We start from the raw sequence: 288,358 nt of genomic DNA on the forward strand, positions 1-288,358 counted from the left end.
CCCTCACCACCATGCTGGGCATGGCTTGCCAGTGCATCTGCTGGCTGATCAGACCGTCAGCTCCTCACAGGCAGCTTTAGCTCGCATTGTTCTTTACGTGCCCAGCACCTTCCAAATACCTGGCCTTTGATAGAGACTTCCTTTGTGAGTCCCCTGGGACGAATAGAACTGTGAAATGTGGGAATAATTAATATATAATATTATAATGCAGAACAAACACTCATGACTCTGTGTGTGTGTAAGAAAGAGAGAGAGAGGTGAGTTTAGGAACCATAGTTAAATCAATCAATGACCACAGAACCAGCCCAGGCAAATGAAGGGCAAAGGATATTCATATTCAGGCCTTTCACATCCCTTCTAAATAACGGTGATAGTGAAAGCTGAAATAGTATGGACTGTGCGCCAGGCATTAATTACCACATATTAGTGGGCTGACTCTTTACCAAAGTCCTGTGAGACAGGTACTATTCTCCTCCTTTTAAAGAGGAGTCTAAGGAAGAGAGGTTATGTAACCCACTCGTGCCTGAATACATGCGTCTTACCTGCTTGAACTTTCAGTGGTCTTCCATGAGATGGAACCAAGTAACGGCACACCACGAAATGAAGATGGCAGACTAGAAAGAATGGATGGGGAATCCAGGACAAGAAGTAGCTTCTAAGGAATGACTTCTGCATGAGGGCATTTATTAATATTACTTGCTGTCTGTGGGCTTATCTCAATGAACACATTCAGTGGCTAATAGATGAAGTCCAGATCCTAATACTCGATCAGCTCCATTCACAACAGCCATGCTGACTTCTGATGGGCTTGTCAATAGCATAATTAGTGATCCCAGCCACTCACCTGAACAGTAAGGTTTATATTGATGTTAACAGCATTAACTAGTTGAAACCGGAATCCCATTACATCGGCAATGATCCACCCCCAGCCTGTGGTGCTTAGGCTGACCATCAGGATCTCCTCAAACACGTACCCTTCATGCCCTTGCTGACTGGGGTCTAGTGGCTCCACATCTTGCCACCTGAGTCAAGCTGATGTGGGACGTCAGAGCACGAATGGAGCGCTGGTTCCTGACTCCAGGCACCCCTGCTGTTTCTTTGTTTCAATCAGCCTTATAGCTTCTGCAGAACTGAAAGCTGTCACTCCGACTGATCGCTCTTTGAGTGGCCAGTCCGAGCCACCAACACAGCTGTTAGCGAGGAAGGATTGAACAGTGAAGTCCCTCTTGGCTGGACTTCGGGCGGCAGGGACACTCTGGGTTTCTGCCCTTGTGACATCCATCGGCACCATGACCTGACACGAGAGGCTGGGAATTAGGATGATAGCAAATGAGGAGAGAGCCTAGGGAAACAATGCCTTCCTTCCTGTTTTAATCGTGAGTTGGCACATGTCCCTATTGTCTCTTTAGTTTGAAAAAGAAGGTCATTTTCCTGGTTACAAATACAGGGTGCATATGCCTCCATGAGTTGTTAGGATGATGAATGTCGTGTGTGTGTGTGTGTGTGTGTGTGTTGAGTTGAAGAAGGCTATGCAGATTTCTGTAATTTATAAATTTTAAACTGGTTACTGCTATTATATTTATAATAACTCTCCCTTCTTAATCTCAGACAGATTGATTTCTTTATGCTTATTAGTTGATGGTTCATTTTTAGAGTACATTGCTTATAAAACTTACTGTGCAACACTGGGCAAATATTTTATTCTCTTTAGTCCTTCAGCTACCTCATCTATATATATATATTTTTCCTGTATTGATTTTAGAGAGATGGGAAGTGAGAAGGAGAGAGAGACAGAAACATCAATAAGAGAGAACATGGATTGGCCACCTCCTGCATGCCCCCCACTGGGGATCGGGCCCACAACCTGGGCATGTGTCCTGACCAGGAATCAAACCAGTGACCTCTTGGTGCATGGGTCGATGCTCTACCACTGAGCCACACCGGTCAGACATCTACCTCATCTATAAAATAAAGGTGGAGGCAAGTCATCTCCATGCTCTCTTCCGGCTTTCCGGTTCTAGAATGTGAGGTGATCAAAAAACACTTGTTGATGTGTTATGTATGTTTTCCATTAGCAATGCATTTGGCATCTGGGGTCTCACTTTTTGGAAATAAGACTCTCCAGGGGAAGAAAGGAAGGATGTATGGTACTACTAGCAGCTGGTTACTTGCTGATATGCTTCTCTGGCTGGGTCCTAGCAGCAAATCGACTGGCAGTCAAGGTTGCCAGTAATAAGGTAACGCTTCTTTTAAAGCAAGACTAAAGGCATCGGTGAGGGTCTTACACACTCTCCAGTCTGGGCATGTTCATTTACCTGGAACATGGAGCATGTTTGTTGGATGGAGTATAGTTGGATCTCCACCCACGGCTTCCTCTGGAATGGGCTAGTGTTCTTCTAAACTCAATCCTCTTCTTTTGTTCTCTCATTAACCTAGATTCAGCATTGACCCTCGGTTCACTACAAACCTTTAGCAAAAACTATGATGGCGAACAACAGAGTTCCACAATGTGCCAACCTCTTTCCTGATTGTTGTGAGGTGATTACTTTGTCTTATCAGAGAAGTGTTTCTGACTCTCCCCCAGTCTGATTCCAGGGCCAGAAATGACATGCAGAAGCATTCTTCTGGGTTATGAGCTGCTGTCTTCATCAGCCTGGCTGTCCTCTCTGCCCCAGACTTCTGTTTATACACGCCTCACAGCTCTGACACCTCTGTTCAATAAGTCTTGTCAGTCTTGGCTAACAAAATTGGTCTTATGCCAAGTCAACCATTCTCTCAAATGCTGGGTGTCCCATCTCATCTCATCTTCCTTTTATCACTGAATGAAATACAATGCTGCTGACCAATGTGTGTATGTGTTTCTTTGTTCTATCCTCCAAATACAAACTTCTTCCAACATAAGACTGAACCAATTTCTCAACTATGACTTTGTTTCTTCTCACCTTCTACTGCTAAGGAAGGTTCTAAGAAAGAGGTTTTGAGAAGTGTGTCTCTTTATTCCCTGTGAACATATACAATCACTAAGAAAATTCTTAATTCTCTATAAGCCCTTCAATGTGCTTAAGAACCTGGGACACCCTCCTTCTCATCGGGAACATTTCAGCCTGTGTTATAGACCAGATGTTCAACATCTCAGCTTCCCCCACAACCCTATGAGCCAGGAAATGTGTGTTGTTTAGTCCTTTTTACAATATTGCACATTGGAGATTTAATTAAATTGAATACATATATGTACACACATATGTATAAAATGTTAAATGTAATATAATGCATTTTTGTATGTGTTTAAAAATTTTTTGATTAATTTAGTACAGACTATTTTGTTCTCTCTTTTTCTTCTCTGCTACCTTCTCCTCCTTGTTCTACCCACCATTATTCTCACTCCATTACACCCCCTCCACCCAACTTCTGTATCTTATTTTAACCACATTACATAGCTCTTTCTATATGTCTCCACGTTTATGTAATTGTATACTAACATGAATATACACATACAAACACGCAGAAATAAAAATTTTATTAACCAGGGTCTCAGCAGGAAACAGATGGCAACTTCCAATTAAGATCATTCAAGAAGAATCTAATAATGAGCATAGACTATTATTTATAAAAGTACAATTAGGGTATCAGATAATAGGATTAAAGCTATATTTCAGGGCTGCTAACCTCCCTGAAACTAATGGAAGGAGGAGAGAAGATGGTTTGCAGAAACAGAAAGATAGTCACATACAAAAGACTGTCTTAAGAGAAGCTGTGATATGCAGACACTCAGTCGGTTCTGACCTCCCTCTCCTGACAGTTCTTCTAAGTGGCTGAACTGGACAGGAGGTAACTGGTTTCAGAGAGCCTACTGGTCTTGTCCATAAAGACTCTCCCAGGGTAGAGTGGGTATGCAGGGGAGGAGTGAAGACATCTGGTTTAGGATTGTCTTTGTTGATCTGGTTTAGGATACACACACACACACACACACACACACACACATTAACTTTTCACATTAACAGAGTGTATGAGTACCCCTTGCTCCTTCTCCTTCTCCTTCTCCTTCTCCTTCTCCTAACATTAGTAAGTGTTATAGTCTTTCTAATTGTTGCTGGTCTGAGATCAAGTGATACCTTATTGTTACTCTACTTGGTGTGTTTCTAATAACTATTGAACTTGAACATATTTTTCTGTGTTAGTTGGCCATATGGGGAACCATCTGGACTTTCTAACCCACTGGCTTGTTTGCTGGTAGCCCTTTTTATGATTGTGGTTCTCTTTCTTATATTTGTGCCCAGCTGACCATGGCTGCCTACACTTCTGTCCACTTCTGTAGTGGTTGTATTTTCCCAGTGGTGATGCTTTTATCTGTCCTTGGGCTTTTCGCCTAGTGCTGTTGGCCTTCTCTCTGGTGCCCGTGAGCCAAGCTGAGGAGTTTATTCTCTTTGGTAGAAAGCCTGGTTTTCTGGTTGGAATTCAATAAAAAAAAATAGTTTTCCTTCTGAGCAGCATAAGCATGGATGCGCCTGGAAGCAGTAACCCTAAGGCATTGCTCACTGACAACCATGTCTCTTACTAGTGCCTGCAGGCTATGATATGACTTTAATAGCACTTAGGGTATCACTCATTTGAAATACAACCTGTAGAATAGAAGGAAACTAGTGTTATGAGCCTACTTATTGTGCCAACTTCTTTGCCCTTGTCACCTCACTTACCTAACCCTAAACCCAAACTCCCGATGCAGATCAAGGCATAACAACCACTAATACGCACATAGATCAGCTGAGGGTTTGTTAAGGTGCAGGTTCCACTTTAATAGGGCAGAGTCGGGAGGCTGAGACTCTGCATTTCTGACAAGCTCCCAGGGGTACAGATGCTACTAATTGAATGATCCCACTTAGAGTAGCCAAAAGGTAAATAACAGATTGAATAGCAAATAAGCAGACGAGGGTGTCTTGTAGCTTGTTAATCACAGTCTGACTGAGTCCAAAACTTCTGGAATCAAGGTGACCTGTGTGCTTGTTTTGTCTCCAGAATTGGAAACCTTGTGTGGATGGCATCAGTTTACTTGTTGTCTTTGGTGAAAGATGATAAGCTCCTCTATGGCAGAGGCTGTGTTTTGCTCATCTCCATGTCCCTGGCCTTGCACAGTTCCTGGGACACAAATGTTTACCAAATAACAAGTGGCAGATTTGCACACAGTGTGGGACCTGAGATAGACCTGCAAGCTTCAAACATAAGTGTGCATATCAGAGGTAGCAGGAAAGAAGCTTCCAGTACATGGGCCCAGAGCAGAGAATTCCTGGGTTGCAGCTCTCCCAACATCGAGTGCCATTTTGCTATGGGTATCTCACTAACTACTTCCCAGATCAGTGAATAACTGAGCAACTATGCTCATGAGGTTATTTATGGCAATCTACCTTAGGCAGAGGCAAATCTTGTCCTACTTGGGGTAAAAGAAGGCAAGACGATGGGAGATACTGTCTGGAGGAGCACTGATTGGGCCTTTCTCTGTGCCTCTGGGCACCTCTGGGTACAGAGATGAATTAAGTAGACAGGGTCTTGCCTTCATGCAGCTCACAGAGAAGCTTGCATAGCAAAGCCGAAAACAAGATAACAAAATAAGAACAGCCATTTACTAAGTGGACCAGGTCTTGTGTAAGGACCTGGCACCTCTCATACATTATCCCATTGTAGTTCATCTTCACCACAGTTCTATGGAAGTGGGCACCATCTCACTTTTAAGATGAGAGCAGTAGGTTCAGAGATGCTAAGTGACTTGGGCCATCACACAGCCAGTGAGAGCCAGAATCAGGATTTATGTCGAAGTCCATCTGATTTGTTTTCTTTCTTTTTTCCCCCATTCAACGAGAATTAATTCAGTGCCTGTGTTAGAGTAGACAGTTAGTTAGATATTAACAAGAGAAGAGGGAGTGAATAGAACCAGATATCTAATTAAGCCTAATTAAGTAAGAAAAAAACAGCTTCACAGCTACCCTGGGGAGTAACTGACATCATTCCACCAAACAGAACAAAATATCCCGCTTGGCTGGAAGGACAGCTTTATGGTCACCCTGAGAAGTCCACCCAACTAATGGGGGGAGGGGGCTGGAAAAAGGAGAGGGAATTCCTTTTACTAGGTGCATACCCAGTAGAAGTCAAGATGGCAACCATAAAAGGGGAGGGCACAAGCGTTGGGAAATTTTGGGAAAAGATTGAATAGGATAAGGTCATGAAATCCTGGTAAATCCAGGAAAGAGATTAGATAGGGGGAGTGCACAAGCACAGACCCAGAACAATTGAGGAAAGAGACTAGATAGTTTGAAAGAATGCTCTTTCCCAAACCCAAGAAACTATAAGAAAGCTTAACAAGGACCTCAGGGAGCCACTGCCCCCTAGCCTGCCCACTCTCTTCCTCTGTGAGAGTGCCCTGTCACTTTTCATTTTAATAAACCCTGCCACTATCACTTAGAACTCTTCCTACATGAGTGTCCCCAAAATCATTTTCCCATGACACCACAGAAGAACTTATTTCCTCTGGTAACACCTGCTCTGGGCTTGATAATATACTAAGCACTCAAACATGTTTCTTCTACTGTACTTGGCCACCCCTTTTTGTTTCTCTTTTATTTTTGAATAAAAGTGAAATATCTCAGAGTTCTTTTCTCTATATGTTCAAATGAGAGAGAGAGAGAGAAAGAGAGACTGAGACTAGTCATCTCATATCTCATATCCCTAATCACTTTTTTCCTGAAGGAAAAAACAACATATTGTCAGATGTGTTTATATAAACAAGTACTTCATTTGAACTAAATTATGTGGATAAAACTAGAGTTGCCAACTCCCACAAAGGGTTAGATGCTGTACCTTGTGTGTGTGTGTGTGTGTGTGTGTGTGTGTGTGTGTGTTTAAGAAGTTTCTGGAAGCTTTTGAGAAATATTATTTGATGATAATATAACACTTACTGGATAAATGAATAAACGTGCTGGGTTTTTGACATCCGTAAAAGAGCTTAAAAGTATGCATTTTCTCGGTGCTGTGTGGGCGCACAGGCTTATTCTCCCTTTGGATTGTGCTGTTACTAATTAGCTGCTCTCTCCCCATCTCTGTCAGTGTAGGTTGCAAAGAGTGGTAAACTATTAACTTCCAGTGACAGGAAGCTTAAATTACAACCCTGCACCAGTTGCAAAATTTGCAAGTTGAATTCCAGGAGAACAATCCTTTCATGTGGCTGAGTCCTGCTGGGGGATTAGGAGGCATGGTACAGGAAGGCTCACTGAGCCCTCTGGCTCCTTTACTCCCTTTCTCTGTTTTGTGAACCTTGGGCTCAGCCACTGAAAAAATGTTCACCCCATGTTCTCTTCTTATCTTTCCCCAACATGATTGGGTAACCATGGCAACAGGGAGGACCTGTGGGAGGGACAAGGTCAACCTGGTGTTTTGTCCTGTCACTGTTTTTACTCAGTGGCAAAAAGTTTTACAATCAAATAATGTAGTTGGAGACATCAAGTCCATGCGAGGTGAAGGCAGCCCAGGGGAAGAGAAGGCGATGCTTGTGACTGAAGAAGACACTGTAAATCCCTCCAGGAATCAACCAACTGAGAAAAGGATATGATTTCAAAGTCACTACTAATTTTTTGGCACTTAATCTTTATTGATAGAAAACTGTTAATTAGCTGTGACTATCTCATGTAATTATCTCAATATTGTATGGGTATTAAATGCTGATAAAGGCAATCTCAAAAGGCAAAAATGGGTTTCATCAGTTTCAAGTATATCATTTAAACTAGAAGAGGTGAATATGATAAAATCAGAAATATTGTTTTTTTTTATTTTTTTATTTTTTTCTTTATTGATTTTAGAGGGAGGGGAAGGAAGAAGGAGAGAGAGAGATGGAAACATAAATGAGAGAGAACATCAATTGGCCGCCTTCTGCACACCTGCCACTGGGGATTTGGCCCACAACCTGGGCATGTGCCCTGACCAGGAATCTTGGTGCATGGGTCATTACTCAACCAGTGAGCCATACCAACAGGGCAAAATCACAACTATTGTTAACCACGGACACTGTTGTTCATGCTCCAGGAGTTAAAGTGATCTTTACTGGAGTTTCCTAGGTGCTCTCAATTTTGGGCAGTTGCTTCTTCTCTGTTCCCAGAGATGCTTTCTGAAATGTGAAACATGTTTTATTAACTCTATCCTCCAATCTATTAATCAGTAAAATATTTATTGAAGAATTATAATCTTCAAGCTGTGAATAACACACACACACACACACAAATATAAGATATTGTCATACCCCTCCCCCATATAAAGAGACTATAATCTACTTGGGATGTGTCCAGAGTGTGTGCAAATCTTAACCAGAATTACTTAGAAAACTATGAATTAACTCAAAGCCAGGCTTTGTCTGTGCAATAATTTTTACCCTTGACTCTCACCAAGACTTAAGAACATACTCATCAATTGCAGATAACAGTAGAGACTAGCACTCATCATATCTCTGGGAAAACTCATTTTAAAATATGACTTGATTTTTTCATTTGGAAATAACAGCAGAATTGAGTTGCAGAAAGGTTCCATAGGTTGTAATAATGGACCAAATTGAACATGGTTAACTTGAACCAATTTAAACAGGAGGATCTGCATTCCAGAGGATCAATGAGATTCCAATCTTTGTGAGACTAGAGATAGAGTGTTTCTATTTCATCTGGGGTCAGTACCTCCAATATCCAACACAGTATTTCTGACATAGTTGTTGCTGGAAGGAACCTGCCCTAGTTATGCAGCTAGTAAATGAGAAGACAGAACAGTGGTTGATTCTGCAGGCATAGCAATGGGAACATTTAACACGGAGGGAGTACCCAGGAAAATCACACAAAGGTGGAAATAAGAGTTTAGAAAGAAAACACTTATACTTTCTACCTTAGATGCACTCATCTATGCTTCTCTTCCCTTCTTTTTCCTTCAAATAGGTTTCTCTTTCCCAATGACAGGTTCCAAACAGAATAGTTCAACCCTTTAATGTGTTTTTCTTTGTTCCTTATTTTGAGGGCAGTACCAAGATCTTATAATAAGACATACATTTCCCATGGTAACCGAGCATGCCTATAATATTTAAATTAAATGGAATTTTTATATAACTTTTAAAATATTTTATATATATATATATATTTCCATTTATCTTCAGATAGAATGGGAATAGGAAAGAGAAAGAGACAGGGAAACATTGATATAAGAGAGACACATCAACAGGTTTACTCCCACACAACCCTGACCAAGGCAGGGGATAAACCACAACTAAGGTGCCATTGACTGAAATCAAACCCGTGACTCTTCAGTCCAAGGGCTGTCGCTCTAACCACTGAGGCAAACCGGCCTGTTCTCATAAAACATTTTTAATGTTACCATGTGCAATGCACTCTGCCATTTTTTATTTTATTTTCTATTCTATTTATTTTTAAAATTCTAGTTGAGAGTGACTAAATTGATTTCCCACAGAAGTAATTTAATGGCTGGTGACCAATAATTTGAAAATGACCACTTTAGATTAAAATGTGACTATATTTGATTGAAGAAGATGGTAACCAGGGCAGGTTCTTCTGCAAACACAGATAGTAATCTTTTCTGATGTGTGTATCTATTTTTAGATACCCTAGGAGTAATATTTGGCTTTGGGACACAAAGACGATAACATTTGCACATGTATGTATATAAATTAAAGTAAGAACTCTATTCAGTCTAGTCTCCACTTCAGATTCCAAGATATTTTCTAAAAACGTGTTTTGAAAAACACTTATACTAGTAGTAATAAAATTGTTCAGGAAACTTCCTGTTTTTAAAAACAAAGAAACAATACCCAGTCACAAATACATTTTTGTGGTGTAGAGGTGGGGAGGAAGGAAAAGAGAGTAAAGTGTATACATTGGAAACTTCAGTATACATAATAAAAATAAAAATCAATCCCCACATTTTAAAGAAGATCACGAGTGATTTCCCTCTGTCTTGGAAAAGAATGGCATTCAGAGAATACTCCCCAATTGACTTACGTATGGTGAAAATCAGAACACATTTAATAAAAATTTTGTAAATGCATGTGCATACTTTGAAAGGTTGAAATGTTTAAAATAAGAGCTACATTTTAAAAATAATTACTTACCTTCCTATTAAGAATTTACACAGAAATTGATGGCATGCTTATACACCAATAATGAACACTCAGAAAGGGAGACAAACAAATAAACAAACAAAAAAAATTCCATTTACTATCGCAACAAAAAAAAATAAAAATACCCAGGAATAAACTTAACCAAAGAGGTGAAAAACTTTCTCAGAAAACTATAGGACATTGAAAAAAAGAAATAGAGGAATATATTAAAAACTGGAAATACATACCATGTTCATGGATTGGAAAAAATTGACATTATTAAAATGTACATACTACCCAAAGCATTCTACAGATTCAATGCAATCCCTTTTAAAGTACTATTGGTATATTTCACAGATATAGAACAAATACTGCAAAAGTTTATATGGAACCATAAAAGACCGTGAATGGCCACAGCAATCTTGAAAAAGAATAAAAAAGTGGGAGGGACCACAGTTCCAGATATCAAATTATGCTACAAAGCCATGGTAATCAAAACAGCCTGGTACTGGCACAAGAAAAGTCATAGATCAATGGAACAAAACAGAGAACCCAGAAATTGGCCCAAGTCAGTATGCATAATTAATACTCAACAAACAAGGCAAGAGCATAAAATAGAAAAAAGACACCCTCTTCAATAAATGGTGTTGGGAAAATTGGACAGCTACATGCAAAAGAAAAGAAAAAAGAAAAAGAAAATGAAACTAGACCACCACCTTACACCATACACAAGAATAAACTCAAAATTTATAAAAAAAATAAAAATAAAAAACACTTAAAAGTAACTCATGAAACCATAAAAGTCCTAGAACATATGTAGGCAGAAAAATCTCAGACATCATACGTAAAAGAATTTTCACTGATACATCACCTAGAGCAAGAAAAACAAAGAAAAAAATTAATAAATGTGATCACATCAAACTAAAAATTCTCTGCATGGCAAAAGAAACCCGCATCAAAATAAAAAAGGAACCCACTTTCTGGGAGAACATATTCGTCAATGATACGCTGGATAAGGGGTTAATATCCCATACAACTCAATAAAAGGAAAACAAACAATCCAATTAAAAAATGGGCAGAGGACCTGAATAGACACTTCTCCAAAAAGGACATACAAATGGCCAGGAGACATATGAAAAAATCCTCAGCATCTCTAATCATTAGAGAGATGCAAATTAAAATGACTATGAAATATCACCTCATACCTGCCAGAATGTCGGCCATCAGCAAATCCTCAAACAAGTGTTGGCAAGGGTGTGGAGAAAAGGGGACTCTAGTACACTGCTGGTGGGAATGCAGACTGGTACAGCCACTATGGAAAACAATGTGGTGTTTTGTAAAAAAATTAAAAATGAAACTGCCATTTGACCCAGTGATCTCACTTCTTGGAATATATCCTAAGAAGCCTGAAACACCAATCAGGAAGAAAATATGCACCCCTCTGTTTATAGCAGCACTATTTACAATAGCTAAGATCAAGAAACAGCCCAAGTGCCCATCAGTAAATGAATGGAGAAAAAAGCTGTGGTCCACAATGGAATACTATGCAGCTATAAGAAAGAAAGATCTCGCCCTGGCCAGTTTGGCTCAGCTGTTAGAGTGTCGGCCCGCGGACCAGAGAAACCTGGGTTTGGTTCCTGCTAAGGGCACGTACCTTGCTTGCTGTTTGTCTCCGGCCGTTGTGTGGGTGGCAACCAGCCGATGTGTCTTTCTCACGTCGATGTTTCTCTCTCTCTCTCTCTTCCTCACTCTCTCCTTCCTGCTCTATCTGAAAATAAATGCAAGAATGTCCTCCAGTGAGGATAAAAAAAAAGAAAGAAAGAAAAATCTTGTACCCTTTGAGATGACATGGAAGGACCTGGAGAGTATTATGCTGAGCGAAATAAGCCAATCAGAGAAAAACAAATACCACATGACCTCACTTATTTAGGAAATATCACGAAGAAAACAATGTGTTGACCAAAATAGATCCAGTCATGGAAGTAGGGAACAGACTAACAAACCTCCGACAGATGGGGGCGAAAGGGGTGAGAAGCGATTAACCAACAAACTTATATGCATATATGCACAAAAATGAATACAGACATTACATTGGGGAAAGCAGTGGGGAGGGGGGGCAGGGGAGGAGGGAGTCAATTGGGAAAAAAGGGGGACATCTGTAATACTTTCAACAGTAAAAAATAATGAAGATAGATAAAATTTAAAAATAATTTGACAAAGACAATTTAATCTTTATTTTTTTTTAAATGCTGTTGCACACCCAGGTGATATTTAAAATTTCTACATGCTCCATGTAGGAAAAAATGTTTTAAGCAAATATCTACTTTTTCATTAAGTTTTATATAATATTTTGTCAAAAACACTGGGTCAATGTATTTTCTTAGTTTTTAATCCTGACAAAATATAATTACCATCATCTGACTGTATAAACTTTATACTACTACATTTGTACTACTTTCATGAACACTTTAATCACTGCAAAATATATTTGCTTTGTCATAAAGCATCCTGAAAGTTCTGGAGTTTTTAGAAAAGTAAGTTTTCAGTCTTGCCTGCAGGAAAGTTGTTTCCTAATGTTCCTCAGAATTGAGTAAGATCCTAAAATCACACCTTGGAATAAATGAAATGTAAAAGATTAAACACTTAAAAGCCCTACATAAACTTCCTGGGCAGGATGGGACAGGCCTTAGCTCAGCAGGCACTAGAACTCCCTTAACTGCCTTCTATAGAACAAAAGGATTGACCAACACTTATCACTGCTTCTGGAAAACATGTCAGCCAAACACACCTAGCCAGGAGGCTTAACCAGTGGCTTCTGTTCTCATGAGTTAGTCCTGTGCTTACCCTGTGATAGATAGGTTTGCTTCTGAACCTGTGAAGCCAGTTACACTGGTGCTACTGTTGCAAGGGGAATTCCTTCTTCTTTTTTCCCACTCCTTGATTCCATAATGAGGGATTTCCCCAAGTACTCTTCAAACCACTCTCTTCTTCATTTATTCTGCCCTTGGGGAGATAGAATAATTTACAAATGGTACAGTTGGGGGTGGGGGGACTGAGCTGGTTGGCTCAGCTCTGCTTTTCTCTCTTGGATTAGCATGCTTTGTTCTGCTCACCCAGGACCTCGGTTCCTGAGAAGGGAGGCCAGCCCAAGTCCAGTACCTACTGGGACTCGGTGGTTAACTCTTGGCCTAATTCCTACTTGTAGTATTACTTGGGCTAATAAATCGAAAGTTGAGTCCTTCAACCTTGGCTTCTATCATTAGAAAAGTAATATTCTGACCTCAATATTTGCTGTTTTTTATTTTCAACTTGTTCAGAACCTTGTTAGAAATGAGGGTTGTTCACTATTGACTCTTCTTTTGTAGACCTCAATAATTTTAATTATGTTATTTAATTCAATGTTATTTCAATTAAAGGAATATGATTAAAATTATCATTTCAACTAACTTGAATACTTTGGAAAGACTTGACAAAGGCAAGTTATTTAATAAATACTATTGATTTAAGTGTGAGCATGATAACTGTAAAGGTTTATTAAAAATTATAAAAACTTAAGAGTTTTCATTTATATTAATTCTCCAGGGTCTTAAAATTTTTCCTTCTTTTGAACAAACTACAACTGCAACTCAAGTATGACTTTTAATGGTGTACTTTTTATAAGACAAATACAGAATTTCAATCAGCTTACCCAAACAGAAGTCAAAAGCCCTTGACCCTTCACTAAAAAAAAGGCCAAATTTGCATATGAATGTTTGAAGTCAACCAACATGTTTAAATAATTTTTTTAAAATAATTTTTCTTTAAAAAAAATGTATATATATGTATATGTGTGTGTGTGTGTGTGTGTGTGTGTGTGTGTATATATATATATATATATATATATATATATATATAGGCCCTGGCAGGTAGCTCAGTAGGTTAGAGCATTATCCCAATATGACAAGGTTGTGGGTTCCATCCCTGGTCAGGGTACATGCAAGAATCAATCTCTCTCTCTCTTTCTCTCTCTCTCAAATTAATAAATAAAATTAAAAATTAAATTAAAATGAAAAATGTATTTTGTTGTATTCTAGTTCACTCTCAAAGGTTCCCAGCATATCGGGGGGCCGGGAAACCCTTTGGGAACCCAGTGAAAGCTCCTTTCTCTCCTGGAGCTCACATGCACACAAAGCCCAGCTCACAGGTCTCAAGACGCTCACCTTTGGTTGAGTTCAGTGAAAAACTTCCCATCTCTAGGTGTTACTCAATGGCTAGACTGATATTTGCCAACATGACAGGGTAGCCCTTAGATAAAATAAGTATGATCTGAGGCCACAGAAGTACGAATTTGTCACCCACTTTATTCTGACCTCATCTACTTTCGTATCTTGTGGACTGTTTGAAGGTCAGGCACATATTTTTAAAAGACATATTTAAAAAAATAAAACCTATTTAGAAGAAAGGGCTAGAATAATGCAGGACTTAAAGAGTATGCCACATGACCAATAGCTGGAGAGGATTAATCTGAGCAAAAATGACCTAGGAATGACAGAGACCTATCCTTGATGATGGGGGCTGTCCTGAAGGTGTGGACTGTGCTGTGTTGTTCCAGTATCTAGAATGTGGAACAACAGGAAGCAGCTCGTCCAGGTAAGTGTGGACTTTGTACAAGAATCCCTTCAGCTAGAGGGAGGAGTAATTAATGAACTAATCAACAAGCATTAAAGAGACTACTATCTCAAGATTTTAAATTGCCTATCTCTTTGATGAGGTATGAGCATATTGTAATCAATCTCATGTTCTACAAAAACAAATGCATATGTTATAAAGATTGCTTTTCCACTTGCATGGAAAAGTCATATATTATTCTTCATTTTTAAAAAGTTACATAAGTATCTCAGGCAGGACCTTCTATAGTATCTATCTATAGTATAATACTAATTCCCTTGGTATTGTGTTCCTGATTTGTCTATTCAAAAGAATTTCTTTATCTCATCTCTTTTTTTCTGGACAATCCTTTGGTACTATGAAAAAACAGGCTAAATTTTTCTTTAGAAGTCCATTCGTCTTTTGACCTACATACTAACCTCATTTTTCCTCCCACTCTATCTTAATTCTCATGAAAATATTTCTGTAGGGAAAAAGAGGATTTCTTCATATTTTTAATTTTCTAGGGAAAGTGGTTAATAGCAACAATGATTCCCCCCACTCACCTTCTGCTTCTTTTCTCTTCCACTGTCCTTCCCTCTTCCCCTTTCCTTTATGCCCAAATTCTTCTGGGATAACTATGCAATCAGGACCAGCCACATAATTTACAGAGCTTAGTGTAGAATAAAAATGTAGGGCCCATTGTTCAAAAGTGATTAAGAATTTCATGCCCTGGCTGGTTTGGCTCAGCGGTTAGAGTGTCAGAACGCAGACCAAAGGTTGAGGGTTCAATTCCAGTCAAGGGCACGTACCTTGGTTTCAGTTCATCTCTAGCCCTGGTCAGGGTCATGTGGGAGGCAGCCAGTCTATGTGTCTCTCTCATATCAATGTTCCTCTCTCTCTCCCTCCTTCCCTCCCTACCACTCCATCTGAAAATAAATGAAAAAATATCCTCAAGTGAGGATTAAAAAAAATTTTTTTTAATGATTAAGAATTTCAAGATGGCGATAACAGAGCATTAAACCAAGTGTGGTTCCTTCGTGTGTACAGGTGGCTCCCTTATGAAGCCAGCCCCATGTACACATAGCTGCAATTTGTTCAGTGCCTTGTTTCTCCTAGGAGAACTACTTAACATGAATTATCTCATTTAATCCTCCCTGCAATGTTATCGTCCTAGTTTTGTGACTAAGAACATTGAGACTTATTGGGGAGAGGTAATTTTCTAAAGTCACGTGCATAGTGAGTGGCGATGTAGGATTAGAACCCATACCTTATGCCAAAACTCCTCTCTACAGGCATCAGGGAAAGGGGGAAAGAGCAAAAATGGGAGCAGCTAAGATCATTACTCTCCTCAAAGTTTTAACAGGTAGCTGCTCTATATGTGAAGTTCAGAGTTAAAGGAAAATAAGATGAGCCCCTGCCTTTTAAGTATATACAATGAAGTAGAAGAGGATCTAGCAGGAGGATGGTATCTCAGTAGCTCAGAAAATAAACTTTGTCTGATAAGAATTTTCCTATTGCCCTGGCCGGTTTGGCTCAGCGGTTAGAGCGTCGGCTTGCGGTCTGGAGAGACCCGGGTTCGGTTCCCACTAAGGGCATGTACCTTGGTTGCAGTTTGTCCCCGGGCCTGGTTGGTTGTGTGGGTGGCAGCCGCTCGATGTGTTCCTTTCACATCGATGTTTCTCTCTCTCTCTGTTCCTCTCTCTCCCTCCCACTCTACCTGAACAAAAAATGGAAAAATGTCCTCGGGTGAGGATAAAAAGAAAAAAAAAGAATTTTCCTATTGAGGAAAGGTCAAAAGTCCTTCCCATCAACACATCCCATAACCCCGTCTGCTCTCCAGCTTGTAGACGGCATATGGTCTTTATGCTGTTCCCCCGGCTGACCTTCCCCCTCCTGGAAAAATTTGGCTAATTTTAAGTGTCACTTCTTTCCCACAGAAAAAAACAGCTCACCAAATTTGTGCGTGGTAAGGATCTAGCAAACATCTGTCCGCAAATGGGGGCTGGTGAAATAAATTTACTCAAAGGCTGTAAACAATGAAGATTGTCTTTTTGTATCATATTTGTCCTGAATCAGAAGTAAGTGGTGATCTTGGATATTTATTCTTGGTTTTCAGTCCAAAAGTCATCTTTGAGTGACTTTTTTCTATTCTTCACAGTTGAACGATACGTGTTGGTAAAGCTTTGTGGCTGCACAGATGAGAGTATTTTCTGGTCAGTATTACCAGTAAATACAGCCAATATGTATAATCTTCATCTCTTTATAATACACTTATAAATTTTTTTAGACTTGAGACTATAAAGGCTATTACTTCTTACCTTCCCAAACTCCAATGATTCCCATATACATATAAACATTTATACATATATTTCCTTCCCAAACCCTTAAAACATTTCTTTGCTCAGATCTGTCACTCAGCACTGGTGGGTACAAAATTTCTCCCACAGATATGTGTATGTTATGTTAAATACAGCCCTAGACCAAAGAGACTTAACTTCTGGACTGAGCTTTTTCATTAATTGGTTGTCTGTTTGTGTGCAAGACACTTCTCTGTATGGGCCTTCGTTTTGTCAGAGAGGAGGGGGATCTGGTGCTCTTGAGGATCCCTCGGAATCATTCTCTGAAACATTCCTTCAAGGTCAGGATCTCAGGGTCTTTCAAGATGGGAGCCCAAATGAACCCCTAGCAAACTAATCTGAATCAATTATGGGACAGAAATGGAGGAGAAGTCTTCAGATAGCATGTACATTTAGCAAAAATCATTGGGACAAAATGTCCCAGGCTATATTATCTACTCAGGGGTGACCCGTGGGGGGCAAATTTTGGGGCAACAAACAAGGATGTTGCTGTGATGGTTCAGGAGGGAGATATTTTGAGAAAGACTGGATTGTATTGCCCTTCCAACATCATACAACGTAGTTGACCAGTTAGGTTTCCAGGTTCAGCTGTACTATCTTCTTTGAACACATTAATAAATTACTTTAATCATCCATATTCTAAAATTTGTTTTTGAGGCACTTCCTAGTAGCAGGGATGTTTCTAGCCACTGGATTAAATCAATAAACAGTACAGAGTAGAGTGCCTTCCCAGGAGGAACTTATATTCTGGAGAGAATAGACTAGAATTCCAAGTAGAAGAAACAAAAGGACAAAAGCTTGGAGACAGAAGCAGGGTTGGTTGAGGTTTAATGAATAAGAAGAGTGTGGTAGTTAATTTTATGTACCAACTTCACTGGGCCATGGGGTATTTGCCCAGGTATTTGTTCAAACATTATTCTGGATATTTCAAGGTATTTTCAAGGTATTTTGGATTAAGATTAAGGTTGAAATGGATGGTCTTTGAGTATAGCACATTGCTTCCATAATGTGGGTGGGCTTCATCCCATCCATTAAAGACCTGAATAGAACAACAGAGAGGTCTTCCTTGAGCAAAAGAGAATTCTGCAGCCAGCTACCTACATACTTTATCTGCAACATCAGCTCCTTTTGGTTCTATAGCAGATGGCCTTTGAACTCAAAATAGACCATCAATTCTACCGAGTCTGCTGCCTGCCAACCCACCCTGCATATTTAAGACTTGTTAGCCTCCATAATAGGTGTGAGCTAATGCCATGAAATAAATCTCTTCTGTGTGTATAAACATCCTATTGGTTCTAGCACCCTGACTAACACAAAGAGGGACATCAAAAATGAGGTAGAGAGGCAGGCAGGGACTGTGCCAACTGGAACTTTTCAAACGTGATTGGGAAGTTGTATTTTAAATGTAATAAATAGGCATGGAAGGGTCTTTTTAGCAGGAAGATGTTAACATCTGTTCACTTGGCTCACTGAGGCTGCGGTGTGGAAGATGGACTGCAGGAGGCAAGAACGAAAGCAGGGAGACCAGAGGGGCGGTACTGTGGACATCCACGCAAGAGATAGTGGTACATTTAATGGTTGAAGAAGACATATCGGAGTTCCTCAGAAGTGGCCAATTCTGGAACCGTGCAGGAGTGAGTGTTGGCAGGACTAATTCTTGGATTTTATATCTACATTTTTGAATTTAAAAAGCAAAAATGATTTTTTTTTTTTTGTCATAAGAGTATATAAACAGAATAAATAAGTAGATCATGACTCTGGTCCAGAAGGAATTATAATCACTGTGTGTAGATTGATGAAAACAGAAGTAAGATGTGTGCTTATTAATTACAAAGTAGATCTAAGGGTAATCAAGAAGCCATTGAGTAGTACAAGTGCTTTTGATGATGCTTGTGCCTCAGTCTCTCCATATGTAAAGTGAAGTTGTTAATAGCATCTAACGCACTCTCATAGGATTAGTACATGAAGAGGGATTTTAAAAGTGCCAGACATGCAGTGAATTGCATATAACTCTTAGTGCTATTATAATTGCTATTAATGTTATTATCATCATTACTATTGCTATTATAATTGGTAGAAATCCAAGGCAAGTACAACAAAGACAGAATAAAACCCAAATACTGTCCTAAATTGATCAAGAGTCATGTTCTGTATTAATTCTGAACACAGATTAAACAGACAGAGGTTCATGGGAATAGCACAGACATATTTCTACTGAGCCCTATCTGTCCCAAAAATAAAAAGCTCACGCGTCAGAGCCACACACACACACACACACACACACACGCAAGTAAGTTCCTAAGAGGTCTAGAGAAACCTTAGTTATAGACACCTGTTCTAATTTTTAAAATAAATTACTTAGAATGAGAGTAAAATCTATCAAGAACCTATATGTGCAACACCTAATCTGTGTTCAGAATTAATACAGAACATAACTCTTTATCAATTTAGGACAGTATTTGGGTTTTATTCTGTCTTTGTTGTACTTGCCTTGGATTTCTACCAATTATAATAACAATAATAACAATGATAATAACATTAATAGCAATTATAATAGCAACTAAGACTTTTATGAACTGGACTCATATAATATAATTTAACTCCAGTAATAATGCAACAGGATATATTTGTATCGCTGTGTTTTATAGATGAGAGAACTAGGCTCAGAAAAGTTAAATAACCTGCCACAAGACCTTGTGCTAGTAAGTCAAAGATTGGTTTATTTTAAAATCTATACTTCACGTGTTGAGTTGGGAAGGAATGGGAATTACATGCAAAGGAAACAAGAGACCTCATTCCTCAGTTAAAAGGAAGGGAAAAAACTTCTCTGCTATGTTCCTTCAAATGGAAAAGATTGAGAAAGTGAAATACAGTTCCTGACTCTGCCTTGTGGGCGGGAGCATCTGCCATAAACCTTGGGCAGGATCCCTCTGATGTCTAGTCCCTCACGGCTTCCCTTGCCGCCCTTCCTCTCGCCACACTTCCCCATAACAACCACAAAGAAAAACAACCGGGTCACACCTCTGCCCCTCACACACACACTCAGACATACCTCTCAGCCATTTGGTGGGGTGGGGCGTCACTTTGGGGACTAGAGGAGGAGTCAGAAGGGAGGAGGGCAGTGGGACTTAGTCTCCCATAAATCACCTCGCTCAGTGCTTTGCCTTTTCTCAGTGGATCCTCCGTGGATACCTTTCTCTGCAAAGAACTCTTACTTGACATAAATATAGAGCATAGCTATGGCCCTGAAGGAACTAAAGAAAACTTTCCCCTTTGTGTCTAAGGAATGTTTGGTTCAATCTGTAGCTAGAGGGAAAAATCAATATATTTCACTCACTTCTGAATGGCTGGAAAGAAAAGCAAGAAGATGGAGATTTTAAGGAGACACAGAAGCCTTTGATTTCTTACTTGCTGTCTTTGGGCATGCAGCTAGAAACACGGTGAGCACGCATCCTCAGAAGCATGTCCACGAGCACTGCCACAGGGGTCTGGAGGGCACCAGGTCAGTCTTCACTGCCCCAGACATGATAGTCTGAAAATATCATTCATCTTTTCACATCCCCCATGTTATTGCTCAGCTATTAAATGAACCAGAAATAAATTTCTTGAGGGCTGCCTCGTCCTTGTTCCTCATTCTCATTAGGTTCTCCTGCTCGAGGTGTGAGCTACGGATTGGAGACATGGGCACCACGTACCTAAGAGCTGGTGAGAAATTCAGAATCTTGGGCTCTACCTCAAACCTATTGAATCAGAATCTTCATTTGGATAAGAACCCTCAATGATTCATATATACACACATTAAGGTTTGAAAAGCATTGTCTTGGACCATAAATGACTAAACTGGGGTATTTTAAAGGTCAGCAATAGGGTAGAGTAAGATGTAAAAATATTTTTGTCAACTGTAGTCTGTAAGTAGAAGGAAACTCCAAAATTAATTCCTCCTCTGCTCAACAATGTGGTGGACTAAAATTATTGGTCCATCAGTCATGAATCATTTGGTCTATTAAGAATCAATGAAAACAGTGTGTAGATGAACAGAACAGCAATGTTGTACGCACTGGTCTTCTGACGATGATTTGCACCGTTGGTACCAAAGATGCAATTTACCCAGTAGGATTGAAAATCATCTCCTTCCCTTTCTCCCTGGAAACCAGCAGGTTGGTTTATTATGGTAACATAAACCTTTGACCCTGTATCCTTACACGGGTTCTAAAACATGTTCTGAAACATTTGTGGTGTAATGTACTTATTACATAACAAAATGAGTCCCACAGGGGAAGAAACAAGACAGGTTTCTACAGTTTTCCCAGATTAGTGAATGTTTTAAGATCAGTTGGGTAAAGAAGGGAGTTTATAGGATGGATGACAGAGGGAAGGGCACAGATAGGGCCATGCCTGTCTCCACAGATCTAGGCAGGGTGATACGAATACATACAAGCATCACATGGTTTATAAAACACATGCACGTACTTTATCTCATCTTACTTATACAGAAAACTCGTGGCAGATATTTTTATTGATAGCATCATTTAACAGATGAAGAAAATAAAAGTGGGTGAGGTAAATCAATTTACCTAAGTGGACAAAATTACTCAACAGCAAAATCTGTTCTCATAACTAGGTAGATAAACAAAGTACAAGTATTTTCTACTATACAGGGCAAAAATGAAGACAGGAGGGAGGGTTGGAATGAGGACAAAAGAGAGAATAAACTAAGGGAGGAAAAGAAGGAGAAAGGAAAATAAAAGGAAAAGTGCTCATTCTTAATTGCAATTTTCCAACATTTTGAGTAGACATTTTATCCTCCTTACTGTCTAAATTGACCTTTTTGCTACTTGGTCCCATTTCTTGTCCTTATTTATTTGACACACACACACACACACACACACACACACACACACACACACAAATGTCTCTAGTGATTCTAATTACTAATTACATAAAGGAAGGAAAGGAAATTTCAAATACTTTAAGTGTGTTTGAAGTACTTTACACGTACGATCCACACAGAATCAAAGTGTGTTGCAAAATCACATTTCTGCTACAGCTTGTTATTTTAGCCAGTATCAGGTTAAAACATTTACTCCAAAACTTGTATTGCATTTTATCTTCACTGGTTTCAAGGTTAATGTCATCACAGTGGTAATTCAGGGTTTGGCCTGAAGGGGGTGGCACACACATGTGGAAGGAAGCATTTAGATGGAACGTTTGGTGTTCAATTGTTATGTTGTTAGTGTTCTTACAGCTTCCATTGACAAGGAGCATTGAAATCCTAAAACTGTAGTGTTAACACTGGAGAAGACCTAACTAGTGAACTGTTTCAATCATGACATTTCATGATGAGCAAATGGTGTTCCACAGGGGCCAGGGATTTGTCTAATATTCCAAAACCACTTAATTAATACGTGAGCCCAGATGTTCAGGTTACAAGATAAGAAAAAGATTGTTAACAAGCTAAAGAATTCCTTTTATTGTTGGAACATTAGCATAATCACTCTGGCCTCTCATTGTCAAACCAATCAGATTTTTTTTGGTTTTACCTACATGGTCAAAATAAATCATTTTTATATCACCATGCTTTATTTTTTTCCCTCAAGGGAAATAACAATAGTGCCTCCTTGGCTTCTGCATATTTTGCTTCTTCTCAATTATTTTAATTCCATAACGGATTGAGAAAGGCTTATTTCTGAGACATGGTCACATTCTACTCCTCCTACTTCTGAATAGAGTGTGAGGCTATATATATATATTTTTTGTCCTTGGCACCTGGTACAAATGGTCGGCATTGTATTAGTCAAGGGAAATAAATCCTTTATTTAATTTTTACAATCTTATAAGTGGTACAGACTCCATTTTACAGAGAAGAAAACTGAGATTTCTCAAGATTATTCACTTGTCCAAAGCAACACAGAATATGGGGGAGCACTGATACCCACCCACACCTGTCTCACTGGAGACCCCATGGCTTCTTCTCTTGTGGGTAAACACAAAAATTGCATCTAGATGAAGTGAATGAATAAATATCAAATGAGCCCAGTCGGTGTGGCTCAGTGGCTGAGTGTCGACCCATGCCCCAAAAGGTCGCTGGTTTGATTCCCGGTCAGGGCACATGCCCAGGTTGTGGGCCCGATTCCCAGTGGGGGGCATGCAGGAGGCGACCAATCGACATTCTCTCTCATCTTTGTCTCTATCTCTCTCTACTTCTCCCTTTCCCTCTCTCTAAAATCAATAAAAAGAAAGAATATCATAAATAAATATCAAATGAGAGAAAGAAGATGCATCCTTACCCCAAAACCTGGATGTTGCAGCACAACAGTCTAGCAAAGCAGACAAGGAGAAAAAAAAACAAAAAACCTATCCCTGTTTGATATCTCAATTGTTTGCTAGAATTCACTGGAAGGGGCCAGAGCTGCCGGAGGCATCCTCACGACAGAACTGACAGAGACCAGAGGGGTATTGCTTTCAAACTCCTGCTGCAGAAAGTGCCGCCAAGAGACCCGGCCCAGCCCCGCGGTGCCACCAGGGCAAGCGGCTGGCTGCCAAGCTGCTACAAATCTGTTTTTTAATTTAACCTTCTCTCTGACCTCACCCCTGGGACGGTGCACAAACAAGGACACAAGCAGCCCCACTGTGATTATCATGACCCGGAGAAATTCAGAGGGCGAAGTCGCAAAGGCAGCAGCAGCAGAGGGGCTGAGGGGAAGCCTTATTCCAGGGTGCCGCGGGGGTCCTTATACATAATTGAGAGGAAGAAGCAGGTTAAACTGGAAATAAATGTAGCATACAAAATTATCAGTGTTCCTCCACCAGGGAAGTGTTTGAATACAGCCAGAATCTTTGGAACGGAACCAGAGCGCTGCCATCTCCGAAGCTGTTCATAATAAGGGGCTCCTGTGACCCCAGTGTGCCAATTAAACAGTTTGGCCCTGCCTCAGCCTGAATTTGGCAGACGGCTCTGTTGTAAGTCTGCATCCTGGGATGGAAGGAAGTTGTTTCTCAGCTGCCAACCCCCCCCCCCCCCGCCCCCAGAGTTTACTCTTTGCTTTACGCAAAATGTAAATATGTCATTGTGTGGACTGGGAGGCGAATGAAAGATGCCAATTGGAATGACATTTCCAAGTTCCAGATTAATTACTATTTGAAGTATTCTAATTCACTGTCCATGTTTTGTGTATCAGAAGAGGCACGGGGACCCTGGGACCTTGCAGAACAGAACTGTCTTAGGGCTGAGGAGGGAGAGGTCTAGAAATTCAATGAAGTTGACTTAATTCCAGGATCAGGTTTCTAGAAACAGCCCTGTCTGAGGCTAGAGGGTGTCTGTCAAGAGGCAAAATATCATCAGTGTTCTGAGTACCAAATTCAGTAGCCACTTGACATCACTTAACCTTACAAAGGTCAAGAAACACAGTTAAACATTTTTTTTTTTTTTGCAAAATTCATTGTTTCTATTTATCAATTTGGGGATTAGCTATGAGAAACATACAGAGCTACCAGCTTGATGGACTATGTCGGCAGATTTTATGGGACAGTCCACTATTAAAAACAACTCTAGGAACGCTCTAGAACTCAGAGGTCTTTTCTCTGTACTGCAGGTAAGGATGCTTCTCTTATTAAAGTACAATGTAGCCCTGGCTGGTTTGGCTCAGAGGTTAGAGCGTCGGCCTGCAGTCCAGAGAGACCCAGGTTCGGTTCCCACTGAGGGCGTGTAACTCGGTTGCATTTTGTCCCGTCCCTGGTTGGTCATACGGGTGGCAGCCACTCGATGTGTCCCTTTCACATCAATGTTTCTCTCTCTCTCTCTCTCTCTCTTTCTCTCTCTCTCCCCCTCTCTCTCCCTCTCTCTCCCTCCCACTCTATCTGAACAAAAAATAGGTGAGGATAAAAAATAATAATAAAATAAAAAAAATAATAAAGCACAATGTAATCATTTCCGCCACACCATCTACATGTGCAGCTGCAGGGAATGCTGGCAGAATAAGTTAAAAGGGTTTTAGCCCAGTCTCCCGTGTACAATATTGGACTGAATCTCAAGCTCTCAGGCAAGCGTATTCCTGTTCTTAAAGCAAAAGCTTGGTTTGGGATATTTCCCTGGCTCAGTCCTAGTATCAGTCATTTTGCTAAGGAAACTTGGTTCCATTGATTGGAAGATAGAATTGTAAAATTAAGGTCTGGATGCTGGGTGTGCTCGTGGCAACTGGGGTGTTGCTGCTTCCAGGCCTCTCAGTAACAGAATTAGGTCATATATGCACATATACCAAGACACATATACACACCTATCTCCAATTGTCCCGTGTCTATCCATCTGTGTACATGTTCAGTTACACATGAGTCTGTGCTGAGGTCCTAGATTCTCACCAGAGCCACATGGCTTTTTCTGATTTTCCTTCTTGCTCATCTGTAATCTCCCTCCCCAACAGTGAGAACCCTGGCTCCCACCATTCATAACCCATTTACTTCTATGTTCAACCCCAGGTTACATGCAAAATGTTTTCAGAATTATGAATCTATGCTACCAGGAGAAACTACCAGCTAAAAATCAATGCCAGCCTTACCTTTCCCAGTCAAAACACTGTTTTCCAGTGAGTTGGGTCAAGCCCTGACCCTTCACCTTCTTCTTTAAAGTTACGTCATGCATACATAATACAGTAAGATTCACATCTCATCTTCTGCACACCACCTTGGTTGGTGGTGGTGTTCTGTTTTTGTTTTTTGTTTTTAACTTGCATACATTAAAGTCCATGCTTTGTGATTTGCAGTTCTATTGCTTTAAGATAATTATTGAAAAGGAAAACAAAACAAAACAAAAACAGGTCCAAGCTTCTAAAATGAGCCCGTTCAAGGAAGGAAGGGAACATCTGGCACCGGGTCCTACCCCGCCAGCTCCTGCCCTCTCGCTCGTCTCTGAATAGCAGGACCCAGGAATTCTCTGCCGGAATGGACTAAACCCACTTCCAGGTCCGGCATGGGCCTCTTCCCTGGGTTCCCGTCCTGAGGATAAGGGAAGCCAAGGGGAGGCTGTTTGCTCAGCGGTGGTAGGAGCAGGGGGAGGCAGTAGGAGAGCAAGCTGTGGGCTGGGGATAGGGGCCTTGCTCTGGCGGTGAGCCCCACAAATGTATGAAGAGCAGGTCATGTGCTGTTGAAAGATCTCACATAATCCTGTGAAGTATCCACGTTATACCGAGGAGACATAGCACACGGAGAGGTTAGGTAGATGTCTCGGGGGAACACAGCCTACAAACGGTGGGAGATGCTGTCTCCTCAGCGCCGCCACGATGCATGGTTCCATCCACGATGCCGTCGGGCCGTCGGGCGAGTGCGCATCCCGGAGTCAGGAGCGCACAGCCCGCGTGGCTGCACCGGGAGCCACGGCTGGGAGAGGAAACAGCTGCTTCGCGGCAACATCCAGCCTGTTCAGTGTGCTTAGCCTCATTCCTCACCTGCGACTCTGACCCTTTTCCCCTCTTGGATTTGTCCCCAGCCAGCAGCGTGGGCTCCTGAATTCACTCCATCTGTGGTCCTCAGCTCTGTGGTGCACATGCGTGTACTTGAGAATCCATGTGTCTTTCAATCATGAGGTTTAAAATGGGTAAGCTCATTCTTAGCAAATGGCAGGTATGCCTCTCCAGGTGGGAGGGCGTGACATCTCTGCAGCCTGACACCTCCTCCCCCCTAGACGCCCCTGCACAGGAGTATTTTAATAGAAGGTTAATGGAGGGCATGCAGAACAAAAAGAAAACCCTGTCATCGTTATTCTAAGTTTTACTGTAATAGAGGTCAGCTCTCCCGGATTCTTCCTAGTATCCATCCTTAAAACGAATGATTTAGCCTATGAAAACAAAACTACTTTATTTATGATGACAGAGAGCTGTAAATGTGCTCCTGATCTGTGCTTTGACTAATTAGATTAATTAGGCTGGCATGCATTTCAGAACAGGCAGGAAGGTGGCAAATAACATTTCAGATGATTTATATGATGTGTTCCATCAAACGTACAGTTGATAAATAATATCACATTCATTCTATTAAGATATCGAAGTGGAAAAGAAAACTACATGCTTAGCTCTGGGCTGTTACCAAAAGAGCAACTGTTGAGGTGACTACACAGGCATTTTTTATCCTGCTCAAAACAGTGAAGGGGAAAAAAGAAATGCAAGCAAAACCTCAAGCTTAGGTTCCGCTCATCAGTCTCTTTCGTGAGGCGGAGGTAATTCTTTGTGGTGGCGGTGGGATTGAATTTTAGGCAGAGAGATGAGATTTGAATTTTAATTAAGCTATTGCTGCTTGCTACCAAATTTTGCTAGAAGCTCTCATACTAATCAGCCTGATTTCACTGGGTACTCTCGGTAAATGAGTGTGAAATTGGCTGAATACAAGGTCTTTCCTTCCTTGGTCTTCAGCTGGCCCAAGAATCACTAGGAATGGTCGTATGAGAACAGTTTCCTGAGTCCTGCTCCCAGTAGGTATGGAGAGAGCCCAGTAATCTGTGTTTTTTAAAATCAGCCCCTTGGATATCAATATTATGCCATGCCAATAAGCTCACATACAAAAACTAAATCCTGTGACTTGACCTTGGGTCTTTTAGGATTCTCAAGCTCACTGACTGGAGGAGCACATTTACAGCTTCTCTGGCATCATAAACAAAGTAGTTTTGTTTTCATAGGTTAACTCATTCATTTTAAGGATGGATATTAGGCCCATGTCTTCTCTTAAGAGTAGTCAGTGCTTCTCAATGCTTGATCAAAGGGCCACTTGCATTGGAATTTCCTGGAGGACAAGTACAAATTTAGATTTCTGGGCATCACTCGAAATCATTGAATTCGAATTTATAAGGCTTATACAGGAGCACTGTTTTTTAAAACAGTAAACTAGCCAAGTGATTCTAATGCATAGTAAAATTTAAAAATAACTGCCTTGAAGCAAGAAATGTTTGATGTAGGTGTCGTTAAAAAAAAAAATTGGCAGTCTCCTTTCTGCAGTTAGTTTTGCTTCAAAGACAAAGATGTATGCCTTGCTTCTCAGTAACCTCTTTAAGAATGATCAAGGCCAGGACAGAAGGTATGGTCTGCTCTCCAGGGCTATCTTTTGATCTTCCAACCCTTTTAGGTTTATACCCTAAGGGGCTCTGCAGACTTGCTACCATCTTGTTGAGGGCTGCTTCTAGATTACTGGGAAGGAAGAGGTTAAATGGGAAGTCCCCTAAGTTACTATTTCTGAGATATAATGGTGTGTCTGGTAGTGACTAATGGCACACATTGATACGTGAAACAGACCCCTATCAACACTGAACACTGACATCCTCCCCAGCCCAGGAAGAGATGATAACCTTCCTAGTGAGGCACAATGGCACGCAACAGAGCAGAAGTCTTCAGAATAGAGGGACAGAGCAGCACAGGGTCCAGCAACCCAGCAAAGGGACAGCCACATTTTACAGACCACATTAGCCCAAGCAAAGCCTCCACCAAAGGCATATGGTTATGTTTTCATCGAGCTTTTTACAATGAGGTGAATAGAGATAGAGAATAACCTGAAAATTGTTAAGAGATGTCTAATGACAAGATGGTATCATTCCATCCCAAACTATGTCAGCTGGGTGTAAAAGGAGAACTTTGGAAACTGGGAGGAGAGAACTTTGTTTAAGACCAGAATATGCTGGCTCAAATGCTCACCTGTTCAACAGCAAGAGGAACTGGAAGTTGATTTCTGAACCTCTTTTATATCTATTATAATTTTTACAATGACGTATTTTGCTCATTACTGTGTAGTGTTTTTTCTTTCTGTACTGTAGATTCAGGTCATTCTCAATCAACCCTTTGGTTATCTTCACTTTTCCAAAGAAAGAAACTTCTGTGTATTGATGTATATTAGGGAACTTAGACAGGTAAATTTTCTTTAATGGATACAGAGAAGATTCTAGTTCCCAGTGTGGACAAACTCTTTATAAGTAATGTTCCTCTGCGACATACTGCTAAATGAGTGAGCTATATCTTTGCACAATGAAAGAAAAAATATCACTCATGAAATTTATCTTCGCACAATTAAAACACCTAAATTCACAAAGAATTTTGTTAAGATGGTCTTTATTAAGCTATAATTTCAAGATTAGACAGAGTTAAGCATTTTCCCCTTTTAGGAAGTTTCTGTAGAAAATCAGTTCTTGCGTAGTCTGCCCTTCTGTAGCCTCGTCATAACAGTGACTCTACCTTGGAACTGTCCAGCAAGAGAAAGGCGAATTAAATCAGTAACAAGCCCAGTCCAGGTGCCTATTCTGGTGTCCCCCCTGACAGCCACCTCCCACCTCTGCATGGTTGTATCACAATAAATGAAGGAAGCAATCTGTGGGTGATAGTGGACTTCTAACAGGGCCCACGGAGCTTTGCCATCCAGGGAAATGTTGATACCTGGTGTGAGAGGAACGTTCTATGAAAGCTATTTTCACTTTTTTGCTACATTTCTTGTGTTCTTGAGGTTGGGAGAGATCTTCAGGATGCTGGGATGTTCAAAGTAGATATTTGAAGCCATTTCTGAGTCAACACATAGTGGGGAAATTATATCAGAGTGGTAGAAATAATGAAGGTAAATGTAATCTGTATCTATATTTATTTATGTATTTGAATATGTTTTTATTGATTTTTTTTGGAGAGAGAGGGAGAGAAAGATAGAAACACTGATCACTACCTCCTGCATGTCCCCCACTGGGGATCGAGCCTGCAACCCTGGCATGTGCCCTGACCGGGAATCGAACTGGGACCTCTCAGTCCATGGGACAACACTCAATCCACTGAGACACACTGGCCCAGTAGTATCTATATTTATTTTAACTTGATGGTTAGATGTGGGATAGGTCAGTAAAATCATTTTAAAATAATGTTTCTGGCCCTGGCCAGTTTGGCTCAGTGGCTGGAGAGTCAGCCTGTGGACCGAAGAGTCTCGAGTTTGATTCTGGTCAAGGGCACATACTTCAGTTGTGGTCCATCCCCCACCCTGGTTGGGGTCATGTGGGAGGCAACCAATCGATGATTCACATCAATGTTTCTCTCTCTCTCTCTCTCTCTCTCTCTCTCTCTCTCTCTCTCTCTCCTTCCCTCCTTCCCTCCCTCCCTCCTTTCCACTCTATCTGAAGATAAATGGAAAAACATCCTCAGGTGAGGATTTAAAAAAATTAAAGTAAATAAAATAATGTTTCTGTTTCTGTTGACAAGTAGACTTGAATTCAATATTGACAACAAATGACTTCTCTATTTTAGAAAAAGCATATCAATGAGCCCTTTGATTTAATTTAAGCTAAGGCTTGAAAAGAAGTCAACTGGACGTATCAAAATGGAGGCGCAGGAGCCAAGGACAGAGCAGTCCCCCAGTAGTTCTCATGAAAGGTGTTGGCCTTTGCATGCTAGTCACACAGTAACCAGTCAACCGATTGTGTTTTTCATATTATTCCTTTCTATCTTCCCTCAATTTCAGATTATCCTTATTTAGATCAAATTGCCAGAACTTAGGAAATTAAACTAACGTCTGGACTTTAACTTACATAATAATCTATGCTGGTTTATTAATTATACAAACATACCACACAGTCTTAGCAATTTTTCTGTAAATTCAAGACAAAAAACAAAGTTTATTTTATTGCTTTAAAAAAAACAATGATGCTTTCTGAAGAACTGGACATGTCTGGGACACAAGGGTCATACAAACTTCACTGATTTCTCAATTTTTCTTAGCTCCAGTTGTGTTTACCTTCAGATGTTTGAAGACAAATAGAAACATTGGGATGAAGAATTACTGCTGTGTTGCCCTGCAGGATGCAGCTAGGGGAGGAGAATGTGCTGGAGCAGCAACACGGTACATGCCAGAAGGTGGCCCATAATTTATAATAATTTCCTTGTTTACTTTTAAAGCAACTGACTTGCCTATGAGAGAGCCAAAAATGATACCGTTTCTCTCCCCTATTAGTTTATCAATTATTTGAAGGAATAAGCTGTGACTTCTCATTCTTTTTTGCAGCACCTCATACCTTGCATTCAATAAATAGCTGTGGTGCAAATGCATGCTCTAAATAGAGGCATTGATGAACAAAGGACAGTCTACACATCTAATATAAGACAATACATCACAGTCAATTTAGAGTCTCATCAATTAAATGTAACAAATGCTTGTTACAGCCTCTAAAAATTAACTGCTATTAATATTACTAAGGCAATTAAATCCACATCATGAATTCATCATATTGAAAGAGCTTCTCTACCCAGAAGAAAATAAGAGGTTTTCAATTCAACAAGCAAAGTCCATATTTTGAAAGATTAATTTCCATCTTTTTGACATCCTTGTCACTCAAAGCCAGAAAACTTGATTTAGGGGTTTCAAACACTGTCACTTAGAACCAATTTCAAGCTGTGGATGTCGATGTACAATTTCAGTGGTGATGTTTTCCTGGCCAAGTTATTGCAGCCTTCAAAATAGAATTTGCAGCAGAGACTGGCAGATTCTAAATGTAGAAAATTGAATATTGATGTAATGTCAAAAGAGTCCCATAATTAAAGGTGTTTCTTTATAGCGTATCCATTTATTAATTAAACAAATATTTATTGAGCACTATAGACATGCCAGAGACTGCATTAGTGAGGATGTTTTGTTTTCTGAATCATATAGTATTCCCTGAATGAACAAATGAGCAAATGAATAAATAAATGAAAGGATAATGAGATGGCTCCCCAAAACCACATTACTGCACCTCTCCAGAGTCCACTGAGGAGAGTGTGTGTAAAGGGAAAAATTGAAATGTACAAAAAACCCATCGACTTAGGCTTCTTTTACTTCCTCACTCTTCTCTCCTTCCAGATTTTAACCCAGAAAGGGAGCCAGACTGTCTTCAGTTGAGCCCTACCTCGCTCTCCTCTCTCCTTCAAGCACCGAAAGGGCTTTTCCTTTTCATCTGTTAGGAGCTGTTCTATGTCATCTTCATCTTCTTCAGAACATGAGACTCAATTTCATGGATTAATCTGTGTTTTTTATTATTATTGTTGCTCTTGTGTGTTTGATAGTTTAAACTTTCATTTTGAAGAATATAGAACATATAAAAACTAAATAAAACAGCACAATAAACCTTCATGTTTCTATCATATGTCCCTACAAAACCATGAACCCAGGGCCAATGCCCCCCTCCCTGTGCCTTCACCCACTACCCCATCTTAATGTTATTTGGAAGCAGTTCCCCAGAATCATATTTTTCAGTTATCCCAGGAACTTAATTATAGAAAGATTAGATTGAAAAATTTCACATTTCTGAAGGAGGTGGGGTTATAAAGTAGTTCAAATAAATTATTGGCTTATAGTAGAATAAGCTGAAGAGGTGAAAAGGAAATGGGTGAATTCACCCTAAGAATAGCAAGATCTGGGGACCAGAAAGAAGTCTGAACTTTTTGTCTTGTATTCTTCCTGCCGCTCATCTCTGCATTTTTCTCTTTACTGCCTTAGTCCATCCTCAGACATACTCATTCTCCCCATACAGAAGGGATCATGACTGTAGGAGCTATCTCTGAACGTACCTCCTACTAAGCCCATGAATCTCAAGGAAAAAGATAGTCATCCCTACCAATTTTAGTCTGAAAAATCCTGGGGAATATTCTGATTGGTGCAGCTTGACTCATGTACCTTTCTCTGGACCAATCACTGAGGTCAGGGGAAAGAAATACTCTGATTGATGCAGCTTTGGCAGTACCCATCCTTCCTCTACTAGAATTAACTGGGTGGAGTACAGAAGGAAGACAGAGAACACAAAGACTACAATTATTATAGGAAGAAAAGGGAGTTAGCATTTATTAAGCTTCTGGTATATGATAGGAAGTATCATACTTTATATAAACTAAAACTTCCTTAAAAGGTTATTATGATTGTTTATACTTTTGAATAAAGAAGAAAAGCTCAGGAAAGTTAGGTAGTTTGCCCAGCTTTGGAATTTTTGGTGTACCCGTATTTCCATCCTCACTCATACTATTCCGGAGTTATATTCTTAAAGTATATGATGGCATACCTTGGATAAACAGAACATTTCATGAGAGAGACTGCAAGGAATGTTGATTACTTAACACATAGACAATATAAAACTATGTGACCTTGAGCAGTTTTCTTAATTTCTCTGTGCCTCAGTTTCCCAGTATGTAAAGTCATGATGATAATAATGGTTAGCTGCACAGATTGAGAAAGGGAATGGAGGTAAAGTGCTTCACACAGTGACCAGCTTATAGAACAAAATAAGTAAATGGTTACAACAACTATTAGTGTTATTACTGCAGCCCAGTGCTTCAGGTGAATACAGAGAGATGATTATCAAAAGCAAAAAAAAAATCTAGGGTCACTAGCTGTGATGAATCACTGTGATTGTGAAATGAAAACATCTTGCCTTTATTGTTTCTTGAAAGGTAAGATCCAAAAAATACAAAGCCATTTGTTGTTTTTTATATCAATTCAGTGCTCTTTCCTCCAAATCCAGGAACTTACTGAAAGCTGAACAGAGGAGGATAATGAGGTTACTAAAAAAGAAAAAAATTGAAAAGTGCAAAAAACTAACTGACCTAGAAAGTAAAATGTTTGAGTGATTTCGTCAAATTAGAGTTAGATATCATTCCTATTTCTGGTCCTTGCTTGAAAGGGAAGCCAATAATATTGCTTTAAAAAAAAGAAAAGTGTCTCAATAAATGGCTCTAGTCTTCTAAATCTAACATCTGATGATGTGACAACAGCATCTCTATTTGGTGAAGACCAAGAAACATGCTACAGCTGTTACAGCTGGAAGAGATTGGTTGTCAACGTGGAAGAAAAATTCTGGATAGATACCACCCTAGGAATAAGTTCTGTGCTCTAGATGAAATTGTCTTGACCTCAACTTGCAGCTTGCCAAACATGTTTCTTGTTTTGCAGGATAGAACTCACTCTAGAAGGAGACAGTGTAAGAATGCTCAGAGAAATGTAGGACAACAGAGTGCAGATTTCGTGCAGCTCTATCGTGAGGTTTCTGGAACCAGAATACATCTGGTTCCAGAAAGATCCAGACAGTCTGGAGAGGTATGCCAGGCCACTTCCTCCGCTGAAAACCATCATGCTGCCCCATGGACATGAGTGTGTATCATCTCTGATCTCAGCCAGATTAATTTCTGTAAATTTACTCATCCACTTGAAGCGCGTGCACGCGCGCACACACACACACACAAGGCAATTTGATAGTGGCAGTCAGGTAAAGCAGAGTGTTTGACACCCTTTTAGCAACAGTGTCCTCTGTTTGTACAATATTGAAACTGCCCGAAAGATATAATTAGAACAAATCTGTGAGCACTTGGGAGCAAGAATTGTATGTCATTCAGAATTGTATCCCCAGGCCTATAGTCCTGCTTGGAACCAAGAAAAACTCAGTGACTATAGACCGAATGGATACTTGAATGAAAAGACATATGTCTGATAAAGGAGTAGAATTCTAAGCAGTCTCTGGAATTGGTCAGAAGCAGGCATTTTCAGCATTTGTCAGTAAGACCTGCCAAAATCTGAAATGAATCTCTATTTTCTCCACCAGAGAGACTGGCTAACATTGGGAGCTGGAAGAAGCACAATGACCAAAAGTGGGAACTTGCCTTGGATTTATGCTGAGATTTTAGAAGAAGTCGGATTCGTTTACTTATTTTTTAAGTGTGATTTTCCTTACTAATTACATCATCTTTGTTAAATCCTTAGGTGATGTTCACACTGGTAGAATTATGAAAGTCTATCCAATTCTGTTATCCTAAAGGGAACATGTTTCTTTAAGATTCAGTCAGGTTGGACAGATAGGTCATGATCAATGCAGAGCTGTAGTGCTCCTCTCTATGAGGAACCTCAGCACAGTGCACTAGGCTCCCACATGGGAGGAAGAGCCTGAAATCACCTTGCAGTCTGCTTATTTCTGCCTAATCCCTCACGTCTCTGGTCATTTTCAGCTCTTTCTCTCCTGTTTCTTCTTTGATACCAACCAGGCTCCCAGACTCCAACTTGAGCCCTAGTGGAGACTTGGCTGTGCCCACGCTGGGTGGCCAGATGACTTCTCTTGCCTCGCAGGTTTTCCTTGATCTTCCCAGAATCCACTCTGTGCTGCCTGGGCCACCCACTCTTGCTGAACCCCTGATAGCCCTAAAAATTGTGATGTCTACATTTCAAATCTATGTTGGCCCATGGCCCCTTGAGTGGTCAGTGCTAGACAAGACTAAATGATAGCAGATTGAGCTACAAATTGGTAAGGCCAAACATGTACTTTTGTAGTCCCCTTATTTAATAATGGCATTATTAACGATCCCTTTAAAAGCTTTATTATGGAAAATGGCTAATATACATAAAAGTAGAATGGGATACTGAACTCCTATGCACCCATCAGATAGCTTCATAATTACTTTTTTAAGTTGACGACTATAAAAATAGTTGCATAACTATCAAATCATTTCAATACTGCACAATTACATTTTGACTAAAGCCACATTTTTAACTTGGCAATGTTGGCAGCCCTGCCTGTTAAGATCTTATCCTGCCTTGCTCAGTTGGAATGAACCATTCCTCCAAGCAGACTTGTTTAAACTGCTGAAGCAAATCTACCCAAGATATTATGTGTTTGCTCCCTTTCTTAAAAATAGAAGATGATTTAAAAGGTCATAAAAATGTTCATTACATTCATTAGGTAGGTCCATGAAGCCATCCTTTTTTGTCTCAGATAGCAATTTGGCAGGAAAGCGTATTTATTGCCTCTGATCTCAACCATGAAAAGGCAAGGGAGGTAACACAAACCATGCCAGCCTCCCTTAATAATTAATTACATGGGCCGTCCATGAGTTTATCTAAGCGCTTTTTGAAGCTGTTTCTATTTCTAGCCTGCACCGGTTCAGCAGAAGCCTGGGGGAAGCCTTGGAGATAACCAAGCAGAATCAAGAGGTGGTGGAAGAGATTACGCAAACACACACGCGCGCATTTTACCCCACTAGACACAACTTGGGCTAAATGGAATTCAAAGCCAAGCAGTGGGATTAGCAGTTCAACCCGCACAACTTTCTCTTTATTGCTAAAGAGCTCATCACTTAAACCAATAAATCCTCAGACAAAGGTGAGTGGTTTTAAACGACAGTGACTAGAAGGTATTTTATAGCCGCCCGCACAATCTAGACTGGTGGAGATGAGTATGTATATGTAAGAGCTCTTCCTGTTCTTAGCACCCATCACCTTCGTCTGGACATTCATCCTTATTAAGTTAAAAATGAGTATTATGTGTGTATGTGTATATACGCATGTAAATCAGACATACGTGTTCAGTTGTATTGCCTCCGGAGATTAAAATATAATACTTAAGATGATGGATGTTCATTGCCAAGCATGCTCATTAGATTTTCCAACAAACAAAACCTTTAACTCTGCCACCGAAGCTGATCTGCGTTCCTTTCTCAGCCCTTCTCTTTCCTAGTGTATCAGAAACTCATCTTAATAGGATGGGGCAGAGGAGGTGAGAGCTGTCAGAATGTGAAACTGGGAAACTATGGGAATAGTTTAGTAAAATCTCTAGTCCAAGGAAAAAAAACTCAAAAAGCACATCATAATGACAATGAGTTCCGAGGCAAACCATATAAAAAGGACGGACACGTGTGTATTCTCTACAATGTCATTTTGTATGAACTTGAATTATGTTATTTAGAAAATGTGTAATATAAAAGTACGAATACAGTCTCACTTCAAGGATTAATTTTATATACTACAAATTTTTCCAAATCAGAAATTCATTGTTTATGCAATTTAACAGTTCTTTTTTTGTGGATACATCAAAATAACTGCCATTCGTCATCAAGTTTAGTCTTGACTCGTTCATTTCAGTGAGATACGGAAGCATCCCTTGAATCAAATGCAAAGTTTTATATTAACAGATGCTCTTCCTTGAACAGAGCTTGGTTGTCTTCGCTGACACACTGAGTTTCTCTCCCAGAAGCCTCAGGCAATTCCTTAGCAGCCAGAGGAGCATAGCGTGTCTGTCCAGGTGCTAACGAGGGCACAGTCAGTCAGGCAGAAAACAAAACTGAGTTACCAGGAAGGTCAGTTTTACAGCTTAATCACAGAAGGAGCGGTGACTGTGGCTGCAAAGTATATTCCAGGACTGAGACACGAAGCCCCAAGGGAAAGAAGAACCAGGACGACTGTGTTCCTTTGTCCATCCTGGTGTCCAGACTTACTGTGACCTATATAATCATCCAATGGCCGCACTTTAGAAAGCACCACCTCTCTTGTTACGCAAGGGGGCTTTGCACATGCTGTTCCCTTTGCCTGGGATGCTCTCCTCTCCAAGGCAGCTCCTCCTCATCCTGTAGATTTCAGCTCTCCCCAGGGAAGCCACTCCCAGTCTGGGCCATGGGACTTTCATCTGGTCATGCATAGAACCGAGTTATAGACAGTTTATGTTGTCCATTAGTCACTTATAAACACTTTAGCATAAACGATGTGTTTGTGTGTCTTGATCTCCATCTCTAGGGTGTTTCACTCATAGTTGAAGGACCTTAATCGAAAATACACACTGCAGGTGTAATTAGAATTTAAAAGCATAATTTGAAAGAATCTACTCTTCAGAGGCAACTGTACAAAGGCTTCACTTATCATCATCATCTTTAATCCACCAGAGAGTTTGAAAATTAGCAAATTGCATTTTTCAAAAAATCTTTTTCATTGGTTTAACGAGCGGTATTTTAAAAAACGTGAATTGGCTAGAAATCTCATACTGCCCCTCTTGCTTCTGCAGGAACAGGGTGAAGGCCTGGACAAGTCCAGTAGCACGCAGCCCTCTGAAGGGTGCCTGAGCGTGGGTGCCCGTCTGGTTCTGGAACCCCACGTTACCAAGGCTTTCACCTGAATCTAGATGCCGGAATGTTGTCCCACTAATTTCAAGGGAACTTTTAACAGAACATCTAAAAGCCTTGCTGCTCAGAATGTGGTCTGGGGACAGCAGTACCAGCCACACTTGAGAGCTGGCTGGAGAGGCAGACTTCGGGTCCCACCCCAGGCCCACTGCACATTGGCGTCTGAGACGCTCTGCCTACAGTAAGGACTGAAGCCCGACAATGCATCACACTCACAGACCAGAATGTGCAAATGCATTTATTTTTTTTTTGTTTGGATGCTGGCTTGCTGATAATCATTTGTGTGACAGAATTCCATCTGAGGCTTACTGTCACTATAACTGACACCTGGTTGTCAGGAGGTGTGTGGGGAGAACTGCAGACCTGGGCAACATTTATTTTAGGAGGCGCCTTTATCTACCATAAATAACTTAATCATTGCAAACTATCCAATTGGCTTGGGTCAGTCAGTTTGCAGCTTTTTTTTCCCCAGTCTGTCTCAGTTTGTAATCCTACATTCACTGTGTGATTATTTAGTCAATGTGTATCTCCCTTATGATACAATAGACTCCAACGGGCAGAAACAGGTTTTTTTCCCCCTCTCTCTTGCTTCCCTATACAAGTATCTAGGACTTGTGCATGCTCAAGAAATATTTAGTGATGGAATATTGTTGAAGGAAGGGAATGCTTATGATTTTCTGAGAGGACAGGGGAAATACCTTTAAGTTGCAGGCTTTAGAACTCTGAACTAACTCTCAGGTGCTGAATGAATAACTTCCATTGTGATTTGCCCCCCAAATCCACAGAAACGTTTTCCAGAAGCCTAACTTGTGCACTGATAGTGCCACACCATGAAGCTCGGGGTTTGGAGGAACAGTCATAAAAGCCTTTTCTTTCTTGTTTTTCTTTTTGCTTATCTTTACCTGGATAAAACATGCTAACCAGCTACATTCATGTTGAATAATCCTGGAACGCACTGTCACAGTGGTAAAAGGAGCATTTGCGTATGACTTCTTGACTCCAGCACATTGTTCTGGGCTCAGAGTGGCAGAGGGACCTCTTACCAGAGGAAGGACAACCAGCCAGTGGTGACACACACATGCCTTCCCCTGACTCCAGTGTCATGAAATAAAAGATCCTATCAGAAATAGGTAATCAATTAAAGTTTATTTTATGCAAAGTATACCCTGATAAGGAAGCTTGTGAAAAAAAATCTCTGAAAACAAGATTCTGCAGTCTTTGTTGGCACTATTGTGATAGACAGTACTAAATGCCAGCAGATTTGCATATTTAAAATATTTAATGATGGGGCGAGAATATGCAATTAATTACCTTGGTGAGAAAAAAAACAGACAATTTATTAAAAACTATTTTGGAAAATTGTTACATAAAACATTTCTAAATAAGAGCAATTGATCTGTCTAATAATAGAAAATGGAACTGTACCAAAATGGTGCCGAATTAGGATTTATGTTGAGCTCCAATCCAAACAATAGATGAAATAAATTGTACCTGTAACACACAATTGATTGCTTATGGCAATTTCAGGCCAAAAGAATGGCTTGCCAACTTATGTTTGCAATTTCTAATATCTTATATGAGAGCTATTTAAGGGAAGTCGAATACCTTTAGCGCTCTAGCCATGTCTACAAAGGATATTTTTCATAAAACTGTGCTTTGGTACGTATGGTGTGATAGTTAATTTTATGTGTCTACTTGATTGGGCCCTTTGACAAGGTGTGCAGACGTTTGATCGAATATTATTCTGGGTGTGCCAGTGAGGGTGTTTGGGTTGAGAGAACCTTTGAATGGTAGACTGAGCAATGCAGACCCCCTCCGAATGTGGTTTGCTGTCATTTAAATCAATTCAAAATGGGAATAGGAGGAAAAACTGAGTAAGAGGGAACTTGACCTGCCTTAGTAGTCGAGGCGGGATATCAGTCTTCTCCGGACCTGAACTGTAACATGCACCATGAATTCTCAAACTGAAACTCACCCCCTGCTCTTCTGGTCTCCAGCCTGCGGACTCCAAATCTTGGGACTTCTCAACCTCAGTAATTGTGTGAGCCAATTTCTCATTCATTCTCTTTTTCAATAAATAAATAGATACATACGTATAGCTCTATATAGATTGTTCTACATAGATATATATAATATATATCTATATTGCTATATATATTATATATTTATAAGTATATTACATTATAATAGCCTATAATGTAATACTATATCATTTGTGTATATAAAACCTCTCTATAATGAGATAGATTTCAAAGTTCTATTGATATATATATAAATATATATCAATAAGATTTTGTATATATGTATATATACATATAGATATATCCTATTGGTTCAATTTCTCTACATATGGGTTATTCCAAGACAGTTCTTACATTGGGCTACCTTTATCATTGTTCTAGTTTTAAAATTGGAGATTTCTTCCCATTTTCAAAATCACATGCATAAGAAAAATACATACCATGGTAGTGATATGTGGATGAAGTGATTGAAATGGTATTATTAAAACATAATGTTTTTCATAGACTTTCAGCTTCACATAGGGAACTTGCCATTTGAAAGTACAAAGCTATAAGATTTTATTGCTTAGAGATATTTGTGCATGTAGATCCCTAAAATGGAAAGGCACACATTTTATCACCCTGATCCTATAACTCAAAACTGTTGAAGAGATTTGGTATTTTTAGAATAAATTAAGACCACACGAAGGCAATTTAAGCCCCAAAGCTGCGGCTTTAATACAGAATGGAAGAATAAAAGAGTGCCGATCAGAGAGCTTTTGCACAGTGCTAGGTGTGTGCCCTTACTCTGAAAGAAGAGGGTGCGGAACACGGACACGGTTTACTCTAAGGATGGGAGAAGGAAGCGAAGGGAAGAGATGGAAAGCAGCCCCCGCCTTCGCTGAGGTGGAGGTGGTTCACATACAGTTCGCTTCTTGGGAGCCTAGGATGGAAGAGACTGTTTTTGTCTCAATTCCCTAAATTCATGATTTCAAATTCCATAACCGAAGGGAGTACACGCCGGTCCTTTCCTGGTCTCGGCTGCTTGAATAGAAAAACAAACAGTTCAGACGTTCTGCTGCTTTGTTCACTTACACACAGAGCGTCACAGCCACACAGACTGAGAACAGGGACAGAAGCCAGCCCACCCTTTCCTCCCTCCTGCACAGTTCCAGTCTTCACCTCCCCGGACAGCACCCTGCTCTTTGGGGAGATTGCAAACGAGGGCTTCAGAACCTTTGAATGGCACCTCCACTTTGTCTTATTAAATTATTTTCAGGGTAGCTGAGTAGCCTTAGAGAAAGAAGACCTAGGTTCTAGCCTTATCCACTGAACTTAAACAATTCTTTTGATAAGTCTTTGCACAATGTTTTCTGTGTCCAAGACATTGACATAGAGGTCGCGCTCACAGAAATGTTAATAAGAAGGATGACAAAGAGATCAAAGGAGAGAAAGTACAAGGAAAGGATTACAAGACAGTGAGATATTTTCAGGTACACACGAGACTGCAGGTGGTGTTAAGAAGAAATCGGCCATTTCTGCTCGAGTCCAGAGGAAGGGCTTTGCAGAAGCTAAGAGGGTGTTAGCCACAGTTGCTCCAGGCCACGCAATGAAGCTCACATGTGGCCCCTGGTCTTTTGTTGCTCCAGCCTCCTACCTCCTACACTCTTCCCGGTATCTCTTTCTTCCACCATCTTCCAGTGCTGATATTTTACCCTTTTTTCTTTCCTGTCATATTTTTTTTCTTTTTCTTTGAAGGTTTGGGTCAACAGTGATTGTGCATACCATCTCTAAGATTATTCGCTGTATATCTTTTCTTACATGTTGGCCTGTTTTCTCACATAGATACAGGTATGTAATTTTACAGAAAAGCAAAAGAGATGCAAATACATTTTAAAGCAATTTTGTTGTCCTAACACCTACCTCAATTACACAGGTAATTCCTATTCTTATACACTCCTATATATTTTCCTCATGATTACATTATCACACACACGTGCACGCGCACACACAATTTATATACGTATCTGTATGTTTCTCCTCATTGCTATTTTACAAAAATAAGATTATATTATTCACTTTTATCTGTAATTTGTCTTTCTAATTCAAAAAGTCTTATTTGAATTCCTCTGTGTCTCTTAGTAGAGTTCCAATGTATTCTTTTTAATACTGTGTAATATTCCATAGTGTAGATACAAAATGATATTGTCAATCATTCTCATAAAAACAAGAACTTTGCCTCCAGATTTTTACTGCAATAAATGTCATGTCTGCATATCCTGAGATGTATTTACTTCTCTGGCATAAGTTCCCAGGATTGGAATTGTTAGGTTACTGGGCACAAGCATACCACACACACACACACACACACACACACACACTTTATTTTAATAAATATTACCAGGTAGGTTGCTTTCAAAATCTGTTTTAATTCACACCATAAATGTGTGAGAAAATACTCTTTCTATATCCCTGTTAGGAACAGATGTTTATAACTTTTTTTTCAGTCTTTAGAAATTGCTTTCTTCTTTTTCGGACTCTATTTAAATTTTGAATATGTAAAACATTCACTTGATTTCAAAGTCAAAGTTATATAACTGATTATATTCAGAGAAGTGACATTTCCGTCACTGTTCTCCCCATTCTATGGCTTCCTTCTATTATGGTTAATTGCTTTTATTTATTTTTAGTTAATTCTCTAGGATTTGTTCAAATTTGTAACTATTTTTGAACAAATAATTACAAATAGTTACACAAAAAGCAGCATATATCATTTATGTTCTTTTGTGCTTAGCTCTTTTCCCTTAAATTATATTCTGGCTCTCAAGCCACATGAGTATATGAAAACCTTCCTCATTTTTTTATTTTTTTGTAGTTACACAATATTAGATTGTATGACTGCACCACAGTTTATTCAACCAGTCTGTCTGATGAACATTGGGTTGGTTTCAATCTTTTGCTACTATAAAAAAAAATGTCACAGTGTATTATCTTGAGCATAAGTCATTTCATATTTTTCTGCTTTATTTTTAGACTAGATTCCTAGAAGTGAAGATTGCTGAGAAAAAGTTAAATGCATGTATACATTTTCTAGACGTTATCAAATGCCCCTTTTGTATGACATTGTATGACATTACATTCCCACAAAATACATGACAGTGATAGTTTCCCTGTGGCGTTGCCAAAAATCTATTATTTTCAAATGTTTAGATATTTGTAGAACTGACACATGGCAAATGACAATATAATTCAATTTGTATTCCTCTTACTATGAGTGAGATTACTTATCTTTTCATGTGTTTAGAGTCCATTTAAATTATTTTTTGTGTGAATTACTTGTTTATATAGTTTGTTCATTTTTCTATTGGGTTATTGGTCTTCCCCCACCCCTCAACTTTGGTAGCTGTTTCTATTTTAGTGATAATAGCCCTTCATGTAAATTAAAAGTATTTCTTTTTATTTTATTATTTTGCATTTGGTGACCTTTTTTTTTTTTTATGTAATTGAAGCTAATTATTTTACATTGCTTGTGGGTTTTGAGTTGCATTTGATAAGCATCCCTACCTCCAATATAAAGGATCCATTCAGGCCTATTTTCATGAGCTGTATGCTTTGGATTTTTACATTTAGATCTCCAGTCATTTTGGAGTTCATCTTAGTCTATGGAGTGAAGAACCGATTTAATTGTACCTTTTTTCAAATGTCTTAACACCGTTAATTAATAAGTTCAACTTTTCCCTACAGATGTGAAACTCCAAATTTCCATGTGCATTGGGATCAATTCCACATATACTATACTGCATCTGTCTATGCATACACCAATGTCATACTCACATGAAGGGTTTGTACAGATAAGACCATTGGACAGGGCCAGTTACCATCCCCACCACTGATACTCTTAGTTTTCAAGGTTTTTCTACCTATGTTTGCTTATTTATTTTTCTCTGTAAAATGTAACAGTTTTTCTTGCTATTTTCTTGAGATTGTGTTAAATTAATAAAATAGCTTAGGAAGAATTAATGGCTTTATAATACTGAGTCTTCTTGTCTAAGAACATTGGAAGTTTTTCCACGTACTCAAATCTAATTTGGGGTCTTTCCGGGATATTTTAAAGGTTTTTCTTATTTAACTTTTATTCACTTCTTAAATTTATGGCAAGATATCCCATTTTCTTTGTTGCAATCATAATTGAGTCTTTTCTTTTATTAGATCATCTAACTTTTATACATACAAAGCTGTATTGATTTCTCTGAATTACCTTAACTCCTTGCTTTTTTTGTACATCTTTTGTTTGCAATTGTTTTCCCATAAATTTTTTGTTTTCCACATATACAATATCAAAAGGTTACCCTTTCTTTCTAATTCTTATGCATCTAAACTTATTCTCATTTAACAGTTTTGCTTTATACTTTTAAAATCATGTTAAATTGTATTTGCTGTATTGGGCATCCTTATCTTGTTCTTCACGTTAGCAAGAATGCCTCTAATGTGTCTTCATTCAGAGGCAGGTTTCAGAGGTTATACATATGTATACATAATTATAGTATAAAAGTATCTATGGTTTTTGTTTGGTTTTATCAGAAATGTGTGTTGAATTATGTATACCATCTGTGAACTGTCTTTTAAGCATCTATGGAAACAATCCTGATTTTTTTTCTCACTGATGTATTAATATGATGAGTTGTTTAGATTTTTAATATTCTATTCATAGATTATTTATAGATTTTCTAAGATTGGAATAAACCCCACTCGGCAATGATGCATTATCTTTTAAGGTGGTTGGAATCTGTCCATATTTTTAAAAGAGTTTTGCATTGGTACCTCCTATATGTGAGATTCATGTATGATTTTCTTTCTGTGAAATCTTTCTCAAGTGTTGATCTATATGTACTTGTTTCTTAAAAAGAAGTTAGAAGTTTTCCTTCTTCCCATTTATTCAGCAACATTTCAAATAGCACCAAGATTATCTCTTTTATGAATATTTGGTGAGACTTTTTTCTGTAAAAATATCTAGGATTAGTGCTTTTTCATGATGGAGCTCTTTTACAACTTTCTATACAATTTTTCTGAAGAAAACTTTTGTTTACATATTCTATCTGTACTGGGGTCATTTGGGGTAGATTATATTTTACTATAAGGTTATCTTTCCACCTAAGTTTTTAAACTTATTTCATTAGGATTGTACAAATAATGCTTCATAATGTTTTTTCTTTCTTTCCTTTCGATTTTGCTAATTTTATCATTTTAGTTCCCTGGTCATTTTTTACTTTGCATTTTTTCTGAATTTTTCTATTAGATTTTTTTATTCTTTTCTTTTCTTTTTTTTTTTTTTTGCCTATATTTTTGTCATTATTTGCACTCATTTTTATTTACTTGGGGATATTTATTCTTTTGATATTTTAGGCTGAAATTTTATTTTTGACTGGCCATTCTCTATTTTAATTTTTCTCTGTGTCACAGTTTGGAGAATTCATGCTTTTAAGCTCCAAGAAGTTGTGTATTGCATTACTATCTTCTAATATGCTATTATTTTTTCTGTCAAAATTGTATCCTTTGCAGCTCTCTTACATTTGGCATATCTATTTATTTTCTATTATTGCATAACAAATTGCCATAAACTTAGCTTAAAATGGTAAATTCTCTAAGTCAGAAGTCCAAGAGTGTTCACAGGTGTTCTAGGCTAAGCGTGTTACCGGACTGGAATCAAGGTGACCGCCAGCCTGGGTTCTTAGCCATTGTCTGCGGGAAAGAATCTATGCCCAAGCTCCTTTAAGCTGGTAGATTTCAGTCCCTTGCAGTTGTGGAACTGAGACCCGCATTTCTCTGCTGACTGTCCGCTCAGGGCCCCTCACAGCTCCTTAAGGCCACCCACATTGTTTTCGCCCCTCCACCTTCAAACGAGCAATGGCACATGGAACCCTCCTATTCTTTGGCTCTCTCTCTGATTTTTTCTGCTTATAAGGGCTTATGTGACTAGATTAAACCCATTTGTAAATCTTTCTAATTTAAGGTCAACTCTGCCCTATGACAATATAATCATGGAAGTGAAATCTCATCAATTCAAAAGTTCCAAGGATTCCGCCGGGACATTTTGAGGGAGAGGGACGTCAGGGGAGAAATTCTGTTTACTACGGTACATGCTCCAACCCCCTAAGTTTTACGAAGATCCAAAATGCAAAATAGATTCATATTTTCCCAAGGTTTCCAAGAATCTCATCCAATTATGGTATCAACCCAAAGTCTAAAACTCTCATCAACTTAAAAGTCCAAAATCTCATTGAAAGATTGAGATAATCATTTAAATCAAGTGCAGTTGAAGTTCCTGAGCACAATTTCTCTCTGTCTGTGGATCTACAGGATTAAAGGATCAGAGTATCTTCTCCTAATATACAATGGTGGGACATATACAAAATAACAGTTATAGACATTCCGATTCAAAAGGGAGTAAATGGAAAATAAAGGTGGTCCCTGGCGGAAAGCAGTTTTGAAATCCAATTGGTCAGACTTCTTTAGGTGTCAAGGTGTCTGTGGCTTTCAGCCCTAACCTCTGTGCCCTGGGCTTCACCTTCTGTGCTCCTAGCTCTACCCTCAGACTCCTCTTTCCTTTTGCATGAAAATGGCTGAGTGAAAATTCAGCTGAGGAGTTTTACTTGTCAGGAGAATGTTGGCTCTGAGAACCTTTGTCATCTCTCTGTGGCCTTCCGTCCAACCTGGCAGTGTTTGTGCTGACATAAAATTCTCAAGAAGCTTATGAGCATGGATTTCATGGATGTTCACTCCATTAGAGGAAAGGTTGTCCTCAGATCCTCTGTGGATAATCTCTTCTCTATATTTAGCTCCTGCTGAGATGGCTAAGAGACAATGCCCTGAAGTTTCCTAGGGCCTTCTGTTTTTTTTGTTTTTAATTTTTTTCTTTATTGATTTTAGAGAGAGAGGAAGGGAAAGGGAGAGACAGATAGAAACATCGATGAGAGAGAACATCGATTGGCCGCCTCCTGCATGCCCCCCACTGGGGATCGGGCCCACAACCTGGGCATGTGCCCTGACTGGGAATCGAACTGTGACCTTTTGGTGCATGGGTCGATGCTTAACCACTGAGACACACCGGCTGGGTGGGCCCTCTGGTTTAATTGAGATCTGTGGCCCTGAATCTCCTGCTAGTGAGTACTGTGACCTTTTGATCTTTTGGAGTTTCACTAAAGGTCTCAGTGAGATGTCCCAGAACCACTTATTTGTCTTTTCCTCATACCCGGCTTTTGGGAGCAATTTTATTATTTTAACATCATTTGCCATCTGGAAAAATTAAGTATTTGTTCCTAAAGTCACATGTCAGGAGGAGTTCATAAAACTGACAAAAATTTAAAGTATTTGGCCTTGGGAAATATCTAAACCAGTGGTGCTCAAATGGGGTTCGTTTTGTCCCCCAGGAAGTATTTCACAATGCCTAATACATGTTTTTCACAATACAAGGGAGAGAAGAGTGGGTTTTAGTAGGTAGAGACCAGTGATGCTACCAAACATCCTACAAGGCATAAAAAAATAAAATAAAAATAAACTCTCTCCCCACAACAATGAATTACCTGGCCCTAAATGTCAATATTGCCAAGGCTGAGAAACTCTGATGTAAACAAACCCTGTATTTTAAAGATAAAAGTCCCTAGACCCAGAGAGGTAAATAATCAGCCCAAGTCATAACACTCTATTTATCAGAGTCAGAACTACGACCTAATATCTGGACTTCTTTGGGTTACACTGTGTTTCTCGATGATTTTGTGTCTAGAGCTCCCTCATTCAACATTGGGCATGTAGGCAGGACACTCGTTTTGAGTACACTATTAAAATATTTTTTATAATTAGGAACTTGATTAAAGATATAATATTCCAAAATCAAGACGTAATGATGATAATGATTTCTCATCAGTGAGTGAACAACACTCCTAGGATTCATCTTCCAGCGTGTGTGCATTCCCCGAGATGACAGAGACCTTTAGCCAGTGCCCTGCGTTTACATTCCATCACTTCTTCCCTTATGCTTTATTTTTATCAAACAAGATGATCCATATTCACACTTATGAGGGGCTTGAAATGTCAAACAGTTCCATGTATTCAGACACAACATTGATCCAGAAACTACAGGACTTTTTTTTTTTTTAACCACAGTCTGCTTTGCACCGAAACACATTATTCTCAAAAGCTAGAAGGTTAAATATTTCAACCTGGGAAAGAATGATAAATGAATTTCAAATTCTCTCTTTGTAGCATTTTCAAGGCATTGTGTGTGGTTTTGTTGTTTTGTTTGTTTCCAATGGATATTTTGGCACTGACTTTTCGGGGGGGAAGTGTTAGAAAAGAGATGAACTGTTAATGATTAAGCACTTTCCACCACAACTCTGGCTCTTTGAGAAACCCTGATATTTATAATTCAACTGAAGTAGATAGTATATCAGCCCAGAAGACTGGGCTATTTTAGGTATTGAATATGGCTGAGATATGCACTTTGCATGCCTCATGGGAAAATAATCAGAATCTTAACTGGCTCAATTTGCATTATAATTTTTAAAAATTGTGCATCTCTTTCTCAGCAATCAAAACATTCTAAGGTGGAAGAGTAAAGGACTGACCCCACTGTTTATTTCTCTTTAGAGCACTGTAGTGGATGCTCTAAAAAGAGGACCTTTCAGGAATACTGCATTTAGCCACTTACCTGTTGGGCACAGTGTGGAAAGATGACCCTCAGCCATCATCCCTCTGCTTGCTTAAAGTAACAACTACTTTCAAGGGCAGCCTACATCCAGTGCCTGATCTCCAGGGTTACAAATACCCAGTTTCTTTGTTCACAGTAGGACCATACTGTAGGGCATCACTGTACCTCCAGATCACTACGAGAAGTCGGCTGAGATCTTTAGTGACACTGTGTAGCTTCCCCCATTGCTTGATACTGTCTTCTTTCCTTCCATGTCACACGTATCAACCCTAAGAACATGTCCTAGAAGACATCTCTTTGATTGCTGCCTGGGTAACCCAAACTGGAAAAAGACACTTTGAACTTGATGTTTGTTCTATGGTTTTTGATCAGTACTGACCCAAATGTACCTTGGAAAGTCATTCTGATAGCATAAATGATTTCATCCCTTTGGTATATACTTTTCAGTGATAAGCTAAACAAAACTCATCAAGTTTTCTTTCCCATAGGCAGTGGGTTGTCATTGCTCAGGCTGTGGAGTTGACTCCCTGATGGTCAAGTACCTTGGTGATAGTTCTAACCTTCTCAAGCTATAATTTTCCAAGCTGTCAAGGGGGAATAAGAGTAGTGCCTACTTGATAGGATTGAGGAGTGAAAAAATAAAATAGAATACCTAAAGCACGGCTCAGAAAAGAAGGTCTCAGGACATGTTTACTCTGTTTTCTCAGATATATTTTTCTACTTGTGAAAAGCTGATTTATACACTCTGCCTATTTGTGGTCTCAGTTACTCTAAAACAAAATACCTGCTACCTTACCACTGATATTATATGACATTCAATAGCGTCCTTTGATAAAAGAATTTTTTCAGTAGTTGGTATTACTTCTTCTCCAAGAGTAATATTTATCATTATATTTTATAAGCTTGCTTACCATATTGTGCCTGGAGCAGTTTTGTTTTCTTTTGTTTTCCCTATAGAAGGGAAGTCTTGAATGGCCTTTCCTCAGTCTTCAGGAATAAAATGTGTCCATTGATTGGTGCAAAGCATCATCTTATCATTGTTCTGACAAAAATATTGATCAGCTTTCTAATGCGTTGACTCTACTTCAGAATGATTTGAAAAACTGGTGGTTCTATGCCACTATCAGACAGAGTGCTGAAATCCTAAGGGAAAATAGATGCGTGGTCCAACAAAATCAGGTTTTCAGACATCCATTTTTCCTATTAAACTTTCTTTTAGTTTCTGAAAATTTAGCGCAGTAAAAAATTCAGTTATTTCGGCAGATGCAGAATCACATTCTGTTTTCTCATCGAAGCCCATTCCACCGTCCATATTTACGATGCTATCCAAAGTTGTGGTTCTTGCTTTGCTATTTTCATCACTACTTTCATGCTTCAGTTAACAACGTTGGAGCCACCGATCCATTTCTGTGAATCAAGAATGTAACACCTTAGAAAAGTAAGAGTAAAATGTGGAAATCTAACAAATGTAAACACAAATATGTAAAGGAGGCGGGAATGAGTTAGTCAAGATAAACTGCACTGTTTACAGACTGACCTGGAGAAATGGACCCCTGCTGTCCTTGTAGAACAAGCAGAGTCTTTCAGCATGCCGCCATCGCTCGTACCTTTCAAATTCAGCAACGTCTGAGAATAAATCTATTCTTGGCGTTTCCTGTGAAATCGTCAAACCTCCGGCAGACCATGTAATGGATGGGTAGAACCATGGAAACCAACAAACCATATTCAGAAATGTAATTGTTCTTCTACCCCATGCAACTCCTGTGCGACTTCCCCGGAGATCCATGGGGCCCAGGGTCCGGTGTTCAAGCACTGCATCAGGAACGCTCTTCTGAGTTGTGGTTAAGGCTCAACGTTCTGTTGAATTTTGTTACTTGCCTTAAAAATGTTCAGTTCTACACAAGGTGAACATCGGACATCAACCACTACTTGCAATGAGTTAGTCTGGATTGTTAAGTGGGTCAGAGACTTTTCCTTCTATTCCCAAGTTGTTCACAAAATAGATGCCATGAGAATTAGCATAAAATTTAACTGTACTTGAAATCAGGGTCACCTGGGCTAATGCCTATACACAGCAGGGATTCTGAATTCTAACCCCTGTTCTGCGAATCACTCATGATAGGGATTTTAAAGTAGTTTGGCCTCCTTTAACTCTGTCTGCTCTTTCTTTATGAGCATAGGAACAGGTGTAGTTTTCTGGTGAAAAGCTAGATGTCAGAAAATAAAAAATAAAACAGACTTACAGAAAGAAGTTCCTTTCAATGAAACCAAGACCTCAAGAATGCTCAAATCGAGTAATTTCTTACTACTTTAAATTCTAAAAGTAATGCTCCCAAACCCATGGCTATCGGAACAGAAGTTGATGCTACAGGGACAGTATGGTTTCTCCCTTTCCTCACTCTCCCAGTTCCTTCTTATCCTCATACCTGCTGGGAAGGGGAACGTGTAGCCTCTGGGTTATACCGTGGGAGGCAGTCCAGGTTTGTGAGAATTTGTATGTGAGTCTAATGAACGCGAGGAGCTGCTGATAATGGTCACCCCAAGATAAAACTCGGGGGTAGATAGTTGCAAAAAGATAGATGGCCGTGAAAGAGACATTATGGGAAGTGAAACGAGTCAGTTACAGACAGACAACTATTGCATGATTCCACTTACTCAGGGCACCAAAAATAGTCAAAGGCATGCGAGTAGACAATAGAATGGTGGTTACCAGGGAATAGTGGGAGTGGGTGAGAAGAGTTGTTGTTCAGTGGGTAGGAAGCTACAGTTACACAGGCGGAGTATGCTTCAGAGATCTGCTGTATAAAGTAGTGCCTATAGTTAACAATAAGGCATTGTGGGCCTAAAAGTTCGTCAGAAGATAGATCCCCTGCAGTGCTCCTCCCACAAAAACAAAAGAAAACTAAGAGACATGGGAAAACTTTTGCAGGTGATGGGAATATTTATTATCTCAATTGTGGTGATGGTAAGACAAATATCTGTATACCTCCAAGCCAGTGTGGCTCAGTGGTTGAGCGTCAACCTATGTACAAAGAGGTTGCCAGTTCTATTCCTGGTCAGGGCACATGCCCAGGTTGTGGGGGGTGGCCAGTCGATGTTCTCTCTCATTGATATTTCCATCTCCCTCTCCCTTCCCCTCTCTCGAATATATCAATAAAAAAAAATTTTTTAATAAGCTTATATATGTGTGTGTATATATATGTATACCAAATTATATACATTGAGCATGTGCAAATTTTTTATATAAATTACACTTCAATGAATCTGGAAGAAAACTCATGGCAGAGAAGAAAGAAAAATGTCTTTCTCTGCATCTAATCATGTAGGATCCTGGAAGGTTGGATCAGGAGTACTGATAAGGGGATGGAGTGGGGATGGGGACTGAGAAATAAAAAGAGGAAGCAAGAGGGAAACCAACAGGGAGGGGACCCCAAGGCTCCCTGAGGGAAGGCCAGCTCTGTTTGGAATAAAGACCAGACTGGGAAGCGAGAGGGGACAACAGTGAACAATGCTTTGACTCTGATTTCACAATCAGGTAATAGGGCTGTGATTTTTCTGGAAAGGGCCCTGACCATGTGGTGCTTCATGGCTTCAGGGCAGGGTTCGCTTCACTGTGTCATTGAGGACGTACCATTTTGGGGAAGTTGATCTCGCTGTCTTCTCGCTCTGTCCCCTCTGAATCACACCCCACTGTACGCTGCTCTTCTCTGCTCAGCACCTGAGCTCCGCTCCAACAGGCACAGAGGAAGCTGCAGTCCACGGGGGACAGTTCCTCTGCTCCCAGAGCACACAGGTCAGAACCCACGTTTTCCAAAGACATTTCCAGCTCGACCTTGAAGGTGCCTTCTGCTTTTAATTGAATGTTTCTGTATCAACACCGGGGACATTTAATAAAATCTGTGCTTGGTATACAATAAAGTCTCCTACCAGAGTAAACACGTAAAGCACATAACAACTAAATGATGTTCAAACATGTTTCATTTTGGAGGCAGCACAAAGCACCCTTATTTCTTTAGCAGAAGTTTAAAAAGAAGAATTCACTTTCCAGTTAGATAAACTCACCCTCCAAGCTTCCATTTATAAATTTGGAGTAGGAATAACTAACTCTGTGTCACATAACCCAGGTCATTTTTAAGGTAAGAAGTAGAAAAATGTAAAAGGGAAAATGACTTATATCTCTCTTTGTGTGTGTGTTTTTTAAAACAGTCATCACCCTGGAACAAAAGTGTCATTGTATCTGTGCAGGATGACAAATTTCATTTTAGCTTCCTTATCTAGTCATATATTCACATAGTGCTCACAAGTCATCACTACCTGACGTGACAGAGATAGCCATCAAAAATTCACAATAATCATAAAAACCAAGAGACTCTGTTGTAGCGATATTTATATATCCCTGTCAGGTGCCCTGTTGTCTAAGCCTCTGGCTCTACCTGCTACAAGTAGCACATGTTCTAAACTCTCAAACCATGCTTTCCAGGGTTGACTGCCAATCACCCCAGATCCTTGGTACTGGGAGCCCCCCCAAAAAAACCTCATTTACACCGTCTCCTGTTCCATTGTCTGTGTAAGAAATTATGAAATGCCAAATAACTTGAGAAATGCCAGGGCAGAAAGAGAGCCATGGGACCAGGGGATGACAGCCTTAAAATGGGAATTGGGAATTCCAAAGTAACTGCAGGGAGCAGGCCACATTCCAGCTGATGCTGACTCACCTGTGAGCGCGCGCGTGTGTGTGTGTGTGTGTGTGTGTGTGTCTGTCTGTCTGTCTCTAGAGAGAGACAGAGACAGAGAGGCAGAAGGAAGGGATGCTGAGGGGCTCAAGGCAGAAAACTGTCTGCAGAAGCAGAAATCAGATCCGATCTAACCTGAAAGTGTGCGAGAACAACCAGAAGGAGTCTGTTACTGGGTCACTAGAGTCGGCCAGAGTCGGAGGAAAGGAGTAAATAGACAAAAATGTTTCAGCCTGAGAGAAAATGGCCAAAGCAGGTGAGAAATTCAGAGAGATGTGATGTTCACTCTCACTCTGGGAGAATGCAGCCCCATGGAAAGTCAGACTCTATTTACAGAATAAAACGGGCTGAACTAAGAGAAAGTTCTGGAGAGCCCACGGAGGAGGGCATTGTTCTGTTTTCTGCCCAGGAGAAGAAAAGAGACCTAAGAAAGTTGAAAGAGAACAGGACCGGAAGAGAGAGAGAGGAAATTTGGAGACATCTTTATTAGGGTTGAAAAATAGCTGGGAAGAAATCAGGACGTGAAACACTGGATCTGAGGCAGATTGAATGAATGAATGCCACTCATAGCGAAATATATACCGACCAATATATAGGTGCCCCAAGCTCATCAAATCCTGGAAAAATAAGGTTCTTCCCACTAAGCCCTCCTTAACTATGTGCGTTATTCTGAAAACCCACTAGGCTGATAGGGGGCCAGAGAAATGTAAAAGAAAAGAGACAAAGTCGATTTCCAGTCCAAATTCTCATCATTCTGAAAAATGTTTCCAAGATCCGGTTATTGGAGGAGAGACCCCCGAGTCCTCCAGGGATGGCCATGGAAAATACGGAGCAGCAGACAGTGGGGGCTTCCCTGGGCCGTGCTCCGGGCCTCTATCACTACCCCCATGAGCAGAACATTTTTTCTGCCATTACAAAAACTTTGGAAGGCCCTGGCCTTCCATCCAAGTCTAATGTATGTGGGGATATTAGAAGCTGGATTAGGAAAAGAAATGGTGCATTTTGATCCAAACCACGAATACTCTAATATTCCAGGCCTGTGACTTGATACCCATGGCCTGGTTCCTCTGGCATGTTGCTCCTGTGATCACCCCACGTTCATTCTGCACCTCTTGTAGGTGGGTAGAGCCATATTGAACACAACGCCTTCTCAGTTTGGATGCCTTTCAAGATAGCCTTCATTTCCAAGGCCTAGAACTCTTCTTCTTCTGTCCCCACAGTCAAGTCAAGTCACTAAAGTGAAAATCATTTGACCAGTCATTTTCACTGGCCAGTGGCTTCACCTAATTTATCTTCTTTGGATTTCACTCAATTACTCGAGTCCCAGCTCTGCCCATCACATCCCCCGCTCCTAGGGTTTGTATTAGTCACATAGAGGATTCGAGGAACAGCACAAGGACTGTTCTGGTTTGGGTAACTGTTTCCCTGAGGAATGAACTTGCTCCTTCTTGTACAAAACAATCGTCGATTAATTTAGCTGATCGATGTTTCGTCAGTCTTCCCCTAACGCCAGTTTGAGCCCAAGTCTTCTCAAAGGAGGTACAGCTCATGTCTCTCCACCCAGAGCTCTTTTTATAGAACTGCAGAGGCACGTCCCCTGAATGTCCATTGCCATTTGGAGTTTCCTAATGTTTTTTTTTTTTTCCCCCCATCCATGTAGAGATAGTGATGACTCCATAGATCATCTCTGTGTCGCCTGTCAGAAAAAAGTTAAGTCACCAGTGCCCTGCGGCTCCTTCAGAGCCGAGGTGTTGCCGGGATAAAGGCTGTTTTTCATTGTGCCTCGTTTCTTTCTTCATTGCTCTTTCCTGTAAAACCTTACACTTGAGGATTTGTGTTTAAAAGGAAAAAAATATAAGCCTGCCAATGCTCCGGCATCAGTTTTGATAGCACTGTGGGAGCACGTTAAGGAATGTGTTATAAAGTGGGAGACATACATCCTTTTATGTGCTGAGTACAACAAGGCTTACTGATTAGTCTAACTCACTGAGGCAAATCACTACATCGTTTTAAAGGTCTACCGTTCAATGCACCGTAATTAAATTAAAGTTAAAATACTGTAATTATTTAGAACTAGGAGAGCATTTTTTTCACTGACTTTGTGAACTCATAGACGCCAATGAATGCAGAGATAAAACAGCATAGCACAAGTTGGCTACATATTATCCTGTCTATCTTGTGTTTGCAATTAAATTACTTAGGAGTTCACAGGTTAATTAGACACACAAGAACTATCCTCCATATAATAGTAGCTTTATGTTGGCTAAATTTAAATATAACTGGAGAGCATTAGTTGGATTATTTATATACAGGCATGCAAGCTTAAATATGCACACGTACACACAATGTCATCAGCAGTCTCCTCACCTTTATGGCGGGCCTTTCAAGTGACAGGAACTATGCTTTACACTGCAGTGGGTCTCAACCTTCCTAATGCCGCGACCCTTTAATACACTTCCTCATGTTGTGGTGACCCCCAACCATAAAATGATTTTCATTGCTACTTCATAACTGTAATTTTGCTACTGTTAGGACTTGCCATCGGAAATATGTGTTTTCCGATGGTCCTAGGCGACCCCTGTGGAAGGGGTGACCCACAGGTTGAGAACCGCTGCTTTACAGACACTAAATCCTATGAAACACAGAACTAGCCTGGAAGACAGGCACTACTAGGCTCACTTCAGAGAAGATATATTCTCAACTTGTCCATTCCAACTCGAGCATGACCAAACAGGGCTCCTTTGTGATTTTGCCGCATCATCACCCCCACCACCCCAATTGTGTCTTTCCCATTGTTTTTGACCCTGGAATGACCCTGCTCTGGGAGCTGTAGAAGCCAGAAACCTGAGAGGCATTCTCCACACCTTGTTCCTCGCCCCATGTTCAATCTATTATTCAGGCCTGTACCCTTGTATTTCTCATCTGTCTTTCAAGTCTTTCCCGTAATTCTTCACCCACATAACAGAACTAGACCAAAATGCTATGGTACCTCTTCCGGACTGTGAGAACAGTCTTCAAATCATCTTCCAGCATGCATCCTTCTGTGTCCGATGTTCTTAAAGCGAATCTGTGGCTTCCCTGCTGAAAATACATCTATACATTTCCATAGCTTTTATTTAAAAAAAAACAAAACAAAAAAAAAACACTTTAATTAACCCACAAAATCCAACATGATTTTGACCTTTCTGTATCTCCAAGCTCATATTGCACCCTCTCTACTTCTTCAACCACATTGACTTCCCTGTGCTTTTAGGATAAATGTCCCATGCTCTGACCTGCCTCAGAACCTTTGAACAGTCTACTCCCTGTGACTGACTGAAACAGTCTTCCTCCATTCCCTTTGCCTAGTTAATATCTTACGAATATTGTTTTGCCTTTATCATTACTTTCTCAGAAAAGCCTTTTTTGATGTTACCTTAGGACAGGTCCCCTGTTAGAAACTCTTATCTGTTTTCTTAATAGTACTTATCATAGTTCATGAATAATCTGTATACATTTTTCACTTCCATTTGATTGAAAATTCCTAAAGAGTATGAAAAGAGTATAAAAAATTGCTATTATTTTCTCCCTTGTTCTTGAAAATATGCAATTTCATACTGCAGAAAAGCAAAGAAAACCTACTTTCTGTTTTATAATTCAAGAGGTAAACTTCATATACTCTTCTGTTTGGGAAGGTTATGAGTTGCCCCTTCTTTGGGCATTGGAAGATGGGGTGGGGGTGCAGACCTCCTGTTGCCCTTTAACCATGTACTGTTGGGTGAAATGTGTCTGAGTAGGACATTCTGAGAGTGAAGAAGCAACAGAAGATGTTAGGTGCCAAGACAAGAAGTCAGAGAAGACGCTGAAGGAGAGGAGGAGGAGGAGGATGGGTGGAAACAATAACACTAAAGACAACCCACTCAAGTTGCCATTTGTTTCAGTTAAGTTATGTTATAGAGGTATGGGAGAAGAAGCCCTAGAAGACATCAGCAATGGTTACAGTTCAGAAAAATTGCCTGGGGATAATTAATCCAAAATTGGAAAGGGGTCTAAAATGTTTATCACCATCAATGTACACAGAGGAGCCACATATCTGCTACATAAATGAAAGATGGTCCCTTGATGAATCTCCTCCAGTGGCCTAGTTAGCACAGGGCTCTGAAATGCAACACTCCAAGTAATATAGATTCCAAAGTATGGCACGCTTTCTGCATGAGCACATTTAACGATTTCTCACTTGATATGTAATGAGGTTTTTCAAACTAATTGCAGGCTCAGAAACTTTTTGAAAGAGCACAGGAATAACATTAAGAAGATAAACCATGGCAATGATCTTATGCTGGGGAGAACTGAATATGATACTTTGGTTCCAGAAATCTGGACTTAAGTAGAATGGTAACCAAAGTATGTACTGTCAAATTAATTAAAAAAGAGTTTCAATACAGGAACACTAGGTTATAACAGAGTTTCAGAACCCTGAATGCCTTGCAGGCAGACCCAGCCATTGCAAAGACCAGTCAACTGCGAACCACCATTGCTACATTTTAACTTCAATTTCCACTGAAGTATCTATTAAAATACATATGAGGTGATCTCCATTAGAGTTATGAATTTGCATAACACACAGAAGCCTATGAAATATATCCTAGCAGTTCTCTAGTTTAATTATAGACTGTTTCATCATCTGCATAGCCTTGATGATTTTTGACACGATGCTTTTCTAGGACAATGTATCTGAAATAAACAGGATATGTAATCCCATTCCGTTCTAAAGCCTCACATTAAGAAATAAAATGCCGCTACTTATTTTAACTTCCAGACTTATTCTTCAAATTATTTTTCAAAGGGAAAGAGAAAGAGAGAGAAAAGAGAAAAATGAAGGGAAAGAAACCTGCTAAGTGTCTGAGATTAAATTTAACAGCAACTAAGAGTCCAGAACAGCCTATCTCTTTAACCTAGTAAGGAGACTCCATGGGGAAGATTGCACAACCCATTGTTTTTGTTCATTAATAGTATGCATGTGCCCAAAGATAAACTGTTTTGGTTCAAAGGGCAATGAATTCATTAAAAGAAGTTCCTAATAAAAGTGATTCAATCTTTGTATTTAGCTTTTAATACAAAAAATTAATTAACATTTGCATTATGAGACCTGACCCCCCCAGGGAAATATAATCAATCCTCCCAATATAGGATGGATTCTTTAGAAGACACAATTTCTTATTGTGGTGCTCATCAATCATGTCAGTGGTGGAGAGGAACTGTAAATGATGCACAAAACTATTAAACTCTGGGCTTTTTAAAAGCCACTTGTCAAGGCCATGGTATATAAATATATACTTATAGTGGGGACTGTTTAATTATACTATTGATTAAATTATTGCAGTTCCTGGCATAATACTCGAAGATGGCGTGCTATCTGGAGGGAGTACAAGACAACTGAAATCTCATCTATAGTTTTGCAGATGTAATTTCACAAGGAAATTGTATTAATTATAGTGGCATGGTGCATACCTCTTTTGCGAAGGCTGCGTTACTGAAGAAACATAAAAAGTTGTTGGTTGAAGACTATAACTCAAGAAGAAAGAGTCCAGATGATTTGAGGTCATTTTTAAGAGATTATTTTATTTTTGTTCATTTGACGCATTCCTGTTTTTCATGTGTCTCTGATTGTTTCTTTTACTGAGGTAGAATTTACATGACATGGAACTGTACAATGCAGTGGCTTCTAGTACATCCCGGGGTTGTACAGTCATCACCATGACCTAATTCCAGAACATGTTCATCACCCCAAAAAGACACTCCATGCCCAGTAAGCAGTCACTCCTCATAAATGGAATCACATTAACATGCGGCTTCTTGTGTCTGTTTTCATTTTGAAAACCGTTTTCAAGCTTCATCCACGTTGTAGCATGTATCAGTGATTTATCCCTTTTTATGGTTGAATAATATTCTATTGTATGGATGTAACACATTTGTTTATCCATTTTTCAGTTGACAGACATTTGGGTGGATACACTTTGAGATAATTTTTGTATATGTGTAAGATAAGGGTCTAGCTTCATTCTTTTGCATGCAGATATCAAGTTTTCTGGCACCATTTGTTGAAGAGACTATTCTTTCCCCATTGAATAGGCTTGTCAAAAATGAATTAACCATAGATACACAGGTTTATTTCTGGCTTTCAGCTTCATTCCATTGATATCAGTAGTACATTCTTTTGATTATTATGGCGTATAGTAAGTTTTGACGTCAGGAAGTGTGTGCCTTCCAATTTTATTCTTCATTTCCAAGATTATTTGGCCATTTGGGGTCCTGTGCAATGTCATATGATTTTCAGGATCAGATTTTCCACCTTTGTAGAAAAGGCCATTGGGAGTATGGTAAAGACTGCATTGACTCTGTAGATTCTTTTAAACAACATCTTAACAATATTAAATCTTTACATCCTTGAATATGTCTTTTCATTTAATTAATTTTATTTAATTTCTTTCAGCAATGTTTTTGCTAGTTTTCAGTGTGCAAGTCTTGCACCTCCTTGATTAAATTTAATACCAAGTATTGTATTTATTTTGATGCTATTGTAAAAGGAATGGTTTTCTTAATTTTATTTTAGATTATTATTGTCAGTATATAGAAATGCTGCTGAATTTTGTGTTTGTCTTAGAAATACTACTGACTTTGTATGTTGCAGAATCTTGAAACTTTGCCTAATGTGTTTATTAATTTTAATAGGTTTTTTAATAGATTCTTGTGATTTTTTTTTTATAGAAGATCTTACCATTTAGCAATAAATATCATTTTACTTCTTCCTTTCCAACTTGGATCACTTTTTTTTTCTAGCTTAATTTCCCTAGCTAAAACTTCCAGTGCAATATTGAATAGAAATGAACATTCTTATTTTGTTCCTGATCTTAAAGTGGATAGTTTCATTCTTTCATCATTAAGTAGGATGTTATCTGTAGGGTTTATATATATGCTCATTATCGGGTTTTAAAAGTTTCCTTTTATTTCTCCTTTGTTGTGTATTCTTGTCATTAAAGGATGTTGGATTTGTCCAAAAAACTGTTTTTCCTGCTTCAACTGATATCATCCATTTTGCTTTGTTTTGTTTTATTCTTCATTTTATTACATTGACGTCTTTTTCTATGTTGAACCTACCTTGCATTCATGGGATACATGGTACTTAATAATGGTGTATAATCCTTTAAGTGTGTTGCTGATTCTGTTTGTTGAGAATTCTTGTTATGCCTCAATTTTTTAGAAAAGTTTGAAAAAAATTAGTGTTAAAAATTTTTTTTTTACACATTTGATAGAACTCACCAGTGAATCAATTTGGTTTCAGCTTTTTTTGTTGTAATGTTTTTGATAACTGACTGAATCTCTTTTCTTGTTATAGATCTATTTAGATTTTCTATTTCTTCTTGAGTCAATTTTGGTAGTTTGCATTGTTTGTAGGAATTTATCAATTTCTCAGTATTATCTAATTTGATGACATAGAACTACTTATTGTACTGTCTTATAATTCGTTGTATTTCTGTAAGGTTGGCAGTAATGTCTCCACTTTCATTCCTGATTTTAATAATTTGAGACTTCCTTTTCTGAGGGGAGTGTCAATCTACCTTAAGAGTTGTCACTTTTGATGATCTTTTTAAAGAATCAACTTTTTTTTTTCCAATTGTGAGTGACATACAATATTATATTAGTTTCAGGTGTATCACATAGTGATTAGACATTATATACCTGATAAATCTAACACCCATCTGATACCATACATACATAGTTATTACAATATTATTGACTATATCCCCTATGCTATACTTAATTTCTCTGTGACTATTTTGACAAATGGAAGTTTGTTCTTAATTTTTTCACCTTTTAATTTGTCTCCGTCAACCTTCCTCCCATCTGGCAACCCTTAATTTGTTCTATGGGTGTGTTTCTGTTTTGTTTGTTTATTTTATTAGATTCAACTTTTGGCTTCATTGACTCTCTCATGTTCATATACTATCTAGTGTATCTGTGCTCTAAGCTTTATTATTTTCTTCTGTTTGTTTTATGTTTAGTTTGATGTTGGTTTTTTTCTAATCTCTTAAGGTAGAAGATTAGGTTACTGAATTGGGGTCTTTCTTCTTTTACAATAAAAACAATTACAGCTGTAATTCCTCTCTGAGTGTTGCTCTAACTGCATCACATAAACATTTGTAGCTAGTGTTTTTGTCATCATTCAATTCAAAATATTTTCTCATTTATCTTGTGATTTTTTCTTTGACTCACCATTGCAAGTATGTTGCTTAATTTTTAGTTATTTGTAGATTTTTAAAATTTCTTCCTGTTATTGATTTGTAATTTTATTCCATTGTGGTTAGAAAAGATACTTTGTATAATTTCAATATTTCAAAATTTATTCATAATTGTTTTGTGGCTTAATGTATGTTCTATCCTGGAGAGTATTTCATGTGCTTTTGAGAAGAATGTGAATTCTGCTATTATTGGGTGAAGTGTTCTGTGTATGCTTGTTAATACTAGTGAGTGTATGTTTTTCCAGTCTTCTATTTTCTTGTTTATCTTTTATCTAGTTGTTCTATTAATTATTGAGAGTGGGGTGTTGAAGTGTCCAACTATTATTGTTGAACTATTTTACCTTTATGTTTTGTCAGCCTTTACTTTAGATATTTTAGAGATTATGTTGTTAGTTGTCTATGTATTTATAACTGTTAAATCTTCTTTATGTATTAACCCCTTTTTATTATATAATGTCCCTCTTTGTCTCATGTAACAATTTTTGTTTTAAAGTATATTTTGTCTGATATTAATACAGCCACTTTAGCTTTCTTGATTACTATTTGCATGGAATAACTGTTTCCATCCTTTCACTTTTAATTTTTCTAAAGTGAGTCTCTTAGGAACAACATATAATTAGATCAAGTTTGTTTGTTGTTGTTAATTCACTTATCAATCCCTGTCTTTTAATTAAAGAGTTTAATCTATCTACATGTAATATAATTACTTATAAGAAAGAACTTCTATCATTTTGTTATGTGTTTTCTCCATATTATAAATTTTATTTCCTGAATTCCTTTGTTACTGCTTTCTTTTGTATTAAATAAATGTATTCTATTATGGCAGTTTGATTCCCTTCTCATTTATTCTATACTGTAGGTATATTTTTAGTTATTTTTTTAGTGGTTGCCCTTAGGATTGCAATCTTAACTTAAAAAAGTTTGAATTAATACCAACCTAGTTTCAATAGCATGTAAAACCTTTGCTCCTACATAGCTACATGTGACACCTTTTATTATTGTCACAAATTATATCTTTATACCTGTGTTGCAATCAACATAGATTTAAAATTATTTTATATAGTTGTTTTTTATACCACATAGGCACAAAGTTACTAATCAGAGATACATTAACACTGATTTTTTCCTATGTAATTACTTGATTTTTAAAATTTGTTAATGAAAATTTGATTCATTGTTAGTGTCTCATCATTTAAGCCTGAAGGAAACCCTTTAGTATTTCTTGTAGAGCAGGTCTACTATAAACAAACTCTGTTTTTGTTTATTAGGGAATGTTGTTGTATTCCCATTTTTAAGGGTAAGTTTTGCCAGATGTAGAATTATTGTTCAACAGGTTTGTTTGTTTGTTTGTTTGTTTGTTTTTATTTCAGCATTTTGAATGTGTCACCTCACTGCCTTCTGGCTTCTGGGGCTTCTGAGGAGGAAGCCGTTTCTGCTCTGGGAAAGGGTCAGCTTACGTGACAAGTCACTTTTCTCTTGCTATTTTCAGGATTCTCTCTGTCTTTGCTACTCATTGGTTTGATGATAATGAGTTTCAATGAGGATTTTCTTTTGAGTTGGTTTTACTTAGGGCTTATGGAGCTTCTTAAATGTGTAGATTTGGGTATTTCAACAAATTTTGGAAGTTTTTAGCTATTGTTTCTTCAAATATTATTATTTTTTAATTCTTTTTCTTGACTTCTTGCAGGAATAACATTAAGACTATATTAGGATGCTTAGTAGTATACCACAGGTATCTTGGGCTCTGTATATTTTTATTCACGTTTTTAAATTTATTATTCACTGATTGGATAATATCAATTGACTTAGATTCAAATTTGCTGGTGCTGCCTTCCTCTTGCTCAAATCTGCTCTTAATTTCCCAAGTACATATTTCAAGTTGGTTATTTTTCCAACTCTAAAATTTCTACTTGGTTTCTTTTTATAACTTTTATCTATTTATTCATGTTCTCTATTTGGAGAGACATAATTTTTAACTCTTCTTTTTTTCTTTGTACATGGTTTTCTTCAGCACTTTGATAATATTTAAAATAATTCATTTAGTCTTTATTTACTATGTTCAATGTCTTGGCTTTCTCAGAAACAGTTTCTATGAATTTTTATTTTTGCAGTGTAAGGACAATGCATTCTTATTTCTTTGAATGACTTTTTATGAAATCTGGATGTTTTGTATATTATAATGTGGCAACCCTTGAAATCAGATTGTGTCCCTTCCCCGGGGTTTGTTGTTGCTGCTTATTGTAGATAATACTGTTTGTTTCCTGAACTGATTTAGTAAAATCTGTATTTCTTGTCATGTGTATGTCTCTGATGCCTCTATTTGGTTAATTCAGTGGTCACTAGTTATTTGTCAGAGATTTTCTTAAATACCTAGAACATCCCCCGGAAAATTTCCAGTCTTGCCCAAACAGTGTGGTTCAGTGGATTGAGCATAGTCTCATGGACGGAGAGGTCTTGGTTCTATTCCTGGTCAGGGGATGTGCCCAGGTTGCAAGCTCAATCCCCAGTAGGGGACATGTGGGAGGCAGCCGATCAATGTTTCTTTCTCACATCGAGATTTCTATCTCTCTCTTCCTCCCTCTATCTCTCTCTAGAAAATCAATAAAAACATATTAAAAAGCAAAAAAACTCCCAGTCTTTTCAGATAAATTGTGTGTGGTATATGTGTGTGTGTGTGTGTGTGTGTGTGTGTGTGTGTGTGCGTGTATTGGGGCACACCTATAACACTCAGCTCAGCAGTAAATAACTCTGCCTTTCCCTTCTCTTTCTGCTTGCACATAGCCTGAAGCTCAGCCAAGGTAAGAGCTTAAGACTTTCTCAAATGTTTTCTGAGTGTGTGCATCCTGCCCCGCATATATATGGTCTTGCAGACTTCCCAGAATAGGTGGGAGCTTCTTAAAGTTCTTATCCTCTAAAGCATATTATTTTCTCAATGTTTTTCAGTGTGTCTGGTATTTGCTTTAACTGTTATCCCTTGCCCAAGTAGCAGCAAATACAATTGTCTCAAATTGTTTCTGACAAATGTCTTCCTGTAGCCATCTTTGCACAATGGGAGTGTTCTGTGTTAGGTCAAATAAGGGCAACCCTTTTGAGCTAGTCCTTCAGAGAGACACCAGACAGGCTAAACCATCATTCTCTGAGAACAGATCTCTACTCTGCTCAGCCAACTCCACCAACCTATACCACGAATACAGACTGTCATCTCCAAGGTCATTCCCAAGCTGGGGAGGAGGGTTGAGGTCAAGATAAATTAACACTCCATAAAGCTCTCCTACTGAGATTCAGCCACCTTTTTCTTGGTTAATTGTTCGGTTGCTATAAATATTTGCTAGTTTTCAGAGTTCTGATAAAGTTGATTCTGACAATGTTTTGCCAGTTTATTCATTGTTTTATGGGAAAACAGGGTCTTTGAGTTCACTACTCTATCATTTTTGTTGATGTTAGATACCTAGATCATCCTCTTTTATATCACAAAATAAATAAACCATGTAATGTACAGCATAGGGAATAGAGTCAATAATATTAAAATAACTTTGTAAGGTGACAAATGGTTACTAGACTTATAATGATGATTACATTATAAATTATATGTATGTCAAAACAGTATGTTGCACACCTGAAAGTAATATAATATCGTATGTCAGCTATACTTTAATTTTTTAAAAATTAGCTTGGGTGGAGAACAGAATTTACCAAGAAACTATTTTTTAAAACACTGTGGCTAATAAAACAGTGAGTGACCTATCTAATTTTGGTATTTTGTCATATTGCTTAGAGTTGACATTTTACATGGCTGTAAATCATTTGAAAGGTAGTAAAGTTTGCAGGTGATAAAAAGCTATAGTGCATGAGAAAAATATATCCAAGTATATCAACTGATTTGCCCCCAAGTTAAAATTTTCTAATTCATGGATTTGGATTTATTGTTCAAATCCCTGAATTTTAAAGAGAAAGCAAGAAACTATGATCTAACTTAATACACATAATTCATTTTCATTTCATATCCAGACATGTTTGATTTGTTTTTTGTTGTGTGTGTGTGTGTGTGTGTGTGTGTGTGTGATGAATACTCCCATAGCAAACATCTCACATGGAATAATAAACATGGAGATAATTGTTTGCAAGGTAGAGAAAAGAAAAGGAAGAGGCAAGATAGGTTCTTTATCAATTGGGACCTGACAAAATTTAGACCTTCAAGAAAAGTCTAACTTCTCTTAATAATATCCATTTTCATTTTACCTAATTATGTGTCTGCAACCAACTATAGACTCAATACATGTTTGTCAGATCAATAATATCATTGTAAATGATGGGAATGCCAACTTCATAGTCTACAGAATACTCTCTTCACCCTCTGAACATGGATAGACAAATATCAAGATTATTGTCTTCATGACTAGAAGATTATCACAAACCCTGAAAATTGAAGACAATAACAACTCCTTGAATTTGTGAACCAATGATAAGTTTCTCTCTTTTAGTGGCTTTTCTTTACTTTATGAAATAGGAAGTATCATTTGTGAAAATGAGATAAATGATGATGGTTTGAAGTTTCATGCCAGGTACTACTCTCTGCACATGACATTTAATAATCACAACCGTTCATGAGGCGATTGCTTTTATTTTATTTTTTTATTATTATTTTTTTTTTAATCCTCATCCGAGGACATTTTTCCATTTTTTGTACAGACAGAGTGGGAGGGAGAGAGAGGAACAGAGAGAGAGAGGGAAACATCGATGTGAAAGGGACACATCGAGTGGCTGCCACCCGCACGACCAACCAGGGCCGGGGACAAACTGCAACCGAGGTACGTGCCCTTAGCGGGAACCGAACCAGGGCCTCTCTGGACCGCAGGCGGACGCTCTAACCGCTGAGCCAAACCGGCCAGGGCGGCGATTGCTTTTATATTCCCATTCTACAAATAAAAAAAGTGGAGTTACAAAAAAATGAATACTTTGCCCCAAGTTTCACTTCTGGTAGGTTGTGAACTGGGATTTGAAACTAGTAATTCTGATCACAGAGTTCATGTCCTTAACCACTAGACAAAACCTCTTGAGTTGAGTTTATGACTGTGGATTTATGGACACAGATCTCTGTAGTTGTATGGCTTTTCTCCCTCGGTGCTCTTCAGTTCAGGTATAGAGTTCTCATTTGGGGTTTTTAACAGGAAGATGTATTAGAAAAGTAAAATGAATGATAAAAGAATGATTCAAGTGATGGACACCAGACAGTGAGTGAAAAGGAAGGGCAGGCTGGAGGTGGTTGGGTTGTGGTGAAGGAGGAAGTGGGATTTGGGATGTTCCTATGAGACCCAAGGGCAGGGCTGTGGGCATAGCTAAGTGAGAGAACTTTTAGGAGAGGAGATGGTGATCAGAGAGCAGGTCTTTCAGTATAGATCTCACATGTGGAACAGCTTGGAGAGATCATAAGCTGCAAGTTTTGGAAGGCTGAAGATAACTGGAGATGATGGTCAAATGGAAAGGATCTCATAACTTGAGGATCCAAACTGTTAAACTGGATGTCCATGTTGATGTTAAAGAAATGTGAAAGGATGGTGGGATCTGGGCAAGTGAAAGTATTTGAACAGGTCAAGCCTTGAGTTCATTCATTCTCTATATGGTTATCCCCCGTACTTTTTTTTTTTTTTTTAAGATTTTTTTGTTGTTGACATTTTTAGAAAAAGAGGAAGGGGGAGAGAGAGAGAGAGAGAGAGAGAGAGAGAGAGAGAGAGAGAGAGAGAAATCAGTGTGAGAGTGAAGCATTGATTGACTGCCCCCTGCACCTCTCCTACCAGGAATCGAGCCCACAGCCTGGGCACGTGCCCTGTCCAGGAGTCCAACTGGCCATCTTTCAGTGCACAGGATGATGCCCAGCCAACTGAGCCCCACCATCCAGGGCTCCTCCTTACTGCTTAGTCTTCCCATAGGCTTGACCTTTGTTTTGTGGCTTACTTAGATGAGCTAACATGCAATTATCTGTGACAATATTCTTGCATTAATACTTTCGTGATCCCAAAGAATCTCAATTTTTAGCACTCCAACTGAGGGATAAGAAAAGACATGCACATTGTTTATTCACAACATATTGTTTTGTTTTTTATCATTTATTTATTTTTATCTTTACTGTTGAAAGTAACACAGCATATTCTTACTTCTAAATGTTTTAGTCCTGCCTGGCCAGAGTGGCTCAGTGGATTGACCATTGTCCCATGGACTGAGAAGTCCCAGTTTAATTCTTGGTCAGGGCACACGCCCAGGTTGTGGGCCCAATCCACAGTAGGAGGAGGGCAGGAGGCAGCCAAAAATGTATCTCTCTCACATTGATGTTTTATCTCTCTCTCTCCCTTCCTTTCTCTCTGAAAAATTAATAAAAACATATTTAAAAATTAATAAATGTTTTATTCCTGAGCTTGTCAGTTGGGAGGATTCTGAATCAAGGAAGAAGGATATGAGGGCTGGAAGGTTTTTATTTACAATTTGTTTGTTTTCTTTCTGCCCAGATTCAGATTTCTTTATAGTAAGAAGTTGGTAAGAAAAGCACCGTTTGAAGATTTTCCTGTGACTCCCAGAACAGCACATTTTATTTACTTAAAAGTCTTTGCCATTAGCCACAGAATTCTCAGTAAATTCCAGTGGTTTGTTCATCTCGTAATTGTAAGGGACCAGCTCTGTGCCCTCCGTAGCATAGAGAGAAAGGGACTTATCCTATCAAATCTCAGTTCTCACAGAACCATGGCCTAAAAGAAATGTCATTTAGCTAATCTAAACCAAAGGTTTTGGCAAATGTCTTCTGAACTGCTGATCCTATTACTGTTCTGTCTTGTTGCATCATTCTCTCCCTTTGGGATCCATACAGACCACGCATAAGCTAGCAAGCCCCAAGGAGACCGGCAAGCCCCCACAGCCACACACAGAGCCGAAGGGGAATCAGCTGACAAGCAGCATGCACGTGTGCTCAGGAGACGAGAGCCATAAGGTAAGAGCAAAGTGGGTGAGCATTACTCATCGCTCTGAGCCAAGCTGACAAATAAGTTGGACCCGGGATAACGTGGAAGGAAATGAGCCAAGTGCCTGGAACCCATGACTAGTTCCAATATCCTCCTGAGACCTCTTCACTCATCACAGATCATCATTCCTACACCGTCTGATTAGGGGGATGAGCTTTCACCGCAGCCTCCCTGGGACACCTGGGACATTTTCTGGGAAGAAATCCACAACTATTTTTATCGGCAGCTGTCTTTGGGTGGTAACTTATGGGGAATTGTTTATTCTTCCTACTACTTTTAAATTGTCTGTTTTCCTATAATAAAAGTGCATGTTATAAAAGAAATATAAGCATATTTGAACTTTCTTTCCCTTACCTTCAAACTAGATCCTTTTATAATTTTATCTATAAGGTAGACAGATTTGAAAACCCTACCTGCAACTCTCAACCCAGGATATCTGGGCAAAGGAGGCAGAGTGGCAACAAGGGCTCCCCATTGTACAGGAGTTGTGTCCCTCAGTGAATGCTGGGGTGTTCTCAGCACTGGAGCACAACATGAAAGGGCACACAACTCCATCAGCACCAAAGTCTCAGAAACGCTTTATGCTATTATTTGCCATTGTTAGACACCTTGGCTTTTGAAGAAGGTAAAACTTCTATGTAAACTAAACTAAATAAAATTCTTCTCCCTACCCCACCTTTATCCAAATTGCCTTCGCTCAGTGTCTAGCAACACCCAGACACAACACCTAGACCCAAGCATTTGGGATCCAGCTTTGTCCCTTGTCATTTATACCATTTTTTTATTTTATTAAATGTTGACTTATTCATAGACAGCTCAGTAAAAAACAAACAAACAAAAACATTTGAGGAAGATGAAAAGAAGCCAGAAATAAAGTTTGAGCAGACAAACATTTAAAGTAAAAAAAAAAAAAAAAACCAAAACAACCACACTCATTCAAAATGTATTCAAATTTCTTGGATCTAAACTACTCTGAATGCAATTCACCCTTAATTTCAAATTAAATAACACCACTGAATGCAGTCTCCTCAACCCCTAGGACAAGGATGTGAGAAGGAGCAGCAGAGGTCTGTACAGGGTGAATAAACCATTAGATATGGAAACTTTGAATAAGTTTTAGTAGAATGAAACCTCTGTAGATTAGAAATGCACCCTTTTATTAATTTAGTAGAACTTTATAATCATCTTCCTTATCTCTGCCACAAGGGAGCTATTTCTCTCTAAACTAGGACAAATTTACATAAATTAAAATCTTGCTTTGTTAAGTTTCAAGTTTCAGAGGGAAGAAAAGTGGGATCTATTAATAACCTAGAATTATTAGGTATCTACTGTCGGCTGGCACTGTGGTTTCAGTTTAAGAACATATCTTCGTTTGTTTTTGCCAAATCCTCTGAGTTGAGAACACTGAGATTCGGAGGTCAAGCAACTAGCCCAAGATTATACGGCTGCTTAAGAGACAGACTCCAATTCCATATCTATTTTAGTCTAGAGCCACCAATCCTTTCTTTTATACCATCCTTTTTATTTTTTTAAAAGTGTTTTCATTGATTTTAGAGAGAAAGGAAGGAAGAAGGAGAGAGAGAAATATCAATGAGAGAGAATATTGATTGGCTGCCTCCTGCATGCCCCCACAGGAAATCAGGCCTACAACCTGGGCATGTGCCCTGACTGGGCATTTAACTGGAGACCTCTCGGTGCATGGGACAATGCTCAGCCAACTGAGCCACACCAGTCAGAGCTGCTGTACCATTCTTAAGGGCATTGGTTTCCATTAGTTCCAATAACTAAGGCAATCGGAATTCTGAATCATGTGTGCTTAGCCTCAAGAAAAAAAGAAGGTAGATAATATAAGCAAACAAGACCAATGAATATAATAAATTCATTGTAGTAGTTTTGCCTAGTTTGATGACTGCATACATTCAATGTAAAGTTCTCTTTCCAAATGCCACAAGTAATCTATTTTATTACTTAGATTTTTGAAAACATTCTAAATAATTTCTTCTGAAGCTATCATATCTTTTGAAAGGAACTTCTGGTATTGCTTAGAACATGTAGACTTTCTTTTCACAGTTATAAAGATTTATATGTAAACAAATTCAATCACATGCTCCTAACTTATTCCCCTTGTTCTCCATTTTCACTCATTTGTGAGAGTCTAAGCCAGGTTTTCAAAATGGCTTTTGTAGTTTTTCATCTTTGGAGATTTAAAATTTAAATTTACGTCTTTTCTACCCCAGGCCTTCTTGTTTCCTAATTTATTTTTCACTTACTTTGAGCCGTTAACATATTCCTGCCGTCAGGTATGATTTATATTGCCTAGGAACATAATCCAATCATGAGTCTTCCTCAAGAGTGCCAATACAGTACAAGAGAGACAGAACTTACTCAGTGATCTTTCTAGAGTGGAAAACAAAACAGAAAAATCAGTGGGACTTTAAAAATACTGTTAGGCAAACACTATAAGCCAATGGTAACACAAAAATCTTGGCTGTTTCCTGAATCCAAAACTGAAAGAAACAATCCTTCAGTCTACTCTTCTTTGTATTTTCTCCTTTTTACACATAAGAACTAGAATCGACCAATTGAATTTCTGAGTAAAAGATCCCAAATAACCACAACCCATTTTTGCATCTCTACCCCAGGTCCTGTGTGCATCTCCACTAAATCCAAGCTCTTGCCATTTAAATGACCAGGTACACATATCTAGTCCTACAACTAAAGGAACATGAATACCCTCTGAACCACAAGATGTTTGTGTTGGTTCTTTGTGTTGCCAGTCACAGAAACCAACACTGGTGATTCAACTAAAGAGGATACTTGGCCTGGCCAGTGTGGCTCAGTGGTTGAGTGTCAACCCATGCACCAATAGGTCACTGGTCGATTCCCAGTCAGGGCACATGCCCAGGTTGTGGGCCAAATCCCCAGTGGGGAGCATGCAAGAGGTGGCCAATAAATGTTCTCTCTCATCGATGTCTCTCTCTCTCTCTCTTTCTCTCTCTCTCTCTCTCTCTCTCTCTCTCTCCCCCCGCTTCCCCTTTCTCTAAAACAATAAAGAAAAAAGAATCAAGCATGATATTAAAAAAAAAAGAGGATTCTTGTTAGCAGAATATTGTGTTATCTCCTCATTACAAGTAAGCCTTGGGTAAGTCAGGAACCATGGAGCCTGTAGGAACATCAACTACAAAAGTTCACAGACATTCTAACCATTATTATACACTTAGCATGACTCATTCAAAGTCTCTCAGATTTGGTGTCTCTTTGTTCCATAGTTAGATTATCAAGGGAGAATATCTCATTAGTTCAGCTTGGACCAGGTGACTATTACCAGGTTCCATTATATACCTCAGGGTCCCTGAGTGTACAATAGCCAGGAAGAATCAAACTTTGGGTTCCAGGAGCTATGCCCTGTAAAAGGAAGATTGTTGTGCCCCAGGAGGCATCTCATAGATGTAAGTTCCATGCCAATGCATAACACCAATGAATCTTCTGGGGCTCTCCAGAAGGGTGGCAGTCCAGGAGAATCCCCAAGTTTAATTTTCAAAGACTAACTTAGAAAATATAGAATTAGCATATATGACCCAAGTAAATAGAAAGTTCTATTTTTACTTAGTTTAATTTGCAAATGTTAGTAGTTCATGTACAACGTACAAAATACTATGTTATGTAACATGGGTCTATTAAGAAGAGAAAAAGAACTGACACATGCCATCAAACTAAACATTTTCTGAAATTGACCCAGAAATCTGAACTAATGGTTATTCATTCCTTAATTCACTCTTTCAACTAATATTTACTGAACTCCTACCATATGCCAGGTATTGCTGTGGTCCTGGGGGTTCAGTAGTGAATACAAGTGACAAAATTTCCTGCACTCATGACTAGATAAGCAAAGTAAGTAACAGCTAAGAAATGTGAGATCAAATCTTGGCTCTACCATTTATTAGATGAGAGGCACATTTTTTAAACTCTCTTTTGTTCAGTTTTCTCATTTTTAAACTGAGAATGATAACAGTACCTGTCTCAGAGTATTGACATAGAAGAGTATCTCTCATATAGTATGAGCTGCTATCAACTTCCTTCTATTTTTCCTCTTCCTCATCATCATTGCTATCATTATTTGATTCTTCATCCCCTCTGACCCTAAGATAAATGCCTGCAATTATTCTTCTCTCAACCCACCTTCACCTTAAATCTCTCTTAAACCAGACTAATGAAGTTGAGCATGAGAGTTTGATTTACCAACTCACTGAATATGTAAGGGACTTATCCGATGTTGGGTTCAACAGCAGTAGATGCTGACATGGAGTTTGTGGTTCAAGATGTTTATTGGGGTAAATACCTGAGAAAGTAAGAAACAGGATTAGGGAAAGGAGAAAGTGAAACTACAACTCAGGTCCAACAAATTCTTGACCAACTTGCAGGATATCCTGAAACTAGTAGTGCCCTTTAGAGTATCCCCTGTCGGGCCAAAATTGTTGGATCTTTATATCCTCATTACTGTCATCACTATGAAATCTGGAGCATCTAGAGAGGATATCTTCATGTCTACCATAGCCTTAGTAAAACCTGAATAAGAAAACAAAAAACAAAACAAAAGAAACCCATGGTATTAAGCCCTAGAAAACTTACAGTTTCGTAAGTGAAAGGAAGCTGCATAATAGTAACCAAGATAGTTCATTTCATAGAAAGATTGGTTCTGGCAGAGATAAGAACACAAAAGAAGAGTATTTAACTTCTCAGGCTAAGAAAATGTTCAAAGATGAATTGAACAAGAAATTAATAAACTCTTGCACGATTAGTATAATGTTATCTCTTCAATTAAATTGGCATGAGAATATCTGACAGTCTGTATTAGTGCAACTCAAAGCGTCACGAGTCCTTAATGAGATGACTACAGAGGGTATGAGTAAGCATCTAGAAAACTTTTTAGCAATTTAACATAGTAATTTCCTATCTAATAACAAAAAAAAAAATTGGGATGTGTACATCTGTGTTTTTTTCTACTCATTTTTATAGTAATCCATTTTTATTGTATTTTAAGAAATGGCTGGTCTGTAATAGAGTTACTTTTTAAAAACATGTTCTTTAAACCATGTAGCTTAAGGGTCACCTGTTGACATCATCAATGTCTAATTTTATTAACAATTAAAAAAATTTTTAATATATCTTTTTAAATTGCATTCCTCATCCTGCTTCTGAATGTTAATTTGAAAGTAACCACGCACCTCATTTTGAATGAGTGTGCTTTTCCTATACATTGGATTCCATTTTCTAAAACTGGAATTATTTTTGTTGCATAATAAATATATATATAGTCTTTGTCTCTGGTTTCTGACACAAACCTCCTAAAACCCTTTGGAATCTTTGGAGTGCTAAGAATGCCTTTGGTGTGCTAATAAGATGACTGGTGGCTGGAGGCCCCCAGACAGCTACAGGATGAGAGAAGTTTACCAGAAATAACAAAACATGATTAGAGAGTTGGAATTTACAGCTCCGTCTTCAAACATCCGGGGAAGGGAGAAAGGCTAGCTATTGAGTTAATCACCAATGGTCAATGATTTAATCAATCATGCTTACTTAAGAATCTTCATAGAAACACTCAACAGCAAGGTTTGGAGAACTTCCGGCGTGGTGAACAGGTGCAAGTGCTGGGAGGGCAGCACCCAGAGAGGATGTGGGAACCCCCGTGCCTTCCCACTCTGCCCTTGCATCTCTTCCCTTTAGCTGGTTTTTGAGTTGTATCTTTACAATAAACAGGTGAACATAAGTAAAGAGTTTTCCTGAGTTCTATGAGTCACTTAAAACATTAGCAAACCTGCCTAGGGTGTCATGAGAACCCCAAATTTGTAGTAAGCCAAGAAGTACAAGGAGCCTGAGCACCTCATTTACAGTCGGCGTCTGAAGAGGGGGCGGTCTCGTGGGACTGAGTCCTTGACCGGTGGGGTCGGTGCTGATTCTGGCTACTTAGTGTCCCGATTGAATTGAATTATTGGATACCCAGTTGATGTCAGAAAATCAATGAACTGAAGAATTGGTTAGTGTCAGAAAACACCACACCTTTGGTCTCAGAAGTGATGTCAGAAAACAGACAAAACAAATTTATATGTGTCCAATTTTCTACTAAGGTGCAACAAGTGAGATAGTCACATGTGTGTGACATCAACAGAATTAAATGCAACAAAACAAAATAATAAAGCCCTAAAATAGCACCGGTAAAAAAAAATAATAATAAAATTCTGATAAAATACAAATAATCCTCAAAATGAGTTATCAAGCACAAATATAGAAATGTCATGATTCAATTTTTTCCCAACAGTTTCTTCAAGCTGCAAAAGAAATGCAGTGAAGGATTAACAGAGCTGAAAGTTGTTCTTTCCACAAAGCTCACCTCAAGATAGTTCACAACAGACCACTCGGCCACCAGGACTTGTTTTCCTGCTTCTTATAGAGACCCCCAGACACCATAAAACATCCTGTTTGTTTTAATGTGCACTAAAGGAAGGAAAAAACTCAAACATCAATGACGTATTAAATTAAAATCCAGTTGCAGTCAATATTAAATAAGATGTAGGAATAAATGTGTAAAGAAATTTTTGAAATATTTTAAAATGAAAATAGGTTGGTAATATAATAATTTGAATCTCTTGATTATAATTTCTAAAATCACAGCATTGATAAATAATTATTAGTATAACAAGATTTTTTTCCCTATAACGAAATGTAGTCTTGGATATTTTAAAGAAACCCTAATGTATTCAAATCAGATTTTATTAAATCTATACATTATTTGTCCTACAAAAGATTTCTACTTGTTTAAAAAAGAACCATAACAATAGTATTTTTTTAATTAGTTTTGTTTTGTTTACATGTACCCTCCTAATATAATAGAGAGTGGAGGTAATGTGGTTTAGAGTTTTGGAAAAAGATATAAGCCAAGAAGTAAAAATCCCTTGACAGTTGATGAATAATAAAAGATTTAAAAAAAAATAGTATCCCTGTACAGATGTTGTAAGACAATTGGAAAACATGATTTAATTTATTAGAAATTTTTTTTTCAAAGGCCTATCTGTAATACATGAGTCACATGCTATAGGAAGCCTTTGAGTTTCAGATCCAGAATGTGGGGAAAAGATTATCAGAAAAGAAGTCATTCTAAAACTGAAGCTAATTAGTATTAATACCAATAAATAAAATTAATTTTAATTACTTTTATTTTTTATTAAAAATGTATAATGTAGCTACCTCCTCCCTTGGCCTTCACCAAACTATTGTCCATGTTCCTGGGTTATGCATATATATTCTTTAGCTAATCTCCTCACCTTCTGTACCCAGTCACCAATTTGTGACTTAAATAAAGCTGATTTTTACATTTTCTTTTCTACTTTCTACTGCTGATCATTTAAGAATCCTTCTAAATAGTAAATAATGTAAGATAAGCCAAAACCTTGGATATTTTAATAAATCATGTTTTTGTTTTTTTTTTGTATTTTGCCAAGATATAAAATGTGTATATTGAATTGAAAACAGGAAAAAAAAAGGACTAGATACTAACTACTGGCTTGTGGGACTCAAGACCTGGTAGATGGAGACCAATATTCTGACTCTACAGGTAAGAGTCTTTGAGTGTACATGATAGATACTCAATAAATGGTTGTTGATAGATTAATGTGTCAATAAACTAATAAATAAATGAATTAATATCCATAACAAGGAGGTCTCATACCCGAATAATTTCTTTGATATAGCTGCCTCTGATTACATCTAATTTTCTTGAGAGATGAATCTTTGCTACCAAGAAAATCTCCAATTTACAGTTAAACTAATCCTTATAAACTGGACTTTTTTCTCAGATCAAGTCATCTTATAGTATAAATGTGTAAAGTGACATTTTGTGTTTATACTGGGTTATTATAATTTTGGTGAAAATCAAATGATTTTCCAAATTCTGACCAGTATTGAGATAAGGACAAGAGTTGAGCGCTGCCCCAGAATAATGAGCCCTAGTGAGTCTAAAGGGGAAATCTATTCGTGAAATCCATTCTGGAACAATCACCTGGATCTGTTTACCTTAGCTATCATAGGCTTCACCCCTGGTAGATGTTCCACACAAGTGTGTATAGAAACACATACTCATATTGGAATAAATTTGTATGCAAATTTGATCTGCTCACTTTTTCCTCTTCTTTTTCAGTTTAACTCCTAAAAAGATCCATATTAAAGCCAAAGTGCTTTATTTTTCTAGAGCAGAACAAGAGTTAAGAACTCTAACTAGCTGCTACCACTATTCAGAGGAGCCACAGAAAACATTCCTCATTGTTGCCCAGCTGACCACTCCCTCATGGGCTGATGCACGCCATCCGCTGAACACATGAATGTCACTTCAATCTTTGGCTTGACAGCTGTAATGACTTAGAACTCAAGTAGTTACTTTACTTTTAAAGAACAAGTTGAGTTGTAGATCTTAAAAATAAAGGAAAACTTATGGTCACCATACTTGGCCTATATTAAAGTACCCCTTTTTAATTATCTTGTATAGGATACTGAAGAGAGACTTTCATTTTAAGCATTATGGATTGACTGAAAAAGGTAGACAACCTTGGCCGCCTTGAGTTTAATAGAATGTGCCACCCACTGATGCGTTACTCCAAGTAACTTGGTGTTTTAGGGTAAATGGAGGTGAGAATCTGAAAAATTGGTGAAATTCCCAAAAGGATCAGGGAATTAAAAACCCAGAAAAATTCAGCATACTAGAATTGAGATAACATTTAAGAACCAATTGACCTGAAATTGAGATCTGTGAAACTCTAGATCACCATACATTATTAAATGTTTGCTGACGAAAGGGTTAAGCAGTTAAATAAATTTTTGAAGTTCAGGTTAAAAAAACTAAAACTAAACCTATTTCCTGTTATAGCTCTCACAGCCCTTAATATGCTAATATACTTAGTGTATCTCCTAGAGAGGCGTATAAATAGTACATAGCACTTTAAGAAAGATATGGAAAAGCACAGACCATTTCCCAGGCTTTTTTGACGACAGAATTCTTCCTTTATAAAACATCTATGAACATTTCATGAAATACATTTTGGGAAATGCTGCCCTAGTTTAATATCCTCCTTTTACAAGTGAAGAAAAAGATGTGTGAGAAGAATTTGTGCAACTTTACAAAGCAAGCCACTGGCAGAAATAGAACAATAAAATCAGAATTCCTTACAGTCTCTACATTTTACTTATAAAACATGAGAGGGATGAGGGGAAATGATGAGTATACACAGTATTATACGAGGCGAACTATACGTATAATGGCAAAAGTTGTAAGCAATCTAAGATAATCTATTTTCATATTGATGTTAGTACCAATTTTTTGTTAAGAAAACAAACAAACAGAAAATGGTTTATCAACAATACAGAGTTAGAGAAATGATAACCAAGGGCACTATTTCTGTGCCCCTTCTGTGTGGTGAGTACTTTGACTAATTATCGTATTGAACTCATCTTCACAACCACCCTACGACACAGTGTCAGTGTAACGGCAAATGGCAGAACACTCAACCACCGGGGAACACACAAGCTGTAGCTTTACAACAGACGTTTGGTTGTCTCATCTCAAAGCCCACCTGTTCGAAGACAGTGGTGCAGCCACCGGAGGAAATCAATGAGGGTTTGGGCTCTTGCTGTCCTTATGGATGGTTCTCGTGGTCACTCATCACTGCCACGCCTCTGGGCACTTTGTCTGAGTTACAGTACTGAAGAGGGACTCTACACAGAGGTTGAAGATTCATGCCAGGGAAGTTAATTCATGGTTATGGGAAAATATCTTCCCTGGAAGCTCCACCAATTAGATTTGTGTTTATATCTCCTTGGCCAGAACTATTCCATAATCATCCCTGCAAAGAACCCTGGAAAACTGAGTTGGATTTTTTTTTTTTTTTTTAACTTTTAAAGCCATACACACTGTTGCCCCAAACCCAATCAGTGCAATGTGAAGAGAAAGGACAAAGGGCTAGTGATAAAGTGATTAGTTGGGTTTCCCATACAAGCAGTATTATTTCTCTTTTGATGTGAGGACATAAGAGTTCAGGAGGTTACATATTGGGTCAATGTCACATAGCTAATAAGTGGTTAGCAAAAAATGAAGCTAGACCTCTCTGGGGTCTTAAAACTGATATATTTCCTCTTAGAAGGCAGCTCCTCTGGGAGGGGAACAGAGGCAACCATTAAATGTAGTCATTATGTAGAACACATATAGAATTTAGACAGAGGATGTCTGGGATTTGGCTTATAAAAGAAAAGAAAAGCACACGTCTAAAGTACCTGTTCGTTCAATTTATTCATCCCACAAAATAAGCTCTAAGTTTATAAATAAGCCTCATTTGTCTTGGCCTCTAATAGATACATGTTGTTTGGGCTACAGTGAGAATGTGCACTTCTACAATTCTCCTAGCCCCTCTGACACTCTCATTAGGATGCTTTTCTCCGATCTCTGACTGTCCTTCTTCTTCCCTCTGCTCTTCTCCTGCTTCCTCGTGGCCCTGCTCAGATGCACAGCCACCCACCCAGGCTCCCACACACAATCTTTGTAACACCGTTTATGTCTGGAAATTCTCCAGACTAACATCTTCTCATAGAGTCCAAGAGAAAATGAAAAGAAGATGCAAAAATGACCCTTCGTCCTAGCTGCAGGGAAACTCTGTGTTGCTAGGAAACCATCAGTAGGTGCTAACCATCCTTCATTAAATGAGGGCAGCTCCCAGCAGAATAATTCTTTTTATGGAAGAATCTAGATCATGAGTTCACTTCCTACCTCCAACTGGCTATGTCCACATATATGCTTTTTTCCTCCAATAATAATGAGCAGCAGAATTTATTTAAAATAATCTTAAGGCTGTGAAACAGCACAGATGAGGAAGACCAGAGAAGTTGTTTGACATAATAGAGCTATAAGATTAAGTGTTTCTTATTCTTCAGATGCTTAGAGCATTGTTGGGGGGCGCTGTTCTGCATGGGAGCAAACTGGAAACATATTTAAATCAGATGTAGGTTAAATATATGATGGCAAGACTGTTGCTGGAACATTTTATTTTACTTTTTTACTTTTTCTTTATTGATTTTAGAGAGAGAGGAAGAGGTAGAGAGAGATGGAAACATCGATGAGCGAGAACTTCAATTGGCTGCCTCCTGCATGCCCCCCCTGGGGATTTGGCCGACAGCCTGGGCATGTGCCCTAATCAGGAGTCGAACCAGTGACCTCTTGGTGCATGGGTCGACGCTCAACCACTGAGTTACACTGGCCAAGCTGCAAGATTTTATATTTCAGTAGAGATAGGTACACAGTTAGACAAAAGTAATTAAATATAATGCTGTCTGTGTACGGTATATCATTACTTATATCATTAACAAAGCACATTCTCTGAACTTATTTTCTTAAGGTTGTGGTTTTGTCTTTGTTTGTTTGTTTTTCATACACATATGTTGTAAAGTGTTTGCTCAAATCTAGCCTGAAGGTAGGTAAACTTAGATGCCTAGAATTACGTCATGTTAGAGTGAGGGTAAGGATAACAGAGAGTCACCACAATTGTAAAAGGGATAATTAAGTCATTTGTTGAATTATTATTGGCATGCCAATATGTGCCTGTCTCTTTCAAGATGTTTGTACCAAAAGGTCTAACCTCATGAAGCTTATATTTTAGCAGAAGAAATCATAATAAAATAATAAAAATGATTTAGGAGAATATGTGTTGGATAACACCATGCTGAGGAGAAAAATACAACAAAGAAAGGAGCTATGAAATCTTAGAGCAGGTGCTGGAAGGTGAATTTTGAAGTAGAATCCTCTGGAAGTGGGGGAGCAAGGCATCGGGGCGTGGGAAAGGCTGGTCCAGGCAGAGCAGACAGCAGGTGAAAGTCTCAGCAGCAGAAGTGCTCCTGACATGTCCAAGGGATAGCAAGGAGGCCGACGAAGCTGAAGCAGGGGTAACGAAGAGGAAATGCTGAGGATGCAGTCAGAGCAACAGGGTAGAGGGGGCAGACACGAGTAGAGAGATCCTGCAAGGCCTTGTAGTTCACAGCAAGGACTTTGGCTTTTGTCCTGAGAGGATGGTGTGAACATAAGAGTCAGTACTCACAGAATAATTAGGCACTTTTCTACATGTCCCAGTCTCCCCGATAGCTGGGTCCATGCCGTGTGCCAAGCTCTGAGCAGAAATGGCATTTGTCATTTCCACTCCAAGGCAATGTCTCCCAGTCCAAGGAGGAGACATTGCTCCTCCTCCATCTCTCTTGTGTTCCAAGTGGAAATGATGAGGACCGTCTGACCGACACCAGACCTCTCCTGAGTGAGACGCAAAGCGTTGCTGCCGTGCTGCACTGTGGTCCTGAGGGCACGTCTGTGTCCACAGCACAGCCTGACTAATAGGGAGGTGCTGCTGCTGGAGGAGTTTTACACGGAAGACGTGCAAACAAGGCGATTCCGGATGCCACGTTGAGAATAGTCTATGATACGGTACAGGCAGGGGTAGGGCGTGGAGGAGGGTGTCAAAGGGAAAAAAGGAGGGACATATGTAATAAAAAATAATAGTAAAGTAAATATTTTTGAAAAGAATAGTCTATGAGGCCGGGGGAGCAAATGGAAAGGGATGAGGATCAGCTAGGCGTCTACTGCCTGGTCCGGGTGGAAACCGTGGTGGATGGACAACGCTCATCACAGTGAAGGTGGTGAGGTGCCGTCCGACCCCACGTATCTGCTGACAAACTGAAAGTGAGGCGTGAAAGAGACGGGGGGCACCGAGGGTTCTGATAAGACAGGTGGAAGGACGGAGTTTCCGTCAACTAGGAGAGGGAAGGCTAGGGAGGAGAAAAAGACCAGGAACTCAGTTTGAAGTTAGAGAGGACCATTATACACCCCAACTAAGGATATGGGGCAGGCAGTTGGATACAAACATCTGACGTTCAGGAGAGACAGCTTGCGGGATAAATTTGAGAATCAACAGCACATAGATTATTTTAGTCAGGAGACTGAATAAGATTTCCTAGAAAATGAGTGTTATGGAAGAAAAAAGAAACTTGTAACTACGGTACTTAGTGAAGAAGAACACAGAGTCTAGAAACGACTTCTAAATCAGTTTATGCTGATAAAGGTCATCTGGGAAAAGAAGGTCGCCCCTGCTGGGCTGAAAAATACCTTGGCAAATCCTTTATCTGTTCTGAAGCTAGGAAGCAGGGTTTCTGGTGACGATGGGTTTAGTGTGATGGGTTTCTCCTGTGAGTTAGGACTGGTCTAAAAAGAAATCAGGCAAAAAAAAAAAATGCTTATATGGGACTCAAGTGTCTGTGAAGAGTAAACAACGAAGTGCTGTCCGCACACAAAGAGCAGCTGTTGCTGATGGGAAGAGAAAGCAGGTGCTGTCAGGACACATCCCTCACTCTGGCGTCTTGGCGCTTGAATCGTGGCTGAGCACTGTCAGCCGCTTGCTCGTGTGCTGGCCACCCAGCCGTGTGCCAAGAAAGACCCGCTGAGTATTTCCTAGTGCTACCTCTGGAGGGGAGCAGGGGACGTCTGCACTCTGACTTGGCTCTATTTGCACTTGTACCTACCACCCTCCTTCCCCTGATGAAGGATCTGAGCGGCCATTAAACAACATGACTGTGGGTGTATGTTTGCAACTGTGTTTTCAGGATAAGCTAAACGCTGTAACAAACAACCTCATGACCTTAGTAGCTGAACACCATACAAGCTTCATTGTTTAAATTCTGTCACAATCTAATTAGGTGTTTGGTGAATGGGCTTCCCTGTTATGGTTCTGATACACAACTCCGCCTTTTTCTGAGATCGCAAAGTTTTCCAACATGACCTTCTGCATTCAGGCAGGGAAGGAGAGAAGAGAAGGAATGTGGAACATCTCACAGGAGTTTTTAAGGTGTGTGACCTGGAGGTGCATGTATTGTTTCCATTCATATTTCCCTGGGCTGGACTCAGTCCACGGCCACACTACCTTCAAGGGCAGCTGGAAGACACCTGTGTGCAGGAAGAGGCATGGGCTGGGTGGGGTCTAACCATTCTCTGCCACTGTGTGAAAGGCTGCCTTACTATCTATAGTCTTACCCAGAGCTTAGGGAGACTGACGAGTCCGAACTCATCAATTCAGACTTGTGACAAAACAGATTCAGACAAAAGGCTCATTGACTTCAAGGGTATTCATTTCCATCTCCACCAGCCTTAGGACTAAAACAATTTCTTTTTAGCATATGATCTCGGAACGAGTCCAGAACTTTTATAGGCCACTTGTTATTAAATAATTAAACAATGTTGTTGAGCCTCTCTGACCAGACCCAGTTCTGGGCACTGAATATCGAGAGATGAGTAAGAAACGGTCCCTCTTCGGCGAGCTCACAGTGGAGTAAAGGAAACATACATACGGAACGATGGTATCAAAGGAAGCAGTGAACAGTAGTTTCAGCTGGCATGGAAGAACGTGTGGCAGAGCTCTGGGAAAACATGAGGAAGGAGATGGTGCTTCAAGTAAAAGGCAGAAGAGGAGAGAGATTTCTTCAGGTGCAGAAGGAAAAGGAGAGAATTTGCAGAAGAAGAAAATCACACCATAAACCAGAGCTGAGCTCTGAGGGAACAGCCGAAGAGGCAGGTTATGGTGAGATTGTGAATCTCAGATGCTGGACTAAAGAATTTGGACTTTGGCCCTGGCCAGTTTGGCTCAGAGGAAGGCGCATCAGCCCGCGGACCAGAGAATCCCGGGTTTGGTTCTCTCTAAGGACACGTAACTGAGTTGCAGTTTGTCCCCGGCCCCTGCTGGGGTCGTGTGGGTGGCAACCAGTTGGTGTGTCTCTCTGATGTCAATATTTCTCTCTCTCTCCTTCCTCCCTCTATCTGAGATAAGTGCGAGAAATGTCCTTGGGTGAGGACAAAAAAAAAGAATTTAGACTTTGTCCCATAAGTCAAGAGGAGCCATAAAGAGTTGAGCAAGAGTGACAAGGTTCAATCCATATCTTAGAAAGATGATTTAAGCAAAGAGAGACCATAAATTAAAGAGAGGAGGGACCAGACGGCCAGCAGGAGGCTATAGCAATCACACACATAAGGGTGGAGAGGAGATAGGTTTCATAAATAAACCTTCTACTTTGAAATGTAAAATCAAGAGGCCTTGGCTTGGTGACTTTGAAGGGAGGAGGGAAGTGAGAGAAAGTAAAACATAAGCCATTTACCTTTGTTTCCCTAATTACTGGCTCGATGCCTGGAACACAGCAAGTATCGCTTTGTTGTTTCTGCCCAAGGGAAGTGGTGTTAGAAGATTAAGAAGGTTTTAGATATAAAATAAATTTATTTCTCAAAAGCTCTCTAATCCTGGAAATTTGTTTAATACGGATTAAAAACCTTTCATTATAACACGCTTTATGGTTGAGGCTATGTGGAAATGGGCACTCTCAACATCACCAATGGGAGTATGAATGGGTGCAAATCCAGCTGAGGGTGATTTGGCATTATCTATTAAAATTACAAATGCACAGATCCTTGGACCGAGAGATTCCACTCCTGGGAAATTTTCCTACAGATATATTCGTACATGTTCAAAATAAGTTACAAGAGAGTTCTTCATTGCAGCCTTATTTTTAACAGCAAAAGTGTGAAACAATTCAATGTTCCTAAATTAAAAAATTGATTAAATAATTTATAATATGCCCATAAAATGGAATTCTATGTAGAAGTAGAAATAAAAAATAAAAAAAAAATGAGTATCCTCTCTATGATAAAGATCTCCAAGATGCATAGAGCTAAGAAAGTAAAATGTGAACAGTGTATGTGATATGCAACCCTTGGGAAAAGAGGGTGATCAGAAGTTATATTTAAAACTTCTGGAATGATACAGAAGAAATAAGAAAGGTCTTAAATCATGTGACTGTATCACTTACTCAAAAAGTTGAGCTGAAAACACCACCTCCTGTTCTACAATTGTGTGAAAGGCAAAGCACTTCTCCCATCCTGTCCTTATTTTGTCCCTTGTCCCAGGTAGTACACTCACTTGAATCTGCATCAAGATGCACATACACGGAAAACATAAAGTATTATTTTTAAAATTATAAACAACCATATGCCAACAAATTGAACAAACTGGGTGAAACAGATAAATTCCTAGAAATATAAAATCTTCTAAAACTGAATCAAGAAGAGTCAATCTGAATACACCAGTTACAACTAGTGAGATCAACGCAGTAATCAAAATCCTCTCAACAGACACAAGTCCTGGACCAGATGGCTTCACAGGTGAATCTTACCAAACAGCCCAAGAAGAACTAACATCTATCCTTGTCGAACTACTCCAAAAACTTCAAGAGGAGGAAAGATTCCAAGCTCATTTTATGAGGCCAGAAATTCCAAGTCTGGGAATATATCAGAAGAAAACCAACACACTGACTAGAAAGACAATAAGTACCCCTGTGTTCATTAGAGTATTATTTACAATAGCCAAGATTTGTAAGCGGCCCAAGTGTCCATCAGTAGATAAGTGGATAAAATAGCTAAGGCACATTTACACAATGGAATACTACTCAGACATAAAAAAGAAGGATATTTTACCTTTGCATCAGAATGAATGAACCTGGAGAGTATTATGCTGCTTGAAATAAGCCTATCAGAGAAGGATAAATACTATATATGATTTCACTTATGTGTACAGTCTAATGAACAAAACAAACTAACAAACAAAATTGAAACAGTCATAGATACAGAAAACAGTCTGATAGCTGACAGGGGAGGGGTGTTAGTGGACTGGGTGAAGCAGGTGAAAGGATTAAAGGAAGAAAGAAACGCACAGACACAGACAGCAGTACGGTGATCACCAGAGGGAAAGGGGGACGGGAAAGGTAGAGGAAAAGTGGGGATAAATGGTGAAGGAAGGAGACTTGATGTGGGGGGGTGAGCACCCAGTGCAATGCACAGGTGGTGTATCATGGAATCGTACACTTGAAACTTACATGATTTTATTAACCAATGTAACCATAGTAAATTCAATCAAATATGTTTTTTAAAAGATTCACATAATAGCAGACCCTTTCATAAGAGCGGTCTTTGAGAGGAGAAAATGAAGATTGAAGAAGCAGAGATTACAAGCCGTAAGAATTCTGAAAGCCTGGAGCAGTGAGATTGGGGGGCTGTGCTAGAGAGAGAGGTGTGTGAAAGAAAGGGGGGTGCCAACGAGGAACCTCACCTGCTTAAAACATGTTTAAAAATAGATGTATAATTTGTGGACTCGAAGTCACAAAGATGCTATTTTCTAGGGTCTTTTCAATAGCTATGGCATGACCATTAGTTAATTAGAAGTATAACCAGAGTTTTCTAGAACTGAAATATTAATAGACCTGAGGTTTGTGGTTCCTTGAAATTTTCATTTCGGTGCTTTATAAAAATTGGATCACTCTTAAAAGTAAAAGTAGATTTGTCTGGACTGTCTGGCAATTTACCAACCTAGGAGGGCTTCGTTGGAAGATATTGATAGATAAATCTAGTATTTGAAAGCTAGTGTTTGGCCAATATCTGTGGACCCAAGAAAATTAACTATTGCTACATAACCGGCAAAATTCTTCCAAAAAAAAAACCATGACCCATCAGAGTAATCGATTCTTTTATCTATTTCACAGAATTTATATTCTTGAATATTCTGCCATGGTCCTAGAAGATCCTCTTTTTTTTTTTAATCCTCACCTGAGGACATTTTATTTGTTTTGGTGTTGTTGTTGTTCAGATAGAGTGGGAGGGAGAGAAAGGCAGAGAGAGAGAGAGAAACATCGACATGAAAGGGACACATCGAGTGGTTGCCACCCGCACGACCCAACCAGAGCCAGGGACAAACTGCAACCGAGGTACATGCCCTTAATGGGAACCTAACCCGGATCTCTCTGGACTGCAGGCTGACACTCTAACCGCTGAGCCAAACCTACCAGGGCCTAGAAGATCCTCTTAAAAAAAAAAAAAAAAAAAGTCTTATAGCCAGAGATAGATTCCATATCAGCAACTCAGGAAAAAAAAAAAAAAAAAGTTTATTCTTGCCCAGTGTGGCTCAGTGGTTGAGTATCAGCTCATGCACCAAGAGGTCACCGGTTTGATTCCCGGCCATGGCACATGCCGAAAGTTGTGGGCCAAAACCCCAGAGTGGGGCATGCAGGAGGCAGCCAATTGATGTTCTCTCTCATTGATGTTTCTATCCCTCCCTCTCCCTTTTCCTCTCTCTCTAAAATCAATAAAGAAAATAAATTTTTTAAATGCTTATTCTCTCTGAAATTAAGTTACTCACTTCATTCACCAACAATCTTTACAAGTAACTGAGCGGCACACCAACGAAAACGGAGCTGGGAACAGTACACAGAGTCTGCTTTCGGCATTCAGGGAGCCTTTGGAGACGATAGGGAAGATGCTTGCTGATACTCTCAGACCAGAATCAACATCGTAGAACACTGAGCTCCTGGTTGTAATTACACAGCCCAAGTTTTTCGTCACCACCACCCCATCCTCGGGAGTTAAGAAGAGAGCTTTTGCCATTTGCCCTCCAGCATAAATTGTTCCTTTCCTACTGTCAATAAGACTTCTTATTATATTCATCTTCTTCTACCACAAGCCTCTCTGGCATTTCTCACGAGTGGTGGGAGCACAGGCTTGACACTTCCCAGAAAGGGGAAAGCTGGTATCATCTGTCCTCAGCACACACCCTCAGACCACGAAGGGGACACAGCGAGTACCATTTCCACAGATGGCCTGGAAGAACCCACAAGCCCCACTGATGACAGTGCACTTGGAATTATGGCAGCTTCGAAGCCTCCAGCTTTTCAATCGCTGTTTCTGGGTGGAAACCTCCCACCACCCATCTGTCTACACTTCAGCCTTTGCCACTAAGCAGGAGGAAATGCTGACCCGGAGTGCAGAAGGCATCTGCCTGGACATTATTACTATTCCTGTTCACTAAGAGAACCTAGGCTCCTGTCCTCCCCACACTGGGGTTTTGGCCCACAACTTTGGGCATGTGCCATGGCCAGGAATCAAACCGGTGACCTCTTGGTGCATGGGCTGATGCTCAACCACCGAGCCACACTGGGCAAGAATAAGCTTTTTTTTTTTTTTCCTGAGTTGCTGATATGGAATCTATCTCTGGCTGTAAGACTTTTTTTTAAGAGGATCTTCTAGGCCCTGGTCGGTTTGGCTCAGCGGTTAGAGCGTGATGACAGAGCATGGAGGCACGAGAGATTAAAACTGGGGAGATTAAAAAAGAGATTTCTGAAGCTATACAATGATTAGCAATAGAAAAAAAAAAAAAAAAGTCACACTAAATGAACCCGTTTGGGAATATTACCTAGAGGTTGGCTTGAGCAGGTACAAGTTTCCGAAACTCAGAGAAGAGAACGCAACAACCTAGAAGCTCTGACCGGCAATCAAACCAACAACCTCTTGGTGCATGGGTCGAAGCTCAACCACTGAGCCACACCGGCTGGGCTACTTGACACTTTTTTAAATGAAAATCTCTAGATTGATAGACAGTCTTTTCTCTATTAGTGGATTTGGCTAAGAAAGAATAGTTGAAATTTCTTGCCTTAAGTTCAGCTATTATAGCTGCTCCCGGGGCTCTTGCTCTTCTCCATGAACCAGTCAGTCAAAATGTAAAGCTGGTTTTACAAACAGTGTTGAGGGTAGAAAGTAACCTAAAGAAAGTGATCAACAATAGCATGGACTGGAGGGAGAGTTTTTGTCTTAGGAGGCCAACCATTCTCTCAGCCAGTTTGGACTGGGCATCTGCTATGTGCAGGAACTGTTCTCGCCTCTGTAGAACTTTCTATACGTCAAGAGCGTAAATAAAACATTTGGACATAGAAAAAATTCTTTTAGCTACCCACTGTTATCAGTTTGAGGGCTTTCCCAACACTCTCCATTCGATCTGTACAACTTCCTGCGTAGTACTGGCAGTCTGCCGATCCCCTCCCTGAATGCTCAGCTCCTCTGTTCCGTCAACCACTTTATAAGCTTTGTGCGTTCCCAAACCCACTGATGCCATGTACGCTTTGTCATTACTAAGTAGTATTGGTACGCATTAGACAAATTTATAAAACAAGAGTGTGAAAGAGTTGTTTCTCTAAAAGTTATATAAATTCAATAAAGACAAGCTACTAAAGTCTATTAAAATAAAGGTGAATGCAACAACTATAAAAGACTGGATAGAAAAACATAAATATAAAAGATTCTCCATTTACATTTCCTCCCAAATGTCATATAGTTCTCTTTACCTAAAAAAGAAACTGCCCTGGCCGGTTTGGCTCAGAGGCTGGAACATCAGTCCGCCGACCAGAGAGTCCTGGGTTTGGTTCTCGCTAAGGGTATGTACCTCGGTTGCGGTTTGTCCCCAGCCCTGGTTGGGGTTGTGTAGGTGGCAACCACTCGGTGTGTCTCTCCTACATCGATGTTTCTCTCTCTCTTTTCCTTCCTCTCTCCCTCCCGCTCTATCTGAAGATAAATGCAAAAAAAAAAAAAAAAGAAACTAGAAAATGCATATAGTATATTTTGTGTGTGATGATTCAAAAAGATAATAGAGGACTTCAGTTGGTGGACACAGACTCAAACAAAAGACCTGCTTCTACATCTAAAATTGGAACATAGATGCATATCTATGGTTTAACTTAAAACAAAATGTTTAAATATGTTTTATCTCACCCCCCCCCTCCACTGCTTTATAAAACTTGATTAACCAACCACCAGTTCTAGCTGATTCAGATGAAAGTATAAAGTGCTGATGATATATGGCCCTGAGGCTCGACTGGATATTGGTTTTTTTCTGGCCAACTCCACCCAAAGAACAAGCAGACATGCAGTTCTAGAGGAATCCCTGCCTGCAGATTTATAACTAACAAGTGACAAACTAGTTACAAGAATTACCTAATGTTTTAAGCACACACTCACTTAAAACTTTTGACTTTTTTCATAAAATATTCACCACATATACCTATTTCTTACCACCGGCATTTAGAACTGAATGCGAGGCAGGAAAGAATGTATAGAACTTCATGAGCTCCTGAATACGCCACAAAGACAGAACTCGAACCGAATTTTCCAGTACTGTCCAAGATCCAGTGGGGAGAACTCTGCTGCTATCTCAAGGATTTCATCCCTGTGACCACTGTTCTCTCAAAAAATGTTGGGAGTGTTCATAATAAAATGCATAAGTGAAAACATACAATTTGTGGATATTTTATTAATAACTATTAAGAGCTGATAGACATATACATATTATGCTGGGTACAGCTAGTGATTATTTAAAGTTAGGGTACTTGGCTATAAAGAAAAAGCATGGTGGAAAGGTGCCTCTACAGGAGGGCTCACGCCAGCCAGGGTGTTCCTGGAAGGCTTCCCGGAGGCAGCAATATTATGTTATGACTGGAAAGATGAGTTGGAGCCAACCCAGACGGAGCAGGGGTTTGGAAAAGAGAAGCCCTGGTGAAAGGAACAGTATGTGCGAAGTTCCTGAGGCAGGAAGAAGCTGACTTCTTAAAGAAACCGAATAGTCTGTGTGAGCCCAGATTTCCTGGAGCAGAAGGAGAACCCTGGGAGGTGAAGACAATGGACTGGGACAGAAGAATGATGAGTGATATAAGACACAGAAGGAAACAAGAAAGAGTGAACTAAGAAGCATGCTCCTTAGTTCATATAAGATGTAACCAGGTTCCCTTCCAATGGCTTGGGACTCCGGAATCACGCAGTGAAAACACACTCAGGTCCGGTGAACTCCTTCCTCTCTCCTGTCACGGAAGACATCAGTTTCGTCCTGTTTGCTGGATGACCAAAGCGACTGTGTTCCATGCCAAACACAGCACCCTGCGCTCATTCTATTCCTGCAGTTTCCACATTAAAATCCAAGTCTCCCACATTATACCCTCACAGATAAGACCACTCTGCAGCTACTCAGACACCATCTCAGAGCTACACAGCGCCTGCCCCTGCTCAAACACCCCACCGCACTGCTCCAGCGCGGCTCCCTGCCCCCACCACTTCCTGGCCCTCTTCTCCTGTCGCCAAAAAAAAAAAATCACCCAGGCCTCCAGCCAGGAAAAGTTGTTAAACCCTGTCCTCTGCAACTTCACAGCGCATTTGCTTTAGCAGAAAGAGGATTCATCTTGGCCAGCGAGAAACAAATGAATATGCAGCGATCCCCCGCTTCTGCAAAGCACTGCCAAGGGCTCCCACTCCTTGTTCTCTTCTTGTGTGCAATCAATTACAAAGGTGCAGTTCGTTAGGGGCGGTTCCCCTCCCGCAAACGGATGGAAGCAAGCAGCCCTCTGAAAGATGCACAGGGCTCTTCTGAGAAATGTCTAGCAGACAGAGCCTGTTACAGTAACACTTTATTGTAATGGTCCCTGAGCACAGAATTGGCCCAGGAGCCCCCCACTGAGCCCTCACAGCAGCCTCATTCCCCTTAAATAAAAATGACTGCGTTGCCAGAGATAGGTCACAAGCAAGATACCGACCTCGGAGGACCCCCTGGGGATGGGGAGGGGAAAGAGAAACACCCTCCCTGTAAATCCTCTCCTCATCCCTGCACCCTCTAATCTGACTCTCCATCTCTTTATTTAGATGAGCATCCCTTACACAGCTCAGGAGTTATTATTCCTCTGCGGAGACACCATGGGTATCATCTTTCTGAGAGCTGGATTGTTCTCTCCAGAAACCAGAGGGAGCTGGTTGGTTTGAATGCTCCCTTAGGGCGAGCCAAGGAGCCGAGGACGGCAGGTCCCGACCAACCAGGGTGACACACCTCCTGTAAGTGCTTAGCATCCACTCATCGCTACCAGCAGATTGAAGGTAATGTTATAAGAGGTTCACAAGCTGCTGGGAAATTGTGGGTTTGCAAAATGTTCTTTAAACCCTTTTGAAATTCAAATTGCATTTCAGGGGAGACGTTGGAATGGTAACCAGAGGGATGGACAGAGGGCGGGCGGTCACCATTCCCCACAGCCCCTCCTGCTCTCCCACCCCCCGCCTCACCCTCAGGTGGACAGTTGGTTGAGTTGTGAAAGGCCCACCGAGGGGCCAGTGTGGGAGGAAGTCACGGGGGCAGGAAGACCAGACATTCGGAACAGCCTGGCTGAGAGTCTGCTGTTGAGCGGCTGGGGGTGGTGCCAGTCTGCTTGGTAGCCAGAGCCAAGAACAAACGTGGGGACTGTGAACACTGCGTTGTTAAAGCAGGGGAAGGCAGGAAGCAGCCGAGGTGCAGCAGCACCCAGGACCAAGTCGAGGGCTGCGGCACCTGCGCTCCTGGCTACTTCTCCTGCACGGCGGTAATGCCTGGCCTCCAGTGTAACTAACACAGGGCATGATGAGGCACGGGTGTGGCCACGCAGGACTGTGAGAAAGTCACAAGCTACAAATGTCCAGTTAGCCCAAATAGGCCGGAGGTCAGGGGTCAAGCTATAAAGGAAATAAGCAGACAAAGTGGTCAGTCTAAGGAATGTGTCAGTGTACCACTAAGGAACTGGGCCCCAGGACCATGCAGCTCAAGGTCCACAGCCTCCCCCTGCCATTTCTGTGGGCGCTTCAAGGAGTTCCTTCTCTATTACACAAAGTCAGTGGTAGCACCTAGCTCATACGGTTGCTTATGTTAAATAAGATGATCCACAAAAGGTGCTCAACACAGTGCCTATCATATTGTAACACTTAAAAACCATCTATCATTTTTGTGTGTGTTAAGGGCAACCCCGACACCACCCCCACCTCCCAAAATGCATTGGTTTCCATAGCTTCTATCCTATATGTTTGAGACGTTCTGAATATACCTGTTAGCATTTCCATGCACCTGCACTGATTGCATAAATTCCCTAATCCCTGTCTTCATTGATTTTTCTGTTGAATTTATCATCCTCCAAATCCTCCTCAGGCTAGCTGTCACTGGATATTAGAAGTTGATTGGAGAGAAAGTGGCTACTCCAGATCAACTGGTATTTGCCTGAGATAAACAATTGAGGCCATCTGTAAGGATTGATGAATCGTCTGGATTTGAGTCTGGTCAAATACACAGAGTTCCAAGATAAGATGGAAACACACCAGACCCAGGCTTATCCTGTCTCTGATTAAGCAGCAGAAAGGGGCAGGTCTGGAACTGATGGAGAAATATGATGAGGAGGAAGAAGTGGGGACATGGTCTCTGACACCCACTGACATTTTGGTGTTGTTCCAGCACGAGCGTCGCTGTGGACTATGGGAAATAGCAAGACACCCTTTAATTCTGCTTTCTCCCACATCCAACATGACGACCATAAAAGTCTCACTCCTTAACACCAACCTGAGAGAAGTGTTAGTTACAAAATGAATAATTATTTATTTCAAAAAGATTGCATTATTGTTTAACACACTTCTCCAAAGAAGTCAACCTGTTCATAGAAAGGTTAAAAAATACCACACAGTAGTTTACTCTAATAAAACCCAAATGTTTTACTCGTGACTTTTTACTCACATGTCTGATTGGGCCTAGCAGTCTCTGGAATAAACCAATGCTAGATGTCATCATAGGCCCTTTAAAATCCTTTGTCAAAGTCCTAACCAACATACCTTGTTTAAATTTCCCACCTCAGGAATGGAGTATCCAAATATCCTTCCATTAGCCATCATGGGAATGGTTACCACCCCCTGTTGGAACAAACTGTATTTCTGAAGAGCAATTAGAAAGGTAGGCAGAGAGAGACATGAGAACAAATGCCCTTCAGAGGTGGGGAATATTCTGCCCGTGGTCAGTATAATCACCCTCAAAATCAATACCAACTAACATCACACACCTCATCAAATTAGCCTGACCAAATACAGCAGGCTAATTTTTTAAATATGTTTTCATTGATTTCTAGAGAGAGAGATAGAAGCATTGACAAGAGAGAAATATTGATAGGGTGCCTCCTGTCCCCCCTCACTGGGAATTGAGCCCACAACCCTGACTGGGAATTGAACCTGGACCTCTCAGTCCATGGGACAATGCTCGACCCACTGAGCCACACTGGCCGGGCATAGCAGGCTAATTTTTAAGTTGATAATTTTGTATGGCCCATGAATGGTGTTACAAATATCCAATGGCCCTGGACAGAACCAAGTCTCCCCTCTTCCCCCACCCCTTGTACTTGATGTGTGGAACAATGGCTGTCACTTGACCTCCAGACACCGTAGGGCTCCTCTTGAAGAAGCGAGTAGGGATGTGGTAAGAGCTGAGCTCTGGCTGCAGGGAAATGTCCGAGTGTGTGAGAGTGGGGGCATCTACATGGACTTGGGAGATAGGAAGTAGCATTCGGAGGATGGGGTCCACATCACACTCCTCCCTGTCAACCGTTCACCTCTCAACACCTACTCTTCCTTCCCAGGCCCTAACACTGTGTCACCACAGACAGAACTTCTGCTGTTACTCCTCCGCCACCCTCTCCTCTCCCGTTCACACATGCCTTTCCCTTGGCTCAGAACAATCTTGCTCCTTCTCTTCACCAGCGAGTGCCTGCTGATCCTTCCGTCTCCGATTACACATCTCTTCCTTCAAGAGCCTTCCCGGTCCTACCAATGAAGGGGCATTAGGTACCTTCCACGTGTGATTTTCTGCCAAAGTATACATTCCCTATCTTAGCATCTATTATACACCTACTTGTTAGCACTTTGGTTACAAGATATGGAAATCAGCATGGAGGAATGTAAGCAATGTGCTGGGATCAAGATCACACCTTAGAAAAGCACTAGAACCAGAGATGGAAAGTTAGGATTCTTCTTCCCTGAGTCTTGACTAACTTCTGCATATCTTCTTCCCTCCTGTCAGCGTTCACAAACCAGCTTTCTCTGCACTCTAGCCGCATGGCAGGCCACGGGCAGAAAACCAAACGTCCCTGGATGACAATTCCAACTTTCTGCAGTAATTGTCTTGGCTCTAATTAAATTAGGCATCTAATAGAGGACTCATATCAGAGACGAGAACAGTGGCTATGGGATGCTGAGCTCCTGAAGATACACAGTACCATGCTATTTCCAATTGTTTCCTCGTTATCTTCATCCTTGATTATCAGTGAGCGTTGTCAAAGTGCTTCCACGCACCACGTCTATTTAGCCACCGTTGCATCCTCCTGAAACTGTGCCAGACACATTAAAAATGCTTAATTTGTGATACAAAAGAAACACCTGTACAATTTCCTCCATGCCAATGGCTTTCTTTTTCTTATGTCCCAAACTCATTTCAACACCCCCTCCTCTCTCCTCTCTCTCTCTCTCTCTCTCTCTCTCTCTCTCTCTCTCACACACACACACACACACACACACACACACACTTATTTCTCCTCTTATTTTCCACAAACACTCCCAGAGACTTGACACTTTATATATCTCTCCATCTGAAGTAAGAATTAAAAAGTATTTATATTTTACTATGTTGCAGGCATAGTGATAGGCATATAACATACTTTCTGTCAAATCTTATAACACTCAATATTTTCCCCAATTAAAGCTCAGAAATAACTGAATAACGTGTTCAAGGTCACAACTAATAAATAACCTTAGTCCATCTAGGTCTAAAACCTGGTATTTTTCTACTTTCTAATCTTTCTACCCATGCAACCTAATAGGTTGAAAGCTTCTTAAATACAGTAATCATTGCTAAATTTATTTCTATATTCCAAGAATCTAGCATATTTTAATTGTTTTTTTCTTTATTGATTTTACAGAGAGAGGAAGGGAGAGGGAGAGAGAGAGAGAGAGAAACATTGATGAAAGAGAACATTGATTGGCCCCTTCTACATGCCTCCTACTGGGGACCAGGCCCACAACCTGGGCATGTGCCCTGACTTGGAATTGAACTGGTGACTGCTTGGTGCATGGGTTAACACTCAATCAGTGAGCCACACCGGCTGGACAAATCTAGCATATTTTACATTTCATATAAGAATATTAAATACTCTCAGTTCATATTTTTGAGAAATAAATTAATGAATGAATGAGTGAGTACATGGACTCTATTGAGGGGAAGATACATTCACCATGGGTAAAGGTTTTCTCTAGCCTAACAACTTTATAGGCTTTATGTGTCAACAAAATAATCTGCTCAGTGGAAAACAATTATATTAGTGGTTCTATAAAGTTGACATAGCTGGAAGACTAGCTTTGATCAGAGAAAACCTCTTGTTGAGAAAGAATATAAAATCTGTATACAATATAAAACAAAAAAAATAGCAGCTATTTAAAGCTTTGAAAAAAACCAAGGTTTTTAGGATTTTAAGAGCACAGGTATAAAAGAAAACAGAATTTCAGACAAGGAAGCTTTACACAGTATGCAGTTTCCACACTTCAAAATTTGATGGACTCTATGATTTTGGAAGCAAGAGGCCAATAAATGAAGACAAATGCATATAGTAAAAGGCTAAAAATAATAGTCAGAGCACAGTGGACTTTTGGAGCAGTGGAATTATTCTGTATGATATTACAATGGTGCGTACATTATCCAAACCCACAGAACCCTGGTGTAAAGTATGAGCTTTGGGTGATAATGATGTGTCATTGTAACACACACACCACCCTAGTGCAGCTTCAAGGGAGGGAGGATGGTTTTGTGGTGGAACATGGAGTATGTGGGAACTCACTATATTTTCTACTCAATTTTGCTATAAACCTATAACTGCTCTAAAAAGCCAACTTTATAAATAATAATTTTTAAAAGCTAAGAAGAGCTTTTAATGGTCCCACAGAGCTGGGAAGAAATAAATTAGCATTCAGGACCTGCCAAAGAGAAGGCTTCATTTGCCATTTCAGGATTTTAGTTGAGATTTTTAATCTACAACACCCTAAGACTCAGGAAAATTGAAAATAGACAATCCCCCCCAAAACTTGAACCTCATTCTCAAAATGTCTCAATCTCAAGATGATCTACATGCATGCTAATTTCCCTAATAAAATAAAATAAATCCTCTCTGGATGCATAAAAGTGTTCAAGTCTCTAAAGGTTTTCCACACACAATGTCCAACATTGAATTGAAAATGACCAAAAATTCAAGGAAGCAAGGTCAAATGACTGAAATTTGAAGAAAAATCAGACAATAAAGTGTCATGCACTAAAAATCGAAACATTATAATTACAAACCTGAAACCGTAAAATAGCTATGATTCATATATTTTAAAATGTAAAGTAAAAGTACAAAACAATTGATGACAAAATGGATGTTTTCACTAGAGAAATAGGATGGAATCATTTTTTTAAATCAAAGTTTATGCTGAAACTGAAATATGAAACAACTGAAATTGAAGACTCAGAAAATGAATTATTATTAATAGCAGATTAGACAGAAGAGGAAAACAGAGGTAGAAATTAGTAAACTGGAAAATAGTTCTGTACAAGATACCTAGACTAAGACATAAAGGGAAAGATTTAATAGAAACACTGAAAAGAATTTGAGACATATAAACCATGGAGAAAGTAGTTGGGGTCTGAAGAAAAGAGGAAAGAGAAATTGGGCATACGCAATGTTTGGAGAGATTGACAAAATATTTTAAAACTGACAAAAGTCATCAAGCTACAGATTCAAGAAATAGAGTAAAAATAAATGTTGCAAGTAAAAACTTCTAGAAGGAAATATTGGCAACAATCTTTATGACCTTTAGAAACAAAAAGATATCTTACACAGTCAAAAAAAAAAAAAAAAAAAAGCTCTAAAAGAGGAGAAAGGATTAAAAATTATGCTCTATTAAAAATAATAAATTTTGTTTTAAAATGATCATTAATAAAGTATGAAAGCATGGCACACAGTGGGAAAAGATATTCAGAAGTTTATCCAGAATATATAAAGAATTCATATAAGTCAATAAGAAAAATCCAAAATATAGAAAACGTTACATGTGAATGCACACTTGACATGAAAGAATAGACAAATGACTGATAAACATATTAAAATATGCTCAACACCATTATATTTCAGAGAACTTAAGTAGTGGAAAAATTTTAAAATGACAATAACAATGTGGGAAAGTATGCGGAACAATTAGGGCTTCCTTACCCTATTGATGACAACGTAGACTGGTGTGATTATTTGATCAAATTCTAACAGGATCTGCAAAACTAAACCTACATGTAATCTGTGACCAGCAATTCCACACTTATTCAATCGATTTGCATACAACCACGCATCAAATTACATGTACAAGGCTGTTTAGAGCTACATCATTCATAGTGCTCCAAGACCAGAAATAACCAAAATGTCCATCACCAGCAGAACGGAGAGATAAGTTGTGGTGTGGTTGTGTGGTGCGTGTCAGTTCCCATCCTCTGGGAAGCAAACAAGCAGAGAGAGTCAGGAGAGCAAGGTGTTTGACTGATATCACTGCCTGTGAAATCATTGTGGCAGGAGTAGTCAGGATACGTCTTCAGGAGGCAATGCAGGTCTATACTTGTGAAAACGGGGGAGGGGGAGCTCTGGAAGGGAGGAGCTTCAGACTATGGTGGGGCTCTGAGAATGTCAGTCACTCCAGTGAGGAGCCCCCATGCAGACACCGCCTACGGAGGACTCTCTCATTGAGCAGAAATAGTCAGGCCTTGCTGCCAGCCCTCTCCCCCCGTGCGCAGTCCTTGGCTGGATGCAGCCCTCAGAAAGCACGTCCTCCGTTCGAATGCTGCAGCAGATCCTAAAGGCACTGTAACTGGAGGCTGTGGGCTCACTCCACACCTCCGTGGCTGCCATAGAGTGGAACGCCACCAAACCAATGCCAGTGGACTACTGGAAATACTGTACAACAGGGAAGGATCTTCCACACATAATGCTGAGCCGAAGGACCCAGGCCCAAAAAGACACATTCTGAATGATTCCATGTATACAGAGCTCAAAACAGTCAAAAACAATCTGCAGTGGTGGATGTCAGAATAGTGATTTCCTTTGACCAAGGGTTTAATGACAGGGAAGCTGCACTTGGCAGGCTGTGCATCTTCCACATCATGACCTGGGGGGTGGTAACAGAAGTGTTCACTTTGTAAAAAGTCATTGAGCTGCATACCATGATTTGCACCCCTTTCTGTATTGTGTCACACTTCGGTGAAAAACAAATTACTTTTTAAAAAATTGATGTGACCAGCCCAGCCGGTGTGCTCAGTGGTTGAGCATCGACCCATGCACCAAGAGGTTGTCAGTTTGATTCCCAGTCAGGGCACATGCCCAGGTTGTGGGCCAAATCCCCAGTGGGGGGCATGCAGAAGGCAGCCAACTGATGCTCTCTCTCATGATGTTTCCATCTCTCTCTCTCTCTCCCCCTCTCCCTTCCTCTCTCTAAAATCAATAAAGAAAATAAAATTTTAATTGCTGTGACCAGATAAATGCATTAACAGAAATAGATGCCATTTGAATCCGGGAGACAAGAACCAAGAGCACAATGGCTCTGCAGAATGTAGTGAATTGTGAAGAGGATGAAATATATCTACTTTGACATACAAGGCTTAAATAATTTAACCAAAATATTTCTATAATTATTAAATCTCTATTATTCATGGGAAAGAGGTGACATGTGGCTGCTTGATTTATTTTCATAAACAAGTTCTGGAGGGCTGCATACTTACCTTTTTTTAATCTGAAAAAGCTTGTGCTTCTCACCGTTTTCCAGGTTGACACACGTGAAAGATGAGAAACACCACCAGGTGATGCTCCCTTTAATTGAATGTGCTTACTGTTTTGCATAATAATTGAAGTCTGTAATACTTACATATCATCCTTATAAAGAGCTTCCCCTCACAGACAGGCTGTTTCCTTTTTCCCTTGGCTAGTCCACACATACTAGCCCTCGACTTGGATTAGCACAACGGCTTGAAACAAGAATGGGACTGCGACGCAGCCAAGCAGTTTTGTTGGCCCTTCTAGTGTTAGATCTCTGTGCTACTGAGCAAGTGAATACACATCGTAACCTTCTGGTTTCTGTGGTCTCTAACGTATGTCCTGACACTTGTGCATTCTCTATTTGGATCTTACCAGTCAGCTTGTGACCTTGAGCAAATGATCTCACCTTTAATGTCACCCTTTTCTTGTTTAACAAAATAGTTGTGGCAGACACTGTTGGTAGTCTCTTACATCTTCCTTCTACAGTAGAAATACAATTTTATTCACTTATCTCCCCCTTCCCTTGGGAGTCAAGAGAAAGTGACCCCACCTACCTCTAGCTGTGGTATCTATATAGTTTAAAACACCCTTGGATTTACTTTAGACATGGGCACGTGACAGAATGCTTGTCAAGGAGCATACAGGATGTCTCTGGGAGGTATATGGCAAACAATGGTCTTTCCTCCTCTGGGCTTTGTCATATCTGAATGTAAGGCAGTCACCTACGACCCTGAGGAAAGCCATCCTCCAATGAGGTCAAAGCGTAGAAGAGAGAGAGGTTCTGGCTGCCAAATCCCTGGGTACTTAATTGCATCCCTGAGCCAAAGATTCATTGTGCCCTGAGTTTACCCTACCTCTGGTATCTAATATGTGAAAGAATACCTTTACTAATTGTTGAAGCCAGTTTGATCAACTTTTTTTCTTGCTGCAAAAAACATCCTAACTGATACAATGAGTAGAATATTTACCAGAAAGAAGAGTTGTAAGGTTGAAGGACAATATGCCTGATGAACCCTGTAGATAAATTTATTATATTTATTATATGTAATTGGTGTGTGTGATATATACACTATCTATAATATCTTTTAATCTTTAAATTCACTGCATGTCAGTACACAGAGTATAGCATATATATAATGGATATATATAAGTACACATATCCGCATGTAAACTAAGATGTGGCGAATTTGAAGATAAGAAAGATAAAACCATGATCAGAGAAGCTAGACTTCCTTTTTAAATTAGCCATTTTCAAAGCTTTGTTTAGTAAGCTACATTTTGCTTGAAACTGCTTTTTCTGTCCATCATAACAATCTTCTGGGTGCTGCTAAGAGATATGTTTCACTCAAAAAGTTATTTCATGATCTGTTCTCTTCTGCACACTGAGAAAAAAAAAAAAAAAAAGAAATGCAAGAAATAGTCATTGTATTAAAGGAAAAAAAAATGCACATTCAGTAGTAAATGGTTGTTGAAAATAGTTAGGTAATAAAGGCCAAAATCTCTCCAAGGGTATTTTAGGTGATATACACTGCATACATTCAGAAAACATGGAGACTGATGTTGATTGGAAGGATTACTGGGACCAATTCACAGAGAGCACATAACCAGAGAAATTGTAACTCTCAAGTATGGTCTTAGATCCCTTAGACCTGGAATATACTGACTTCCTTCCTACCATCTCGGTTGAATGTACAGGCAGTAAAGAGTTTAGGTCCAGGGTGACCCATGTAGAGTCTACATGGTGGAGCAGTGGAAATACATGGTCAGGAGGATTTATATCTGGGGAGAAAAACTTTCAAGGCCAAAAAAATGTAACAACTCAGTTTGCCATGGAAGACCAACCACCTCCAACACATCATCCCAACAGTTATCACCTGGTTTGTTGTGGAACAATGGGCAAAACCAGGCAATCATTTAAAAAAAAATAAGACTAAGTGATTATAAGCATAAGTGGTTCTAAGTGAGTTACAGGGTTACAATAAAACCACAGAGCAGTCAAAGCAAGAGATGTGGCTTCTTTCCAACATGTTTATCTACTGATTTTATGTGAAGCCAAAGGCTTCTGGGCAGAAACCAAGGGTTGGATTATGAAATTGATCAGACCAGGAGGTTGCTATTTGTGATGGGAAGTGTTTCAGTGCTGCAAGGATTATACAAAGGACTAGTCAAGTCTGCAGAGATATGCTTGTCATCACTAAAGTTTTACTTCCTCTTCAGGAGAAACACATGGATATTTCTCTCTTATCTTTGTCTCTCGATGGTAATGGAACGTAACTGGTTTATATCTTTTTGAAATAAATGGTACTATCATAACTACTGAGAACACATAAGGGAATATCTGGTCTACCAGTCTTTCACTTTAGTTCCAAAGTACAGAATGTTCCTTATGCTGATGGACACCAAGTGACTTCCCAGTCACAGTCTCTTTCATAGTCAAGAAAATGATATATTTGATACATGCTGATGCACACACACTTTGTATAATTTTAGAGAGAAATAAAATTAATATAGTTGTAGGAATATAAATATGTATTAGGCTTCATTGAAACAAAAGTCCTTTAATCTATAACTATTGTAATCATCATACATACATTCAATAAGTGATAGACTAGTGTTATTCCCAAGCACTGTTTCCCTTTTGTGATACATGAGCCTTGGAGAGGTGAGATAATTTTTAGGAGATATACTGGTAAATACTCTTTATTTTTGGTGATATACTTATGTTAGTGTGTGTGTGAATATATACATAGAAAAACATTTAAATACACACACACACACACACACACCTAGCACATCAAATACCCAATATAAACTTTTAATAAATGCATTTAAATTTTGAAAGTAGGTCAACTTAAAAATGTTAAATAACCGTGATAAGCAGAATTCCCTACAGATCCACAACATCCCCACCCGCTGGTGTGAATGCCCTGTGCAATCTCCTCCCCTTGCGTGTGGGAGGAAACTGTGGGCAGGATGGGATGCACATTCTCATGACTGTTTACAATGTCCTAGTAGATTAGGGATCTCTCCAGCTGGCCTTGAAAGAAGTATGTCATTTGATAGCCAGTAGGAAAGCAGAAACCTCAGTCCCATGATCTCAAAAATCTGAATTCTTCCAATGAGCTTGGATGTCATCAGCCTCCAGATGAGACAATGATACCTGTAACACCTTGATTACAGCCTTGTGAGACCCTGAGCAGAGAATCTAGTTAAACTGAGCCCACTAAGTGTGTGATAATTTACCGCTTGGCAAGAGAAAAATTACACGATTGGTAATACAACAAGTGGTATAGGGCAATGTCAAAAACCATGAAGGTGGTGACACAAAAAACTGAGCTTTGAAAACACTGCCCACAGCAGGAGACAAAACTACTTAATTTAGACACAGAGAAGAAGAGCCCCTGCTTTGGCTCTTGCATATTATAATCATCAGATATCACAAATACACCCAAAATGAGCACACACATGGGCTCCTCTCTCACGGGTCCCGGCACTCACTGCGGACCCAGTGCAGTCTATAGGGGTAATAAGCCTAAACATCGCTCTCATGGCTAATGCCATTCAGGCCCCAAGGAAATGCTTCTACTGATTTCTCACCCGATGGCCTTCGGGAGACCGACCAGACCCGAGGGTTGTGAGGCTGAATATGTCGTGCTGCTCCCTGTAGCAGCAACAGATAATGCAAAGAGAATGAAATGGGGGAAGCTTGAGTAAGAGACGAGTCAAGTAACTTGTGGACTCCTCTGAGCACAAACGCAAATGCTTCTTGCATGAGGAAGTGGAGTTTCCAGTAGTGTTAAGCAACTCTTTTGTGCTTCTCATTAAGTTCCAAGTTGTGCTGGGGAGTATTAGTGAATTAGTAGGTTAGCGCAAAAGTTACCCAGTGGCCGAGGAAAATTTTGCAACGTTAAACAGTTCATTTTACTCTTAAATGTGTGTCACACACACACACACACTTATACACCAATTCTTTACATTGGCAAGTAATTAGGTGTTGAATATTAAAATTGCACGTGTTTGTAATTTTACCAAATATTAAATAATGCTTAATTAAACATTAACATAAAAGATGTTAACTAACACAATAAGGATGTAATCAATAAAACCCAAACTGGGGAAAATTCTATAGGACAAATAAGGTGGTTTCTTTTTTTTTTTTTTTCTTTCTTTCTTTCTTTTTTAACTGCAACCGAGGTACATGCCCTTAGCGGGAACCAAACCTGGGTCTCTCTGGACTGCAGGCTGACTCTCTAATCGCTGAGCCAAACTGGCCAGGGCACAAGGTGGTTTCTTCAACAAAAAAAATGAGAAGAAAAGAGAGGGGCAGAGAGACAGATAGATAAAAAGAATGAAAGAAAGAGAAAAGGAGATAAAAACTTAAATATTAAGAGACTTAAAAAGACATCTCAACAAATTGCAATGTGTGATTGTTATTTGGATTTCTGCTTTAAACTATGAAAAGTACATGTAACATTTGAAATAATTGGAATATTAAACATTTGCTAATTATTTGCTGATATTAAGAAATTATTGTCATGTTTTAAGTATAATAATAACAGTGTGCTTATGTTAACAATGTTTTATCTTTAAAGACCTTACTGACATATTTACAATTAAATTATATGACAGGTGTGATTTACTTAAAAATGATGGGAGGGGATAGAAAGGTGAGATAAAATAAGATGGTCCATGAGCTGATCAATTATTACAGCTAGATAATAGGTAAATGGGGTGTCATTATTCTACCTACATTTTTGTTTGAAGTTTTTCATAATTAAAAGTTTTTTTTTAAAGGAAAAGATTTTTAAATGCGATATGGCAATTCCATTTAACTTAATTTCATCTAGAATTTTTGTATTTATTAATAACAAGATTCCCTCCTAATCTTAGTAATTTTTAATAATTTAGAGAAAAATTAACTGTCTTAAAAATTAAATAATTTTAATGATTAAAAATGGTACATTTACTTGAACTTACATTATTGGTCGAAATATTTTCAAATTTTGTAAGCTTTAAATACATATACTTTTCCTTTTTTAATCCTTTAGGTTCTCCAGAATGAACAGAAATTGAGAGCATGATAGAAATGAAAAATACAAAAGGCAGCTTAGAAGAGAACAAAATGCTGAAAAAAAAAAACAGAAATAAAAATTTTCCAAAAAAGTCCTTAAAGTTTTGAAAATTAGACAGTGGAAGAGAGTGGATTTGTCTTCAACATAATATACGTAAACATCATGAAGAGGATATTACACATTTGATGTAATTACTCATCAAAACAATGAAAAAGAGCAGAACAGTTAATGTCATCAAATCTTCAGTCTGAACAGATCCAATAAAATCCCTGTATGTTTACATCTTTTACTGCACAAAGATTAGATTACTCAACAAGGCGATGAGAATGTGTGAACACCGCAGTTTGACTCTTGTCCTGGTCCTGTGTTGGGAAGTGATGGTCAAGGAGGGTTGGCCAGGAAATGCAATGTCATCCACACTTAAGTGGTATATAGTCCCTTTTAGATAACAATTACCCAAAATAATGATAATAAAATGGATTACGTTCAGCCCTGGACAGTTTGGCTCATCGATTAAAGAGCATCAGCCTACGGACCAAAGGGTTGCAGCTTCGCCCTAGTCAGGGCCGTGCAGGAGGCAATCAATCAATGTGCCTCTCTCCCGTCTATGTTTCTCTCTCGCTCTCTTCTGCTCCCTCACTCCCTCCCACTCTCTCTAAAAAGCAATAGAAAAATATCCTCGGGTGAGGATTAACAAAATAATAATTAAAATAATAATAATAATAATAAATAGAATATATTAAGTTCAAAACATTATATTTTGTATCATGGGAGTTCAAAGAACTAAAAATTAGAGCAGGCTCACGGGAGGAGCTAGGCCTGGTCTGAGCTTTGGTGGAAGAAAGAATTCTGTTAGGATAAGATGGAGAAGGAAGGTCCTTTCAGACACAAGAATTCACGAAAGTATCGGTGTGAGAATGAGGGGGTCCAAGTAGTCTATGGGGACTCTGATCAATGAAGACAGGCCTCAATCAATGTTACACCATGAGTGCAAATTTAAGCTGGATTAGCCTGGCCCTGCTAAGAACCGTGTTCAGGCACTGAAATGTTATAGCAGCAACATGGCTACCAGAGGAAATGAAATGAAAGCCTATAAACCCCGAAGTGTAGAGCAGGCACGCAAATGCAGAGAAGTGAGTAGAGTTTTATTTTGGGACTGGACCATAAAGGTGACTTAGGTAGACCCAAGGGCCAGGGTTCTGTGTGCATGTGTGCGGGCCCTCAGTGAGCATTAACGTTTGAGGGGGGGAAAAATGTTACATGGTTCTGCAAGTAAAAATGATTAAGGTATTTTTTTGTAGCTATTTCTGTGTGTCATAAAAACAGCAGGATTTTTCAGAATGGGCTGATGTGCTTTATCCCAGTCCTCCCTGAAGGGAATTAAAGAGCTGAGACCTGTAGGAATTTATTGGTCTGATGGGATCCGAGCACTGTGCCACAAAGGGGCACACACATTCCCAGTGACTCATTTGAGTTTCTACCTAAATGCAAAGCCTGGCCTAATTTCTTGAAACCACCTTTCTGGTAGACTGTTTAAGAGTTAAGGGATTACAAAAATAAGTCATTGATCTCCCATTTCTAAGACTAACAAAGAATTCCGTATTACCAAAACCAGACATTGCCTTTAAACCCACAGCTTTCAACCGGAGGGGAGGAGAGGGGGTGTTTTTGTTTGCTCTGTGATCCTTTGAAAGCTGTGTGACATTCTCAGGAAGCAAAGAAAGAGAAAACATTAAATCTTAAGAAGAGCACTTTTCCATGGTCTCCTTGAAAAATGGGAAATTAGATATTACCTTGGACAGAGTGTGCAAAACGGAATGACCCAAAGCTCTTCGAAGGGTAGCCTATCTTTTAAAACCCAGAAGCATGATTTACTGTGTACTTAGAGAAAAACATTATTTTCAGTCAGAACAATTCCAGGTGAACAATGAGGCAGGTAGAGATGAGATAGTACCACTGCTATGTTGATGAAACCCAGCGAAATAAATATTTTACAGCCCTTTTGACAAATGATTTTGATTAAAGGAATTATAGCAGATGTAACCTCCCATTAATAAAGATGAGGTTCCCGACTGCACAAAGCAACTGAGTTGTAACACAGATATACCAAACGTACACATCGGTGCACCACCCCGCCCCCCGCCACAGGGATGACCTTAGCAAGTTATAAGCTTAAATAAGACTGCAGCAACTTCCTCAAAGAGTTTCTGATTGTTCTGTTGAAGCCTTCAGGTACAGCAGTTTATTGTTTCGACTATCTTCAAAAATAAGAAAACTTCAACACAGGAAAACAGATTTTCACTTTTGAAAAATAATCCAAACTCCATTGAAAGCAAGTCTGGAGACGAAGAGGTGATGAAGCTGAGTGATACTGCTTTTATTTTAAAATAAATTGTAGCCCTGGCAGGTTTGGCTCAGCGGTTGAAGCATCGGCCTGAGGACCAGAGAGTCCTGGGTTCAGTTCCCGCTAGGGGCACATACCAATAAATAAATTGTAAATCAAATATGAAGACCACCTTTGACATTGGATCCGGAGACAATTTCCAAGAGGAATTACAAAAATAATCTGTTGAAATAAATTCAATGACTCTCAAGTACTTGGGGGGAAAAATCTATTGTAAACATGCTAATATACCATTCTAAAATGGCAATATGTATCAAAATATAAAATGTAATTACCCTTTGGGCTAGCAATTCCACTTCAAAGATGTCCCGAAGAAAACTAGAAAAATAACGCAAAAAAAACCCATGCAAAACCATTCATTCTTGAATCGGTGAAAAATTAAAAACATACTAATTGTCACCAGTGAGGAATTAGTTCAGTAGAACACACGATAGCCAAGGTAGAAAGCGTGAAATTGTTTAAAAGATGACGTCCAGGTGGGAGACCACGCCTTAGGGCACGTGTGGACGACAGTAAACGCTGCGTTGAGAAGGATTTTGAGACGGGGGTGTTGTGTTGCAGAAGAAAACTGTTATCTCTGCACTGATGCTGCCTGAGATAAGAGCAGGTCAAAGGAAGAGGCGGCACGGTGCCCAGGTCCTTGCCATCCCTGATGCTGCTGGCGGCCAGGGTTAGACAGGTGGTTTATCAGAAGGAATTTACAAGGGGGGGACTAGTTAAGAAGTGCTGGGAAAGCTAAAAGATGAGGCCAAGTGGGAAAACCCAAAGATTTATAACCACGGGAAGCCACCGCCACCCACAGGGCTAAAGGACAATTGGAGAGGTGCCGTCCAAGACGTCATCCGGAGAGCTGTGGGCTAAGGTCACCAGATGCAAATCAGAATCACAGAAGTAATGGAGCCCTGCCGGAGATCAGAGCCGGCTTCTTGGCATGTAATCTGTGCAGTCACACAGAACACCACACTCAGGGGGCCCCGGGGTACACTGAGTTGAATGCTCTGCTGTCAACTTGAAGTTTTTAATAATTTTTGAACAAGAGGCCTGCATTTCCATTTTGCACTGGACCTTAGAAATTATGCAGCCTGTTCTGCTAGACTCCACCCAAAGCACAGAAAGGTGGAGATAAATATCCAGGCTGTCACTTCTCCCCACCCTGCATCCGCCGACCGCCTCCTGCCCACCTGCTCACGCGGACGCTCTTGGGAAAGGAAGGGTAGTTTGCAGAGGCTGGTCCCCGGAACAGGGCGGGCAGCAGAACGGTGGGGAGACCTGGGAGCTAACAGGAAACCAGTTGGCCCGTCCAGTGTAGGTAAATATGTGTTCTCATGGACAGACATTCAACTACATTAAAGATTTTAAAAGGTATAGACCATGAAACCATGTGATCCTGTTTAAATGTGTATTTTTTACATTCATATTTAACAATCAGGAGGTACATACACCAAGGTGTTTAAAATATAAGTCACGAGGGACATCAATCAAGGTATTTAAGATAGTGGTAGGTGAGTAAGATTATGACCATTTTCTATACCTTTGTTTAACTGCATTTCTTATATTTCATATATGGGTGAATTTATATATTTCTATATATACTAATATATGCACTTATATGTCCTATATACATTATAATACTTAAAGTAGATTTATTTATTTTGTTCATCTTCAAAGAGGACCTGCCGGCAGAATGAGTGATCTTGTCTTTTTGCAACCAAGGAGACGCTAGACCATAAGCTGAGCTACTGCCCTAGTCTCGTCGAATACGGTGGGGAGATAGAGCAGAATGAGAACTCAGGACGCAGACTCGAACCGGGTGACTGGCAGGCCATTGGGACAATGTCAGTACATCAGTGAAGGCCGAAGTTTCATTTCATGAGAAAAGGTCTGCAGCAAATGGAGGTCACTTTCTCAAAAAAAAAAAAAAATTAAAAAGCCGAAGGAGGAAGCAATGGGCTGGCATTTTTGACGGGTGCGGTGGAGGACCGAGGGAGAGAGGCACAGTCCCACCGGGCAACCAGGCCTGACGGCGCCCAACCCTCACATCCTTCTGGGCTGGGCCTCAGGAGTTAGCCCACGTCTCTGTGAGAGGAACAGTCCCCGATATTTTTTATTTTCCTCAGCAGGCCCTGCTGGGAATGGTATTTGTTAAGGAAACTCAGGACCTGGAGTGCAAATGTGACGTGAGCCACTGTCTCTGCCCTCCTTCCCCTCTGTGCCTAGCTTAGGGTGCAATTCTTTTCTTTTTTTTTTCAATTCAATTTAGGACCCTTGCACATATTCTGAGTTCCCATTGGCTGTGCACACCCGGTAGGAAATGGAGACAAATTTCCATTTTAAGTTAATCTAATTAGTGTCATACGGTGGTAGATGATTTACATATGACTTTTTTAAAGGAAACCTAGAGATGTGTTCCTGCTGAATCAATGACCGTTTTTAAAGTTAATTTAGGCTGAAATGACTCATTTAAGGAATTATTTCTCAAGATATTGAGCTTAAAATCAGTCAGCCTCAGATTGTTTTAAAAGTGGTTGAAATCGTGTACAGACATTTGACTCTGCCATGTTTTTATAATGTTTTTTAAAACCCACTTGAGGGACAATCAACTTTTCTCTTTCTGTCATTTCTTCAAAAAATACCCTGAGAAATGTGGTCTTGATAGGAAGCAAATGATGATCTATGCTAACTATTGTTTTTTTTGTTTTGTTTTGTTTTGTTTTTGTTTTTTTTTTATCCTCACCCGAGGACATTTTTCCATTTTTTGTTCAGATAGAGCGGGAGGGAGAGAAAAGAAGAGAGAGAGAGAGAGAGAGAGAGAGAGAAACGTTGATGTGAAGGGACACATCGAGTGGCTGCCACCCGCACGAAGGACCAGGGCTGGGGACAAACTGCAACCGAGGTACGTGCCCTTAGCGGGAACCGAACCCGGGTCTCTCTGTACCACAGGCCAACGCTCCAACCGCTGAGCCAAACCGGCCAGGGCTATGCTAACTATTGTTAAAGCAATATGAAAATGAGTGGTTATGTGGAGTGTTTTTCTCGCTTAGCGATGAAGCTTGGAGCCTAGGGAGGGATGTGCTCTGCGCGTTAATCCACCCAATGGAAAATTCTGCAATTCAGCCAGGAAATTCTTTGGAGTTGGGGTCGGACAGTGTACTGCTGCCTCAGTTAATTTTACATTGTATCTTTCAGAAATACAATCCTAATCTGTGTTGACTCATTCTTCTCATTCAGAATCATTAACCCTGGTCTCGTCCTTCATGTTAATGTACATGTAAGTCCCAGCGAATGTACCCAGCTTTCTCCGTAATCACCAGGCATCCCATGCAAACCTGCCCCTCTCTCAGACGGTCTCCGTTCCCCGCCCTTATCACCCACCCACAGTCTGTTCAGCCCATCCTTGAAAGATAGCAGTAAAATTTTACATTATCATGCTAATTGAGAGGGGAAAAGGGAAGATGCACGAAAAGGTGTCAGATTATCTTCTTTTCTCAGAGTTTACATGGATAATTAATTTGCATCTCTGCCCTTCCGCAGCCATGTCACACCTGTCTGGTGGAATACATTATAAATCATGGAAAGTGAACAGCTTCTTTATTTGGGCTTCACGGAATAAAATCTTTGAAAATGTTTAGCTTTTAAAATGATTTCAAAATAATAAGCATTGGGTTCTTATTCTTGTCCTTGTCAACACCAACTTGGGTTTGACCCATGAAGCAATGAGTGTCTCGAGTCGCCAGGTACTTTGAGGGCATCAGGATAAACAGACTCTTGAGTGACTCACCTGACAGTGATGTAAAGCAGAGGTGCATGCTGGACAGGTCACTGCAGAAGAAGCTAGAATAAAACAGAAGTTATTATTAATAGTCTATCCAGAGAAGAATTTGTACAGGGCCTTTTGAGCTGAGCTAGTCTTTAAACTTCAGATGTAGCATCAGCAGATAGAAATAGGAGGAGACAAGAAAGGCTGATCAGAGGATGAATAAGGGGAAATAACGGGAAGTTAGAAGGGAAAAGAGGATGGACCCAGGTTGCGTAAGACTTGAAATGATATAAAATGTCTTTTGAATGCAACTCTTCAGGCAGAAGAGTCCAGAACACGTGTATACATGGAGACTTGGTAGGATGATGGATAGCTGAGTTTGAGATAGAAAACTCTAAGCGCAGTGTGAGGAATGGATCACAGGAGAGGGGACTGGTAGTCGGAGAGACTGGTGAGGACTTCAGCTGTGGGTTAGAGCAGGGGAGGGTCTGGACTAAGGCTGTAAGAAGAGGACTGGAGAGGCAGGAACCCACACCAGATGGGAGGGACGTAGTTTCTTCACAGCACAGTGATCAATTGCACTCAAGAAAAGAGGAGAAAGAAAAGATAATGCTAAGATTTTGATGATGATTTTGTTATGGGGAAGATAAGAGGAGGAGGGATTTTGAAAGAGGAGAAAAATGTGCAGAGTTTTAAAAAATGAAGGAAGAGTGTGACTGGACATACAAGTGGAAATGACCAATGCACTTGGTAGGAGGGTGTTGGAGCTATGAAAACAGGATAGAATAGGGAGGTACATTTTGGAATCACTGGTATAAGAATATTAGTTAAAATATATAATTAAATTAAATCTCCAAGATGCCCTAATGTTTAATAACATGGAACACCTACCTTTAGAGAATGAGAGAGAAAAAAAGAACATGAGAAGAATCCACGGGGGGGGGGGGGGGAGGAAAATGCAGTAACCCAGAAACTAAAGGAAGACTTTCTTTTTTTTTCTCTTTTTTTAAAAATTTTGCCAGTGTGTAAGGGCTTGAGATACAAGTGGGAAAAGAAAAAGCAGAGGCAATCCATATAAAAATTCATTTTTCAGAAGTTTAGCCGTGAAAGAAAGATGGTCAGTAGCTGGAAGGAACATCGGGTTTGAGGGGAGGCATTTTTGAAATAGGAAAAGAATTCCATCAAGATGTCACTGAAGGTGAAAGAGAGGCAAGGCGCTAGGGTATATTCTGGAATGTTCTTGCATGAGGCAAGGTCAGGCATTCTAATGGGGATTGCAAAACTCAGAGGTCGAGCTTGTCTGCAGCACAGTAAACAAATAATTTTTGTTACATTTTTGCAACAGAGCTGCAAAGGAGAGCCGGGACTCTGCAACTTGTGCTGGAGGGCTAACAAGAAGATTTCAGATCCTGACACCCAGAGGATGGTGAGGGGTAAACCCAAGGCAACACATGAATGTCCTTGCTTGGAAAAGGAGGAAAGTAAAGGGAGCCTTTGGGGAAGGAGCCATCAGCTAGACTGTGTTGGAAAGTGTAGCCTGTCAGCGTTACAGAAGGCTTGTACTGGCCCTAAGGGGGAAGTGTGCTAGGAAGTCAGATAAATAACAGGGTTTCTGAGCAGCTTTGAGGGTGCAGTTGAGATGAGAGAGCATTGATTTGTGGCGTGTCCATTTATATATAAAAATTATACCGTGTACATGAGTATTGGCTATCCAGCCAAGAGCTAATGCATACATACAATATTTTATCTCCAGTAATGGTACTTAAATTTTTTTAGTAAACTCCAACAGTCAAACACAATTTTAACTTGACCTCCCTCCTGACGCTGATGCATTTACTGAATGCTGCCTCGTTGCCTTTTACTCACTCAGCATTTTTTGTTAGTTTTTAAAAACCGAAAGGAATTGATTTGTTTTTCTCAGCGGTTCTGAAATCACCCCCAATCGTTAAGTTGTATCTAGGAGGGAAGCAAGAAATAAAGAGTTTCCAGCTTGAACACGCTTAGATTTGGGGCAAGAAAAATAATCTTTTAGATATATATCCTCGGGTGGAAAGCGACCCGTGTTATCTTGGCGAGCGGTGCACGTTGAACAGGGGGAACAGGTGGACGCTAAGCACTGGAGAGCACCTTCATTTGTCCTGAGTCTGACACACGTCAGACACCTACCTACCTCTGAGCCCTCTGCCCTCCTGTTGGAGGTGGCCAAAATCATACTGAAGAGTCGCCAGCACACAGAGGCGGAGGAGCAGATGGCAATTAGGAAAGCCTTTGTCCCTGGGGGGACAAAGAATAGACTCTGCTGTCACCTAAGTTAATTGAATAGGTAGCTGATGACCTACCACACCTAAGACAAACAGGTCAGGGGCAGGGCCTGTTATGCGGGAGAATGAGGATATTTTCATGAATTCTTTCCATTTCTATAACTCTTTGGAGACAACTTACAAGCATTCAGCAGTGAACCTTCGCTGCGCCCCCCCAAAAGACAAGTTTTCCTTTGTACATGAGAGAAGGGTCATTGGGCGCAGGACCACGACTTTTGTCTCTAGGCGGCTGGTGGGAATCACTGAGGATCTGGCTGAGGAGGGGGTGGGAGATGATGGTGAGACAATTGATTATCGGTTCTGCATTTCAGTCTGCATAATGCCAGCAGCCATAAAGCACATGCTGGGCTTCAGCTCCAGTCTCGCGGTGCATTTCTAGTTAACACATCCTGGCAGTTAGTGGGAGGAGATACAGTTCTGGTTCTCCTGTGGGGCACAAAACCACACAAGCATTAAATCGCAAAGCTTGGAGGTGGTAGGTAAGGAGCGAACCGGACCTCAGACCTCACAGAGGCCAGAATGCAAAGCCAATGAAAACAACAGGCCTTCCCCCTCTCTTTTCTTTATTCCGCCCCCAGGCATTGCATTTTCCTAGTCCTGCCCTATGGATCTCAATTTCCAAATAATCGTTATTACTATTATGCTTCCTGTTATTTTCATTATCAAAAGAAGCAGTACCCAGCACTGTGTGCAATAGCTGGCCCCTTCGAGGTGATGCCTCCTCTAATTCTCACACCCTCTGAATGTATAGGGCTGGGCAAAAGGAAGTTTGCCGCTGTTCATGTAGAAAATAATATAACAGCCCTGGCTGGTTTGGCTCAGCTGTTGGAGCATCAGCCTGTGGACCAGAATCCCGGGTTCGGTTCCCGCTAGGGGCAAGTACCAAAAATAATAATAATAATTAATTAATTAATAAGAATACAAGAAGAAACTGTGCACTCACAATTGTACACCTCCTTCTGCCCTACCCTGTATGTATGGGTCTGCAAACGCTTTTCAAAAGCACCTACATAAACACTAGGACTGTGTCTTCAACTTCCGGCCCCTCGCCCTACGATGCTGGTGTTTAAAACAATGAGAGGATTTTGGATTTCAGGCAAGAGAGATGGAGGAATGCCTTAGAAGTGATGAACAGATAAGCCCACTCTGTTCTTTGGGACACACCCTAACTTCCCTCTTGCCTCATTCTCTTAGGGTGCCAACCAATAGTGCAAACGGAGCAGCATTTCCCGGCCTTCCCTGCGGTTCCTTGCTGGCAATACGAGGGACAAGGGTGTCATCTGTTTTGAATGACCAGTCAGTAATTCACTTGCCATTCTGAGTAGACCTTGTAATTGTGCAGTAAACGTAAATATAACTGAAAACAGTGAATGTGGAGATCTGCAGAAGCCTACTCAACCCACCACAGGGCCCCGGTCCTTAGCTGCACTGTGGGAATCCTACTGTGGACTAACCTTGACTGAGCCACAATAATTACGGCTAAAGAGGGGTCAGGCCCCAGAACTGACACTTTCTCATTTCTGACATAGCTGCATTCTAGATGTTAAAGAAGAAGAAGAACTTGCTTAAATGACAAAAGGTTGTGACTTTTGCTCTGGGAAATCTAGTTCATTGGAAAGCAGGGTAGTAGATGAAGTGCTGGAATCAGAAGTTAATGCCAGTGCAATTGGGTAGGAGACAAGAAAGGGATACCCCCTTTCTAGAGAGACACCCCCTCCTTAAAGCATCCTCAGAGGACACAGGTGGATGTGATTATCCATTATTCTGATAGTAACATGTCAGCAAAAAGAAGAACGTCATCTCACTCCAGAACCCAAATTTTTAACAAGGATTTTACATTGCCTGGCGTATACACCCCCCTCTCCTCCACAAAGGAGTGATTTCTGGTATAGAACTCATTGTGTTGTGCTTTGAAAAGTTTCAACCATTAAAGATAGCCAAAATGTGTCCCCCAATGGGGTCTAAACCGACATAGTGTCATATGCTGACAATATCACAGACAGGCCTGGCCCTGCGGTGTGCTGACGGGCAGGCAGGCATTCAGCCTCTTACCACAGGTTTCCACATCCGTAACCAAATAATAATAGGGCCCATGTCAAACTGTTGTTTCAAGGATCCCGTGAACTAGGTATTCAGTAAACTGAATAATTTTGTACAAATATTAGGTACTCTGTATTGCCACAATTATCCCTCCAGGGTTAACACTGTCCTCTCTCAGTTATTCTTCTTAAAATGTCATCCCAGTATCCCAAAATACTGTGGGAGGCACTCAGCAATGCATGGTTTGTATTAACCTGCTCTGAGATTATGGAGACAGCGTGGTATAATGCAGAGCAAACTGAATTAAGAAATGGAAGACAGGGACCGTGATCTCGCTCTGCCCCCATAACCCAGCTTCAATTTTCTCACTTATCAAATAGAAAAGATAATGCCCTTTTATTTTGTGAGGGTGAACTGAGATTTTTTTAATGTCGGTGTTTCATAAACTTGGACACGACATATATGCATATTCTTGCATCCATTCTACTATGATCCTGGAATCTATGCTTTCTGGTGAAAAACAATTAAAGGCATTAACAGTTTGTTTATGATCATTCTCATTAGCATCTGATTGAAAGAAGCAACATATTTTCCATTAACAAATCCACTTATTTTTTTAATTTTCTTTCAAGCCTTTTGTCCTGCCAAAATGCTTCACAGAGGGAAGATATTTGAAAACAATAGGATTAGAAGGTCCATTTCCAACTCTTGGTTTAAAAAAAAAAAAGTTGTGCCCTGGCCGGTTTGGCTCAGCGGTTAGAGCATCGGCCTGCGGTCTGGAGAGACCCGGGTTCGGTTCCCGCTAAGGGCACGTACCTTGGTTGCAGTTTGTCCCCGGCCCTGGCTGGTCGTGCGGGTGGCAGCCACTCGATGTGTTCCTTTCACATCGATGTTTCTCTCTCTCTCTGTTCCTCTCTCTCCCTCCCACTCTACCTGAACAAAAAATGGAAAAGTGTCCTCGAGTGAGGATAAAAAAAAAAAAAAAAAAGTTTTATCTTCCTGAAGAACACAGAGAAAGGTATCAGTGAAATATTCTCGTACATTTTTACATCATATTACAGTCTACCAGACCTAGAACACACCCAAACATCCTTGCTTAAAAACAAAAATAACAAAGACACAAAACCCCCAAATCGACTCCAGCTATGAGAAATTAAATTCTTTTTCATGCACATGTTGACAGATTTGTCGTGACAGAGTTGGGACCATAGCGCATCTCCTGACTCTCCATCTAGTAAGTTTTTCATCACCGCTCACGACTCCTGAACCAGTGCTTATTACAGCACTTGGTGGTGGAAACCATGTGATACAAAACTCTTTGCTGGTAAAGAAAGTAATTTATTCTAGCCCTGAAGTGGGCTATTTATTTATTGTTGTTGTTTGCCTGTAGAACCATACAGAACAGAAGCAAATTTCATTTCAGATGATTTTGTCTTTTAATATCAAGACTCCCTCATCAAAAGCAAAATGCTGGGAAGGGGTTGGAAAACCAAACTTATTTATACAATAGACACTTATCCAAGGAAATAGGTTGCAGGGAAATTAGCATGTCTTGAATGATGTTATTCCTGAAATGTCAATCAGTCATTACAGTATTTGCTTCTCTCGTGGTATTCTCAAAATGGATTATTGTCCCTGAATTTTTAATAACAATTTAGCGGTTTAAAATACTGACAGTGATGTATGATGCCAGCTTAAGAAAGTGCCCTGGCTTTCTATATTGCATAAACAGAACACAATTGTATCTCTCCAGCCAGTGTCAGAATTATTCTGAACGAAGATAATGTTGAAGCCATCTGCCAAGAGAAGGTCAAAATCATATATAGAAAATAAATCATGACAAACATGGAATTGGCTAAAGGTTAAGGATTTAAAGGACAAACATACTTGAAAGCACAAATCACCCTTCATACAGTAATAATTGAAACAACCCTACCTCTGGACTCCTAAATAGCTGACTTAGTATCTACATATATTTCCAGAAATATTGTAACATTCAATGGAGCAACAAATAGAACATGTAACTGGTAAGGACGTTGGAAACTTTTAGCTCAATTATAGCTTTCCTTATTTTTGTACAGTGCCTCCAGGCTTGCTAATAAATTGCTTCTTGGCTCTAGAAAAGTCCAATAAGTAAAGGAGTTGATTCCTGAAATGTCATTCCAGTGACATCCGGGGAATGGTTGGATAAACTGATCCTAGATGTGTGGGTGGTGGGCAGGAGATGACCCATCAGCAATGGCTTCAGCTTGGAGTCCAGGAGGCAGGGCAGGAGCCTCAGCTCTCAATGAGTGGTTCTTTGCTTTGCCTCCCAGTATCCACCCAGGGTCTCAGCAGCCTGTGATCACTGGCTCATGCAAAGCCAGCACCATGAGTGATAACCTGCATTTGCGTGTTCATAGACCCAAGGAGACCTCGGGAATCCTATTCACAGGGAGGTAAGTACTTCATGAACACAGTGGAGCTCTGCCTAAATCAAGACAACAATCTCAAGTCAAAGCATTCTTCCCATTGCTTTCTATGGCTTTTTCTGATGAAATTAGTATTTATAAAACCAATACTTCCCAAAAGAAAGTTCTACCAAAAAAATAATTCATGTAAGAATGGAATGAAAAAAAAAAAAACCACAAAAAAACATTATGCCCTCTAGTCCTTGAACTATAACTCTTATAGCCCTAATCACACACAGCCTGGGATGATCATTAATGTTTAGATCCAACTTCACCTTTCCAAAGTGTAATCCTAAAGATAAGACCATTGCTATTTATCTGCACACCACGCCCAGAACATCTCAGTGCATTGCACATGAGATCTGCTCCATATATATTTGCTAATCTGTCGATTGTAAGCTACATGAAGGCAGGAACGTATGCTTTATTGGTTTTTAGAACTTCTTCTTTATTAGAACATTGCCAATGCAGGGCCAGGCACAGTGTAGGTGCTCTATAAAAACTTACCAAATAAATAAATGAGTGAATGCCAATGATCCCCAGGCCACCTCCCTTCAGTCTACTCCAAATAATTCCTCTTTACGAAGGTCAGTAGGTCACTAAATATAACCTATTTTCATGAAATCCTCTCTAGTAGGAATTCTCCACCACACATACAGCTGCTCCATCATGGGTAGGGAAAAACTCTTTCCTGAGTGGGGCTAATTTTTCTCCATTTCTTAATTTTAAAATCTTAATCCAAGAGAATGCTTGCTTATTTTAAATAAGTATTAGACAGAGTTGTTGAATGTAAAAGGGAAGGTATTCTCTTCATTCACACCCTATCCTATTCTTTGGAGCTACTTTTATATGTACACAGTGAGTAGACAAAATAAGATTCTAGTTGGGTATAAAACTATCACTTGGCAGTAATAAAAAATGCAGTTATTGTTGGAAGGTATTAGATTCTTCTTTACTTAAAGCTCCACCCAACAAACAGGAAGCAAATGCCCTATCAGACAGTCAAATGCTCTTGCCTGTCAATTCTCTGACAAAAGAATTTTACAAGATATTCAAACTATGATAAAGTACAGTCAACAACCCTAAGGTACGGGTTGGTTACCCTCTCTCAGAGGACCCACAGACATCCAAAAAGACCCATGTCTGGAGGGTCTCTCCCTCTTGAATTCCTCCTATCTTCGGCCGTCAGATTGGCTCATCAAGTGTTACTGATGTAGATCTACGGATAGGGCTTTCTTCAGGTGGCCAGCATGGTCTTCTCCTGGTCTTCTCAGCAGCCCGTTCCAACTGAGGCACCAAAAAAAGTTCATCTGACCTCATGGCATCATCTCCCAGTGTCCATGGTAACCACGAGTATCTCTAGGGAGAAGAAAGAACACCATGTCCTTTTTCTGGCATAACTGGAGACCGTCGCTCTTATCCCTGGGCCTCTCAAAGTTCACGGTCATGTCTAGGCAAAATCATCTGAGCAGAGAGCAAGGTCTTGATGTCTTCTCCAAGCAGGATTTACAAAGGATCCTTTGGAAAGAGGCCAGTTTTTTTAATATTTTTTTTAACTTGGGCTTCTTCAATCTGCAAGGAGTTCAGGTGGTTGCCTGCCTTGGTCCCCTAATCACTACAAAACAGCATCTCTCCTCCCGAGTGCTTATGCTTGGTGGGCTGAGCATGCACATTAAGAAAAGGTGCTGAGAAACAAAGGTTCTTTTAAATCACCTCTGAGTTTTTCACATTTTGATTATGAATTTGAAACTCAACACTTGCTGTTGCATTTTAAAGTGTGTGTGTGTGTGTGTGGCAATCACTTCTAGTGAACTAAGGCCATGACCTCGACATGTTTGCATAATGCTGATCACACTGACTATTAACTGGGTGCCCATAATCAATCAAATTTTAAAACACATAAATTCTCTTCTAGTCAGCAATATTTTCTTCCTAAGATTTCAACCTATGACAGATACAGCGTCTGGCGATGATAAACTGTATGTGAGTCTGTCTCTGGAATATCACTATTTCAGGGTTGGATAACAATACTTGCCAAGTTAGATGGGGCAGTGGAGAGGATGGAAGCAAGTTGTACATTATTCTAATAGATTAAGAAAATATAATCCCATTTGGATCATTTCCTGGGCCTCCATCCAAACCATGAGATAGCTTTGCTAATCATTAAAATGTACAGAGAGAGGTGGTCTTCTTTTTTTCATAACTAGATTGCCTTTCTAAAGGGCACTGTATTCATTTCTTTATGAGTCTAATCTAATCAGACAAATAATTGATTCACAATGATTGTTCTATAAACAAATGTGCCATTGTTTTAGACTGGAATAGCAACCCTTTCTCTTTTGTACATGTACACTAATGAATAATTGTTTTCAGGAAATATCTTTACATATTTTCCATTGTTTCTTTACTGCTTCAGCAAATTTCGGTTGCCCTGTACTTAGGGTCAGGTTCATAAAGACAAGGCCCACTAAGAGTAACCAAGGTTTAGAAAAACTAAAAAAGCAACTTAAAGTAAGATGAACACTTTATACATGCCCTACGTCAATAGAAGATAAAGTCATTATCCATGAACATGGCATGAATTTATTATGTGTGCCCATTAAACAATACTAACAATGTGGGGGTAATTCACTAGGATGCCCTTTAGGTTGCTACAGTATTTTCATTTTTTTACTTATTTGCCAACCAGTCCTGGGGTCAGCAACCAACAGAGCATCAGTTCTGTTACCAATGTGATATGAAGATGGTTACAATTACACCTTATAATCAGAAATCCATGTCCTTCAGCTAAAATATTATCAATCCTCTTCATTTCGTATAAGGGATAGTTATATTCAGTGAATCTCAATCTCCAGTTGCTAACTTTCCTAAGCTATTCCAACACCTGGGCTAACCATTAATTATGTTGTTTAAATGTGTTTGTGAATTCATTATCCCCCCCAAAAATTATTATTTTAAGATGTATATGAACAACTATTTTGTATCACTGTTTCAAAAAATAAATTTTTTCTGTCTAGATGTCTTTTTCAAAACAAATTCTGAATTAGTTTGATTGTCAACACTGAAGAGGGTCTAGACACAGAAAGGGAGCAAATTTAAGAAGATGTATTAGGTATCAGGAATTGTGTTATCTGAATTGTTTTATTTCATCTTCAAAACCCATGAACTAAAAAATATTATCCCTCTTTTATAGATGACAAAAAAAAAAAAAAAAAGGCCCCAAAGTTAGGCAAAGAAATCTGAAGTCCTGCAGCTTAAGTGGCGTGGGGGCCACCAGATGCCAGAACCACGTGAGAGGATGGCTGTGAAGCCCCGGAGTGTCTGCAGCAGGACGTCGGTGACATGCTCATCAGCGAGGCGGCAGCCAAAGCCCCTTCCTTCATACCGACCAGGCTGCTTGTAGAGCTGGTTTCCTCATTTCTGCCCACTGGCCATGAACTAGACTGTAAACTCCTTGAGTGTATGGACTGATATTTTTTTGTTTACTCCAAAATTTTTTTGTTTACACCACAGGCACTCAGTAGATGTTTGTGGATATAGTAGTCAGACACCTGCTTAATAAAAGTGACAGAAATGCATCTTAAATGACGCACACAAATAAAGAACTAAAAAATGCTGGCATAGGTCTGACTATGGGCCCAGATGGATTGAGTACCTCAAATGATACAATCTCTCTCATCATTTCTAAGACAAATAATGTCCCTTTGGTGGGCATGCTGGCCACCAGCAGCCCACGAGTCATATTCCTCGAGGCTCTGCTCCCTGAGAGCTCCAGCTGAGAGGCCCCAGGCAGGACTCCGGTTTCCCTAGCTTGAGCCATGCGCCTTCTTTGAACTGATCACTCTGCCCAGGAAAGGAAGTATTCAATTAGCCCCACTTCGGGAGAGAGGGATGTTGCATCCGAGATTCCCCCAAGAACATAAGAATCAGTTGCCATAAATGAGGACTAATTCTTGCCTTGCATTGAGCTTCAGAAATAAAAGTAAGTTTTGCAAAGGTTTATTCCAACCTTCCAACAAGACACTGAACATGTTTTATTCAATATACAGGTATGATACCTGAGGTCCAGAGAGGAAAAATGACTTTCCCACGGCCACACAACTAGACAGGAAGCTTATGTTTGATTATACTGAACTACCACAGATTTCATTGGCCTTGAAAAGGGGAAATGCCAGAGGGGTGTTGGAAGCTGCAGGACAGCCACAGCTGTCGTGTAAGTCGACGGTGCTCACCACTCATGGAGTTTCCTTTTTGTACAGTGCAGGATGAGAGAAGGCTCGGGAAGCAAACTGGCAGGCAGAAAGGAGTGCTAAGCCATCTTCCAAAGGCCACTCTTGAATCAGTTTCAACCTGACACTAGGAAATCTGTAAGGAAAGGGAAACAGTAACCAGTGTTGAAGATGCAGACACTGGAAACTTCATGCATTGCTGATGGGAATGGGAAACGGTGAGGCAGAATGTTCTAACAGCCAAAAAGTGGGGGAAACAAATGTACTTCAACTAACTGACGGATAAACGAACCTGGGATAGCAATACATGAGAATACTATTCAGCTGTTCAAAGGAATGAACTATTAATACATGCTGCAACGTGAACAGACCTTGAAAATACTAGGCTACCTGAAAGACGCCAAACATAAAAGGTCACATGTTGTATGAATTCATTTACGTTAAATGTCCACAATAGACAAATTCATAGAAACGGAAAATAGGTTAGTATTGCAAGAGGATTAGAGAAGGGAAGTATTGAGTGGTACAAGATTTCTTTTTGGAGTGATAGAAATGTTCTGGAATTAGATTAAGGGGACAGTTTTACAGCCTTGTGAATATAGTAAAGTCTATTGAATTGTACAATAAATACATAGAGATAGCCTGGCCAGTGTGGCTCATCGGTTGAGCGTTGACCCATGCACCAAGAGGTCACTGGTTCAATTCCCGGTCAGAGAACATGCCCAGGTTGTGGGCCAAATCCCCGGGGGGGGGGGGGGGGGGGCGGGGGGGGGCAAGAGGAAGCCCATCAATGTTCTCTCTCACCAATGTTTCTATCTCTCTCCCTCTCCCTTCCTCTCTCTCTAAAATCAATAAAGAAAAAAAATTATATATATATATATCATTCATACATACATACATTTTGCTACCTGCTGGAGATACAGGCCCCCCTTGAGCAGCCTTAAAGGGAAGGTATGTTTTATTTGCCACAGAAGAATCCAAAGAGTCAAACGGTTGCATTGGTTGAGAGATGTTTACAAGAATGTCCTTTAGAAGCAAACATCCTCATTGGTGCCATTGCACACATGCAATACAGGGAGCTCCTGTCCTGCTGGGAAGAGCCTCCAGCAGACAGTGATCAGCGTGTGCAAACACTGCCCACCCCGGCGGCAGATGAACTTAGTCACAGGCCAAGGGGTGTATTATATGACAGGCTTTAACGATGACTGCTAGAGAAAACATCCATCAGAAATCTGTGTGTAATCTCTCCCACCCGTTAGCGCAGCCAGTGGGACCTGCTGTCGGCACTGGGAACTTCCATCCGTGCATGGCAGCACACCAGTATCCAGGAGGTTTGATTGTCCAGGTACTTGCCTCAACTCCAATTGCACACAGTGATACCAAATTAAGCACTGATGTGAAGATTCTCAGTTAGACTCCAATGTACAAGAAGCAGGTTATTTCCCCTCTACTGACACTATTTCCATGACCATGAGTATGTACCGTCCTCAGATTTTCCTGACAGAGCAAACCCACCTTTGAGGTTCCTCTGCATGTTTCTGGCGTATCTTTCAAAGACTCACTTCGCTTGTCACGATCAAGTCATAGGCCCAACGAATTTACTTCAAAGCCCAATGAATTAAAGAGATAGACGCCTTGACCTTGGGCAATGGAGAGTGAGCAAGGGAGAGCCGGTGGGACCCTGGATTCGGGTTGGGAGTGAAGTGAGGAGGAAGGGTCCATGAGAAGGAGCAGGTTGATGAAAGAGAGGATAAAAGCAGGATGTCAAAATAGTTCCCTGTGGATACATATTTTTTAAAAAGCTTGGAATGCATTTATTATAATTTTGTTAAGTTTGCCCTATTTTGATGTTATGTGGAAACGGAACTATGAGAAAGTTTGGGTTCTAAAGGCCTCAGGGGCAAACATCGCTTGTTCGTTACCTGCTCTTAGCTGTAGAAATCCAGGAAAAATTCAGTATAGACCAGCACGTGTTGGCACTATTGGGCCAAACTATCGGTCAGGGAGAGGAGGCACGGAGAACAGCGGGCAGCAATCCCCGAATCCCTACCGAAGACCTAATGTGAGCTGTCACACAAAGGGATTCAACCAGCATCCGTTGAGAACTTACTATTTACCCAGTATTGCTTCCAGCGAAAGTCTTCAAGTTCATCACATCACAGTTCCAGGTCTTAAAGAGGTCATTCCTTAATGAAAGACACAAAATAAAGGGGAGTAAAATGGAACAGAAGGCTTGCTCACTCACTGATGATAAATCCAAGCCTGGTTTTCAGCTTTGCTGTTTTAGAAACGGATCTGAGCAGCACTGACTGGATTAACTTCTCAAATGTCCCAAGATGAACTACCCTGGCTTTTGTGTGTATAATTATCTTCTCTGCGTCATTGCTAACTAAGTACTTGCCTGGTGTTCACACTCTTTCCTTGGGTATTAAATGCACTCAATCGAGTTCCGTGTGAACAAGGTTAAACACTTGAGATCTCATTTTAGAGAGCCCAGGTTTGAAGTTCCTTCATTCCATGGGAGCTTGAACATGACTCAGGCACTCTGAGAATCTATGACTATATTTAAAAGGCACAAATAAAAAGAGAGAGTTAGTAATAGAGGTTTGGAATGATTAAGTGATTGACCGAACAGCTGTAAAGTGCCCAGCTTATCCCTGGCATCTAGTAGCTGTTGGTCATCATCATCAGTTTATATTTTCACAGATCGTCCTTCAGAAGATCTGTAAGTGTTGTAGAAACATCATCTCCTTTAACTTTGGAACTTTTCTGCCAGTCAAACAGAGGACAGGAGGACTTGATCACATAAATCTGAAGCAGAATGCAGTTGGTCACCCCACTGGAGTAGGTCTTTTGTTATGTTCAGTCCTGGGAAGAAAGAACAGGGTTTTTTTTTAGAGATGGGAAAATGCTCAAAATGGAATTATAAAATCAGCTAATAAAAAATAGAACGTATGAATGCGCAAATTAATTAATAAAATGAATAAAAAGAAAATGATATGTGCGGTGCAAATGTGAAGTGCATATTACGTTATTTTGAGGAGCTGAAAAGGATAAGACTGAGACCATTCCCTGGGTCCATCATATTCTGCACCACGTAGACACATTGCTTTAAATGAAGAGCTGAATTTCCATACCCAGAGTCAAAAGGTATTTCTATGGTGTTTCTGAGAATCCACCAGCGAATCTTTAAAACATACATCAGTCATATGTTGCTTCACATTTCGTCCTGAGAACTAAGATGAAGGAAGACCTCAGAGAATTCCTATAAAGTGGTTGTTTTGCTATTAGAAACAGAAAAGGAGGAAAAAATGGCAGGGTGACAAAATACGTGTCATCGAGGTTTTAAGGGCTATTTTTCTAGAAGATCTCTCTTTTCTTAACACATCTAATGGTTTTGGAAGACTCTTGACAAGGTCAATCCACCACAGTGAAGAAACTCAGTGAATACTAAAGGATACAAATAAATAAATATTTGAGTTTGAAGCATTCTTGTGGCATTAAGTAATTTTAAGCGCTTGTTCAGGTGTTTTAAACATAAAATCACCTGTGTAGACACACACACAAAGAAAACCACTATCATCTAAGTCACCCTGCAGGGCTGTTCTTGAAATCAAAGTACTATGGTGACATGAAATAATGGGCCAAAAATGAGAAAATATGACATCTCTGTCTGACTCTTCAGTCTGTCATTTGATAGTTATGTGACTTTAGGTGGGTTGACCTAAAGTTGTGTGACTTTGGGAGGGTTTTCTCGGCCATCAGATAGGAATAATACCACAATACAGTGTTTGTGAACATAAAATAAAAATGACATTTAAAGACACATTTCATGCTAAAACTAAAGTAAGCTTTAGTGGGTTTTTTGGATAATAACTCCATGACAATTTTTTTCTTACAAACTTTGATGTCATCCACGGTTGTTTCTCTCACCTTTTTTTAAAAAAATCCTCACCTAAAGATATGTTTATTGATTTTAGAGAAAGAGGAAGAAGGGGAGAGAATGAGAGAGAGACAGAGAAAGAGAGAGAGACAGACAGACAGACATCGATTGGCTGCCTCCCACATGCACCCTGAAATCCCTGTAACCTTTTGGGAGTGAGGGACAATGCTCCAGCCAACTGAGTCACCTGGCCAGGGCTATTTCTCTCACCTTTTGACATAAGTTTGCTGATACAAAGCTATACCCATCAGTAAAGTGCACAGCTTGTAAAGTACACAGCCTATAAAGTACACAGACTGTTACAATCCTCTTGTGAGAAAACCAGGCAATTTTACCAAGGGGTTTTCACTGACTAGACCAAGGAGTGGACCCTAAGCCAGGAACAGCCTGATAAAGCAATACCACATCCCATGGGGGCTGAGTGGACCAATCCAATTCCTCCGTGTCTGAGGTGGCTAGAGATAAGAAGGCCAGACCATCAGGGACAGAGAAGCCAGACCATTGGGTAGCCCTATGCAGACCTAGCTCATCAAGCCAAGCCATGACCCTTGGATCAGGGACGTCAACCCAGACAAAGCAACACCATTTTAAAATTCACTTTTTTAGTGGGAGCACCTTTTCTAATTTATGATTCCTTCTGTACCAGCTGTGGCCTAGGAGAGATAACAGAATGGCTCAGAACTGGAACAGATATTGGGACCTTTCTCAAGAGTCTCCATTACCTAAGACTTCTCTGACTAGTTTACTTATATCCTTGGGGATATAAAACAATGTACTACAGTGGTTTGTATGCAAGCCACAGATTATTCATGTGTCTAATAGACATACATTAATCGCCTGATCTGGATACACAAATAAATAAAACAAGGATTCCCTCTTCTCGTAGACCTTATATTCCACCTGAGGAGACAGTCAACAAAGAATGAGGTTAAAATATGTACGTAATCTTGAAGCTGGGAAGGAGGATAGAAACTATACCTGGGTACTGAAGGCGGGGGATTTTCTTGGTGGTGTTTTTACCATAAACACTGTGTGCGGGGGTGGGGGAATTTTAAGACAAAAACTAAAGGCTAGATTATATAGTATTATACAAATCTTTAACTACTCTTCAGGATGAAACACGATCCTTCAAAGACTTGGAGAGGAGGAGGCTGAGTTCCAGATCCCTGGGGAAACACTTACTCTCCACTGTAATTAATGGTAATTTGATGTAGATTTTGGAAAATACTGGCTTCTGATTACTGGGGTACATCTTTGTTCCATACAGCCAAATGGATCTAAGTTACCATGTATACCCAAGTCATCCACCTATTTTGCCCAATTATGTCTATGAGACTGCATTTTTTTAATGTGTGCTCCTGAATGATTTCTTTTAAGTTACGAAAGTTCAATCCTCGCTAACGGAAATCAAGTCATGTTGGGTCCTCCTGCCTCTTATCTGTGTAAGATGATTTACAACAGCCAACTTACATCCTGTGGGAAATCCAAAGTTCTCCTTGAGAATATTTAGAAACTCCAGGGGTTTCCACTACCGCTTGGCCACCCAGTGCCAATGTCCAGCGTCCACTGAATTCTCTGTGTCTATGTCTGTGGCTGCGCCTTTTTCTTTACCACACTTCCATCCTCTCAACACAAATATACGCAGCATTCTACTCTGGCAGGAAACCTCTTGGAGGTAGAAATCTGCTAAAGAAGGAATAATGCTACAGAGATTTGCAACAGGAATATTGAGAATTGGACATTATTCTTTTCTACTTTTTAACCAATCCTTTAATAACGGTTGTCAACTTGGGATCAAAATGTTCGTCCATCAACACAATAACCCCCACTCTCTCTTCCTACTCCATTATATCTCATCTGCTCGCTATTGGCTGTTCCCCCCACCAATTCATTTCTTTGAAGAGAAGTGTAGCTGTCTCTACCATCTCCTTCCAATTTGTTCCCAAAAGCCTAACTTTCCACTTCCAAGCAGTTTATCGAGACATTTTCCCAAACAAATGTATTTCCTTTCCTCAGGGGAAAGAAATTACCCATCAACGAACATTTTTATTAACTTCCTTACATAAAGAAACTGAAAAACTGAGCTGTTTCCAACAAAGCTGTGAACATCACCGTTTAAGATGCACCGGAGACCAAGCGCCGAATCTCACCATCACCACTGCCCGCACCACCGTGATGGTGTCTTAATAAAGAACAGGCGTGTAGTCCCATATCATATTTCTTCAGCTCACAAAAGAAAATGGGCCCTGGCCGGTTTGGCTCAGCGGTTAGAGTGTCGGCCTGCGGTCCGGAGAGACCCAGGTTCGGTTCCCGCTAAGGGCACATACCTCGGTTGCAGTTTGTCCCCGGCCCTGGTTGGGTCGATGTGTCCCTTTCACATAGATGTTTCTCTCTCTCTCTCTTCCGCTCCCACTCTATCTAACAAAATATTGAAAAGTGTCCTCAGGTGAGGATTAAAAAAAAAAAAAAGAAAAAAGAAAATGGAATGACAATGCATTTTTTTAAATTTGATGGGGCCTACCTTAAAAACAAGGGTATTTTCAAAGTCTTTTGTGCTAAGAGGTGTCCTCAACAGGCAAATGGCGCTGGTATGGTCACAACCTTCTAGCAAGCCCGTTAGTTCAGGAAGTCCGGGGCCATGGTGTGAAACTAAAAGAAACAGTAACTGTGTCTGTTCTGAAAAATATGTAAAAAATGTGGCATCGTTTACGGGCAGAGCTAGAAAGATGTCATTTTCAAATATATTTAGATTTCACTATCTGAATATTAAAGAATTAAGTCTGTCTTCAATATATGTGAGTGTGTGTGTGTGTGTGTGTGTGTGTGTGTGTGTGTGTGGTGTCTGCTAATGGTTATTCCCTTGATGTCAGAAGAACTGGAAAACCTATCTGGAACTCATGTTGGTGGGAAACTCTCGAAGAGACTACAATTACATGTCCCACCCACCTGCACTGGAGGCTGAGACTCAGAGTATCAAAGACCATGTGTCAGGTTCTGCGAGAACCTCCAGGACATGATTGAAAACTGATTAGCTCCAACTTAAGAAAATAGAGTGAGTCCGGCCAGTTTGGCTCAGTGGTTGTGCATCGACCCATGCACCAAGAGGTTGCTGGTTTGATTCCCAGTCAGGGCACATGCCCAGGTTGTGGGCCAAATCCCTAGTGGGGGGCATGCAGGAGGCGGCCAATCGATGTTCTCTCTCATCAATGTTTCTGTCTCTCCCTTTCCCTTCCTCTCTCTCCATAAAATCAATAAAGAAAATAGATTGATGAGAGAGGAAATCCTGGGGTGAAACAAATTGTCGGTTAGCAGAGGCCCTCCAGAAGGATGGAGAAAGTTGAAGGGGGCTTTCTTTCTTCCAGGGCAAACAACTCGGCACGGAGAGAAAGGAATGGGTGGACCCACAGACTGGCTTTGGTTTGGCAAGGGGTCAGCTTCTTTTACCGATTCTTCTCGCCTGCCTTTTTATCCCTGTTGATTTCACCCCGCCAAAGAGCAGGTGAGAGAGCCAAATACCATCTGCACGTAGCGCTGCGCGGCGGACAGAGAACAAGGCGGCCGAGAGAAGTGGAAGGTTCTGCCTTATCCCCTCTGCTGGGTCCAAGAAGGAAGCAGCCCTCCACCGGGCACCCTGCCAGAATCTCCATGTAGTATGGAATTGTACCGTTGAATTCTATAGGATTTTATTAACCAATGTCGCCCCAATAGATTCAATTAAATATTTTTAGAAAAGACTTTTTAATGACCCCCATGTGCACAAAAAAAGAAGAAAATTTTACATAATGAGGTGGAAACTCAGTGAGTCATCCACCTGCCAGGTGAGGGAGAGGGTTGGACAACACAGAGACAACATGGGTGACCCAGCGCCACTGTCTACATGGCGTGGGGGAGGGGTGCTGGAGACAGTGAATTTCCTCACATTCGGATCTTACACTGACAAGAAAGCTTCAAGTAGCTCATCCCATCACAGTCCTTTACTGTCAATAAATCCGAGAAACCCTGAAAATCTCACATTTGCACCATAAGAATAAGAGAGAAACTTCTTATCTTCAAAACTCTACCCACACAAAAACCCTAATGGCTTAGCAAAAAAAACAGAGCATTTGAAAGAAGTACTGCTATCTCTTAATCACTGATCTTCTTACCAACATTTCAGACTAAAGAATTCTGCTTCTCTGTAAGAAATTCAGAAGAAACATTAGGTTTTCTTTTAGTAAGATTCCCTATTAAAAAGACTATAATTCATAGCACAAACTAAATTAGATGTTATTTTCCTCAAACACATTAATTTCTAAATTTTTTTGGCTAATGTATTCCTATAAATGTGATTCAGACTATTCACCAAAATATACAAAATAGCTGAGTCGAAGTAGAATGTAACAAATATATATTTCAAGAATTAAAATGTCTAAATATGTAGCCCCAACCATGAATGTTTATTTGTTTATAAATTATATGCTTGTAATGCTAATATGTCATGAGTATTACAAAACAAATACAAAGCTAGAATATTTTAAAGGATAAAATTTAAAAAATAAATTTATAAAGGCCTAGTGTTTTCTTTCTTTATTCCCACAGATGGTTTTGGGCTGACCCCTCTTGAGGGGTGAGGCCAGGGAGGGCACCTCTTCAATTTCTGGCTGCCTGAGCTCCTATCTAATATTAACCCACTGGAAATATAAAAGCAATAACCTTATTCTAGCTTCCTAAGTACAAATCCAGCCACTCTGGCTTAAGATATTTTACAAAAAAACATTGTCATAGGAATCCCTTTGTAACAGGGATGTAAAAAATCGCTGATGTTTTTCCCTTCTCTGTCTTCAGATGAAGTGCTTCCCTCCGGCCTCTAGGCTACTGCCCCAGAACATTCCTGGAACATGGCTCTGTATCTCTATTCCACGCGCTCACTGGGTCGCTTTGTGTTTTAATGGTATACTGTGTTCCACTCCTGTGGATTTATTTTGTTTTCATTCTGTATCCCTCGGTGCAAATTTAAACGTCCAAGGGCAAGCACCGTGTCTTCTGTGCCTTCCCCTCCCTCCCTGGTCACCACCCCCCTCTTTACACTGCGAGTGGCCCTTAGAGTCCTGTTGACTCAGTTCTTCAGAGAAGGAGAATAATTCATGATCTCACGGTGGTCAGAGAAAGCAAGATAACTCTAGCGGTGTCAAACAAATCACGGTGGCCTTTATGCAGAAGGCACTCTCTTGAAAGGCCAGCTTGCCGCAAATATATGCCAGGGACCAGCTGAGCAATGAAATGAGCAAAATCCACCTCTCACGTCCCTCGGCCCTACGCGAACTGGGAGAGGGGCTGAGTTTCCCATGCAAACAGCCCAGGAGACTGTGAGGAAGAGCAGAGGGTACCAGCAATACTGTCACTTTGAACATGGGGATACACTGGGGCACCACCTCCTAAGGGGAGATCAGACCCCTGAACCTTCCTTATGCAAAGACAGTGAAAGGCGGAAGGGCTTCCTGGTCCACAGAGTGGAAGTGGGAACATGCAGAACAAAAATCAGGACTACACGAAGTGCTGTGAAATCGGTCTTGGTGTTTCTCCGGTAAAGTAATGGCTACTTGCTGTAAAAGATGATGTGGGGGGAAAGGATTAAACGGCAAAGGACCGTCTGATTCATTCAGTTTCAACGGAAGCACAGGACCGCAGAACAGGAAGGAAGATTCTCTGTCTAACCCCTTCATTTATTTCAAACCCTTTTCTTTTATCGATGAGTAAGTTTAGAGGTGACACGACTTTTTTGAGATGCACAGAAAGGTCATGGAAAGTCAGGATTCAATTCAGGGCAGAAAGAGTCAACACTAAAAACTGATTCATTTTGCACGTGAATCTTGGGTTTTACAGCAAATCAATGTTAAATTATTGGCAAGGGGACAGAATAAATGTATTAATTTCCCAAGTCATTTCAAAACCTAGACTCATATTTAAATTTTATTTTTTAATTGCAAACATATTATACTTGTGGTAACAGTTAACACAACAAAATTGCATTTTTAAAAAGTCTAACCCCGAAGTAGTCACTCTAAACAGCTACATGTATATCACTGTAAGTGTTTTTCTCTGTTACCCTAACATATACACACACACGTATACATATATATACATATTTGCATAAAAATATACCTGTTTTCAAAATGAGTACATACTGTACTTGCTACTCTGTAATTTCTTTCACCTAACAGTATACATCTTCTCATAGCTGCATGAATAGGTTGCTTTGTATGGTAACGGCACATGTAGTGGTGTGTATATACTATTATGTACTCTCCTATAGACAGGAAAGTAGGCTTTTTCCAATTAGTTACTCTTAAAGAAAATGCTACCTCACCCATATGAATCTCACTCCTTTTATTATGATGGCATTTCTTTAGGTCAAATAGTCAAAAGTAGGAATTCTGAGTCATACTTTGAGTCATTTGAACAGAGGCTGTTTTCTTGGGGTGGGGGAGACTTTTAAGGATCTACTTCCTAGATGCTGATTGCACTCTTCTGTAATATTCTCTTGTCTTCCGAGGCCACTTTTAAGGTCATTTGATTATAGGAGGTTTTTTTTTTCCCCCCCATTTATCTTTAAAACCAATATAGTTTAGGAAAAATGAGTACATGTCAATGAATATTTATTGCCCAACAGCGTAAGTCTTTGGAAATGACTTCGATTTTCAAACTCTGACCAAGTTATGACTTTTAAAATTAAAATGACATTTGATTGCTTCTGAAATTAAAATATGACATTTGATATAAAATAGTTTTACATCACAGATCATAAAATAGAAGAGTCAGAAAGTATCCAGTAGAAAGATATCAACTGACTCTGTCCTTCTTCACCATCTACTCCCCTCTTGATATTTCCCAGCACCCCAACATTACATTTTAAATCTGCCACGTGGACCATGCCTAAGATGTACCCCTGAGACAGCAGCAGTTACAAACCGGATCCCACTTCTATGCAAATACATTGTAAGAAAGACTTTATCATATTTAACTAATACTTCGCAGAGTTTAAAATTGAAAAAGCTTTAGAGTTAAAGGAGGGGAGGGCTAACACTTATTGAACACCTGTACATGTTTGCTCTCCATGCCCATCACCTCTTTTGTTCTCCACAAACAACCCTGCAGGGGAAGGATCCACATCTCCCAAATGGAGACCTAGATTGTTCCTGAAGCTAACACAACTGACCCTGGTCTTATGACTTTAAAAGCTGTGCGCATTCTGTCCTCAGAACCGCCCTTGTAATAGTCAGTCCAGTCCCACTACGGCCCAGGGCTGAGAGAACCACCCCGAACTCGCACTTGACTTTCTGAAGGCCACGTTGCTCGCAACACTTCCGGCCTCTGAGTCAACGTTCTCCTGAAAACCCTGCTGGGCGGAAGGAGATTTTTCAACTGGCTTTAAATCTGGCTAACTCTGAATATTCAAATGAGTCTCTGTCGCCTCACACTCCTTCAGAGTAACTGTGTTCCTATTCACCTGGAGGGCTGGGTCTTCAGTGGATGTGACCAGCATTCCTGTCTAGCTCCTTCTGCCTGAAGGCTCCCCTCTCCACTGGCTGAGCATGAGCAGAAGGCCGTTCGGCATGCCATTCAACACTTTCACCGCAAAACTAAAAATCTGGCCATATTTAATACCAACCTTACATCCTCACATGACTCAAAGAAGACGAGAAACAGCCATGGTCCGGCTGCCGTCGCCCAGATATGCCAAGGAGCTGGAGTTTGATTTCTACAGTGGAGACAGAAGTGTAGCTGTCAGCTCCGGCACTGAGGAGAGAGGGCCCAGCAGTGACCTCCTGCACAGCGCCCAGGTTCCCACTGCCGTTGAAAATGCTCTCAAATTCTTCAGCAATTAAGGCAACAGCCACTATATTCTGGAACTTTCTGGAGACTTTTGACTGAAACTTCATGTTTCACAGAGATTATACAAATGACCACTGAATGAATGGTGACCTCTCTGAGTTTCCCCTCAGCTTGACTTTATGCGTTGTTCATTACTAGGTTTGAATGGTAGCCGTGCCTGCGATAGATACACAGACAGCGCCGTTTTTCCTTTACTAGGAATTCATGAACAATAAAAGGGCTCAATTTTATTTACACTCTTCGTCAAAATGCATAGAACTAAGTAGGTTTACGTAGAATTTACTATACAGACATACAGGAACTAAATAACTCCTTTCAGAGGAAGGCACCAACTTGAAGAGTGTGTACTTCTTTATTTCCCCGTATATTACAGATAATAATTGAAGTCACCTTTTGTTTACACATCCAAGAAGAATAAGCTTTCAGTTGTCTTTGGAAACGTACCCTCTACAGATATTTTCTAGCACTCTTCTACTTGACAAAACCTGTTCTGAATTTTCTACTTCAACAAAAACAGCTATTTATCTGATTGTTTTTAAATTATAAAAAGCAAAAGAATACCCTCTGTGAGCTTAGATAAATCAGCCCCTGCCTCTGGTAACTCTTTATTACAGCTTTTGGAAGACTCATTCAGAGAATGCTGGTTTTAGGGATCGTTGTCTTTCTTCCCACATGGAACGAGCTGAAATATATTCATGAAAGATTGACGAGGGCCAATTTTCCGAGTAAAAACAACAGCAACATCAATATTTCAGGGTCTGAAAAAAACTCAGCCATTCTCTTGCCTTGAAAAGATCGTTAGAAATCACTGCATTTTAATGAACCCCAAATAACACGGGAGATTGGGGGGCTAGGGGGCTTCTGAAACTGCAGCGATAAATCAGACATTTCACGACTTCTATTTGAGTGAAATAGATCCGATACTGTTTCTCCGCAGACTCACGGCAAGATGGGGTTCGAGGGAACAGGTGAGCTTTTCATCCTGGTCCTGCTGAATTCCAGGTTCCAGGCAATGTCAGCAGTCACAGCTGCTTAGAGTTTCCCGAGCTGTTTTTAGTTCCTCATTCAAATATTCATAAGAAGCAGGTCTGCGGTTTGCCTGTCTGGTAACAACTTCATTTTCGGCTCACACTCAGCTTGTCCTTGCGGATTGCCTTTGTCGGCCAGGATTGGGCTCTGGGCCTTCACGTGGACTTTCAAGGATAATGGAGTTTCCCTGGGAGTAGGCAACAGAAGCACGTTCCATCCTTTATCTTTGCTTGGCTGGAGGATGAAAATAATTGCAGAAGACAGTTATGGATTATCAAAGAGGCAAGTGAAATAATCAAACTTACATCCAGCACTGCTTTGTGCTACCCAAGAAGGCAGATCCTTTAATTATTTACCTGGTGAGACTATGTACATCTCAGGAAACCCTAAAATGGCAACATTTTAGGGAAATATTTACTCAATGATATTGTTCTTAAATATAGAAACAAAAATATAGCATCTTACGATACAGTCTTAGAAGAAATTCATGCACTGCATCATTTCTTAGTACAGAGAATATCCCTTCACTATGATATCTCTATTGTTTAATTAAAACTCTGGTTAAATAAACCCTTTAGGTAGACATATTCACTACTTATTTAGAGGCTAATAGCTAATGGCTGAATTAGCTGCAGTAATACATGAATTAGTACAAATAAGCAACAGTGTGAAATACAAAGTGCAATTATTTAATTAAACACTGGCATCAGCTGTATGCCATCATTTTATAACCTATTATATCCTCTATTTTGCTGGGGTGAGGGGGGGGGATGCTTTGTCAATCAAAATACAGTCTACAGTAACTTTATTTTTTGACATTAAAATGCTGAATTTTTCTGGCGATAATTTATGCCATATTTAGAAAAGGGGATTCATTTTTTACCAACTTATTATGTGTATTAAATAATGCTTATTTTACAAGAAGAGACCCATGCCTCTTTTTTCCCCATTGATTTTGCAAGTCTCTCTTTTCTAAGACTACTTTACATTTGCACAGTTCTTCTCGGCATGAATACGCACAAGGGTGCTTCTGAGACCATGTGTATGTTCTAGAAGAGACCAAGCAGGTAAATTTGGTAAATTCATTTAGACTGGGGGGAGGTGAATAACTCTGTCTGAAGCAAAGCAAAAGGAATTTCAATCTTGCAGTCACTGCCAGATAAAAACCTGGAAAAAAATCATTAATCTCATTTGTTTTCATTATAGCAACACTTGTTATCACAACTTTAGTTAAGGAAGTGCCAACATTTATACCAGCAATTATATGTCAGCAAAATTGGTTTTAAAAAATGAAGTTCTTGGTACTATAAACTCCGTTATTGCTGAAGTCTTTACGAATTGCACTTGTGAATGGTACATATTCTGAATGCTTGATAGAATAAACTATTGTTAGACTAGTGCTTGGCAGGAACTGCAAAATAATATTAATTCCTACGTAAAGTGCCAACATTTTCACATATCTGATATAACGTTTTATCCTCAAAGATAGATTATTTTTTCTGCCCTATTTCTTCCATCTTTATAAGGAGTCAAGTATGAAAAACAAAATGTAAAAATTTGCTCATTTCTGTTCATCTTTTTAATAGCTCCGGGAATGAAATCCCTGTCCACGGGGGAGATCTCAAGCACAAGTGGAATGTAAATAAGCCCCGTGTTAGCAGTATACTGTACTTTAAACAGAGACCATGAAAATTAAGGCTTCATTAATTGGAACAACTAGCAGTAGTGATGTTAGGGAATCTGATGCTTGTGGCCTTCAGTCTATGTGGTAAAATACCAGTCTTTATAAAACGTAGCTAAGAGACATGAACCAATATTTCCAATAGTTCAGCATTCAATATTGCAATGATCAATAAATCAGTATTTCAAGCAGTATAAGAAAACACGTTCTTAAAGTTTAGGAGGGGTTTGCTTTGCAAAAAAATATATGTAGTGCCCTAGCCAGTTTGGCTCAGTGGTTAGAGTGTCAGCCCGTGGACCAGAGAGTCCCAGGTTCGGTTCCGGCTAAGGGCACGGACCTCGGTTGAAGTTTGTCCCGGGCCCTGGTTGGAGTCCTGCGGTGGCAAACAGTCAATGTGTCTCTCTCATGTCGATGTTTCTCTCTCTCTTCCTCCCTTTCTCCCTTCTGCTCTATCCGAAGATAAATACAAAAATGTCTTCAGGTGAGGATAAAATATATATTGTTCCTTGCCCACCAGCAATGAGCTAGCTCAAGAAATAATCCCAAAAGCTCATCAGTCTAAAGGCAGTGAAATAATTTCTAAATAAGAAGCGGCAATGCCACATTGTTCATTGAACACAAGGTGGAGGCACGCTTCGTAATTACTCTTATTTATTAAGGGCTTTGCCTGTGTCAAGCACTTTACAAATACCATCTTATTTAATATTCTTATTAATTCAGCAAAGTGAGATTATCTTCATTTTATAAATGAGAAGACTGAAGTTCAGAAATATTATGTGAAATGGCCAAGGTCACAGCCCTAGCAAGTGGCAGAGAAAAAATTCAAACCCCAAGTAGAAGCAATTGAAGTACTAGTTAATGGGCAGCATCCTGTCCCCTGGGGTTTTTGGAGACTACTATTTCAGCAGCATGACACACGTCGGAGAACCTCTACACAAATGTAATCTGAGTGTGTGTGGATTTTGAGAGAAAACCCAGAGACCCTCTGGGTTGGACCCTAGCTGCTGCTGGGGACGGCTAAGAGTCGGGAGATGGATGCAAACATGGAAGAAAAGATTTCTGAGCAAAAAACAATGAAAGGAGATAGTCTTAAAAAAACCCAACTCACTGAGTAATAAAAGGCAGTTTGCAGCATTCATTTTAATGGAGAGACTGGTATACCATATATGTGTTAGAAGAAACTATTCAATAATGGGTAAAGCTAGGAGCGTTAGCACAAAATAAATATAATTGACACATATTGACAAATTCAAGTCCTAGGCTTTGCATACCAGAGAATAAAACTCAGCCATGGATACATGGCCTGTGATGGAAGAAAACAACCTTCCCATCAGAGATTGTTAGGGATCCATACGCAGTCACTATAGTGGAGCAGAAGATGCTGCTGAGTCAGATACTGGGAGAAGGGCATTCAGAATAGGACCAGATGTGAAATACAACCATAGTCATCCTTAGCTAAGAGCTCCACCAACCCAGTCCAATGAGAAGGAACTGAGAGTTAGTATTGCAAATCTACATCATGACTGACCCATAAAACCTTGTGAATTTCAAGTGTGTATTTGTGTATAAGTCTTTTTTAAAACTACATATAATAAAAGTTCATTCTTTTTTGAATGCCCACCAGGTTTTAACAGTTCTAATCTTTAAAATAATCTTGCATGCCCTGGCTGTTTTTGCTCAGTGGTTAGAGCGTCAGCCCTCACACCAAAGAGTTGTGAGTTCGGTTCCAGTCAAGGGCACGTATCTCGGTTGCGGTTCACCCCTGGCCCTGGTCTGGATGCGGGAGGCAACCAGTCAATGTGGCTCTATCACATTGATGTTTCTCTCTGTTGCTCTCTCTCCCTCCCTCCCACTCTATCTGATGATAAATAGAAAAATATCCTCAGGTGAGGAATAAAAAAATAAAATAAAATAATCCTGCAGCCCTGGCTGGTTTGGCTCAGAGGTTAGATCATCGGCCTTTGGTCCAGAGAGTCTGTGTTCAATTCTGGTCAAGGGCGCAGACCTCAGTTGCGGTTTGGTCCCCAGCCCTGGTAGGGGTCACGCGGGAGGCAACCAATTGGTGTGTGTCTCTCTCTCATAGATCTCTCTTTCTCTCTGTTTCCCTCCCACTCTATCTGAACATAATTGGAAAAATATCCTCAGGTGAGGATTAAAAAATAATAATAATAATCTTGCAGTAACAAATATAAATTAATAATAAAAAATTTTAAATAACAAAGAATACACCCACACAAAGAGTTGTACAAAAAATAAAATAATAATAATAATCTTGCAAAAAAAAAATAGTAACATGCCTCTTTAAGTAGAAAAGGAAAAGAACCTAAGAGACTCTTTCAAAGTCTTCCAGTTACTGCCTACAAAGCCAACACTGAACCCCAAGACTTTCAGGGTTCAAAGCCCATGTTATTGCCTGTGTGGCAAGTTGCCTGTGCCCCAAAGTTAAGAATCAGCTCCCAGAAATTGGACCTAAGCATTGACCATGATTGGCTGCTTAAACCACCTCTAACTTAAGGAACAAACCTGAAATCTTACCAAACAATGTTTCAAAGTTCCATAATTTCCCTAAAATTTAGAATCAACAAAAAAGTAAGATGGCTGAAAAGATCATAGTAGTCTATGAACTTTAGAATAAGGCCATGTTTAATGGTACAGAATGGTAAAATCAGTGATTAGTTCACTCTAAATCAGATGTCTGCCATCTAATAAAATGTCCATCATTTCTCATCAATTCTGAGAAAAAGAATTTTTTGTATTTCACATCTGCAAAATCAGAGGGTGTGTCACAATTGCCATCGGCTGGGTGGAATTTCAAAGTAGTTTATCGTTACTTGTGCATGTTGGAACTCAGTTGTTATTTCTACTGACCCACTTAGACAATTACAACCCCTCAATGTATTAGTCAACATGCCATTTAAAGTCCATTTGAGGAAGGGATACAAATCATGGTTATGTTCTGAAAATATTCTGTTGACACCTTCTGGTACAATTCAGAAAGTACAGGCATCATGACTTGCAAATAAGGAGCAACTGCCTCAAAGAAATCCCAGAGGCAATATTGCAACACTTGTCAGAAATGCTCCATCATCTTTAGCACCTTTTCATTTTTTAAAAACTATGTCTCTATGTTTATTTGGACAGAAAAATAATTAAAATGAAAGATAATAAAAAAAGAGGAAGGGATTGAGATGTACAAATTTCCGTTATATACACTGTCACAGGGTAGGAATGGACAGCATAGGGAATATAGTCAATATTGTAATTACTACGTGTGGTATCCGATGGGTTCTAGATTTATTGGGGTGATCACTTCATAAGTTATATAAATGAGTAATCACTTTACATCTGAAATGATATAACATTGCGTGTTAACTGTAATGGAAATTTCTTAATTGAAATAAAATAAAATGATACTAGAAAGCAAAAATTCTAATAATACATTAAGTGATTTGCCTATGAGGGGCTCACACACCACAAATTTGCCATGGCGTAATTGTTGAAAAACACGTGCAAGTGTTTCAGATCTAGTGACAGTAATCCAAAATATTCCCCCAGGGTTCAGGTGGACATAAGTTTTATATGATCACTCCAACTGGTAAACTAGTATGCCTTCAATGGTCATCTGAAAAAACATACTTGTTACCTTATAAAGGTGAATCTGGCAGGTGATATGTAAGTATGAATAATTCTTTGTACTTCTGAGCATTCATTTATCCAATCTGTTAATAATTAGCTTGAGCATATCAAGAGAGTAATAGCAAGCCTTTTTTTTCAATATAATACTGTGCATGGAATTGTTTATAATGATTATAGGCACTTCTATTCCTGATTGGGACAAGCTTTTGATAGAATCTACTTATTATCTCTGAAACCTGTATTTAATCACGGAAACTTTATTTTGTTCTCAATAATCAGATAATTGGACTCATTAAGTGGTGTATCAGAGAAGAACAAGATTTCTAATTGTGTTTATAATGAAATATATGAGCCAATAAATAAAATGTGAAAATAGTCTATTAAAATGATTGAAAACTTCTAGAATAGAGTATGCTATACCAGGTACATAAGAATCTATTTTTACACATTAAAAAAAAAGAAAGAAATACTACATCAACGACCTGGAGGGCCCAGTGCATGGCAATGAGTGACGGCGGCTCTGAGCCAACAGTGATTCCAAAGAACTAGAGTCTGGATGTGAGCAGGTTCAGAAATGCCTTTACCACTTTTACTTTCTTTTCCTTCTGGCGTGTACACAAGACTGAAGTGTGATTTTTAAAACAACATTAAGTTTAAAGAAATCTTTCAAAACGTGTAAAATAAATTCACAACTGATAGCATCATATCTTAGTTGTGTGTGTAGTAGAAATTCATGGCAGTTTTCAATCGACAGTGTCTCCATTTTTTAATTTGTGAATTTTTCCATACATTTAAAATACGTATTTGTCTTATTTTTGTTTCCTTATGTGTGGCTATCTTTTTTTCAAGCATTGCTTCAGAAATGTTTAAATTCTTTTTAAAAAGGGACATTAGCCTCATTTTTGGAGGATTTTTAATGACGTGTTTAGAGAAAATGTTTAACTGACTTCTAAATAAGATTACCAAGCAATATGGGTTTATTATACCTCATATCATGCAATATTCATAGAACACCCACCTTGTACTAGAAGATAGCACACAGAATGTCAAGAAAATCCTAGCTTTCTAAAAGCTCACGTTTCAGTCTATGTCCACAGGATGTGCATCTGCTTTCTGTTGTGGGTTTTCCTCATTACATGACCCAAAATAATGGAAAGAATGGCTACAAATTCATAGTATATCTATGTTTTTAGGATTTCTGCTCAAATCTGTAAATGTATCCCTTTTAGGAGACTGGGAGCCATGTTTCCAATTCCAAAATTTGAAATAAAGTGGAAAGTTTGGGAGTGGGGAAAGGGAACTTGACAGAAACAAAGAAAAATCAATGTCTCCATTTAGGTGTAATGGGGTCAAAATGAATGTGTCGATGTCCCCAACCTTGTCCATGTCCCTTTGCCCTGTGCACCACAAACATTTATCATTGCCACTCAGCTCCCTCTCCCCATTTCCCACCCCATGTAGGAGCTGATTTTTTAACCAGCCTATGCTAGATTTCTATGAGGCTTACCAGATTAAATAGTCAGAGAAAGACATAGAATCAGACAGGTGGGAGAAGGAGAAGGGTCGTAGGGAGAAGAATTTCACCAAACTAATGAAAGAGAAGAAAAGTCTTTAAAGCAGCCATGAAGTGACAGAGTCTGGAAGATGAGAAGAAAGATATTTTATTAAATTCGCTGGATTTTGACATTGAAATCAACATGAAATATTAAAACATTATATAGAGAGAGTGTATAAGAAAGTCACACAATTGTCTTGATTTGTATCTAGCCCTCTCTTTTCTAAGTTGTTTCCATACTACTTCATTTGGCCTAAATGAGAAGGGTGGAAAGAAAATAGGAGGGAAGGAGACCCGAAGACGTGACGTAATGTCTACGCCGCCAAACCCGCAGAATGTATGTGACATGCGTTAGCTTGAGTTACAGATTAAAAGTAACAGCCCACTTCCCCCTTCTGTTCTTTGAGTTGCTACCTAAAATCAACCAAAACTGTCAGGTAGAAAGTTTTTTTAAAAGTAAGTAAAGAAAGAAGAAGAAGAAGATAAATGAATAGCAAAGTCAAACAATCCTGTTTTGGCTGGAGGCTGGGAAAGGAATGGGGTTATGGCAACAGGGGGAAGAGCGCAGTTATGAATGTGGGAAAGGGGAAGTTACCTACAAATGCTACTTTCTAGACCAAAACACAATTAAATATGGGAGGAGGGGATAAAGCCTGGATTTTACTATTAGATTTATTTATTATTTAGAAAAGAAACCTATAGAGAAGCTTCTGCAGGAACTTATAGAATATATCATGTGCACACAACATTTAAAAAAATTAGTTTCAATTTGTTACAAGTCTGCTTCCTTGGCTACAAGCCCAATGGACACTGGTATTTCGTGCTCATTGAGATGATTTATTGTTGACTTTGAGAATCGGATATACATTGGGCAGGCCCAGGTTGCATATCAAAAGTGGAATGATTACTCAGTGAAAAGATACAGTTCTAATTTCGCTTTATAAAGTAGCCATGCCATAATCCAGAATGAGAAAAAAGATCCACACACACGTTAAAAACATAAAAATGAATGGTTTAGAGATTAATTTCCAACTTTCACCAAAACTCTTGGGAATACTAGAAAATGACTTGGAGGTGTGCCCAATCACCAGGTTACATACTGCTGCTGCATTTCAGCTCTCTTCCTCAGAGCTATTAATTGAGATTATAGGATACACAGAGCAAAAATTGAAGACTCAGCCTGGCCGGTGTGGCTCAGTGGACTGAATGTCGTCCCATGGACTGAGAGGTCCCAGTTTGATTCCTCGTCAAGGCACATGCCCAGGTTTCGGGTTATATCCCCAGTAAGGGGTGTGCAGGAGGCAGCCAATCGATGTTTCTCTCTCACATTTATGTTTCTATCTCACTCTCTCTCTTTATAAAAAATCAATAAAAACATATTTTAAAATATTGGAGACTCAGCTTTTTACCTTTCTTGAGAATACAGATAGAATTCGGTTTTTGCGAACTAGCTTTTATGTGTATGTATGTATGTGTGTGTGTGTGTATGTGTGAATTGTGTGTGCGTGTGTTTTACATGAAGATGAATTTTACCTATCTTTTTGGACCCTAATAAAATGTAATGAACCAACCTGTTGTGGACTAACACATTTAGGACTTGAACACTCCACACATTCTGATTTTAGCACTTCTTGAAATCCAACCATAATTTTAGATTAGCCTTAATTTCATAAAAATGCAGTTGCTACTTTCCTTTGCCCCTGGCCTCTGGTGATAACATGCAAAGAATCAACACATTGTTTCATATTACTCACTTTCAAAATTATATTTCAGTTACAGTAATAGAAAAGCTTCCTTTTATACTGGCATCTACTCCAGTTTTCAAAAGCAAATACATAAAGGACATGCTTCAAAAAAAGCAAAGATGATGTAAGCTGAACTAAGTAAGCCTTTTCTGGAACAGCAGCGATAATTGCCTGCACGTCGGCCTCGGTGCATCGCTCTGGCAAAGACGGCATTTGTCAGGCTAAGCCAGTCATTCCATGTTCTGTGAATGGCAGAATGAGACCAACTTCCGCTGGTTTATTAAGTGCTTTTTTTTTTTTCCATTCTGCTGAATGAGACAGAGGGCCTGCAGGAATGATGGTTCATCTTTTCTACCCACGTGCCCAAGACTTTTGTTTTATTTCTAATGCAGACAGTGTCACCTCATTCACCATCCTCAAATATTAAATAAGAACCGTGAACTCCGGGCTACTCACAATGAATTGCCCAGGGAAAGTAATCTAATAGTTACTATCCCTCTTACATACTGCTTTTGGGTGTTATGGAGGGGAAAAGTTTCTGGTTTGGGAGCATATCTTTATTCATCTTTGTATATTCTTTTAAGTCTAGCAAGTCCCTAGCAAGGCACTTAAAAGGAATGGTGGAATCCAGTGGAAAGGGCCTCTAAACCCACTGGAGAGGCAGGAACGGGGTGATGGGAACAGCATGAAGCCAGAGTCTCTCTCTCTCTCTCTCTCTTTTTTTCATAAGGTTTGTCCTTATTTGGGTCAAGAACCCCAAATATTTTCTTTTTCTTTTTTCAATTTTTTTCTTTATTGATTTCTAAAGAAAGAAGGGAGAGAGAGAGAGAGAGAAACATTAATGAGAGAGAACATCGATTGGCTGTCTCCTGCATGTCCCCCACTGGGGATTTGGCCCACAACCTGGACATGTGTCCTGGCCTGGAATTGAAGCAACGACCTTTTGGTGCATGGTTGATGCTCAACCATTCAGACACACCTGCAGTGCGGAGTCAGAGTCTGTTAATCCTGACGCTGCCAGCTACAGGCTGAATGGACCAAGGGCAAACTTCATACCCTCTCTGAGACTCAGGTTGCTCATCTGCCAAATGGTAATAACCAGTCTCTGTCTTTCAGGATTGAAATGGGAACTAAATAATACAGTGTATGCAAGTTGTCGATTACCAAAATAAGGAAGATGCGCCAGACTATCTCTTCATAGATTTAGGTAAGAAGAAGGTCTAAGAAAAGGACACTGTCTTTCCCTCCTGCCTAACATTTACGTAGGCAAAAGGAATTCAAGCGTTGCTTTCAAGGGTGCATGCATGTTTGTGAACACACACACACACACACACACACACCCCTCAATCTCAAAGGTAGCCTGAGACCAAAGGAAATGAAAAGCCATCAGAGACAAAACTGATCTGTCCATCTGTCTTGGCAACAAACACAGGCCTCTTTCTATCTTCTTTGACAGTTGTTTCCTTGGCTCTCCTCACCCTCCATCTCCGCATGAACTGGGACAACCCCTTCACCTTCCCACACCAGCTCCGCCAGCGCACTGCCTGGCCAGTGGTGGCTGCAGCCGCGCAGAGATCCCCACACGGGACAGCTCGGGACATCAGTCCTAACTCGCGGTTCCCCAGGGCAGTGCAGTGCCCGGCCTCTGGGTGCAGCAGCGTCCCCGCAGGCTCCGAGAGAAGCAGGGCATCTATTCTACCGGAGGGTTTGGACCACAGAGCAATCTTTTTACGCTAAAACAAATACAGACAAGTTTTAGAGTAGAATGTAACATTCTCATGAATTTGTAAGACAAAACAGTGAACGTTAATGCAAACCCAAGTATGAGGGACTGGGCAGGACCCTAGGATAAACCCCGAGTGCTTCCGGTTCCCACCTCCTGAGTACACATTTCCTCAGATAAAAACATTTTATTAAACAGTGGGTGTTTTTATAAAAAGCTGTGTCCCTGAAGGTAGAATTCCACTGAGCCATCTAGCTGTTTTTCCAGTGACTGATTTATAATGCATATTAACAGTGTTAATTTTAAAGGAACTAGACAATTCATTGGGTGCAAAAAAATATGTATAATCACAAATACAGTTGGTCAAAATTTTTGAAAGCAAATATTCTCTTTTGGTCCAATTACATGCATTGATATATTTAAATATATTTTTTTAAATTATTTTTTTAATTCTCATTCAAGGCTAATTTTTCTATTGATTTTCAGACAGAGTGAGAGGATGAGAGGAAAAGAGGGGGGGAGAGAGAGAGAAAACACATTGATGTGAGAGAGAAGCATTGATTGGTTGCCTCCCTCATGACCCCAACCAGGGCCAGGTATAGAACCACAAGCAAGGTACATGCCCTTGACTGTAACTGAACCCATGACTCTGGATTGCTGGCTGATGCTCTAACTGCTGAGCCAACCTGGCCAAAGAATAATATATATTTTAATAAAATAACTTTATTGAACAAGTATCATGCAGCAAACATTATTGAGAAGCTACTCTGAATGAATCTTTTTTGGTCATACAATGGGGTTTTTCTTTCAAGAAATTCATAATCCAAATAAACACTGTCCAATAGAAATAGAATGTAAGCCACACATATAATTTTAAATGTTCTAGTAGCACTGTTAATAAAAGGAAAAATGGTAGGTGAAACCATTTTTTTTTCATCCTCACGCAAGGACATTTTCCACTTTTTGTTCAGACAGAGTGAGAGGGAGAGAGAGGAAGAGAGAGAGAGAGAGAAACATTGACGTGAAAGGGACACATCAATTGGTTGCCTCCCGCAAGACCCAACCAGGGCCGGGGACAAACTGCAACTGAGGTACGTGCCCTTAGCGGGAACCCAACCCTGGTCCCTCTGGACTGCAGGCTGATTCTCTAACCACTGAATAACCTGCCAGGGCTAGGTGAAACTATTTTTAATAATTTAACGTTAAATAATACATTTATGTCATCCAATATATCCAAAATATAATTATTTCAACTTGTAATAAAGATAAAAATACTAATACATTTAAATATATACCTATATATTTAAATAATATATTTAAAATATACAAATTTTTTTTGCAATAATTTTTTTATACAAAGACTTAGAAATTTGATATTTTTCACTTATAGTCCATCTCAGTTTCAACTAGTCACGTTGCCAGTGATCAATAGCCACATGCAGCCCTGGCCGGTTTGGCTCAGCAGTTAGAGCATTGGCATGTGGACCAAAGGTTCTCGGGTTTGATCCCCAGTCCAGGGCACATACCTGGGTTGCAGGTTCGATCCCAGGCCCTTGTCAGGGTTGTGCAGGAGGCAACCAAGCGATGTGTTTCTCTCACATTAATGTCTTTCTCTCTCCCTCTTTCCACTCTTCACTCTCTCTAAAAAAAAAAAAATTAATGGAAAAATATCCTTAGGTGAGGATGAACAAAAATTTTTTAAAAAAAATATCCACATGCAACTTGTGGCGGCTACTATGTGAATAGCACAGGCCTGGGGCATTATAAGTATTTATTAAGCACATGATTACAAAGTTGCAGGTACTGGTTCCTGAAAATACAATGGTGAATGAGATGTCCCTGCCCTCGGAGAACACATGTAGTGAAGGTGACAAGAATGATCCCCAGTGGTGAGTTTTACTGTGGAAGAATCAAACAAGGGACAGAAGGAGAGACTGGGGGGTGTGAGTGGGGGCAAGAACAGGAAAAAGAGAGCGAGTATGGGGTTCTGTTTCTGACAGGGTTGTTGGAGAAAGGTATCCCTGTAAAAATGGCATTTTAAACACAGACCTTGCATTTATTTCCTATGCCGTAGTGAGAAATAACCACAAATGTAGTGGCGTCCAACAACACAAGTATGTTATCTTACAAATTCGTTATCTGGAGATCAGAAGTCTAAAATGAGTCTTGTGTAATTAAAGCCAAGACGACTGCAGAGTTGTGTTCCTTTGGAAGTTCTAGTCCAGGGGGAAATCCCGCCTGTGCCCTTGCCAACTTCCAGAGGCTGCCCACATGCCTAGGCTGCGGCTCCCTTTCCCTTCATCTTCAAAGCCAGAGATCAAGCACCTGTTCCCCTCCTCACATTCCCTGCTCGGACCCTCCTACCTCCCTCTTTCACTTACGATTGCACTGTGATTACAGGGGGCCCTCCCAGATAATCCACGACCATCACCCACCTCAAGATCCTTAGCTTAATCACATCTGCAAAGTTCCTTTTACCATGTAAGGTAACATCGTCACGGTTTCTGGGGATCAGGACTTGGATGTCTTTCGGAGGCTGTCATCTGTTTACCGCAGACCTGAAGGATAACACATGGGAAAATAGTGTTTCTGTCTCAGTGTATAGAGCAAGAAAGGACTTAGCAAGTTCAGCTAACTGAAGGAAGATACGCGTTGCAGGACTATAGAATTCAGGAGGAAGAAAGGTGTAAAACGTGACCAGCAGACAGGCTAGGATGAGGTCACACAAGACATCTTCTCTTGGGTAAGGAACTTGGGTTTATTCTGTTATTGTTGGGAGCCGCTGGAGGCTTGTAAGTAGTAGAATCACATAATCCAGTTTATGTAATCATTGAATCAGTTCAGTCATGGGAAGAGAGAGGAACCATAGTGGAATTAGGAAAACCAATGGGTAAGGACGCCAACTGATTAAGACAGCGATGGCAGATATGGACCAAAGTATCTCGATTGTGGTGCTGTTCCTGGGGACTATATATTTATCAAAACGTATTGAACTATGCACTTACAATCATGCATTTCATTGCATGTAAGTTGTTAACTATTATACAATTATGAAGATAACATTTCCTTTTTTACAAACTGGAAAAATAACTCTGGCTTTTGCGTTTGAAAACCAAGTTGTCATTAGACCCTTATTTCCCGTGGTAGATTATACAAAACACTGCGACGGTGTTCATCTCCGTCCATTCCCCTGTTTGACCTGCCTTCCTGGGAGCTCAATAGTATACCCAATGTGTCACCCCAATTGATCTCAGGATAAAAACTCCGTTAGACTCAGCTTCATGTATGCATCCATTTTTAGAAAGAGCTAGTGAACACCTACAATGTATATCCTACTGTGCAGACACTAGAAAGCCAGTGGTCAGCAGAAGCAGACAAAATCACTATGCTAATTAATGCAATGTACAGTCTAGCAGGGAAGATAGACTTTGATCAAATACTCCCTCATCTACAGAAAAAATTATGTTAGTTATAAGTACTATGGATATGGCCCTTTGAGAAAAGGTCTGAGAAGAGAAAATACCGGGTGGGGGGGGGGGGGAGCAAGAGTGATGAAGCAGAAAAATCACCTTGCTTTGGGCATGTAAGAGACCCTGATCTTTGTCCCAGCTCTGCAGCTGACCTTGGACAGACACGTCGGCATCCCGAAGCTTTGCTTTTCTCAACTGCAAGTGAGAGGGTTGCATCAAGTGGTCCCTTCAGGACCCACAGCTTCTGAAGTTACTGAGACGCCAGGAAGTCTAATGGGGTTCATATCCCATGCTTCTGAAGAAGTAGAAACATAGGCAAGAAATAACCCTGAACAATAGATAACCCATGCCCTTGACACAAAGATTCCATAAGTAAATTCATACAAACAAAAGAGAAATTCTGCAACCCTTTACAAAACATCAGCATATTTATTAAGATGATCTCAAGCTGCACTGAAATATAATGGCAAAAAAATGCAAAAGAAAACCACCGACACAAACAACAGTATGGTGGTTACCAGAGGGGAAGTGGGATGCAGGAAAGTAGAAGAGGGTAAAGGGGTCAAATACATGGTGACAGAAGAAGACTTGACTTTGGGTGAACACACAATGCAATATACAGATGTTGTATTATAGAATTGCAGCCCTGGCCAGTTTGGCTCAGCGGCTGGAGCGTCGGTCTGTGGACCAGAGAGTCCCAGGTTCGGTTCCCGCTAGGGGCACATACGAAAAACAAACAAACAAAAAACTGTATTATAGAATTTCAAACTTGAAAGTTATGTAATCTTATTAACTAATGTCACCCCAATAAAGTTAGTAAAAGTTTTAGGTACATTTGCACTGTCATGCAACCATCATCACTGCTATCTAGCTCAGAACATTTTTATCACCCGATACAGAAACTCATAAGCTATCGCCCCATTAAGCAGTTGCTCAACCACAAGTCACTATGGATTTGTCGCTGTGGATTTGTGTCGCTATGGATTTGCCAATTCTAGACATTTCATATAAAATGAAATTATAAAATAAAAAAATTTTTTAAAACATTTAAAATGCAAAAAAAAAAAAAAAAAAAAAACAACAAGGAAAGAAATACAACCATCTACCCTCGCCAATGTTCCAGATTCCCTCGAAATTTGCACTTACTAAAATCCACCTATTTCATTTTCTTGCCCCTCCCCAGCTTATTAATCATACAAATAAGGGGCAGACAAAACATTTGTCTCAAGTATGCAAATTTTAAAAATAATGAATAACATTATAAGCCTCCTTTGTGTTCCATTGTAATAAAATCTGTTGTTTCATCAGTCTCATTAGAATAGGTTTTGACCTACCGTGGAAAACCACTCAAGTTGCAAGCTCATCTGTGAAATGAGAGGGCCGGGGGGTGGGGTGGTGACTGTTACTGTTTTCTCCCCCATGGACTAGTACATGATGCTCCATGGAAATGATCCTAATAGGTCCGCGGCATTGTCGTTTCACACGAGGGGTGGGACCTCATGCACAGGCGGAAAGCCAGGAAATGGGATGTGCCTAAATATCTCACTGATGCAGAAAGATCTTTCTATGGTTAGTGATGTGTTTTCCTAATCGTGGTAAAATTTTAAGAAAGAACTTGGAGGTCTCACAATCTTTTTCAAAAGCAGAATCTAAAAAAGTGTTATCAATGGGCATCTTGATGTAGCTTTTTTGTTATTCACAGGGGAAAAAAGTATATATATAAAAAATATATATTTTTTGCTAGAAGCATAGTCGTTGCAGAAGTTACCACCCAACCAGGTTTTCAACAAGTTATATGTTTCAGGCATACTAAAAGACAGCAAAAGAAATTTGATTTTGCTTAGATAATTATTATGTTGTTAATTTGGGACCATATGTGGCACTTATTTTTAAAATATGTTCATCCTAAATTTAAGGCCTTTAAAGAAAATGCGTAATGGGTACTGGATTCCAAGATAAAGTCTATATATTCCACAGACCTTACAGTTGCCAAGATGTCAGACCATTTTCCCAAAGGTTTCCTTCATTTTTATCTACTATTTCCACAATAAAGGCAACAAGTAATTGAATTAATAAATTAGGCGAACAGATAAGTTAAACGTTCAATTCATATATTTCTAGCAGAATGCAACAAGCTGCTTCTTGGGCCAGACAGTTCTATAGATTTTTCCTTCCTTGTGTTTATTCCATAGCATTACATAACACAGAGGGCAAACCAAGCAATTGCGATCTGCTATGGACCAAAAGATACAGTACTTCATCGGAAAGCATGTGTTGAGAAAGAAAGAAATGCGTTTGTCAGTGTGGCAAAATGTTGACCAATGATGATATTTTAATAATCATTCAGGAGGGAGATTTGAGTTTCTTTCTGATCTGAATTCTTTTCTTTCCTTCTTGGTTGCCCCTGGGATATCTCTGAGCTGAAATCAGGGCTGAGTGGGGCACTAAGTCCTGCCACAGGCCCTCACGTGGATCTGGAAAGCAGTTCGAGCCACCAGTGATCCCTTGGTTATGATTCTGCTCCTTCACCATCAGCCCAAATGTTGACCTAGTTAAATAGAGTTTGATCTGATCAATTCTCCTGAAGGCCCCAAAACTGTACAACAAACTCTGTCCTTCCCACAAGGGTTAACTTCTACTGCTCCCCTTTGTGTTTTTAAACATGTGTTTGCATTTTTACATTAATTGGCCATGATTAATATAATTGTGTTAGAGTCTAACTAAAATGCATAATATTCCATTTTAAGAAATACCACCTTCTAAGCATGCATGTCTTTAGATTATCATAAATAAAACATCAAGTTTTATTTGTATATGTAAATCTTTGACCGCATCTGTAATCTTGATTCAGGATAGAACTTTTGAAAATAATTCTGTCGAGAGGTAATAAAAATGTTCTCATCTAATTTGAATTTTCTATCTTATTAGATGTTAAGCGTTTTGCATACATTTGTTGCCGTATGTATTTCTTCTGTGAAATAGCTATCTATGCCCTTTGTTTATTTTTCTAAGTCCTAAGTTTCTAATATCTGATTTAATTGCATTTGTGATGTGCAATTAAAAATACATTTGGGGGGAAAGTTTAAAACGTAACACACATCATTTATTTCTGGAAAGCTTCCTCTTAAAGTTATTCTTTAAATATCCAAAATGTTCATTAAAATGCCATTCCAAGAACCAGACAGGCAGTCTAAATACCAAAGGTAGTGTTAGACTGCCACCTAGTATTTCAATGTGGAGCTGCTCTAAACATTCACCAAAGGTTTTCCCATACTCCTAACATGCAGAACACAGCAAACATAAAAATGTCACCATATGTCCAGAATCCAGAAAGGCTAAAGACTAATGTCAATGAGTGCAAAATCCAAGGCTCCCATTGAGGCAGAAATGAGATAGGCTTTATATACCCTCTATCTTTAAAACGTGTCACTATTTACCTTAGCTGCAATGCAAAGATCACCACTAGGCACGTCAAGAAAGCATGGGTCCTTATTCTTAGTGTACCAGAAACAGATACAATTCTCTCACATAAATGTGCTGAGTCTCTTCGGGACTCAACTTTTCAATAACACAAGCAAAGACAAAGGAAAGCCGTCCTCTCCCTTACCCTCCTCTGCAGGGTGTGCATGTTAGCAGTGCATCCTGCGAGAACTGTGGGTTTCTGAGGCTGTAAAGGTGTGTAAGGTCAGAGTCATCACTGGTCACAAGCTTGGTTTCTTCCTGGTCACCTTTCCTTTCTTCCTACCCTGCCCCCCCCCCCCCGAGGTGGAAAGTACCTCTCAGGTGGAAATGCTCGACTACATGGCTGTGGTCTAATGGAGAGCTTTGGGGGGGGGGGGGAAGGAAAGTAAGTGGTAGAAGTAAAGACTTCACAGTTGGCCTGTCTACAAGGACAGTGACAACCCTGAGTCCTGTCACCACAGTGTCCAGCTCCGGTATTGAACATGGACTACTTACTCCTGACAAATTCCTGATCTTATTAAATTTCTGTCCAGCCCATGTCCACCTTCTTCACGTGCTCCTCTTCTTCCTTCCACAGGCTGTCCATATTCCCCAAGGCAGACTTAACAATCTCTTCTTTCCTCGTACTTCTGTCTGAAAGAAGTGACTCACTTACACATCGTAAACTCTGAAGGTTTGATTAAATGATCTTTAATGCTAACCTGAACTCTCCCTTGAGCGCCAGTCAAGTATGTTCTGCTGCCTCCTGTCATTTTGAATGTCCTACCAGCCCTAAAATCATCATCCCCTTCTTCACAATGCATAACCAAACACTCACAAAATTCTGAACACAAACGTTCTCTGTTCAGTTGTTTCTCCTGCTCACGTCCTTTTCCATCAACACGAGGCTCATCAGGAACTCTTGGATCATTGTAACCCTATGTCTTTTGTTCTTTTAACCCAGATTTCCCCACGCACAAGCCCACTTAACCCCACTGTGCAGTGATAGCATAATTTTCAATGTAAACATTACCACAATTGTTTGTAACCCTGCTCCGATCCACCCTGTGTACCTGCCGCTTTAGACATCTTCCATACTGGCCTTCTTGCTGGAGTCCTAGCTCCTAATCTTAGATTCTGGGTCTTCCTCGGAATGGCCAAAATCTTCCTTTTAACCTTCTCTTTCATTCTTTCTCCCCAACCCCCTACCAGGATTCCTGTGCTCCAACCAACCTTATTTCCCCGTGATTCTGTTTACACAAGATGAACTTTACTACTCAAAATGTGCTCTGTAGATGCATATCATTGTTAATACTTGCGATCTCTTGGAACATGCAGACTCTCAGGTACACCCCAGACCTTCTGAATTAGAATCAAAAATTTAATAAGAGCCCTGGGAGAGTCATAAGCACGTAAAATTCTTGAGAAACACAAAACTTCACCTGCCAGTCTTTATAATTTCACCTATTTATTTCATTAATGTCACACTCACAATCTAAAACTGTCTTGTTTCCTTTTTATTGCCTACCACCTCACTTTGGAATAGAAGTTTGGTGAGAGCCAAGACCTCATCATATTTACTGCTATATGTTTTGAGTGACTCAATGAAAATTATTGAATAAATACATTCTGAGCTCATTCCCTTATTCTCATTTTTATTTATGCCATATACCAAATCTATCTTACTTTCTCTTCTCCTTTTCAGATCTTATCTATCCATCAAATTTCAACTTCTCCAAAAGTACTGTTTTCAAACATTCCAATCACATAGCCCCTCTGGTCTCCTAGCTCCTATAAGATCAATTCAAACACCCCATCATACAGTCACTTCCAATGTTTCTTGTGCTTATATCTCCAAGCAGAATGTACATTCGAGGAAGGAAGAGTCTGTGTTTCACCCTATTGGAGTATTTCCCTGAGTTTGACTGCATGCTGGTGAGAGCATTCATTCTATGAGAAAAGAAAGACCCTCCCATAAGAGTTACAGAGAAAGTCTATAAAAGATAAAATTTAGAAAATGGTTTGGGCAAATCTCTTTCCAAGAAGACTCTTCAGTGAAGGGACTCAGGGTGGGCCCTACAGCAAGTTGGCATTTGCTTCCCTATTATAATTGGGTAAATGCATGTTTATTTAATTCTTATAATGTAATCATATCATTTCCCAGTTATGTTTTACATTTTAATGTTATTATATAGTCTCATTGAGATTGCTTTAAAATAATTTCTTATCATAGAATGAAATTTGCATCTAAAGCTATGTTTGGAGATTCCATATCACATTTTTGCTATAGTAAGATTCAGTTTGAATTAACTTAACTTAGGACACATGAGCTCCTAGCTTCTACTTTGATTTTTCAATAAGATCTTATTTTTGAATTGGAAAGTAAGGCTATTCTCAGTGATGGCGGGGTAAGAAGTATTTATTTTAGGGGTTCTGATTTCATTATCATGTCGGGGAGATTTGGAAGTCTCGATGTGTGCTACAGTTTCTGTCCATTCTTCCCCTGTGTGCAGCCCACATCCAAAACATGCCGAGAGGACAATGCACCAATTTTGATAAAATGCCTGGAAATGCCCTGAAGAATTACACAAAGTAATAGTTTATATCACAGACACAATACAAGCTGGAAAAATTTCAAGCCTTAGATTAAACACTCATCCCATGCAATTATCTAACTTTATTATGATTTTCCATCTTTTTTCACTGTCAAGGTGGCATTTAGCATAAAATATTCATACCTTTTCACAATATTAACTAGAAAACACGTTTTATTAAAAAGTAAAAAAAAAACAAAACTGTCATTAGTATTCAACAAAAACAGATGCTAAAAATGAAGTGTAAGGTTAAGTCTGAATCCTCTGCCTAACCCACAGATCACAGAGGACCAAAACACAGCATAAGTTGAGCTATGTGACCTTGGTTTTCCAAGGGTTTGATTTATATCAAAGACAAATGTAGCCCTGGCCCGTTTGGCTCAGCAGTTAAGGCATCAGCCCGCGGTCCAGAGAGTCCTGGGTTCAGTTCCCACTAAGGGCATGTACCTCAGTTGCAGTTTGTTCCCAGCCCCGATTGGGGTTATGAGGGAGGCAGTCACTCGATGTGTCTCTCTCACATCGATGTTTCTCTTTCTCTCTCTTCCTCTCTCTCCCTTCCACTTTATCTGAACAAAAATGGAAAAATGTCCTCAGGTGAAGATAAAAAAAAAAGAGCCAAATGTAGTGTTTCCCTTACTAATCACTTACTTGGGAAGAAGAGAATGAAAATGGAATTTCTTTTCTGGACCTAGGACTTAAATTCAACAAGAAAAATGAAGTCAGTCAAAGACTAGAATTTTTTTTCTCCTAAGCCTCTGAACCGAAATTCAGATTTTGTAAAGTTCTGACAAATCGCTCATGTAATTACAGCACACATTGTAATTATAAACTGGTTGGACTGGTTCAAGTTTCTCAAGTCGGGTTGAGAGTGTGCTTTCTTTTTGGGTTATCATCCATTTATTAAGTTGTATTGCTCATTATAAGCCTCTGAAACATGTTAAATAATAGGGTTGTGGGTTTTCCTGAGAGTACGAGTTGCCTGTTTTTCTCCTGGACTTAGGACAATGTTCTCTTCACCTCCTGTGTGGCTGGGAAGCCTGCAGCATTGTGACAACTGTCTCCTGATTCATCACCTCATCCCAGGTGCCTCGCCTGCACTTGCAACCTGAGCAGCGATCCGGTGGGTCTGTTCTAGGCTGACTCTCTTGTCTTGATGTCACTCATATACTCAATGGGTGTTTTTCCCTTGGCAATGCCAGTTTTTAAATTTATGCTAGTGCAGTACCAGGGACAGAGATCTAAACCTTAAACTTCCATTTGCATATTTCCTACCAGAAATATGAATATTGCAGAGCTGCCTGATAAGTGGGGGATCATTACAGAGCATTTGAAAGTAAGTACAGAAGGGAAAGTTGTTCAACTAAAGGGAAAGAAAGGCTGAATTGGTGTTTCTGCAGAGCGAGAGATTGCAGTTTGATTTGTGTCTACCACACAACACTCATTTGATAAATGGGAATTTTTGTTGTTTGTTTGATGAGTAGCCTAGACCACTATTCTCCTAGGTAAAGGGCTTGAAAAGGACTAACAGAATTTGCAGAGGCATCTGAGTTTACATTTTAACCTATAATCCTAGAAGAATTTGGATAATCTGATTCCTTGGATGCTCTTTTTTTTCCAAAGGGTGTAATCAAAATGAACATAATTACCATTTATAAAAATTATTTAAAGACTCCATGGATTTCAATTAATAATAAGCTACAGAACTCTTAACTCCTCAGAGCACTCTAATCAGATAGGGCAAAATTAAAACTCATAAAAATAAAAAGGACAAACTTCAAAACAAGGAGACCTAAGAGATGGATTATAAATTATGGTAGGTGAGCCCTGGCCAGTTTGACTCAGTAGTTAGAGCATTGGCCGCGGACCAAAGAGTCGAAGGTTCAGTTTCGGTCAAGGACACATACCTCAGTTTGTGCATCCCTGGCCCTGGTCAGGGTCATGTGGAAGGCAACCAATCAATGTGTCTCTCTCACATCAATGTCTCTCTCTCTCTCTCTCTCTCTCTCTCTCTCTCTCTTCCTCCCTCCATCCCTCCCACTCTATCTGAAGATAAATCGAAAAATATCCTCGGGTGAGGATTATAAATAAAATCATGGTGGGTGAAATAACAGGTATAACTTCCCCCATCTTCAAATTCAAGGTTCAGTGAGCTCAGCACAAACCACTTTGAAGATTTTTACCAGCACCACTAACAGAGTCTAAAATTCTGCCTTTACAAAAGTGTCCACTTACTTGACCTATATTTGTTGAAGACCCATCTACCCCATCTACTTTTGAGATGACGTTACTCCTGTGGATCTGATCAGCATGAGAAATGGGGAAAATCCTTTGAGACTTGGAACAGCCACCTAAGAATGATCTCCAGAGAGGAAAGAAAAGAAAAGAGAGGAAAAGAGATACATCCGAGTTAACCAGCAGTATCTCCTCTAACTCTTGCTTAGTGGACTATCTTTCCAAGGACAGACTTGGTTAAAACCATGGAGTAGGGGACAGACTGACAAACCTCAGAGAGAAGGAGAGGTGGGGGTGGGAAGAGACAAACCAAAGAACTTATATGCATATATGCACAGCCAATGGACACAACAGTGTGGTGAAGGCAGAGGGTGGGAAGGAGGGTGTCAATGGGGGAACGAGGGATATCTGTAACACTTTCAACAATAAAGATAGATTTAAATTTTATACAAAAAGGAGAGATTACTGAGACAGGTAAGTCAAGTGATCTAGCCCAAGGTAACTTTTTATATATGCATGTTTTCTCTTTTTCAGAAATTAAAGATTTACACAAACATATGAAAAGGATTCAAACAAGAGACAAAAATTGTTTGCCTCAAAACAAACATTTCAACTGACATTTTACAATGGATTTGATTTGCTAAACTTGCAGAGACGAACCAGTACGTTTCAGCTCTCACAGGAAGCCTGGCTCTGATGGAACCAATCACTATGCCAGCCAGGTGCCAAGAAGTAGACAACATCCACACCTATATGCAGCAATGATGGAGAGACAGACAGAAACAGATGCTCGGGGGCTGTCATTAGCCAAGGTAGGTCAGTGTTAACATGTGAGTGACAACAGTGGCTGGTCAAGGCAAATCCGAAGCAATGAACAGGGAACACTGACAAAATTCAGAAACACGAGACTAGTAGCCAGCAGAAAAAAGAAAGAAGATGAAAGCAAATGTGTGATTTATACATGAAACATGTCATCATTCCCCCAATCATACCTCGGGTCTGCAAGAGAATATGAGGAAGGTGAAAGCCTGGAGTTTTGTCAGGGAGCACATGGCCATCACTCCCTCTCCCGTTTCTTTGTGCCTTACTATAGAATGGTCCAAATTCACTGCTTCTGTGTCCTCCCCTCCCATTCTCCATGCTCCTCTCCCATCAGGCTTTCCTCGTCCACTGAAACTGCTCTTGTCTAAGCCAACCATGAGTCAGCCCCACTCATCGATTCTCAGTCTCGCTCCAGGGCACAGTGTTTGGACCTCTTTTCTATGTATGTCCACTTTGAAGAGAATCTCATTCAGTCCCATGGGCTTTAAAAATACTGATGGTTCCCCAATTGAATGTTTCATCCTCAAATTCTCGCCGAACATCAGATTTGTCCATCAGAATGCCTATCTAACATCTCCACTTGGAAATTGAATGAGCATCTCAAAGTTAATACATCTAAAAACAAAATCTTGATTTCCACCACCACCCTCACCCCCAATACCCCGCCCCCGCGGTTTTGCCCATCTCAGAGTCTCCCATTGAAGATGTGTCTCTTTATGTCACACCTCGCATCAGCAAACCTTTCAGCTCTCCCTATTTCTCATCGCTACCATCCAAACCCAAGCCCCATATTACAATAGCTTTCTATCTGGTCTCCCCAAATCCATTTTCATCTTACTACTGATTGTTTCCCCTGTAGCAGTCTGAGTAATCCTTCTGAATAATGGCTCAAGTCATGTCACTTCTTTGCTCAAAACCCATCATTCAGAAAACAGTGCAAACTTTTTATTCTTGCCGATAAGCGCTGCGTGATCTGACCCCCCATCCACTTTTCCAATCTAATTTCCCATTAACTTTTCACTGAGCTCCATCCACACTGACCTCCTTGCTAATTTAAAAAATAATAATCCAAGCACACACTCAATTCAGAACACTGATTTACTGTTCCTGAAACTGAGATATTCTTCTCTCAAATCTCTTCGCACCTTTCTCCTTGCAGATCCTTCAAGGTTCTGGTTTACCACCTTTTCAGAAAGGCCTTTCCTCAGTCTCTGTAAACAGCACTCCCCCCACACCCCCTCTACCCCGCTTTGTTTCCTTCCTAGTACCTTCACCATTTAACTCATTAAATAGCTCTTCATCTGTGGCGATACTTCTCCAACTAGAATGTACACTTACTGAGTACAGAGAGTTGTGTGGCGTTCCTTGTTGTATCCTCAGCACTTAAAGCCATGCCTGGTCAACAAAAGCTTCCCAATAAAATAGCTGTTGTTTACTGAATAAATTAAGGCTACTGTTCCAGCTGATAATCAACTAATAAAATTGATCATATCTCAACCAAGCACTTTGGGGACCTCACCCAAGATTCTCAATTTGAAGGATCCGTAATGATACTCATGTATTCTAGTAAGGAGGGGGAAAAATGGCTCCTAAGAGACAAAGAAGTACATTTGATAGAAGGATTATAGAGATAGAAAATAGTCTTCACTAAGATACAAAGGCCATTGCAGTTAGAGGTGCCCTAATTGAGATGACCTAGCAATTGCCTAAGTATCAACAGAGAACACTGGTTCTCAGACTCCAGGGTCAAGCACCAACTAAATGGCTTTGGGAGCCTCCAGAAACCGGGGGTCCCTTTTATACTCCAAAAGGTGGCATTTCACACTCAAATATCGACACTCCACTCAAGTAAAGTAAAAGGGTAAAGGAAGCCTGCAGGGATGCACTGGAGAGAGCAGGCCACGTCCAGGGGCAGCCGAGCTGCTCAGGTCCAGCCAGGCTTTATGTGGGACAGTGGAGTACAAGGACATCTGCAGCACAGTGACAACATTCTCTGCGTTTTTACTCCCCTTTTGACTCCTGGTTCTGTGGAGTGAGCTTGTTGTCATTGCCTTAGTTCCATAGGGATCCTCTCCCCCATCCCTTTGAGGCCAACACTGTGGGACCATCACAAATAGTCTGCCTGTGGCTCCTGCCTGCAGGTCACCCTTTGCTATTTTGATTTTTAAAACAATAGTTGTCATCCATTCACTGTTAGAGACACTGTTATGTCACAACCTGTGTTGAAGTGTATCACAAAAAATTGGTTATTCCATAAGCATTAAAGGACTAACATTTGCAAATTATTTCATTGTTAATGAATAAGGTTGTTTTCTTGTTGCATACTTGTATTCTGATAGGCATCTTTAAACTTGAGATAAAAAGGTGGAGTTAACATGTAGGAAATTAGAAACATCCTATCTAGGAATATGTGCTGCATTCTAACATCGTTTTTTCTACATCTACCGTGATAGAATAGAAAAAGGTTGAGAACAGTTGCTTTAAAATTACCCCTGTAGGAACATATAATATTTTCCATTAAATCGGGACTAGAAATTTTAATTATATACAAATTTAGTCCCATTAAATAGAAAAGAATGTCTTGGCAGGAAGTCATGCCAGAACACTTAGTCTAATTTATACAGCCCTGGAAAAAATATCCCTTAACACTTTTTCAACTTTACCTCCCACTGTAGACCTTTGAACTCCAGCCACCAACTCAGATTGTACCTTTCACATTTTTATATCCAAGCCCTTGCCTATGATACGCCTCACTTCTGGTATCTATTTCGCCCTCCTCTCTCCTCTTATTTAAATCCTGGTCAACCTTCAAGGTTAAAGTGATTTTCATGTTATACATAAACCCCTCCTATACCACTAGGGCTTACAGTGATCTGCCCTCCCTTAGAGATGCTAAGACTATACTCTCAAACATTTTTCATGTAGCCTATGGTGACAGCTCTCTCTTTATGATAGGGCAGAGTGAACTAAATGTGTTGCCTGAGCATTGCAAGGGATGGACTTCTTTAGATGTTGTTGGTGCCTTTTTCATAGCCCCTTAGATGACCCCAACAGTCACTTTCAGCCTAGTGCCTTGTTCCCATACATGCTCAGTTTACTTTACCACGGCACCTACATCTCCGCCTGTCCCTAGCAGTGTTCTCAGCCCATGCACAAGGTGAGCCAGAGATGCCCATGTATTAACATCCTCAGGGACAACCTTCAATGAAGGATGAGAGTTGGTGAGTCATGTCCCAGCTTCCTCACCCTTGGTGAGAAGATCCTGAGTTGTGTCCATATAGTTCCTCAGAAAATTCTTAACATGATTACACCCTCGTTGCTCCGAACATTGACCTGATTGGATACCTCCCTTTCCTTTCTCCCCTAGGATTATATCACAAATTAACTACTAGTATCTAAATTCTTATCTCAGGGCATGGTTGTCTAAAGACACTCAGCTAAGACATTCCCTGACTATATTTTTACTTCTTTGAAAACAGGTCCCCTGTCTTATTGCCTGTATAGAGACTTTGTATGGGCTCTTGAATAAGAGAGATAGTTAATAACTCAGTAACTATCTAAACTCTGTTGGTCAATAGTAGAACTCATATTTTATTTGAGCAAAATTGAAAAACATTTTAACACTTGACTTTGTCTTGTCTTCTCTTCCTTCATATAAGGAGATCAATCTTTTATTCACATAAAAAGATCAAACTCTATTTTATAGTGCCCATAAAACACAACTAAAACTAGACAAATGTCTGATCCATTTTCTTCCCAGCCTCAGGCTCAAGGAAAAAAGTTACATATGAGAAGTTCTATATTGACTATGGTCTCTGAAATAGATATGGTGTCAGATGTTTTAGCTTTTAGTGAATATATAAGTAAATGTATTATAATGCCTCAGGGTCTCGTGTTCATTAATTATTTTAACAAACTGTTGAGATAATAGGCTTTAGGCCTCTTTGAAATAATTCTAACCAATAAGAAACAGGTTTGTGAATGAATTTTTGAGAATGGAAGGACACTAATAAAGTACATGGCATTCAGTCTGACTGGCAGTAATGGAAAAGCCAAAATAAACAAGATCATATTTATCTGTTTTTCTCAAAAAGTTGACAGTAGGTGGTCCAGGCCTATATGGCATTCAGCAGTGCCAGGGACCCAGGTTCCTTCTCTCTTGTTGCTCCTCAGTCCCTGGTTTTATTCCCTAGGTCTAAGATGGTTGCTCCAGCTTCTGCCATTACATCCACATTGCAGCTAGCAAGAATGAAAAAAGGGGAGAGGAATGTTGCCCCCCTTTAATGATACTTTGTAGAGTCAAACAGCCTACAGCATTGACCAGAATTTAGTTCTATGGCAATCCTTAGCTGAAGGGGAAGCTTTACTCCAAGCAGCCCTAGGCCAAGCTAAAAGTTAGTGATTGTATCACAAACGTTTCCCTATAAGGAGAGACTGGACATTGGGAGACAACAAGCTACATCTGTCCCAAATGTGGTGCCCCTAGAATGGCAGCAAAAGCTGCTCAGATCAGAATCTGAATTATAGAAAGTATAATATATACACAATAAGTATACATATGTGTGTACAATAAGTGTGTACAATAAATGTGAAGTACATGTAGATTATCATGCAAAAGGCCATTATTGATCCACAAACAATTTCACACTCACAGAATAGGGAGGGGAGAGGGAGAGGGGAGAGATGGGATTTCAAAATGCAGATGATCTAAATTCAGTTTAAGCTTATATTGGAATGCCATGTGTGTGCTTCTCTTAACAATCCCAGGCACTAAAAAAGAATGCCAAAGCTAGAAAATATCAGAACACACTCTAGTGTGATTTATGGAAGGATAGTCTGGGTTCAGTGCTCAGAATAATTATCTAGAACCTTTCAAAAAGGAAAACAAAAAACCCTTCAGAATTCCAAATCATATACTGGGCCAGAACAATGTTCTGAGGGACTTGAAGACAAGCAGCCATTCAAATGAACTCACAAACCAGGAAGAGGCATCAGGATTTTACCACCTACAAATGGCTACATAGCACTAGCGTTGGGGTCCATTCCTTCTGCCATTCTAGTTCCCGATGCCATGTTGGAATAAGCACACATTCAAAGACTCTACCCCGCTTTACATTATGGAGCCACGGCACCTTAGCACGGGGAAACCAGGTTTGGCATTCCGTACAAAACTGCAGGAAGAACTGGGTTTTTTTAAAAGAACATACAGAAAGTATCAGAGGCAGGGTTTTAATGGAAAAGCTTACAAGAAAAAGCAGACAAAAATCGTATTAATATTCACCATTTGGTCCTGGGGTCCTGGTATTGAGAGAGGCTGGGAGCATTGCAACTGGACCAGGAGAGCCAGGCTGGAGTATTCCAGTTCCCTCCGGACTATGCAGTGAGGTTAGACATGCCTCAGATTCGCATGGGCCATAAATTTTGCACAATGACGAGTTACCTATGTGTTGCCTCCTTGACTGACTTAGAAAATTCTGTATATAAAAAAAAAAAAATGGTCATTAACTATTTCTTTTTAAATGATTAGCAATTGTTTTTAAGAGAAATGCAAAAATGGTCACTTTTTACTAAAAATAAGAAATAAAAAAGGGCCTGGTAGGTGTGGCTCAGTGGGTGAGCATTGACCCATGCACCAAGAAGTCGCCAGTTTGATTCCTGGTCAGGACACAGGCCCGGGTTGTGGGCCCAGTCCTCAATGGGGGACATGCAGGAGGCAGCAATAGATGTTTTCTCTCTTAGATGTTTCTATCTCTCCCTCCCTCTCACTTCCTCTCTCTCTAAAAATCAATTTAAAAAATAAAATAAAAAATGTCCATCATTGGTAGGTCACTAATGAACAAGTTTTATCCTTCTTCTTGCTTTGCATTTTTGCTTGGTCAGCAACCAGTTTGAGAGCTGCATCAGACTTTATGGGTTTTCCCATGCTTTTAATTAACTTTAAAATCTTATTAGCCCAATTATTAGCAATATGTTACAAGGCACCCAGACTGCAGCTGTGAATGTGCCTTTATTAAAAAGGCATGGCCATGAGTGAAGAAACTTGCAACATTATTAGAAACTCTATCAAGGCTACAGAGATAATTCAGTTTGCAAATTGGTCCCAATTCAAACTTGGCAAGGGCATGCAAATTGGGTTTGAGTTAATTTGCTCCCCCTACCACTCTTCCCTCACAACATGTAATTCCTATGAGCAATTAGCATCAGTAGACTTTACACTGGCACTTGCAAAGGTGTACCAACTCATAACATAAGAACCAAAGGTGTGATGTTATTTTAACTTAAGAACTGATGTGTGAAGAAGGAAGAAAAATGTGCTTTTAGATATATTATCTTTCCTAAGGGACACATAAATAATACTAAATGTTACCCGGCTTGAAAAGCTCAAATATGGTAAACTGTTCTCTGCTCGACAAACCCTGGCAATTCTAAGAGGAACAAGAATGAATGTGTCATAAACTCAACCCCACCGAACATTCTAAATATAGAATCAGCTTGCCTTTCTCCACAGCTTCACCAAGAGCTCAAAGAGCAAGTTTCTTTATTGAATGTGGAACTGATATCTTCAGGTGCAGAAATATTTTGAAGGCCTTTCCAGGGCAAAGAGAAAAAAAAAAAATCTCAACCAAAGGGCTCTAGGATCTATACATTCGAACCCAGGTTCACAGGCTGTCTGAGGTCGGAAATAAGAGCACAGGAACACAGCTCTGTGACATCTCTTATATATCATACTCCAGTGGTTCTCAAACATTAAAAGGCCTTGAATCTTGGGAATCTTGTGGAAAAGACAGATTCCCTGGCCTTATCCCCCAAAGATTCGGACTCAGTACATCTCAGGTGGACCACGGGAATATCCTACACTGGAATGTTTGGTTTTCTGAGCACGGAGTATTTGGGTCTTACTTTAAGAAACACGATTAAAAAATAGGTGTATAAACAAATAACGTCTCTCTTATTTGATTCCACTGTAAGTGGACAAGTTAGCAATTATCAAAAATTCACAACAAATATGAGTAGCACGAAGATCTCTTATGCCCAATGATTTAATTTTAAAATGTCTATCCATATGGACGATTCCACCAGAATAACAGAGCACGTTTCATACCCATAAGGCAATTGAACAAATTCTTTGAGTCATTGGAACCATTCCTCAGATAGAACCGCTAGCAGGAAATAACTATATAAAGAAAGTAGTAATCTGTTAACCTTTAATATTAATCAAGAAAAATGAAACGCTTTCGTTTTAGATACGTTTGTATATTTCAGGATTCCGATAGCAACTCCTATAAGCAATTTCACAATTTACTACAAAGTGTCTCAACCGGGGCCCTGTTGACACATTGGGCGGGTACTTCTCTGTTGTCGGGAGCCTCTGCACATGGTAGGATCTTTACCAGCATCTGTCGGTTCCCAGTAGATGCCAGGAGCACAACCAAAATTTCTCCGCGTTGCCAGTTGTCCCCGGTTGAGAATTGCTAGTTTACTACTATTTCATAATATTCTTATACTACTTATCAAGTGCTAAACGCCCATTATTACAATGGGCTGATCCAATGCTATTATCACAGATGTAGCTGACATTTTCTACCTGCCAGACACTATGATTTAAAAACAAGCCACTCACGTATCCGATCTTGCTTAATCATCCTTATTCACTCTTCTTTCTGTCTTGCAGATGAAAACACAGATTTAGAGCCAGGTTAAAAGACTTGCCCCACGGTACATGGGAGAGCAGGGTCCCACGCCAGCAGCCTCGCTCAGGAGCCCACTGGTCTCTTGACTGCCTTTGCTGAGGACTTAAAATGATGTCTCTGAACCCTCCAGGTTTTTATTTCAAGACAGGAAACACTAACACAGGCATTCACAAAGAAAACAAACACCAAGCACAGAGACAGCTGTTTAACAAAGCAAAAAGACACGAAATTCTGTTAACAAATGACGAGAGATCAACCTCATTAATACTGACTTCCGCCGTTTAGAATGTGCCCTGACTCAAGAAGGGGCTGGGCTAGCACTGACCTTTCCAATGTGTGCAAAAGAAATATCTGAGAAGGGATAGCATACACCAGGTTCCCAAGGGAGTGCTTACGTACGCAAGAAAACACAAACACCCACCTCTGCACAACCCAGTTCCCACATACGCAAAGGCCAGCCCTGTTGAGAGGCTGAAGGCAGGTAACTCACCCACTTACTGCAGTGGGTCTTCGACTGGGCCACACTTGGCCTGTGGACAGTGACAGCATCTGAAAGTAATTAAAATACACATCTTTAAAAACAGTATTCAGATATGCTTTGATACTGTTGGAGGCCTCCCTGCCCCTGGGCTTAGGGACTGCTATTGTTCACTCACAGAGATTAGCACTCATGACAATTGTCTCACAAAGCCATCACTGATGGATCAGGATTGGTCCTCGAGGTGATACTATGTATCTTTCCTACCCTGATGCATTGGAATGAGCAGCTTTGGACTTGTTTTCCTACCCCAACATTTTGAACATTTAAGCATTGCTTGGGTTTCAGGCATTGTGGTAAATGCCAGGGATACAAAGACGAGGTAAACATCATCTCTCCCCTCCAAAAACGAATTTACAAACTGGTGGGGATATGGGTAAGGGACTAGACAAGTTCAGTACGTGTACGGTGACGTGTGTTGGTGAAGCCGAAGCACAGAGGAGTGACTGAAAAGGGAGACTCCTGAAGAGGGGCCCCCGGGAGAGAGCCACCGAAGGGGTGGACTCTTTCAGAACCGTAAACGCGACAGCCTGTGATGATGGCTCCTGACACTCTTTTACTGTCTTCTTCATGCTTTCCTGCGTTCACCAAAATGTATCAATTATAATATGTTTCTGATATAACTGGAAACATAGGCTAAAGAGTTTGAAAATACATGGCAAGAACGTGAAGACTGAAAATCTAGTTCGCCCTGTCCAAGAAGTCTGCTGTGCAGGGAAGGGAGGGAATAATGAAGCAGGTAGAAGGTTGTGCAGGGTCACGAAAGGGATTTCCTTTCTCTCTCGTCTCCTTTTTAAGCTGAAGGTGACCTTAGTATGCTTACGAGCTGTAGGAAAGGTGGAGGTTGAAAATACAAGGAAGCGAAGGACTAATAGAACAAAACCCTCACTCTAGACCTGGAAGATCTGGGAATCCACTTGCTCAAAAGAAAAAAATTTAAAGATTTGCAAGAGATCATTGGCATGGATTTCTGAAGAAAAGGTGGGAGTGGGTTCACCTACTTATAGGGGAGACAGTGATTGGGACCTTTGTCTGCTCCCCTGAGGGTACTAGAAAGGCAGGACTGGAGTAGGTGTGCTGTCCAGTAGGAAGAAAGTGACTGAAGTTTGCAGAATCTAGTTCAAAAGAGACTCCATCTCTGCCTGAGATTCCCACATGCCCTGGGGTGAGGGATGCTGACCCGGGTTGACAGTTTTACCAGTGAAAGCTATAAAATAATTACCACAAATTTGGCAAAATAGGCTGACTTATGAAATGAGACTTTCTTTCCTTCCCGGAGGGGCGAGGACACCTTCTTCTCCAGTGCTGGGGAAGGGAGTCCCCACGATCCTCCTCTCTAATGTCCACTTGTATCTGCAAGAAGGAGCCCTGGCCTTTCTTACTTCATTGGAAGTTGACCCAACACCAGGCTTACATCTCTCACCCTGGTGCTAGGGGAGCGAAGGGCAGAACTCAGGGGCAAGAGGCCATTGAGCTACAGCCTGGCACAGAGGGATTCAGGACCATCCTGGTCAATTTCCAGTTTGTTGGTGATGTTGCTCATTCCCAGAACTGGAAAAATTGGGTGATTCTGATGAAGACAGTCATACCCTGGGTCAGAGAACTGAGGGCTGTGATGGGAGTTCAACTTGGCCACAAAGGAAAGATGTGGCTGAGCTTGACAGGCAGCCACCAAACCCAGGGAGACTGCTAGACGCTGACTGTCATCCATGAAGTAGTTCCAGGCCTGCATCAGTCCGCGGTGGCCCATGGACTCAGGAGCAGGAGACGTACCAGCAGGGATCACCAGTCTCCCTTTCTCCCCTTTCCTCCCCAACACCAGAGAAGCAAAGGAAGGGTTTGGGGGGGTGGGGGACAAGAGACCACTGACGGTTGCTCTTACAAGTCTAGCCTGTGCTGGGAAATCAGGAGAAGGATTGTAAATTGACTAGAACTAAGTTTTAATATCTGCGAATAGACTGTTTTAATCATGGAACATGATTAAAAGTGTTCACTCAGAAAAATTTGAACTTGGGGTACCTTCCGCCCAGCAGGAAAGGTGAGTTATGCAAAGCCGAGTGGAGGCAATGATGGGGGAAGGGGCATTTCATGTGTTACCTCACAATTCGAGACTCTTTCACACTAATTATATACATATGTGAATAGATGTGTAGTTTTTAAGGTCATTATTTTAATGACCACCGACTAGGCTGCTTGTAAAAGAACTTGCATAGTTTTAATACTGAGTAATTCCGTCACTTTGTTTTACAGTGTTCTTGCAAAGGGAGATAAGATGACAAAGGAAATAGATTTGTATAATTTAACTCTTGTCTGCAACTACCGCCTTCCTTAGAAGCAAGATAGATATTTCCCAAAACCTACAAGAAAAGATGTTTTCCCTTCCTCTATTCAGGGGATGACTAAGAGACATTGGGATATCTGTGCAGAGGTCTGGCTGCTCTCTGAGGCTGGAAGCACTTAGTTCTGGAAGAGGTGGGCCCTGACTGCTCCTGTTCCCACTGCTGGTCTACCAGTAAACCCCACTCCAGCTGTAGAACACAGCCTCATGGTTCTCACTGTGTCCCTGTTGGGACCAGACAACCTGCTTTGAGTCTCTTTCCCCTTGATCTGTCCTTCACCTTCCTCCACGGGCCATCCTTCTAGCACAAAGGCCTATCGAGTCACTTTCCTGTTAGAAATCCTCAGGGATGTCCCATTGTCCACGGGCCGTTTGCAATGTGGACCAGCCTAACGCTGCAAGTTCAGCCCTGCCTCATGTCAACCTCACCCAGCCCTCACAGCCTGCCTGAGTGTCCAGGTGGCAGCCACACAGTATTTTCCCTGAACACAGTATTTTCTGTGCCTGTGTGCCTCGGTACGTGCTCTCCCAACCCCGTTCTCTGCCTAGCAAAACCCAGTCTCCTGAACGTTGCCAAAATGTCATCCCGGTCAGGGATCTTCTCTTGCTCCCCAGCACAGAGCCAAGCACACCTTGTCTGGAGTCTTCTGTCATTCGGGACATAGTTCAATGTGCTGTGGTACCGTGGGTGGAAGTGCAGTCGCTGACTCATACCACCTGCTACCCCTTTAGCAACAAATGTGCCACTGCAAATTAGATAGGGACCACGGCGGGACGGCACACGGTGCCAGGACTGGACTCTGACCCCCAGAGTAGGAGAGATGCAGCAGCCCGGGGGGCGCGTGGGCAACAGGGATCCAGGAGAAGGGAGCCAGGTGTGCAGAGGATCGAAGCAGAAGCACGTACTTCCTGTGGCAGCAAGAGGCTGCTGTGACTGGCGTGGGTGAGGGAGGAGGGGGTGGGACATGAGGCTCAGAGGGAGGCAAGGCCCAGCCCTGCCGAGCCTCAGGAACCACCCAGAAGACTCCGTCTCTGAAGAACAATCACAGGGCTTTGCAGTGTTACGACTGGGGATGACACGGTCCCTTTGGTATTTGAAAGACTCTGCCCTGCAGTGGGGAACAGACTGGAGGGAGGCCAGGGAGGATGTGGGGACGTCGATTAGGACAGAAAATAAGTGATGGAAGCTGGAATGAGGGAGTGACAGAGCAGATGGGGAGAATTTGAGTGAGTTCAAGTTGAAATTCTTCCCAGAACTTCTAGGAAGCAGACAGATTAAGCACTCATGTTAAAGACTCAAATGGTATTTTTTTAAAAAGGGTGTCACCTTAAAGTTATGATTACTCTATGGAGCTTATCATAAAGTAAAGTAGTCAAAAGTGAATTTGGTTAAATTTGACTACTGAGGAAAAAGGGGAGGATGAAATTATCCATGAATAATATAATAGAAAGAGTAAAACTATCTCTTTTAAGCTACTTAGATAAAAGAGCGATTGTATAATATGTTTTATACACCATACAATTTATCCACTTGAGTGTGCATATCAATGGTAAGCAGTATTTTCACAGAGTTCTGTAACCATCATGAGTATCTAATTCTAGAACATTTTTATACTCCGAAAAGAACCCTATACCCATTCAATAGTAATTGCCCATTTTTTTCCAACAACCCTAGCCCCAGGTAACCCCTAATCTACTTTACTGCCTACCCTGGACATTACATAGAAATGAAATCATACACTATGTGGTCATCTGTGACTGGCTTCCTTAGCATAAAGTTTTCAAAGTTTATCCATATGGTAACATGTATCAGTACTTCATTCCTTTTCATTACCAGATAATATTAAATTGTATAGAAAACATTTTGTTTATCTGTTCATCAGTTGTACATTTGTGTTGTTTTTACTTGTTTGCTATTATGAATAATGCTGCTATAAATATTCATATACAAGTTGAGGGGAGAGTGGACATATGTTTTCATTTCTCTTAGGTATATATCTGGAACTGGAATTGCTGAGTCACATGCGCTTAGTCATTTGAAGAACTGCCCAACTGTCTCCCAAAGCAGCTGTAAATTTCCATTTTTATCAATGTGTGAGGGTTCCAATTTTTCTACATCCTCACCAACTCCTGTTATTATCTGTCTCTCTGATTCTAGCCATGCTAATGGGTGTGAAGTGTGACCTCACTGTGGCTTTAACTTGCATTTCCCTGGTGGATAATGGTGTGGGGTATCTTTTCATGCACTAACAAGCTGTCTGTACATCTTTAAAGAAATATCCACTTTTTCATTTGAGGAAATGTCTATTTCCTTTGCCCATTTTTTAATTCGATTATTTATCTTGCCATCGTGTTTAAGACTTCTTTGTATATTCTAGATACAAGTCTCTTATCAGATTCATGATTTATAAAAATTTTAGCCCATTTTATGAGTTGTTTTTTTCACTTTTTTGATCGTGTACTCTGAAGTACAAATTAAAAACAAATTTTTTTATCATATCAGATTTATCCACTTTTTTCTTTTGTTGTTGTGCTTTATTATCTTTCAGAAAAGAATAATTTTCATAAAACTATAAGATTATAGAACCGAGTTGTGCCTAAAATACTTTTATATTTTTTCCTACCAGCAGGGAGAGAAGCAAAGTTCCATTTTCCTCAAGAGTCCGTAGTCATTTTCTCTAACATCTGTATTGCTTCTTCAAAGTTAAAAGACTATAACTAATGCCAGCCAACTTTATCTTTTGCAAAGGCAATTAAGCAACATTTTTCAGGCTTATCAGTTTTACGGCATTTTATTAGCTAAAAGCAATTAGAAGAACTTATCATTTTAAAAAATCACATAATTATTGACTATCACAAACCCTGTTACTTGAGAAAGGTGATGACTTGTAACACTGTTATGAGGTCAAATGAAAATAAAGAATGAAAAGAGAGCCTTAAAGGTACAGGTTACAGGAGGAAAGAAACATAAATTACAATTAGAGTGAAACAGTGTGGAACCGTAATGCATTTTTTAAGATGCTTTAAGTCAAATTAATGAAAAGGAAAAGAGGTTCAATACTTGCCTTGGTAGAATTTTGATTTAAAGAGTTAAATTATGTCTTCTAACTCAACGCATTCATTTTCAGGTAAAAGCTTTTAGGAGACAAAGTAAAATGTTTTCGAGATTTTATTTATAAAAGACGCAAGCATGAATCTAAAAGTTATACAGAAAATCTTCATTTAGATTATCTGAAAATCTACATGTTGCCCAGGGTCCTAAACTATTCGTCTTTGGGTCTCCAATGCCCAACACATGTGTCTACACTGAAAAGGTGCTCAAAAAACCGACATCGTTTAATTGCATAAAGATATTGCATTTACCTTTATACAAAGTCTCCTGAGTAAACTCAGAAGCAGCATTGGCCTCCAAGAGTCCATTATGAATATTTCTTCTCAGTTTTACATTTAATAGCAATAGGTTAATTTTTACATGTGCTTTTCCCCTTCAAGTTTCCATGGAACGTCACTGAAAGAACTCTTTTTGACATCAATTTGGTTTCACTGAGAAATAAACTGGAGCGATTCACCCATGACTGACCAACTTGGTTTGATCTGGATAACGTTATGGAATTTGCTCCAGGAGCAGTATATTACCTTTCAGCTCGAACCCTGCCATCTCGCCTTTGCCTGCTTTCAGTGACCGTCTCTTCTCCCCATTTGTCTCCCAGCAGTGGGCAGGGATCATAAGCACATGGGGAGACTAGAACAGCAGCAGAATGAACCACACATCCATCCCAGATGACCTGTCCTCTTCCTTTCCATCCTTCCATTCTCTGCACCTGCTCAAATTCAGAGCAGTTAATCCCCCATTCTCACATACATTCCTGCTTAAAGATAAGAGCCATAAGCTTTCCATGGCCTTGCTCTGCCCCTTTTCTAGCTGTGCCCCTCTGCCTAGGGTGGGGAGTCCACAGAATGAAGGGATTGTGCCCACCCAGGTCCTGAAACCCTCCCACCCCAGACCATGCTCCAGAATGCTGCAGATTGCTGCTCAAACACAACCCCAAGTCCACTTCCAGGGCCTGTGCATGAGTTTTCCCCTAGCTTCTTCTTCTATTTGGAAGAACTTCAAGTCCAACGACCATCCAAGGGATGCCTGTTTGCAACAGGGATGTAGACAGAGCCAGAATGTATGGGCTAAAGTTCCAAACATATGCTTGTTTAGTATCCTTAAAGTATGCGCTGGAGCAGAGGGTGGCTGGGGAAGGGTGTGGGCATGAGCATGGATAGCCAGTCAGGGCTCATTCTACTCATATGACTGCTTTTCAGTATGTAACTTTGAAATTGTAAAGGCCTAGAATCCAAAATTCTGTTTTCCTAGGTTATTACAAAAGAGTATCAAGGTAAAATAATAGAACATATTTTATTTAATATGGTATCTTGATTTATAAATATTTATACTTGTGATATATGGATATCTGTTTGTACTTCTGCCTTGGACCCTGATAATGTGAACAGTAGGCCTGCTAGGTTTGGGAATCCACGTTTAATTAATTCATTAAAAAATATTTATTATGTTTCTACCTGATGATAGGTCCTAGATAACAGGAGCAAACTGAACAGAACAGGTCCTGTTCTCAAGGAGCTCACATTCCAAGAGGAGAAGATAAATAAACAAGGTCTAGGTAAGCCAATGCAGGCATGCATCCATTCATTTATTTACCCACTCAGCTAACATCAATTGCCAAACACTGTTTTAGGCACTAGGGACTGTATGCAAAACAGACAAGAATCCCTGACCTCATGAAGCCTACATTACAATTTCAAATATTAATAAAATAAAGAAAGAGCCCTGGCCAGTTTGGCTCAGCGGTTAGAGTGTCGGCCTGTGGTCCGGAGAGACCCGGGTTCGGTTCCCGCTAGGGGCACGTACTTCGGTTGCAGTTTGTCCCCGGCCCTGGTTGGTCGTGGGGGTGGCAGCCACTCGATGTGTCCCTTCACGTCGATGTTTCTCTCTCTCTCTCCCTTCCTCTCTCTCCCTCCCACTCTATCTGTACAAAAAATGGAAAAATATCCTAGGGTGAGGATAAGAAAGAAAGAAAGAAAGAAAGAAAGAAAGAAAGAAAGAAAGAAAGAAAGAAAGAAAGAAAGAAAGAAAGAAAGAAAGAAAGAAAGAAAGAAAGAAAGAAAGAAAGAAAGAAAGAAAGAAAGAAAGAAAGAAAGAAAGAAAGAAAGAAAGAAAATAAAGAAAGAAATACAGATGATAAATTGTCAGAGAGCAACAGATGAACGACATTGGCCCCATAGATGAGATTGTCAAGTAAGCATCTCTGATGGGATTTAGAGGGTAGTGAGAAGCCAGGAGTGCAAAAAGCCAATAAAAGGGACTTTTATAGAAGGAAGAGCAGGTACAGTCCTAGTAGAAGGGAACTTGGCGTGCTCAAGGGTCAGAGGAAAAACACGTATGGCTGGAAGCAGATGGTGACGATTGCTGTACAGAAGAGCAGGCAACTGAGAGTGTTGTTACTCATTGTGCGTTAGGACTAAGCGCCAATCTCTGTGTTTTCTGAAGCCATCAGGAAGAGGACAATGAACGATCGCAGCAGGAAAGCAGCAGTAGTGAAGGGAGAACTTGGCCGCAGTGTGCCTCGTTGTTGCTGGCTGTGCCATGAGAGCTTGTATCAGGCATAGTGATCAAGTGAGATGTCTTGAGAAAGCATGCACTCAGACTCGAGAGTCCTCAGCAGCAGAGTGAAAGGTGTGTCAAGTCCACAGCAAACCTCCAAGGATCTATTACTGCCAGTGGATGAGCTAGAGCAACACTCGATCAATATCTTTATCCAGCAAGTCACTGGAGGTGCCTGGACTGTGGACCACAGTCAGTAGAAACTAACATACAGGCTTGTCTGTGTGCCAGGCATGGGCACCGTGCTTCCTGCTCCTTTCCTCACTCAAATGAAGTCTCACAAGTCAATGACGAAGGTATCATTGTCTCTCTTTAGTAGGAGAAATCAGGGCTTGAAAACAGAAGGTGACTGCTCCAAGTTACATGTTGATAAATAGTGGATCTCTCTGCAGGACCTGATGCTGCCTGTGTCATGGACAGAACACAGTCATTGGTCTGAAAAAAAGGAGCAAGATACATCTGAAATTCCAGGCTGGTCACTATGCCACTATGAGACCTTGGGCAAATTATTCCTCTGAGTCTCAATTTTCCTCTCTTTAGAGTGGAGAAAATTGCAGTGCCCTGTGTAACGAGTTGTGGGAGGCAATGCACGTGTGACATTATGATTGATAATCAGGTTTCCTTTTGCTCTACATCCTCGCCTGCATTTGGTGTTGTCAGTGTTCTGGATTTTGGCCATTCTCATAGGTGTGTAGTAGTGCCTCACTGTTGTTTAATTTGTGTTTCTCTGACGACATATGATGTGGCGCATTCTTTCATGTGCTTATTTGCCATCTATATATATATTATTTTTTTTGCTGATATCTTTTGCCTATTTTCAGATTCTTTTCTTCTATTATTATTCAGTTTTATGAGTTCTTTGTATATTTTGTATAGCAGTTGTTTATCACATGTGTGTTTTACAAACATCTCCCAGTTGGTGGCTTGTCTTCTCATTCACTTGATGCTTAATAGTTTTTAGTATTCCAAAACACATTGAGTGATGCAGCTTCCTAATAAAAAGAGAAAGATTTATATCATTTTCAGATTGGATTGTCAGATAAATTAATCTCTAATGTTTCATTTTCATCAATATTGATTGTGGAGCCCTTGATAAAATCATGCTCCTTTCAGAAATGAAAGGTAGTCTCCCAAAATACATTTTCATCTTCTCCAGTCAGCTTTTTAATAAAACTTCAGTTTTACATAGCAAGTAAAATTTTATCATGCACAATTTTTTTGCCTTTGGGGGCAGAAAGGATGCAATCCAAACATGTTTTTAATAAAATAGAAGAATAGGCAAGTAGAGCAGTAGAACAGAATAGAGATCCCAGGAACAGACTTCAATATACTCAACTGATCTTTGACCCAGGAGCAAAGGCAATAAAACAGAACAAAATAGTCTTTTCAACAAATGTTGCTGGGACAGCAGGACATCCACATGCAAAGAAGTATATCTGGACACAGACCTATACTCCTTAGAAAAATTAACTTAAAAGGAGTCACAGACATAAATGTGAAGTGCACAGGTATATGTAAATCTCAGGAGAAAACCTAGATGACCTTGGGAAGGGTGGAAACTTGTTAATTACAACACCAAAAGTTGGTCCTTTCAATAAATAATGATACGCTGGACTTCATTAAAATTAAGTGTTTCTGCCCTGTGAAAAACAGTGTCAAGAGAATGAGTAGAGAAGCCACACACTGAGAGACAATATTTGCAAAAGACACATCTGATGAAAGACTTATTCAAAATGGACAAAGAACGCTTAAAACTCAACTATAAGAAAACAAACAATTCAATTTGAAAATGGACAAAAGACTTTAACAGATACCTCGCCAAAGAAGATACACAGATGGCAAATAAGCATATGGAAAGATACTCCATGTCATATGTCACCAGGGAAATGCAAACTCAAACAATAACGAGATACCACTATAGACCTATTACAATGGCCAAAATCCAAAACACTGACAACACCAAATGCTGACAAGGATGTAGATCAACAGGAAATCTCATTCACTGCTGGTAGGAATGCAAAGTAGGACAGGCACTTTGGCAGACAGTTTGACAATTTCTCACTAAACTAAACATACCCTTATCATACAATCCAGCAATTCTGCTCCTTGATATTTACCCCAAAGAGTTGAAAACTTATGTCTACACAAAAACGTGCACACAAATTTTATCCATAATTGTCAAACTTGGAAGTAACCAAGATGTTCATCAGTGAGTGAATAGATAAACCATGGTGTATCCGGACAATGTAATGTTATTCAGCACTAAAAAGAAATGAACTATTAAACCATGACAAGACATGGAGAAACCTTAAATGCATACTATTAAGTGAAAGAAATCAATCTAAAAAGGCTACATACTGTGTGATTTCAACTATGTGACATTCTGGAAAAGGCAAAACTACTTGCTGGGATATGAGGGGGAATGAATAGGCTGAGCACAAAGGATTTTTGAGGTACTGAAAATACTTGGTTTAATACTACAGGGTATCTATAGATTATATTACATTTGAAAAATTGAATGTATTTTATTAAACACTGGCTTTGTAATTATTTAAATTTATGTATACATTTTTGGGGGACACCCTATATAATAGTCGATACATGTCATTATACATTTATCCAAACATATAGGATTTATAACACCAAGAGCAAACCCTAATGTACACTATGAACTTTAGGTGATGATGATGTATCACTCTAGATTTATCCATTGTAATAAATGCACTCTGGTAGGAGATGTTGATAATCAGAGAAGTTATGTGTGTGGGGACAAGGGTATATAGGGACTCTCTGTACTTTCCCCTCAGTTTTGCTGTGAACCTAAAACTGCTCTAAAAATATTGTCGTAATTTATATAAAGAGATAAGCATTAGAACTGTCATGTAAGATAAACCTGCTAGGTTGCTTTGATTACAAAGTGGTAGAGAATAACAAATATATATTTCTATTAGAGTATAGATACATTTCTACCCATGAAAAACACTAGCCCCATTCTTCATATAAGTTCATATAAAAATACTTGTTTCTGTATTATTGTGCACAAGCATAAGGAATTTATCTGGGATGTCATCAATTCTGACCATAGGCATGCATGAATGGTCAGGTTGATTTTTGACATAATAGAGGAAACTATCCTGACCATTGAATTAGGTGGAATATTTAAAGAGCATTTTTTATGGCTCCAAAATATTTTATCTTCATTAAACACCAAAAAACACAAAGCAGTGGGTAACTTCATCTAATTCCATACAAAAATTCAATAGCTACCACTCTACAAAGCATAGAAAAGAAGAGCCTATAGTAGGAGTCATTGTTGAGATAGATTTTCTTTCTGATATTATCTTAAGTTTATTTTTCCAACAGTGTTTGTGCTTTCTGTCCCTCAAGGTTCTATCTGCCAATACTAAAATAAGGTCCCATGAAAGGTCTAGCTTGTTCTTGCATTCCTGGTTGACTATGATTTACTCACCACCATTCAGGTTTTTAACAGTAATGTTCTACTACTGTCGATTGATAACTTAGCCATTGTACAAGGAAAGTTTGGGGGAGGATATAAAAACATTTAAGATTTTTACATGATTATGGTATATTCTAGGTTTGACTCAAAAAACTCAGATTTATAGGCATCAATACACAGATCTGGGGTTTGAATAACTGAAGCTGTCAGCCTAATCTAGACACAATTCTGCACAAATAATCCAAATGTGAGACAACTAGAAGCTGAATAAATCAAGTGGAGTTTCTAACAAAACTATTTAGGTAATTACTTCAATTATCCATGAGGCTTTGAATGTGAAAACTTCACCTTTGATATCTTGGAGGTAAAAAGGATTTAGCTTCTACCCAGAACACCAATAACTACAAAAAAATTATTCATTTTTCCTGCTTTGCCTATCAGCTGGAGTGTCTTTACCACGCAGTTATAAAAATATATTAGATTCAACTACTTCTGAGACCAAGCCTTGGAAATTCTGAAAAAGTGAAAATAGCAACTTCAAGAACAACAGCTTGGTTCCCATGGGAAGAAGGATTTTGTCAGGATTCTGCTGAGCCAGTGACAGACAGTATCTCCAGCATAGACAAGGCTTACATCACCTGGGAGTTTTAAAGTTCCTGCAACAACAGTGTACAGATTTTAATCCAACACGGAGAGCTCATTAAAAACAGGGATGTGCAGAGGGTGGGATCAAGGTCCAAGAATAAAGGAGAAAAAAGGAAATTAGTGTTTATTGAGAGCAAACTATAATGATAATAATACATTAAATACAATAAAACAAACACTTAACAGGGTACTTAAAATGTGCCAGGCACTGTTTTGTGAGTTTGTACACATGAGGCCCTTTAACCCTAACAACAAGCCTATAAGGTAGGTACCATCATTATCCTTCTGAGGGTGACCTCTTTTTTTGTCCTTTGCCTTCTGGATGGTAGACTCAGTTATCAAAATAAAAAAAACAAGGCATAACTCAAACACTTGAGGGAATGATACAGATTTTTTAGAAATAATTTTTCAAGAAGATGGAAGCAACAGATATCTCAGTCATCATCACACCACCCTCTTCAAACTTAGAACCTCTAGAAATTATTTTCTCATCTGAGCCTTCAGCATGAAATCTACTCAACCAGACAAAACCTAGTTGAGACCCCTTAGAAAACAGGTTAGGTACTATTCACTTCCCCTCACACATGCCTCCAGGCCATTTGATCTCTACCTTCACTGCCTATCAAGTTATTCACCCAACCAGCAGTTCTTTCCCTTGGGCAGAAATCTGAAGCCAAGGAAACTAAGTATACTCCATCCGCATCATCACATTGTGTCTCGTGCATTCTGTATGGACTGTTACTAGTTTTTCACCATGACACTATTAGGTAGGTATTATTACTTTGTGTTTCAAAGACGAGAGGCCTGAGCTTCGGAAGTTAAATAATTCAGGATTAAAACAAGGGTGACCAACCATCTCACTTTGTCTGAGACTGTTCCCATTTTAATACAGAAAGTTCTAGGTCCTTGGGGACCTTTCAGCCTTTGGCAAATCAGGATCATTGGTCATTCTAACACTAGTCAAGTGTAATAGTTGGCTTCCAATCCAGGTCTTCTGACTCAAGGAACACTTGTTGAGAGAGAGAGAGAGAGAGAGAGAGAGAGATTGGGGAAAGAAAAAAGGGAGGAAAGAAGGGTTGGAGCGAGGGAGGGAAGAGAAATAGAAGCTTCATGTTGATTTAATATCTTCATGTTATACTGTCCATAATTTACTCTATACACAGTGTGAGGTAGATAGAGATATATAGATATATGATAGATGATAGATAGATAGATAGATAGATAGATAGATAGATAGATAGATAGATAGATAATAGATAGATGATAGATAGATAGATAGATGATAGATAGATAGATAGATGATAGATAGATAGATAGATAGATAGATAGATAGATAGATAGATAGATAGATAGAGTTGGCTAATATTTGAGAGGACCAAATCATTAATAACCCATGATGGTTACTTGGTATTTGAACCACAAACACATGAACTGTCTTTACCTAGATCAGCACTATAGAGTTAGTGTATTTACATCAGAAAATATTAGAAATTCCTTCATGGTTGAAATGAGCAATATCGACACAGTGGATTAAGTGTAAGAATCCGGCAGCCCGGCAGCCCAATGCCTTTCCAAGTTGTATGCTTGCCCTCCAAATCAGTCCTGAACCCCATGGTTTCACAGAGGACCCTGTCACCTTATTCCAACTTGAGAAGTAGCTGAATCTTGCTGTTGGGATAGCACTGAATCCGCCTCCAGACAACCTCTTATTTGGAGAACTTGCTACCAGATGGCATGATACAGTGAAAGACTGAGTCTGAAGGACAAAGACTGGGACCTCACTGACTCTACAAGAGCAGGCCAGATAGTCCTTTTTGTGGGCTGACCATCGCTGATGCGAGTGGAAGATTTCAGTGTGAAGCTGTAACACTGCACATGGTTGCTAGGCTATAGAGGAAGAAGCCTCCAGCTTTTACCTACTGCAGGACCGGCCAGGTTAGCACACGTCTATTTGCATCCCTGTCCTGCTCTATAGGCAGGTTCACTTATACCACAAAATAAAAATTCTTTCTTTAATAATATATAACTGTTACTTAGTTTAGCTAGAATGACTTTAAACTGTTGTCTATAAAATAAAACTTCTCCTTCCACAAAAGCTATAATATAGGAGCTCTTGTAGAAAGACTAGAATGAGCTATGATGATAGTTACCCAGCATCTAATTAAAACAAAAGAGCCTGAAAATGCCTTTCTTATTCATGGTACTGCTAAAGAGGACGTAATGTCCTACTTTCATTACCCCAGCAGAAGATGTCCTCTTTGCTTCTGGGAAAAGGAGAGCTAATCAGAACAAAATAGGGTTGTTAAAAATCCCTCCAAAGTTCACACTTCGAGATTTGTGTTTCATTCATTGATTCTTTTATCACCTCTCTTGCATTTGCCAAACCACTAAAACCGTTGTCGGGCCAGAAATTCAACTTCTATAAAATGGTAATTCCTTCTCACTATAAAACATTTAATTGAGTTAATATTTCAAGGTTTTCATTACCATCATAAGGAAGCATTAACGATGAGGGGGGAAAAATCAGTCAGCAAAATTTCTATTACTTTTCCTTTAATGAATGTGGTCATTAGATCTTACCTTAGGAAGATCTCATGTCCTAAAGCACCTGAACAATGATGAACTAAGAGAGACAGCTGAAGCAGATAAATATATATTCTTAACCAAGTATAGGAGAGTCAATTCAGGGCAAATTCAATAGAATCTATTCCTTGAGAAGGTTTTCTACCCTATTTAACATATTTTTCCTAAAAGAAATAGGTAAAGCAAATAACCATCCACCTGCGTTCTTTGACAGGTTAAATTTCATATTTCCGTTGTAGCTTTTCAATTTTGCATATTTAATTATTTTTTAAGAATTTTTTATTGCTGAACCTGGGGCAGATTCAATAGACAACCAATTTTAAATTATCATATTTTCATTCAATTTCGAAGTGTTTTCTCACACTCGCAAAGAAACTGACATTCAACAGCTGTCCAGGGTGAAACACAGTCACCTTCAATTGCTGCAAGTATCTTCACCCCAAGTGGAACAATTGTTTATTCTGAACATGAAAACCTGTAACAAATTTAAATTAATTAGATAAATCTCGTTCCTTACCGTTTTACCTTTGCAAAGATAAAAAAATAATAATAAAATGTCCAAATGTCCAAATATACATCAGTCACAACATAATCCTGGATCATCCCCACACCAAACCAGATACTCCTTCAATCTTCAACCCATCATCAGAGACCAACAGAGTCGTTTCGTTTTATACAAAACAAAACTCACATGTGCCAACAAAGACCCAAGAGCAACAAAACCAAAAACCCTACTGCCTACTTGTTTGTTTAAATCAGTATGACTTCTTCCAGATATAAACAACTGTGGTGATCACTTTGTTGTGTGGCATATTCTTTTTATGGAACTGTTCACTCCACAAAGATTCTTCCAGTGAGGCTTAGGGTGGCACAAAGGTATTTCTGAGCTTTTTATGCTAAAGAGTAAAGACCCAAAAAAAAAATGTTTTCTTTTTTCCCTGCTCTCAATTTTAAGATTTCCACAGACTCAGCGATAAACGGCCCACCGATCTGTTGTTTCTAAGAATTCAATCTCAACTTAAACCATAAATTCTGTATAAAAATAATGGCAGCACTTGGTATATAAAAAAAAAGAAAAACAATTTTAAAAAAGGAAGGAGATTAGCATAAAGATACAAGGAGAATTGACCTATTTGCTTTGTATAAGCTTCTAAATTTTCCAAGAAAAAGATTTGAGACAGGAAAAAAAAGACAAGGTGAGATTTGAGGGGAATACAGTACTAAAAATAAAAAGTCACAGCCCGGCTGGTGTGGCTCAGGGGCTGAGCATTGACCCATGCACCAAGAATTCGTCGGTTCAATTCCCGGTCAGGGCACATGCTCAGGTTGTGGGCCAGGTCCCCAGTGGGGGCCACGCAAGACGCAGCCAATCGATGTTCTCTCTCATCGATGTTTCTATCTCGCTCTTCCTCTTTCTTCCTTTTTCTCTAAAATCAATAAAAAAATAAAAATGGGAGGTCACAGAAGTGAAGGCTGAGGGGCAACAGCTGGTTCTAGACTGGATCTCTCAGATCGCACAGGGTCAGGTCTGAACACTATACGTCCGGCAGGGTCTGCTGGACATCACGTAGACAGCAGGGAGCGTGAGAGCATGCTGAGCCTGGACATGGAAAACCAGGGCTCCACAGCCACTCCTGCGGGGTGCGGGTCCTAAGGAAAAATGAGGACAATTGGAGGGAAAAGCAGGAAAGTGTATTTCAGCAGACTCTAAGGAAGACCTTCCGAACTTTTAGAGTTGTCCAAAAATAAGATCCTATCTAGGTGTTGTACCTCCTAATGCTGGAGCTCTTCAGACAGGGTCTAGACGACCTCTTACATGAGATGCTGTCGAGGGGGTTTGCATGCTAAGCCCAGGGGTGAAGTAAGTTGCTTCTGGGATTTCTTCAGTTCTACCTTTGAATTCTGCAATGCATAATGGGATGGGTATTGTGACAGGCTGAACCTCAGAGGTGAACAGTCTATATCTGAAAATTAAACAAGAAGAAACCCAGCATAATAAAAACTCATCTCACAATGGTTCCAGTAAACTCGGTCTTATTTTTCTTTCCTAACAGTAAGTTCACAGATGGGCAGAAGCTGACAATGGATTAGCTGGGATCCCGCAAAGAGCCAGCTCCTGGGTACAAGGTGCGCATCTGGTACCCTCAGGAGAGTGCTCATGTGCAGGCACACGTCATGTCCAGAGGCCTCGGTTCATCCAGTAATAGTCAACGTATTAAATGTACACATTTTATCTTAAATTTGCGGTTGAGGTTTTTATTATTTTATTGTAAGTCTCACAAAATGTAAGGGTTCTGAATACACTTATTCCAATTTGCAAACTAAATTATACCCCTTCAAACATTTTAACTGCAATATGAATGTAATGTGTTTGATTTTCTTTTTAAAATACTTCCACTTTCTGCCTGACCAAACTTCCCACATACCTAAATAATTCTGAAAAGTCTGTGACTTTTATTCTCTGTCTTTATTAATTTACACCAATGAAGTAAAAACCCTCCTAAATAATCTCCTCTTAACTAACTTTCCAGATTAACTGACCCTCTTCATCCTCCTCTGTACACATCCGGCCTGATCGCCCAGGGCCTCTCCCTCAATTCCGCTCTTAACAGGTGCGTCAACTTCCAAAACATTTCTATTTATTTCTAAAGCTCCTTAATGTCAGGTGCACTGATTGTATTATGCTATTTAATTATCATGTCAAGTATAAAATATAAATACAAAATTTAAGAAGTTCCCCAACTTTGTCTTATTATATCTGTATCCACTCTATAGGTGATCTCAACTAGTCTCATGGTTTAAATTATTACCTATATACTTATAATTTACAAAGATATATGCATTTAGATCACTCATCAACATCTTCCCCTGAATTTCGTGTAGATATTGATAATTTAATGTGTTCAAAACTGACCTTCAGACCCCCAGCACCACCCTCTCCCCCAAATCTGCTCACCTGAGTACCACCCATCTCGGTTAATGATAGCTCCTTCCTGCTCCTTACTCAGGCCAAAACACCTGCACTCACCTTTGATGTATTCCTTCTTCACACTTCATACCAGATCGGACATAAAATCTGCTGTTTTCATGTTTAACTTGTATCCCAAATTTGGCCACTTCTGGTCACCTCCACTGTCATTCCATTGGTCTGAGTCTCCATCACCTTTTATCTGAACAGTCACAAATGTTCTAACTGGTTTCCCAACATCAAGCCTTTGACGTCCCAGTCTATTCTTAACCCAGCAGTGGCATCCTCATGACAAACATGTCATTCCTCTGCTTAAACCCATCAGCTCCCCATTTCCCTTAGAGTTAAAGCCAAAGTTTTCATAATGGCCTGCAAGACCCTCTGTGATCTGGCTCTGTGGGTCCCCTCTGAGCTCATGTCATATGACTTTCCTTCTCGATGACTCTGCTCCCCCCACACTGGTGTCCAGGCTGGTCCTTGCACATCCAGGCCCAGACCTATACCAGGGCCTTGGATGCAGCTGTTCCTTGCACTTGGGATGCCTTTTCAGATGCCTTCGAGGCCTCCTCCCCGCCCTCCAAGTTTCTGCTCAAATGTCAGCATCTCATTAAGAGCGACACCATGTAAAACTGCAAGTCTTCCCAAGCACTGCTGCTGCTTCTCATCTGATTACGATCTCCCCGTGGCAGTTAGCACCTTCCGATACTTCATAATTTAATTATATGCTGTGCGTATTGTTTGATGTCTATGCCTAATAGCATGTGAGCTCCCCCGGGCACTTCACTACAGGTGTGCTCTCTGCTGAGCTATCCCACACTCAGAACACTGACAAGTGTGTGGTACAGGCCCAAACAGTTGTCGAAATAATTGAATCTAAAAATGTTTTTAAAAGGGCAACATTTTGGAAGTATGGTTTTGGGTCTTGTATATTTGTTCTTTTTAAAAATATATTTTTTCTTTGTTGATAGTAGAGAGAGAGAAAAGGAGAGGGGGAGAGAGATAGAAACATTGATGAGAGAGAACATCGACTGACTGCCTCCTGCATGCCCCCCACTGGGGATCAGGCCCACAACCTGGGCCTGGGCCCTGACCGGGAATCGAACCAGTCAGTGCTTGGGTCAACGCTCTGGGCGCATGGGTCAACGCTCAACCACTGAGCCAGTTCTTGATTTTGTGTTTCTGAATTATTATGTCACCTATGTGGTTCTTATGGAAACCCAGAAAGAAAAGAAGTGTTATGAAATTTCTCGAAGGCGGAGAGTTTTACAAGCTCAGGAGAGAACTGTGCTGAGAGCGGCGGAATGGAAGCAAAGATGGAGTTTGCGCATCAGAACATTAAAATAAAATAGGAGCCATCCTTTTCATGTAGGTGAGTCCTTATAACTCTTTTTTAACACTCTATAAAATTATCATCCTTTCAGTTTCAGGTCTGGGAGATTTTTTCCTTTTAAACTCCTTCTGCTAAAAAAAAAAGTCACAAATCTAATAGAACAGAAACTCTTAAAGCCCCAGATACGATTAAGGCTCAGTTCCCTAATAAATGTGCAATGAGACACTGTCAGCCCTTGAAATAATGAGCTGTGATCTATGATAAATGCGCCAATAACACGTTTTCCAGGGCAGCATAATTCAGATCGGTAGGAAATAGCTGAACCGCGGCAGGATCTTATTATTACACAAATTCTTTCTAAACTCCAAACACATCTAAAATTAATTTTTTCATCACATTAACACTGGACTGTTAATCACTGGAATGTGTGCTGGTATTTGACAGACATAAAAAGGTTGATTTGCATTTTCACGACAGGGAGGGAACAGAGAAGGAGTGTGTTCATCACGTGGAATAAAGTTTTACATATCCCTGTCGATAAAATATATTGCTTGTTTACTAGTCACCGATGACTGTTAAGGTGAGTGTGCCATAATACCTTGATGAAATTCAAATTAAAAGATCTGATTCGTTAACAGTGTGCATGAATTAAGAACAATATTAACGCAATAGTCCTGTAGCAAAAAAAGCAAAATTATAAAATGCTTAAAACCCTCTAGTTAATTTCTTCCCAGATGTATTCATTCCTTCGGTCATAAATACACACACAACGTTTTTATTCAATTTCTGTGATTCCACGCTGGCGTATAGCTTAAAGTTTAAGGTAGAAATAATTCAAGGGACATGTTGCAATTACTGCTACGGCAATGGACTGTATAGGATGCTGTGGGAATACAGGTGCCAGGCAGGCTAACAGCCTCCTCCGCAAAATAAGAACTAATGGTGGTTTTTATCTCAGTAGATTAAGATGACGATTAAATGAGCTCTCACACGTGGGAGAGTTTAGGCAGAGCCTGACCCAAGGTGAACACTCAGCACACATTGGCCTTTATTACAAGGGGCATATTCAAGGCACACAGTATTAAATAGCCAGCCAGGCACAGAACTAGGCACAGAGAATACATCAGTGGATAAAACAGAGGTCCCGGCCTGTCGCATGACGCTCACCGTCCAGTGGAGAAAACTGTGTCCTCTAACCAATGTTCCAGGAGAGGGTACAAAGGATCTTGTGGAAAGGGAGAGCCAGACCCCTAACAAATCTGGGCATTCAGAAGAGTTCTCCAAAGAGCGCATTGGAAACAGAGCCGGGGATGTCCTTTCAGGACCCCGGCCACTGGATTTGTAGCCCGTCCGAGCAGCGCCCAGCAGTGCTGACCTGACAAGGCAAGAAAGCACTCTCTCCGGAAGGAGTGGTGAGCGCTCCCTGAAGTGCACGGTTTTCTAGCCACTTTGCTGCACATCTGAAACGAATCCAGAACAATATGGAATGAAAACTGTATTTGAAAAATATATAACTTAAATAAAAGGGGTGAGCCCTAGCCAGTTTGGCTCAACAGTTAGAGCGTCGGCCTGCGGACCAGAGAGACCCGGGTTCGGTGTCCTCCAAGGGCATGTACCTCAGTTGCCATTTGTCCCCGGCCCCGATTGGGGTCATGTGGGTGGCAGCCACTCAATGTGTCTCTCGCACATCGATGTTTCTCTCTCTCTCTTCCTCCCTCTCTCTCTCCCGCTCTATCTGAAGATAAATGCAAAAATGTCCTCAGGTGAGGATAAAAAAAATTATTTAAATAGAAGAGGTGAGAAAGTACATGTGGGGATAGATTCTAAGAATGCTTGACGAAGGGAAGCAGAACATAAAACTCAATAAGCAAGAGTTTGTTGGCTGAATTGAATCCTAACTCTCTGTCCCAAGAGATAGGACGTATCCCCTTGGCAAGGACCCGGGAGAGGGAGCCGACTTACTAGCAGCATGGCTCCTAGAGCATGGCCAAAGCAATGGCCGGTGCCAAAAGGACAAAATTGTGGTGGCAGATGGGGGAGGAAGGGATTTCAAAGGTTCGGGAGAGGGGGCAGGCTGCATGTATATTATGTGTGGCCCGCAGACCCTCCAGATGGGTATGTTCCATCAAAGGCCCGAGCAACACACCAAGGAATGCTCAGGCGAGAGGCCCCCAGCATCACTGAGCAGTGCCAGAGTGGCCGCCCTCTGCAGGCCTGGCTGACGGTGGCAGCAGCTGGTAGAGAGCTTGGTTCACTGAGAGCAGTCGAATGGCAGGCTGCCAAAACAATCTGGCAGGAGGCTTAACTTCCAGAAGCCTGGGGGTCTCAGAAGGGCTGTCCAAACTGGAAGTGGCAGCCGAGGGGGTCCCACCTGCACAGGTTGTGGAGCTGATTAAGAACACAGTGACCCTGGGGGGTGGGGAATAGAAGGATACTACCCAGTTTGTACATGTGTAATTGCACACTGGAGAAAGGGGACACCCAGACATTTTAAGAATGGTTAGATACCGGATCTGAATTGAGATTAACACCCAGACACCTGAAGCATCCCTGGCCTCACGCCTGTCAGAAGCCATGGAATAAATAAATCCTGGCCACACTGGGCCATGCGGTGAGTCACACTGGGCCCACAGCCCCTCTCCATGCCACTTCTCCGGCCCCAAAGTGTACAATTAAGATCAATAAGCTCGGCAGTTGACACCTCGTTCTGTGGTCTAAGAGCCAGCAGAGGGGAAACCAAAGTGGACATTTCTGAAGCTGACACCCTCTGGCCAAGAATGTAAATCAAAAGCCATAGTGCCTCTCTGGAGAATGGTAGATGTGAGTAATCTCTCTACGGATCTAAGGATGCAGGGCACCTTCCCTGTCTCACCTTTGTTCAGTTCACCAGTGTGGCTCCTGCGGAACTCAGATGAATCCTGGAAGAGGACTACAGGTTGCTTCCTGCAGGCGCTATGCTGGCTCTGGTATCTTTGCCTCTGGGATGTGGTGTGTGGCCACTGATTTGGTAAAGGTATTTATTTCTATTGCTACAAGAATAGAGGATCAGAAATAGTTTGTATTCACATGGAATAAACAACAAAATACATTTAAAGGTTTGCTCCAGGGCTACATCAACTCTCCTGCTCTCGCGCTGACACACAACAGTCAGGAGAGACCTGAACCATCTGAACACTGCACAGAATAAAACATTGATCCATTACATCAATGACATCATGTCGATCAGGCTGGCTGAGCGAGAGATGGCTTGCATGCTGCAGGCCACACACACTACAGAGCATGGGAAATCAACCTTACAGAGATTCAGAACCAGCCACATCTGCAGTGTGTTTAGTGGTTAGGGGCATGCCAAGACCTGCAGTCCAAAGTGAAAGGTAGTTGATTACATCATGCACCCCATAACGAAAACAAAAAGCAAGTGCTATGTCCAGGGGGCCTCTTAGGGATCTGGGAGCAGAATATTCCACACCTCAGAATACTGCCCCAACCCATATGCTGGGTGATTTGAAAAGCTGTGATCTTTGAGTGGAACTGAACCAGGAAAGGGTGCTGATGGAGGTCCAGGCATCCCGCCAGTAGGGAAAAACAATCTGGTAAATGCTATAATGTTGGCGAGACCAATGGTGAGAAAAGACTCTGTAAAGAGTCAGTGGTACATCCTCGTGAGAGAATAGCACCACAGGCCCTCAGGATTCTGGAGCAAGATCATGTTTTCTGCAGTGGAAAATCCTAGACCTTTTGAAAGGCAAGGCCATCCTGCTGCTTAGCCCTAGTAGAGATGGAACCACAAGTAACCATTTGGTCAGAATTACTCACCATGAGCTGAGCCTCATCATATCCACCAAGTCATTATAAGGGTCCAGCAGCAACTCATCATAAGATGAAAATGGTACATGAGGATCGAGGATGTGCAGGATCAGAGGGGACAACTCGTTCCACGATTCACATTCGACTCCTTCATCAGCTCACACCTCTCACCACATGGAGAACCTGCACGATCAGCAGCAGGAGGGCCACAAAGCCAGAGCTGAGTTTCAGGAGTCAGTTCTATTTGGTGGGGCAAGGTGAACATGTGCTATAGCCTCACTCAGGGTGCCCTAGAAAACCCTCCTCATAGGCAGAGGGCAGGTACAGCACCCAATCATCCACTTTGTAGGGAGAAAGAAGGAGTCCACTTCTTGGGCAGTGGTGAATGGCCTGGCAAGCTGGCAGAGACCTGGAAGGAAAAAGACAGGAAGACCAGAGCCGACGAGCAGAAGCAGGGGGATAGGCAGGCGGGAGTGGACAGCGAGTGTGGACACTTTGGTTTGCATTACGGTTTCTATCAGCTAGTCAGGAAGTTATGAGTCTTGCACATTTCTAATCTTCGTATTCAATATAATTGATTTGGTTGTAAGTTTGTACAATTTAATTTACAATAATCAGATGGTAATAACACCAATGTGTGTAATTTCTGGAAATTTAACAACGGGCTCTTGCAAGCAAGTGTGAGCCAGCTCAAATGCACCACCACGCCAGGAAGTGACTCGGTTGAGTTTTTGGCTAAAAGACAGAAATAGGAATCAAGATACATTTTGTCCTGTAATGAGTAAGTAAAGATAGTGAAATGTTTGTATGTTTAATTGTGTGCCTTGTGAAACTTATATTGTTACATTTTCTTCATTGAGAAAAAAAAAAAAAAAAAAGCATAAAGCTCCAAGCTTGGTGAAGATGCGCCCATGTCCATTTAAGACAACATCAGCAGCCAGTCATTTTATGGAGAAGGAAAATCTCAGACATTCATGTATTGTATGATAATGTGATTAAATGCTTGTCATTATTCTGAAGCTATGACAGAGTTCACTTCTTTGCCCTTTCTCTACTCCCCAGGAGAAGGGTCTCCTTCCACACACGGCATCAGCTGCTTCGGTTCGTAATCTTAATTGAGGTTATTTAATTTGAAGTTAAACCCAAGCAACATAAATTAAGGCGAGATTCTTAGTATTCATATCACAACTATGACTGAAAATTCCACCTAGTAAGAAGAAAACTGAACTAATTCTGAAATTTTTACTTGTTTTCGAGGGCTTAAACATTATACATGACATTATGAAATATAAATAGCTCATTCGACAAGCGGTTGAATAAACATCTAGTAGCCAAGTGAAATCAGTAAAGAAAGGGAGTTTCATTGGAAGGGCAGAATAAAATAACCATCCTGAGAGTAGCCTGTTTAAAAAGCATGCTCTGACTAGTTCATAAATTCATGGACCATCTTCCTCCTGGGCCACATTAGAGGACAAACTTTCTCTTCTCTAGAGATCCTCCTAATCTACATCCTTTCAAAGGGATGAAGAGGGTCTTTTCTAAGTAAGGTTGCTAATTTCTGGGGGAACTTCAAAACATTTCAGCAGGCTCAATTCAAAACACTCAAACCAGAGGCCACCAAGAAAAGGCCGTGTTTAAAAAGCACAATTTAAAAAAAAAAAAAAACACAGCCTACCTCGTCCTCTATCAATGACTAATATGCTTTGTACTTGGCACTTTATAAAATATGTTTTAAAAATTGTTTCTCCGCATTCTCACAGAGACCCTGTGTAATAATTAAACCCATGGATTTTAGGAGACCAGTTCAAGGTCATACAGGTTTAAGGCAACCAGTCTCTTCTTCCTTCATGAGCATTCGGTACCCCACAGTCCTCGGTAGGCTTCCGCCAAAGAGCTCAGGATGTGGCAGGGAGACAGCCTTCCTTAGTCACTCTTAGCCACTCTCAGCTGAGCAAACTAGACTTCTGTCTGTCCCTCCTTCACAAGGGCTAATGAGCAGAAACCTTTCACGGTACCCATATCTCTCCTAAGGCTATAATTAAATCATTGACTTAAAATATAATTATAAGTATAACACATCTGTGATCATTTTGCCCCTGGGGAAAATATTATAGGATACACATTAATTTATTTGCTTACATTAACTAAAGATTAATAAAGAAGCTCTTTAAGTTACAAACCAAATTAAGAGAAAATATAAGCTAGAATGTAATTACTTAAGTCACAGAGGGACCATCCTTTCAAAAGGATTCACTCCGGGGTTCCTTTGGGCTGAGAGCTTCCCAGCTGTACGTTAAATGATTTCATATACTGCACAAGGACTTCATTTACATGTAAATGCCCAGAAACATGGCTGCTACCCAAAGGGAAATGCATCTGCACTGGGCTTTGTATTTAGCAGCGAGATGGAAATGTGTGGAAAGTTCCACGCAGGGGGGAGCATCTCCAGCTGGGCGTGGCTCGACCTCCCGCGTAAACGCGAGGCCGACAGGATTCCCAAGGTTCATCTGGTTTCTCTCCCAGCCCCCAGCTGCAGACCTGGGGCTCAGTTACCTTAGAGCCCGAGGTGTCTGTCCTGCTAACAGCCGTCTCCACCGCCCCCTGCAGGAGCGCCGCTCGTTTCAACGTCAACCGGTTCCACGCGTGGCCACCAACGTAGCAGGTGCCTGGGGCTGAGTAAGGAAAGGCTCGTCCTCTCCCTTCGTGGGGTCGGTGTTTCCCCACGTGCTGCACGCGTCCTTCTGCGAGACACAAGCCAGCCAGGCACAGGGACTGAGTGAGGCCGGCGTGAGGATGGTTGTGTCGGGCGATGCTCAGTTCCGCTCCGACAGCTGCCGGCCTGCGGGCCCTCGCTTGTCCCCGGCGTTTTCCCGACAGCGGAGGGCGGCAGAGCAGATGCCGTGGGAGGGGCTGGGGCAGGGGACAGAGACATGGTTTGTAAAGACAAGTTAGACATTCGTGTGCTCTCTGTGTATTCATTGTTCATGTTTTCGTGCATTATCTTGCCTCATTCTAAGAAGATGTTGAAAGCAGCCTGGGATTCGAGTGCCACATCAGTATCACCTAGAAACCCAGAGGCAGAGAAGGGAAAGGAACTTGAGATAAGGGAGAGGATCGGGTTCCGATAACGTCATCAAACCATATACATTTGGTCAAGTTCCATCAAAATACCTCTACAGAGTAGTTCAGAAATCCCGGCGGTCTTTGGTTCCGGCAATCCCGACCGAGGGGAAAACTGCCCGCGGCACCGGCCACCTCGCAGCACGAGCAGAGCAGCCCTGCCCGGGTCTCCTGGGCCCGAGGCTCTGAGAAGCTCTTCCCTCCGCGCTCAGCTTGGGGCAACACCACCCCGGACGAAGTCAGCGCTGCGTGCTGGGGCCTCCTAAATTCCCTCATAATAACAGATCGACGGCCCCAGGACAGACCTCAGCCTGCAGAGAGGGGTTCTGGGAGCCGCAAAGCCATGTAGGGGCGGAGAGGGGAGAAACAGAGGAAGGAGACAGGAAAGAAGGGGTGCAGCAGGGTGCGCGGGGCAGGACCTGCCCTCTGAGTGCAGAGTGGGGGGAGGAGGAGGAGGACAGCGGAAAAGGTACAGGTGGCCCTGATGACCAGCCCCTTCCCCATCTGCCCTGGCATTCCCTGCCCTCCAGGAGGGAGGAAGACCTGCCCAGTCCGTTCTGGATTTGAAACGTCTGCCTACATTAGAAAAGGAAGAGCTGGAGAAACATGATCCGGGAGGCTGCGGCCTGGCCCGCAGTTCATGGCTCCTGTGCCCCAGCCTTGTTACAAGCCCCAAAATGCCACAACGAAAGGATAGTAAGAAGAGAAAGGATACCTGGGGGTTACATGAAAACCCAAGAGGAAGGGTGTATGTGAACTTGGGGGGGGGGGGGTTCCAGCAGTGAAGCCACCTTGCTGCCCAGGAAGAACTGTGGTGGGACACAGGACTTCCCGGTGCTTTGCAGAGGGTGAAATGTATGAAAAGTACAGTGCTCACGGCCGGAGGGACCACGGGGGATGTCTGCTGCCTGGCGCACCTGGACGCCCTCACCTGGCTGCCCCCAGGGGCCAATCTCTCCTCGTTCTCATGACCCCATCATGGCATGGCGCTATAGGAAGTCCACCAGAAAGACCCCCTGGACAAGAAGACTTGGGTTGGAGCCTTCAGTCATGAAGTTCTGTCCATTTTCCCTAAGAAAAAAGGTGGTCAAGGAGCAGAGCCCTGTGGGAACACAGGAGAAAGAGAAAAAATTCTAAATGAGCAATTTGGGTGGTAGCATTTAAATTGAACTTGAAAGAAAGACTATATTGCAAGCAAATGCTCGAGAGAAGAGAGCTGCATCTATCCTGGTCACCTCTGTGGCCCTGGGCTGGCCCAGTACATGAGTCATGCCTGGCGCTGACTTAACTGCTTACTGAACGCAAGGAGCCTCGGGCTTTCCCTCAGTTCCAGGGGCGACCCTGCGAGGTCCGGGAAATACTGGAGGTTGGGTCAGCTTCCCGGGTGAGTGGCCCCTGCAGAAGCACAGGCCCCACGCTTAGTAGGACCCTGCACTTGGCCTGTGTTCTGCTGCCACCACTTCGAAATTCTTAATAAGCTGTGAACGAGTGGGAGGTGTTTTCCTTTTGCACTGAGCCCCATAAATTTTATAGGAGGTCCTGGCTGTAGCTTGTTCCTTTGCTAATAGACACTATCTGGTCTCTGTGGAGAAGGTATTAACAGGGTGTTTCAGGGTTTTTAAACAGTGGAGTTCTTCCAAGTAGAGGAGGCGTCCTGTAAATTGCCTGCATGACAGATAAGAGCCTGAAAAAGGTTGCTCAGATTCATCTTCTTCATTGTTTTGTAGGCACAGATATTGTTTCCAGACCCTTCACTAATTGCAAGTTCCTTCAGAGAAGAGTTTTATCTTCCTTCACTCTACCCCCACCCCCACTCTAAGGGCTAAGTGTCATGTTATAACCACAGTGATCAAACAATGATATTAGGATCTTACAATTGCATACCTTTGCATGCTAAAAAATACTGTCATGTAAATTCTCTCATTTGATGATTGCAATAACCTCATGAGTTTGTCAGGGCAGGTGTGAAGAAAAAGCATACGCAACATTTCTGACACCAAGTGTGAGGTTTCTCCACACAAAAGTAATTCCGTGACACCAGCTGGGTGTCCTACAATGCAATTCAGTTCTGACACTATCTACCTGGAGTTAGTGTCAGATCCCACGGGTTATGGGCTCAGTCCAACGAGACTGCCCCCACTTCAGACACCAAATGCAAGTTCCAAGTTGTCTTCTGACCAACTGGCTATAAATTGGTGTTTCCATGACCCCTTCACTGGGTTTGATACTTTTCTGGAATGGGTCACCCAGGAAAACACTTACGTTCATTATGAAGGATACAATAAAGGATGTGGATGAACAGGCAGATGAAGAGATACACAGGGCAAGCTCTGGAAGGGTCCTGAGTACAGCAGCTTCTGTCCCTGTGGAGTTGGGGTGCACCACCTTCCCGGCATGGAGATGTGTTCGCCAACCCAGAAGCTCTCTGCACGCAGTACTTTTGTGATTTTCACAGAGATTTTATCACATGGGCATGAATGATCATTTACTCCGTCTCCGGCCCCATTTCCTTCCCGGAGGATGGGAGTGGGTAGAGCTGAAAGTTCCAAGTGCCTCATCAAGGCTTGGTCTTTGTGGGGACCAACATCCATCCTGAAGCTATTGAGGAGCCCTCATGTGTCTCCTCATTGGAACAAATGACACTCCCAGTCACCCAGGGAATTCCAAGGGCTTGGCGGCTCTGTGTCGGGAACTGGGTCAAAGACCAAATATAAAGAACCACAGATGCTCCTAGCACTCTCATCACTTAGGAAATGACATTTGTCTTAGGAACTCTGTGCCACGAACTGTGGGCAGAGACCAGGATATATTTCTTCTGTTATTCCACAACAGACATTTACTCTCCTTATCTACATTAGGAAACCTAAACTCAGAGCATCTTTAGTAATGGGCTCTGTCTACACTGACGACTCCTAAATCGACTTTCCAATTCTGGACCCTCTCTATTGAACCCTGAGCCTATACTTCCACCTCTTTCCAGAACCTCCACTTGGATTTCTTAATGGCATGCTTCACTCAACACCTCCCAAAGCAAACACATCACTCCCCACTCCCTCCCTGCCCCACCTTGCTCAATCCTGCTCTTCTTACGATCCTTTGTTCCCTCACGTCATCACCTTCCTGCAAGTTGCCCAAGCAGGACACCTGGAATCCGTCTTCTACCCCACCCTCTCCAACGTCCCAGGTCCACAGGGACACCCAAGCCTGCCAACCCTTCTCTGTGTATTTAGAGACTCCAGAGCCGAACACAGGATCCGGCACATACACTTCTGGTGACTTCCTGTTTGATAGCCTGGTGGCCAAAGTGACTCCCCAGGCCACGGCTCTGGCTGCTGCCCGGGCCGGAGAAGAGTGAGCACCTCTGGATTCCCTTTGTGGGTGGGGAGCCTGGGAGAGGAAGCGCTTCTCCTCCCACACGGGTGGCTGCTGGGGGAGAGATAATCTCTTACAGAAACACCTGCCTGGTGCTGTCAGGCCTTGTCATCTGTGTTCCAACTCCGCTTTTGTTGTTATATGGTTTGGGGCATTTCTCTTCAAGCCAGTATTACCACCTTAAAGCTGTGCAGAATCTGGCCACCCTCAAGTCCGCAAATGTCTCCACACCCAGAAATTTCCCGACAAGGCAGACCAGGTTTATTGAAGATGAAAATCCCAAGTGATGGCCGCAGAGAGACCAAATTTTTCAGAGAACATTGCAGAGAATATGCTGAGCAATCTTCTTATGTTATTCCAGGGAAAAGACCAGAGACTCCAGGATGATCTAAAAAGATAAGCCAAGCCCAGCTGGTGTGGCTCAGTGGACTGAGCTACCTCCCTTGGACCAAGAGGTCCCTGCTAGATTCCTGGTCAGGGCACACGATCCAGTTGCAGGCTCAGTTCCCAGTAGGGGGTGTGCTGGAGGCAGCCAATCTGTGTTTCTCTCTGACATTGATGTTTCTATCTCTCTCCCTTTCTCTTTTTCTAAAAGATCAGTAAAAAACACATTAAAAGTAAAATAAAAACAAAAATTAAATTAAAATATAAGCCACAAAGAGCCTTCTCCTGTGCTAATTCTGTAAAAAGAAAAGAACTAGAAGTTGGAAGAGCAGGAGCACAAACGAGGGAGAAAGGTGCAAAAGGAGGGTCTCCAAGGAAGCTGAATGGGAAAATAGAAGTAAATATAGAAAAGTGAGTCCTGGCCAGTTTTCTCAGTGGTTAGAGCGTCAGCCCATGGTCTTGGGTTTGATTCCCAGTCAAGGGTGTGTACCTGGGATGCAGGTTCAGTCCCCGGCTCCAGTCGGGCGCCTCTCTCTCTCTCTCTCTCTCTCTCTCTCTCTCTCCTTTTTCCTTCCCTCCCTTTCACTTCATCAAAAAAGCAATGGAAAAATATCCTCAGGTGAGGATTAACAAAAAAAAAAATAGCATAAAAAATAAAGACAGGTGACTTTTGCTGGAAAAATAAAGAAAATACAGCATTATAGCTGTATGAAAGGGTTAGAAAACCTTCATGTCTCTGCTTCCTTTTTAATATTTTTTACATTGTTTCTTTTGTAGGCTGTATTTCTCTGTTTTAAATCTCTCTCACACACATACAAACACACACTCACACATACACACAGAGGGAGTCATTCCTGTTCCTTCTCAACCATCTTAGCTAAAAACCAACCAAAGCAACTTGCCTCAACCAGGCTAAGGGAGGGAAACGGTGAGAACTCTGTTCCTGGGCCCCCTCTGGCCCCTCTACCTGGAGGGCCAGCCTCGTGTAACCATGGTCCTCAGTGTGGGACAGAAGCAGGGAATCAGTGGTAGCGAATTCCTTTGTTAAAAGACAGATGTCCACAAAGTATCTCCACAGTAGAGGAAAGAGCCCAAGCCCTTAGCACAAGCAAAAAAACATGGAGCGAGAGAGAAGTATGAGGATCCCCTCAGGAAGCTGGGGAGAAGGCTTGGAACCTTTGAGAGTTGCCAGATACAGAAAATGATGTGTGCACAGGGGGGGATGGTGGGAGAGAAACGAGACAGACTATCCCCCATCTCACCGCTCACCCAGAGTCCCCAAATTGAGCAGTCAGCCACACAGCCCGGAGCCTACAGAGTACATAAAATTTGCTTTCCTATAGAACTAAAACACACCGCATTTGGCTCCTGTAACTTCTCTCTGGGGAATACTGGAAAAACTCATAATTTTTATGTAATTTTTATGTATCGATGTTCACAGTGAAACCCTAAGAAGGCAACCACTAAAATGCTGTAACCACGGTGGAAGTCAGAAGTTAAGGAGAAGGGTGTGCGATGGTGAGACGGAGAAAGAGATAATAAGAGAAGGTCGCCTGTCACCAGCCCTGAGCATAGGGTGCACACTCGGGTCATGTCAGTTCTCAGTCTTCGTGGTGGGGACACGGGCTTGCTTGGGGGGCATCCGGCCCCGTCCACTCTGGTTTACCCTCCTTCCCACCTTGGCGGGCAGAGGGAAGAAGCCATTTGGGGACTGTTCTGAGAACCCTTCAACTTGGATATTTTTCAGGGTGCATGAAGGAGACCCACACCTTCTGATATCCCAGTGTTGCAATGACATACACAGACACTAATAGAAAATAGAGAGGAGGACATCGAATCCATACCTTGTTGTCTGCATTTTGAGTATGATCAGGAGGCTAAAATGTCTGCATGAATCAAGATGGAATGGAATCCAGCAAGTGACACCAACGTAGATCAAAGAGGAGCAAAAGGAAGTGATCTGAACAGAAGCAGGAACTAGATCTCCAACTCTCGGCTCCTGCTGGCTGGAAGAGTCCTCACCGTCTTAGTGGAGAGTTAATACTGTGCTACCCCCTTTTGGCACGTTTTGTGTCATTTGCTATATATATATCCGTGTGTGTGTGTGTGTGTGTGTGTGTGTGTGTGTGTATATATATATATGGAGAGAGTAAATAAATACACATTTATATTGCATGTGTGTGTTAAGGCCAGCATAAACTGAATGGAAATTCACTCCACAGAATGGTTTCTGTTTGGCCTAGCTAACCCTTCTGTTGTCTCTACAGAACGCCTTGAGGTACCGCTCAGGAGTGGTTCCGAGACCCACTTGAGGACTGCATGTAAGACGTGGGTCCTCAGAAAAGATGAGACAAGTGAGGAACATTCAGTGCAGAATTCCCCTTAACCGGGACTCTTCCTCTCTGGGTGTGACATCCATTATGGGTATGACAAAGCATTACGAAACCAAAGGCTGCAGGAAGGAAACACCTGTGCAGAATCACCTGGCAGCAGAAATAATGATACCTTGTGTTTACGGACCACCTTTCTTCCGAGGAGCTTACAGCCCTTGGATCGACGTTGTCTCGTGAATGCTCTCAGTTGCCGGGAACGCTGGCAAGAGCGGGGAGGAGGTGGAGAAGCAGCTTTCTTTCGGCTTCAGCTCAGCAGCCACGAGGTACTGCCTCAGTTCTGATTCTGAGATCTCTCGGTCACAGGTCTAACCAGGTCACTGAGGACGCTGTCAGAATGGTGACATAGGTTTGTGAGACAAAACGTGTGGCAAACCAGAAGCACATTTCATGGCACCAGCATCCTCGCCCTGACCCCTTCCTCAGTGCCACGCCATGCAGTGCCACCTGGTCTACTGACAGCCATCATCTCCGCCAAGTTTCAGGAGCTACACCAGGGGTACACTGCAACCAAGTTTTTGCCAGAATGTTGAACTCCCAAGTCAAAAGAAAGTCTTCCCACGTTAATCAACTCTTCCCTCTACAGCTTTATATTCCATTTATCTGCTCCACCCCATCTCTCAGCCACCCTGCCCAGTGACCTGATGTTTTAAAGAACCATATCTGGGTGTGTTCTCACCATTCTACCAATACACACCGACCCAGTACTGCGGCTGCGTCATACATCAACCCTTTCTCCCAGCTGCAGGTACTCAGATCTCAACAGGACTGTGCTAGGACGTGACCCAGGCCAGCTTGGCGGAGAGGGAGTGACGGTCCTTATGAAGGACAAGTGTAACCTTCTCACATAGAGAAAAGGCTTGTTTGAGGACGTTTATTTGGAATGTGATCCCAGAGAAAGGAGTGCAGGACAGTGGAAGGGAAACAGGGGAAGAGGGAAGGGAATACAAGGATATAGTGTTACGTTGGCCACTGTTATGGATGACTGGTGTGCAGGCCCTCTGAGACCTTCTGAAGACCCTTATAAGAACTGCATCTCAGAACTGTTCACTACGGGGATACGAGTGAGAAGCACTAGTCCATAGGTTCCCATTACTCTCTGGTCAAGGATGGTCCTATGCTCAGTAAATCTCCCACACTTGCTGACTGTACTGGTGTGAGGGCAGAGGAGTCCCTGCAGGGGTCACCCCACAGCACCAGGACAGAAGATGGAGGTACACAACGTTGGCCAGGGGCAAGGCACTCTCTGCTTGCATGTGGCAGAAGCTGGTCAAAGCTGAGTGGGCATTGCCCTCTGCAGCAAGGACTAAGGTCAGAGATGAGGTCGAGAGGGTTCTAGGGTGGTGCGCAAGGGTACCCGGAATAACCGCCATTGCCTTCCTCTTGCCTCGTCCAGGAGTTCACTCTGGTCCTCATCTTCCTCCTCCTCTCTGCCAAGTTTGACACTCACTCATCTTGGAAAAACTTCACTGGGTCACTGCTCTTTCCTGATGTCCTTCTACCTTTTCAGTTCTTTGTTTTTACCCTCTGCTGGTTCTTCCTCTTTCCAACCTTTACCTGTTATAGTGCCCCAGGGCTTAATACTTGAGGGTTTGTGGTGGTTGTTGTTATCATCAAGATTCATTTCCCAGTGTTAAAGGATTAGATACAATCTATAAACTCAAGACTCTCAAATTTATAGCTCTACCTCCGACTGCCCCAAACTCCAGATTCAAATTTCTGTCTAGGCAACAGCTCAAACTTGTCTATACCAGAACTGTTAAGTTTCCTCCGCCATCATGAAAAATGTACTTTTCTCCAGTCTCCTCCTTGATAAGCTATATTTACACCACAGCTCATAAGTTGCACAGATCTCCCTTGAAGGCTCTCTGCTCCCCTTCCTCATATCCTTTCAAAATGCACCTCGAAACTGACCTCTTTGCTGAGCATCTGAAGCTGGTGCAGAACGGTACTGAATGTTAACTGTGATTGAAATACTTTCAAAAATTTAAAAATTGGAAGAGTCAAGAAAGACGTGTAAAGAAGGGATTACTTAATTTAAATGTAGCTATTTAAGAATTAAAATGCTCTTAAGATTAGAATGGAGCCATAAACATTCTACATCTCAAGCCAATATCCTAGATTAATATAAGGGTGTTTACACACTTCATTTGCTTGGTAAGAGTCCACTGCATTGGTGGCACTCGGTGGTTTAAAAGTGCTTCCAGGTGCATTATTTAAGTTGACCTTCCAAATGACCTTGAGTTTGCTGAGCAAGCATTCCCTGCCCATTTTATGTTTATGGAGACAGAGATTTACATAGGTTAAAAACCTTGCCCAAGAGATCTGGCAACAGCTGAGGGGCAAAAAAAAAAAAAAAAAGGATTTCCAACAAGTTTTTTTACTCCAAAGTCCAGACACTAACACTCTGCTTTGTGCCTGCAAACAGCCGTGATGGTTTTTAAAGTAAGCATATTCTGAAATTTAGTATAAGAGAAAAATAATTCTCACTCTGAAAAATGTCTCATATAGAACTTTTTAGATGATCATTTCTGTCATTATCTATATTTGCCACAAGAGGGCTGACTATAGGACTCTGTGCTTAATTTTGTCCTGGTCAAAAAGAAGCCATTTTTACAGCTTAAAATAAACTTTAATGTTCTCCTTCTGATTTAGAAGTGCACCGGTCTTGATGTTTTATATCCCTGGCACAGTCAGTAGTAATTTCATACAAGCTTATTTTCAGTCATGCGGTTAAACTGCTTTGCCACAATTTGGTTCTTTTTGTTTTTATCTTCTGGTTACATATTTCAAGTTGAGCAACTACAAATACATTTTTGCATAATATTAAAAAATGCAATAGTTTTTCTTAATTAGATATAAATATATGGAAGTAATTTCTGTCCCATCTTTTAGCACCCCTTTGTCCAGAGAGGGGCACATTTTAGACCATTTTCTCAGGAAAAGGTTGGAGAGTCGTAAGGAAGTAGAAACTTTGTCAGCCATTCTGACTTTACTACTTTACTTGGATTTACAATAAAAAGCATTTTTTGTTCACTTTAAAGAGAAGACTTGAAGAAAGCAATTTTGAAAATAGCAAATTTCTCCACAGTAATGGGTTTTGCATATTTTCATACAAATACTAATTTTTTTAAATTATATTTTCCTAGCTAGACTATTAGCAGGTAGAGTAGTTCCTTTTCCATGGGGAATCCATTCCAAGACCCCCAGTAAGTGCCTGAAACCGTGATAGTACTGAACCCAATATACTATGTTTTTTCCTACACATCCACACCTGTGACAAAGTTTAATATATAAATTAGGCAAGTTCATGGATAGAAGGCTTGTTCTTACCATAGCTCTTAGCAACCTCAACATACATTCTTTTTCTCTCCTTATTAAGTTGAGAATGTTCACCTTTTCATTTCAGGAAACATTTTACGGCTGCTCCTTGGAGCACCTGAATTATCAGCATCGCTGCTCCTGCACTTTGAGGCCATCATTATGTAAAACAAGAGTTATTTGAACACAGGCGCTATGATACCACGACAATCCATCTGATACCAGGAGCACTGCTAAGTAACCAGTGGGTAGGGAGCGTCTTCAGTGTGGATGCGCTGGACAAAAGGGATGATTCTTGTCTGGGTGGGACAGTGCGGGATGGCCAGAGATTCCATCACATGATTCAGAACAGTGTGAAATTTAAAACTTGTTTATTTTTTCAATTTTCCATTTAATAGTTTCTGACCACAGTTGATTGAGAGTCATTAGAACCGTGGAAAGTGAAACTACCGATGAGGGGAATACTGTAGTCCAAATTCAGCTCTTAGTATGTGTTTAGGGCTGGTGTTGGGCTCATGAGCCTAGATTCTGGGAAGCTTCTTAAATGACCTGTTAAGGAAACTTGCTATTTTACAATGATCACCATTTTCAGATTTCCACATTTAACCTAAGGTCACAAGTAACACAGCCCACCCCCACCCCCACCCCCACCCAAGCTGATATTTTTACAGAAAAATAACTTTAATGTGTTTTAATCCTATGGACAAGGATAACCATATTTCATCAATTTTAGGATGCATAATTTTTCACATCTTAACATATCTGAAAGTGGCATATATCTCACTATAAATGGCATCTTACAATTAAAATTGGGAGCATTTGGCTCTTTCTCGGTAGAATACGCACAACAAAAAAAGAAATAATGATGCATCTTAGAATTAATAGCTTGTTAAACTTGATGAAATGTAGCATCACAAAAAGGCACCAGAAATAACAGGAATGAGTTGAGCTCCTGAAACAGCACCTTGCCTGTGCCCAGTAGGAAGAAGACCTCTGTTAGGTGATGGTCATGGGCAATTGAATAGGTTTGAACTGAGTGTTTCATCTCCAACTTACTAAGACTAAATAGTGATGGTGCACTTGGTTGCACCCAATTAAACACAGAGTGCTGTGTCTGCTGATTGTGAAGCAAGGTTTTCCAGTAGCTCTCATTCTGATACAAACAGGCTTAGAGTTGGCTTCACATAGACTTGAAGGAGTAAAGGAAAAAATGCTGAGTTATATCATAAAAGGCTTAGTTACTTATTTCAAGTACCTTTGGCGATGTCATATAGTCTAACTCAAGAAAGTGAGGATGAAAGTAATTGTCTAGGTCACGGTTTCTCAACCCCAGCATGACTGACATCTTGTTGGGGTCACAGGACTTGTCCAACACACTGGAGGATGTTCACAGCATCCCTGGCCTCAACCACTAGATGTCATCAGCAGCATCCTCCCCCGACCTCGCAGTTTTGACATCAGAAATGTCTTCAGATATTGACAAATTCCCCCTGGAGAGAAGGGGGCGCCATGATTGAGACCCACTGCTCTGGGTCTTTTTCCATTCCATGGCATTTCCCAAAAATTCAGATGAGGGATATAGATAATTAAACATAAAAATAAACATCCTTTGAAAAACCTCCCTTGAAATGATCGAGGTGATCTGAAGCTTCAAAGATATCTTCAAGCATTTGGGTTAACAAAATTCCTGTACACTCAAGATTAGAAAACATCTACACATTGCCTTTGAATGTATAATTTAAAATATATACACCATTTACTATCAAACTTTTATCTGTACTATTTTTGAAAGCATAGTTTGATATGTAAATAGTAAAAAGTGAATCTGGCCCAGCCCGTGTAGCTCACTGGTTGAGTTTCGACCCATACACCAAGAGGTTGCTGGTTCGATTCCCAGTCAGGGCACATGCCCAGGTTGTGGGCCTGATCCCCAGTGGGGGGCATGCAGGAGGCGGCCAGTCGATGTTCTCTCTCATCGATGTTTCTGCCTCTCTCTTTCTCTCTCTCCTTCCCTCTCTCTAATATATATATATATATATATATATATATATATATATATATATAATTTTGTTTTAAAGTGAATCTGAAAAAATAAAGTGGTTGATTTGTCTGATGAAATTTTGGGTGTTTTCCATCATTGTTGTTATTTATGCCATAAGTAATTAAATATGTCCTGTTACTGGTTGTCTGATAATAACTAATAAAGATCAAAGTACTGAAACCTGCATAATTTTATTAACCAATATCACCCCCATAAATTCAATTAAAATAAAATAAATAACAACACCTAAGGCAAGAGAAACAAACAAAAAAATTAACACATGAGACTACATCAAACTAAAAAGCTTCTGCACAGCAAAGGAAACAAGCATCAAAACGGAGAGGGATCCCACTGTATGGGAGACCATAATCACCAATGGTGCATCAGATAAGAAGTTAATTTCCAAAATACATAGAGTGCTCATACAACTCCACAAAAGGAAGATAAAGAACCCAATTTAAAAATGGGCAGAGGACCTAAATAGATACCTCTCTAAAAAGGACATACAAATGGTCAAGAGACATATGAAGAAATGCTCAATGTCACTAATCATCAGAGAGATGCAAATTAAAACAACTATGAGGCATCACCTCATACCTGTCAGAATGGCCACCATCAACAAATCATCAAACAAGTGTTGGCGAGGGTGTGGAGAAAAGGGGACTCTAGTACACTGCTGGTGGAAATGCAGACTGGTGCAGCCACTATGGAAAATACTATGGTATTACCTCAAAAAGTTAAAAATTGAACTGCTATTTGACCCAGTGATCCCACTTCTAGGAATATACCTTAAGAAACCTGAAACACCAATCAGAAAGAATATAGGTACCCCCATGTTCATAGCAGCACTATTTACAATAACTAAAATCTGGAAACCACCCAAGTGTCCATCAGTAGATGAGTGGATAAAAAAGCGGTGGTACATATACATAATGGAGTACTATGCAGCTGTAAGAAAGTTCTCTTATCCTTTGAGATGACATGGAAGGACCTGAAGAGTATTATGCTAAGCAAAACAATCCAAGCAGAGAAAGACAAATATCACATGATCTCACTTATTTGTGGAATATAATGAACTAAACAAACTGCTGAACAACATTAACCCAGAGACATAGAGGTGGGGTTCAGACTGACAAAACTCAGAGGAGGGGGGCTTGGGGGGGTGAGATAAACCTCAGAACTTACATGCATGTATGCATGACCAATGAACATAGACAACAAAGCTGGGGATGGGGCAGGGGGGGGGAGGAAGGTGTCAATGGGGGAAAATGAGAAACATCTATAACAAAAACAAATTAATATATAAAAAATAAAAATAAAACAAAATAAATAAGCAAATAAAGCACAGAGATTCAATAACTAAGTGAGCGAAGGATGAGAGCAGACGATTCACTTTAAAGGAGGAAGAGTTGGACAACAACATCCAAAAATAAGATCCAAATGAAGGTGTCAGAATGATTCAATACCACTGAATCACATCTAGCATCTTCTAAGTGATTGCTAAGTACCAGGCACAGGGATATGCTTTCTATGTATGGACCCATTATTGACCCATTTAATACTTACAACAATCCTGAGAGTTAGGCATTATTTCCATGATGAAAACTCGACTTAGCCCAAATTATACAGTTTGTAAGTAGCGTAAACCAGAATCAAGCTCTGGGCTCCCTGTCTTCCTACAATAGCACTCCCGACCTCCACACAGCAACGCACTGAGTTACTTCCCTGTCTGGATTCTACATCCCAGCTGGACGGTCGACTCAGAGTTGCTAGCCATGCGCCTTGCATTCCCGCGTCCATGCCTTTGCTCCTGCTGCCCTCCCCCTGGAAAGTTTACTTCCCTCTACCTTCTTCTTCTTTTTTAAAAAAAATTTATTTATTTTTATTCAAGTAATTAATTTATTTTTGTTTTCTCCTTTTCCCCCCACTGATTCCCCCCACCCCCCTCCCTGCCCTGTCCCCAGCTTTGTTGTCCATGTCCACTGTTCATGCACACATGCATATAAGTTCTGTGGTTTAGCTCTCCCCCACCACCCCCTCTTCTGGGGATTGTCACCACCCCCACTTCTATGTCTCTGGGACTATCCCATTACTCAGACTGTTATGTTCATTATATTACACAAATAAGTGAGATTATATGATACGTGTCTTTCTCTGGCTTGTTTTGCTTAGGATAATACTTTCCAGGTCTCCCCATGTCATGTCATCTCAAAGGATAAGAGATCTTTCTTTCTTACAGCTGCATAGTACTCCATTGTGTATATGTACCACTGCTTTTTTATCCATTCTTCTACTGATGGACACTTGGGCTGTATCCAGATCTTAGCTATTGTAAATAGTGCTGCTACAAATATGGGGGTACATATATTCTTTCTGATTGGTGTTTCAGGCTTCTTAGGGTATATTCCTAGAAGTAGGATCACTGGATCAAATGGAAGTTCAATTTTTAATTTTTTGAGGTAACACCATACTGTTTTCCATAGTGGCTGCACCAGTCTGCATTCCCACCAGCAGTGTACTAGAGTCCCCTTTTCTCCACACCCTCGCCGACACTTGTTTGATGATTTGTTGATGGCGGCCATTCTGACAGATATGAGGTGATACCTCATTGTTGTCTACCTTCTTCTTTAACAGTGTCTTTCCTTCCATGCTTAGCTTTAAGTCCCTTCTCTCAGCGAAATTCTCTTAAGATTCTTCTAGCCACAGTGACCTTCCTTTTCTCTAAACACCTTTTACTGTAAGCTTAATGAGACATTTGTTGTAGGTGGGATCTTAATTTCTAACTCCTGATAATAGTTCTTATGCATATGCCCTTTAGCAAAGAGTTTTAAATAAATTATATCATTATCCTGAACACAAATCTGTTTTTTCTTACCATCATTTTGCAGATTAAGGAGTCAAAGGGTCAGAGTTAACTGGGTTGTTTAAGGAGCCACTTGGTCTAAGTGACAGACTGGAACTCAAAGTCTTCAAGCTGCAAACCTCATGTTCTTCCTTTGAAGCCAGGCTACGGGTATTTATACATTCACGGGCTACAGGTAAATATGTCCGTCTCACCAACTGGACTGCAATTTCCACGTTTTAAGAGCTTCCACTCCCTTCACTCCTACCCCAGTACTTAGCAGGCATGTGGAGTGGCATCTGCTGAATGACCGTTCCTCCTGGACCTCAGAGCACACGGCAGCGATCCTCACAGTACCACGTGTGCCAGCCCCCTTGTATGCCAGGCACTACCCTCAGCACTGTGCAGGGACTGCCGACGAGGAGACTGAGCGCTGGAGAGATGAGGGGCTAGGAAATCGTCCTGTCCTGAAACCCCGCCTGATCTCCATGTAAATTTCTGTTCGAACCTGGTTGATGGTAAACTTCAATACGTGTTAGCTAGCGTTCATGACTAACGAATGGTTTCTTGTCAGATATCTCTACATGTCTTTTTCTCATTTAATCCTGAAAAAAAAATAACTGAGAAATTACTATTTTATTTCCATTTTAGAAAGAACATTCGTTGAGAGAGAATAAGTAACAAGTAGATGGGTGAAACCAATTTCAATCCAGCAGGCTGACTCCTAACATTTCATAGTTCTTCACCATAGAAAGCAGATGAACATCTCTAAGGCTTGTGTTTATATCATCCATTATCTATCATCTATCTATCTATCTATCTATCTATCTATCTATCTATCTATCTATCTATCTATCTGTCATCTATCTATCCTGTTCATATCCAGGTTTTCAAAACAGATCTAAATTCTAAAATATCTAACTTTCTGATGTCATGACGTCAATAGCCTTCTAAAAGTTCCCCAGCAGAGGGATTGCCGGAGACAAATGTCCGATTGCTTGCTCGTCTTGTCGAAGGGGCTGGAGCTGTCTCAGAGCTCCAGCCCACCAGAGTAAACGAATGTCCTGAGATTTCCCCGGGGGTGGGAACAGGTGGGGGCTGCTGCCCTGCGGAACGCAGCTCACTTCCCTGAACCAGTCTGCCCACCGGGCGGCACACCGGACGTGGGGACAGCCTGCGCCTTCATCAGGCAGGTGTTGTTGCTAATTCCCAGTTGTCTGAAGGTTCTTTGGCACATTCCCAGGTAGCTGACATCAAAACAATAAGTAATCTGGTTGTCAGTAAGGTAATTACCAGCAAACCTGTATGGTCTGGAGACCTGAGCGGCACGTCATGACACATTGAACAAGAGGCACACCTGAGTAAGCTTCCCGTCACAAAAAAACCTAATACCTTTAATCGCAAGAATATGTCAGAAGTATTGCTTTATTTGTGTGCAGGCTTAAACCACCTGCTCTAAAGCCGCATTGTAGACACTTGCTGACTCTTTTTTTTTTTTTTAGGGTATTGCAGATTTTGAAAGTGTTTCTACCTACATGTTTAGTTTGAGAACATACTCACAAGAGTTTGGTCCACATTCACAACCCCCCACCCAGGGACTACCCTTGCCCAAGGAAACTCAAGGCAACCCAAGGCTGGTGATCTTAGGCCTCATCACCAAGTGCTCCTGTTTGCAGAAATTGGGCTGAACTTTCATACTAATCATTTCATCACTGTGCAAACACCCTTTCAGCTTCTTTATGTAGGAAAAAACTACAGAAACGCCTAAGAAATATGGTTATTCCTGAGTCTGGTGGAGAATGCCTGTATTTTCGTCTGTGATCACAAACCCCTTGATAGTGGCCAACTCATCAACTTGAAACTGGGAACTAATCTGCAGAGCCATCTTGTCCACATGAGGCAGTTTATGAGACATATATGAGTTCATCCCCCCAAAAAATGAATTTTTGTGTTATTCCAGCAGTGCAAATGCGGGACACTGATGTTTCTGAAAAGCAGTCCTCTCTCTTTTTTAGACAACATTTGTCAGTTCACTTAATCCTCCCTTGCCTCATTTCCTTCCATTCATTAATTAGCAGTCGATTTGCTGAGTCTCCTGTATGCCAGACTATAGTCTCGGTGCTGCAGATAAAATGCCAAAGAAATGGACTAAAACAATCCTGCCTCTGAAAATTTACATCCAAGCAGAGGACAGTGTACAATAAACAAATACAGAAGTATAATATACAGTACGTCAGATAGTGATAAGTTCTAAGAAAATAAAACAGGAGGAAAAATAAAGAATCCCAGTGTCGAGAGGCATGAGAAGGATGGACATTTTCCAGGGGGTTGCCCCAGATCTTTCCTAAGAAGGCGACCTTTGAGCAAAGTCCTGACAAGTGAGGAAGAGAGCCATGTGTGTATCCGGGAAGAGGCATTCCAGAAGGGTGCAGAGGGAAAAGGAAGTGCAAAGGCCCTGAGGTTTGAGAATGCCTGGTGCATTTCAGGAGTGGCCAGGTGGCCAGGGCAGCTGGAAGAGCGTGAGGATGGGGACTCAGCAGGAGTCCAGTTCTAGTAGGCCATGAAGGTCAAGGATGCGGGTTTTAAGAACTAGACTGGGAGCATTGGAGCGGAGAGCATTGGTTTTCAGCACCGTGGCATGACCTGACTTGCATTTTTAAAGGATTATGCAAACTTCTATGTGAGGATTAGGCTACAGGGGGACACAAAAGCAATGGCTTACTCATCAAAGAACATCAAGCAGCAGCCATTGCCGTAATCCATGCCCAAGACAACGGTTTGAAATAAGAAACTGCTGAGTGTTGTTGGACTCTGGATGTATTTTCGAGGTAGAGTCAGCAGAATTTCAATGGAATGAAGGTGGGATGTGAAAAATAAACAAGGATGACTCCGAGGTTCTGGCTTAAGGAACTGGAAGAATGAAATTGCCTGTTACTGATGGGGGGGATGCAGTGTGAGGAGTAGGTGTCCTAGGCAGGGCTGTGGGGTGCGGACACCGTGGAAATCAAGAGTGCAACTGGGACAGGACGAGTGTGAGGTGGACAGCCGATGGACATGGCGAGCCGGTAGTTGATGATGTGAATCTTGAGTTCAGTGGACAGGTATGCACTGGAGAAAGAACTCAGGGATCATCGGGATAGAGATGGCAGTCAAAATCCTGAGGCTGGGTGAGGTCACTGAGGATAAGCCTCCCATATTCAGTGAGGTCACTGAGGATAAGCCTCCCAAATTCAGTGGTCTAAGTATGATGAGGAGGCAGAGAAGGAGACTGAGGGAGAGTTGCCAGCGATGTGGCAACATTTTGAGGGTTGATGAACGTGTCCAGGAGGAGGGAGTGAGCAGCTCTGCCCAGCTCTGCAGAGGTCTCTCGAGATGAGGTTCAAACTGACCACTGGAGTCCAACACGGAGGTCCTAGATGACGCTAACAAGAGTCTTTTCTTTGAAAAAGAATCAGAGGGGAGGAATTGAAAAGAGTATAGACAGTTCTTTTGAGAAGTTTTGCCCTAAACGGGGATGAAGGAAAAGGAGAGGAGCTAAAGAGGGATGTAAAAATCAACTTCACTGAGGTGGATTTGCATGTAATGAAGACACTAATTTCAGATGTGCAATTCAATGACTTCTGACAAATGTATAAATCGGGGTGAAGCACCACCCCAATGAATCATTTCATCACCTAAAAACTTATCTTGTGTTTTTTTCCATCAGTCTCTCATTCTCAGACCCAGACAACCACTGACCTGCTTTCTGTTACTATAAACGAAATGTGTTATTTTGGAGTTTCACATAAAGGGAATCATGCAGTATCTACTCTTTCATGTCCAACTCATTTGGCTCAACATAAAGTTTCTGAAAATTTTCCATGTTGATGCATGAATCGGTACTTACTTCTTTTCTATTGCTAAGTAATATTCCATGGTATAGATATACCACATTTAGTTATTTATTCACCTATTGACAGACATTTAAGTTGTTTTCAGTTTGAGCTTTTATAAATAATGCTGCTATGAACATGTATGCCTAGGTCTTTTGTAGATACTTGCTTTCATTTAACAGAGAAGGATCCAAAAAATTAGGAAGTTACCATTTCAATTGAGATGAGATTTAGAGTTTGTCATGAAGTCTTTTTTTCATTAATTTATTTTTTTAATACAGATGTCCCTCCTGTTTCTCCCATTGATACCCTCCTTTCCACTCCTGTCCCCTCCCACAGCCTTGGTCATACGTCTTAGTACTGACATGACATAGCTCCTTGGGAAAGAAATAAGCATCATTCACCTGTAGATATTTAGTCAGGATTACACTCTAGCAACTCAGGAGGATACTGTCCTTGCCTTTTAGTAGCACATAATCCAGTGAATTAAATAAACGTATAAATAAACTGAGTGAGGATGCACTTCCTAACAGAATGGTCAGTGAACTCAAGGGACTTGTATCCAGAGAAAGACAGATGGCCAAAACTATAACCTGGCTAAACAAAAAATGTATGTAGATAATGATAGAGTGAGTTGCGTTAAAGAACAAATAGATCTATGGTAAAGAAAAATCAGCCTTGGCCAGGTAGCTTAGTTGCTTAGAGCATCATCTCAACACACCGAGGTTGCAGGTTTGGACCCTGGTCAGGGCACATACGAGAATCAACCACTGAATGCATAAAGAAGTGGAACAACAAAACAATCTCTCTCTCTCTCTCTCTCTCTCTCTCTCTCTCAAATCAATAGAATAAAAACAAAGTAAAAATTTTTGATCAGATATGTTTATGATGCATTCCTAACCCTGAAGCTATCATCCGCTCCACCACCAACTGCACCCCCCACGCTCCCCTTCAAAGTCACCTTGGGTGCATTAGTGCCAACTGGCAGCCTTCCCGTGACTTTGGTGGCCAACCACTAGCCTAAGATTGTCAAAGCTTGGCCTGTGTTGTTTTCGGTTCTGCCTGGTTCACCTTTTGCATGGTCTGTGATAAGTTTCCTAACTTTCTATGCCATCACCTCTTTTTTGTAGAAATGTAAATAAGAACATCTGAGTGGGATTAATGCGGTGTTATGGTACGTGCTGCATTTCCTGACTGCAAAACAAAGTATGCAAAATATTAGCGCGAGAACATGAATTTCTCTGTGTTCCCAAAACTTTGACTATCAGCAATACACATATTAAACCCTACTTCTTCAGCCTGCTAGGAATGGAGGGGCCAGAGCACACTGACATCACAGAACAGATCTGCACGTACAACCGGGCTTAGGTGTTGCTAGGAGCTGGCCTGATGCTCACAGCTGGGCCACCGTGCCTCCTGTTGGACATAAATGACCTCAAAGAACACTGACCTCAGACACAGTCACTCTGAGGCCATGATAAAGTGAGACAAAGCAAGAGCACTTCATCATTTTATCTAAGAACAGACAAAAATATGACTGTTAGCCCTGGCCGGTTTGGCTCAGCGGTTGGAGCATCGGCCTGTGGTACAGAGAGACCCAGGTTCAGTTCCCGCTAAGGGCATGTACCTTGGTTGCAGTTTGTCCCCGGCCCTGGTTGGTCGTGCGGGTGGCAGCCACTCCATGTGTCCCTTTCACATCGATGTTTCCCTCTCTCTCTCTTCCTCTCTCTCCCTCCCGCTCTATCTGAACAAAAAAAAAAAAAAGGAAAAATGTCCTCGGGTGAGGATAAAAAAATATATATATATGACTGTTATGCACTCCACAAAATATCAGTCATCCCAGTCACTCCCGGCTAATGTGATTGACGGCTGTTTCTTTGCCAATTACTGTTTTATCTTTGCTCTAGACTGCCCTCCCTATAGACACGACTGTGTTACTGAGATGCCTAATCAAATCATTGTCCTTGCTTTCTGAGAGAAGCCATTCTAGAACAAACCCCCACTTCCTGAGCCCCTCTCCCATCAAAATCCAGACCCTACAACAGCTCATTGGTAACGCCTTCTCACCGAGACCTCCCACACACCCCCATGGTGCATGTGCTCTCTCCTTGCGCAGAATGAGCCACTCAACTGGTTTAACTACAGGTGTGCCCCCGATGGTCTTTGGCAGAGGGTCATTGACAATACATTGGTCCCAGAATTTACAAAAGGGAAGCGGAGCTGAAGATGTTACGTCTCTCAGAAGCATTAACACGTGACAAATGTACTCTTATTTTAAAAACTCCCCAAGAAAATAAAGGGATTCTCCACCAGCATAATGTGGCCCCAGTAAGGGGTGGGGTGGAGGTGGCAGTGTTGGGACCCAAGGTATCAACCAAAGTTCTCTACTTCTGCCCACAGGATCCCTGCCTTCCCCGTCCTGCCTGTTTATAGACACAGCCCTGCCCAGGCTCCGAGTCAATCAGTCCTGACCACAGAAGGGATTAACACTGATCTGGAGAGTCTGGGACGCATTTTGTTGCTGCAGGCCTGGTGTCTGCTGAGCCCTGAGACCAGGCTGCAGCCCTGTTCCCTCACCAGACTTCAGCCTCAATCTCCTGCTTAGTGTCCCAGTCCACTGCCGGGTCTGGAGCTTTGCCTGGAACAACCGCAGCCCATTGGACAGGAATTCAATGCCTGTGGCATCCCTGCCCTTCTCCGCCGCCTGGGGCTTGTAGCTTGTTCCCTCCGTCCCCAGTGGCTGGAAAGCACCCCATTCTCATGTGCTTGGGAGCCATGGCGTGGTTGATGTTTCTGAGGCTGCAAATCGCACCGTTGGTTCTGAGGCAGGCCCTTCCACAGAGACGGTTCCCTGACCTTGGTCCCATCCAGCGCTAGGTCTCTCCAGCACTTCCTCTTAGCCAGTGCCAGCACCCTGACAACTGTGCCCCAGTGATAAGAGCCCCAGCTCACCAGACAGAGTGTACTCCGCTGCAGCTGCACACATCCTTGGCCATCACCCAACAGGGAACGTTGCTACAGAAGAGCGGCTGCATCTCCGGGCTTCAGGACTCTCCCATTCAGGAAAGCAGCCGGAAACGGGGGTGTTGCCTCCTGCACATCAAGGAGCACATGGCAGAGGAACAGAACCCTCACTCTGTGTGCCTCGTCATTCTCTGCAAGCAAATCAATGCAAACTTCAGCAGTCCCGTGACAGACCCACGTAAGAACGTGTGCAGTGCGTCAGGACTGAGTACCTACTAGATGTCTAAAGACCTCATAGTGAGGACTTAATAAATATTTGCTCAGGGTCATTCAGCTCGAAAAGATAGAGCTGAAACAGAACCAAACTCTCCAGGCCAAACCAGTCTTCTTTCTCCTAAAGCAATGTTCTTATGAAACATGTTCTGCACCCTGGCCGGTTTGGCTCAGCAGTTAGAGCGTCAGCCTGTAGTCCAGAGAGATCCGGGTTCGGTTCCCGCTAAGGGCACGTACCTCGGTTGCAGTTTGTCCCCGGCCCTGGTTGGTTGTGCGGGTGGCAGCCACTCGATGTGTCCCTTTCACGTCGATGTTTCTCTCTCTCTCTCTTCCTCTCTTCTCTCCCATTCTATCTGAACAAAAAATGGAAAAATGTCCTCGGGGAGGATAAAAAATAAAATAAACAGATTTTGCTCAACTCATACTAGCACACACTTTGAACCCCATTAATTACTGGTCTCATCTCTAAAGTTATTGAAGCTTTACTAATTTTATTTGTTATTGAATTTATTGATGTGATGAAGTTTTACTAGTTTTTAGAAGTTAATTTTGGTTACTCAAGCACTTGGTCAAGAAACATGCCATATTGCACTTGAATTTTGTAACAAGTAACAAGATAAGGGTATAATCCCATCCATTACCAAGAATGTATAAGTATTGTGTCACACAAAAGAACATGTAAATATTAAATAACATTATGAAGACATGTAGCTTTTTTCATGCCTTTGAATCACATAGTATAAAGGGAAGGGGAGAGAGTGAACCCCCGCTGGAAGAGATGGAAAGGGCCCCGGAAGAGGGTTGAGAAGCTGAAAAACACCTTTGCACCTTTCCTGGAAATAACGGTATCCCGCCCCCCCCCCCCCCATCACCTCAGCAAAGGAGGCGGAACGGGAAAAGCCCAGGTTCCACCACTGTGCTCCTTCAAATCTCCCAGGGGTGCAGGAAAGAACCGGACTCCATTAGAACACAAACACCAGCTGTGCTGGGCCGAACATTCATTACACTGTAATTAAAAGGGATCCCTTTAATCAGATGACTTAATTGCCTTGCTACTCAAAATGTGGTCCACAGAGGACCAGCAGCCCAGGCGTGACCTGGAAGTATACGGTTCTGATTCGTCTGCAAGACCCATCAAACCATGTAAAAGGCAGAACTGTGCAATTATCTCGAGAATGAGGGTCAAAGGTGCTATTCCAAATAATGGAATGAACCACTTGTTTTTGCTTAATCCACTAAAATCATATTTCTTCAGCAGTATTTTTCTCAACATAAGTACCTATGTTTAAGATTCAAATAAAAACAAGAAGAGTATTTCAGTCTCTCTTCTTTTCTTTTCTTAACTGAACTATCTGCTTGGAAGCCCGAATGAATAAACCTCTGAAAGTTTTAAACGTATTTTCTGAGATGTTATCTAAACCTCAAGGGTTAACTGAAGTAATCTCTTTGGCCAGTAGGGGGCACTGAAAGGCAGCAGAAGAGGACTAGGCGGCCGGCGGCCGGCTCCTCCCTGGCAAAATTTAAGCAAATTGAGTCACAGTTAGAGACCAAGAGTTGGGCCGGGTAGGGCGGCCAGTGTACCCCAATGAAGGCGGGACCGGCTCAGAAGGAGCAGAAATCATCAAGGATTCCAGGACAGGGAAACTGCAGAAGCAGTTAGAAAGGAGGCCGGGCCGGAAACCTGCTCTAATTGCATCAGCGGAGATCAGTCCTTGAAGTCCCCGCGCAGCCGCAGCCTCGGGGCTTGGCCTCAGGGAGCTTCTTCACACACCGTTAGGAGTCGTTCCATCGGAAAGAATAGCGCAGCGTGGGCCACCACCTCCATCTGGCTTGCAATCGGAGCCCTTCTTTCTTCCAGAGGAATGCAAGGAAGTTTGAGGTCCTAACATGCCCATCACTACACAATAAGAAGAGCTGATGGGATTTAGGGAGGGAGGGAGGGAGAGAGGGAGGGGAGAGAGAGAGAGAGAGAGAGAGAGAGAGAGAGAGAGAGAGAGAGTTGGGAGGAAGAAATCACTCCTCAAGGAGCCGAAAGCTTGACAGCATGACATCTAGACCCAGCTTTATGAAGAGGTTTCAGGCACTAATTTTGTAAAGATGACTTCAGGCCAGGTGTTTATCAAATTCTGGTTTTCCAAATATTGGTGTGGGAGTTTGTCATTTATTTTGAGAGAGAGAGAGAGAGAGAGAGAGAGAGAGAGATTTGTTCCTTCATCTGGTTGGTTCCTGTATGTGCCCTCGCAGGGGATCAAACTGCAACCTTGAATTAGCAAGATGACGCTCTAACCCACTGAGCTACCCAGTGGAGAGCCAAGGCCTCTCCAAATATTGTTTTAAAATAAACTCCCCTTAATAAAGGGATAAATTGTGGTGGAAGGAAACCTGACCTGGGGTGAGGAACACCACACAATACAATATACAGATGATGTAAGTTAGAATTGTACACCTGAAACCTATGTAATTTTATTAACCAATGTCACCCAATACATTTAAAATAAACATAAAAATAAACTCCCCTTTCATGTAATTCCCATCAACAACAGCTGTACCATTAATACACCCACACTTATTAGACAATTGTGAGGTCAGTGGGTAAATGTGGTCTCCATAAACCTGTTCTCTCTTCTAGAAATAGCTCACACCTCATGGGTGGTTATATACATTATTTCTCCTTTACTTATGAAGACAGAAAAAAAAAAGTGCATATATATATATATATATATTTGGAGGAACACTTCTTAAGATCTCCTGAATTTCTAATTAACAAAGGGAGAACTCCCCATACCTAGCTGTTATTCCTATGTCCTTCTTAAACTTAATATTTCTAGCTTTTTCAGTGCTTTCTCTTTTTCATGCTTTTTGATCAAAATATTTCCGTCTTTGTACTAAAAACACCAATAGTATTTTAATCCAAATTTGTCACATATTTTATAATCGCCTGGTGAATACATGTTTTATTAGACTCATTAGCAGTAATGATCACAAAAGGGACAATTTCACGACTGTTTTTTCTGTGCCTGTCTAGCTGCATTACACGGTCTAGAGTGGACACGTCAACCACCGCCCTGATGGGCAGATGCTATCTATAGTAGAGAGAAAGAAGAGATTCAACAACAAGGTCAGTAGCGCTATTTCCCTCGCGAGATCCACTGCTTCCTCGGTTATCTCCACACCTGAGTAATAATAGAGGGCACCACATCCACCCCAGGGTCATTGCGTGCCCCCCATGGACCAGACTTCTTTCTAGATGTTCATAAACATTAGCTTATCCCTCGAGAGCCTTGTGACGTAACTAATTTTTGGCTCGAGAGCGAGCAAACCGAAACTCAGCCACACCGCTAGCAAGTGGCAACGTTGAGAGTCTAACGCAGATCTCCTGAGGCCAACTTCCAAGCTTCCCCGCTAACGTGTATTTGCATCCCAAGCGACACACAGAAGGTCACATTCGCTTTTGTGGTGTGGCAGGAGACCAGTCTGGGTACTGCTCTGTCGATATTCAAAGGAGTCTTCACCTTCAAAAGCATGCCTGGGCTTCTCCCAGAAAGCACTGAAGGAGTGGTGGAACCATCACGGGTGGACAGTCAGCGGAGACTCAGCCGGCATCCTCTGCTGTGCCTCAGCAGCCTGCACACTGAGCGGGAGTTAGTTACGGATCCTTTGACTCCTGTGTCTCCATCGCCCGCTCGGGCAGACTTTCCTGTCCCTTGCCCTCACCTTCGGAAATTAAACTCCACGAGCACAAGGACTTTATCATGTTCACTCTTCTTATCCCAAATGTCTGAAACATAGTATGCACTTAAAACATTTTTGCAGGAAAAACCACGATTCCTAAGTTTGTTGCAGACATCGGATGAGATCACATGTAGAAAAGCACTCGGCTTGCCTTCTTCCCTCTGGTGTGGGATTAAGCCCTCGGATTAGGTTATTTTAGCCTTGTAAACTACTTACAAATGTACAGATGGATTCTCCTTCTACTGCTAAAGTCTTATCTTTTAAGTACATTTTGAGCACTTCTAAAGCTTTTACATTTTGAAGATTAGGTGAAAGAAAAAGAATTCCCCAGTCTTGCTTCGTAGTCGCTTCCTCTCTGTGACTGATTCCTGGACTTGACTAAACAAGGTTTTGAAAATGGGATTACCAATGCCCTCTTAAGGTTATTTTAGGTATTAAAGTATATGAAATACATGTTTTCACTTCCTGTGTGAAATACTTTCTAATTAAATGTTTATTAGATTAACATTAATTAAAGCACGTTTATTAGTTAAAACAGCTGGTAGTTTAGATTGTACATTTAGGTCATTTATCTTAGGATTTGGCTAGGGGTTTCTAAACTCAGTAACTGCATCATGCAATGACAAGCACTAACACTGAGAACTTCTAAAGATTAGGTGCTCTCCCTGGCCGGTTTGGCTCAGCAGTTAGAGCGTCAGCCCATGGTCCAGAGAGACCTGGGTTCGGTTCCCACTAAGGGCACGTACCTCAGTTGCAGTTCCTCCCCGGCCCAGGTTGGGGTTGTGTGGGTGGTGACCAGTGGATGTGTCTCTCTCATCTCGATGTTTCTCTCTCTTCCTCCTTCTCCCTCTCCCACTCGACCTAAAGATAAATGCAAAAATGTCCTCGGGTGAGGAAAAAATAATAATAAAGATTAAGTGCTCATTTTAACACTTCACATGTATCAATTCATTCAAAGCTCACACCCCCCCCCCCCCCGCCCTGGTGTGGCTCAGTCAGTTAGAGCATAGTCACATACACCAAAAAGTTGTGGGTTCAATTCCCAGTCAGGGCACATACCCAGGTTGCGGGTTTGACCCCCAGTCAGGGCATGTACAAGAGGCAACCAATCGATGTTTCTCTCTCATATTGATGTTCCTCTCTCTCTCTCTCCCTCCCTCCCTTTTCTGTCTCTCTAAAATCAATAACAACTTTAAAAAGTAAAGAAAGCCCACACCTCTCCTCTGAGGTAGGTGTCATAGATGGGTAAACTGAGAAGCTCAGGACGGCTAAGTAAAGATCCAACCGGAGAAGGATTTGAATCCAGGTAACTGAATCAGGAGGCTGGGGTCTTAACTACTAAATGATGTGTGTTTCAACTTCATAACTTAACCGTTTTGTTAGTTGAGGGGTCTCAATATGTGTGCACATGAACCCCTTGGCATTCTATAGTCTAATGAGGGTTACAGACTCCCTCTTAGAGGAATGTCTGTAAATGTCTTAAATATAATACCTAGAATTACAAAGAGAGTACATTTTATTGAAAATAGTTATTTAAATGTTTTTAAAGCTAAACTGATGACATGGTGATATAATTGTTTCTTTGTTACCCATTAAATGACTAGGGTCTGGTCTAATAACTACTATCCTTTATAAGTAGTGAAGAAGAGAACATGGATAAAGATATGAAAATATCTGATTTCTTTTGGTATCAGAGCCCCAGGAATTGTTAACACTATTGTGATGTGTAGCTCACCTTCTTAATAGAGGGAAATGCTAGATATGAGAGTTAGGGTACTGAAAATAAAGATTCACCTTTTCCCCATCCAAATTCCTACCTCTGCCCTGGTCAGTTTGTCTCAGCGGTTGAGCATCGGCCTGCAGACCAGAGAGTCCTGGGTTTGGTTTCCACTAGGGGCACGTACCACACACACAAGAAAAATTCCTACCTCTGATTCTAGTCTGTGCCTCTTGAAAAGACCTTCAGGACAGTAACCTACCTTTAGAATCTGTTTATTGTTCACAGGTGACAAAACTCTCACTGACATGATATTTTGACATAGATGCAGCAATTTATCCTTAAATATCATTTGGTGGTTTTGACTCAGATGTGGTTGAAACATACAAAGTGAGTATGCTTAAATTCCTTGAAGACTTGTTATTTGGGACTCCTAGGGGTTTAACTATTTTTTGTTTAGTCTTCATCAGAAATATTTAAAACTGCTACCGCATCACTTAATGTTCATTGCTTAGTGAGTAAGTGGAGATAGAATTCAAACCAGCCTTCTGTAGGAATCTAGAGTTTGGCCTGATTGTGCATTTCGTAAGCACTGCAGTTGCAAACGTTGAGTTCTCGGGTTTGCAAAATTCTGTCTTTATCCTGTGCAACCACTAGATGGCGCTGATTGTTTGATAGTCTTGCTGCCCCAAGTTCCTCCCCGCAAAATCAGTTCGAAATGAGAAACATTATCGGGCAACTTTATCCACAAACACTAAGAGTTGACATCTCTTTCTGAGATGAATTATAGCTTTTTTATTCCATTTGTGTTTTATCTTTTAAAGACCATTACATCATCGTGTTCTTCCTTTGATTCTCCAGAGGCTTTTTCAAGTCCATTAGAACTTCAGCAATTCAAGATGTTTCACACCAATTAGAACTACCTTCTCGAAGACATTCTGTGCTCTCCTGCGGCAGCAGACGCCGTGGGAAGCCTTGCTTCCTCTCTGGATTGCTGGCCACAGGGGCATCTTTACAGCAGTAAAAGGATTCTGTGAAATGCCTTCCTGTCACGGGAGCTGAGACACTTGTCCTGCAGTGCACAGAGAAATCACTCTCTCAGGCCAGTGCATCAGCTGTGGGTCATAAACAGGACAAGAGCTGCACTCAATAAAAGATTGGACCAACACGCTCTTCAGTGATAAGGGATTTGTGAGAAGTACGTTTAAAGGAGTAATAAAATGTAACAACTGTCTCTCGAAAAATGCACATGTATTATATTAGCCACCGAAGGGACCTACCAGCAAGGAGCACAGTCAGGACGGCTCCCTAGTAGTACTGAGTCCTGCGTGCTATTACCCTTTCATGACTTTGCATAGTTTGTGTAAGATTACATAACATGAATCAGGGAGTGCCAGCTGCTGTACTGATTACGTGGATCAAGAGGGAGGAGCCTGACCAGTCATCACTGAGGAGCTGATACCCCATTCCATCAGCTTTTGATAGGAATCAACATTGGAACCGTCACGGACAGCCCTACATCTGAGTGTATGGAATCTGACTGTTCATTCTAAATATTTATAACTCCATTTACCATCCAAAGCCAAACTTGTGCTAAACGTCCCCCAATCTAAAATTGCATTCCAGAATATATCAACCTTCAAAATGTTTATTATATCTTCTAAAGTTAAGAATGTCATGAATACAAAAATGTAGATTTTCTTGTCCAACAAAGAAAAAAAAAAGAAAGAAAGAGAAAATACGCTCTCAAAGCTTAGAAGGCCATTCTTACTGTTTGACACCATATTACTGCTTTGGGGCAAATCCTTCAGGGTATAATGTAGGGAAGGGTTGTTTGAGGAAGAGAGGGCTGGCGTTAGCCAAAAGTCAAAAATGCTTGACGGAATGAAATGAGACTAGATCACAATAGGACTTTGTCTCATCTCTGGGTTTTCTGTGGCCGTGTTTATCTGTTTACTTGAGAAGAACTATTTTCCCATGGCATTCAAAAACTACTTGGCTGCCATATCTGATATTCCCAGAGAGCAGGCCAGGTCCCAGAGCACCCGTTTTGTGCAGTTCTCCACTGGTTGTAGGTGGTGAGCCCAGAACTCTCCAGTCTCACCCTACGGACTACAAGAGAGACCTTTCCTCCTGGGCAGGGAGGGCAGGAGAGGACCAGTCTCACAATGGTGTTGATGCTTTAGCCGCAGTGGTTCTTTGAGACATTTTAGGAGCAGTTTCACCTAAAGAGAGAAGGAGCCAACTCAGTCCCTGGAAATGGAATGTTAGGGGGGAAATTATGCCTTCCAGTTCTAACATATTTGTCTTCCTAAATGCTTCTAATTTGTACTCTGTTTAGTCCCCCCAAATTATTACCTTTAGGACTGGAATGGGAGAACCCCTTTCAAAGGTTCATTTAGTTAAGTGTTTTTTAAGCATTTGTTTTGGCTTAAATCGGCCACTCTTTTCTCAGCTTGCCCTACAGATTAGCATGGAGTGCCTGCCTTTGGCCCCAAGAAAAAGAAGTGGCAAGTAGTGAAGCAAATAATACTAATGGTAATAAAATTATAGACAAGAACTTCGAGTCTTTCTTGAAAAAGCTTACTTACTTTCCAACAAAAGGGATAGGATATGGTAATAGAAATTGCGTGCGTGCGTGCATGCGTGCGTGCGTGCGTGCGTGTTAGGCCACATGAGAATTGTTTTTCAATTGATTTTTATTGTTGAGAGTATTACAGATGTCCCCCATCGTCCCCCCTTCTCCTCCCAGCCATCAGCTCCCACCATAAGAACTGTGTTATAATTCTTTGGAAATTCGGCTTTGTTAGAAGTAGACTCGCCTTTGCCAACATTTCTGTCCATGCCTCTAGGCTTCCTTTTCTCTCGGTTTTCTCCTCTGATTCGCTTGCGTGATTCTAGATCAATCGGTATAACTCTTAATTTTCCGCAGCCTTTCAGTTTGGGCTCTACAAATGATATCATGCTCTCCCCGCATCTGCTTCTGCCAGGCGTCCGCATCTGCCAGGTACCTTGGCATGTGCCAGGTGGGGAGCAGACTCCATTTCAGGAAAAACAGATCGATTTGTTCAGGTGTGAACAACGGCGTCTTAACTGCCAAACATTCCAGTTCAGCAAGATGTTCCCGGAAAAGTATAATTTTGGAACCAGTCGGTTCAGTTCTAGGTAGGAGAGGCCACTTAATTGCATAATTACTCTCAGGTGGTCAAAGCAGAAACCGGGGGCAGGGTCTTAGCCTCACCGCATCCAAGGCCGGTGGGCGGGCCCAGACTCCCCTCAAGGTGAAGCATGGAAATAGGGGAAGGAAGCGGGCCAGGTCTCTTTCACCGCAGAAGGTCCTGGAAAGTGTCAGGGCCACGTCAGGGGCAGAGAGCGAGGGCGGCATCGCGAGCCTGAGTTCGGTTCGTCTCGGGTTCCCTGAGGTCTTATCAGACCCGCTCTGCGGTGGCCCTTCCACCCCTCTCCTGCCATTTCTCATTCCTTCATCTCCCAGCGGAAAGGTCTCCTTGTTTCATAATCTGCAGCATTTCTGCTCATGAATCCAGTCAAACGTCTGAACTCGGACAGGAATGTCCCGAATTTGCTTCCCCCCCAGTCCGCTTCATGGGAAGCAGGAGGTTATGGGAGAGAGACACCATAGGGAAGGAAGGGCGCTTAGTGATTTTCCAAAAAACTTAAACTCCAAAAGTTTCACTGAGCTGCATCTATTACAAATGAGTTCCCTCCCGGCTGTGACGGGGGCGCTTCCTCCTCTCACCAGAGGACCCAGGGCTCCCGGTGGCTACGGAGGGAGAGCGTTGGGTGCTGGCCCGTTGGGTGCTGGCCGGGAAGACTGTTCCCACGCGCCTCGACGGGAAGCAGCTGAGATCCCGGGCCAAGACTTCACCAGAGCTCACGAGAAACACGGTTTTGGAAAGAGTGAGCCTCACGGCCACAGAATTCAAAACCCTCGGGTCGTGGCCCGCGTTTCTCCTGGAGCTGAACCATAAGCAAGGTTTCACGGGGACAGCTCAGTCGGAGTATGCAGTGCACCCCGAAGGACAGTCGTCCGTCTGAGCTGGCGCCCACGTGCGCGGGCGAGTCTGGCGTTTTAGTTGTGTGAACAGTTTCCATTCAGGGGGACTTTCTCCCTCCCCGACGTTTTGCCAAACTGGCTCAACTGACTTTTCCCCCCACTCTCCGTGTGTGGGATGAATAATCATGTGTGTCTTCAAAACACAAAGGGAAAAGCAGCACGTTTGGAGAGGGTTAAGCCTCCGCGGGAAGCGGTGGCTCCGAGAACACCGAGAATAGCCGCGGTGCGCACCAGTGAGGACGCGTGATCCGTGTCCTTTGCCAGGACAGAGCAGTTGTACTCAGTCTTGTTATTCTCCTCATCCTTTTCTAAAACTGATGGTGTTTCTCATTTACGCAAAGAGCATTTTAAAGAATAAATCCACACACCGGACTCCAGGTATAAAAGGAGCCTTCTGGTGCTAGATTTTATTTTTGCTATGTTCATATCAAGATTTTTTAAGTACGTGGTTTAGGCTTATGCACCACCTTTCATTCAATGTGCAACTCCCAAATAAGGAGCACATGTAGTCTTCTAAAAAATAAAAAATGTAGTCCTGCCGGTGTGGCTCAGCGGTTGAGCATTGACCCATGCACCAAGAGGTCGCAGGTTGGATTCCGGTCAGGGCACATGCCCAGGTTGTGGGCCCGATCCCCACCGGGGGCATGCAGGAGGCGGCCCATCAGTGTTCTCTCTCATCGATGTTTCTGTCTCCCTCTCACTTCCTCTCGCTCTAAAATCAATAAAGGCAAAAAAAAAATTTGTTAATGAAATAAAAAAGGTAAAAAAGCCAATTTTGCTAATAGAAAGGAACTTCAAAATAGATTTTAAGGCAAGGTACACATTTTCACCAATTCAAGAAAACAATAAAATTCAGTTCTAACGGGAAAGCAGTGAAACTGATAGTTCCATGCATTATTGGGGCCCCTGTAATTAGCTTCAATCATTTGGGAAAGCTGTTTGGAAATATGTATATCCAAAGTTCCTAACAAAAATAACCTAAAATATAGAAAAGGCTTTAAGGGCAAGATGTCCAACAAAAACCAACTTACTGTAATAGAAAAACTAGAGGTAATTCTAATATCTTCTAATAGTAGGATTGAGCAAATCAAAATACAAACTTAGAATCTGCATTATGCAGCCAACATTGTGCTTATTTTCCAAGAAACAAAGGAGAAAATGATTGTAATATAATGTGAATCTCCAAAGCAGAATACAATTTAACGAATGCAAAATGGCATGTCCGATATTACCTTAACCCTGTGAAAAAATCAATATAAAGACAAAGTGAAATATGAAAAAGTAACGGTTGCTATGTTAAGAGTGTGATACTCCACCTTCTTTTAATTTGTATTAAATGTATTGGGGTGACATTAGTTAATAAAATGATATCTTTTTCAAGTGTACAATTCTATAACACATCATCTGCGTATTGCATTGTGTGTTCATTACCCAGCGTCACACAAAAATTAAATCAAAATGGATCAAAGACCCTAATAGAAGATATCAAACAATGAAATGCATACAAGAAAACATAGGTACTAGATTTATGAGCCTTGGTCTCAGAGAGGACTTCATGCATCTGACCCCAAAGGCAAGGGAAGTCAAAGCAAAAAATAAGCGAGCAGGACTATAGCCAACCGCAAAGCTCTGCACCACCAAAACGATGAGGCAACAGACTTGGCCTGTTTTTAAAAAGTTGAATGCCCAAATCAAAGAAAGAAGAGACAAAGAAGATACCGAAACTCAGAAACAGGGTAGAAGTCATTGCCTTATCAGAAAAATGCCAACATCAAAAACAACCCATCTCTGTTAGGACCCAGCTGCAAAAACACAAATCTAACCTCAGGGCCGTGGGTTTATTCAGGTAGTCACTGACGGACCCGTACAAGAGCACCCGGCACTGGTTTTAGTTACTCAACTTGCAAACCACCTCCAGGTCATAGGAAAAGGAGAAAGGAGAAGTTCATGCTTCTGAAGAAAGGCTTGAAAAGTTAAATCTGTTTCGTCTGGGGAGAAAAGACTGAGAGGTGATCTCATTTCAGTGTTTGGATACCTGCCGCAGAGATTCCAGACCCAAGGATATGACCTGTCCTGTGCACTCAGGAGCAACGGGGACCAGCAGAAGGAAAGGGTTACATGAGAAAGGCTTCCTCTCAAAGATAATTAGATGTTTATTCCAGTTTTAGTCCAAATGACAGGATTACAGTCCCCTCCCCATCTGTAACCCAGGGAGAGGAATGCTTGCCACATACGTTTTAATGGATATAACATCTGCAAAATACTTTGAGCTCTTCAGATGAAAGATGTCATGTGAGCGGCAAGAATTATTGTTATTATTTTTGTCTCCTGCCTTCCCGATGGGTATGGGTTTCCTTGTGACGTGTATGGGGCCCCTCCAGCCAGCTGCTCTGTGGCATGTCACCCCGGTGATGGTTTACATCCTTCACGCGGTTCTGATCACACCCAGAACGCGAGCAGCTGAAATATTCATTGTTTGTCTCGAAGGAAGTAAGAGTAGTCACAACAGCCCTTCAGGGCACAGGGGTCAAAGTTTTTCCTAACATCCACTGGAAGGCTTCTGTCCCGGCCCGAGTGGTGCTGTGTTTGATGGGTCTTGTCTTTCTCTTTATTGCCTTTGAAAAGCATCATCTGACAGCAGGGCCCTGGACATATATCTTCCCTCCACGATTTCTCTTTAAGGAGTTCATTCAGCTTCAACCAGCATCTATGAGGTCCCTACGCAGTGTGTGCCTGGCAGTTTGGAGACCTTTGACACACATGATTTCATTTTATAAAAATAACCTGTCTTTCCTATGAAGTATCAATACATCTGTAAGATTTAAAAATTGGAAAATGCTGGGGTGGGGGAGGCAGGAGCGAGGGGATCAATGGGGGAAAGGAGGGACATTTGTAATACTTTCGGCAATAAAGATAAATTTTAAAAAACTGGAAATGCAGGGAAGCTTAAAGAGATAAAAAATAATTATAACCTATAATTCTAATACTCAGAAACACAATCACTATTGATGTTTTGTATCCTTCTCAGTTGCCGCTGTTGTTTCTGTGAGTTGGTGTATACGTACCCTTGTGTCTTTTTACCACGTAATGTTATTTCATAAACATTTTCCCAAATTATCAAATTTTCTTCACGAATGCAGTTGGTCAGTATGGCATAATATTCCACCCTATGGAAGGGCCATAAGTTTGTATGCTTTATCTCACTAATTTTTATAACATCTACAATTCAGATGAATTACGTAATCAACGGATTATAAATAGAAGATATTTATATTGCCTCTTTCACAATCTGTTGGGTCATCAGAATAACACTATGAGATAGAAGTAGTAGCTGGTCTTAGCATTTTATCGCTGAGGAGCTAGACCTAGAGGGATGAAGCCTCCGGTCCAGGTTCACACGCCCAGGACCCTGAAGAACAGAATCCAGGCCTAAAATCTGGCTCCTTATCCCAGGTCCTCCCTGGGTCACCGGTCTGTCCTCAGTGAAGTCACCAAATAGAGAACTCCTGGATTATCCTATTGGTTTCCACATAGGTTGTCCCTCTCAAATTTCGCTGATAAAGTGGAGGTCAAAAAATGACCCGAAATTAAGAGAAGATAGATGACTCGCAGGGTTTTCCCAAATGATGCCCTCTTTTGCATTTCTGAACCCCGGCATTCACACAACAGTTACTGCCCTTCACAAAGCACTTTCATATGCTCGTGATTTCTCACCTGCTTTACACGTTGACCTGCAGAGTCGGGCAGATGGTCCTTACTCACTTGGGATGAAACTGAGGCCAGAGAGAGCCAAGCTTCCTGAGGCCACGTGACTGATGCTGAAACTTCATCTTCTGACCCTTAGTCCTCTGGCGCCCACTGTACCTCCCATGCTGCTCGTGACTTACGTGTAGTCCTCACTTTCCAGCGTTTTGATTGTTGTCAGTTGTGTTCATCTTTCTTTTATTCCCTCTCTAACTGTTTCTTGGTTCTTGTACCTGAAAATATATCTTCATCCTGTGGCATATCCCCAATATTCTTCCAGAGTTCCTCATTACACCACTGTTGGGTCCGAATAGAAAAATGTTTTTTCCTTATTGAAAACTCTGAAGCTCCCATTGAAAGATATAGCCAAGGAACGAATAAATGCTCAGCTCTCTCTATATGCTGGATACGTGGCAAGCTTCATGTACAATATTTAATTTAATGCTCTAACAGCTTTCAGAGGTAGGTGCTGTTATTCCACAATTTATTGTACAAATGAAACTAATGAAGCTTAAAAGGGAACTGAAAATGCAGCCGTCTGACCCAAGCTCTTGGCTATAATGCTCTGCTCCCCTTAGCACGTCCCCTCTCGAAGTCGGTTTCTCCAAGAGGGCTCTGCTTGTCCTCACGTAAGAAGTAGACAGAGCCCTGGCCGGTTTGGCTCAGTGGTTAGAACATCGACCGGCGAACCAAAAAGTTGCGGGTTTGATTCTGGTCAAGGACACGTACCTCGGTTGCAGTTTGGTCCCTGGCCCTAGTCAGGGTCGTGCGTGAGACAACCAATGGATGTGTCTCCCTCACATCGATGTTTCTCTCTCTCTCTCTCTCTCTCTCTCTCTCTCTTTCTCACTCTATCTGAAGATAAATGGAAAAATATCCTCAGGTGAGGATTAAAAAAAAGAAGAAGTAAATAAAAATAAGATTCCTCCACCACTACCACCATCACCATTTGTAAAAGAAAATAAAACAAGGCTGGGTTTATAACCAAGTGTCTTTACTAATAGGATAGTGCACCTCTATTACAAGACACACAATGATTTACGTTTTGCAAACCAAAGGCCTAGGGAACAAACAATTTTTATAAAAAGGGCACAGACAACAGTATGGTGATGGCGGGGGTGGGGGCGGGAGCAGGGAGGAGGGTGTCAACGGGAGGAAAAATGAGGGACGTCTGTAATACTTTCAACAATAAAGATACATTTTTAAAAAATTTAGCCAACAGAAATTTCACCAAGAGGAGTTAAATAATGGGTAAATGCAGATGTTTGTGCTTCGGCAAACTCTTCATTACAGCACACAGTTCTTGCGACCCCCCCCCTCACCCCTGCTTCCCAGTTTCAATCGCCGTAGCTATGCTATTCACAGACACACAGTACCATGGTCCATTCTAGCCCAGTTCAGATCAGTGATAAGGAACAGAAGTGACTGGGATATGTCTAAAAACACATACCTGAGGGATATAAAAATGTAACTTCCATCCTGCCATCAAAAATATTCTCAAAAGCCTTGTATACTTCACAAGTCAATGCGTTCTGGTTCCTGGGTTCTGCTGAACAACTGGTATAAAATTTTAGCAGGCTATTTTAGTTTTAAAAAAGACTATATAAACAGAAACAATTGGAAGAACCAGAAGAAGGATTGCAAAGAAAAATGAGGTCTTAAGGTAATTGTATGCAATTTCAATTCCATCTTTTCAAGGAGAACTAACCTTCACACCCTTTCCATCCTAATGCTGCCTCCCACTGACCTGACTTCTTAAGACCCCATGGGCCTGGATCATTTGAAACTACCATCCAACTGTCTCTCTGACCCAGACTTTGCCCTGATCAGTCTTGAGCATCAAATACTAACTCATCTCCGATTCCTCATCTCTTCATTCCCGATCCATTCTTTCAGCCGTCTGTAGTAATGACCTTGCCCACACACAGAATTGATCCTGTCACTCCTCAGGCTCAAGGGCTCCAATAATTCCCATTTTATAAATCCTCGCAGCCAAATGTCACCTCTATAGGTCTCTGGCCAATATCTTCTCCCAACAGATTCTTTCTCATTACCCCTGTCCCCCATATCGCCTCATCCACACAAACTTCACTTTCTAGTCTACAAAAGTAAGAAGAGAGGAGGAGTTCCAACATCTATTGAGCATTTCTCATGCCCTAGAGTCCCCACCAGCCATTACGGGCCTTCAGGTCAGATGGTTGAATCAAGCACCCTACCTTCAGGTAGAATTACTGGAGGCCGCAGCTAGGAGCAGCTCGGCCTGGGGACTACCAGTGGTCAGTCACTGGGAGGGCTGACCGAGTAGGAGGGAGAAGCCATGTGACTTGCAGGCAGCAACAGTGGAGCTCAGGGCAGGAACTGCTGACCTGGGGGCCGCAGGGTACACTGTGTGCTTTTCCCTTCTTGGCATTCCCACTCCTTATCACAGCCAGGCCTGAAAATCACAGAATGTCCTCCTTCTGCTCGCTCCCTTGTTGCTTTTTAACCATTTCAGAAAATCTCCACTTTGGGGAGGTTTAACCCATCTTCCTTTAAGCTGCATCTTTCTCCTGGCAGTCACAATGAATCTTCCTTTGAGAACTTTGAGGTCCTAGACTAGCTCTGTCTTGTGTCTGCCTGACTGTCACCATGGATGACTTCAACGTCTATGCTCACAATCTAGCTGACATATTGTGCTCAAAATTTTCTGATCTTTGTAATTCCAGCAATCTTTTACCCCTCACCAGCCACCCACAAGGCCTTGTCATTATCCAGAACTACTTCATCTTGGCATTTTCAACTACAATATGCCAATCCTTGACCACACTCTACCTCATGGCTCTCCTTGAGTGCCCTGTCCTTCCCTTTAATTTTATACCTTCACACGTTCATAGAGACAGACTTTCCTGACCAGCCCAGACCTCAGGGATACTCCTTTTAACCACTGTCTTTTCAATCCACTCACTCTTCTCTTTAAGCAGGTGTTCACACCTCCAGCTTCATGGAGAGAAAAATAAAATTAGGGCTGTTGGACACATACCCCCTCAACTCCTAATTCTTACTTCAACGTCTATGTCTACATAACCAATATTTTCCCCCAGGCCGAAGGGAGAAGGGTCTCTACTCTCAAACAAGGCTGTTTTCTCCACGTAAATTATTGACGTCATCCCCTCTGACATTGCTCCACTGGTCATTCTTTCTCCTTTATTTCTAATCTTTCCCTCTCAACTGATTTTTCTCAGAGACCGTCAGCAGAATCAGTGCCTGAGATTTAAACATTCACTCTGCTTCCCCTGGCCTATTTCTATCTCCTCTACCCCCAGGGAGCTTCCTAGAAGGAAGTCTCTGGACTCTAGGCTAGTGGCTCTCAACCTTCATTTATGGGCATCTTGTTCAAATGAGATTATGGTCCAATAGGTCTAACATGGGGCCTGAGAGTCTGAATGTTTGACAATATCTTAAGTGAAGCCAGTATGAAGGTCTCTAGACAATCTGCTTCTTCAACTCACATTTACTCTTCACTCCACTGTAGTGTGGTTTCTGGCCCACCACCTCCAAACCCTGACAAGGTGACCAATGACTTCCTGTTTGCCCAACGTAATGAATGTGTGTCAAACCTCATGGAAGTGTACTATTCCCTTTGTGAAAATCCTGTCTTCATTTTCATGATGCTACTCTACCTTGGTATTTTGCTCCTCCTCTGATTATTTATTCTTGGGTTACATAACTAGCTCCTCTTCTTTCTTAGTCTGCGGGGCTGCCATACCAAAACACCAAAGGCTGGATGGCTTCTCCAACAGAAATTTATTTCCCACAGTTCTGGAGGCAAGAAGTTCCAGATCAGCGTCCAGCAGGGTCAGTTTCTGGTGAGAACTCTCCTCCTGGCATGCAGATGGGTGACTCTCTTCTGTGTCCTCACATCACCATCCCTCAGTATGTGCAGGGAAAGAGTGGGAGTGGGGAGAGGGGGAGGGAGAGAGAGAGATGTTTCTTTTCCTATAAGGTCATCAATCCTGCTGTATTAGGACCCCACCCTTGTGACTTCATCTAATCATCTCCTAAAGCCCTACTTCCAAAATATCATATCAGGGGTTAGCGCTTCAACATGTGAATTTTGTTTTATGGACAATTTAGTCCCTAGCATCTTCCTTTGTTCTATTTTCAAAAGTTCCCATCCCCCGGAGTTTTGTCTTGTGCCTTCTCTTTTCATCCCCCAGTCCTTCTGGAGAATTGTATCCACACTCCGAACTTCAGCTACTACCTATCTGCAGAGAGAGTTAAATCTTTATTACAAGCCCAGTTGTGTGTATCCAGCCACCTCCTGGATGTCTCCACCTATATAACCTTCAAGAATCTCAAACAAGGCAACCTGCTTCTACCCTTGTTTCTTCACTTTCGTGATTCATCAGTCCCACCGAACAGAAGCTGGAGCACCATCTCAGCATCTGTATTACCTTTGCATATCTCTGTGTTTACATGTCTGTCTCCCTTTTCAAATAACGGCATTCTTGTGAATAGAGAATTTATGTGTGATGTCTTTGTATCTCCAGCTCCTAGTCCAGCTAAATGAATGAGTGAATAAATGCATGAATAAATGAGGCAAATTCTACTTGAATAATGGCTCTAACAGGTTCATGCATTTTATTTGTTAAATATGTAACAGTTCTTCACCCTTTTACTTCATGCTATTTATTCATTAAACAAACAAATATCATTTCTCCTGCTGAATTATTATATCCTGAGTTTGGCTGATTATATTCTCTTAGGGCTGTTTTAACTATTCTATTCCCCTTGCCTTCCCTATAAACTCATGATTAGATCTACATTGTCAACAACTATCATTAAAATGTCCATATTATCCAAAGCAATCTATAGATTCAATGCAATCCCCATCAAAATACCAGTGACATATTTCACAGAACTAGAACAAATACTTCAAAAGTTCATATGGAACCAAAAAAGACTCCGAATACCCACAGCAATTTTTAAAAAGAAGGACAAAGTAGGTGGGATCACAATAGCAGATATCAGGTTATACTACAAAGCCACTGTAATCAAAACAGCTTGGTGCTGGCACAAGAACAGGCATATAGACCAGTGGAACAGAATAGAGAACAGAGAAATGGACCCAAGGCAATATGCTCAATTAATATTTGACAAAGGTGGCAAGAGCATACAGTGGCATAAAGACAGCCTCTTTAATAAATGTTGTTGGGAAAATTGGACAGCTACATGCAAAAAAATAAAACTAGACCATCAACTTACACCATACACAAAAATAAACTCAAAATGGATAAAAGACTTAAATGTGACCCGTGAATCCATAAAAATTCTAGAAGAAAATGAAGGCAACAAAATTTCAGACATCATACGCAGCAGAATTTTCACTGATACATCACCTAAGGCAACAGAAACAAAGAAGAAAATGAACATATAGACTACATCAAACTAAAAAGCTTCTGCACAGCAAAAGAAACAACCATCAAAATGGAAAGGCAACCCACTGTATGGGAGAACATCACTGCCAATGATACATCAGATAAGGGGTTAATTGCCAAAATATATAGAGTACTCATACAACTCAACAAAAGGAAGACAAAGAGCCCAATTAAAAAATGGGCAGAGGAACTAAATAGACACCTCTCCAAACAAGACATACAAATGGCTAAGAGACATATGAAGAAATGCTCAACATCACTAATCATCAGAGAGATGCAAATTAATTCAACAATGAGGTATCACCTCACACCTGTCAGAATGGCCGCCATCAACAAATCATCAAACAAGTGTTGGCAAGAGTGTAGAGAAAAGGGGACTCTAGTGCACTGCTGGTGGGAATACAGACTGGTGCAACCACTATGGAAAACAATATGGTGTTACCTCAAAAAATTAAAAATTGAACTGCCATTTGACCCAGTGATCCCACTTTTAGGAATATACCCTAAGAAGCCTGAAACACCAATCAGAAAGAATATATGTACCCCCATGTTCATAGCAGCACTATTTACAACAGCTAAGATCTGGAAACAGCTCAAGTACTCATCAGTAGACAAATGGATAAAAAAGGCAGTGGTACATATACACAATGGAGTACTTTGCAGCTGTAAGAAAGAATGATCTCTTATACTTTGAGACACATGGAGGGACCTGGAAAGTTTTATCCTAAGTGAAACAAGCCGAGCAGAAAAAGACAAATACCACATGATCTCACTTATATATGGAATATAATGAATATAACAGTCTGAGGAATAGGGTAGACCCAGAAACATGGAAGTAGGGTACAGACTGACAACCCTCAGAAGACAGGGTGGTGGGAGGTGGGACGAGATAAACCACAGAACTTATATGCATGTATGCATAACCAATGGACATGGACAACAAAGCCTGGGATGGGTTGGGGGGGATGGGGAGGAGGGTGTCAATGGGGCAAAAAAGGAGAAACATCTGTAACAAAAATAAAATTAGAAGAAGAAAAAAAAGAACTATGAAAGGTCTGAGATTTTACCCTACTTGCAAGCCAGCATGTCCATCTGTCTCAGCCCCATGGATGCTGGGAAAAGACACAAGACTCCGGGTCAGAGACAAAGGACAGTTATTACTCACAGGAATAACAGGAACCAGAGTATCAGCATTTGTTCTGGTTCTCGAGTCCCAGTTCCCACAAAGCCACACAAAATGGAATTCTACAAGCTCATCGGGCAATTATAATGTGCAGCCTTGTTTAAGAACTACTGATTTAGAGGCTTGATAGGATTCAGTAAACTGTAGCTGCCTCGTTTTGTATTCTTATACCCTCCTCTCCCCAATGCTTAACAGTGTGCCTGACACCAAGCTAGTCCTCAACAAATGATAATACCTTATTTATTGAATATGTATTATATATTCTAGGCATTTTATACATATTACCACTTAATCCTTCCAAGAATCATTTAAGTTGGGTACTAATGCCATGGTTCTCCCTGTGCATTGAAGGTAATGGAGCACAAAGTGGTTCAGTCACTTGTCCAAAGTCAGGGCACTGGCAAAGCTGGAATTCAAGCTAAGGCCCCAGTGTGCACACCTTACCCAGTACACTATAGATCTGGGCAAAACTGTAGAAATAAAGAAAGAGAGAAGGGAGGGAGGGAAGGAGGGAGGGAGGGAGGGAGGGAGGGAGGGAGGGAGGGAGGGGAAGGAAGGAAGGAAGGAAGGAAGGAAGGAAGGAAGGAAGGAAGGAAGGAAGGAAGGAAGGAAGGAAGGAAGGAAGGAAGGAAGGAAGAGGAAGGGGTAAATAAATGAATGAATTTCTTAGTTCCCTTGAGCAAATGATTAATTAGTTTGTTGTATGAAACAAACTCACAAATAAGGGATATGATGTCTGTTTGTCTTCCCTGATTGTTAAACCTGGAAAAACTTTAGTCCACTCCAATTTTTTTTTTCACAAATAAGAAAGTTAATGTAAAAGACAACATAAAACAAAATGATATGCCTAAGTTACACAGCTAATTAGTGACAGAGCTGATACTGGATCACAAGTATCAAAGTGCTACACACACGTGAGAATTCGGTGAATACTGTGATGCTGGTCAAGTACTGGGAGACAAATATAGCTTTCCTGTTTTCTTTTAAACAAAATTATTTCAATTTAACTGAAAAGCACATGTTGGTGTTCAGAGAAAGGGAGATATTTTCAGCGCTAATGACTGCTGCCTCAATGTTTTCTTTTCTCTTCCCCTGAGAGGTGGTCAGTTTGTGAAGGAAAAACCTTGGGCACCAGTTCTAGGAGATGGGCACTCCACTGGCCTCCACCAGTCAAACTCTTTATTCTAAAAAGCCAAGATGTAAAGAGAACTCAAGAGGAGCAGCATTTGGTCAGCACCACCACCTTACGGGTGCTCACAGTGGGAGCCAGATGCCTCCTGCTTTCATGTATTCAAATATAAAACATGTGCACCTCACAGTTACAGACAGTGTTCAAGAGCATCACAGGGCACAGGCTACTTTCGGAGACAATATTTTAAAAATAAAAACCTATGTTGACTTTGTGTGTTGGCTGTCTGCCATTATTTTTCATGTGCCCCTCCTCCATTGCTTAGAATTACCTGTTGCATGTAAGGCATATTTTATTTCATGAAGGAATATGACTTAAAATGTACTTTCACTTTTACTCATTCCGTCATTGAATAAATATTGTTTTGAGCACCTAATATGTCAAGTCTTGTGTGAGATGGAGTGCATCCAAGCAATGAACAAAGGTACGGTACCTATCTTATCTTCATGAGGTTATAGTTAGAGAGATGACAGTAATCAAATCAACTTCTGGGTATATAATTGTAAATTATATTAAGTGCTATAAAAGAAAAAAGTTAGAATGAGATAGTTTAATAGAGGAAATCTAATATAGATTGAAACCTGGGGAAAGACTCCCTCCGACCTTTAACCGGATATCAACACTGATGATCTTAGCAGATCAAATATAATAGAATGATGAGGACAGAAATGTTGGTGAGACTTCTATTTGCAAAATTAAACTAGGTTGTCAATAAATGAGAGGAAATCACAAAAATTAAGAGGTAATGAATAAATGAATAAGAAACTAAGAGTAAGATGGTTGTGGAGTATGAGATTGACTCATATGACATTGGATTGTTTAGAGTAGAGCAGTTAGACTTTGGGTTTGTTCTGAGGTGACCAGTTGCCCCATATACATTATGCCAAGTCCTGTGCTAGGTTTTCAAAAGTAGACTAAAAGGGTCAAGTCTTCTAGATTGCACAGTGGCTCTGGGTCACCTGTCCAGGCCTCGTAAAGGTCTTGTGAGGGCTATCACTACCCAGGAAAGTCTACATTATATAGCAGGCCCAGAATAACCCTGGGAAAACTGATGGAAACTAATGCGACTGCCAATTCTGTGTAAAATCCAGTGGTACCCGTGTAATTTCATCACATTACTTGCCATAGGAAAATAATAACAAACAGTTCCCTGTGAAGTACTGATTTGCAATACTAGAAAGCATGTAACCTGAAATATTAAAATGCAATTATTAAATAACTAAGTTCATTCAGCCACAGATATTAATTGATGTCACTACTCCAAAGCTTACAACATGATTAAATTGGCCATGGCAGGCTAATGTGGTATTTTCAAATGTCTTCACAAGAGATTTTGTGAAGACAGATCAGGCAGTTATCATGGTGGACAATTAATAATTAGTCTATTTAGGACCCCTCCTTTTTTCTAAAACCAGAACTTGCTCTTTGGGGGGAAATTACTTCTTCCCATTCTTTTATTTTTTTATCCCCCCATTCTGATAACTAGACTCAAAGGGTTGCTGCCATCTTCCTTTAGGACCCCTCCCTGGACACAGTAATTGTCCCTGCAATGGGCTTATGACCCAGTCGAAGTCGAGTTTTTACCATCATGCTCATGGTCATGGTCATGCGTCCTAGTATTGGGCAGGCAATCCAAGCCAAGGCCATCTGAGGGTCTTGAGACTTTCAAGCTGTTTCTAAGAGAAAAGTCCCTTCCTTGGGGATGGCAATGCCAGTTAAGTATTATTCCAGGCGCTACTGGTAGCAGCCATGGGTCTAGCTTCACGGAGAAAGCTAAAGGTTTACAGAGAAGTGAAAACGAGACTGGGAGTTCTGAAAGAATGTTGGTTCCAGTTCTAGTCTCTGAATTTTCTGGGGCAGCCCTGGCTCCTGTTTGCCTAAGGCTGCTCCTCATTTCCATAAACCTTACACCCAAACAGTATGCACTCTCAAATCCCCATTTTATTTCAGTTGCAGTTGAATTTCTGCCTCTGGAAACCAGCGGGGTCTGGCCGTAAAAATTATCCATTATTCACTAAGATGACTGGGATAACCCCATCCAAGGTGCTCGTGTAGACATGATTAACAGCACAGTACTCCTGCCCTCGCTACACAAGAGAAGCGAGAAATAGATCTCTCCCTCTCTGAATCAGACATCTTTGAGAGATTCCTATAGGAGAAAAATGCAAAGGGGACTCAAGAGCAGAGTTGAAAATGAGTAAACTTACTGTGGAAGGTGAATGGTGTCTTATGCAATCAGGCCAAGTGACTTTTGTATGCATCATGAAGGATGAGAAGTTTGCCAGGCAGACTGCAATCTAGACACTTGGAAAAACCTAAGGCTACACCTGTAAAAGTTCAAGAAAACATATGTGGCACTTATTTTTACAAACTATTTTCCTGCCCAGAATAGGGAACTTAGAATTTTTTTTTTAATTGATGAAAAATCCTGCATAGTGATAAACACTGGCAAAAGCAGCAGCTAAAGCTGGGTCCCTTGATTATTAAAAGCTATTCTGCATAAAAACAACATAATAAAACACCAGTCAGAAAGAAAAGATGCACCCCTATGTTCATAGCAGCACTATTTACAATCACTAAGATCTGAAAACAGCCCAAGTGCTCATCAGTAGATGAGTGGATATAAATACTGTGGTACATATACACAATGGAATACTGTGCAGCTGTATGAAAGAGAGATCTCTTATCCTTTGAGATGATGTGGAGGGACCTGGAGAGCATTGTGCTAAGAGAAATAAGCCAATCAGAAAAGACAAATATCACATATCTCACTTATCTGTGGAATATAATGAACAAAATAAGCCGATGAACAAAATAGACCCAGAGACATAGAAAGTAGTATAGTTCAGAGTGATAAACCTCAGAGGAGGGACACGGGGGGAGGGATGAGATAAACCACAGAACTTAGATGCACATATGTGTAACCAATGGACATAGACAACAATGCTGAGGGAGGGTGGTGGGATCAGGAGGAGGGTGTCTGAGGGGAGGGGAGGAGAAACATTTGTAACAAAAAATAATTTATAAAAATTACCCCAAAAAAATACATCATAATGAATTAAATTCAGTTGAAACCCAAAAATATTTGTCTCACGGCACTATGTTCTTTATCTATAGTGATAAAAACTGAATAAGATCCAGTCCCCAAGGGAACCACATAGAAAGGGTACAAATAGAGTCAGACAGAGGAAGATCTATTCCATCTACATGGGGGAATCTGTTAGGATGCCCGGAGAAGAGAGAATTTAAGATGGTACTGGAAATGTTGGCAGAATTTCCTTTAGCTACAATGGATTAGAACAGTATGGCCTGGGGACCAGCGGGTTCCTGAGACCCTCTTAGTTAATCCATGAGGTAAGAATTATTTCATAGAAATACTAAGACATTTTCTTTTCTTGTCCTCTTATAAAAGGACAGTGGAAATCAACATAATTCAAGAAATCAATTAATTTTTTTAAATTTATTTTTTACCCTCACCCAAGGACATTTTTTCATTTTTGTTCAGATAGAGCGGAAGGGGGAAAGAGAGAGAGAAACATCGACGTGAAAAGGACACATCAAGTGGCTGCCACCCGCACAACCCAACCAGGGCCGGGGGACAAACGGCAACCGAGGTATGTGACCTTGCGGGAACCGAACCCGGGTCTCTCTGGACCGCGGGCCGACGCTCTAAATGCTGAGCCAAACCGGCAGGGCAGAAATCAATATTTTTTAAATGACCATTGCTGATGTTACAAAATCATGCATGGATAAAAAAGCCCTTCAACTGCTGCATAGTATTCCATTGTGTATATGTACCACAGCTTTATTTACTTATTTATTTATTTATTTATTCATTTATGTATTTATTTATTTATGTTACAGAGGTTTTTCCCCCATTGACACCCTCCTCCCCCTCCCTCCCTGCCCTGTCCCCAGCTTTGTTTTCCATGTCCATTGTCCATGTATACATGCATAGAAATTCTGTGGTTTATCTCTCCCCCCACCACCCTCTCTTCCGGGGATTGTCAGTCTGTACCCCACTTCCACGTCTCTGGGACTACCCTGTTCCTCAGACTGTTATGTTCGTTATATTTCACAAAAAAGTGAGATCATATGATACTTCTCTTTCTCTGCTTGGCTTGTTTCACTTAGGATAATACTTTCCAGGTCCCTCCATGTCATCTCAAAGGATAAGAGAGCTTTCTTTCTTACAGTTGTGTAGTACTCCATTGTGTATATGTACCACTGCCTTTTTTATCCATTCGTCTACTGATGGGCATTTGGGCTGTTTCCAGATCTTGGCTATTGTAAATAGTGCTGCTATGATCATGAGGGTACATATATTCTTTCTGATTGGTGTTTCAGGCTTCTTAGGGTATATTCCTAGAAGTGGGATCACTGGGTCAAATGGAAGTTCAATTTTTAATTTTTTGAGGTAACACCATAGTGTTTTCCTTAGGGCTGCACCAGTCTGCATTCCCACCAGCAGTGTACTAGAGTCCCCTTTTCTCCACACCCTCGCTAGCACTTGTTTGATGATTTGTTGATGGCGGCCCTTCTGACAGGTGTGAGGTGATACCTGATTCTTGTTTTAATTTGCATCTCTCTGATGATTAGTGATGTTGAGCATTTCTTCATATGTCTCTTGGCCATTTATATGGCCTGTTTAGAGAGGTGTCTCTTTAGTTCTGCCCATTTTTTAATTGGGTACATATATACAATGGAATACTATGCAGCTGTAAGAAGGAAATCTCTTATCCTTTGAGATGACATAAAGGGACCTGAAGAGTATTATCCTAAGTGAGACAAGCCAAACAGAGAAAGACAAATATCACATGATCTCACTTATTTGTAGAATATAATGAACAAAACAAACTAATGAACAAAACAGACCCAGAGACATAGAAGTAAGGTACAGACTGACAAACCTCAGAAGAGGGGATGGGGGGAGGAAAGAGATAAACCACAGAACTTATATGCATGTATGTATAACCAATAAACATAGACAACAAAGCTGGGGATGGGACGGGCATGGGGGATGGGGACGAGGGTGTCAATGGGGGGAAAAGGAGAAACATCTGTAACAAAAATAAATTAATAAAGATTTTAAAAGCCCTTCAACTGGCAGGACATACCAATGGATTTTGAAGTAACAATGTATGAAAAGTTTATCAACATGGTTTCTATTCCACATTACAGTTAACATTTATGAAATTACCATCTGTCAAGTTTTGGTATAGTACCACAGAAAATGTATTCACAACTATCTGAAAACACTTTTAAAAGAACTCTACCTTTTCCAACTTTATTTATGTGTGAGATCAGAGTTTCTCCATAGATTTCAACTAAAACAATGTATCCTAGCAAATTGGGAAGTTGCGTTTACTGTCTTCTACTAAGCCACACGTTAAAGAGATGTGTGGAAATGCAAAGCAATGTCCTTCTTCTCATTCAATGGTTTTGTGTTGGAAAATATGGTTATTTTCCAAAAACATGTGTTAACATGTGTGATGGGTTGAATTGTGTTTCCCCAAAAGGTGTTGAAGTCCTAACCCCCCATACCTGTGGTGGTGACCTTCAAACAGAATCTTTGCAGATGATCAAGTTAAAATGAAATGATGAAGGCGGGCCCTGATTTAATATGACTAGTGTCCTTATAAAAGGAAGAAATGTGGAAACAGAAACAGACATACATAGTAGGATGATACTGTAAAGACACAGGGAGAATGTCATCTGCAAGTCAAGGAACACCTGAGGTTCCCAGAAGTTAGGAGAGAGGCAGGAGGACAATTCCTCCTGGCTGCCTTCAGAAGGAACAGTCGTGCCTCCGTCATGGCTGAGACTTCTAGCCCACGGTGCTGCGAGACGATGCATTTCTGTTGTTAAGCCACTTAGCAATAGCAGCACCAGGGAACTAATACAGCATGGAATTGGTTTGTTGCTTTTAATAAATTTATGTAACAATTTTTAATTCCTCAATCTTATTTTCTAATATGATAAATACTGATAGACTAAAGCACCTAAGCAAAAGCTCATTGAGTCCTCAGTAATTTTTAAGAGTGAAAAGGGATCCTGAGACCAAACTGTTCGAGAACCACAGGATTAGGGGATCCCTAGTAAGGGGAAACCTGACGGAGGCAGAGGTTTTCAAACACCAGCCTCTGACCGCTACCTAAGAAAGTAAAAACAAACTCTAGGGTTTTCTCCAGCCCACTGAATCTCCAGAGTTCTGTTCTGGAAAACTCTATTTCTAACAAGCACCCCAACTAATTCTCATGTGGCGGTTTAGAGGCAGAAATGTAAATGAGATGCGTTTCAGCCAACTCCCTGGTTTGCAGGAACAGAGACACACTCAAGTTAGCTCGGTAACGAGAGAGTTCATTGAACATATACAGTTGGCGACACTGGGGGAATCCATTCTCTTACAAAACAGGTACTGTGCTGAATCCCCAGCTCAGAAGGAATTGGGAGATTTCAGTGTCTCCAGGAATGCCAGCAAGTAGGAGAATAGGTCTCTTTACTCTGTGTTCTGCCATCAGTATGACTAAGCCTATGACTCTACAGGACTCCCCAGTCGGCTTCCTTCTCTCCCTCCTCCAAATATCTGCTTCTTCATACTTCAGGCTGCTCATGGCTTTGATTTATGATGCTTCCAATTCACCTCAAGGCAACTCTTCAGCTTCTGTTTTATTGCCAACTGGCAGATTCCATGGTCTTTCTTAATTTCAGTCCCTGAGGTGGAAAAATCTCATTGGTCTAGTTTGTATCTTAGCTCCAAGTTATGCTCAATGTTGCTGGTGAGCCTATGGCTTTGCTGCCCTGGAAACAGATGCCCATATCTGGTTTAATAATCTGTGAGCACAAGGCCTAAATAAACAAGGTATTGAACCTGAGAGCCAATTATACAGGTTCTGTGAGCAGGGCATTGTCCCCTTAGGGGTGTGGGCAAAATACATATTGCAACTGTCATCTTCAAAACACTTTTTGGTTGTGCTCTTGTAATTACAAAAACTTTGATTTAATTTTTGTTTGTTTGTTTGGTTTGGTTTGTGGTACGTGCCCCTAGCGGGAACCGAATCCGGGACTCTCCAGTCCACAGGTCGACGCTCAACCGCTGAGCCAAACTGGCCAGGGCTGATTTAATTTTTTAAATTAAGATAACTGATTTAACCAACTCAAATGACTTTGCGACATAATCACGACCATGGCTAAACTGTTGGGTTTGTAGACAGTCATAATGATGTTGATGGAGGCATTTAAAGATTCCGGAAATAGAGTCTGTGCATTTCCTCCGACTCTCTAATGCAGCCATTATGCTTTTGCTACATAATGTAATTCTAGTTCTCATTCTCTTCCTCTCCCTTTTTATTAATTCTTTTTTTTTTTTACTGTGAAATATTATTTCTTTTTAATCTTTGTTGTTGAAAGTATTACAGATGTTCCACCTTTTGACCCCCTCATTCCTGCCCCCGCCCCCCTCATGCCTTCCCCACATTATTGTCTGCCTCCATTGGTTATGCACATATGCACATAAGTTCTTTTACCCAACCCTCTGTCTTTTCACCCCTCTCCTTTGTTCAACCTGCCTTGTGGCCTTAGATTTTTTTTTTCTTTTTTAAAGAAGAAGCTCAAGGCACTTTATAATTCCATTAGTTTTACATTAGGGTTTGATTTGGTTCTTGGATCATTTTTTTAATGGCTTTGTTCTTTGTTTTTTTAAAGAAGGAGAAGTCATGCGAATATTAAAGTATTTATCATAAATTTAATAACCACTGGGTATTTCGGTTATTTCGGTTGTCACGTTGGAGCACACTGGAGCTGCTGAAATAGGACAGATACCCTTTCCTTGTGCACTGGTGCCATGGATTACAGCATGTGAGACTAGTTTTGTGTTTGGGTAAATTATGGGTGTGTGTATCCTTGTATAATTTTTTTCTGTATGTTTGTGTATATATGCTTGTAGTTTTCTTAGTGTGTGTGTGTATCTTTCAAATGAACAAAATTGCATTGTTTTCTCATGTTGTACTGTATATATTTCATTTGTTGCTCTGAATTGAAAAAAGACAGTTTCTATTTTGACTAAATTGTTGGATTGCTCAAAAAAAAAAAACCAAGCAGAAACATCTCCAAGGTTTTGTGAATCCAATTAGTTATATGCAACTTGTAATACATCTGATTCTTATTATGTGCTTTTGTGTTTTCTCCAGTAAATCAGTTGAAACTAAGTGACTGTGACATTTGACCTACATAGGGAAGGTGCAGATTTAAATTTGCATGTTTTATTGTTCTTTGTCTTTTACATGTTAATATTCCTCTTAGGACACTTCTAAAAAGTTAATGTGCATGTTTGTGTGTATGATAGCACACAACCGTATAGCATATTAACCCTTCTTTAGGAAGTAACATTAATTCAAGTTTATTTAAATCAACTCATGTTTCCAATGCAACTAATTCATTATTCATTTGTAACAGAAAATATTGGCTCTTGGCTCATAAAACTCAAAGTTGAGGAAAGTAAGAAACTTAAGGAAAGGCTTGATCGAGGTTTCTCTACAATTGTTCATACTCAGCCTCCCCATGTGCTGTCTCTGTCCTCAGGTCACCTTTCTTCCTCATGGCCAAATGGCCTCAGATTCTCATACCATCTTACCCAGAAGCAAGAACTTAGGTCCTCTCAATCACTGAATAAAACTTATCAGCTTCTCCCTTAAAGACTTATTCTATCATATGTCTACCTCCAAATGAATCCCAGTAACCAAGAAATCATTATGTATTGGTTGGCTTTGCTCTAGGTGGATTATAGTCAAGCTGGTTTTCCCTCTCGTGGTAGCAAAATGGCTCTAGTAATTTTAGGCCTCAAATCCATAGACTATCCTTTAGGAGAGAGACTGCTTTTAACTCAACTACTATTAAACCAAAAACAGGCGCTTCACCCTATTGGTCACATGCCCACCTGTGAACCCACTGTAGCAGCCAGTGAGATAGAATTAGTGTAGACTCTGGCCCTTTAGGGTTGAACCAAGAAAGAAGCTAGAGCTGGGACTAGAACCTACTCAAACCAAATGCAACCATACAGTCAGCAGTACCCTCCACGGCAATGACCCACTCGCTGCAAGAGGATACCACCTTCTTTCTTTTTTATTCCATGTGCACCTCTCCTAAAAACACACGATCCCTTGGAAAACACAGCCTTCCCAGAGGTACAGAAATATTTTTCAATCAAACATACATGATTTTATTTAAGTTGAGTTGACTATAAAGAAACGTGTTGGAGAAACATCAGTATAAACATATTTACTCTACTTTTTCCTTATGTCTGATACATTTTTTTTTTTGCAAATCATAAAAGAAGACAGTCCAAGACACAATTCCCCAGACATCCAATTATTTTTAATTTATTATTATATTTTTCAAATATTTGCTTTCTTCCTATGCATAGCTCAATTTGGAACTTTTTATTTATTTCTGTGTCTGAAGTGCAGGCCTTACAAAGCATATTATAACCCCTTAAAAGGTATTTCACAATTAGGCAGTGCTCCAGCATTCATGTGTTTAAAATCAGACGGTTGTGAATTCTCTAAGAAGCCCAAAAGCAACTGTGAATTGCTTCCTTGAGCCTTCTTGCAGATGCACAGGAAAGAGTCCAGGCCAGCGGGCTGGGAAGAGCCAGATCTGGGGACAAAAACTCACTCTCCAGTCAAAGAGACATTCACCTGGGGACCTGTTATCAGAAATGGCCTGGAGAAAGCCTTTTTGACCTACACACCAGGGAAGGCATCCCCCATGTTTTAATATCCCCGTTCTTTTTCAGAAACTGAAAACGTTTGCTGGGAGCACCAGAGAAAGGAAAACATTTTATCTGTAGCCACATACAAATATTCATGAGAAAACTCGAAGCTTTTAGAAACTCTCTCCACTTGTGCATATCTTCGCAACTTTGAGAAGTATCAACACACTTGAAAAACAAGTGAAATTTTAAACATAACTGCACTACTTCTATTTCCAAAATGGTTCCAATTTCATGAAAGTTAGACTTTATAGGTCAACTTAAAGTTTCATAGAACAAGTCTTTTCTAGAGACTTTCATTAGCAGGCATTTTCCTTAAAGGTCAAACAATCACAATATACTAAGGTATAATATTGTCTGGGAAGTTCTTTTTGCCTCTGAACAGTAAATATTCAAAACTAAAATCAGTACATGTTACCAGTGATCATGGGACAGCGTTACAAAGTGCTGAACTCAGCCAACTGGTTGACCTCTACAACCCTCCCCTTCACTGTTCAATGCCAGTTCTCTCTGTTCATTTTAACATCCACAGTTCCCCACGCATCCATAACCATCATGTTCTCTCTTCCCTTCCCCTGAACCACCCTGTGTAATATCTCTTTTTATATTTGTTTTGAAAGCTAGAAATTGTGTTTCATACATGCTGCATTTCCCAAAAGGCATGTGTGTGGTACAACACGTAATTGAAAGGTTTCAACTAATCCCTACTGTTGCACAGGTGGGTTAACAAGCAGAAACTGATTACTGGGAAACTGCAGCCCAAAAGGACATGTGTTTATGCACTTAAATGTTTCTGGAAATTGAGCCTAGGTCATTATTCCCATTTCCATTTTTGGTGGGGATGATTAAATCATTCCATCCTGAGGACTGTTGTGTTGCTAAGTAAACTCCTCTAGTGTCATTGTTATTTGTCTTAATTGGTTCTGAAAGGCTAATCTAGTTTCTATTTGCAAGGAATTTCTGGAAGTTTCTTTCAGTCTCATGAAACATTCCAAGAAGTGGAAAACGTAGGAGCAGAAAACGCCACAGGCCTTCAAACTGAAAGGAAGTTGAAGGTTGACAATACCTCCTCTCCAGGGTTCAGAGAACATCGAAAGAAAGACATAGGAATCACATACTTGAAAATCAAAATATTAGCATTACTGCTTATGAAGAAGGAAATAAAGAAGAGGAAGAAGGAAGCAAAGCTAGGTGCGGGGGTGTGGCTTTAAAGTTAGGACTGAAAGTGTTGACACTTCACCTTTGAATTTAACAGGCTTGTCCATTTCTTTGGTTTCTGGAGCTGGGAAAATGCAAACCTTCGCCAGCGGTAGACCAGATGCACTGTCTCTGCAGGTAGATAGATATGGAAAAAGAAGACAGAGACTGAGAAACAGAGGGAAAGGACCACATCAAGTTCTTTCTCCCAAACTAACCCATCACATAGTTCCTCGTTGTCCCTGAAAGACAAATGAAACGGAGGCAGCAAGAATAGGGGTTTACTTCTAAACCATGTCCCCCACATCCTAGAAAACTGAGGCAGTGCCAAGGGAGGTTCTCATTCTAACACCTACAAGTCACTGCAGACTTTTTTACCCTAAAGACCTAAACACATCTGAAATGTCACCAAGACTGGCAATGCGTTCACGCTGAGAAATTTCCAATAAAATAGAATCATGACAAGAGGAAAAGATGTCAAGGAACTGTAAAAAAAAATAAAATTTGACAAAGCATCCAAAGAACTTGGAAAATGCCTTGATGTTCATTATAAGATGATTTAATCTGGCAACAAACCTCACATCACGGGCATGCCCCACCTGATGTTGAACCTCACTGTCTCAAATAAGGGGGCCATGAAACTGACCCTGGAGGGTAGGCCTGGCTCAGAAGATGCCCATTTTCTCTCTCTCTCTCTCTCTCTTCCCCCTCTCTCTCTCTCTCTCTCTCTCTCTCTCTCTCCATATATATATATTCCTTCCATTTGCAAGGAATATATATATACATATATACATATATATATGTATGTATCTAACTATGTATCTATGTATCTATGTATCTATCAATCTATCTTGTATCTATGTATCTATCTCTGTCCCTCTCCCTCTCCCTATCACACACACACACAACACACACACGCAGAATGTAGGAATACACGTGTAGATGTTGGGGAAGTGGGGACTGTGGAAGCAATCAGGAGAATGTGGGGAAGCAGCAGATTAAGTCAGGGAGCTCAGGCGTGTCAGACGCAGAGGCCCCTCCCTCCACATGGGTAATTAGACGAGGCTGGCTTTAAGAAAGGCTGAAACTAAGAAAAGTGAACTCTGGTTTCAGGAGAAGAACAGACCAACCTTGATGGCAATTAACTCTCCTAGATTAACATCCCATTTTCCTTCGACAGGAACTCGGCGAGAAGGCCATGTGGCCCCAATTTGGAATGAGTGGGGAAGGTAAACCATTCCTGGGCCCCGCTGAGGTCTGGAGGAACAAAGCCCGAGGAGATCAATACGCAGCTCTCGATGCCTGTGAGGCTGACAAGAATAGAGGGGGAAACAGTAAAATGATAATTTGGGGCTTTGGGTTTCTGGTTCAAAAAGATGAAATAGAGAATGTAGAACATGAAACATTTGCCCACACTGGATTTCTCCATTATTTTTATTTACTTAACCTTTAAGCTCTTTAAAGGAACAATAACCTGGAAATAATTTGGGCATAAGAAATGCAGAATCACAGGACTTTCAGAACTCAAAAAGTTTCCTTCGGAGAAGAGAAGTGAAGTCCGGAGAGAAGTTATGACTTTCTTCATTCCCATGGCTCACTAATCCAGGCTTATGGATAGTGAGGTCTATCCTTGCCTTCAGTGGGAGAGATATTCTGCCCCAGGACTTCAGAGGGGCGCTCATACTATCACCCTTCCAAAGGCACCCCCTTGGTGCGGCCCCAGGCAATAAAGCCCACGTGCATCTAAGCATTGTTTCCAGAATATTTCAGCAGTGACCATTGTCATGCCTCAGGAAGAAATACTTGTGATGGGAGTGGAGTACTGACTTGGGTAACTGGGTTTTTTTAGTTCATTTTTCTTCTGCTCCTGACGACTTTGATTTGAGCTGTTGAGTTTTCTCCGATGCAGGGTACAAGGTAATGAGACCGGTTTCTGAAAGTCACATATTAAAGGCAGCTTCCGGACCTCAGTGGCCTGCGTCACATGTGCAGAAGGCCTAATGGAGTCGGAACAGGTGGACTTTATTGCCATTTTCAGAACAGCCACCACCGATGGGGCAGCGCGCCAGGTCTCACAGTCTCGTGTTCCATAAATAACGGGAGTGTTTATGGACTCCCTGCACAAATCGGGGATTACTTCATTCTGAAACACATAAAATTTCATGTAAATTCCACTTTGTGTGTCTTGAAACATATCATTCGTAGAGAGTGCATTTTCTCATCTGATACCCGCAGTGGAATTTATCTAACATTTTAACAATGTTGTTACGATGGACTCTTTAAAACTATTATGTTTCAGATGAGTCATAAATCAGAAGACTAGACTTTAGAAGAACTGTCCAAAGAGTTGAGCCAGGATCTAGTAAAACTGCACATTTCTCATCTTTATTAAATTTGATCTTTATAGCGGACGTGATAAAAATGGGGAGAGATTTTCAAAGTAAAAAGTGTCAGTTGTCTCATTTTAAATAGAGATAAAACTTTTAAAAGTCCTAATATACCCTCTTAGCTCCAAGGACTTAGTGTGGCACTCAACGCCTTCTGGAGCAGAATAAGACTATGTCTGGAGGGAACCAGAGAAGCCGATTCCTGAGAACTCCCGCAAAGAGGGGGTAATCGATTGTGAAACAGAGTACCTCACTCTTACTTCTCAGGATGATGATAAGTGTTCCCGAAGAAACCAAAGCTCGCTGTGATAAAATAATTTGTCATTTGTTGAGTTAAACAGTAAATGAATGACGTAAACATAAAATTAAACTTCATTGATGAGTTTCTTAGAAGCGTGTGTGCATGAGTGTGTGTCTGTGTGTGCTGTGAATGTCCAAGATGAGTGCATGGCAGGGAGTTCCCAAAATTATCTAGAAATTTAATCATAGAGCTTCTGTTTCTGATTTTAAACTATGCCTCCTCCCCTGGGGGCCACAGATGTCCCTTATAATTCTTCGTGTCGCCCTCACTGGGGCTCCAGTAGCCCACCCCACCTCGTCCGTGGCCTGCCTGCCCCCACGTTCTCACACCATGCTCACTCCTGGCTCAGGCTTTTACATTCCCCACTCAAGAGCTTTCGATGTTCTTCCCAAGGTGTCACCTGACTCTCTCCCTTCTTTCATCCAAGCCTCTATGGAAATCACTCCCTCTCTATTCTTTATTTTTCCTTTTTCTCATACCCTGTTTTATTTTTCATCATAGCACATAACACTACCTGGCATTATGTCCCCTGTCTACATACTTCTGGACTGTCTCTATCCTCATACTCACCCATGAGCACAGGGACCTTAATGTATTGCCTGTTACATACCTGGAAATAGATACGTACTTACTGAAAGAGTAAGTCAAAGAATCTGCAAGAAAAAAAAAGAAAAAAGAAACAGAGAAATCCTCAATGTTTTATTCTTTTTGTAAAAAGTTCTATTAAAGGAGCTTCAGACTAGAATCTCCCCAACTCCACTTCACAGAGAAATATATGCATTTTAAATTAAATATAATGTTAGCCCATGGAAAAAAAAAAAAAAGCAATAGAAAAGAAGCATATTAGTAAAATAGCCTGTATCCCCCCCAGCTGGATGTGAAAGACAGGAAGCGGGTTGGCAGTCTTCCTGTGCCCACCTTCTGGTTGGAATCGCCCATATATATTTCAGCCTCACCCGGTTCCTTTTCTTTTGTTTTTTGACAGCAGCTGGTGGCAACCCAAGGGAATAATAAAGACAGAGGACCAAGAAGGGTATGCCCCACCAACGCAAGCAAATCATTTAAACTCTCTAAACCTCCTTTTTAATGTGCATCTACTAATTAGATCCATGAAACACAGCTTGGAATAATTCTGTTTTATAAATATATTAATAGCCCTAGTCTTAATTACTTATTGATGTGATCTATGTTCAGGCAAGTTTAGGCGGTGTTGAATTAAACGGTGGATGGGTTATTATCACAGAACTCCCCAGGGCCTTTAATACACTGGCATATATTATGATCCTCCAAGACAAGGAAGAGAGTACACAGAGCTCTCCTGATTTCTTCAACCAAGGACTTTTTATAACACCTCTTAAAACATTCCTCCCTGAATCACCACCGTAGGACATGCTAGAAATGATCTCCAAGACTGTGAATGTATGAACACTATCTGAGCACGACACCATCACTCAAGGGACAATTCTGATGCTACTGAAAAGAAAAACCACTAACGAATTCACTTTAAAAATATTAAAACTTAATAGAAAGAAGTAAAAAATAGGTTTGAATAGACATTTTACCAAATAAGATACACAAATAATTAATAAGCATATGACAAGGTGCTAAACATCATTAGTCACTAGGAAAATGAACATTAAAGCCACAATAAGATACCACTACACACCCATTAGAATAGCTATAATCAAAAACATTAACAATACCAAGTGTTGTCAAAGATTTGAAGAAACTTAAACATTGAAGTGGCTGGTATGAATGTAAAATAATTCACACCAGCCACCTGAATTGTTTGGAAAACAAGCAGGTTCTTTAAAAGTTAAGCAGACATTTACAATGTACCTAGCAATTCTACTATCGTATATCTACCTAAGAAAAGTGAGAATATATATTGCCAAAAAAAAACATTCAATAACATTTTTATAGCAGCTAATACAAACTAGCTAAAACTTAAGAACAATCCATAACTGATGAATGGATTTTAAAAAATGTGGTTTACCCATATGATAAAAAAAAAAAATACTACTGACACCTACAACAACATGAATGGACCAGAAAACATTACACCAGGTCAAAGAGACCAGACAGAAAATGCAACATGCAAAATTTCATTTGTATAAAGTTTCTAGAAAAGCAAAATTATAGACAGAAAGATCAGTGTTATCTGGGGTTGGAAGTGGAAATGAGCATCAGTGGTGAGTGGGAATGAATGAGGACACTCTGTGGGGTGATAGAAATGTTCTAGAACTGGTTGTGGTGATGGGTGCACCTGTATAAATTAACTAAGAATCACTGTGTTGCCTACTTAAAATATGTAAGGTATACTGCAAAAAAGCTGTTTAAAAACAGTTCAAGAATGTCTACATGTGAGACTGAAATCAAACATGATAAAGGATGTCAGTGAAGGACTCATATATTATTCTTGAATGAGATCATTCCTCCTATACACTTGAGTGTATACACACTTGCACACGCACACACACACACGCACACACACACACACATATCTTGGTGTGGTTTACTTGAGTAAAACACGTTTTATTAGTGCTGGTGACACCAGCACAGAAATGCTGCTCAATGACAAATGTGCAAAACAGTAAAGTCACTTCCTGTGAACAAACAAAATATCTGTATCTACCTATACATATATAACATATGTATACATAACATGCATATGTATATACTGTAACATGTTATAAATGTAACAACAAAATATCTTTATCTATCTATATCCTTGTAGGTGTGTGTGTGTGTGTGTGTGTGTGTGTGAATGAATTATGTGTGTGTGTTATACTCCTCTCTCGATAGACCTAGAGGAAGCCACCAGAGACTCACAGCTCAGTCTTACAGAAATCTGACGTGTTGCATTCTGGGCCAGAGATTTTCTCTGAGGAGGTGACATTTAAGCTGAGAAAGAAATGAAAAGAAGGAGCCGGCTGTACAAAGATCCAGGAGAAAAGCACTCCACACTGAGGACGGGGCAGCACGAAGACCCCGGGCAGGAACGCGCTTAGCTGTTAGAGGACAGAGGGAGGCCACAGCAGTCCCGTTGGAGGGTCTGAATACACGTGGTGCGTTGAAATGAAGAGGTAAGAAATGGGAGACATCAGTGATAGGGGCAACATTTTAGAAGTTGAAGAGGTAAGGAGAAAGTAGATCATGCTGGTCTTGTAGGCATAGGTATGGCTTTTGAATATTGGTCCAAAGGCAGTGAGAAGCTATCGGAATTTTAAATTATTAAAAAACCACTCTAGCTTTTTGGAAAGACGAGTGACGTCGGGGAGAAGAGTTGGGAGACCACTGTGGGGTCCAGGTGAGATCTCATAGTGACAGTATGATTGTGTTTTTAGAATTGTGTAATAGTTAAGATCAAGGATTATGGGATCAAAATATGGAGGTTCACCTCTCAATTTCACCACTTGCTATCCAGATGACTTTGGAGAACTTCCTGAACCACTCTGAGGCCCAGTTTTCTCATCTATTAAAAAGGGTAATATTAATACTTACTCCATATGGTTGTTATGATAACTCAATAACATAATACATATAAAACACTTGGAATATGGTAAGTGATTTAAAAAAAAAGATCATGATTATTGCACTTCCGAATCCATTTTCCAGTTACCTTCTCCTGCCCTCCATACACCTGAGTTCACCTGCAGGTGTGGCGGACAGTTTCTAGCAGTCAACTTCCTATCTGAAGTGCCAGCATCTGTCTTTTCAGCCTGAAGGATTCGTCCGACATCACAAAAACTTGCTCAACTGAGAGCAGGAGCTTAATGCCTAACCAGAGGCAACTGTCCATGGAGGGAGGGTGGCGGCTGGTACATAAGTTAACCCGGCTGTCCATCCTCCGGCAGCATGTGTCTGAGACGCACCCCATGCAGTTCCTCCCGTGAGACTAGGCCTCGGGTGCCCACAGGGGTAACCCACTCATTGACTTGCCTTTTAGTGGGTTTCCTCCTTCCTTGTTACTTTCCCCCATATCCCCATATCCTCACATCTGCTTTCTGGGATCACTTTTCAAATTGACAACTATGACCAAGAACTTGCCTCAGAGTCTGCTTTAGGGGAAACCCAAGCTAAGACAAATTGGCTCTGTGTGCTCAGAAAATCTCAGCAGACCTTCTTATCTACAGAAAGGGGAATTGAGCCGACTTCTATGATTCTGAAATCAGTCCATTTATTTTTGCCCACATTTTCATCTAGGATTTTATAGTTTAGTAATTTAAAATAAATACTTACAATCCCGGCCAGTGTAGCTCAGTGGTTGAGCGTCGACACATGAACCGAGAGGTCGCCAGTTCGATTCCCGGTCATGGCGCATGCCCAGGTTGTGGGCCAAATCCCCAGTGGGGAGCATGCAGGAAGCGGCCAATGGATGTTCCCTCTCATTGATGTTTCTATCTCCCTCTCCCTCTCCCTTCCTCTGTCTCTAAAATCAATAATGAAAAAAAATTAAAATGAATACTTACAGTCTTGGCCTATTTTGCTCAGTAGTTAGAGCATCAACCCACAGACCAAAGGGTCTTGGGTTTGAGTCCGGTCAAGAGCATGTACCTGGGTTTCAGGTTCAATCCCCAGCCCAGTCGGGGTCATGCAGGAGGCAACCAATCAATGTGTCTCTCTCACGTCGATGTTTCTCTCTCTCTCCTTCCTCATCCTCCCTCCCTTCCATCCACTCTTTCTGAAAAATCAATAGAAAAATATCCTTGGGTGAGGATTGAAAATAAATAAATAAATAAAATAAATACTTACACATGGCTACACATTTTCTTTTGTATAGAGGATGAATGGTTTCTACATATTTAGCAACAGGAAATTATATGCAATTTTGTTTTTTGTGATCACAGAACATGGTATCATAAACTGGACACAAAAGTTTACAGTGGCTATCGACAAGGATATGTGAAGTTCATTCAGGTACTGAGAAATGTGGCAGATTTCAGTTTTCAAAGATGGTCCCAACACTCGCTCCCATCCTCCACGCATGCTTATACTGAACCTTGTCATCTCTCCCCAGTGGGCAGAATGTGTCTTCCCTCCCCTTGAGTCTGGATGCGTCCTGAGCCCGCTTTGTCCAGTAGATATGATGGAAGTGACATTGTCCCAGCTCTAGGTGTGGCATTAAATAGCCTGGCAGGGTTCTTTTCCTGTTCTTTGCAAGAGAACCAATGAGGAAGAAGAGTGACTTGGCTGAGACGGATAAGCTGTGTGAAGACCACGTCACGGGAAGAGGCCAGGTAGGGGAGATTGGCACCCAGGTGTGAGTGAAGAGACCATCTTGGAAGCGGACTCTCCAGATTCCACGGCCCAGCTGAAGCCAGGTGAGCAGGGACAAATGGCCAAGGGAGCCTCCATGTGTTCCTGCCCCACAAAACTGTGAACAGAATAAATGGCTATCCTAAGCCACTAAGTGTCATTGTAGTTTATTACACAACAATAGCACATGGAAATGAAGATCTTTAAAGTAATGATTAAAATTTAAAAATCCATAAAACATCTTCTAGAATTAGTCCATCTTCAGATAAAAAGTTGTAGATATGGTTTCAGAAAACATGATGAAGGTCCTTTGGGGAACCAGAAACAATGAAAGCAGAATCCTATTTGAAGTCTCACTTTTTTCATTAGCTGCAGAGTAATGAAAAACAGCCACGCTGAATATCCAATTTCACCCAATACTTTAATTCTTTTCTTAGGCTGAAAGTTTTAACAATTCATCCTTTACTACAAGTTGGAAAAAAAAACACACACACATAATGGTTTTTTAAACTTTTTTTATTTCTGGGCAGCAGATTTTGAAGGTGAAGCTTTAATCACATGCTAGTCTTATAATCACCGCTGGTTTTCAACTAAAGTATTACAAATTGGGCTTTAGTTCAATTTAAACTGCGTGGGCCCAATCTACCCTTGGTGATTATGGGCAACTCCCACTGAAATCATTAGTAGTTGTACATGTGTAACTGAGGAGATAATTTGGCCAGATGTGCTTTTGTCTCCATGTGTCTTTACACTAGGGCAAGCAAAGGGGCTGGGCTACACAGAGAAACATCTTGTGCTGTTTGGAATGAGTTATCTTTTGCCATACAGTGTTCATGTCAACATGATGAAAAGAAAATGTAAATGGAAGGACCAGCCCCAGTTCCTTCCATGGCTCTCCGTGCCCCGGCGGTTCCCGGTAACAATGACTGTACGAACAGCTGATGCTCCTATCAGCAACCATCAGGGTCTTGTCCGCCTTCCTCTCCCGGCCTGCTCCTGGGAGACCCTGATCTATTTACGGCGACTGGGGGGCAGTGCCTCAATGCCAGGTCTGGTTCCAATTCCAGGCAACTATCTTCCCTGACAAAGCATTTGCTTCTGACCAAACCAATGTTAAGGTACGTGTGGTCCAAACCACTAGCCAGAGGATGTTTTTACAGAAAGTCCTGGGCAGGGCTAAGGGGTGTGGGATACACTTTGCTCATTCAACTGTCAACAAACAATTTTTACTATCTAGGACAGTGATTCTTCGTCTTCAGTGTGTTTCAGAATCACCTGTTAAGTCTGGGTAAAAGACAGAGTGCTGGACACCCCACACTCAGACCTTCTGATTCAGTAGGCGGAGATGAGGGCCTGAGAACTTGAATGCCTAAGTCTCCAGATAACGATAAGGCTGCTGGTCCAGGGACCTCTGTCCTAGAATTTAAGTAACACTATAGACATAGTGTCAAGTAAGATATGATCGTGATTGTACAAATCTTAGACTCTAGTAAGGAAGACAGAAATTCAAATCAACAATTGTGGTATGGTCTGATGAATGAGATCACAAAGGAAAATACAGGCTTCCCAGGGACACATGAGCTGACTTAGATTAAGAAGGAGGGGACAGCATATACTATTTATAATGATTAAAGACACCAATTGTAATGAGCATTGGTTGTTTTGTCTGCCAATGTCCCTTTTTCTTTCTGGTATCTAAATAACTGTTTTCCTTCTGCCCTGGCTTACTGTAGTCTTGTCAGCACCTGCTGTCAATCACATGGCCCTACTTCTTTGTTACTAGAGGCCATGTGACCCAGGCTGACTAACCAGAGTCCTTTTCTTGGGATTGACAATGACAGTGAGAGAGACAGTCCTTCTTCTGAGATTCCCAACATTAAGGACCACGAGTGCTGGGAGCTCCTGTGGACCTTCCTCATCACATGGATAGAATCAGCCTGAGAATAAAGTCATGGATGACCATACTTTTGCAAAGATTACCACAAAAATGTTTCTACATTCTCTTCTTTGACATGCTTCTCATGAAGAAATGGAGTCTACATTTCCTATTCCTTAAATCTAGGAAATGGCAGAAGTGACACCATGTGACTTCTAATACGAGGGCATAAAAGGCAAACCAGGTTTATCTGGCTCTGTGGGAATGCTTGCCCATGCAACCCAGCCACCATGCCATGAGGAAGCCCAAGCAGCCGCAGAGATAAGGTATGGATCAGTGTTCTGGCTAACAGCTCCAACTGAGGCCCCAATCAACGCCACCAACATCAATCATCATTCGTGTGAGTGAATATGCCTACAGACCATTCTGGCCCCCAGTCTCCAGCCAGATTCTTCCCAGTTGAGTTTCCAGACATTGTATAGCAGAGAAAAGCCATCCCTGCCGTGTCCTTTCTGATTCCTGACCCACAGAGTACCATGAATGTGGTGGAAAATATAGAGTATTTTGGTATTTGACAATAGCAACTGAAACAGAAGTCAACCCACAGGTAAACAGAGATGAGAGATGAAATAGAGAATGAACTTTATTTCAACTTCAGTTTCATTTGAGCTCCCTAGCTTAAACCTTGCCTGAAGTAATGCCCATCTGATTGCAGGCATCCCTGTTACATGAACTAAAAGTTCTTATTTTCTGCCTAAGTTATTTTCAACTTGAGTTTATTTCCATCCCAACCTAAATAACCTGAATATAACAACCTCTAAATTTTATGCAGCCAAAGAAACTAAATAAAGGAAGAGGAGAGAGAGAGAGAGACGCATAAAATATTGCGACAGACTGGTGCTTGACATCTTTTAGGGTGCTATCAAAGATACTGTAAATGTGACTACAAATCTCTCAGAAAAGAAAACCATTAAACAGGAGGAAAATAAATATTAGAATCAGGAAAATGGCAGGTGTCAACGAACATTGACGTCAGGCACATCCAGATGTGAGCATGTACTAGAATGGCTGGCTTCTCATCTCAGGTTCACTTCCGATGGCTAAGTCACGTCACAGGTACCTCAGTTGCTGTTGAAAAAACAGTATCACAAAGATAGGGTGTTTCTGAGAAAGAGCTACAAAAAAAATCCAGGAAAGAATGTTTGTAAAGAAAAAAAATAGGGCAAGGAAATTATTAACTGAATGGATAATAAAGCAGGATATTTGACAAACCTAAAAACATTCTATGACTTTGAGGAGTAATTACTTTCTATAAAGTAATCTTTCCCACTTTGTTTTTGTTTTGTTTTTTTCCTCTCTCCATGGGCTTTCTGAACCTCTCCTCCCTCCAATATTTTTTTTCCTTAAGAGCGTGATTGTTTATTCCCCACCCTATCAACTGAAAAAATATACCCAAACAAATAAAAAGAATTCTAATTTCTTTGAGATTTCTGGGTATCATTATATCATTCTGCTATAGGCACCCTGAGAAATAGGCGAGAAATTTGTTTTTAAAGTTTAAAAATGAAGATAGAAGACTTACAATGAGTCTTCTCCCTATAATACGTGGCACACAAAGCTAAGCTAGTCTTCTTCAACATATTGTCTTAATTATTGTAATTAGTCAAAGAAAAATGCTCTGTTATACAGTAAATCAGGCTTAAAGGACTGACTTAGTTCTCTATAAGTACAGGATAATAGAAAGAACACTGAACATGGAGCCAAGGTACCTTCACTCAGTAATAATATATTGCTTTGAACAAATCATTAAACTTCTGAGGCAAAATGTCTTTATTTGGAAAAATCCTCATTCCATCCACATGGATGCAAAGTCTCAAAACAAGTAACATAGAAATTCTTTACCAACCCTACGTCCTACACACTGTGAAGGGCTAGTCAAGTTCCAGTTATACAAGGTAAGTGAAACATATTTAGATGAGATGACCTCAATCTTTTCCGTGTTCATATACCTGCTAACCTTCATCAAAGGAAGAATTGTTTTAAGGTATACATTATACAGGCTCCCATGCCAAAAAGTCACCCTTAATAAAATTTTACAATAAGTACCTGGAAGCATTACTTCATAGTCTTGAAAGGGTGGAGCCTACCTGGCCCAAAGATAGAGCCCAGCTAGATTTTAAAAGTTGAGGAATGGAGAACTAGTGAGAGGTTGTACGCTGCAAGGACCCGCCCATTAGACTGTTTAAGCCAGTGTCCTCTGCAAACTACAGATCTGATTGGAAATCTCCCTTTATGGCTGAACGCACATATTTAATGCAAATAATTTGATGTAACAGTTTGTGGGAGTTAACTAATTGAGCAAACAGTGTCAATATAGGGCTTTCTCCTAAAACACATTTGCTTTAGTTAAGAAAGGAACATTCTAAGCACCAACCAAATGGCTTAGCCGTTGGCTATTCATGGAGGAACCGTAAGTGAACCAGGAGCCCAGGTGGTTTTCTCTTCTTTGAAACTCACAACCAGGAAGTGGTAAAAATTTTCCCAAACATATCCAGATCGGACTTCCCATGATATTGATCCTATTCACTTCATAAGTGGCACAGGGGTCTATGGCCACTCTTCTGTTACTTTCCCCTCTCTGGGGCCACCCAAAGATCAGGGGTGTGTGTTAGCGGGAAAGTCTAGGGCAAAGATCAAAATGACTATTTCCCTTAAGAGATAATTTGGTTTAATTAATCAAACATATGCCTTAACTCTCCACTTACCTTTCTCAGTATACGCACAAAAAACAAAATATCATTATTTGCATAACCAAATTATTTTATAGTATTATCAGGTAGCCTCCGTAAAACTTCCAAATATCACACAGCCCATCTCCTATGGGCTGAATTGTGCCCCCAAATATTCATAGGTTGACATCTTAAGACTTCAGAATATGACTCAGAATATGACTGTATTTGGAGATGGGGTATTTAAAAGAGGTAATTAGGATGGGCTCTAATCCCATACAACTGATGCATTTATAGGAAGAAGAGATAAGGACCCAGATACACAGAGAAGAAAGGCCTCATGAAGACACAGTGAGAAGGCGGTGTCTACAAGCCAAGGAGAGAGGCCTCATAAGAAGTAACCCTACTGACACTTCGATCTTGGACTTCCAGACTGCAGAACTGTGAGAACATCAGTGTCTGCTGTTTAAGCCCCACAGTCTATGGTACTTTGTCACGGCAGCCCTAGCAAATGAATACACTATCTCTTTGCTTTGAGCCAAAACAATGATCTAATAGCTCAGCTGCTTTACAGATTTCTAGAGATAGAAATCTCATATTATTCCACAGTACATACTTCTTCAAGACTGGCCCATTTCTATGCTCACCTAGGTGATTTTAAAGTCACCAAGTCAATGTGATGGAGGTAGAAAACCAGTCACGCTTGCTTACTCAATATTCTCCTTGTTGTCAGCTTGGAAAGTACAGCCTAGCATGGTTTCCAAACAATCAAACTCTGAGTTTCCACCTTCTCATTATGTTCCCTGAAGACTCAAATACGTTCATATAAATTCTAAGTTTGTCTGTATCCATTAAATGTTCTCTGACTTAAAAGAAACTCGAAGAAGAAGTTCAGTTTTATCTCCTAATTTGGCTTTCCGATCTCATACCTATGAGACAACATTTAGATTCAACCTTGAGCAACAGCATCTCTCTCATTCACAACAATCTCGTCACTTTGATTCCAGATCTTAATCTTCTCATTCCCTTGACTCCGTGGCCAAAGAGCTGAGGAAAATGGCATTCCCCCACTCCTCCAGAGGAGAGAAATTAATTTTCTCATCACGTAAATAGACCCAGGTTTGTGGCTTCCTGACTTATGAGTCACAGATTAGAAAACAGACTAAGGATGTTATAAGCAGTTATGATTATAGCTGTTGTTTAGATGTTTAGGAAATGGCATTTAATTTTATCATTTATCATTTATCAAGCAGGGAAAATCAGAAATCATATTTGCAATAATATGATATTTACCTCAGTCGAGTTTATTAGAATGTCATTCCACAAATTTTGTGCAGTAATTGCAATTAAATTACCTCCAACTGCAATCAAGGGCAAGGAACATTTTCTCAGATTTCAGCATCCTGGTGGCAGGTGTCTTCAACTCTGGACTATTCCATGGATTTTAAAGATGAATTAGATTAAATCATCAGTTACAGCTCTAAGTTTATTTTATTTTTCTTTGTTGAATTAAAGTCATCAACATATTTTGTACCCTAAGATGAGGCCCTTTGTTTTCCTGCTTACTTTATGGGATGTGGTGTTTGTTATTAGCATGTTGTACTTTAAATACTTTGTTCAGCCTTTAGCATGTTACAAAGGAAAAGAGAAGCCTATAATCCATTAAGGAATCCATTTCTAAAAAATACCACCGTCGCATCAAAGAAGTGTGCTGCATTTGTTTGCGAAAGTTCCAACTACAGTGCAGTGATCTTTTCTGACAAGGAGTCAGAAAACTTTGATAGTTATAAACATTGATAGTTATTAAACAAAAGCAGACAGCGAGAGGTCTCTGGTGTACTAAGGGAGTAATTTCCCCTTTGTGTGTTTTTGTTTATTACTGACCATGGAATAAATGATTCAATCCTTCTCCAAACCGTCACAGAGTCAGTACATACTTATTCCCAGGGAGATAAATCTGTACCTTGTTCAGCTCTAGGTACAATGCATCTGCTGAGAATTAAAAGTGTGTTGGCACTCTTTAGGGAGAAAGAAAGAAAGAGTGTTTACTGTGACTTTTAGCCTCATATTTCCTTTTGCCAATTGCCAACCGGGTCATCCTTTCCCAGCCTCGGCTGGCTCGGATTGAAAGTTCCATATAAATACCCCTTTCCTCGGTGAACAGCTCTTACTCTCATTCTTCCAGCATTTTTGCTTAGTGTGCATCAGTCGAGACTCTTCTTGCACTGGCTGCTTTCTGGTGAAAGCTATTGCCATCTGGCCCCGCTTCAACTTGTAAAGGGTGGTTTAAAAGTCCATAAAGTACTGAAATCTTGAGGAAAAATGGGAGATTAATGTTAGAGTTTTCACTACTGTCGAGCGCAGCAACTGCCACGGTTGAGGAAATTTATGACTGCAATAGCTTTGACTGTGTTGAAAGGAATCCATAAATGAGTCTTAACTTTACATGATGTCAGACACTAGCATTAATCAAAATTGTAATCGTCTGTTGTCAACATAACAAGTGTATCGCCAAAATTAAACATAAGTTAAACATAAGCCATGATCTCTGTGACCTTGCGTAAATAACTTTTCTTTCATAAACCTCTATTTCTTAATCTCTCTAAAGTTCAAATCTATCCGAGAAGGCTAAGCGTCTATAACCTGTAGAAGAATGTTTAATGTCTATATGTAAACATCAACATTGGTATTTGAATTCTGGAATCTATCTTCTCTTTACTTGGTAGGAAGGAGGTGCTAGTAGATCTGATCAAAATTAGTCACTGCCTGGGAACAAAGAAGCAACCAGATGTGAGCAGAGTCTGCGCTGCCAGAGCCGTTAAACTGAGATGTTATCACCAAAGGCACCCCTTAGAATGGCTCAGTGCATACACCGTGTGTATAAGTATATAACCAAAATTTGCCAACCATTCAAATTAAGCATATACAACTCATTACAAATCTCTTATGCAACCAGATCTACAAATACACTATGCATCTGTGAGTTTCATTTAGATTTCCCATACTCCTCCTCAATGCAGACTGAGACACACAGGGGATACGGAGCTTTGGTCGTCTCTTTGTGGTGTTCACAGGAGTCCAGCTCAGCTGAACACCAGGATCAGTCACTGAGCACTTCTTCCTGCTTAAGACACAAGCAAAATGTTTCCTTCATTGAGCCAGGTAACAAACATGTGAATTCACACACACACACACACACACACACACACACACACACACACACCAATGAAGTGGATGTGACCTGTCATTTATAAAAAATGTCATGGAAGATAAGCACAACACTTATATTTGGAAAACACAAGTCATTCTCAGAGATCCAAAGTGCCAAACAATGTAGAACAGCCTGAACCAATGCTGTGCGTTTGCAACACCTTTTCTGGACTCTGGCTGTCCCTTCCCCCTTCGTGTTCTTCTGCTCTTACCTGAAGTGGCCAGGCCACGGCACAGGGCACACTGCGGGCCACAGCCACAACGCGAGCATCTCAGTAACAGTGAGTCACAACCTTATTACTGGTGGAGGCTCTTACTTTCCAGGAGAAAACAAACAGGGATGCCTGTATTTGGTTTCCTCTCGGGAACCTCAGTGTTGCTTTTGGTGGGAAGAGCTATTCTGAACGATAATCCCCACACCCAGGAAATAAATTCTCCATCACTAGCACTTCCTGGTAACAGCTCCTTCTAATGAGCTCTCTAAAGCCTGCATATTGAGAGCTGGTGCAGCAAAAGCTGCCAGGACCCGACCGGGATGTGATACAGCCCACCCTGGTTGTCACCTGCAGCTCTGTAGACCCTTCTTGACAGTTTCTCATTTCAAGCACCTGCATTCGTACCTGCATTCATCTGGCAGAGGGCTTCATCTGACCGAAGGAGAGAGCGCAAGGCAGGCTGGGAATTTCAGGAGTTCACACCTAGTTCAGTACAAACCTCAAGAGGTGAGAAACTGAGTCAATAAATACTCCAACCTTCACAGCTCATTATTGGATCATTCTGAAGTGTGTTCGTGACAGTCTCTCAGAAGGTTCCCCTAGGGATTGGATCTGTTCCCCACAGCAGTAGCCCAATAATTAACAGATAATTAACATACTCTTAACAAAAATATTCCCTCTTCCTTGTCTTATTCCCCAACTCTCTCTCTCTCTCGGTATTCTTCCTAGGATCATCTCATCTTTTTCTAAGATCTGTTGCAGGGTAACTTCAAATAAGCAAAGAGCAAAAATTAAAACTCTAATTGATTATGGAATTATCCGAATTCAGGCCAAGGGAGAGAAGGAGAAGAAGGGGTCTGTTCCAGAGACCCAGCTGCTGAGTCAGGGCAGGTGAAACTGGCTGGAAGCAGTTAAGTATTCAAGTCCGAAGCTCACCCAAAACACAGCACCCGTAAGGGAAAGACCTGGACCTCCGACCACTGCATCAGGTGCTCGAGGATCAAGACTGAGGATTGTGAAGTGACTGCAGGAGAAGTTTGGCCAACCAAAGTGAGGAGGGCCAGTGCTGAGCAGAGGAACTAGGAAGGAAAACCTGGAGCCAAGAGCTAATTTAGGCAGAGGAGTGGTAGACAGACTTGAAGTCCACATATTAGAAACGGATGAGACTCCTAGGGAATTACAGTCGACTCTTAGCTAAAGCAGGGTCACAAAACTGAATTTTGCTCAGAAAGTCATGTTGCACCAGAGAAATGATGTGTCTGACTCTGCTTTGCCAAGAATATGAACCAAGCTTTACGGCTGTCTCTCTAACCAATAGGGCAAAATAGGGCATGGTGACTTCTGGGTTTGAGGGGTAGATCCAGAATCTAGGTCTCCTGACTTCCTGAGTAAGGCATGTTGTTAACTTACCAGTAAACATCTGAGAATTTTAAGATGAAAACACACACACACACACATCTGTCATATCTTAGGGACTGAGGCACATATTTGATGATTGAATGAAATGAAATGAACAAGAAACAAGACCACTAATGTTCTTTTTCAAATCTTCTCTTTCACAGAAGAAGAGAAAAAATCTAGCTTATACTGCTAAATGTTTCTTATGTTTCTGTTATTGTTGAGTTTCAAAAAATAAAAAAATAAAGATCCTAATTCCACGAGGATAGAGTCAACACATCAACTCTGCCGATTACATCATAGGTTTATTCCGTCTTTCCAAGGCTTGCATTCTTTCTACTGCATTTGATGTGCCAGGTCTCAAAATCGGGAATTGCATCAAGACAAATGTCTTTTAAATAAAGTAACTATTGTTGGTTTCAAGTATGACGGTCTCAAATACAAACAACTACACAAATTTGAAACATGTTGGATGAAATGGTAGAAGGAAAACAGAGGAGAAAGCAAAGTAAAAATAGAAGCCATACACATAAGGACATAGTGTAGGAAGCAAAGGACTTATTCTGGAATTATATGAAGCCAGTGAAAAAGATACCATTTGGAACATAGGATTGTGCAATTCTAGTCAATGTAACAGGCAATCAAGACGTTTCAGGGGGGCTGAAATGTTTGAAACATGAGGATAAGTGTTGGCCCATTCAATACCTTAGAGAAAAGAAAAGTATGGGAAAATTTTTTTCCAAGGGTATATGCCTGAGCCAAATTCTTCACTCGCATACTTGTATATGGGACCTAATTCTGCACTTGGATATTTGCGGCAATGCTGCATTCTGCATACTTAGTGTTTGTGTGAAACAGGAGTTAAGCATATGGCAAACTCCAGCTTGCATGGCAATGTAGCTTCTGTTAGCATTAAACTGCTCGTTAGTATGCAATGGAACTTTTAAAAAGGAAAACAACATTAATGACTTTAAGCCATTTGTAAGCCATTTTAAAAGCTGGAATTTAAAATAAGATTGAATGACATAAAGCAAATATGGGCTTAATCCACCACCCCGTCCATCATGTTCCTCTCCCGGAGCAGATGATGCAGCTAAATCTAAGAAAGCATAAACCCAATTAGCAGCCATAATGTGTTTCTGAGAGACAAACCAGAGACATATGGGGAGACCTAACGATTCATAACTTTGTATCATCAGCGTCTTCCAGGTGCAGAGAGAGAGAGGAGTTGCCTGGGTGAGCGATGCCCTCAGACTCGCTGCATCTCCCTGCACCTTCCTGAGAAGTAAATGCTGCCCAACCTTTAGGACAAGAGTCCCCACGTATGCTTCGAATCATGTTCTCCTCCTCGTGTTTAACTGGCCGCTACCCTCAAACTACAGAACAAAGACGCAAACTCTCACTTTAAAATGTAAAAGGCTTTAAAAAGAAAGCAAATCACTTCTGTGAGCAGAATGGGAGCAGTCACTGTGTTTGCAGTATCACAACCTCTTAAACGGGTGGATGTGGTTTCAAGCTACCGTACAGCCACGGTCTCCTTCCTCCTCTTCACGTTTGGCGTACTTGACATTGACCTATAAAAACACATGTGTCTGCTTGTGGGAGTTCCTTGGATCTTTCAGGTTTGTTCTTTCTTGGCAAAAAAGAAAATTTCATTTGACAGCTATGGAGTATCCGGCAAATGCCGAGCAGAAACACTTAGAAGGGCAAAGCCATTAGCTTTATCCCAAGTTCATTTGGGGTGGCATGGAACATATGATAAAAGACGAGATGTTGAGAGAGAGAAAGAGAGGTTAGACTTGAATAAAAAATTGAAAACTAGAGAGGCAACTGAACTATATGAAGGATGGAGGGTCTTCACCTGTCTTTTTGTTTTTAACAACAGAAAAATAAGACCACGCTGCCATTCAAAGAAACATACCCCACACACTGTATACCTTTTACATTGTACATTGTATTTGGCTGGCCCACCGTCTGACTGTGAATGGACAGAGGGTGAAATCAGAACAGAAGTTTGGGTCAAGGTTCTTACTGAAAAGCAGATAGGAAACAGACAGTTGTCCATTGGAGAGCAATAAAACAAAACACCCTTAACTTCGGAAGCTAAAGAAGGCAAGCATATATACTAAGAACATGGTCGACAAAGCCCCATAGCCAGAGAGAAAACATTACTGAAGGAGGACTGTGCTGCTACATAGCCACAGGAAAGCCAGACTATTTACTCAAGAGAAGGAGCTCCAGAGGGTCCGCAGAAAAGGCAGTGGGAACAAAGAAACTCAGTCATGGAACATGCCAAGAGAAATACGCGGTAGCAACAACATTTTAAAACCCTGATTTTATGGGGGAAAAGAAAAAATTTATCTGTCTGAGCCAAGAAAAATAATAGCTCTGCATATCTTCAGCTATTGGAGTTTTGCATTCCTAAATACATGTCTGTGGTCTGTGATTCCCAAGTCCTTTTGTGAGCATGAAAACTGACCTCCCAAAACTTCTCACTAAGCTGGTTTTCTCCTCCAGAATGTGGAGGAGGTATTTTCTGTCCTGACTCAGCTGGTACACTCCATAACGTAACAGAGTCATCGGCTTCTGGGAGGGCCTCAGAGCTCCCTGGGAACTCAGGGGACATTTTCCTGACTGCAAATAAGTGTGTCCCCTGGATTCTTAGGATGGGAAGGCAGAAAGGAAGGGAGTAAACTCTTTATCTAGTCTTTGACTTTCATCGTATAAAGGAAAAGGTGGAAATAAAATAAGAACTCCAAAGGGTATATTTCAACCTAGTCTGAAGAGTTTCATTTCAGTTATTAATCATAAAAAAAGACTCAGCCAATTTGATTAAATGTTAACTAGGATTAATGATGGGTGGTGAAAACAGATGCTTTCATAAATTACTATCCCCTTTATTTCTCTAAATACTGAAAACTTTAAAAGAAAAATTAGTAAAAAAATTTAAAAAAAGATTAATGAGAGATTGTATAGTGCAAAGTTGAACAAAAAAATGTCTGTTGTCTGTACCAGCAAGAATCACAAGGTTTAGAGGAAAAATGTACAGAATTTCAGAATTGCCTGTTCTATAACACCAATGACTTTCTACCCAGCTGTAAATCACCAGCATATGGGGGCAGTTTTTCCAACACACTGTTCCTGTTCAGGGCTCACTCCAGGTCAAGTAAAAGGGAGAGTCAATGAGTGTAAGGCCCAGGCGTCTATATTTTTAAATGCTTCTCTGATGGTTCAAATGTGTAGCCAGCATTGAGAGCAACTCATATTTCTGGGGACATTATCCTCTGCTCACTTGGAATGAAACAGAAAGAGAGTGACAACAGGGAGAGCAGTAGACTGTAAGCCAAGGGATCTGGGTTCTAGACTCAATTTTACTACAAACTGAGTAACCTTAAATAATTCATTATATCTCTTCGGACTCCATTTCTTTTTTCTGGAACATGACAGTACTCATCTGCTTCTTATTCTAACTTTATATTAATTAAATATAGAAAGAAGAAAAAATTCTGCATGGATGTAATAATTGGAAACATTTTCTGCAACAGTATTTTCAATAGAATGATGAAGTACATACTCCTTATTGTAGGTCACTTGCATTTGGCTCCCTTAATTTATCCAAGACTCCTACATATGACTAATTCTGGAGGATCCTTTTAAACCACTGTTAGAAAAGGGGACTTCACTTTTTCATTATCAGGAATCAATGGAATGCCTCAGCCATAAATAAAGGTGTCTACCTGTGCTCAGTGGAATTGTGTGCCTTCTGGCAAATAAAAACAGATATTATACATTCAAATTATAACCATAGGTGGATACCCATATAAAAGGGATACTTTTATAAAGTAGCTAAAGACATTGAGTCCATTGGGTTTAGCATTCAACAAACCACCCCCTTCACTCCCCTCACTTCCCCAGCTCCTACTCTCCATCCCCAAAATCTTGTATCTCAGTGGAAGTGACCAGCTCTCCCTATGTGCCCTGTGTGTACCGTAAAGTCAGGTGCATAAAGCTGACCTGTGACAAATTGGTCAATTCCATCGGATGAAGAGGAAATGCTTTGATTCACTCATTTTTAAAAAGACCTTAGATGTAGTAATAGGAACTCTTTTTTGTAAGCTACTAACACAAAGGGGAAAAAAATTACCTGAAGGTCACATATAAGTCAACATTACGGTGTCTTGTGACGTGACCAGGAAAAAATGTGTTAGCATCGGGGGATGAAGAGGGCAAGTGGCCCCCGGAGCTAGACACAGACAATGGAGGTGGGGAGAAGGCATGCAACCAGACCAACAGCAGGTTCTAAGTGGATTATAACAGATTACGAGTCTACTGCCAACCCATCTGGGATCACCAAAAACCATCCCTTCATTTTTGGTAAATACAAAGTATAGCACTTGATCTGCAAGGCCTAGAGAACTGGGCGGAGTGTCAAGGACAGGAACTGGGCATAAGGAATGTGACAAGAACTTGGATTCATGACCCAGGCTACATGGTAGTTCTCAAGAATAAGGTAGAGAGCAGCCCAGCAACAACCTCAGCATCCCAGATGGAAGCAGAGCTAGCAGTAAGGAAGACTGGCAGCTGACTTACCTGGATGCAGACTGGGAACCACTAAGTGCCCTCTAAGATGAGTACTGGAGACTAGGACTTGGCTGGCAGTGTGGGTTAAGAGGTCTCGCCTATGGAGATGCGAAGAAGGACAAACAACCAGGGTGTTACAAAAAGCACCTTAGGGGAGAAGATGGCGGCAGGCAGGACCAGAGGGAGGGTGAGTGTGGGGGAGAGTGAACGAGTGTGTGTGAGAGTGTGAGAGTGTGAGTGGACATGAAGGTGGAACGACCAAACCCGAGCAGTGCAGAGCCGCGGAGCAGAAGGTCCCTGTGCTGTGGACGGAGCAGCCGGCTACCACCGTGAGCGGCCCTTCAGGGGGCTTCTCCCTGCCCACGGGGAGGTCCCACCACTTTGGAAGATCCCGGGTCTTCCCTGGGAGGAGGCAGTGGGAGCAGCTAGGGCCCAGCAACCTGAGCCCACCAGTGCACCTGGCACCATCGGACCAGTGGAAACTCTGTGTCAACACAGACCAGTGCACAGTAGTGAGCTCACAAGGTGCTGGTCACAGAAGCCTCAGACAGCCCAGAGCCCAGCACCACCCCCCACAGTAGCAGCCCAATCAGAGTCTAGATATACCCCCAGCAACAGAGGCTGGGGAGCAGACATCCATGCCCATGCAACAGAAGCACAGACCAGCAGCTGAGAACCATCCCCTAAAACTATAGAAAAGCTGAGCAGGAGTTGAGCCCCACTGGGCAGCAGCACTCCCCAGCCACCAGCGGCAGGACCTGGGGCTCCACAGAGGCCTGTGCAGTCCAGTAGCTCACAGTGCAGTGGGAAACCAGAGCCCGAGAGGGACTGGTGCAATCCAGCTGCCTGCCCATGGGACCTGCAGGGTGCTGAAGCACCAGAGAGGCCTGTGAGACCCAGCAGCCCTAAGATAGACATAGAGCTGGGTCCCCAAATGGACTGTGCCATCCAGTTATCCACGTAACCTGCAGGGTGCGGGGGCACCAGAGAGGCCTGTGAGACCAAGCTGCGCACAAGATAGGCATAGAGGATGTGAAAATGGAGGTGGAGTGAATGGAAGCTACACAGACGATTTCCCAGGACCAAACAGGAATTACAACTAAAATAAAGACAAATCCTCAAAAAAAAAGCAACAGAAAAGCAGCCAGACAGGATCATATAACCAGGGACACTGGTAAGATCTGCGAAGGTGCCAGAGGGTGGCAGGCTGGGAGCCCATGAACAGCAGCAGTCTTAGCTGTGAGCAGCGCCCTTGGGGAATAAAGACCAAGTCCGCTCCACAGCCACAACATAGAGAGCCTGGACAGAGCGCTAAAATAGCCACAGCCACTCACCTGGGGGCTACTGCAGAGCGAGGGCAGACTGAGCTGGAACTCTGTAGGGACACCAGGGATTTGGAGGGCACTCAGAGTTTTTGCTGAGTTGGGGCCACAAAGGACGGTGGCCAGTGTGCTCCTTCTGAGAACTGTGGGGAAAAGCAGCAGCCCCCCCCTCCACACACCACCCCAGAGATTCAGCCTTTCCCAGGTGAGGCAAAGAAATGCAAATTGAGGCTCAATAAAAACCAGCATCTATCTCACCTTCTGGAAATCCTCTTATGCAGAACACCAGGGCCACATTCCAAGGCATTGAGTGACTGAGACTAACAGCCACCAGGAAAAAGCTAGAAGATAACTGAACCTTTCCTGGGCTTGCAAATCTACCCAGGAAAGTAAGACTTGACAGTGGTGTTTAACGTTGGCCCACCCAGGCTCATCCATACTCAGTAGAGGAAGCCACAAACAGCAGAACACCAACACCCACAGGGAAAATTTGGCAGGCTCCAAAACCCACTGAGATAGCCAAAATGGTGAAACAAAGAAACAAATCCCAAATGAAAGAACAAGAGAAACTCTATCGAAGATGAGATCAATGAAATGCAGTTAAGCAAATTATCAGAGGTAGAGTTCAGAGCCATGATCTTGAGTAAGCTCAACAGCATGAGTAAGGACATCAGCACCATGAGTAAAGACATAGAAACATTGAAAACCAACTAAGTGGAAATAAAGAATAACATAGCAGAAATCAAGAACACATTGGAAGGATTAACCACAGTGTAGAGGAAGCTGAGGACTGGATCAGTAAATTAGAAGACACAATAGAAAAAATCAACCAATCAGAAAACTAAAACAAAAAAACAATTAAAAACAGGAAGATAGCTTAAGAGAACTGTGGGACAACTGGAAACATAATAACATTCGCATCATAGGAGTCCCAAAAGGGGAAGAAAATGGGCAAAGTTAGAGAATATATTTGAAGAAATAGTACAGAAAACTTTCCTAACTTGGTGAAGGAAGAAGGCATTCAAGTTTAAGAAGCACAGAGAGACCCCACGTAAGAAGAACCCAAATAGGCCCACACCAAGACACATAGTAATTAAAATGCCAAAAATTAAAGACAAAGAGAGAATCCTAAAGGCAACAAGAGATAAGCAACAGGTTACCTACAAAAGAAACCCCATAAGGCTCTCAGCTGACTTCTCAACAGAAACACTACAGGCCAGAAGGGAGTGGCATGAAGTAATCAAGGTGATAAAAAAACAAGGATCTGGATCCATGACTACCCTATCCAGCAAGGTTATCATTCAAAATAAAAGGTCAAATAAAGAGCTTCCCAGACATAAAAAAGGCTAAGGGAATATATTAACACCAAACCAGCACTGCAAGATATGCTCAAAGAACTGCTGTAATTAGTAGAAGAAATTGGAAGAAAAATATAACCACAATAAACAAAAATGGCAATAAATAAGTACATATCAATTATTACCTTAAATGTGAATGGTTTGAATGCTCCGATAAAAAGACACAGAGTAGTTAACTGGATAAGAGACCATGACTCACATATATGTTGTTTACAAGAGACCCACCTCACAACAAAAGACTCACATAGGTTGAAAGTGAAGGGATGGCAAAAAATCTTTCAAGCAAACGGAAAGGAAAAAAAAGCTGGGGTAGTAATACTCATATCTGATAAAGTAGATTTCAAAATGAAGACTATAACTAGAGACAAAGAAGGCCACTACATAATATTGAAAGGATCTATGCAACAGGAAGATATAACCTTTGTAAACTTATGTGCATCCAATATAGGAGCACCAACATATATTAAAAATATTCTGGAGGACTTCAAAGGAGAAATCGACAGCAATACAATCATAACAGGAGACTTCAACACCCCGCTGACAGCACTGGATAGATCTTCTAGACAAAAAATTAACAAGGAAACACAAACTCTAAATGAAGTGCTAGATCAAATGGATTTAATAGATATCTACAGAGGATTACACCCCAAAACTGCATAATTCACATTCTTCTCAAGTGCACATGGGACATTCTCAAAGATAGACCACATGTTAGGGCACAAACTAAGTCTCTACAAGTTCAAGAAAAATGAAATCATATCAAGCATCTTCTCAGATCACAATGGCATGCAACTAGAAATCAACTGCAACAAGAACATGCAAAGACATTCGAACACATGGAAGCTAAATGGTATATTATAGAACAATAAATGAGTTACCATGGAGATCAATGAAGAAATTTAAAAATTCCTGAAAACAATGAAAATGAACACACAACAACACAAAATCTATAGGATGCAGTGAAAGCAGTTCTGAGAGGGAAGTTCATAGCACTACAGGCCTACCTCAAGAAGCAAGAAAAATTTCTAATAGACTATCTAACCTCACAACTTAAAGAACTAGAGAGCAAACAAAAAGAAAACCCCACAGCAAGTAGAAGGATAGAAATAGTAAAGATCAGAGTAGAAATAAATGGCATGCAGACCACAAACAAAACAAAAAAATAAAAAACAATTCAAAAGATCAATGAAACAAAGAGCTGGTTCCTTGAAAAGATAAACAAGATTGATGGACCCTTAGCTAGACTCACCAAGAAACAAAGAGAGAGAACCCAAATACACAATATCAAAAATGAAAGAGGAGAGAAATAATAACTGACACCACAGAAATACAAAGGATTATTAACAAATACTATGAACAATAATACAGCAACAAATTTGACACTATAATTGAAATGGACAAATTTTTAGAAACACATAGTCTCCCAAAACAGAACCAGGAAGACATAGAAAACTTGAACAGACCAATAACAACAGAAGAAATTGAAGATATAATCAAGACCCTGCCAGCAAACAAAAGCCCAGGCCCAGACGGCTTCACGAGGGAATTTTACTGAACATTCAAAGAAGAACTAATACCCATTCTCCTCGAACTATTTCAAAAAATTCAAGAAGAAGGAAGACTTCCAAATTCGTTTTATGAGGCCAGCATAATTCTAATTCCAAAACCAGAAAAAGACACTACAAAGAAAGAAAACTACAGGCCAGTATCCTTGATGAACATAGATGCTAAAATCCCAAAAAAAATACTAGCAAATGTAATCCAGCAATACATCAAAAAAATTATTCACCATGTCCAAGTGGGATTCATCCCAGGGATGCAAGGTTGGTACAATATTCACAAATCAATAAATGTGATACACGACATAAACAAAATGAAAGATAAAAATCATATGGTCATATCAATAGATGCTGAAAAAACATTTGACAAAATCTAGCACCCATTTCTGATAAAAAATGCTCAGCAATCTGGGAATAGAGGGATCATATCTTCATATAATAAAGGGCATATATGAAACAGCCAACATCATACTCAATGGGCAAAAATTAAAAGCATTTCCATTAAGAACATGAACAAGACAAGGATGCCCACTTTCGCCACTCTTATTTTACATAGTACTGGAAGTCTTAGCCACAGCAATCAGACAGGAAGAAAAAATAAAAGGGATCCAAATGGGAAAGGAGGAAGTGAAACTGTCATTATTCGCAGATGACATGATACTATACGTAGAAAACCCCAAAGACTCCATCAAAAATTACTAGACTTAATAAATGAATTTGGCAAAGTAACAGGATACAAAATTAACGTCAAGAAATTGATGGCATTCTTATACACCGATGATGAAGTCACAGAAAGAGAAACTATAAAAAAAAAAAAAAAAAAAAAAAAAAAAAAAAAATCCCATTTACCACCACAGCAAAAAAAATTAAGATACCTAGGAATAAACTTAACCAAAGAAATAAAGGGCCATTCACAGAAAACTACAGGTCATTGAAAAAAGAAATAGAGGAAGATATAAAAAAAAGTGGAAACACATACCTTGTTTGTGGATTGGAAGAATGAACATCATTAAAATGTCCATACTACCCAAAGCAATCTATAGATTCAATGCAATCCCCATCAAAATACCAATGACATACTTCATAGAATTAGAACAAATAATTCAAAAGTTTATATGGAACCAAAAAGACCTCGACTAGCCACAGCAATCTTGAAAAAGAAGAACAAAGTTGGAGGGATCACATTACCAGATTTCAGGTTATACTGCAAAGCCACTGTAATCAAAACAGCCTGGTACTAGCACAAGAACAGGCAAATAGATCAATGGAACAAAATAGAGAAAGCAGAAATGGACCCAAGACAATATGCTCAATTAATATTTGACAAAGGGGGCAAGAGCATACAGTGGAGTAAAGACAGCCTCTTTAATAAATGGTGTTGGGAAAATTGGACAGCTACATGCAAAAAAATGAAACTGGACCATCAACTTACACCATACACAAGAATAAACTCAAAATGGATAAAAGACTTAAATGTGACTCATGAATCCATAAAAATCCTAGAAGAAAATGTAGGCAACAAAATTTCAGACATCATACACAGCAGAATTTTCACTGATACATCACCTAAGGCAACAGAAACAAAGGAGAAAATGAACACATGGGACTATATCAAACTCAAAAGCTTCTGCACAGAGAAAGATACATTCATCAAAATGGAAATGCAACCCACTGTATGGGAGAGCATAATTGCCAATGATATATCAGATAAGGGGTTAATTTCTAATATATAGAGAGTGCTCATACAACTCTACAAAAATAGACAAAAAAACCAATTTAAAAATGGGCAGAGGAACTAAATAGACACCTCTCCAAACAGGACATACAAATGGCTAAGAAACATATGAAGAAATGCTCAACATCACTAATCATCAGAGAGATGCAAATTAAAACAATGAGGTATCACCTCACAACTGTCAGAATGGCCACCATCAACAAATCATCAAACAACAAGTGTTGGCGAGGGTGTGGAGAAAAGAGAATTCTGGTACACTGCTGGTGGGAATGCAGACTGGTGCAGCCACTATGGAAAACAATAAGGTGTTGCCTAAAAAAATTAAAAATTCAACTGCCATTTGACCCAGTGATTCCACTTCTAGGAATATACCCTACGAAGCCTGAAACACCAATCAGAAAGAATATATGTACCCTCATGTTCATAGCAGCACTATTTACAATAGCTAAAATCTGGAAACAGCCCAAATGTCCATCAGTAGACAAATGGATAAAAAAGCAGTGATACATATACACAATGGAGTACTATGCAGCTGTAAGAAAGATCTCTTATCCTTTGAGATGACATGGAGGGACCTGGAAAGTATTATCCTAAGTGAAACAAGCCAAACAGAGAAAGACAAGCATCATATGATCTCATTTATTTGTGAAATATAATGAACATAACAGTCTGAGGAATGGGGTAGTCCCAGAGACATGGAAGTGTGGTACAGACTGGCAATCCCCAGAAGAGGGGGTGGTGGGGGAGAGATAAACCACAGAACTTATATGCATGTATGCATGAACAATGGGAGGGGGAGGGGAAATCCCTGGGGCAAAAAGAGAAACATCTGTAACAAAAATAAATTAATTAATTTTAAAAATAAAAATAAATAAAAAATAAAATTTTTAAAAAGCAACTTAGAATTAACTTTAGTAAGTTTTCCTATTTTTAGGGGGGAAAGGGGAGGAAAAATGTAATTGTGTCAATATCTAGCCAAAGTAACTATAATTTCATGCATAAGAGTCCCGATAATGAGTGTTGGAAAAAATCTCGAGATAGAGAACATGAAAAAGCCAAATATTTGGAAATAGAAAAAGATAGGGAAAATCACAGGAAGGGAGACAAAACCATAAGAAAGGGAGAAAGAGCAAGAGAGAGAGGAGCCAATAATTCCCACCCTTATAACATTGTCCATGAAGCATCACTCTGCTCCTTCTGTGATGCTTTGTCCCTCTGGGTTCTGTTTTAATATTTTTCTACCTTGCCTATTGACTAGACCAAACAAGACCTCTTCGGGCTGGATCTACCAGAATGTTCCTCCTTTTTGCCCTTGCCCTCCACAGTGCCGCTCACTAAAACTGGCATACATACCTCTACAACCAGTTTTGACCCTTTCAAGCCAAGTGTCCTTCTCTTCACCCCTCCCTCTATCCATCTATCCCTCCTTTCCACCAGTTATAACCTCCTTATCTATTTAACTGTTGAAGAACCTCATGAGTTCCCTAGTTCTCACCCAGCTCCAGTGTTCCCAGAAGGTCTGGGCTCTTCATTGCAGCCCTGGAAATGGTCCTCTCTCCATCACAACCACCTTGGAAGATGTCCCTGTTACAGAAAATGGACCTAACTCTTTGGGAAAACAACTGTAGGAGTGCCTGTGACACAAACTAGACTTAAAAAGAATACTTCCTCTGACATTGTTTTTTCATAAGTGTTTTTATTGATTGTTAGAGAAGGAGGGAGAGGGAGAGAGAGAGAGAGAAATACTGATGGGCTGCCTCCTGCATGCCCACTGCTGGGGATTGAGCCCAAACCTGGGCATGTGTCCTGACCAGGAATCAAACCAAAGGCCTCTCAGTACGTGGAACAACACTCAACCAATTAAGCCACATTTGCCAGGGCTGACCTATCATTTGGAAACAACTTCCTACAGGTTGTGCTTAATTGTTTAATTGCATAAGATAAATTTTACAATAAATGACTGTCTTTTGCCTTTAGGAATCACAATAGTTCTGACTTTGAGAGCAACTCTTGTGATTTTCAACAGTAATATATGTTATGGAAATCCTGCTTAAGCTTCCAAAGAAGGGTGAATAGGAGACAGAGCAAGGACTTTCAAGTCACAGCTAGCTTCAGCCTCTCTTCATCTATCAATATCTGGATGTGGATGTAGAATTGATGGGTATGGAGTGGATGGTTTTTCCATGACCATTGGTCTTTATAATAGCTTACATAGCCTTTGACTTTAGTTCAGCATCTTGGCATGTCCCATTCATTCTTTGTCAAGCCCCGAATCAATTATGTTAAGTTCAGAAAGATTATAAACTCTCAATATTTATTACTTATTTATATTTCAATGTTATTTAATGAGTTTGAATAGTTTGGGAGGGTGCGTTTGTTGCATGGTGGTCATCAGAATACATTTAAACATTTCATATTAGTTCTTATGGGGGTAAAAACTCCAACTGTGTAAGGCTGCTCACTATTAACTGTATTTTCCTGAAATGTAAACTTGACATATGAACAACCCCCTTCATCCTGAATAACATAATAGAGCTGTCCCTTTTCACTACTGTCTGTGAGCAAGCCATCCTTCCTCGCAGGAACACTGACATTTGCTCAACTTTAGATGATGTCCTTGCTGACTCCTCCTTGGTAGGGTTTGAGCACGCTAACCTTTAAGCTCAGTCTTTTCCCACCAGAACAGAGGAGTTCTCTCTTATAGAAGAAGGGAAGCATTCCTTCCTTGTGGAATTTAATCAAAATTATAAAAAAAAAAAAAGATGTGTGTTTTCATTCTGCACCTCCGTGGTAGTTTACCTCTAGAACATTATCATATGAAAACAGAATAAATTTAACATTAGTCAGAGAAGTTCACAGATAATGTCATCTTAGAAAAACTTGAAAGAGACCAAATAGATTTAAACTGCATTTAAGTCCAGTTTTAAAATTCTCTAACTCTAAAAGCTTCCTAACATTCCACACGATCTAGAAGACATTTAAAAAGGATTAAAACATCTATAGAAATATATGTATACATATGTAGGTAGATAGGAAGATAGATATTAGACAGATGCATAGTATATAGAGAAAAAGACAAGGATAAACAGAAAAAGGTAAGATTTAATCATGTACTTGGGGCTTTAACAAATCAATAAAAAAGAAGAAACAACTGGTAGAAAAGCTAAAGAATACTATCAGTGGGTAGTTGACAGAAAGTGAAATACAAATAGCTAATAGATATATAAAAAGATCCTTAATTTCACACATAATTAGATATATGCAGATCATAACAATGGAATTTTTTTATTTTTCTCAATTATAAAATAACATTTTAAAATATTTAAAAGTTTAATTAAAATTTACTATTTCTGATGGTGGTGTAGAAACAGGCTTTCTCATCACTTGTTGGTGAACATATAAAATAGAGTGGCATTTTTGAGAACAGTTAAGCAATATCTATCAAAATTTTAATATACATGCATTTTACCCAACAAATCTAATAGATACAGTCTCCTTAATAAACAGATTTATGTACAATATAAAACTAGAAACAATATTAATTCTCACCAAGAAATTATGATACCTTCATACAGTAGAGTACTGAGCAGCTGTTAGAGAATGAATTAGATTTATGTATGTTGTTTTAGAAGAATCTTCTTAGATCAAGGCACAAGAAATATATATCCCAACATCTCATTTGTGTAAACAAAGAACAAGCATAGAGGGAAATTTAAGTACATGCATAGATAAAGTTGCATGTGTTCACTTGCATTTGCATACACCTTTCTGGAAGGATGAGCCAGAAACAATAAGAGGGTTACAGGGCTCCTTCCACCTAAGCTATTGTTTTCCTTTGCATTTCATGAGCTTTGAGTAAAAGGAGGCTCTCCTTGGCTTTTCTAGGTAAATTTGTCATTTCATGAGCCCAGAGATTGGGAAAGAATAACTAGAAAATCCCCCCACACGTTTGTCATTTCTGCTCTTTGCCTAAGGGAAAACCATTAGAGTTTGTTTACACAAGTTGTCTTTCTGATGGTCCTTTTTGAGGTCCATTTCCATTGTGATCAACTCTTTACAGGCCATGAAGACCCCATATATTAGTGTCAGTCCCTAAACCTCAGATGCTCCAGCAGCTACTTTCATGGTGGGACAAAAAGGCTCCTCCATGACTTAGAGCTTGACTTAGTGCAGAAGGGATAGTGAGTGATACTACCTGCCACCAGAGTCATAACCTTGCCACGCTTGTACAGAGACACAGAACATAAGGAGGGCCTGTCACTAGATGCAGTTACTCCCTAGAATAAATCATTTTGAAATCCCAGCCTCTGAGATAGAGGCTAAAGGTGGACAGAGCAGAGAAGCTCCATTTAATATATATTTCAAAGCTTCTACAAATGTGAATTATTTCTTTTGTCCTAACTGGTTATTCATTTTCATTCTTTTCTTCCTCCTCATTTTTTTTCCTCCTCATCCCATTTCCCTTACCCAACAACCCCCTTCTAAGTGATGGGGTTTTGTTCTGTTTTTTTTGGATGAGTCCTCCTTTTTTGACTACATGAGTGGATGAAGATTCATGGGGGTGTGGATGAAATTAATAAAGTTCCAAATACAGTGCTTTATGTGGTTGCTATATCCATTTTCTTTTTTAATGTAAGTTTGTGTTGTATTATGTCATTATTTTCAGCCCTAGACTCTTAATTTCCCATTCAGTGGTGTGGGAAAATAATAACTACCATTACATGCAGTTTAATTTATGCCCTCCAAAAACACTAATAGATAAAAAGTTCGCTGAACTGGAATGGTGATGACTGAATCAAAAAATTTTTTTTAAGATTGTTTTCCAAAGAGTTTACAGAGAAACATTCCTAAGAGGACTGAAGATTTTACACAGCACAGATTTCACTGCACAAGTCTATTTTGGGTGCACATTGTCAACAAGTCCCAGTGGCTAGCTTATTTCATATGCACAGTTAGCATACTTCACATACTAGGAAATAATGCCAAGAGAAATCATAACCAAGTCCACGGCCTCTAGTCTTGGTCTACAACAGGACATGGAGAAGTCAAATCAGAATGCAGATGCAGCGTGGTAGGGTGGAACTCATGATTCTAGAAGTCTGGAGTCTGGCTCTAGTCTCAGCCTTGCTTTTACCTGTCAGTGAGACCTCAGACAAGCCACTCAAACAAGCCACTCAAATATCCCAGCCTTATCTAGACAATAAAGGCAATGAGCTTGATGATCTTTGAAGTCTCGCCCAGCCTTCCAGGCTTGTGAAGGTGCACAGGGATGACCTTACTAAAACGTCATTTTCCCATGAAACTTTTTTCCAAGACATTGTCATTTCACTCTCCTGAATGATGAGTATTTCCTCAGTTTCTGGATTCCCTTAACACAAGGAAGGGACTTATATAATGAGTGTCTCATCTCTGTATAGAAATATAAGAAAATGTGATATCTATCTATACTTATATCTCTATCTCTGTTTATTCAACCATCCATCGGTTCATCCATCCATCCATCCATCCATCCATCCATCCACCCATCCATCTACCAGCTGTCTCTCTCTCTTTCTCTCTCTAATTATACATTTGGATAGCTTTAGCCTGTAGACTTTTAGGAGAGGCCAGAGGCAGGTTAGATCCCACACTGGGGAAGGTAAAGCCTTGGCTCCCTGACCTTCACATTGTACAGTATCATTTCTGACCACTAAACTCGTTATGGGTACCCACCTTTGTCTGATACTAATGAAAGTTCCCAGCATGTCTCCTATATGTGTTTTCTGGTTGTGCTACACATCATATTTACCTGATATATTTCCCAATCATAATCACAACTTATCTTCCTTTACCTTGTCTCAGGAGTGAGGTGGTGTACACAACGCAGACATAAACATGCACACGCAATATGTTTTTGTATCATAGCTTGCCAGTCCCCAAAAGCCTTGAGTGTCATGATGTAAAAACAATCTATTTTCTGGAAATTGTCATTTTTCTCCATTCATCACATCATCTCATACCCTTACTGTTAAAACTGGAGTCAGACCAGAACTAAAGTTGGGGGAGGGTGAACACCTTCAATTCCTTAAATCAACACATCCACATCTTCTTTTCATGGGAAAGATCAGGTGCTTTGGAGTCAAGCAGAACTGTAGTGTTTGCTATTGGCCCTTCCTATATCTCCATGCCCTTCCTGCTGCAATGCACTTTGGTCTGATTTCCAACTGCCCTGTCTGATTTCTCTGGCCACTAACGCCTGCTTTGCCCACTCATGCAGCAGGTCAGAAGCGATGGAAATTAACGTTCCCTGGAAGCAGTCCTCAGCAAGAACATTTGGGAGTTGGTGTAAAAATATCTCAGTTCCCTCACTCTTTGGGTAGGATATTTCTGAAGTATATGTTCTATCTACACTGGCTTTCAGTTATGCCTCAGTGGGATTAAGCCCCAAAGGTCGACTGCAGTAACTAGCTTAATAACCCACCTTTCATTGCCTGCCTTCCTTTCCCGCCTGTCTTCTCCATTTCCCTTCTAATATTTCATTCACCTCCAAATCAATCACTTCCACCGAGTCCTTGTCTTGGACAGAGACTGTTCTGAGGGAACCCAACTGAGGCACACACCAATGGCACCACAGGGGACAGAGATATGTTGTGCCTTGTTTGATTCTGGAAATCTGTTATTGAGTCACAGTGAGAATTTGACAGGTGGGCACAGATAGGAAGATTGGCAAGCATTGGAACCAGCGTCTGAAGATTTGGGTTTAACCAGCTCTGTCATTTCCTAGCTGATGGAACTAGCCAACTCCTGGGACTGTTATCAGTTTATCCTGATCAATTTAAAATGAGGATTAAATGGCTGCCGTACTGCTAAGGGGTTTTGTGAGGATCCGAGAAAAAGATGATCTTTAAACTACTGACCACTGTACTTACTCAATGAGGATTTATGGGATTGAATGAAAAAGGGAATGACACAAAAAAGGGAATAAAATGTTGTAAAAATTCTAAAGTGAACCCAAAAAATAAGATTTTCTGATATATTTTTGTGAAAGAAAGCCTTCTTAATATGCTCCCAATGCCTACAGTATTACCAACTTTCTCTCCCCCACCTCTTCTCTAACCTAAAAGAAACTACCATGTTTTCTCAGCCAGGCCAGGAGCAAACACCAGCTACATCACACCGCATCAAACATCCAAATGAAAATGGTCAATTCTGCTCACTTAGATGGTAAAAATCCAAATTTTTGACAACTTATAGACAAGCTGCATGACTATTTGAAGTTCTTGGCTTTTATTTGGATGCTTATCATCATGACACAGGTAAGTATGAGTTTCCCAACATTCAGATGTCAGATGTAGCACACTTTTTACAATCCATAGGAGAGTGGAGACACCATCAACTATACTTATTTCTCTGGGACAATTTAGCTACCATGACATTGGGGGCTGCCAGTGTTAAAGCACTTGAAGCTCTGCTCCTCAGCATCCACAAGACCTTATGAAAGATGCTACTTCCCGGAGCACCATGTTAAAACAGGACTCGGTTAACAGCCTTTAGGGAGCCACCAGCTTCTCCTTTTGGTCCTTTCCTCTTCTTTGAACATGTAATAATCTAAATGCAAATCTCCATTCTCTTGGGACAAAAGAATTCCTCCCATCTGACAATGTCGTGGCTACTTTCTTGACTCAGAAAACAGGGGAAATACCTTTCTTTGGTCCACAAGGAAACAGCAGCAAAAAACAATAGGTTCATTTTTTTTTATTAGAAAAGTATTCCCTATGTACATAGCTTTGCTTATGACAGCACAACTCTGCTTCTCCCCACCAAATAGTGATGGTGGACAGGATGTAGACAGGTGCTGATGTTTGCTGAAAATAATTAAGTCATGGGAAGCAAAATGAACTGAAAGGCATTTTGTATTTACCAAACTTATTCACCCACTTGGGTACGAAACATGGCTCATGGTTGCGACAGACTAGTTATAATAAGCAAAAGAGTATCACTGAGAGGACACTAAGGACGCAAAAGCATCAAAAGGCTGGAAGATCCAACCTAGACAATTAACAGAAACCAGGGTAATCTAAAGACTTGACAAATGGAACCACAACAAAATTCTTGCAACAAGAACTGTCTGGTCTATACAATGCCCCACTAATACGACAATGACACCTAAGCTTCCCACATCTTCGCATCTCTCTCTCAGAGCCAGCCTTCCCAGAGAAAGATCTAATTGTCCAAATTCAGGTCATTTGTCTTCTTTTGGCTCCAGTGCCACAGAGAAATGGAAGCAGACCCTTCCCAGACAAGTTGACCCCAAATAGTCATTTTCCCCAATGATGAGTAAAAGGGGAGGTTAAATGGTGAACAAAATTCCATCATTGACAATTATTGATCTTTGGTAGATCTCTTCTTCTCTCCATCTGTTTCGTCATCTGTAAATTAAAGGGTTGGACTCAATAATATCTAAGACCATTTCAGCTACCAAAGGGTCTACCACCCGCTGCCCCACTTCTTCCTCTGACACTTGGCTGTAACTCTGAGGGCCAGCATTAGAGAGATAGGTAGCATCTAACCAGAGGTAAAAACACAACAAATATTGAGTAGAATTGAGCTCATTATAAAGAAAAAAATGATCTGACATTCCACTGTTGTGTCTCCCTCTTTCTCTGTATATTCTCTGGGGTCACCATTTATTTTCTTCCATCACAAGGGAAGAATGCATTTCCTGCCTCCTTTCAAATGGGTTTCTCCATGCTGATTCTGCTCTTAGATCTCTTTTAGACCCAAAACATTTGTTTTTCTAGACGAAAAGCATCTTTCTGAATTTTCACCAAATCCTTCCATTTATGGCCTTATGCACCTGAATCACCCATCTAATCAAATCTAGAAAACTCACAATGTATTTATTAAACTACAATTTAATTACTCCCAACTGTCCATGTACTTCCTCCTTTAAAGAGTGAAATTGGTTGTTTAATATCAATCATTTCAGCTATGTTAGGCTTATATTCTTTCAAGCATATCTTTCTTATTGTTGTTTTTTTAATTTCATTTTTATTCTGGATAAAAATATGCTTTATCATTACCAAGGACTCAAATTAACCACTTTTGATTGTTTCTAATTTTTTTAGCAAGGTTTTCAGTCAATTCTCTGTATTCATTTTCCATTCAACCCTCTCCTGCTCCCCTCTCATTTCCATTAAATGAAAACAAGACAGTTGCTCTGTAGTGATTTCTACATTACAAGAAACAGGCTCTCTTGGCATTCTCCAGTGTGTTGTGCACATGCTGTTTTTCTTATGCCCCCCATTCTTCTTTTTTCAGAAGGACTGAAGTTCTCAGAGCTTTAATTATGGTGTTTTAAAAGATTCTTCAGCTGCTTTTATGCTCGTGAATTTTATACTTCTTATTGCACCTTATTCACTAGATTTCCTAATTCCCCAAAATTTACTTTCTTGAAATCAGATACCTTTGTATAGCTGCATTGTTAGAACCTACACCTTACTATTCCAATGTAAGTCATCTGTGGACATGAAAACCCTTTTCCCTGCCTGTCTGCTGTCTTCAAAGAATTATTATTATTTTTTTAGTTCCCTCTCCACTCTACTGTAAAAAGCTATATACAGTATTTCTTTCCAGCAATTTAGACTCTAAAGGTAATCCATATTCTAACATCATTAAGTGAACATATTTTTTATTTATAATCAAAATGCCATAGTAATTCTCAGTCTTCAGTTTATCCCTCAATACAGTGAACACCTTTGTTAGAAGGATCAGGCCAGAGTTACCAAGCACAGGGCCAAACATTGTTTTCAACCCTCAGTGATCAATGTCTCAATGAAACACACCTTGTCTAGAAAGAAGGAAATACTATCTTGTCTATGATCCCAATATCTGAATCAACTGAAAAGAATAACAAAGAAAGCTAGGGTTCCAGCCAAGTTGGAAATATGCATAATAAATGTTCAAACACCTACCTTTTTAAAAGCAAGTCACAGATAAGTACAGAATTTGAACATGGGAGAAAGGAGGTTAAAACCACTTCCTGGAACAAACTTAGTTCTTGGAATTCTTTTGGCTCAAATGTAGGGTTATTATCGTAAAAGTCGTCATGTACTGCAATCCTGTACTGACTTCAAAGTGAAATATCAACAAAGACGATCACTCTTAGACATGAGAAAGAATATCTTGATGGAGGCAAGGCAAATAGCATGAATTCTGCCTGGTTTGAGTAGAAAGAGAAGTAGTAATTGAGGAAAGGGGTTTAACCAAAAGGATTTGAGTCCATTTGATTAAAAGTATTTTTTAGAATCTCACATAAGCATCCTGAATATTAGAGTTTCTGAGGTTTATCCATCTCTTGTCATTTTCCAATTAACGGTACATCCTAATACCCCCTGATCCTAGTTCAATTGCTTCAGTGACTAATAATTTTGCTTCTTTTAAGAACACATATTTAAAGCTGAAGCCTTGGGATTGTGATTACTATCATTTTGTGGGTCTGGATTTGCAATCCTGATTCTTCAGAGGCTGTTTATTTCTCCCGAGTCATCATTTCAGCCTCAGGTAGCTTCCGCCAGGTAAATGCAGGTGCAACTCTAAATCCACTGGATGGACTTTTCTCAAAAATGAATCATTCAGTATCATTACAGCTCAATTAATTTCCCTCTTTAAAGAAATTATAAGCACACACATGACATAATTATTAACTGCTTTATTTGCATCCATATGGTTAAAATGTTGCACACATGATTTAGCAACAAAAATTTAAAAACAACACAACATGGATAAATTTTAAGAAATAATGTTGAATCTAATAAATATGGGATGAGGAATAGTCTATTTAAAAAGGGGCAAGAGGAGCCTGGCCTGTGTGGCTTGGTGGTTAGAGCGTCGGTCTGAGCACCAACGGGTCTTGAGTTTGATTCCCGGTCAAGGGTATGTGCCTGGGTTACAGGTTAGATCCCTGGCCCATGCTGGAGGCAACCAGTCCATGTGTCTCTCTCACATTGATGTTTCCCACCCTTTCTCTCTCCCCATTCCCTCCTTCCCTCCCTTTCTTTCACTCTCTTTATAAAAATTAGTGGAAAAAAAACTAAAAATAAAGGGGGGTGGGGTGTATGCATTATAAAAATAAATTATGGTACAAAAAAGAAGAAAAGAAGAGGAAATCTTCCAGATTAAAGAAAGCCAAAGAGACAGGATGACTCTGTGCAACAGGTTAGGTCCTCTGCTAGAGAGAAACTTTACTGGAAGGGAAGGTGCTATAGACAGTTATTGGGCAAAGAACACAACATGGATGGATTATGGACAACACACTGTATTGTTTCCATGTAAATTTATAAAGCTGATCACTGCACTCTGGTTACATAAAAGATGCCTTTATTCTTGGGAAAAAACACACACTAAGTATGTGTGGGTTGAAGTACCATGATGTATATACCTCACTCTCAAGTGGTTCAAGAAAATATGTATATATGAGAGAGAACACGGATAACTAATACAGCAAATGAGGCAAATCTGGATAAAAGGTAAGTGGATGATCTTTGTACTATTGTAGCTTTGTAATTTAAAATATTTGCATTGTTTTCTTCTAAATAAAAAAAAAATTAATGGTATATGCTTAATCAAAATAAGCCAGATTGAACAGAATCCATTCTGTGTGGTTCTATTTGTATTCTCTAAGCACACATAATTCAGTAGTAAAACTATAGAGAAAAGCCAGGAAATGAACGTTGTAATCGGTATGTGGGTAGCATAATCCCATAATAGGATATGATAATAGGATAGTAGTCATGGGTACCGGGGAGGGAGATTACTTGGGGAAGGGCCTGCTGAGGGCTTTGGAATGCCAGCAACATTCTATTTGCATCCTGGGTGAAGACTGCATGAATATTGGTTTATAATTATTCAGCAGAATACTTACATTTTATGAGCCTCTCTGCAGATGTTTTCTAAAGGAAGAGAAAGAGAAAGGGAGATGGGGGAGGGAAGTGAGAGAGACGAAGAGAGGCAGAAAGGAAAGACACCAAGGTACAACTTACTACCTATCGTTATACTCTCACTGATGAGCAATCTGCTCTACTATATCATTCTTGTCAAGACTAAGAAGAGCATCGGCCCTAGAGCTTGTTTCAAAGCGGAGCCCACTGTTGCTTCTGGATGTCTGAGTTAGCACCGGACCGAGCTCTAGGGTTGTCAGATGGCAGGAGTCACTAGATGTGGCCCAGCTCAGCACAAAAATGGGTCATCGCCAGAAGCCATGTCTGTGAGACCCAACTGCAGACTCGGAGAACACCCAGCGCAACCAGTAGACATTGACATAAAAAAGATAACACAAGAAATCAACAATAACCGAAGTCACCACTCCTACCTCTTAACTCTTTAGATCCTTTTCCTGAGATACACAGCGTGGCTCGCACATGAAGGCGTGTTGTATGGCTGAGTGATGCTGGGAACCCACCACAAGGCTGTGCGGTCATGGTCCAGCCTCAGCTCCGCCCAGGCCTCCCACAGCCACAAGTTCTCACGTGTGGTGTTGGTCAGAACCTCAGGGCAATGTCCATCTCACATGTGGTTCCTCCCCCTGCTTGCCGACCACACTTCCCTCAGGTCTCAGCAGGACATTTACTCCTTGGAAAAGCCTTTTCCAACTCCTTAACCTAAATCAAGTCTCCTTGTAATACTCTTTTTTTTTTTTAATTCTAACTCAAGGATATTTTTCCATTTATATTCAGACAGAGTGGGAGGGACAGAGAGAGAGAGAGAGAGAAACATCAATTCGAGAGAGACACATCGACTGGTTGCCTTCCACATGATCTGGACCAGGGCTGGGGACAAACCAAAACCGAGGTACCTGCCCTTGACCGGAATCAAACCTGTGACTCTTTGGTCCAAGGGCTGATGCTCCAGTCGCTGAGCCAAACTGGCCAGAGCTGCTTGTAATACTCTTTTGTGGCATTTCATACTTTTCCTTCACAGCATTTAGCATAGCTTACATTATATACGTATCGGTAGAACTATTTCCTTTCCCACCAGCCTGGAGTTCTTGAGAACCATCTAATACCTATTTCACAGCAGATGTTCACCCAGTTCCTAGCACAGCATCTGGAACATGGCTCGCAGATGTGTTGCTGATTCCTGAAAGAATGACTAAAGGAAAAACTCATTTATCGATCAACCTTCCTCTCTCTTCCAACACATAGCAAAATGACTGAGTGATTGGTTAAATAATAGCATTACAAAGCATTTAGAAACCATCATGGAATTTCAATAACATTAATATGGTTAAAGGAGATCATGTTTATGAAATCAATTTATCATCGATTATTCTTTTCTGCTAGTTTGAAGTTCCCACTTAGGAAACAGGCTTATTTTTTTTTCTTTTCTTGCTAATGCCTACAATGAATTTATATACATACTGAGTGGATAGTTAAACTTTGTGAAATGGATGGAAATCTAGTTTCTAGAAGCAATTACACTTTTTAAAGAATATTTTAGCAGGGAAAATACCCTTAAGAATTAACATATTTTTAATTCTTTTTTCTATTATTGTTTTTTCTTTATTGGTTTTTAGAGATAGAGAAATGGAGAGGAAGAAAGAGATAGAAACATCGATGAGAGAGAACATCAACTGGTCGCCTCCTACATGCCCCTCACTGGGGATCTGGCCCACAACCTGGACGTGTGTCCTAACCGGGAATCGAACCGCCAACCTCTTGATGCATGGGTTGATGCTCAACCCCTGAGCCACACCAGTCAGGCTATTTTTAACTTTTAAATGCCATTGATTCCATTGCAATAAGTGGGTTATTAATTAACAGGAAAGAAACAAAGGGGAGACGAGATGATATAGGCATACCATTACACAGCTTTGCCAGGAAACTACAGTTCACACTTCTCCAAGTTTGTTCCCCAAAGATCGATAAGGGAAGGGGCTGGACAAAGGCAGTTGACACTCATGCCCAGCAAGGTCTGGATGATGTGGGAAGATACTTACCTGTCTGTCACACCTGGGAGCAAGTCAGTGGCCAAAATAGGATCGGCCACTGCAATGGCTCAAAATCTGAGATACTTAAGCTCCCGAACAAAGGGAGTTCTCCTCCTTGCTCTCTTGCTGCTCACTCCTGACCCCTGGCTTGCGGGGCTCTCATGCTCCTGCACTTGCCCACATGGCCCACAGTCACGTGGACCCCCTGTATAATGGATCAATTGACTGTGATTAGCCTGATGCTACGTGGACTTAACTCCACCATGGACTGGAAACTCTGGATACTGGCTTTGCTTTTAACTCTGCTGGATTCCCACCTACCCCTCTTCCAGGGCTGGACTAAGGGGACTGGGACTTTGCAAACTGAGGGACATAATTCTACACAAATAAAGATCACTCATTCTCCCATGTAACTCTCAGAAAATTCTTTTCCTCGAGATATTGTAAGAACCCCACTTTCACTAGCAACGGAGAAAGGCACTCCACGCAATTCTCTGGTAAAACCACTGTTAGAGAAAATACAAGGGCATTGAGAAATAACGGGTTAGAGACAGGAGACCTGGGGGTTACTGGTGACTAGACTAGTTTTCACGCAGCTTCCCAAGCTCTGATGTCCTCACTCAGCTTGAGGTTATTGCAGTTGACTTTTTGGGTCCATCACTTAGCTGTTGGAAAGCTTTGTGAGATCAATAACTCATTTAAAGGTTCTTAATGTATGAGATTAAAATATTCTAACCAAGATCAGGCTTTCCTTTAAAAAAAAAAAAAGATTAAAGATAAGTATCATTTCTTACATGTTTAAATGGGAAATCTACCATTGTCAACAAGAAGTTTATGCACTTTCTCTTTGATAGAAAAGAAGAAGCCTAAGAGGAAGATTTGCCACTAATTTGCAGATTTGTATACATAGAACTTGTCACTGAGGCAAACTACGACAGCAGGTTAGTTTATAATTCAGGCATCAATCTTCTCACGTGGACATATACAACGTAAAGGGACTCACCTGTATGGTAACAACAACATATAGAGAAGACTGGACTCTTTGAAATCTGCCACCTGACTGGCTCTGCTTATACAACCAACTGAAAGTAAGTTCCAAACAATCAAGTGAAGTCTTACATTCCCATTTGTGCAAATGCATATGGAAACCGTGAAATGAATCCATTCTATATTGGGTGGTGCCCAGATCCCTAAAATGTTAAGTAATACATGACCAGTATTTCTTGAAATTGTACAAACACAACAATGGGATGACCATGTCCTGCTTATTGACTAGTTTTGAAAGTATTTCCTGCCTTAAGTTTAAACCAATAATTCTAGACTTTTCTTAAGATACCACCTTCCCTATAAAGAAAGGTGATATATTTGTTCTGGCTCTAAACGTACTCCCATGTGCAGCCAAGCCAAACAGTGGAAATTTTGTTTGGGATTTCAAACATTCAGATGTGCTGTGGATCAAACCATGCCCACCTGAGTAC

This window comes from Molossus molossus, unplaced genomic scaffold (assembly GCF_014108415.1).
Source record: "Molossus molossus isolate mMolMol1 unplaced genomic scaffold, mMolMol1.p scaffold_m16_p_11, whole genome shotgun sequence".
NCBI classification, from domain to species: Eukaryota; Metazoa; Chordata; class Mammalia; order Chiroptera; family Molossidae; genus Molossus; species Molossus molossus.